The sequence below is a fragment of the Mesoplodon densirostris genome, chromosome 7, assembly GCF_025265405.1.
Source record: "Mesoplodon densirostris isolate mMesDen1 chromosome 7, mMesDen1 primary haplotype, whole genome shotgun sequence".
NCBI classification, from domain to species: domain Eukaryota; kingdom Metazoa; phylum Chordata; class Mammalia; order Artiodactyla; family Ziphiidae; genus Mesoplodon; species Mesoplodon densirostris.
In genome coordinates this window covers 75,303,347-75,521,178 of record NC_082667.1, presented here as the reverse complement: position 1 = coordinate 75,521,178, position 217,832 = coordinate 75,303,347, and the positions used below count along the sequence as shown (strand labels likewise).

The 217,832-nt window shown below is 38.5% G+C and overlaps 2 protein-coding genes and 1 pseudogene across 2 annotated transcripts; 1 reads left to right on the top strand and 2 right to left on the bottom strand.

Annotated features, from left to right (window-relative positions):
* Window positions 1-40,998: 40,998 nt before the first annotated feature.
* On the bottom strand, window positions 40,999-194,121 carry PRMT3 (protein arginine methyltransferase 3). The gene is made up of 16 exons (XM_060105019.1): window positions 193,986-194,121; window positions 193,617-193,755; window positions 191,899-191,981; window positions 190,352-190,401; window positions 189,632-189,734; window positions 181,897-182,056; window positions 180,408-180,552; window positions 175,580-175,645; window positions 165,285-165,406; window positions 131,208-131,307; window positions 105,296-105,374; window positions 94,332-94,519; window positions 92,197-92,283; window positions 62,122-62,172; window positions 61,838-61,925; window positions 40,999-42,856 (listed from the first exon to the last, which is right to left on the bottom strand). The coding sequence occupies exons 1-16, from the start codon at window positions 194,011-194,013 to the stop codon at window positions 42,747-42,749; spliced, it is 1,599 nt and encodes a 532-aa protein (XP_059961002.1). The 5' UTR covers window positions 194,014-194,121; the 3' UTR covers window positions 40,999-42,746.
* On the top strand, window positions 48,951-50,567 carry LOC132493454 (heterogeneous nuclear ribonucleoprotein A1-like; annotated as a pseudogene).
* Window positions 194,122-196,128: 2,007 nt separating the features above from the next.
* HTATIP2 (HIV-1 Tat interactive protein 2) lies at window positions 196,129-214,565 on the bottom strand. The gene is made up of 6 exons (XM_060103954.1): window positions 214,370-214,565; window positions 213,843-214,038; window positions 211,951-212,058; window positions 200,529-200,666; window positions 198,328-198,389; window positions 196,129-197,645 (listed from the first exon to the last, which is right to left on the bottom strand). The coding sequence occupies exons 1-6, from the start codon at window positions 214,480-214,482 to the stop codon at window positions 197,420-197,422; spliced, it is 843 nt and encodes a 280-aa protein (XP_059959937.1). The 5' UTR covers window positions 214,483-214,565; the 3' UTR covers window positions 196,129-197,419.
* Between the last annotated feature and the right edge of the window lie 3,267 nt (window positions 214,566-217,832).

Below are 217,832 nucleotides of genomic sequence, written 5' to 3'. Positions count from 1 at the left end.
TTTTGTTTCGTTGATGTTTGCCTCAAGACATAGACATGGAGCTGTGTATGAAGATGTAACCAAGCTCTGAGTACAGGGTGACAGTGTTCTGTGGTTTATTTCCATTCCTCTTCCCAGTGATACCCAGCAATCTGTGAATACCTCTGGTTATAGAAAAGTCATGGGAACATAAAGCCATAGTATGTTTCTATAAAGACTAAACCAGCTTTCTCTTTAGCATAAAGGAATTTTTAAATGGAAAGAATATTACTTGGCAAACACAAATATTTGTAATTGTCAATATGCACAATATTCAAATTTTATATCTATTAGGACCAAACAAATAAGCCCATCTGTTTATACAGCATTTAACTAAATAGTTGTGAGAAATAATACAAACATAGTTAAAATGTGCAGGATTTGTGAATGCTTCCTCTGCAGTGGAAATGCGTGATTCAGGGCTCTCTCTGGTTTCTGCAGATTACATGGATGATGATATGTTTTTCCAAGTCATTAACTTGGGCACAGCTTTGGGGCCAAATGAGAAGCCACATCCAAATCATTCTAAGAGAAGGGGTGATTGGTAGAACTGACAAAGGAACATTCAGCACCATGGGAGCATTTGGGGAGTGTGATTGCCTGTGGAGACTCATGGTTCAATGAATCCATTGTTTCAGGAAGGCCTGGTTTCACTGATACTAAGAGAGGAAGGTGAACTGTGCACCCACATGTGCTATTTATGTGACAATGTCAAATGACATTTCCAGTGGGTTTTTTTTCCCTTTAGAATGTCATTCTGCCTTTTTTTCCCCCCTGCACCGTACAGTTTGCAGGATCTCAGTTCCCGGACCAGGGATTGAACCCGGGCCACAGCAGTGAAAGAGCGGAATCCTAACCACTGGACCACCAGGGAGCTGCCCTATTCTGCCATATTTTTTTGCATTAAAAAGTTTCTGTATATTACATTAGAGAAAAATATAAGCAAAAAAAGAGAAAATAAACATCATCCTACCAGGATGCAAGGGACAGAAACCCAATTCAAAAGTAGCTGAAGCTCAAGGTAACAAGTAATGGCTATATCAAGGTCAGAGGGGAGCTGACCTCAAGGTGGGCTGGATCCCAGGATGCCCACAGCATGAGGACCCTCTCTCTGAGTCTTGGACTCTGTTGGTCCATCTGTCTCATGTTTTCAGACTCATGTTGTAGAAGTCATGCCACCAGAATTCTGGGTTTAATGCTCATGGATTATCATCCAAGCAGAAAGAGATAGCTACATCTCTACATGAGTTTGGGAAGTTTGGGGAAAGGGCCAGACCCTGAGACAAGGCCTTTGATGCAGGTAGAGTATTTGGGAAAGGGTACTAGGGAAAACAGGTGAGGGGGAAAGGAAAGCTCAACAGATGGGAGAAGAGTCAACATAGTGTTAGTGAGTGAGATACCACTGTGGGCAACTGGAATTCAGGCCTGCTGGGTCCCTCAGAGGCACCACGTGGAACACAAGTCAGAATTCTCCCACCAGGGGACAGGGAAGCCAGGAGATGATTTGTCCACAGACTCCCATCCCTAATTGGCTGAGGATGATCCCTGAGGGTGTTAATCCCCAGCTCTTGTGAGCACTCTGCACTTGGGCTGGGCAAGTTTCTATAGCACTGGGAAAAACTCTCAGATAGAGAAACAGAGAGACATGGATGTCTGAGGTGGGAAGCTGTCAGTACCCCAGAAATTCTCCAGCACTACTGCTGGCAGACTCAGATGGGACAAAGCAGTGTGGATGGGGCATCAAAACGGCACTTTAGTTTGTTCCCCACTGAGACCAATCACACAGGACACTGATTAGTCCAGGCTCGTGTCCATTTCTTAGGCACAGTGGGGCAGCGTGCTGTGAGTGGAAGCTCCATCCAAAGCATGTGGAGGGGGAAGAAATTTCCCAAAGCAAAGGGGGAGGTAGTCAATTACAGATATCAGAATATGTGCAGGAGAGATGATAGACATCATCATCATCATAATTATAAAAGATATTCACTTCCAAACTTTAATTCTGTTATAGGGTTATAACCATTGAATGTTTCGGTAAATATCCTTCCAGATTATAACTATTTTTAAAAATTTATTTTATTTATTTATTTATTTATTTTGGGCTGCATTGGGTCTTCATTGCTGCGCGCAGGCTTTCTCTAGTTGTGGCGAGCGGGGGCTACTCTTTGTTGCGGTGCGCGGGCTTCTCATTGCGGTGGCTTCTCCTGTTGTGGAGCACGGGCTCTAGGTGTGCAGGCTCAGTAGCTGTGGTGCGTGGGCTCAGTAGTTGTGGCGCACCGACTTAGTTGCTCCACAGCATGTGAGATCTTCCCAGACCAGGGCTCGAACCCATGTCTCCTGCATTGGCAGGCGGATTCTTAACCACTGTGCCACCAGGAGAGCCCCAGATTATATCTATTTATACATTTTTCCTTCCAAACTGGAAACATGCCATCGATGTATACTTTCACTTTTTTCTTAATAATATGTAATCACTTCAATATATAGTGAACACTTTATATGAATATATTATAGAAATATATCAAATATATCAGTCAATATATTTAAAATTTTTTGTGCTAAATGATTTGATTAAAAGTGGACTGGGGGGACTTCTCTGGTGGTGCAGTGGTTAAGACGCTGAGCTCCCAATTCAGGGGGCCCAGGTTCAATCCCTAGTTGGGGAACTAGATCTCACATGCATGCCACAACTAAGAGTGCGCATGCCGCAACTAAGGAGACCACCGGCCGCAACTAAGGAGCACATGTGTCCAAACTAAGAAGCTGGTGAGTTGCAACTAAGGAGCCTGCCGGCAGCAACTAAGAAGCACACATGCCACAACTAAGGAGCAGGCGAGCCGCAACTAAGGAGCCCACCTGCCACAACTAAGACCCAACACAACCAAATTAAAAAAAAAAAAGTGGACTGGGAAGATGAATATACAAAATCCCCAGTAGCCTCTCTGCCGAGAGGAAAAAGTGTTAGTGGTAGAATTGCAGGCATCAGAGGAAACAATGTTAAAAAGAGCACCAATTTTGGAGTCATAGGGCTTGGGGTTTGAATTCTAATTCTTATTACTAGGTATTTGACCTTGGTCAATGTATTTAATCTTACAAAACCTCATATCTTAACTTACATGTAGTAAATGCTAAACAAAATAGCAGCTCTTACTCTTATCGTCTGTAAAATAAGGACCATCACACCTTACTGACAGCATTGTTATAAGACTTGAATTAGGTCATGCAGGTAATATGCCCAGGAGAGAGCCAGAGACTTAGTAGGTGCTTAATTAATGATAACGTGTTGCTGTGATCCCTTAACCTTATTTTAAGGCAGACTTTCCTGCCAGGCAAAGATTTGGCGCCTTATGTCAAAAGAACCTCCCAAACTCAACCATCTTTACTTGGCCACCAACCCCCCTGAAATTCCACCAATTCTAAGTCCATTTAGTATCATAACCAAGTTTTTTTTTAAATTTAACATGCTCCTAGAACAACTAATTACACATTTACATGCTGGTGTAAACTTTATTATATGGCTTTCCTCCGTACACCTAGTTGACACATGAAGTATCCTTAAAGGAAAACCCTAGTTAGCAAAGATAGGAGTGGATAGATAGACAGTGTTGTACCATAAGCTATCGTAGTAGAGGCCCCCAACAGTAGACAAATTTATGCTGACAGAAGAGAACATGATGATTCTGGACGGGGGAGCTGTCAGAAGAGAGGTATCAGGAGGTGCAAAGATGCCTGAGAAACGTAAACTTTCTCTCTTGTTTTTCAATCATCATTCCCCTAGAATCACTAATAAGAATGAATGAATTTGCTCCAATTGACTTGAGTTCCAATTTCCCATCTTTTCCCATCTTTTTCCCTGGCTGTAGATGGATATGCTCTAAATTAGGTATCAGATGCCTTGAGTCTAGAACCAGTGAATTGTGCAGCCTTGGATAAATTACTAGCTTCTCTGAGACTTACTTTCTGCAGTTGTAAGGAGATAATCAATCTTGCTGTGCCTAACTCTCAAAGCTGAGGTGAAGATCAAATAAGATAATGGAATGGAGAGAGCTAGGTGGTTGTAAAATACCATGCAGTCATGGGAACTTGAACCTCTATATTCCAATATTCATGGGCCTGATACCCACACATCTGGGCTGAATCATACAGGGGGGTGTGTGTGTGTGTTGCAGGAGAAGGGTGTTTCTTAAAGAGGAGCATAATCAAGGTCACTTACCTAAGGAAAGGACAGTCCCAGAATGAGAAAAAGATGCCATGAGTCAGATAAGGCAATCTGCTAGCTGTAGTCCCCACTCTTAGTTCTCTTCTTTTCCCATAATAATTAAGTTTAGCTGGGCACATGGCAACCCAGTTAACGATGATGCATCCAAGCCTTTCTTACAGCTCGATGAGCCCTTGTCTCTAACTTCTGGCCAAATAGGACATAAGCTAATGATGTGTGACCTCAGGGTCTTCTCTTAAAATCTTGAGCATATGCTCTCCCTCCCTGCTAGTTAAGAGATGAAGAGCCACCACTTTGTACCTACAAGGAAGAGCCACATGTTAAGAATGGCAAGGCAGCCTATCAACCTAGCACCCCTTATCTCTCTGCTATGACATTAAGACAAATAAGTTCTTATCTGGTTTAAGCTGATGACATTTGGGGCTGTTTGTTACAGCAGCTCAGACTTTACCCTAACTAACACACTGGACATTCCATACAACATCAACCTGAGCCTGCCCCAGGTGGGAGCAAGAGTCTTTTGTCAAACTGAGGCAGTGCCCATGCATCCGACTAAAGGATTCCTTGCCTCCTTGACTTACTGGAAGACCAATGAGCCATTTTCTTGAAAGCCATATCTGTCAGCCCAGCCTGCCAAAGTCACGTACATGAGGCAAGCATGGTCTGTCTCAGATTGAAAGCAGAGTGTGAGTCACCACTACTCCTTTCTTCTGTGCTGCTGTTGAGCTAGGCTTCCAGAGGCAGAGCAGCAGATTTGTTCATTAGTTGTACCCCACCCATAATGATAATGGGTCTTTACACGTTTGCTAGGATCCAGACTCTGAGTTTGGTACTTTATATCCACAGCCTTAGGGTACATGGTACTTTTTAGACCAACAAACAGTCTCAGAGAGGTGGAGTGAGTTCCCTGAAGCAACACAGCCTAGGTGATGTCAAGGCAGACTGGACCCATTCTACAGCCTGTGCTTCCTCCACCCCATGCACTGCCTTCAAATAAGCTGCCTACTTCAAAACATGGTTTAATGTTGCTTAGCAAAGCTGGCATCTGCCTACTGAGATGAGAATCCAAGGGCCTGGAAGCCTTTCCCCACCACCATTGACTACCTGCTGCCCACTCTCTGGGCTTTCATCCTTTCAGAGGATTTTAATCTTTGTGAGCATGTGTGCCTGTGCAAGCATGAATGTGTGTACTGGATGCTTTGAGATCTGATGAAAGCTCTGGAAACATCCACATCGTTACGCTCCCCGCCCCACCAAATATGTTGGACTCCTAAGCCTCAGTACCTCAGAATGCGGTCTTACTTGGGGACAGAGTCTTTAACAGAGACAATCAAGTTAAAATGAGGGTGGCCCTAGTCCAATATGACCTGTGTCCTTATAAAAAGGAGAAACTGGAGACTTCCCTGGTGGTCCAGGGGTAAAGAATCCACTTTGCAATGCAGGGGGCACGGGTTCGATCCCTGGTCAGGAAACTAAGATCCCACATGCTATGGGGCAACTAAGCCTGCGCGCCACAACTACTGAGCTCGCGCGCCTCAACTAGAGCCCGTGTGCCTCAAACTACAGAGCCCTTGCGCTCTGGAACCCACATGTCACGACTACAGAGTCCACGTACCCTGGAGCCCGCGTGCCACAACTAGAGAAGAGAAAACTTGCACACTACAACTAGAGAGAAGCCCGCTCACCTCAACGAAAGATCCCGCGCACCGCAACTAAGACCCCACACAGCCAAAAATAAAATAAAATAAATAAATAATAAATGAATCTCTTTTTTTTAAAAAAAAAGGAGAAATTGGACACGTAGACAGACACACATAGAGGGACAATGCTGTGAGAGCTGTAGAGAAGACAGCCATCCACAGGCCAGAGGGAGGCTTAGAACAGATTCTTCCACCCAGCCTGCGATACTGTGTTACTGCTGTCCTGGGAAATGAATAAATAATTAACTAGATGCACATACACACCAAATTTCACACACAAATTCTGGGAATTTATAATTTACCCCAGAACATCCACAGACCCCTACTGAAGGACCCTTGCAAAGTTCTATTTCCTGAAAGCCTTCCAATGCCCATAATAATGATAATACTAACAAAAACAAACAAACAAAAGGCATTTAGGTCCCACCTGGATAATCCAGGATAATCTCACCATCTCAAAATTCCTAATCACATCGGCAAAACTCTCTCTTTCTCTTTCTCTCTCATCATATGATAACATTCATAGGTTACAGGAACTGGGACAGGGATATCTTTTGTAGGGGAGCATTATTCAGCCTACTGTTACCTGTCCTCTGGGCCCCAAAGATTCATTTCTCTCCCACAGGCAAAATACATTCCCCCAAATTTCAACCCATTAAAGCATCAACCTGTCCAAAAATCTCATCTAAATATCATCAGCTCAAAAGTCCCAAATCTCATCACTTAAATCATCTAAATCAAGTAGGGGTGAGACTCTGTAGGATAACATCCTAGGCCAAAATTCCCCTCTACCTCTGAACCTATGAAATTAGAAAACCAGTTATCTGCTTTCAGAATACAATGGTGAGATGGGCAGTTACAGACATTCCCATTCCAAAGGGAGAAAATGTAAAGAAGAAAGAGGTCACCCTTCCAAAATTTCAAAACCCAACAGGCAAATTCCATTAGGTTTCAAGGCTTGTGGATGATTCTGTGGATTGGAGGACTTGAGGCAGATGCTATTATTATATTCACTTTACAGATAAGAAAAAGGAGGTGAAGAACCTGCAGAAGATCATACAGCTAGTGAGAGGCAGATGAGGGTGATGTTCCCGGCAGTCTGACTGCACTGTCTACCTCCACAGAGGTTCTCTGCATTTACAGGGGCTCCTGGAAAAGTATGAGGGATTTGGTTGTTTTTGCAAATTAAAAATACCTGCCTAATTACGTAGTCTTTAAAAATACTTCTGAAGCAAGCAAAGCATATGTGCCAGCTGTACTTTTTACCCCCTGCCTATACTCTTTGGTTATCCTTTTGATCAAAACCAGGCTTCTCAAATCATAAGAACTTGAATGGGAGACCCCTGACAAAATGTAGGTAGTTTTGCGGTGGGTCCAGAACACCTTCCCATACTGGTCATGCATGCTATGTAAATTCCCAGGCTGGTTGAGATTGTAGGCTTTGGAGTCAGACCTAGTTTGAGGTCTTAGCCTCTCCATGTATTAGCTCCACGACCTCAGGTAAGTTATTTTTAACCTCTTAACTTTAGTTTCCTTTTTTGAAAATGAGGTAATAATGGAACCCACCTCTGGGTTTGCTGGGAGTGAATGAAGTATGATATATAAAGTACTTAGCACAATCCTTAATCAAGGTGAGCTGTTGTTAATATTATTATTGTCATTGTTGTTGTTATTTCTCTGTTACGGAGTGATCTCTGGAGCTGACATCCTCCCACAAAGGTAGTTCAAAGTCTCTGATCCAGAGGCTACAAGTATTTTTAAATACATTAAAAAATATATCCCTTGTGTGGCTTCAGCATTGTGTTATCCAAAGTATCAAATTCCTGTGTCCTTTTCCCATTTTTCCTGAAAAATAATATGTGGGAATAGTAAATAAATTCAATTTTCATCCTTTTAGATCTCACTAAAGTGCGTTCTTTTCCCCCTTTCTCTTCTCTTTCCCTTGGTTCTATGTGTGATGAGGAAAAAATCCTTTAGTGAAGAAAAAGCAGATTTGTAAACCAGTTTTCCAATTACTGAGCTGCAAAGAAAGAAGCCATAATGGCTCAAGGTGAATGGAAAAGAAAGAGATAAAGTAAATTATCATGAAGGGCAATAATAGAAGCTTTCTGAAGACCCAGCAAGTATTTTCCCTGTCTTACTTGTCAGCAGACATGAGGGAATAAAACTGCACACTCACCAGAAAATACTTGTATGCAATCATTCTTGTGCTAGGTTTCCCTTCTCTACTTTTACACAAATACACAAACACACTTGCACATGTAGCACGCACACACGCTACAAAAAATAGCTTTGTCATGAGGTTCCAGCCCAAGTGAAGAATAAGCATGAGCCGAAAGTCCAGAGAGTGGAAGTTGCCCTGCTAACAGTGTGAGTGGCAAGAGAAAAAGCATTGTAATTCAAACTGAAACAAGAAAGATACTGGGGAAATGATTATCTGGAATCAGGGTGCTTTGATTCATTGTTATCTCCTACGTTCTACCTTTGATTACAGACTTCATCTTTAGAAGGCCAGATTTGGACAAGGACAAGGCAAAATGCTACAGCCCAACACTGTTGAATATCTCTTGGCTGATCTAGTGATTTTTTTTCTTGATTGAGTGAAGCTGGATAGCCAGGGGATTTATGAGCACATGGGTATCTGTCCTTTGAGCCAACTATGGGAATTTTTCCTGCAGTAGCCTTCTAGAACTCAAGTTGCTGATTTGTAACTCCTTCTCTGGCTTCATGTGAAAAAAGCCATCCCAACTGGGTTAATGTTTGACTTGGTTTACTCTTCATATACTGTTCACATTGCATGACATATGTTTATCTATTCAGTAAATATTTACTGGGCAGTATCTCTAGGCCAGGTATCCCTGGGAATGCAATAAACTTGACAGATGCACCTCTGCATTCATTAACCTTATTCATACAATGAATGAAATTCATTCATTAATCTATCAGGGAACAGGACTATTAGGCTATTGTAACAGAGAATGATGAAGCTTGTATTAATAACAGCAAATATTAATTGAATGATTATCAGGAGCCAGATACAAAGTACATTACATACATTAACTCAATAAACCCTTACAACAATTAGATGAGGTTAATAATAGTCTCACCCCCATTTAACAGATAGGAAACTGAGGCACAGAGAGGGTAAATAACTTAATAAAATAATTTATTTATTTTTGGCTGCGTTGGGTCTTCATTGCTGTGCATGGGCTTTCTCTAGTTGTGGTCAGCAGGTGTACTCTTTGTTGCAGTGCGTTGGCTTCTCATTGCGGTGGCTTAGGCTCTAGGCACTTGGGCTTCAGTAGTTGTGGCACACAGGCTTCAGTAGTTGTGGCTCATGGGCTCTAGAGCACGGGCTCAGTAGTTGTGGTGCATGGGCTTAGTTGCTCCATGGCATGTGGGATCTTCCCAGACCAGGGCTCAAACCCATGTCCCCTGCATTGGCAGGCGGATTCTTAACCACTGTGCCACCAGGGAAGCCTCCCATCCCTGTTCTTTTGTCTCTGTTTTTTCTTTTTTCTTTTGCCCTACCAAGGTACGTGGGTATTTTCTTGCCTTTTGAGAAGTCTGACGTCTTCTGCCCGTGTTCACTGGGTGTTCTGTAGGAGTTGTTCCACATGCAGATGTATTTTTGATGTATTTGTTGGGGGGAAGGTGATCTCCACGGCTTAGTCCTCCACCATCTTGAAGGTCCCCTCTCCACTCATTATTCTGAATGCATTGCTCCATTATCTTCTAGCATCTCCTGTGGCCATTAAGTCTGATGCCATGTGGATTTCTGAACTTTTGTATGTCACCTGCTTTCATTGTTGTTGTTTGTTTGATCTTTTCTCTGTGGACGCCATTAGGATTTTCTCTTTATCCCTGATATCCTGAATTTCACAATGATTTGCCTTAGATGTTTTTTTCTTTTTAAATTCATTCCACAAAGTACTCAGTGGGTCTTTTCCAACTCATTTACTTAAGTTCTGGGAAATTTTATTGAAATGTATTGAAGTCTTTGATAACTTCTTCACTTCTCTTTTTCTGTGTCTTCTTGCTCTTTGGAATTCCTACTAATCAATTGTGGAATTAACTAATTTTCTCATTAATGTTCTTTTACCGTCAATTGGGTAATCTCTCTGTTTTCAATATGGTGTCCCCACCTTTAGCAATGCCTGGTATCCCAAGATAAGAATCGTTCCATTTTTACCTCTCCACAGAATATACCTCAATCCTGGGATATAGAAAGGTATTCACTTGGTTGTGTGGGGCAGGAACAAAGATGCAGAGGGTCAAGATAGTGCCTCTCACACAGACTTTTAGCCTATTCTTCTGTTTTTAGCCCCACCTGTACTCTGAATTTCAGATGTATTGATACTTGGTAGCTTCAATTTCTGAATCTCTAGGGTTCTATAGAATGAACCAGCTTCCTTCAGTTCCCCACTTCAGGCTTTGGTTTCCATTTTCTCTGGTCTGCTAAGTTGGTCTTTCTTATCCACCTGCTTTTTATCTCTTTTGATCTAGCTTTGACTCTGTCAGCACCATCGGATAGCATCTCTATTAATAAGAGGCAGCACAGACATGATCATCTTAATTGGGAAAGATGGTAAACATGCTTCAGAGGTTGCCGTAGACTGTTGCAGGAATGAACTAAGGTATCTGTGACCTTGTGTAGATCTCTCCCACATTGAGTCTGGGCTTGGCCACTGAATCTGTGACTCGCCAATGAGATATTAGCAAATTTGAGGCATGCAGAGGATAGTGCTTTGGGTCTTATCCTCTGGCTGCTGGGAACCCGGAGCCCACCAAGTGGAGAAGCAAAGGCCAGCCTCCTGGATGGTGAGACCACGTGGAGGGAGAAGATAAACCATCCCAGCAGAGCCCAGCCCTAAGTCATACCAGCTCCCAGCTTACTGCAACTGAGTGAGCTAGTTAATTCTAGCAGAAGATCCACCTGTATGAGCCCAGCCCAAATCACTTACTCACAACTGTGAGCAAATAAAATGGTATTTGTTTTAAGACATTAAGTTTTGGGATGGTTTGTTATGCAAGTGATAACTGATACACAGGTGTTACAATTAAGCTTTCTTTTTTTTCCCCTTTGAATTATAGGTCACACAGATGAAAGCTATGCTGTTTTCGTTCTCTGTGACCTTATACGTTTACGCTTGTTTTTAGCCCTGTATTACCATTTTATTGTGGTTTGGGGAAGCAGTAGAATTACACATACGTGTCAGTTCCACCACATTTAACTGGAAGTCTCCATTCACTTCTACTTCATCAGCCTGACCAGTATTTTTTGAGCATCTAGCAGGTATCAGCAGCACTGGGCACTTGTAATGCGACTCTCACTTAATCTTTACAATAATGTTGCATTCAGCATTGGTTTCCTCCTTTAACCGTTGTGCCCAAGACTCAGCAAAGTTAAGTGGCTTCCTGGAGGTCAACAATTGTTAGAATTTGTGCCCTTAGCTGAGTGTCAACAAAGTCCCAATAGTTCCAATATACTCTGTTGAACCAGGAAATACACATTAACAATGCACAAGGTGGGATGGATGGAAGACCCATAACTGAACGGACCTGACTCATAGCTGATTAGACATGAGAGATGAAAGAACAACAATGTCTGGGAATTCCACCTCCTACTGATCTGCCTTTAACCCCCTGAGTGCTATGGAATAGTGCCACCAACAAAAAGGAATAACAGAGGCATGGACATCTTAATTGAGGAAGATGGAAAATTTGTTTCCAAGGTCTCTCTTGGGTCTTTCTCTTTCTTCTCCTTGGCATTTTCAGATCAAGGCTCTGCCGAGCACTGTTGTCAGCATTGCTTGTGGCCTGCTATTATTGGGGGAAGATTTGTTGGTGCTACTTATAGGACATTTTCCCAGGGCAAATGGTAGTTTCTGCTGGTGCTCTTCACTGGTGGGTGGGGAGCTAAGCCCCATGAGGCTCAACATGGCTAACGGCTGTCAAATGGTTAAAACTCCAGGCATTGCTTGGGAAGTATTCCCAGGAGGCCACCAAAATGTCTTTTGCGCTCTGTGTAAGGGAAACTAAGTGCCGAGAAAAGCGTGTTCAATTTAGATCCATCTGGTTTGTGTTGTTTCCCTTCTTTCTCTCCAGGAAAGAGACCTATTCCAAGATACTTGTGATCACTTTAACCTGCTGGGAAGCCACAGTATTGCCAGCCCAGCATGTTGAAGAGCAGAGAGAAAAACTGCTCTAATTCTAATTGGTAGTAATTTAAGCTCAGAGCAGAGCTCATCGTCCAGGGTGCTGGTTACCCCAGACACAGAACTTGGGAGGAAGGAAAGGGTGTCTGGTTTGAGAACATTAGGTCTAGAAGAATGAAGAAGTGACCCCAGCTAGAAAATGGTTTCTTACAGTATCTTCAGGCCAGCACGTGAACCCCTGCAAGCTCTGATGTCACTGGGTTCCAAGTTAGAAAACCAAAACCACACATTCTTGATGTTCCATGTGGCCCCAACTTCTCGGTATTGGATCCTGAGTTTGCAAAAACTAGTTAGTGAATCTATAAACCACATGGGTTATAATAAAAGATATCCACACCACCATAGAACCCTAAGAACTGTTATTTAAAAAGAGGTAGATAATAATTCACTTTGATTAAGCACTTAACCATGTGCCAATCACTATTCTAAGTGCTTTACTGAAATTAAAAAATATTTTCCCCCAGTAACCTCAAAAGCAAGTCCTGTTATTATCCTAGTTTTATAGATAAGTATAGCAAGGCACAGGGAGGTTAGCTGGATTGTTCAACATCTATGGCTAATAAATGATGGAGCTGGGTTTGAATACAGGCAACCTGCTTTTGGAGCCCAGGGACCACCCTGGGTCTGGGCAACACAGCCAACTGGTAGCATGGCTGCCTCTGGGGTGAGGGACTAAGGGCCAGTGGAGGGAAGGCTTTCACTTTCCACTTTACCAAATGCTATACTGTTTGAGTTTTTCCCCTAAGCATGTGCTACTTTTTTGCTTTAAATATATATTGATATCATAAAAGGAAAAGCAGTGCTGGGGAAGATGGGATAGCAATGTAGCATTCCCCCCACCTTTTTACAATGTAACTTTTGAGTTAGGACCAGGCACTAGTTCCTTAGTTAATGGTAGGAATTTATTTAGGCACCAGGCAAGTCAAGGCCAGGAGCCAGGAACTAAAAGTCAGAATTTAGGTACAAAAACATAGGAATTGAGGGGACTTCCCTGGCGGTCCAGTGGTTAAGACTTTGCCTTCCAGTGCAGGGGGTGCGGGTTCGATCCCTGGTCAGAGAGCTAAGATCCCACATGCCTCCCCACCAAGAAACCAAAACATAAAACAGAAGCAATATTATAACAAATTCAATAAAGACTTTAAAAAAATGGTCCAGGGGCTTCCCTGGTGGCGCAGTGGTTAAGAATCCGCCTGCCAATGCAGGGGACACGGGTTTGAGCCCTGGCCCGGGAAGATCCCACATGCTGCAGAGCAGCTAAGCCTGTGTGCCACAACTACAGAGCCCACATGCCACAACTACTGAGCCCGCATGCCACAACTACTGAAGACTGTGCGCCTAGAGCCCGTGATCTGCAATAAGAGAAGCCACCGCAATGAGAAGCCTGCACACTGCAATGAAGAGTAGCCCCCACTTGTTGTAACTAGAGAAAGCCCACGCACAGCAACAAAGACCCAACGCAGCCAAAAAAAAAAAGGTCCACATCAAAAAATCTTTAAAAAGAACATAGGAATTGAATTATCTTCAGATAAATCACGTCTAAACCACCTATAAACACCTCTGGGCAAGTGGGACTATCAGCAGGTTTACAGCAGGCCCTTGGGACAGAGCAGTAGGTTGGAAATCATGGTGGTAAATGCAAACTAAGAGTTCAGAGCCTGGAGGGCAAGGCAAGGCGACGATCATCTAGAAGAGTGGGCAGCTGGCAGCTAGGAGACCCAGAGTGACTACAAGAGCAAAGCAGGGTGAGATGTAAAGAAAAACAGATGTGAGGTCCCAGGAGGAGGAAAGCAAGCATCTATATCAGCCAGGAAGCCTCTTATAGAGTTTCTGGTGGGGTTTTGAAGGCAGATGAAGGTGAAAAGCAAGAGGAAGGTGAGGAGGGTGTACCTGGCTGAAGTGGAGTGTGTGAAGGCAGGAAGAGATACAAGTAAATCCTGCCATCTTCACGCAGAGAACCACTTGACTTTGATGTAAAGCTTCTACATGTGTGACCATTTTGCAAGGCTTTCCTTTTAAATATGCACACATTTGTGAACAAGCAGCCTCCCTTCCAGCTCAGCAAGAAGGAGATCTCTCCGAGGGGTGGGGATGGGATCTGAGCATTTGGCAGTACCAAGCCTGTCTTGCTTATCACTCTAACCTCGCACCTAGCACCAGGCGGGACACATAGTAGGAACTCAATCATTATTTGTTGAATTAATTTGTTTGATGAATTTGTGAAATAAATGAATACCACTGGGAAAATTGTACTGTATCTTGTAATGAAAATGTCAAACCCTTTTTGTGGCTTTACTTAGTAATCCTTTTGATCAAAATACTAATAGTATTGACTGCTACCATTTGTTGAGCACTTAAATGTAACAGGAACTCCAACTCAAATTTTGCTTTAAAAGTTCAGGGACAGATCAGACTGGGTCAGGTAAAGTTTTATCAGGGGTCTGGCTTGGTTTCTCTGTGATTTGGCTCTGCCCTATTCCATGAGTTTGCTTTCCTTAGGCTGGATTGAGAAATGACTTGTATGCGAAATGACTTCTGGCAGAAGCTGAGGACACACAATCCCTCACACATATCCAGGAGGAGAAAGAGAGAAAGAGAGAGAAGGAGAGAGACCTCCTCCTACCATCAAACAACACTTCTGGATTTATTCTAATGAACTAAACTGAACTAACCAGGAGAAAACCATATGTTGGTTGGCACAGCCTAGGTAACTCATCCCTGAACCAATCAGTGTAGCAACAGGGCTGGTATTATCCTGAGTGGGTAGGTCAGTGATGGTCTATCCCTGGAACCTAGGATGCAGGCCATCCTAACTAAACTGCATGGCTACTTTTAAATAGTGAGAGAGATGAATGGATATTGAAAAGCCAGATGAATGTCTATTCATTTAACCCTCACAGAACTCTGTGAATTAGATCCCACGGAGAGAAGAGAAAAATGACCTCCAAGAAGTCAAGCAATTTGAGATCCCAAAGCTAGTAATTGGCAACACTGGGATCCAAACCCAGGTCTGTTTGACTCCAAAGCCCATGCACTTGGCTACTAGACTCTACTCTCCAAATTTTAGACATTGCGTGAGTCTCTCTGGTTGCCTTTAAGAGGAACCTGTTCTTGTGATTGCCTCCAGCTGTGCTGGGGAACTCCTTGGGTCCCAGATGAATTACCTCTAATAAGGGGCAAGGACCCTCCAGAGAGTCTAGCCCATGAGATCAGCTTCAGAGGCCTCTGGATTCCAGCCTCACTTTGGGGAGCAGCACACACCTCCTTGGGCTCTGACCAGGAGGTTGCTATGAAGCCAGGGCAGACAGTCCCTGTTCTCTCAGTGGTCATTCGTCAAGCAGTTACTGAGCATCTGTTCTCTCAGGACCCATCTGTCTCAACCAAAGCCTGAAGTGCTGTTTCCAGTGTCCTTGTCTGGTCTTTCAGTTTGGTCTGTTCCTTTGTTTATCACGCCCAGAAGCCTTCTCCTCCTACTCTGCATTGAACTTCTTGGATTAATGGTGGCTCTTTGTTTCAGGTCTGCACCCAGCCTGTTTCCTTTCTTTAGACACAGCACCCCTAGGACAGTAACTTGATTTATCTCTTCCTCAAGTTTCAGGTAATTGACAATGGCTGCCTTGAGAAAGAGGCAGAGTCTGCATTCAATCTTAGAGAGCAAGCACGTCATCATTGATTAGCAATATCTACCATGGGAGGGGATGGGAACAGCAGTCTGTATAGTGGATGTTGGATATTCCTGGGCTCACAAACTCACCGAGGCTTCATGTTCGGGACTCAGAACCAGCTGTCCCCATTGCTTGGATTCCCTGTGGGTGAATTTCATGAGCTAGCATAATAGTGACAAGCTCTGGCCCCCTGTCTGCCTTTTCCATAGCTCTGAATGAGATGAAGCTGTTTACATGTTAGGTACCAGAATGACAGCGAAGTTGGGAGAGAAAGACAAGCAAGAGTGAAAAGGCCTGGTACAGGCCAAAGAGCTCTGAAGTCTGATTTAGGACGTCTGGGTTGACTTCAGCTAAGCACCAGCTCACTCTCTGCCTCCAGGCAAGTCTCTGCCCCTCGCTTGTCCTCAGTTTCTCCATGTGATGCTGGACAACAGCGGGGATTCTCAGTGGGGGTGAAGCCACTTCCTAGGGGGTGATTTGGACTTCTATAGGGGCATTTTTCAGTGTTACAATGATTAGAGGCTGCTTCTGGAATTTAGTGGGCAGGGGACAAGAATGTTAGATATCCTACAGTATCCAGGACAATCCCTCACAGTGAAGAATTATCCCATACCCTACACAACTGTCATGTGTCCTACTGGATACTCATGTAGATGAAGAACTTGTTCATAGTTCTCTGACTCTGGAATCTAGCTCTGCTTTAAATATGAACACAATTTGTTTTTTTCACAACCAGTATACATACACTGAATTTTTAAAAAAGTGAGTTACCATGCAAATCAAGGATAAAGTACATTTTAAAAAAATAGTTGTGATTTCCAAAACTAACACAATATTATAAATCAACTATATTTCAATAAGAAAGAAAAAAAAGTTGTGATTTACATAATGTAAAATTCACTCACTTTAAAAGTGTTCAATTCAGATAAGGTTTTAATCAATTCAGTGATTTGGTAAAATTGACAAGTTGGGTGACCATCACCACAGTGCAGTTTCAGAACATTTCCATCCTCCTTAAATGTTCCCTCGGGTCTGTTTGCAGTCAATTCTCATGCCCACCCCCAGCTCCAGGCAACCACTGATCTGTTTACTGTCTCTGCAGATTTGTCTTTTCTAGAAACTTGACATAAATAGAATCATACAATATATAGCCTTTTGTGTTTCTCTTCTTTCACTTAGCATGTTTCTTGAGGTTCAGCCACATTGTGCCATAGATCATTATTATATAAAATAATAAGGATATAATAATGATTTTTTAAAAATTATGTATACAGGTGGCTTATTTATGAGTTTCACTTCAGGTTAGCAAAGAGGGTATTATAAAATTTTTTTTTTTATAGAAAGGGAGTCTCAGGACCAATTGGGAAGGACTGGTGATTTTTAAGGACCTTGACACCTGGGAGTTTTTAAATCCTGTGCTCAGAGAGGCTTACTTAGAAGGGCAACTGTAATCCAGATTTGAAGCAAACAGCAAATCTAAGCAATTGTCTTGCACCATTTGCTTTGATCATCAAACTGTGGCCTAGATTCAGATTCAGGCCAGAATCAGGGAGACTGAGAGGGATAAACAAACCCAAGGGAACCATCATGAAAATTACAGGAAGAGCTTCAGATTCTATTACTCAACCTGGGTTTCAGAGTGAATCACAGCAAAGACTCAGGCTGACCCCGCAGGCCCGACCCTGAGAGACCCATGTGGTCCAGCCCCACCTTCTCCACATGCAGAAAGGGAGGCCTGGAAAAGGGCTGGGAGCAGGGGGGGAGGGCCAGCCACACGGTCAGACTAGGCCTGGGGGATCCTGGGAGCCTGATAATTAGACAACTCTTCAATCAGACATTCTTTAGTCATTTAGAGAAGAGCCTGAGCTGTGCAGGAAATGGCTGAGATGGAGAGCACGGAGAGCAGGGCTCCATCTCTCTCCTTCCTGACCCAAGCAGCTCTGGCCCAGACTTTTCTTCCCACCGATCCTTCCAGCTCAGAAGGCAGCACTTACCTGTTGTTACTCAGGCAGTGCTTTTGGAAGGTCTCACCACCTGCACCCACTTTAGGTGGTTTATCAGAGTATGCCTGTTACTTTACCTCCATGTTGTCCTGGAAAATAGAATGATCACCATCCCCTTACATTTATAGCTGCTTTCTTGGTCCTCCTTGCAGGGACTGGAGACAGTAGATTTGTCCTTGGATCTGGCTCTGTGTCCAGTCAGGCTCTACTTACTCTTCAGGCTGCCTTGCTAAAGAAGAAAGGAACATACATTGGAGAAGTAACTCTGACCCTGGGAGATCAGGCCATGCAGCAAGGTAGCCCAAGCGTGGCCCTGGGACTCTCTCTCCACTGCCCCTAGATCTGTGGTAGACAGGGAATCCCAGGGTTGGGCTCAGCTCCCCCAGGGGGCCCTCACTGGAAGTGGGTATGTGGAGGGGCATGGATCCAGCACTCCGGGCTGTTTTGATACTCCAGGTGAGGTGATCATACAACTTTGGTTTTCAGGTTTTGGTATTTTTAGAAAACACAGACCTTGGCAATTCGTTCACACAAGGACTAGTTATCTGCAAAGGAAGCATCATTCCGAAGGGGCCTCTGGTGCCCACGGCAGTCCATCAAGCCCCGGCAACCGGCGAGCGCTGCTAGCTCGCAGCTGCGCAGGGATGAGGGCGGGGATCTGGGCAGGATGGTAGCCTCACCTCACCTGTGGGGCTGTCCACATGGTGGAGGCCCAAATGCTTGTATGGAGCCTGGCAGTTCTTTCCGAGACCTGGGCACCAGCCTTCCATATATCCATGGCAAGCTCCAAAGCTGGACTGAGAGGTGTTTCTTTGTTATAAGCAGACATTCAGGTCTTTCTGTGCAGCCTCTGCTGGGTTTGAGCTTTGGCCTGGGCCCTGCTTGATAGCAGCATAAGAGCTGGGCCACCTGTGTGAGCAGGGAGAGTCGGGCTAGAGGCAAGCGCCCTGCAGCCCAGGCTCTGATGTCAGGATAGCTGGGGCAAAGGCTGGCAGCACAACTCACGTCTCCTACTGCTCTCCTCATTCCCACTCATTTTCTTGTTTGTGATGGAGGAATCGCTGGCTGTGGTACAATCACTAGGTTGCAAATAAAGCATTATGGCTGGAGGTGAGAGGTAAAACAAATAGCAGGCGCTTCGAAATCTGGCTCCTTTAAGGCTTCCGTAGCAAACTTCCCAGGTGTAGAGCAATCCGGAGCTCCTGGAGACCGCCAGGAAGCTGCTGGATTACAGACATTTGCAAAGGAAAAAGAAGAGAGAACAGTCAGCCTGGTTTAGATAAGCAGTGCACATCTAGCCTTGGGAAGCCAGGAGTGTGTGTCTTGCAAGCAAACAGCAGTACCTGCCAGAGCAGCGAGAAAGCTGAATTCAGGGCTTTTAAAACATGAAATGATCATAACCCCTGCTTTTAAGAACTATAGCAAGAAATGATAAGGTTATTTTTAACTCAGTCATTTGCTCACTGCTGATGAAGCACATGTTTCCCTTACACCCAGGTGGATGTAGAGAGAAAGCTGGGCAGGAGGGAGAGAGGTTAGGACCACAGGCCTTGGGCCACTGGTCAAACTGTATTTGCTTCTGATCCCTTAACTTCCTATGTTTGTAACCCTCCGATCCTCAGCTTCTCATCTGAAGCTTAATAGGGCTGTTGTGAGGATTAAATGAGATCCATGGAAAGTGCTTAGGACCAGGCATATGGCAAGTATCCTATCAAGCATTAGTGGTTATTAAGCATGTGACCACCAATTTGCATATGCAGCAGATAACTTGTGAATTAGCTAATGTTTATGGTCCAGGGATGGGATCCTGTCACTGTGCACAGGCAATGTTATCCACCTCTTCTCCCTTCTTGGTGCACTTACACGGGCAGGGTCATTCTTTTCCAGTAGGGCCTGGCTCCATTCCAAGATGTGCTTCTCATCCAGAAAATGTTAAATTGGGCAAGATCCAAACAAACCATCTTGTCCAGACCATTTAGTTTTTTAAGTGTATAATTCAACGGTTTTTAGTATATTTTCAGAGTTGACCAACCATCAACATAATCTAATTTTGAATCATTTTCATCACCCTACCCCACAAAAATGGTACCCAGGATCAGTCATTTCCCACTTCCTCCCTGCCCACCCCCCCAGCCCCCCAGCCTTAGGCAACTACTAATCTACTTCTATTTAGATTTGCCTAAACATTTGATAAAAATAGAATCATATAATATGTAGTCTTTTATGACTGACTTTCACTTAGCCTAATGTTTTCAAGATTCATCATCAGTCAATGGGCATTTGGTTGTTTCCACTCTTTGGCTATTATGAATATTGCTGCTGTGAATATCCATGTACAAGTTTTTGTGTGGACATACTTTTTCATTTCTCTTAGGTACCAGGATTAGAACTGCTGGGTCTTAGGGTAACTCTATGTTTATCCTTTGAGGAACTGCCAGACTTTTCCAAAAGTGGCTGCACCATTTTACATTAACATTAGCAATGTACGAAGGTTCCAATTTCTCCACATCTTCACCAACACTTGTTATTGTCTTTTTTATTATAGTCATTCTGATGAGTATAAGGTGCTGTCTCATTATGGTTTCCATTTGTATTTCCCTGATGGCTAATGATGTTGAGCATCTTTTCATGTGCTTTTGTATTGGCCACCTGTATACTTCTTTGGAGAAATGTCGTTGGGCTGCACTCCACAGGCCTGCAAGCCTTAGTTGTTGCCGAGCCTTGAGACCAAATAAAGAGCCTGGAGACAGCAACAGAAACATCAGTGGTTCATGGGACAGGGGATCTTACACAAATGGTCCTGGAGGGACACCCCATTGTGTATGGCAGACCATGGGCAGGAATGGCAGCAGTCTTTGATACTGGGGGAGAAGAAGGCTACCATTTACAGGGGGAATTGACATCAGGTGGGCTCATCATTAGTTACCAGGGACTAATTAAGCTCTATAATTAAGAGAATTGGATAGTCATGTGAGTGAAGCGGGACTGGTCAAGCATGGGACGTACAGAGAGCAAGACAACAGCCATCTTGAATGGCCTGACCATACAAATGTCTTCTGCCCATTTTTAAATTGGGTTGTTCATCTTTTTGTTGTTGAATTGTAAGTGTTCTTTATATATTCTGGATTCACACCTCTTATCTGATACATATAATTTGAAAATATTTTCTACCATTCTGTGTGTTGTCCTTTCACTTTCTTGATGGTGTCCTTTGAAGCACAAAAGTTTTCAATTCAGATATAGTCCAACTTGTCAACTTTCTCCTTTATTGCTTGTACACTTTTGGTCATATCTAAGAAATCACTGCCTAATCCTAGGTCATGAAAATTCACTCCTTTGTTTTCTTCTAAGAGTTTTATAGTTTTAGCTTCAATTATTTCATTTAAACCAACAAGGAAACTAAGACCCAGTGAAGGTAGGATTTGCTCCAAGTTACATTGCTAATAAGTGTCAGATAAGTAATTTTTTAAAAAACAGTTTAATTTTGTACAACCTGAAATCCATCTAACTTTAAGACCAAAGAGGGTCTCAAGTCATGTTAAAAAATCAGAGTCTAAAACCCAATTTATATTCATACTGAAATGGAATCAACCTTTCATTTGAGGCGAATAATGATAGGAACAGATCCCATTTCTTGAGCAATCAGTCTGGGTCAGGCACTGTGCAACATGCATTCTCTTTCTAATTCTCAAAGCCACATCATAAATAGGTGCTATTATTATCCTTACCTTAAAGATGAAGAAATGGATGCTCAGAAAGATTTTTGCGTTAACATGTCCCAAATCCCACAGTTAATAAGAGGCTGAGCTGGGTTTTAAACCCAGGGCTCTTACTCTTCTTGTAGGTTGTCCTATTAGAAAAACTAACAATTATGGCTAAAACCCTAAAAAGGGGCCTCTAACAAGATAGGAATCTGCTGATGATTTGAACTGGACCCCAGCTGTCATGCCCATTCCTTGTCACACCTGTTGGTAATTTCTCTTGGTGGGTGGGTGGCGAGAACCCAGACACCACAAGCATCTGAGTTGTCATGAAGTCCTGATTCTTCTTCTTTAAATCCAGTGTTCCACTTGGTTTGGCTAGGGCAGGAAGATGTCACATTCCATGGCAGAGGTCAGTCCTATAAGGTGTTTGTCTCTATTTACATAATTCATTAGAACAGTTCACGAGGGGAAAATCCATCTTCACTGACATTAGCCTTGGGATGGAGAGAAGCAATCCCAAGCTTCCAGTTCAGTGTTAGCCACGCACAGAGGTCTGGGTTTGCAGTTTCAATCAGGCATATTTATTTACATGTGGAAATTCCCGGTGGGAAGCTGAAGAACACAGCTTAGGAAATTTTCCAAGTGGGAAATTGACAGTACACTGAGCTCCTTTTATTTCCATTTAATTTACCATCGGTACGATTACCATTATTTTGTTAATCATTTCACTAGCAATGATGTAACTTGGGACTGAGGTAATTGTAGCCAAATGAGGAAGATGCTCATCTGCAGTATTTAGTTAGCAAAGGCTTTCATTCACCTTTTTGGGGATGGGTAGTAGTTCTTTCCTTTATTCCTGGAGCAGAGAGCTGCCTTGAAATATCTGAAGATAGTAAGAGCTCCCTGCATCTTATTGAACTCTACACTTGGTTGAAGAGAGGTTTCTGTAATTTTCAGCTCACTGCTGCCTGAAAATGTATCACACTGCATAGGGAAGTGGCTTCCTGAGACTCTAAGAAGCTGGTGTGAAACAGGCCATGCCTGCCCCATGGTCACAGCAACATAGAGTCAATAATCATGACTTTGCCTTCAGAAACCTGACTCTACTGTTTGATAGCTGTGTGACTTTGGACAAGTTACTTACGCTGAATCTCTGTTTTCGTGGTAATACTACTTATCTCGCAGATTGTTGGGCAGTAAATGAGGTAAGATGGGTAAAAGGCTCAGGGCATTCCTTGGCCCATAATAGGTATTCATTAAATGCTCTTTTTTTTTTTCCTGAAAAAGTGCTGGTGTGGAGAACTTTTCTGCTGAGTCTCAGGATTCTTTGGGAGCCAAGGGCAAGAAAAGTTTTGAGGAACTACTGGACAGGAGGTACCTTTTGGCTGGCAGGAACTAAGACCTTGGAGGGGCTACAGACTTGTTCATGAGGGGACTCCGTCTCCATACTCACCGTTAGAGTCCAGGGATTGCCTCTGTCTGAGAGCTGGAGACCCCATGTGACCCAGTCCTGCTTACTTCTGCACTTCACCCTTGAACTCTCCCCCCACTCGCTCCGCCCATTACCCTCACTCCCTCCACCCCACCCTCCCCTATAAATAATTATAATAAATAAGTATTTATTATAAATAAATTATTATTTATAATTATTATAAATTATTATTTATAATTTTAATAATAAAAAATTACTTATTTCCTCTGATGTGCCAGACATCCCTCCTCAAGGTCTTTCCATAAGCTCTCCCTCTGCCTGGTCTATTCTCTCCCCTCACCCCCTCCACTTGGCTGAAGCCTCCCCAACCCCCTGGTCTTGGTTTCTTTGTCATTTTGTCATGTCCTCACTGTCCTGCCTCTGACAGGCTCTTACAGATCACCCCGTGCTTCTCGAAACAGCACAGACTGCTTTGTAGCTAATTGGGCTTCCGTTTGTGTGGGATTTTTCATTTAAAATATCTTCACCACCAAACAGTTTGTTCCCTGAAGCATGGGTCTGGGAGTATTTTGCTTACACCATCTCCCTTAGAAGTGTTCAGTGATATTTGTTGAATGGATGAGTTCAACATTGGGGAAAATGAAGAGGGGGCTTTGGTGCTGACTGTTGGAACTCTCACAGTCTTGGGTTAAGACTTTTAAGCAAAGGCAGGATGAAAGTATTAATAATAACAGACACAGTGTGCTTTCTATCAGCCAGGAGCTCTTCTAAGTACTTCTGTGCATTACTTATTCAATCTTCATAACCACCCTACTATTACTATCATCCCTATTGTAAAGATGAGTAAACTGAGGTGTAGAGGTCTTTCTCAGGTAATATGTGGCTGAGCCATGACTTGGACCTAGACACTCTGGCTGTAGAATGCATGCTTTTCACCTCTACATTATACTGTTCAACACACATTCCTTCTCCACTAAAACATACTCCTTCTCCAATTCTCCCCTTCCCACCACACCCACACATGTTTTGGGCCTCAGGTTCAAGGTGAAATAGCACTTCCTTAGGGAGACCTTCTCAAGCCCTGCGTCACCAGCACTCGTAGCATCCTGAATTTCCTATCTACAAATCCTGATTGGTTACTTCCTTGCCGATGGCAGGGCATGCTTTATTTATCTCTGGGCTCTCTGTAGCAACTAGCACAAGGCTCAGCATGTAGTAGGTGCTCAAAAACTTGTGGTCAAAATGGAATACTCCAGTGTCCTCAGAAATCAGCTGTTAATAATACCCACATTTGGCAATATGTCAATACATTTAAAATATGCGTTAAGTTTGACCCATCTATCCCACATCTAGGAATTTACTTTAAGGAGATATTCATACAAGTGCAAAATGATGTGGATGCAAGAATTGTTGATAAAGGCAAAAAATTAAGAACCTAAGATGGTGATCAATGAGGGACTAGTTAAATAAATTATGTTCTCGCCACATAATGAAATCCTGTGCAGCTACTGAAAAGGATAATATAAGGAGATTTACAGGTGATGACACAGAACCTTATCCATATTATATTGGTGAGTGTTAAAAAGAAAAAGCAGGAGATTAATTAATAACTCATGCTGAGAGCTTCCTGTCAGGTACCATGTTAAGCCCTTTTACATACATTAGCTCATTCAGTCCTCACATTGGTCCTATGAAATAGGTTTATTCTGTTATGATCCCTAATTTATAAACAAATAAACTGAAAAGTAAGTGGTGAAGCCAGATTTCAGCCCACAGTCATCTTCAGAGCCTGTAATCTATATCATATCGTCTCTGTGATCCTGTTATGTTTCATAAACATTATGGCAGAGACTGCCAGATACCCCTGGATATCCATTTCTCCATTCTTTCATGGTAATAGGATTTCTAGTTGGGCACATGGCTGCTATAACAAGGACTACATTTCCCAAAGTCCCCTGCAGCTGGGTATGGCCATGTACCTTAGTTCCAGCCAATGGGATATAAGCAGAAATATTGTGTATTCCTTTGACATTTCTCTCTCTCTCTCTCTCAACCTCTCTCTCTCTCTCTCTCTCTCTCTCTCTTGTTCCTTCCTCCTTCTGCTTTCTAGAATGCAGATGCTGTCCTTTGGACCATGAGGTGGAGGCCATATACAATATAATGACAAGATAGCACAAGCCTGGATGACTGACACCAGGGAGAACCTTGCCAGTCCTGAACCACCCACCCAGACTTGCAAGTGAGAGAGAAATGAGCTGCTATCACGTTTCCATCATCGTTATTTTGGTTGCCTGTCATTTGTAGCTAAACATAACCTAATACACGCACACACATGGGCGTGCATGTGCACAGACACATTCCTGCAAGGATGTTCATCATCATGTTAACAGTGGCTGCCTTAGGAGTGCAGGATCTGTAGTGATTTTTACATTATCTTCATCATTCTCTGGGTACATGGGCCACTTCTTACAAAAGCACTACATCAAAAAAAAAATATATATATATATAGCATAATACCTTCTACCTTCTGCCCTACAGTTTCAGTTCAGTGACCAAATTCTCACCTGCCCTCAGCCCATCTGTAGCAGTGTGACTCTGGGTGACGGCTCACTGTGACTCTGGGTGACAGCTATCCGGGGTGTACTTCTGGTTCACCTACATTGAGGTTCAAGCTTACATCTGCAAAAATGCATCTGCAATACACCATCATGTTAGGAGGGGGGAAGAAATATTAGCTCCATGCCTTCCTCCCCACGAGGGGAAGAAAACCAGAAAATCAAACTATTTAGTGTCTCTAAGGAGAAGACAGATAGAAATATACCTGGAGTTCGTTCATTTGTTCAATAAATTAGGATGGAGGGCCTATCTGTCCCAAGCTCTGTTCTAGGTATGGGGATACAGCAGTAAGCAGGAAGGAGTCTTTGTTGTCAGGAGCACACAGCCTAGAGAAAGGGACAAACATCACCCAGAGCGCGTTGAGAGGCCTCCGTGTTACCTGCCTTGGCAAGCCGGTTTGTGCTTGAACCCATCTGCTAGTGATAGTTCCGCTTTCCAGAAGATCTCAATGTCTCATTGCCTCATTCAATCACTGGACAAACATTTTCTGTGTGCCTAAAAGTGCCAGGCAGTAAACTGGGAATTTAAAGGCAGGCAGGATCATCTGTTCTCAAGATTCAGCCAATCTGATGGGCGTGGCAGCACTATAAATGGCCGCAACAGAATTAGACAGAAGTCAGATCCCCTGCAGGCCTCTGAAGATCAAAAAGAGCTCTCGACTTGCTGGAGGAGGGATGCCAGGAAGTCTTTGGGGCCACAAGGGCTAAGTCCTGAGAATGAATGAAAACCACCGGGCTATCTCTCAGGCCCAGTGAAAATGATTCTTTCTGAAGTGCAGGCATCAGCAATAGTAAAATTCCTGTGGGCCCTTTATCTGTCAAGTACACCAGAGGTCTCAGCTGAAGTCTAAAAATGGGATTCAGCTATCCATGTGATGAATGGATGAGTTGGGTTTCCTAATCCTGAAATGTGGCTGGAGTTGAAGGGGAAAAACGGGGTTGGGGAGGTGAGGGGGTGTGTGTCTGCTCAGCTCTGGATCCTACGCCTGGTCCCATAGACTCGTGTCTGAGCCCTACAGGACAGGCAGAAGCCAGAGGAGCTGCTTTCATGGGTCTCACTGTGTGAGACCTGGTGACATGAGCAGCCTGCTGAAGGGAAAAGCAGTGACCCTGTTAGTGGGAGGGGGAGGCAGTTTGGCAATATCTATTAAAAGGTTAAAAAAACCCTTCAAATACTGGGACTCTGGTTCTCTTTCCCAATCTGTACCTTAGAGGAACACCCACACCTGCCTGCAGGGAGGCACATAAAGAATGGTGACTCGGGCACTGTTTGTCATCATTGAAAAACAAGACAAAACAACAACAAAAAATGGAAGGAGAGGAAGCCACTTCAATGCTGGTCTATAAATAAACCTCATTTGTTCTGTTATGCAGTAATATGCAAAAATTAAGAAGAGTCTGGTAGAGATATGTACTGACATGGGAAAATCCATAGCACATTCCCATGGGTGAAAAAAGGGTAAGTTGTGGAACAAGAGAGTACGATACTATCACAGGAAACAGTAATCAATTGTTCCCATAGAAACTGTATAGAAGAGAGCCTGGCAACATAAATGCCAAATTGACAATATAAATTAGTTCTGGGGAAAGGGAGAGAAGAATCAAGTGTTGGAGAGGCCTTATCTTTACTGCTTTGATTTCTTTAGAAAGGTGACATAGTTGTGCATGACTTGTGTAATCTTTAAGACTGGTTTTTTTTGTTAAGTATTAAAATATATTAGTAGCTGGTGGCTGGCAGGCTCCCCTTTTCCCGACCTCCAAGGAACACAATTCCTATGCCGTCAATTACAGGATCATCCCAAACCAGCCCACTCCCCCCAGCATGTGCCTTGTCTGGCTCTGCACTCAAACAGCCCTTTGCCTCTCAGGATGGTCTCAGAGGCCAGGCACTCACCTTCTCCCTTCAAAGATTCCATTAGCTGGGCCCGTGAGCCATGGCCGCTGAGCCGGCGCGTCCGGAGCCTGTGCTCCGCAACGGGAGAGGCCACAACAGTGAGAGGCCCGCGTACCGTAAAAAAAAAAAAAAAAAAAGATTCCATTAGAGTTGTTTGCAGGGCTTTGACATTTGTTCACCCAGAGCTAACTGCAGGGTGATTTTACGATTATAACTGTGTTTTTTTTTTTTTTTTTTTTCAGTAAAGAGAAAGGTTGAACATGTAATGTTAACGCTCAACCTGGTATAAAAACATTTCAACCCAAAGACTTTGGAAATTGATTTTTGTGGTGAGCAACCTGGGAAACATTTGTTAGAAGCTGCTCATGTTTTGAACTATGATTGGCAAGAGGTGGTATGGCTGTTCATTTAGAGCCGCGGTTCTCAAAGGGTGGCCCCCAGATCACCTGGGAATTTGTTAGATATGCACACGTGTTCAGGCCCCACCAGACCCATGCAATCAGAAACTTTGAGGGGAAGGCACAGACACTGGTGTATTAAGAAGCCCTCAGCATGATTCAAGTGCACACTCAAGTTTGAGAACCTCTGATTTACATGGCAAGATATAAATGGCCTCTGGGACAGCTGATCTGCACATCTACAAAGTTAACAGCCTGAGCTAAACTCTGTTCACGTTTTTACTCTCCTTCAGATCTCAGCTGAATCATCACTTTCTCAGGAAACATTTTCCAGCTCTGTGCTTCCATCACCCCCTGTATCAGAGGCATATTTTACATTGATTTGTGTGCTTGTTTGATTAATATTTGTCCCCCGCCGCCCTTACCACACACCATAATCTGCTTGAGTAGACTACAGTGCCGGGCATGTGGCAACTGCTCCATACGTATTTGTGAATGAATGAATGAATGAACAAATCCTTCACAAAGAGTTTTTCCCTGACTTTTCAAACATTTCCCACAAACTGAGAATGACGCTTTCTTCATCAAGATCATCACTATTTTTCCAGGTTTGAAACCTTGGTAGCCTTTTAAACTTGTCACATTCATGCATCTTCAGTTACCGGCCAGTTGCCAATTCTTGTGGATTCTTCCACTGGAATGTCTCCCCTGCCTGACAGGCATCCCCACTGCCAGCCCATCGCTGAGCTCATCAGGACACTCACAGGTCAGGCGAGCCGTCTCTCAGGCGACTCCAGTCTCACCTCAGCCGACTTAATCAATTTCCTTTAACTATTGTGATCATTCAAATTACAGATAGCAACTATCAGTATCTGACTGGCATTTTACAGTTTCCAAAGTGCCTTTACTTATGTTAAAATATTAGCAATCACTTATTGGTGTCTTCTATGCCAGGCACTGAAGTAATTCCTGTGAGCAGGAAGAAGGCATTTATTATTTATTCTATGTTTTCATGGAAGGATAGAGCCAGAGCTGGAGGGGCCTAAGTAACTTGTGCACAATTACTAAGCTCCTAACTGCAAGGGTAGGATCTGACCTCTCATTCTGGCTGATTCTGTGACCTATCCTCTAACACTCTCTACTTATCCTTTACTCACAGTCCCTCAGGTATTTGGATTCCATACCTGGTGCTTCCTGGTCACTCCTCCATGTCCTCCTTCCGCTCAAAGCCATGCACTGAGAATAAGCGTGTATACTGGAGAGAAGATGAGCTCTGGACACAGACTTGGGTTCAGATCCAAGCTGTGTGAGCCACAGCAAAGTAGTTACCCTCTCTGAACCTCAGTTTCTTTTTCTGTAAAGTAAGGAAAGTTAAAACTCTAACCTCATAAGATTGCTATGAGGACCAAATGAGACAGTACACTTACCAGCATATGTAGCATAAGCAATAATCAATGCTAACTATTATTACGTCTACTTCTAATTCTTTATACATCAAGTCTGAACTCTAGCCACCTTTCAAGGCTGCATGTAATCTGGGCTCCTCTTTTCCTCTCTAACTGCATTTCTCTTTATTCTACAAAGGCTCATCTGTTTGTTCTCTCAGTACATATGATAATCATTGCCATTACCCTATTTCCGATTACAAAACAGGTGGATGCTCTTTGAAAAATAAAATCAAACAATAAACAAAACTATAGAGAAAAGAAAAAAAAATTTTTCCCTTTTTCCTGACTGCCCTCCCGAGAAATCAGCACTGCAAAACATCCTTTCTTACATCTATGTGTGTATGTTTGTGCGTGTAATTGTGCCTAGATAGTGTCCTGAAATCTTATTTCTTTCACTTAACGATATTGAATAGACATCTTTTCATGTCAGTAAATATAGATCATATCACCATTTATAACAGTTTTGTAGTATGGTTTACCATATAATAACATATTACAGTCTATTGATGGACTGTATTGGTTAACTACTGCTACATAACAAATCATCCCCAAACTCAGTGGCTTAAAACAATTTTAAGCAACATACACATTCTATATAAATTATACATATTCTATATAAATTCCATACATATATCACATGTCTGCAGGTTGGTTGGAGTTTGGCTGAGCTAACCTGGCCTCAGCTGGGCTGTTCTGCTTCAGTCTATTGTTGCTCTATCTATAGGCTGGCAAAGATGGCTCTTCTCCATGTGTCTCTCGTCCTCTTTCTGGGGCCAAAGAGCCAACTGAGGCATGCTAGGGAGAATATAAAAACACAGGAGGGAAAGCAGAAATACTTGAGGTCTCTTAAGTTTAGGCTTAATGTCACTTCTGCCCACATACCATTGACCAAACCTCACCATATGGCCAAGTCTAAACTTTGCTTACAATGAAGACATGTACAGATTGGGGTGAAGAAGACCAACCATTCAATCTATTACATAGATAATTAGTATGGTTTCCAGTTTTTTATTATTATGAGCCATTTTGAACCTCTTTGAACATACACTTTTGTTTACATGTCCAATTCCTTCTTGTGATAAATTTCTAAAGTCAAATTGCTATGGCAAAGTGCATATGCATTTCGAATCTTGAGGCATGTTATCTAATATTATTCCAAAAAGATTGTATACTCCAAATAACAGTGCAATCAAGTGCTTATTTCCTCACATTTGCCACTACTAGGTTTTAACAATTAAAAAAAAATCTTTGCTCTGATAGAAGAAATATGACATCTTAATTTTATTACATTTCTCTGATTACTAGTGAGGTTAGAAATATTTTTGTTTGTTGGTCTTTTAGATATATATTTTTTGAATGACTTCTTCATGCTCTTTACCTCAACACACTCTTTTTCAAATAAAATCGGATTTTCACAAAACTAGCATGAAGTCACTGCTAGCTTCTCTTAAGCCAACTCTTATGGAATTCTGTATGCTGTTACCTCACCACCATCCCCTTTACTGAGCAGAATACAATCAGCTAAGTTGGCAAGAAGGCAAAAAAATGGAAGGGTTCATGCCCTTCACCTGACTGGGAAAAAGCTACGGATGTGAGATAGCTACGGAAGGTCGGAACCTGGAACCAGTCTTCTGTGAAGGGTGAAAATTCCTGCTCCTGATGATGCTGACTCAGAAGGAAGAGGCCCAGGACAAACTCACTATTATTCTTTTTAATGCAAGGGAAAATTTCTCTGTAACCAATGTCATGTGATATCTAAATGGTTTCTAGTTAAGGGCATTTTTATTTAAATACATGTACATCTAAAATCACCGTCCCAGTTGGCAGGTTCTGGGAAGAAAATGGCAAATCCTATATCCCTCTAGTGTGGCTAGAGATGCTTTGATGTCAGAAAAGAATGTCAAGAGACCCTTCCTTCCTTCCCATCCCTTTGCCTTCTTCCAGATTGCTTGACAGGAAACCTGAGAGTTGGGGAGACTGGAATGATTGGGCTGGAAGCCTAGTGGTATGAGAATAACACGACACTAAAAGCTTTTATTTACATAGCGCTTTTTAGATGCCTGGCATTGCCCTAAGCACTTTACATGTGCGTTCACTCACTTACTCTTTGCAACGATCACATGAAGTAGGTATTACAGGTAGACCTTATGTTACTGCACTTCACTTTAGTGCACTTCAAAGAGATTGCATTTTTTTTTACAAATTGAAGGTTCGGGGTAACCTGTGTTGAGGAAGTCTATCGGCACCATTTTACCAACAGCATTTGTTTCCTTTGTGTCTCTGTGTCACATTTTGGTAATTCTCACAACATTTCAAGCTTTTTCATTATTATTATATTTGTTATAGTGATCTGTGAGCACTGATTTTTTTTTCGGTACGCGGGCCTCTCACTGTTGTGGCCTCTCCCGTTGCGGAGCACAGGCTCCAGATGCACAGGCTCAGCGGCCATGGCTCACGGGCCCAGCTGCTCTGCGGCATGTGGGATCTTCCCAGACCAGGGCACGAACCCGTGTCCCCTGCATCGGCAGGCGGACTCTCAACCACTGCGCCACCAGGGAAGCCCTGTGAGCACTGATTTTTGATATTACCCCTACAACTTGCTGAAGGCTCAGAGAATGGTTAGCATTTTTTAGCAATAAATTATTTTTAAATCAAGGTATATACATTTTTAAGACGATACTATTGCACACTTAATAGACTACAGTATGGTGTAAACCTAACTTTTTTATGCACTAGGAAACCAAAATATTCATGACTTACTTTATTGCGGTGGTATGGAACCAAGCCCACAATATCTCCAAGGTGTGCTTGTATTATTATACCTATTTTATGGCTGAGGAAGCTGAGACAAGAAGGTTATATTTGCCCAAGGACCCACAACTAGTTAATGGTGGAATCAGGATTCAAACTCAACTGGTCTGTCTCCAGAGTCTGTGCTTTAATCAATTTGCTAGAATTTCCCCAAATGCACAGCTTGTCCCCAAGTGGATTCTAAGGAACACTGATTCTGCAGGATGCTGAATGCTGTTAAACAAAAAAGGAAACTTTGGGTCAGCGTTATCAGGTCTCTTTCCCTCAGCACTTTTTAGGACCTACACTATACCCATCTCAACAGTAGGGAGGGATAGATTGGGAGTTTGGGATTACCATGTACATACTGCTATATTTAAAATAGATAAATATATTTTTTATAGTAGGTCCTTGATGTTAAGGTTATTTGTCTATATGTCTATTTATGTTGTTGTGTCTACATGGTGAAAATATCTAGGATCTCTTAAGCATCTCTTCCCACCTCCAAGTTCAGTGACGTCATGTTGGTAGCTTGAAGTCAGCCATGGGAAGAGTATTTACACCACCAAAATTGGCAAGGGCTCCAAATCGGAGCTCTTTTGAAGGGGAGGAGGTCTGTTTTTGTAGAACTGGATGTTAAACATTTACCAGCACACCACAGCAGACACATATGCTTAAAATACTAACTTCACTGTAAGTGTAATTTTGAGAAAATGACTCAATGTCTTTGAACTTTGATCTTCTATTTCTTCAGATGGTTTGTGAGGGTTACATAATTAGACTGGATTAAAGCAGTTGTTCTCACACCTGGCTGCACATCAGAATCACTATAGATTCCCAAGTGCTCCTCAAGACCTACAGCATGAGAATCCCCAGGATGATGTCCAGGGATCTGCATTTTAAATAAAGCTCCCAGGACACGTGGACCTGCACTTGGGAACAAGTGGTTAAAACCACCAGCAGGAAAAAATAAGGAAATTTCTGGACTCACGAGCTCTGAAGAGTTATGTTTCTCTTCCACCTCCAGCATAAGCAGCAAGCATAAAATCAAGATTTCTCTTTCCCAAGTGGGACTTGATACAGAGCTGAGGCAGAGAAAGGGTCTCCCTGTTCCCCAGAGCTACTTTGTGTCCATAATTCTCTGTAGGTAACCAAACTAGGATAGGACCATTTCTCTAGGCCATCCGAAGGATGTGCAAATAACTCAGTTTTTTGAAATTGCACTTAGTAATGCTCTTTACTATCATGAGCCTTTTTTACTTGTCTTTCATCCAAATCTCAACATCAAGGCTGAGACACCAGGATAAGTGCAGGCTGTTCTAAGCCTCTGTGCATTATTCACATCTGAACAAGGCTAACAGCCGAAGCTGATGTACTGAATCAGACCCGAGCCGGACATCCCAGACACTGCTCCACCTCTCCATCGACTATCAGAGAGGTCACTAGTTTTGGCTCAATTTCAAATGTTTTACCTTTATTACCTAGCAGATATGTATGTATTTACACATACACACTTGGTTATAAAATCAAAGACTGTAAGAGATCATAATAATAAAACAAGATTCCCTTTTCCCAGTATTCTTCAACCCCACTCCTCCTCCCCAGAACCAACCTCTTTTAATTTGTTAAACAATTTGTTTTAAATTTTTCTTGCTGTCACCTTTAAATCCTTAAATAATGTATATAAAACTCTTTTTTGATACATCCACTTTAGGCAGTATCTGTTATTACCTTTCTCTACAGCAGAAGAGGGTTTTACTTATTTATACTACCCGAACCTTCCCAGCATCTATTACCCTTCTGATTTTCATAATTGGTTACTTCAGACATCTTACACATAGATTTTATTGCTTATCCCATCGACACTAGATTGTATTTCAAGTTCTTACTTCATCAGAAAAATTTTAGTGTTCCTACTTTCTCCTCTGCTTTTCTGCACCCACCCCTTTCCACTCCCAGGTAGTGTCTTCCGTCTTTCCACATTATGAAGGCTAGATGGAGCCTCTTCTGCGAGATGCAACCTGCCCAGCCATGGCTGAGATCTGAGATTAAGTGACTACTGTCATCTCCTGGTTCAGCATACTCAGGCCTGTCATCAAATGTTGGGTCACATATTATGGTAAGAAACACAGAACATAATTTTGAATTCCCTCAGCTATCCTTGTATCTATTTAAGGAAAATGGCTCCCCACCCCGCCCCCCTAATCACAGGAGTTGCCTCATTAAACCAAACACCATAGAATAGTGTGAGAAGCCAGGGCAGACAAAGGTGTAAGGGGAAGAAATCCTATTAGGGTTCCCAGCAGGAGGGTCATTGGAGACACACACACACACACACGCACGCACGCACGCACGCACGCACACACACACGCACACACACACACACACACACACGAAATGACCTGGGGCTACATTCACGTTCATGTGGTCTCTGCTCCAGTCACCGAAGGGGAAAAATGTGCTCTTTGCTTTCAGAAAACATTCCAAAGGCACTGCTTAAACCACACAAGACGTTTTGTTCTTTCAACATCCTTTAGGATAGAGATGGAGACAAAAACATGACTTAAAAAAATCCTTGCTGTCACTATTGTTATAAAACTCTGTAAGATTTTGAAAATTTATGGTCAAGGTTTCTCATTAGCTAAAATATTCCTATTATGAACGTTATTAGTTTATGTAGCCGTGCATTGAAGAGATTTTGAGTCACTCATAATTTTGTCCTTGTTTCCGTATCTACTAATTCATAAATGAGGAAAACAGCAGTTTTAGAAACAATTTGATCTTTTAAAAGAAGTTCAAACTATATCTCTGCACACTGTTTCCACACACTTACCAAACAGCAGAATTAGTCTTTGACAATTCTGAAATATACAAAATTATGTACTTTTTGCAAAGGATGAACATGCAATTAAAAACTATGTAAATGTGTAAATGTCAACTAAATGACTCATCCCTATGCAAACCCAGGGTTCTTCTGTGGGCTCAAAACCATATGATAGTCTTAGGCTCTGAAATTTTAAAACATCAGGGTGGGTGAAAAATCAGAAACATTTAAATATGTACAACTGATATGCAAGAAGTTTCCTAACTCAGAAAGGCAAAAATAATTCATAGATAATAATTAATTAGGATAAACCAGCACTGTATCATTGGTTAATTGTAGCAAACCACCAGTCTAGACGACTGGCCAGTAAATGCTGCATTCTTCTTTTTTTCTTGGCCGTGTGGCTCACGGGATCTTTGTTCCCTGACCAGGAATTGAACCTGGGCCTCAGCAGTGAAAGCACCAAGTCTTAACCATTGGACCACCAGGGAATTCCCTGCATTCATTTTTTAATCCAACAGATAATTATTGAGGTCCTACTCTGTGCCAGGGCACAATACAGCAGTTAATAAAATGGACAAAAATCCCTGTCCTCCTGGAGCTTACATTCTAGTGGAGGGAGAAAGAAAATAAAAAAGATAAATTGGTAAAATAGTATATTCGATGGCAATAAGAGCTATGAGAAAAATAAAAGAAGGGGAGGGGATTGGGAGCGTGAGTGTGGGTTGTACAACTTTAAACTGGCTGGCCAGAGAAGTCTCGTTGAGAAACTGACTTTTGAGGCCAGACCTGAAGGAGACAAGGGAATAAGTCAGGGGACCAACTGGGGAGAAGAGATTTTTAGGCAGAAGGAAGAGCCTCAGCCAGAAGTGTGCCTTCCAGCATGAGGAACGAGGGTGAGGAAGGAGGGCAAGGCCAAGGTGGCTGGAGGTGGGTCCATGGGGGAGCAGTAGGGAATGCTTCAGAGAAGTAAGTGACGTGATGTGAGGCTGTGTAGGGCTTTGCAGGTGAATGTAAGGACTTATGCTTTTATTCTGAGGGAGATGAGAAGCTTCTTGGGAGTGCTTCGAGTAAAGGAATAACAACCTGATTTACGTCTTGAGAGAATTACTTCAGCTGATGTATTGAGAACAGATAGGGGCAGGGTGCAGTGGGTCAAAATCAGAAAAAATCAGGAGGGTCTTACATTCTTAAAAATTATTAAGGACCCCAGAGAGCTTTTGTTTATGTGGATTACATCTACTGCTAGTTGTTATATTAGAAATTAAAACTGAGAAACATTTATAGTCCTGGATTAATTCACTGAATAATAAACCCACACAGAGAAATAACATTTTTTAATGAAAATAACTGTATTTTTCAAAACAATATTTAGTGACAAGAGTGGTGTTGTTTAGCATGTTTACAAATCTCTATTATCTGGTTTAGAATAACATAGCTGGATTATCATAGTGGCTTCTGCATTCAGCCTGCTATGAAATGTTGTTTTGATTGAGGTATATGAAGAAAATATGGCCTCACATAGATAATCTTCAATACTAAACCCAAACATGACAAGTAGTTTATCTTGCCCCTTGAATGGATATTATTAGCATTATGCAATTTGGTGAGTGGGGAATATTAGTTCACTGAATTATGCAGATCTTCCAAATGTTGACACATTTCATTACACAGTGTCAAAAATCAGTTATTATACCACTGTCCAGGTTCAGAACATGCTACCTCCAGATATGGCACCTTGGCATAGTGAATATTTCAGGCTGAAGAAATCGGAGAAATGGCAGGTGAAGGAAGATTCTTTCTTTCTTTTCTTTTCTATTTTGTTAGTCTGCTTATGACCTGTTGCTTCTCAGCAAACAGGTGAACCCACAGTGCTCAACAGGGGCTATGAGAATAAACATTGATTTGTTCTTATTTCTTCCACCTTCAGGAAGGACCTCCTGACCTTCCCCTGAAGCAGGTCATAAAACCATCATGTGAGAGGTGCCCTCCCTGTACCCAGAGGAAAGGCACATCCTTGTCTCCAAAGATACAGGGCTGCCTGGAAGAATCCAACAATCGGGCCTTGCTGTTTCCCGGTTTACTAAATTCAGCTCACCTTTGTCCTACTACATCTTCCCAAGGCTTCCCACTCTTCATCAAACCTAACATAAAAACACTCAGGTTTAACTGTTTCTTAAGGTGTTCATTTACTTCCTTATGAAGGCTTGTGTGTCTCATAAAAACTTGTATTAAATACATTCGTATGCTTTCCTCTTGTTAATCTGTCTTTTGTTACAGAAGTCTCAGTCGAGAACTAGAGGAAAAAAGAGGTTTTCCTCCCTATACCATTTATCTCAGTCTGGAAGAACTGGGAAGCCTTCAAGCTCATGGCCGTAGATACATGTTTTCCAAAATTCCAATTTTAGCTTAAAAACTTGAAACTAGCAACAAATTCTATCAGTTGTCTTTTTTGAAGTGGTAAGTTCACTTTTTTCTTTTGCAGGACAATGTCTGTCATAGTTTGTTAGTCATTCTTTCAAGTAAAAATGATGTTCTATGAAAAAGGTGACTGGTTCAGCTCACAACTCAATCACACAACTGCTTTTCCTGCAGACAAATATTGTTACTGTAGTATGCAATAAAACTGCTTTATTAGTATCATATAGAATTTAAAAAGACATGTACTCAAGGGTCAAGATTTAATGAAATTAATATTTTTTACAGCTTCATGAGGACATTGTAGTGAAGAATACAGTGACTACTAGTGTAGTTTGGTACTTTGACTTGTGCTAGGGGCCCAGCAGTTTTAACAATTGCTTTCGCACCATTAGTGTAAATATTAATACAGTGAAAAAGGCAAACACTGTCTTAGTACTATTGCAAAAAACAGTTCTCATCTCCTGGACTTCCTGTAAGAGGTTTTTTTGGAGTCACTAGGGGTGTGTTGACCACATTTTGAGAACCAGTGATCGAGATGAAAGATGATGGTAGTTTGGACCAGCATGGCAGGAGTGGAAGTAGTGAGATCTATTTTGGTTCTGGATGTATTTTGAAAGAAGATTCTATAAGATTTGCTGCCCAGCTTGGATGCTGAGTCAAAGAAAGGGGTCAAGTTTTCTGGCCTGAGCTACTGCTGAAAGATGAAGTTCCATTACTGAGATGGAGGAAGACAGCAGGGTTTGGGGAAGATCAGAAATTCAGTTTTGAATGTTAACTTTGAGATGCCCATGAGACACCTAGAGACGTCATCTGAGCAGCTGGATACAGACTGCAGTGGAAGAAAGATGGCTGTAGATACACATTTAGGTATTGGTATTTAAAACCATAAGACTTGATGAAATCACCAAGGGAGGGAAGATGGACAGAAAAGAGATCCCAGGACCAAGGTGCCAACATGTCAAAGGTGAAGAGAAAGCCAACAAAAGAAACTGAAGAGTGGCCAAGGAGGAAAGAGGGAAAGCCAAGCCCAGTGTTTCCAGGAGAGGGATCATCAGCATTGAGTACTGCTAGTAAGGCAAGTAAAATGAGGGCTGAGAACTGGTCACTGGAATCAGCAACATGTAGTTCACTGGTGACCTTGGAGTAATTTCAATGGAGTTGTGGAGGCAGAAGTTCTGGTGAGAGTGGGCTCAAGAAAGATTTTTATACAAATGTTCACAGCAGCTTTATTCGTAACAGCTTCAACCTGGAAACAGTCTAAGTGTTCGACAACAGGTGAAAGGATAAACAAATGAGCAGAATCCCATTTATAAAGTGGAATAGTATCCAGTAATAAAAAAAACAGACTACTGACACATATCAACATGGATGAATCTCAAAAAACACTGTGCTGAAAGAAGCTGGAAATGAAAGAGTACATACTACATGATTCCATTTATATGAAGTTCTAAACCAGGCAAAACAAATTTATATCGATAGAAATCAGATTAATGTTTGCCCAGGGAGGGGAGTAGGGCTAAGTGTTGACTGCAAAGTGGCACAAGAAAACTTTCTGCTGTGAAGGAAACATTCTAAATATTAATAGAATGCTGATTATATGCATATATTTGTCAAAACTCATTATACTGTACACTTAAAAATAATGGGAAGAGACAAAACAGTGACAAAACAGTGAACATCAACAAGTCTTTCTGAGTGGTCACAATGTAAAGGGGAAGCTAGAATAGTGACACAACAGCAGGAGGGAGAAGTGGAGTTGAAATTTTTTTTAACGTAGGGTAAATAATAGCCTATTTGTATGCTGATCACAGAGCAGTAAAGGGAAAACCTGAGGACACAGGGGAGACATGCAGAAACAGTGCTTATAATGATGGATTATGGATTTTAAGGTGGGCAAAGTGGGAAATGTACACATGAAGAGGTGAGGGACAGTGAAAATGTGATCTGTATCAGTGGATTTTGGTCTTGGTGCCGTTGCAGGGTTACTGGAATTAGGATACTAAAGAGAGTGAGCTTAAAACATAGGTAGTGAGAATGATACTTAATATTGAGATTGAAGCTGTAGTTTACCGACCCTGAGGTAGACAGTGCTTGACTTCAGCTATATTACTTACCCTGCCTTTCATAACAGATTGAAACTCTATGACAGTACTGCATACTTGATATATATTTTTGAGATATTCCACTACACAGGAAAATCTGAATACCTGGACATTTTGGGTATGTTATGGCCTAGAAGCTTACCAAATGGCCAGTGGAAGCCAAGTGGCGCCTCATCCTGTTTTAATTTTTCCTGTTGAATGCTCTTAGCTGTACTGTTACCCTGCTTCCTCCACTTGATAGCCTGATTGGTGAGATTAGTCTAGACTGATCTCAAATCAGCAATGTCACACAATACATTCTAAATATTCCTTTTTAAGGAGTGATAGAGGTAGGGACTTCCTTGGTGGTCCAGTGGTAAAGAATCAGCCTTACAGTGCAGGGGAGGCAGGTTCCATCCCTGGTCAGAGAACTAAGATCCCACATGCTGCAGGGCAACTAAGCCTGCACACCACAACTACCGAGCTTGCGCGCCTCAACTAGACAGCCTGTGTGCTGCAAACTACAGAGCCCATGCACTCTGGACCCCGCGCACCACAACTACAGAGCTCACACACCCTGGAGCCTGTGTGCCACAACTAGAGAAGAGAAAACCCGCTTGTCACAACTACAGAGAAGCCCGCACACTGCAACAAAGAGCCCACGTGCCGCAACGAAAGATCCGGCACGCCTCAACTAAGATCCCGCGTGCCACAACTAAGACCCGATGCAGCCAAAAATAAGTAAAATAAATAAATAATAAACAAATCTTTAAAAAAAAAAGAAAAGAAGTAACAGATAGAATGCTGAGAGACACAGGTGAACCAGACTGTTAATCTAGACTAAGTGATAAGAAAGCAAATAACTCTGTGGAGCCTTACCCTCCTCCCCCAAACAGAAATTATTTCAAAGTTATCTGACAGCTCTCTGATTCATTCTAAAGTGTGTTCCTAGCAGTTGAGGCTACGTATTAACCACCTTCACTGTGCAACCACTGTACATTCTCAGTTGTTTTCTTGGAACATTCCTTTCAAAATGCTCTTTTTAGAAAACACTGCTCTACTAAACAGACATGACTAATCGTCTTTGGATGAACCCCACACATCACAAAATTATGTTAGTTTTCACAAAGGAAAATAGGAGAAAAATGTATTTTCTTAATGGGAATAAGATCCTTGGGACAGAGCAAACTGCTAACCATAAATGCCCATCTGCCACAGCATGAAAGAAAACTGCATTTATCACTGTAAAGGGCTATAAAGTATTTACTTTCCACAACAGTTTAATGGCTGAAATTCTAATCAAAGAGTTAATATTCAGCCTCTCACATCTCATAAGATGTTTAGTTACACAAATTAGAATGTTCCAGCCTGGAAAGGCTAACTGAAAAGGACAGAGATCCACTAACTACGGTTGGACTACTCATAACCAACAGAAGAAAATCAGAAGAGCCACTGGGTGAAAATCCCCTGATAATCAAACAAGAGTTTTAGTAAGAAATCATTTTTGAGAAGTACTCTTTTAAATAGTAGCAAGTATCTGTTATGCACTTATAAAAAAGAAAAACAAAAGAAAAAAGCAAATTTTGGTTACTTTAAAAATTTAATGGTAAATCTTACAGGCTTATTTTTGTTTTATCATCCCACCCTACTCAAATTTGTACATGAAGCCATTCCAGACAAAAATTTAAAGTACTTTGTGCTATATTATCAGCACTACACATTTCCAGTAATGGTCTGAATTCAAATCATGGTGAAAACAAGCCGACTAGTTTGGCCCAGTGACAAGAGAAATCATGCTTATGAAGGAAGACTTAGACTAAGATCTGAAATATCATCATTTGAAGGGGTTATTCTTCCCATTGCTGGAAGTCCAGTTTTCTAATAAAGACCAAAAGACAATTTCTTTTTGATACAGTTTTTGCTACATTAAATATTAATTTCTGTTGTAATCTTCCCACACACATACTAGTATAGTATTTGATGAGGTTGACAATTCACAAACTGATCTAATGTCGATGCCATATATTCTTTGGAAGGGGTCCCTGTCTGTATGATGATGATAATTAATATCACGTAGCATGTACTGACTGTTTTCTATGTGCCAGGCACTGATCTAAGTATCAACAGTTGAAATGTATCAGTTTATGAATTGGCAACATACATGGAGGGGGAGAGAGGTTAAGGAACCTAAGATTACACAGGAAGTAAGAGCTGCAGCCAAGGCCTGAACTGGCTCCAGAGCTCATGCTTCTCAACACTAAACTATGCTGCCTTGTGTGTGTCTTGTTTTGAAAAAAAGAAGCAGCTGGTGAGCTGAAAAGAAGCATGTGACCCACTTCTCCTTAAAATTTCTGTTATCTTAAAAATGATTCCTTTGTTAAGACTTGTTTTAAATGCTTCTGATTTTATAAAAGGCTTTAATATATTGAAATGTCACTTTATAATGCTAATAGTTGCTGTATACATTTAATTGAATGTTTTCTGTTCTGCGTTTCAAACTGAGTCAATAATTGTAAATGACACAATTGTATAGAGTGATATAAGTATATTAACAGTTACATGTTTAACTTTGCACATAAATCTAGTTTGAAAAAAGTATTAGTAAATAAGTACATATTTATCCCAATCTTTAAAAACTTTTATGAAACCTAGGATAAATGTATTGAAACTAGATTTCCTGGGCAATACTAGAAAACTATATGACTCAAGAATATTTGCAAAGAGAGAAGAAGCTAAAAAATGAGAACAGAATTATGTGGCAATCAACTAAGCTGTCTTCAAATACAATTTGTGTGGTCTCGTTTCCGTATTTTAGTCCCTTATGCTTGCTCTTTTAATGTATTATATCCTGATATTCTAGCAAATACAATTAAAACTACTCCTCAGAAAGGAAATCTGCAATAAAATATGTAATACCTTGTATACAGTTACTAGTTTAATACAACAACATCCAAATAACTAATCAATTACCAGTATTTAAAATTTATAGTAAGAAACTTATTAAAAACAACAAAAGACTATCTCTGTTCCAAATTTAGGCCAATTTAAATGACTTTCAATACAGGTAAACTCAATGTAGGCGTTACATTTGGTTAAATCTCACTGACCAGACTTCCAAGAATGTGATTATGGCGGTGGATCACCAGGATCAGGCAGTGCCCTCCTTAGCTGCATCCTCAGATTCCTGCCATGCTTCTCTCCTACTGAGGAGGCTCAGGAAAGGACCCATCATCCATGTGCTCACATAAAACCCTCCCTCCCCTCCCTACCCACCCCTCTCCTACAACAAAAACTGCAAAGTAGTTGTGCTTTTGTGGCCTTTTCACTGGAGATTATAAGTTTGAGTTGAATTATCCAATGTGAGGGTCACAATGAGAGACCGTGGATCTTTCTTATTCTTGTGCACTGTGATCTTTCCTTTCAAGGCTTCACCTATAGAAGAAAGGCAAAAAGTATGTTTCAGAATTCAAGGAATACAGTGTAGCAGAAAAGTAAGAGTAGACCTAGTATTGCTCTTTTTTTGTTGTGAAATGTTTCACTAATTTTTTTTTAACTTAAAATTTTTTAGGGCAATTTTACATTTAATTTTTGAACAAAACAGATCTAACTTACCCAGCACAAGTGTCAAATGCTTGTGGAAGAGTAAGCAAAACTACAGTGGTCACTGCAGGGTTGGGGGCTGTGTTATTGGACTCCTCAATATGAGCCCTTATGGTGCGTCCTGGGCATAAGAAAACAATAAAACATGGCCCCTTCCCTCAAAGAGTTCATGGTCAGGGGCGAAGAGAAATAGCTACATTAACAATTATACAACAGGTATATGTCTAAAGTGTGCTGGAGGTGAGGATTGGGGATGGTCAGAAGGCAGTAAAAGGCAAAGTTTCACAAGAATTAATGTATGAATTATCTGAGGACTAAAGTCAAGGTTACCTTAACGAGTGTACATGGAGCAGCTTTTAAGTTAGAGAAACCACGTATAGAGAGCCCTTGGTGAATGGCATTTTGGGGAAATGAAAATTACAGCTGTGAAAATTTAAATGTGTATTTTATAGAGGCACATGACAAGGCTGTTGGCCTTTAAGGTACTCACACCGTAAATATAAAACAGAGCTTACACAGGTAAAAGAGTGAACACAAAAAATACAAGGCAAAGAATGATTCCCTAAAAACTTATCCTGTATGCTCCAAATTTTGTTTTACTCCAAAACGGAATTATATCTATGTGCTTTTCTGATTATAGATACGTCTCATTTTAAGTTTTTTCATTTATTTACCAACAGCCATTGAAAAATAAAAATGAGATTGTTAAGTTGTAACTAATCACCATTCCTTGATTTAATAAGAGTAAAATCACAGCAAATACTATCAGGTATAGCTTTGAAAATCTGGATGGGTACAGTGAGGCTCCATATAAAATGATTGTGGAATCTATATAAAACTATCAAAACACTGAATCAATATCTTATGTTAAAAAACCCTGCAAATCAAATCCCCCACATTAAGGGCTAAAGAATCTGAATGCTTTTCAATATGGTAGTGAAATAACACAGTAAAACACAGCAGAACCACCTCATAGTTATACTTCAGAGAATAAAGATTCCATTACTGATACATTCTACACAGCCTGTAAAAAAGGCAAGGCTTATATAGTTTAATACAAAATTATGGAATTAGAGTAATGGAAAAAATAATGTGGCCCAAGATGCAGTCTATGTAACCTAAATTTTATGTGTAGGTGTTATGTTAATATGTACATCTGGCTTTCTTTGGCTTCTGTATCTGACCTATTCCTCTATATTACTAAGAAAATGAAAAAAAAACTACATCACACACCAAGCTCATCAACAGCCTGACAAAGATTACCCGTGAGGTAGTTCTACAAACTCTGTAGAAAGTTCAGGTTAATTATTAGACAATAATAATTGCTAATTATTTATTTAACACTTATTTTGTGCTAGCCCTATTCTAAAGCCTTTATGTGATTTATCTCACTTAATGATTACAAAATATCTCTGTGAGGTTAAGTACGTTTCCCTCACTTTACAGATGAGAAACAAGGTTCAGGAAGGCTAAGCAATTTGCCCAAGGTCATACCGCCAGTTAGGGAAGAACCAGGATGTTAAGCAGGGCAGTTTTGATTCCAGAGCCCATGTTTGTCAACTACAGTCTAGTATTTCCCTATCTCTACCTGAAAATTGATTATTATACTTTTAATACACTTTAATGGACATGAGGCAGTCAAAATTTTACTACTCTATGACATTATTTGTAAAAACATTTAGCCACTTTATAAAAATTTTACTAATATTAAATTTTATATAATAATTTTTATTCTATAACTTTAATAAGCTATAATACATGTTTTCTTGACCATTAAGACATTAACCTAGGGAAGAAGTCGTAAGTATCTTCAACAAATCTAAGAGATTTTCCATTTTCGAATATGTAGGCAATATTTTCTTGTTTCTATTTTTTACCAACATTTAAAAATTGTTATTTTATACCAACAGTCATATCCTGAACTTATCATTTACTGATACTAAAATTGGAAATGAGTAGCTGCTCTACGATAAACTGCTATTGGTTTTATAAGTATATGACAGAAAAGAGTAATTACCAACTTGGTTATTAGGTTTAAATTACTGTTACTGAATTATCAACACAAGTTAACAAGTGTTGAATTTTACACATTAGTGGCTTGTTAATTCCTTCCTATTTATAAGCAATGTGTCTTAGTGTAAATTACTTAATTTAGTTGCTTCTTTACAGTAGTTCCTATGTATGAAAAGACAGATAATGTATACTTGAGATATAAAAATAATGACATGATCTCCACAGACCCAACATCAGGCTGGAATCTTACACAAACCACTGAAACCCCGTATTATGTCCCTCCAATCATATCTCTTCTCCAACCTCCAGTGGTAACCATGATTCTAATTTCTTGTTACCATTACCTATTTAAAATAGTTCCACTTCACAGAGGTGTATCCTGTATTAATAGACTGCTATTTATTTGTTATTCCATTAAATTATTTCCAGTTTTTTTATTACAAATAATGTTGCTATGATTACTGTTATATATGTCTGTTGTGTCCATAGACAAGAGTTTCTTTAGGATGGAAACTGCAGGATTTTAGGACATACACATGCTCAAATTACCATATAATGATAAATGGGCCTTTACTAATAAACTTCATCTAGTCATAGAAAAAGTCTCTTAACTACATAAGAAGAGTAACTTTCTTTATTGAGAGAATCTTTATCAAAATCTGAAAGCAAATATGATAAAAAGCAAACACAGCAGCATTTAAAGTGAGAACACAGCAAAAATACCACTATCACTACATTATTTAACATTATTCTTGAATGTTCTACACAATGCAATATGACATAAAACAGAAATTAAGAATACAGATGTACTACTATTACGGGGGAAAAAAGAGATACAATTAATTTCAAATGTTATTTTCAGGGAAAAAGTTCCATAAATCTTCACTGAGTTCTCTTGAGACTTTAACTAAATACTGATCTCTGTATGTGTATGGTAAAATTTCATGATTTTGAGCAAAAGAACAACTCCTAGGGAGCAATTAGCTGAACAATTCCCAGAGCTCACACAGGCTGCGAGGTCTGAGTTCCAAGCAGCCGGAATAGAAGGAACCTGTTGAACACTTCTGATGATTCACTAGAGACACCAGATTATGCTTTAGCATTACACCACCCAAAGAGTAAAGGTCACACCACTGCTCTCTAACAAAGCTTTAAAACATTTTTTGTAAAGATCAAGGTAATCTTTAAATAACTTAATTGCCTGCCAAAGCAAACTTCACATACTTTTTAAAAGATAGTAACCAAAATCCAAACATTCAGCAAAATAATGCTTCCAGTGTGTGACATCCATTTAAAAATGTCTAGATTTTTAAAGAGCTGCAAATTGAGGCCTATAAGCAGAAAAAAAAAAGTTACAACAATAACAAAAACACATCAAGGCACATCTTAACTTCCTGAAAACCAGTGATAAAAAGAATAATCTGTAAAATATTCAGAGAAAAAAACACATATTACATATAAGGGAAGATAGAAAAGAGTGATCTCAAAATTTTCATCAGCTTGGGCTTCCCTGGTGGCGCAGTGGTTGAGAGTCTGCCTGCCGATGCAGGGGATACGGGTTCGTGCCCCGGTCCGGGAGGATCCCACATGCCACAGAGTGGCTGGGCCCATGAGCCACGGCCGCTGAGCCTGCACGTCCGGAGCCTGTGCTCCGCAACGGGAGAGGCCACAACAGTGAGAGGCCCGCGTACCACAAAAAAAAGAAAAAAAAATTTTTCATCAGCCGGACACATCTTTGAAGTGATGAAAGAAGACCTGTTAAAAATTCGATATCCAGCAAAAATCCTTAATAAATGAAAAATAAGAAAAAAATTTTTTTTCAAAGAAACAAAAGCAAGAAATTCTTTTCCAGGAGGCCTGCACTACAAGAAATGTTAAAGGAAGTTCTTCAGACAGCAGGAAAATGACAACAAAAAGAAACCTGGATCTATACAAAGGAATAAACAGTGCTAGAAAATAGTAAGTACATGGTAAATATAAGATGTTTTTTCCTTTTAAAATTTATTTAATAGATAATTGACTGTTTAAAGCAAAAATAGTAACACTGTATTGTGGGGTTTAAAACATTTGGGGAAGTGAAATGTTTTTATAAAAATAGCACAAAGGATCAGAGGGGGTAAACAGAAGATTACTGTTTTAAGAGTCAAAACTACAAATGTAGTGGTATGACATCATTTGATGTTAGTCTGTGATAAGCTACAGGTGCATGTTTGAAACTCTAGAGCAACCAGTATAGAAACAAACCCAAGAGTATAGCTAATTAGTCAAGGGAGGAGATAAAATGAAATAATAAAATATAAAGTCACAGGTTAAAAGTAATAGGAAGGAGAGGGATAGTCTACATAAACATTAAATCAAAAAGAGGCTGGAATGGCTATATTACTTTCACACAAAGTTGACTAAAGGAAAAAAAATAACTAGAGATAAACAAAGACATTTCGAATTTATAAGTTGTTCAATTCATAAATGAGACATCATAAACTTTTGTGTGCATATAATTACACAGCTTCAAAATGCATGACGCAAACCTGACAGAACCATAAGAAGAAACAGACATATCTACAATCATCACTGCAAAGTTTGCCTCTCCTTTGTTGATAATAATAACAACTAGACAGAAAATCAGAAAGAATATGGAAGACTTGAACATTATTAACCAACCTGACCTGGCTGACATCTATAGAACCAAGATGGATCATATACTGGTTCATAAAACAAATCTTAATACATTTAAACATACAGACATCATACAGAATATGTTCTCTGACGAAAACTGAATGAAATTAAAAATCAGTAACAGAAAGATACTTGAAAAATCCCAAAATATTTAGAATTTAAACAGACTTCTAAATATTCCATAAATCAAAATAAAAATCTAAAAGAAAATTAAACAGCATTTCGATTTGAATGATTATAAAACACACGTAAAAACAGGTGGCCGACAGCTAAAACAGTGCCTAGAGGAAAAACTGATAACTTGAAATGCTTATATTAGAAAACAAAGAAGACAGATCCAAAGGTCTTCGTTGGGGAATTCTATCAAATATTTAAGGAAAAGTAATACCAAATGTACAAAAAATAGAGGAGGGAATACTCCATAACTCATCTTTTGAGGGCAGCATTATCCTGATACTAAAATAACTTTTTTTGTTTTGAATTTTAGAATTTTATTTATTTTTTTATACAGCAGGTTCTTATTAGTTATCCATTTTATACATATTAGTGTAAAAGAAGATAAATTTATTAGAAGAAAAGTACAGGTAAATATCACTTATGAAAAAAGATTCAAAAATCCTTTGAACATACACTAATATGTATAAAATAGATAACTAATAAGAACCTGCTGCATAAGAAATAAAAAAACATCCTTTGAACAAAAGAGAAAAATCATGATTGTCTCACGCAAATGTAGAAAAAGCATCTGACAAAATTTCTTTTTTTTTATTGGAGTAAAATTGTGACAAAATTAATTTCTAACAACTTTCAGCAAGCTAGGAATAGAAGGAATCTTCTTCAACCCGATAAAGAAAATCTATGAGAAACTATAGGTAACATCATTATTAATGGTGGAAAACTGAATGCTTTCTTCCTAAGACTGGGACTGAGGTAAGGACACTCATTCTGACCACCTCTAATTAGTATTCCGTTGGATGTCCTAGTCACAGCATTAAGATGTGGGGGAAGAAAAAAATATATAGACTGGGGGAAAAAAAGTAAAACAGTCTTTATTTGCAGACCATATATGGTGTTAATAGAAAATCCTTAAGCAATATTAAAAAAAAAAGCTACTAGAACTGAAAGGATTAGCAATCTCAGGATATAAGATCAATAAAAAAATTAATTGCACTTTCTGCTCATGGATGCCGCCGAGTAAGCATCGTTAACGTCTCCCTCGCCCCCCTCCACTGCCGTCATGTCTAAGTCAGAGTCACCCAAAGAGCCCGAACAGCTGCAGAAGCTCTTCATTGGAGGTTTGAGCTTTGAAACAACCGATGAGAGTCTGAGGAGCCATTTTGAGCAGTGCGGAACGCTCACAGATTGTGTGGTAATGAGGGATCCAAACACCAAACGCTCCAGAGGCTTTGGGTTTGTCACATATGCCACTGTGGAGGAGGTGGATGTGGCCATGAATGCAAGGCCACACAAGGTGGATGGAAGAGTGGTGGAACCAAAGAGGGCGGTCTCAAGAGAAGATTCTCAAAGACCTGGTGCCCACTTAACTGTGAAAAAGATTTTTGTTGGTGGCATTAAAGAAGACACTGAAGAACATCATCTAAGAGATTATTTTGAACAGTATGGGAAAATTGAAGTGACTGAAATCATGACTCATCGAGGCAGTGGCAAAAAGAGAGGCTTTGCTTTCGTAACCTTTGATGACCGTGACTCTGTAGACAAGACTGTCATTCAGAAATACCACACTGTGAATGGCCACAACTGTGAAGTAAGGAAAGCCCTATCTAAGCAAGAGATGGCTGGTGCCTCATCCAGCCAAAGAGGCCGAAGTGGTTCTGGAAATTTTGGTGGTGGTCGTGGAGGGGGTTTTGGTGGGAATGGCAACTTTGGTCGTGGAGGAAACTTCAGTGGTCGAGGTGGCTTTGGTGGCAGCCGTGGTGGGGGGGGATATGGTGGCAGTGGGGAGGGCTCTAATGGATTTGGTAATGACGGAAGCAGTTTTGGAGGTGGTGGAAGCTACAATGATTCTGGCAGTTGCAACAATCAATCTTCCAATTTTGGACCCATGAAAGGAGGAAACTTTGGAGGTAGTAGTTCTGGCCCCTATGGTGGTGGAGGCCAATACTTTGCCAAACCCCAAAACCAAGGTGGCTATGGTGGTTCCAGCAGCAGCAGTAGCCATGGCAGTGGCAGAAGGTTTTGATGACTGCCAGGAAACAAAGCTTAGCAGGAGAGGAGAGCCAGAGAAGTGACAGGGAAGCTACAGGTTACAACAGATTTGTGAACTCAGCCAAGCACAGTGGTGGCAGGGCCTAGCTGCTACAAAGAAGACATGTTTTAGACAGTACTCATGTGTACGGGCAAAACTCGAGGACTGTATTTGTGACTAATTGTATAACAGGTTATTTTAGTTTCTGTTCTGTGGAAAGTGTAAAGCATTCCAACAAAGGGTTTTAATGTAGATTTTTTTTTTTTGCACCCATGCTGTTGATTGCTAAATGTAATAGTCTGATCATGACGCTGAATAAATGTGTCTTTTTTTTAAATGTGCTGTGTAAAGTTAGTCTACTCTGAAGCCATTTTGGTAAACTACCCCAACAGTGTGAAGTTAGAGTTCCTTCAGGGTGATGACAGGTTCCATTCAAAATTTATTTACAACCTGCTTTGGTGGAGAAGCTACTGTCTTCCGAAACCTTGCTGTAGTTGAACTGACAGTTACTGCGTTGTGACCTGGAGTTCACCGTGAAAAGGGTCACCCAAGCCAAGTCATGGAGTTTTTTGATTATTAATATATGATTGTTGGCATATCCTATGCAATATATCTAAATTGGATTATGGTACCAGATATAGATGGGAATAAAGCTTGTGTATCATCCATTATCATGTGTAATAAACAATTTAATACCCTCTTGAAAAAAAAATTAATTGCATTTTTACATGTGAGCAATGAAGAATTAGAAATTGTAATAAAAAACCACAATAGCATTGAAAAAGCATGCAATACTTGAGATAAATATAACAACATATATGTAACATTTAGTTACATCAAACTATGAAACACTGCTAAAGATGATCTAAGTAAATGGGGAGATACATTTTGCTTGTGGATGATACTCAGTACTGTTAAGATGTCAGTTCTCCCCAGAGCAATCTATGGATTCAACACAATCCCTATCAAAATCCTAGTAGGATTTTTTTTTTGCCAGAAATTAATAAGTTGATTTTAAAATTTATATGGAATTTAAGGGATCTAGAATAGTGAAAACAATTTTGAAAAAGAATAAAGTAGGACTTATATCATCTTACAAAGAAGGTGTCTTACTGGCATAAGAAAAGACACAGATTAATGGAACAAATAAAGCTCAGAAATAGACTTATGCAAATATGGTCAATTAATTTTTGACAAAAGAGCCAGGATAATTAAATGAGAAAAGCATAGTATTTTCAAGAAATGATGATGAGACAACCTAATACAAATTTGGGAAAAGATGAACTATTATTCTTAAAATCAACGTGAAATAGATTATAGGCCTAGATGTACTGACAAAATTATAAAAATTTTAGAGGAACCATATAGGAAAAACTTTGATGTTAAGATAGCAAAGATTTCTTAATTAGGACACAAAAGCACAGACTTCAAAAGACCTTAAGAAAATGAAAAGACAAACTAGGAATTGGAATAAAAATATTAGCACCACATACATCTGACAAAGAACTTGTATGCATATATATAAAGATCCTTCCAACTCAATAAGATGACAACCCAATCAAAAATTGAGCAAAATATTTTAAAAGAAACCTCATCAAAAAAGATGTACAAATGACCAATAAACATATGAGAAGATGCTCAACATCATTAGTCATGAGGCAAATGAAAATGAAAAACACAGCTGTCACTACATATACATGTAACAGAATGACTTAAAGTGACTGCCCTTTTATATAAGTGTTGACAAAGATGTGGAGCAAATGAACCATCAACAGTGGTAGGAATGTTGAATAAGCACAGTCACTGTGAAAAAGTATGCCAGTTTCTTATAAAGTTAAATATATATTTACCATAAGACCCAATAATCCCACTCCTAGGTATCTGCCCAGGAGAAATGAAAACATATGCCCACACAAAAACTTTTACATGAATGTCCATAGCCATTTTATCCACAATGGCGCTTAACTGAAAACAATCCAAAAGTCTAGCAGCAAGTGGATGCATATGTAAATTACAGTACGTCCATACAAAGGAATACTACTTGGCAATAAAAAGGAACAAACTACTGATATACAGATGAATTTTTAAAATATGCTAAAAGCAAAGAAACTGGAGTATATTCTGTATAGTAACTTTGACATAAAATTCTAAAAGAATACTAACGCCTTAACTATTAGTAATACTGATACACAGTGATAGAGAGCAGATCAGTGGTTTTCCTGGTCTGGAAATTGAAGCTGGGGATGACCAACTCTAGTGGGGATGACTACCTGCAGAGGGGATCAACAAGGAAACTTTTTAGAGTGATATAAATATTCTATGTCTTAACTAGGGTGGGGTATACATTTGTCAAAATTCATTAAACTGTACAATTAAAATGTGCGAATTTTTTTTTCTAAGAGATTGTAAGTTCTAGAAGGAGGACTTTTTTGGGGGGGGGCTGCATTGGGTCTTCTTTGCCACGTGGGCTTTCTTTAGTTGCGGTGAGAGGGGGCTAACTCTTCGTTGCGGTGCATGGGCTTCTCATTGCGGTGGCTTCTCTTGGTGCAGAGTACGGGCTCTACGCATGCGGGCTTCAGTAGCTGTGGCTCATAGGCTCTAGAGCGAAGGCTCAGTAGTTGTGGTGCACGGGCTTAGTTGCTCCGCGGCACATGGGATCTTCCTGGACCAGGGCTCGAATCCGTGTCCCCTGCATTGGCAGGAGGATTCTTAATCACTGCACCACCAGGGAAGCCCTAAAATGTGTGCATTTCTACTGCATGTGGATATAAAATGAAGCTGTTTTTAAAATGTGGTGGCTCAGGAAAAAATTCATAGATAAATAGAATATAGTAGAGAAACCAAAAGATCCATTAAGGAGATTCAGTACATGGTAGGTGGGGCATTTTAACTCACTGAGGAAAGGAGTCAAGAGAAATGTGTAAATATAGTAATACAAAATTTTTTAGTATGGAACCAAAGTCAGAAACCAAAAGGAAAAGGTTGAAGATTTATTTATACAAAAATGAAAAAATTCTATAAAGATACTTTAAAGAAAAGCAAATTACAACGTTACTTTCACTTCTTAGAATAGCAAAGATTTTTTAAAAAAGTAAATTTTCACTCAATTCCTTAGGATGGATTATGAGAAGCGGAATACTTTTTTTAAAAAAGGCATAACATGTGTTCCAGTTTTACATTCCTGCCATCTTCATCAATATTGGGCGTTATTAGAAACCAAGCAACAACAGAAAAAGAATGAAAGAAAATGATAAAAACACCTTTGTTATTTAGATAAACAACAACCAGAATCTGCTTTGATTTGCAATTCAGTGATTATCAGTAGTGATGGGTATTAATATTTCAAATGTTTAACCACCATCTAAAAAGAAATCCTCTGAGCATTTACCTTTAGTGATCTTCTTGTTGATGTATATGAGGTTTTGTTGCAAATATTTCTTTTTAGTGCATGTGCCCTAATGGTTGCTGCTCTTTAAGTTGCTTTAGACATGTTAAAAAAAATGTTAAGTTGGCTAGTTTGTAACTGTCCTATTCAATCCTTAGTGTAGGGTCAAAATGGAAATGTTCCCTGGTGCCTATAAAGCAGGTTATCTAATTCTGCATTTCAAGTTTAAAGAATATATTTAAGTGGTCTATGTACCCCTTAATTTAAAATATAGCCCAACTCAAGATGAACTGGCAGTGGATAATTTTGTTAAATTTTCACAAAAGAAAAAATTTTAAGCACCAATATTAAATTAAAATATCTGAATAATTAAAAAGTTATAACATTAAGGGACTTCCCTGGTGGCGCAGTGGTTGGGAATCCGCCTGCCAATGCAGGGGACACAGGTTCGATCCCTGGTCCAGGAAGATCCCACATGCCGCGGAGCAACTAAGCCCGTGTGCCACAACTACTGAGCCTGCGCTCTAGAGCCCGCGAGCCACAACTACTGAAGCCCACGTGCCTAGAGTCCGTGCTTCGCAACAAGTCACCATAATGAGAAGCCCGTGCACCCCAACAAAGAGTAGCCCCTGCTCGCTGTGACTAGAGAAAGCCCGCACACAGCAACGAAGATCCAATGCAGCCAAAAATAAATAAATAAATTTATTTTTTTTAAAGTTATAACATTAATTGTCTTATAAGCTGATGCTATAATTTTCATGTCTTAAAATGAAATACCAGTAAAATAACTATTTCTGTAATAACCTTTATTTCAAAATGGGGGTGCAAACAGCACTCATTTAAGTTAATTAAATAGCACGAAGGGTCACAGTAATAAATACATAGTTCACACTGCTGCACTCACTTCAATTGTTCAAGCCTGACTAAAGTGCCAAGGCAGTGGCTATAATACCAGAATAGATCAGAGTAATTAATCAGTGTCAAATAGATATAAAATGACTGATGCTGTTAAGTGTGTATATTGTGGTGAGAGCTGAAAAGGACACTCTCTATGGAACTGCGCTATATCACTTTGTTTTTATCATCGGCAGACAGCTATTAGTAAACCACAAAGCAGCAGTGCAGTTCAATCAAGAACAAAACTGATTTCATTTCAATTCTGTCCTAGTCATTTTTTAAAATTAAGTTTCTTCCAGAGCAATAAAATTTCATTTCCCCACAAGGGGGATAAATAAAAAATCATTATTATCACTATTAAAGCTTAGAGTTAAAAAAGTGAAAGAAAGAAAAAAAGAAATGGATTCTCTATCACATAAGACCTTACTAATAATAGAGAAAGAGAACTAAACAGCCTGATTTTAATAATATTTTTCAAAGCCAAATCACAAGAAAAAGATCTGAATTTTTAAAATAAATACTGCCACATAAGTTTTTACAATAAAATTGTATGTTATTTTTAAAGGAAAACAAACAAAAAACCCCTGAATTTAAAGTAAGTGTTCTTTAAATCCTTTAAAAGTATTCATCCTGGAAGTCTTGTCTCTTAACTCCCACAACGCAGGAAGTTCTCAAATGTTGTAGAGTACTTCTTTTGGAACTATTGTTAGAACTAGGCTGTGAAAACAGCAACAACAATAACAACAAAAACCCAAAACGAAGCAAAAACGAACTAGGCTCATCATTTTATAGTTCCCTTGTGCTTTTGGCCAAATGTAAAATTCTTAGACGTCTGAGAAATTCCCTATTCACACTGTCTTTTCTTGCTTTCCAAAAATCCAGTCTACCCCCAATGGTAGATTTACCATTCCCCAAAAAAGATTTATCATTACTGAAGATATTAACACACACACACACACACGGCAGAATAACTGTACAGCTATGTATACAATATTTTGTTAAAAAAATTTGTTAAAAAAATCTTGTCATATTACTTTCTGGATAGTAAAATAAGCGGTACATACACAGCAAATTGTCCTGATTAGACTTCTGGCTTTATTTAATTTTATCTAAAAATTTTACATGCCATACAGAGTCAAAAACTACTTTTTAACTCAACAACAGAGAACTCTCTTCAGCCATGCCGAAACTTCTGAGAACATCAGAGCTGACAAAATGGGGCAACCAAATACAGGAGCTAGATAAATGCCCTTGGCATGTGTCACCCACAGTGATGAGAGGAAATTAATTTCAGTGACAACACGTATTACTGTACTTATTCATTCGTTCAGCAGGATATTTCTAATATGCCAAATACTACACCAGATAAAAAAGAAGTGAGAGAGGCAAACAACTCATCTTCTATTAGAACCCTTTACCACAGCACACTGGTATGTTCTAACACAGATGTATGCATGAATTGATCTGGAAGAACAAAGAACAGAGCAGTTAACCTTCTAAGGACAATGAGGAAAGATTTACAGAAATAAGCTGGGTCATAAAGGGAAAAGTGGAATTCATCAAGTGAAAGAGGTAAAAACAGTTTCCTAGGTAGAAGAATATCTTTGATAAAAGCAAGGAAGAAAAGACAGGAAAGTTAGCTAAAAAATGAGCAGTAGAGCTGGAGCATATGATGGGCTTATGTGGGGTTGTGGCAGGGTGGGGTTGGAAATGATGAAAAATGGTCAGACTGTAGGGCTTCCCTGGTGGCGCAGTGGTTGAGAGTCCGCCTGCCGATGCAGGGGACGTGGGTTCGTGCCCCGGTCTGGGAGGATCCCACATGCCGCGGAGCGGCTGGGTCCGTGCGCCATGGCCGCTGAGCCTGCGCATCGGGAGCCTGTGCTCCGCAACGGGAGAGGCCACAGCAGTGAGAAGCCCGTGTACCGCAAAAAATAAAAAATAAAATAAAATAAAAATGGTCAGACTGTATAGGGCCAAGGTAAGGAATATGGATTTTATCCTGGATATCCTGACAGTCCAGTGTGGGTTTTTAAAAAACTAACTTTGTTAAGGTGTAATTTATATACAATAAAACTGTAACATGTGCAGTTCAATGAGTCTTAGTTATATCTCACTCTCATAAACTTTTGCCTACCTAAGTCTCAAGATTCTTTCTTATGTTATCGTCTAGAAATTTTACAGTTTCAAGCTTTTATGTTTAGGTCTATCATCCATTTAAAGTTGGTTTTTATATATTTGGTGTCAGATAAGAACTGAGATTCACTATTTTCCTTTATGAATATTCAGTCATTCTAACACCATTTTTTGAAAAGACTATCCTTTTCCCATTGAATTTACATTGGCCCTTTGGAAAAATTTGAGTATACAAAACTGAGACTCTGGATTTCCTATTGTTATATTAATCTATATATCTACTTTTTATATGCCAAGATTATACTGCCTGGGTTAATGTAATTTTTAAGTAAGTTTAGAATTCACATAGTATAAGAATTCCAATATGGTTCTTAAAATTGTTTGGCTACTCTAGGTCTTTTGCATTTGGTATAAATTTTAGAATCAGCCTGTCAATTTCAACCTTGCTAAATTCACTTACTAGTTCTGTAGGTTTTTTTTGGTAGATTTCTTAGAATTTTCTATGTACACATTATCTATAAATAACAACAGCTTTATTTCTTCCTTTCCAATGGCTTTTAATTCTTTTTCATTTGTTATTGCACTGGCTAAGACTTCCAATATAAGAGTGTAGGAGTGGTGAGACTGGACATCCTTGCCTTATTTCACACTTAGGGAGAAAGCATTTAGTCCTTCTCTATTCAGTATGATGCTAGCTACAGACTGTATGGATGCCTTTTGTCAGGTTGAGGAAGTTCTCTTTTATTTCTAGTTTGCTGTACTTGTCATGAATGAATATTGAATTTTGTCAAATGTTTTTTCTGCATCCACTGATATGATCATGTGGTTTTTCTTCTTTAGACTGTTAGCATGGTGGACTGCATTACAAGATTTTAAATATTGAATTAGCCTTGCATTCCTGGAATAAAACGCACTTGGTCATGGTGTGTTTTCTTCTTATACATGTATGCTGGATTCAATTTGCTACTATTTTGTTGAGGATTTCTACATCTATATTCATGAGGGACACTGGTCTGCAGTTTAATTTTCTTGTACTACCTTTGTCTAATTTTTGGTATCAAGATAATACTGCCCTCATAAAATTAGCTCTCTTCTATTTTCTGGAAGAGACTATGTAGAACTGGTGTTATTTCTCCCTTTAAGTCGTTGGGAGAATTTGCAGTGAAGTAATCTGTGCCTGGAGAGTTGTTTTATGGAAGGCTTTTGAGCCTGGCTGCTGATTTTGCAAATAAACTTTAATTGGACCACAACCACACCCACTCATTTACCTATGGGTCTGCAGGTCCCCACTGCTGCCACTGTTACTGCTGCCACCACTGCAGGATCACTTGGGGGCTGCGGTATGGGAGAACAGAGAAGAAACATAGAAAAGAAAAATGGGGATTTCCCCCCACTCTCTCTAACCATTAGGAGACCCCTTCCCCACTCCTCAAGCTAGAATCAGAGGGCTCCTTTGGCAGCTCTTCCTGTCTGTGCTGAGGCCCTCTTCTGAGTTTCAGGCTGTCTGGAGTCCAGGCTAGGGGATACTGAAGGAAAACTAATCACAAATTTACCACCAGTTCAGTGGTGCTTCGAATTCTGGTCATCTTCTCCAATTTATCTGCTATTATGTACTTTTCAGAGATTTCAAAGAGCTGTTCCATGCATTCTGGTTTTAAAGCTGTGTTCAGTGAGACAGATGGGATGAATGCACTTATGTCACTGGGAACCAGAATTACTGTCTTTATATTTCCCGTAAACAGCATTTAGTTAGTTCTTGCTTTTATTCTGTTTATTTCTGCCTTTTAATTGGCATGTTTAGACTATTAACATTTTTAAAAAGACCTAACTTTTTAAAGCAGGTTTATGTTTACAACAAAACTGAGAGGAAGGTACAGAGACTTCCCATATCCCCCGGCCCCCACACATGCACGGCCTCCCCCACTATCAACATCACTCATTGGAATGGTACTTTTTTTTTTTTTTTTAACCAAGGATGCACCCACACTGATGATACATCATAATCACCAAAATTCTGTAGTTTACCTTAGGGTTCACTCTTGGTGTTACATATTCTACGAGTTTGGACACATGTAAATGACATATATCCATATTATAGTATCATAAAGAATATCTTCACTGCCCTAAAACCCTCTGTGTTCTGGTTATTTGTATCCCCTGCCCCTAGCAACCACTGATCTTTTTATTATCGCCATAGTTTTGCTTTTTCTAGAATGTCATTATCACACATCACATAGTGTACTGTATAGCCTTTTCAGATTGGCTTCTTTCACTTAGTAATATGTGTTTAAGATGCCTCCATGTCTTTTCACGGGCTCATAACTCATTTCTTTTTAGCACTGAATGAAATTCCATCATCTGGATGTATAGACCATTCATATTTAATATAATTATCAATACGTTTGAATTTAAGTCTACCACCATACCTTTTGTTTTCTATTTGTCCATTTGTTTATGTTCCTATCTTCTCTTGAATTGAATAGTCTTTTCAGGATTCTATTTTATCTCCACTACTAGCTTATTCTTTGTACTCACACATTTACCATTTCTGGCATTTTCCACTCCTTTGTTTAGAGTGGAATTTTCTAAATATTGAAAATTTTGGTGATATTTTCTTTCCACTTGAAGAGCTTACTTTAATATATTTTGTATTGTTGGTCTGCTCCTCTCTCTATGTTTTCTTTTTCTCTGGTTAAAGTTTTTTTTTTTTTTTTTAAATTATCACTGCATATCAGCAATTTGTTTATGATGTGTCTTGGGGTTGTTTTCTTTGTGTTGATCCTTCTTGGAGCTCACTCAATTTCTTGGAGTTCACTCAATTTCTTCAATCTATGAGTTATAGTTTTTATCAAATATAAGAAAATTTTATCCATTATGTTTTCTGCCCCTGTTTCTTCCATGGACTTCTACTATTATATTTAAGATTGAACGCTGCATATTTTCCCACAGGTTACTGTGGATACATTAATTTTTTTAAAAAAATCTTTTTCCCCCTCTCTGTGCTTCTTTTTGGATACATTTTATTGCTGTATTTTTACGTTCTCTGATCTTTCCTGCCGTTAACTCCATCAAATGACATTTTCACTTCAGATGTTGTAATTTCCATCTCTAGAAGTCCTATTTGGATTGTAAATATCTTCTCATATTTTCCTATGTTCATATAAAAGTAGTTATAATATATTTCAACATGCTTGTGTGCTAATTCTATCATTTCTGGGTTTGTTTCTACTGACTGGTATTTTCCTGCATTCAATGTTTGATTGAATGCTGGCCATGTTGAATTTTATGTCATTGAACATTTGATATTATTGTTCTCCTTTGTTGCTATTAAGGTTACATGCAGTTCAGTTTTTCCTCTTAAGACTTGTTTTTAAGCTTTGTTAAGGAGCATCCAGAGTTGCCTTTACTCAAGGGATAGTTTATTCCCACTACTATGGTCTTTCTGAAATCTCCACTGAATAGAGTCCAGAAAGACGCTCCACTCTAGCTTGTTGAAATTTGAATACCCCACAGCCCTGTGTAAATGCTGGGAAATATCTGGTTCACAACTACTCCAACTGCTTTGCCTGACCTCAGGCATTTCATCCCACATGCATACATCTTAGCACTCATCTAAAACTCAAGGGCGTATCTTATGGAGATCTCCAGAGCTCTTTTTCTGACTAGTGTGTACCCCAATACTCTGCCCCAGAACTTCTGGCTTCTATTCATCAGTACTACCACCAAAGGCTTACTATAGCAGGGTTAAAAAAAAAATTCTTGTAACTGAGAATGACCATTTTCCTTACTCTGAAATTTCCCTTTCAAACTCTCCGCAGGTTGCGCTATTTTAGGGGAGCCTATTGGCCTTACCATTTAAATGGTACACACAATGGCAATGAAAGAAATAGAGAATGTAGATGGTGCCAGAGGGCAGCATTAGAATCATATACCTTCTTCACAGTATTCTGAAAAAGCTGAATCAATTACTCTAAGGATTACTGGGTAAGGAATATTTAGGATTTCAAAACTTCACTAGGCATCAAATAATACTTTGTTGTAATTAGGTAGGAGAAAATTCAAATGCTATCTTAAATCCCCCTCAAGATTAAAACATGAAAGAATTAGTATTGCCCTTAGAATTTTAGCATTAAGACAACAAAATGGTTACAGTGAGGAAAAAAAGCAGTATTTTCAATTTTCCCAAAATCAATCCAAATACCAGAGCTAAACAAAAAACAAAACAAAGAAACAGAAATGAGGATGTGTTGGCTTCATTTCAGTTTTGCTGTGCTCAAGCTTTCTAGAGAAAGAGAAAATGACGCCATCAAGGTTTTATTTCCATAGCACTGCAACCTCAAAGTGAAAAAAATGACAAGGTGCTGCTTTACTCTAACAGTGTTTATTTACATCTGCTAAATTCCTTTATGCCTCAACAGTGAAATCAAAACCACATTAGAATTTTATGAAATATTTTAAACACAAAGAGAATGATTTAATGACCTCTACTCAGCTTTGTCAAATCTTAACATTCTGCCACAGTTCCTTCAGTTTTTAAAAGAAATAGTTCAGATACATGGCACTAAACCCCCTTTGTAGCCTTCCCTGATCCTACTTCCATCCTTCCCTAAAGGGAACCACTACCATGAATTCAGTAGTTACCATTCTTAAGTGTTGCTTCTTACTTTTACTATGTGTGTGTGTACGTACAGCTGTTTTACATGTTTTTAAGCTTCATATAAATCGTATATTGTAGGAATCATTCTGCAAATTTTTGCTCAGTGTTGCTTTTGAGAGACACACAAATAATTTGATGTTGAATATCTTTACAATGAAGTCTGTTGTACATTCAGTTTTCCTACAGTCAGAAGGCTTTCAGTGAAGATGGGACAAGAAGACTTATATGTAATAAGCAGTTAAAAAAAATTCCATAATCAAATTCTAACTTTTGGAGTTAAATGTGTAGGTATGTAAGAACTATAGGTGCTCCTGTAAGTGAACAATCAATGAGATGAATGTAGAATTGGATCAGTCTTCAAACACTATGTAAGATTTGAGGAGGTGGACACAGTGGAGAGCATTGTAGACAAATAAAAATGTATTTTGAATATAATAACTACTGAATGACATTCTCTTTAATTTACACTTTACTTCTACTGGTGATATTTCTCTTTAGTCACTTGGAAATGAGAACATTTTCTTTTATTTATATTTGCTACTTAACACATATTAGCTATTACTTAAAGAAAAATTTTCTGATTTTGTGGTACTCAAAATAAGAGCTACATAATGTCACATATATTTTAACTGGCAGAAATTAAATTTAAATAAAAGTTTTCTTTAACTTACTTCTTTAATAAAACGATATGCCACCTAAAATTTATGTACATGGTAAACTCTAAGAACTTATCTTAGTATGTCATATTGCTTCAAATACAGTGGGCAAAGAAAAAGTGGTTGTAGAATAAATGAATATTGTTTACTTCAGGATGGATAAGACATTTTCCCCCTTTTTCTTTCTTACCTGATTTAACTGAAAATGGCTTTTCCAATAGGAATACTGTTTGTTTCCAGTGTGTTTGGGTACTCTGGGGGCCCGTAGAGAACACGACCTGCATTGGTGGAGTTCAAAAGCACCCAATGAAGTACAAGATTTTTAATATCATGGTACATTAATCTACTACATCTAATACAAGCTCCAACTGCTTACAACAGCAAAATGCTTATGATCAAACACCTTGGGGCACAAAAATAAAATACAATGTATTTCACATAATTGATTCTTATGAGACAACTCGTGATACTTACCTTGTTGTGGCAATTCTTCTCAAAATATATATCGAAGTAGCCAGCAAATGCCTGTTTAAAAACAAAGGAATATAAATAATTATTGAACTAATTACATAACAACTGATTATACAGTCTTAAGCCATGGCAAATAAGAAACCATTTCCAATATCAGACACTCTTAAACTTATGGCAGGTCACTATTTTTCCTGGAAAACATGATATTAATAAAAATAAAGTAATATAATTTGGCTTTTCCCTACAGAAACAACATAATAATAAGGGCAACAAGGCTAATCAAATACTCAGTATGTGTTAAATTAGAGAAATGACTGTGGTGGACCACTGAAAGGTGAGAATCTATGTGGAGAAAGGCTCATGCGGCCCCTCGCCCATCCAGACTCTTCCACTGAGATGCTGCCATGTAAGTCAAGCCTCCACACAACTGCAGCAGCATGAAAAACCCTAGGAGCAGAACTAGTATGTAAGTCCAGTCCAGACTGCAGAAACACAGACAAGTAAACCTACATGATTTTTGACTTCAAGGCGCTAAGTTTTGGAGTGGTTTGCTAACACAGCAATAAATAACTAAAACATACTCTTTTATATGAAGCCAGCTCATTTAATTTCTTCTGATCTTGTTCATCCAATTTTAAAGCAAAGTACTATGATTATTTTTGTGATGAGATAAATGAAATTTTAAAATATTATGTATTTTTTTCCTGAAAATAAAAACAAGACTATTCAAATTAAACGTACATGTAGGCAAATACCCAAAGAAGAAACTCCAACATAACTCTTAGGTTTACTGTAACAGTTTACAAAAAGGCCTCTAGAAGAAATTAACCTGTTCAAACAAATAAATAATTTTCACTTATTTTTGTTTAAAATTTAAATGATACCATTCCTTTTTCTTTCACTAGGGGGACAGGCCTGACTTAATCTATTTTAAAACTGGCATTAAATAAAGCTTATAAAGTCTTAAAAACTGGAAACTGATTACTGAAAAATCACTATAAAGCTAATTACTGTACTTTCCTGTTTTTGTTAAGAATGTGGAGTTTTATTGATCTGTAGGGTTAATGTGGATTGGGCCCAAACCAAATTCAATATTCCATTTATTGTGTTGTTCATCGTTGCTTGTTTCCTCTTTAGTTCTTCTAGGTCCTTGTTAAATGTTTCTTGCATTTTGTCTATTCTATTTCCAAGATTTTGGATCATCTTTACTATCATTATTCTGAATTCTTTTTCAGGTAGACTGCCTATTTCCTCATCATTTGTTAGGTCTGGTGGGTTTTTATCTTGCTCCTTCATCTGCTGTGTGTTTTTCTGTCTTCTCATTTTGCTTATCTTACTGTGTTTGGGGTCTCCTTTTTTGCAGGCTACAGGTTCGTAGTTCCCGTTGTTTTTGGTGTCTGCCCCCAGTGGCTAAGGTTGGTTCAGTGGGTTGTGTAGGCTTCCTGGTGGAGGGGACTAGTGCCTGTGTTCTGGTGGATGAGGCTGGATCTTGTCTTTCTGGTGGGCAGGTCCACGTCTGGTGGTGTGTTTTGGGGTGTCTGTGGCCTTATTATGATTTTAGGCAGCCTCTCTGCTAATGGATGGGGCTGTGTTCCTGTCTTGCTAGTTGTTTGGCATAGGGTGTCCAGCACTGTAGCCTGCTGGTCGTTGAGTGAAGCTGGGTCTTGGCATTGAGATGGAGATCTCTGGGAGATTTTCGCCATTTGATATTATGTGGAGCTGGGAGGTCTCTTGTGGACCAGTGTCCTGAACTTGGCTCTCCCACCTCAGTGGCAAAGCCCTGATGCCTGGCTGGAGCACCAAGAGCCTTTCATCCACACGGCTCAGAATAAAAGGGAGAAAAAGTAAGAAAGAAAGGAAAGAAAGGAAAGAAAAAGAAAGAAAGAAAGAAAGAAAGAAAGAAAAAGAAAGGAAGGAAGGAAGGAAGAAAGGAAGGAGAGAGAGAGAAAGAAAGAGAGAGACAGAAAGAAAGAAAGGATAAAATAAAAGATAAAATAAAGTTATTAAAATAAAAAATAATTATTAAGAAAAAAAATTTTTAAGTAAAAAAAAAAAAAAAAAACAAAAAACGGACGGACAGAACCCTAGGACAAATGGTGAAAGCTAAGCTATACAGACAAAATCTCACACAGAAGTATACACATACACACTCACAAAAAGAGAAAAAGGGAAAAATATATATATATATATATATATCGTTGCTCCCGAAGTCCACCTCCTCAATTTGGGATGATTCATTGTCTATTCAGGTATTCCAGAGATGCAGGGTACATCAAGTTGATTGTGGAGATTTAATCCGCTGCTCCCGAGGCTGCTGGGAGAGATTTCCCTTTCTCTTCTTTGTTCGCACAGCTCCTGGGGCTCAGCTTTGGATTTGGCCCCGCCTCTGCATGTAGGTCGCCTGAGGGCGTCTGTTCTTCGCTCAGACAGGACGGGGGGAGGGAGGGATTCGGAGTGCGGGATGAGCCTGCTGCGGCAGGGGCCGGCGTTGCACCAGCCTGAGGCGCACCGTGCGTTCTCCTGGGGAAGTTGTCCCTCCATCACGGGACCCTGGCTGTGGAGGGCTGCACAGGCTCCCGGGAGGGGAGGTGGGGATAGTGACCTGTGCTCACACACAGGCTTCTTGGTGGTGGCAGCAGCAGCCTTAGCGTCTCATGCCAGTCTCTGGGGTCCGCGCTGATAGCTGCGGCTCGCGCCAGTCTCTGGAGCTCCTTTAAGCAGCGCTCTTAATCCCCTCTCCTCGCGCACCAGGAAACAAAGAGGGAAGAAAAAGTCTCCTGCCTCTTCGCAGGTCCAGACTTTTTCCCGGACTCCCTCCCGGCCAGCGTGGTGCACTAACCCCTTCAGGCTGTGTTCACACAGCCAACCCCAGTCCACTTCCTGGGATCCGACCAAAGCCCGAGCCTCAGTTCCCAGCCCCCGCCCGCCCCGGCGAGTGAGCAGACAAGCCTCTCGGGCTGGTGAGTGCAGGTCGGCACCGATCCTCTGTGCGGGAAGCTCTCCGCTTTGCCCTCCGCACCCTTGTTGTGCGCTCTCATCCGTGGCTCCGAAGCTTCCCCCCGCCGGCGTCCTGTCTCCGACAGTGAAGGGGCTTCTAGTATGTGGAAACCTTTCCTCCTTCACAGCTCCCTCCCACTGGTGCAGGTCCCTTCCCTATTCTTTGTCTCTGTTTTTTCTTTTTTCTTTTGCCCTACCCAGGTACGAGGGGAGTTTCTTGACTTTTGGGAGGTCTGAGGTCTTCTGCCAGCGTTGTGGGTGTTCTATAGGAGCAGTTCCACGTGTAGATGTATTTCTGATGTATCTGTGGGGAGGAACGTCATCTCCGCGTCTTACTCTTCCGTCATCTTCCTCAACTCCTCTCCAAATTCAATATTTAATCTTGAGGTTCATTATACTTTAGATACCGAGAGAATCAAAATACTATATAATTCTGTCAAACTGAAAAACCTGTATAAGTCTCAGACCAATCCCTAAACTGTGTATGTGCAAGAGAGACCCAAAACAGTATAGCAAACTCTTAGAGAATGGAAATGAGATTTGAACCATTGTCTGCCAAGACACTGCTGACAGAACTTATATTCTGACTTTGGATGGACTGCCTGTTAACAACGAACATCAACACTGTCCAGATGATTATAACCCAACTAAGAGTCCACAATATCCAGGATACAATCCAATATTACTCAACATACAAAGTCCAGGAAAATGTAACCAACTCTCAAAAGAAAAGACAATCAACAGATGCCAATGCTGAGATGACCCAGATGCTGGTACTATCAGACAAAGACTTAAAGCAAATAACTATGCTGGTATAAGTTAATAGCAATGATGTAAAATAAACACACTGAAATGAATCAAAAGATAGGAATTCTCAGTAGAGAAATAGAAACTATGAAAAGAGAACCAAATGGAAATTTCAGAACTGAAAAACACATAACTGAAACAAAAAACTTCCTGGGCTGAACTGCTGAATTGCAGAATGGAGATGATAGAGGGGGACAAGGTCAGTGAATCTGAAGTTAGATCAACAGAAATTATCTAATTTTAAAAAACAAGGGGAAAAGACTGAAATAAAATGCCCAGAGCCTCAGGGACCTGTGGAACTAACATACATGTAATAGGAGGTCCAGATGGAAAAGAAAAAGATATTGGAACAAAACAAACAAAAAAACCCCCAAAACAAAATCCTTTCAAAATTCGATATCCAGGAAAAACATCCTTTAGGAATGAAGATAAAATAAATGAATTTTCAAGTGAAGGAATATTAAAAGAATCCATTGCTAACAGGCTTTTTAGAAGACATTTTAAAGGAAGTTCTTCAGGCTGATGGGCAATAATACTGGAAGGAAACCCGAAACATCAAAAATGAGAGAAGAACGATAAACAGTTGGGTAAATATAAAATACTATGTTTCCCCTCTGAATTCCTTTAAGATACTTAAGATTTTTTAATGCAAAAATTATAACATCATCTGGTGGGGTTTTCAATGTATGCACACGTACGCACAAAGATCGGTGTAAGGGGGCTTCCCTGGTGCCACAGTGGTTGAGGGTCCGCCTGCCAATGCAGGGGACACGGGTTCGTGCCCCGGTCCGGGAAGATCCCACATGCCGTGGAGTGGCTGGGCCCGTGAGCCATGGCCGCTGGGCCTGCGCATCCAGAGCCTGTGCTCCGCAACGGGAGAGGCCACAACAGTGAGAGGCCCGTGTATCGCAAAAAAAAAAAAAAAAAAAAAAGATCAGTGTAGGGGGTGGAGGGGTAGGAGGGAGGAAGAATGAAATCCCACCAGTATATACAAGTGTTTATAAAATCTGGAAATAAAGAAGGCTTATTTTTAAGTATCATAAGCAAGGCAGAAACTTAATAAAGAAAATTTTAAATTGTAGTATGAAAATTAAAAGATGAGTAACAGATCTGAGAGTATTTACAATATAGGTAACAAAGGCTCACTGTCCTTTGTACATTAAGCTACTACAAATTTAAAAGAAAGCAATACATCAAAAGAAACTAACAAAAGAAAAGCAGGAAATTTACAAAAGAAAAATCAAATGATTAATAAACATGTTAAAGGGCTTCCCTGGTGGCGCAGTGGTTGAGAGTCCGCCTGCCGATGCAGGGGACACGGGTTCGTGCCCCGATCCCGGGGGATCCCGCATGCCGCGGAGCGGCTGGGCCCGCGAGCCATGGCCGCGGAGCCTGTGTGTCCGGAGCCTGTGCTCCGCAACGGGAGAGGCCACAGCAGTGAGAGGCCCGCGTACAGCAAAAAAAAAAAAAAAAAAAACAAAAACATATTAAAGAAACTGTTTCACCTACTTAGAAAAAAATAAGTAAATTAAGACAACATGATACAATTTTCCTTGATCATGTTGAGGAAAGGATTTTTTAAATGATAATATCTACAATTAGTGGGGAAAGGAACATTCATGCTGGGAAAGTAAACTGAAATAACCTTTCTAGGGGAATTAAGTAATACATATTAAAAGATAAAACATTTGTATTAAAAAGAAGTCAGACACAAAATAGTACACACAATATGATTCAATTTATATACAGGAAATTCAAAGACAGCAAAACTAATTTAGTGTTACAAGTCAGAACAGTATTATCCTTGCAATACAGGTAGAAACTGGAAGGGGTTATGTGATAGGCTCCTGGGTTGCTGGTAATACTCTTGTTTCTTAAGGTGAATGCTGGGTATATGGCGGGGTAATCACTTTGTGCAATTTTACCAAACTATACTTATGATTTGTGCACTTTTCTGTTTTCATGCACACAACTAAGACTTCATACAATGTACATACTCATTGATCCAGTAATTAAAAACTTCCAAAAATTAAGTATGCTTGCAAAGATTTAAACATGTCAATTTTAGCCCACATTTTCAACAACAGGTGATCAGTTAATAAAGCATAAAATCTACAAATAATAGAATACCATTTGGCCATCAAAAGTAATCCTGTAGACAAATATTTACTGATTTGGAAAAATAGTTGTGATATACTATTAGGTGAAAAGAATAATATTTATTTATTATGGGCACTTATTCTGTGTTACACAAATGTGAATATATACATCTATATGGAAAGATTTCACCAAGCTATTGGAAGTGGATGATAGATTTGGAATATTCATATTCTTTATGCTTATATATAATTTACATTTCCCATAAATATGAACAACTTCTGTGATAATAAGTTATTTTTAATACTACTTGAGTTAAATAATCTGTAATATTGCATAGAGAGGCACTCAACTATTACCTTTGTACATTTCCCTTAATGACTCTCAAAAATCACTCATCTCTGCACCCCAAGGGTTAGGGCAGTGTCTAATATATAGTAAGAACTAAATGAATTTGAAGAAAAAGAATGACAAGTTTTCCCCAACTAGTAATTCTACAAAAAGAACATTTTAAATAACTATTTTTCTTCTCAAAGAAGAGATTAGCAAAAGCAAATTAAGGGAAAGTAGCAGGTAAAGGAGAAAAGGTGTAAACAGAATAGTAATAGTAATAAAAACTATTGAAACGATATAAAAACATTAAGAAGATTTTTAAAGATTTTAGTAAGTGGGTTTCATGGGGAGAGAGTTACCTTATAACTATTCTTTAAGTTATACATAAGTTTTTATGTATTCCTTATACTCTATGTTACCAAAAAAGAAGGCGGAGGGGGAAAAAAAACCCTAGTTAGCTAATAAAACCTTTTGTGAAAACAACAAATTCAGGTTTAAAAAAAGCTCTTACAACATTATCAGAAAATGTGACCTGAGTCTGAAATACATATAAAATACACTAAGTGATATGTCATATATTTAACTCTGATAAAAATCAGACTGGTAATGTTAATATAGTAGAACACTGCAGAATTATAATTATAGAATATGGGTCTTAACAAAGAGGAGAAGCTGATACACAAGTTTACAACAAAATTTAAAAATAAAGATAAAAAGATTTGAGAATACAAAGATATTTTAGAACTGTCTTCCAATCCCCAAATCCAACTATCTATGAAATTTAGTTAAAAATCAAAAAAGAAATTAATGCTTGCCCAGATACCCAAAACTACAGTGAAATATTGAGTAGTTTGGGGATAAGCAAAAAACAGTTTATAAGTCTGAAGACAAATAAATAAAATAAGAAAGAAAAATAAAAATGAAAGACAGCTATTTTATAGTTCCCTCTGAAGTGCGTTACAGTATATCCAACTCCTCATGCAGATTTACCCTCCTAATGATGTTTGGTTGCGGGTAGTATTAAAATCAGTTCCATAGCAAACATTAATCAGAAGCATGAGGAGAAGTCAGAAAGAAATTCACCTGGGATTTAAAATTACATGCAGATAATGTACTCATCAGAGAACTAGCATTCACTTAACTGAGAAAGTGGAAGATGCTTGCTCTGAAAAACCAAAGGGATTTTCTGGGTTTAAAATGGTATTTACTCTCAAATACAAGCAAGGCCTAAAATGCCACGTTAGGGAAAGGGCTTCCTTTTTTTTCTCCCCCCTGTATAAATGATCCTTGATAATTAAAATAGATTATTAGAAAAAAAGAGGAAAAAACCTTAAACTTGAAACATAGTCATATAAACTAGTGGAACTATGATCAGTGTTTTTATTTCTGCAAGGCCATTATAAACAATCAAATATGTCAGCTGATTTGGGGACAAAACTATTCATTTTGCTGCAGAATATAAACATACAACTATTTTTCAATTATAGTTTCACCTCCTTGTTACCATCACTTTGACAGGCTATCTCTAGGTGTTTTAAATGTTAATTTCAATGAACTTACACTCTGTCTGTGGAAGTCATTCAAATACAAGAATAAACCACCACCACAGGAAATTGAAAATGATGACTAACAGGCAATGGTAATAAATAACTGTAGCACAACTTGACATGTGCTTGAAAAAGATCAGATAGGTTTGAAGGCCTGACCACAGAAAAAATGTCCCTTTTGTTCCATACATATCTGTAGTCAGGGGCAAAGGGAATGCTAAGGAGAAAAATAAGCATTGAAATCAATTATCTATAGGAGCTGGGTTAATCTGCAAAGGCAAGGTCACAATGAAATAAATAAAATTTCACTGACTTACACCACACACCACAGTCAGAAAAATTTTAGTTATAAAAGTCACTTAGACTGAGAGAAAGAATGAGTGGTAATTACGAACAACAGTGATGATGACAGAAGGAAACAGAATGAAAGAAAAATATACAGTAAATTTCTGGGATAGTTTGATCACGCTTGTAATTTGGTGAGAATCTTCCATAATTACTTTGAAGTAGACAGGAAAATAATACAGACATGTAGCTTTACTGTGCATCTTAAATATTCCTAAGTATTAGAACAGAGTTTCACAATGAGCTGTTTTGTTTCTGCTTTGTGGATTTCACAAAAAGGAAAAACATAACACAGCATTTGTAAATTGAATCATTTGAAAATCTGTTTTAAGCCACGTTTTGCTTTTTCATCCCATACATACAAAGGTAGATGCAGTTCGTTTTATACATGCTCATTTGAAGAACAATGACATGGAATAAAAATGAATTACTTTCTCATGTATTTTGGTGTGATGAGTACTTCTTTAAAGCGGACATATCATGTGTCTATGTAACAGGATGGCAGCCAATGAAATAAGATCAGACTACACCTTATGATGAAAAAGGAAATTAAAAATTATCATTATCACTATCACCTGCAGGGAGTAATTTATCATTTCTGTTCTTCATTGGTATCATGTTCCAACAGCGTGTGGTTACAGCAGATACAATTAGGCAGCTGGCCACAGAAGTAGGAGGATAATGTGTTTTTGATGGAGTTTATCCAAGCATGGAGATAGAGTGCTTGTAATCCATGCAGCAGAATCACTATAACAAAAATACAATTCATTTTTTGTTGGAGTATTTCCTTCAAAATCTTAGTATGGAATTCAAAAGCTAACTGACGATGAGTCTGAAGGAAGTAAAGAAAGAGTAAGAAGATACTGCATAAAAAAGATTATACGTTTTAAGCTTACATCATTGTCTATAAACCAACCAGATGAAGATACAAATACAGGCCATACAAAGCTGCTGCATAAAGAGCATGAACTCTGATGGTGATAACTGGTATTTAAACTAAGAAGACATAATCAACAAAAATGAAAATTACATATTATGATATTCTCCCAATGTTAACAATAGCTTAAATTATAGACTCTTTCCTCTTCAAATAATTTTCTATTTTATCCCAAGAGGAAATTTGCATCTTTGCTTTCTTTCCTGATTCCTCTAGGGAACAATACACGTTAAGTACCATATACTTCTCAAGGGATATTGCCAAACTGAGTAGTGTTTAGAAATAGATCAAGCAATATGGAAAGCATCAAAACAGACCACAGGTCTCAGAATATTTTTAAAAGGTACTTTTACTGAAAAACTCAACATAACTAATTTTTGATCTACTTAAAATATTCCCAAATTATAACTGAAATTCCTTTAAAATTTACTTAGATTTCTCCCTTGTAATTTCAAAATTGCTTATGAAAGTGGTTTTACGGAGCAGAAGAAATCACCTCTTCAGAACCTAAAACGTAAATTCTCTAATTCTGACGTTCTGTAGATTGACACCTTACATGGCCTAACTCCTTTACATTTCTTCCTAGCTACATACACAAGATATTATTTTATACATTCAATATTCACTGAGATTTACCAATATTTTCACTTAAAAAAACCTTTTAAAGTATAATGGACATGCAGAAAAGTACACAAAAGTGCACACCGTGGTGAATTTTCAAACAGAATACACCTATGATACCCACACTCAGATCAAGAACCAAAACACCCCAGCACCCAGTAGTCCCCCTAGGCACCTAGCCGACCCTAGGCACCCCCACAAGGTAACTACTACCCTGATTTTTTTCCCCAGCTTTATTGAGATATAATTGACATATAACAATGTGTAACGTAAGGTATGCCATATGTTGATTTAATGCACTTACACATTGCAAAACGATTACCACCATAGTATTAGCTAAACCCCCATCATATCACATGATTATCATTTCTTTTTTTGTGATGAGAACATTTAAAATCTATTCTCTTGGCAACCTTCAAGTATATATTATTAACTATAATCACCATGATGTACATTGGATCTCCAGAACTTATTCAACTTATAACTAGAAGTTTGTACCCTTGACCAACATTTCCCCATTTCTCCCATCCCACACTCCCTTGTAACTACCATTCTGATCTCTGTTTCTGAGTCTGGCTTTTTTATTTAGGTTCTATGTACAAGTGATATCAAACAATATTTGTTTTCTTCTGACATTTCACTTAGCATAATACACTCAAGGTCCATCCATGTTGTGGTAAATGGCAAGATTTCCTTCTTTTACAGCGGAATAATATTCCATATATGTGTGCATGTGCGTGTGTATATATATATATATATATATATATATATGTATATGGCATATCTTCTTTATCTATTCCACTGATGGACACTTAGGTTATTTCCATATCTTGACTATCATAAATAATGCTGCAATGACCGTGGGAGTGCAGATACCTCTTCAAGATCCTGTTTTCATTTCCTTTGGATATATACCCAGAAGTGGGATTGCTGGATCATATGGTAGTTCTATTTTTAATTTTTTCAGGAACTTCCATACTGTTTTCTATAGTAGCTGCACCAATTTACATTCCTACCCGAAGTGCACAAGGCTTCCCTTTTCTCCACATCCTGGCCAATACTTACCTCACTAACTACCCTGATTTCTAAAACAGATTCATTTTCCCTATTACATACTTCAAAGTGTAGTCTTTTGTGCCTGGCTAATTTTATTTATTATTGTTTTTGAGATTCACTTATACTATTGCATATTACCTATGCCGTTATATGGCTCTAAGACATATGTGACTATACAATTTATTTATCCAATCTACTGTTGACAGGTATTGAGTAGTTTTTTTTGTTTTGTTTTGATTACATGAATGAATCAACAGTTTGAATTTTATTTATGTATTTATTTATTTTTGGCTGTGTTGGGTCTTCGTTTCTGTGCGAGGGCTTTCTCTAGTTCCGGCGAGCAGGGACCACTCTTCATCACGGTGCGCGGGCCTCTATCGCAGCCTCTCTTGTTGCGGAGCACGGGTTCCAGATGCGCAGGCTCAGTAGTTGTGGTTCACGGGCCCAGTTGCTCCGCGGCATGCGGGATCCTCCCAGACCAGGGCTCAAACCCATGTCCCCTGCATTGGCAGGCAGATTCTCGACCACTGCGCCACCAGGGAAGCCCCTTGAGTAGTTTTAAGTTGGCACTTTTATGAACTTTTTTTATAATGTTTTTTGGTGAACATAAGTACTCAATGCTATTGGGTATATACCTAGGAGTGAAACTATTGCTATGTGCATATATATGTGCATATATAACTTTTGTTAATCTTTATTGCTTCCTTTATCTCTAGCCTTCCATCAGGGATTGTTTTTGTTTGCCTATATAGCCTTCAGAAATCAGTTTCCTGGGGCAAATTCTTTCTCTTTTTTTTTTTTTGCCTGCGCCACGTGGGATCTTAGTTCCTCGACCAGGGATCTAACCCATGCCCCCTGCAGTGGAAGCGTGGAGTCTTAACCACTGGACCGCCAGGGAAGTCCTTCTTTCTCTTTTTATTTGTTCATCTGAAATATCTATTTCAGCTTCATTCTTAAAAGTTATTTTAGTTGGGTAAAATTCAGAGTTGGCAGTTATTTTCTTTCAGCATAGTGAGGATATCATTTTTTAAAAAATATTTACTTGGTTGCACTGGGTGTTAGTTGCAGCAGGCGGGCTTCTTAGTTGCGGCATGCATGTGGGATCCAGTTCCCTGACCAGGGATCGAACCTGGGCCCCCTGCACTGGGAGTGTGGAGTCTTATTCACTGTGCCACCAGGGAAGTCCCCGTGAGGATGTCATCATTGAATTATCTTCTGTCTTTCCAAGTCTACTGTTCCTGCTGAGAAATCATCCTTTGAAGGTAATTCCAATGCTCTACTTACAGCCCCACTGAGGCTTTTAAAATGTTCTCTTTGGTTTCTGTAGTCTTAGTAGGATGTATCTAGGTGTGGATTTATTCCCCTCTTTTCAACTGAAATATAATTCACATACCATAAAAATTTCCCCAGTTAAATAAACTGTATAATTCTATCTATCTATCTATGTATTATATATGGCTGCATTGGGTCTACATTGCTGCGCATGGGCTCTCTCTAGTTGCGGCGAGCGGGGGGTTACTCTTCGTTGCAGTGCATGGGCTTCTCGTTGCAGTGGCTTCTCACTGCAGAGCACGGGCTCTAGGTGCGCGGGTTTCAGTAGTTGTGGCACATGGGCTCAGTAGCTGTGGATTGAGGGCTCTAGAGCGCAGGCTCAGTAGTTGTGGCACATGGGCTTAGTTGCTCCACGGCATGTGGGATCTTCCCAGAGCAGGGCTTAAACCCGTGTCCCCTGCATTGGCAGGCGGATTCCTAACCACTGTGCCATCAGGGAAGTCCCTCAATTTTTAAAAAAGTATATTTGGAGTTGTGCAACCATCACCATAATCTAATTTTAGAACATTTTTTATCACCCCCAAAAGAAACCCTATATCCATACTCGTCTTATCCCCTGTCTACAGAGTTGCCTATTCTGAACATTTCATATAAATGGAATCACAGAAATGCAATATCATATAAATGGAATTCTTTTGTAGTTGGCCTCTTTTGCTTGTATAATGTTTTCAAGACATCATTTCAGGGTTCATACATTCTGTAGCAGGTATCAGTATTTCACTCTGTTTTATAACCATATAATATTTCATTGTGTGGCTATACCACATTTTGTTTATTCATTCTTCAGGTGATTGACATCTGGATTGCTTTCAGTTTTTAGCTTTTATAAATAATGCTGCTAGGAACATTCATGAACAAGCGTTTGTGTGGATATGTTTTAATTTCTCCAGGTTATATACCTAGAAATGTAAAATATCTATCTATTCCTATCCAAGTTATGTTGTACTTCTTAAATTGTAGCTGCCTTTCGCCTGTTTTGGGAAATTCTCAGCCATTAGCTCTTCAAATAGTTTGAAATATTCTCATCTCCTTTCCCCTTTGGGACTCCCATTTAAACACATATTAGACCATTTCTTGTATCTTCTGTATCTCCTGCCCTTCGCAATGCTGCATTGTGGCATTCCTCTGTGCTTCCTTCTGGATATTTCCTCTGACATAAAATCCAGTTCAATAATCCTCTCTACACTAGTGATTTAATATTTACCGCTAAACTCATCTTTAATTCAGTTTTAGAATATCTGTTCGGCTCTTTTTCAAATCTGTTATATTATTATTTCTTAAATATTTCCAACTATTTGACATCTGCAATTTCTTCTGTCCTTGAACTTAGTAAGCATAGGTATTTTAAAGCCCATATCTATACATCTAACACCTGTAACACCTGGCACTATATTTTTATTTCCTGTTTTAGCTGGTTCTTGATTGATGTTGTTTTGTGTCCTTGTGTGACTAATTACCTTTGATTATGTTCTGAACATTATATATGAAAAACTGCAGAAATAATTTCAGACCTATAAAAATACTCTTCTAGAATCTTTTTTTCTGCCAGGAACCTGGGGGTGCTGGCAAAAGCCAAGCTATCTTAATCTAAAAATGGGGTCTGGGGCTTCCCCGGTGGCACAGTGATTAAGAATCTGCCTGCCAATGCAGGGGACATGTGTTTGAGCCCTGGTCTGGGAAGATCCCACATGCTGCAGAGCAGCTAAGCCCGTGCACCACAACTACTGAGCCTGCGCTCTAGAGCCCATGAGCCACAACTACTGAAGCCCGCGCACCTAGAGCTCATGCTCCACAACAAGAGAAGCCACCGCAATGAGAAGCCCGTGCACCACAACGAGGAGTAGTCCCTGCTCACTGCAACTAAAGAAAGCCCACGTGCAGGAACAAAGACCCAACACAGCCAAAAATAAAAATAAATTTATTTAAAAAAATAAAAAAAATAAAAAAATAAAAACGGGGTCTGAGAATTTCCTGGGCCACCCAGATGATTTGAAGCAGGGCTGCAGTCCCTGCAAGGGCTCATTTACCTCTGTTTTACCTTACCCTTGGGTACAGTCTTTCTGGGTCCCAATGCAACGCACTGGGGAATTTTTAAAGAACTCCGTTTTTGTATTCCTAACCATGTGAGGCTATCAAAAGGGCTACAAAGTCCTTTAGCTGCTTCCTCTGAACTGGTAAACGCCTACAGGGCAAAAGCAGTCCTAAATGCCAGTCTCATTTATTTGGATTTCCTTCTTTTCTGAGTCTTGGCTTGGTAATGCTTTACTAATTTATCTCTCTGGTACTTTCAAACAGATAATATTTAGTAGTTTTTTCAGCTTTTGTAGCTGGTCTCAGTAAAAGGGTAACTCCTTTTACACAGTCCACTGTTACAGAAGGCAGATTCATCACTGCACTTTTTTTTTTTTTTCCTATCTAAGGTACCCCCTGTAACACTCTCCCCCATTCTCTAAACTAGCTCCTTCTTACTTGTTATGTCTGTTTAAATGTTACTTTCCCTGGGCAGCCTTCCCTAATCCCACAGAGTAGATTATAATACATCCATTAAATGTCCCTGCATTCCCTGCAATAACATTCACCATATTCATAATGTTTTTTGTTGGATGTCTTTTGTTCAACTGTAAACCCCAATAGGCCCTTTAGGGCAATCTCCCTGCAACTGTGTTCACCTCCCTCTCCTCAATGCCTAAGCACAATGACTGGGCATTCAATCTAAACATTTAGTGAAAATAGCCGTGCAGTTACAAAGGCATGAAATAGCCTGGGATGTTCAGGGACTAAAGGAAATTAATAAAGATTTGTTAATTGACTGAACAAATAAAAGAAATGAAGTGATATATTATGCCCAACTCCTACTGACCTTTGGGAAAAGAAAACCATGCGGCTTTACTTCTCTTATTATTTCCTACTTTTTATTCAAAACTCATATTTGATGTCAACTACTCTAGAATATTCCTTGATGTCGGTATCATCAATTAATCACTCCCCACTGATTTACTGCATACAGTATGAGGAAGGCTTTCTGGAAGAAAGCCATGCCTAGTAAGGTAAAACCTTAAATATAAGCAAGATTTTCAAGGAAAGTGAGTAAATAAGAGTGTGCCAGGTCAAGGCTATCTTTTATATATGCCTGTAGTATTTAAATTCTATTATAGAACACCATAGTATAATTATCTATTTATATGCTGGCCTCTCCTACTAAATGAAGGTCTTTGGGGTCAGAGACTACATTCTTTGTTGTATTCACAGTGCCTAACATAGTATCCAAAACATGCTGCTTGAATGAAAAGTCATCTTGAAAAGTTGTGTGTGTGTGTGTGTGTGTGTGTCTGTGCTTGCCACTTAAAAACTCTTACAGCCCACTGCTTCTCTAGTTTTCTATCTCCTGCTTCCTCACATGTCATCAGTTTCTCACAGCTCAATGTCAATGGTTACTGTTTCCTTATATTCCATTTTTCATGCTGATTTCCAATGTTCCTTAAAAACTATAAGGCCTCTATGGCCCACTCCTCATTCCTCAAATGCCAGAAAATACTATCAATGATAAGTAAACATTATATTTTTAATTTTAAGGACAAAATAGTAGATATATTGAATTAAAAAATGAATGCAGAACAAAAAAGAAAATAGTTTTGTGACTGCTGCAGAGGTTTAAAACTGAAAACTATTAAAACTATTTTTGTGACTAGGAGATCCATCTCTACCAGACGCTTCTTATCTTTATGGAACTTCAGAAGTATAAACTAGGAGATGGAATACTGAAAGAAATCTTGACAGACAGGAAAATAGGGGGCAAGCAGAAGATGTGATACACTTTACCTTCCAGGAATGAACAGGATTTTTTTCTGTTTTGAAAAGTGAAGTAAAAAAGATGGCTACCACCTCCCCGCCTGAGCCCTTCTAAAAACTATCCAACATCTGGGGTGAGAATGAAAAATCTGGTAACATTACTTGTTTTTTTTTGTCATTTAGGGCTGCAATTTTTCAAAGGTAATTATACTAGTTAGTAGAAGTTAGGTGTTTTTTTGATTGTGATCTCTGAATACTGAGTGAGACAATGACTTACATCTTTCGGGGCCCCCATTCATGGGATTGGATGCTGAATAAAAGGATGACGAGGAAAAGAGAAAAAAGAAATCAGATTGAATGCTATGGTACAGACTTTAGAGACAGCCAGGACATATCACTTGTTAAAAGAATGGGCATGCTGTAGTAGCTATGTCACTGTCTTAGTGATCTAAGAAGTAAAAAATGTGACTCTGCAAAACTGTAAGAAGAAAGGAGTGATTTTGCTTTGAGAAGCACCTGATTTGCATAAATGTGGCATTTTGAAAGAAGGTCTCATTTCTTTAATCCATTAGATATTCAGGGATACGAACAGGTCAAAGAGTTCATTGCATATCTTTGCCTGGTCAAAGAAACTGGTCATTAAGATAGTACTGAGAGCCAAATCAGTGATTCTTGTTCAATTCTGATGGAGCAAGTAAATCCAATCTATGAAATCACACCATCCTAAATCCCCATAAGGAAATTAATGTTAAAAATAAAACTAAATAAACAATCCTTTCTTTAAAAAATGCAGCAAGATAGGAAAGTGAATGGAAATATTAATCAGATCATTTTATGAGCATTTTCTATGTGAGAGGCATAGTGGTAAATGCTTTTATGCACTATCTCATTTAGCACTCAAAATAATACCCAGCAATTATTGGTGTTATTTGTGTTATTATCTCCACTTTTCAGATAAAAATTTGAAGTTCAGAGAAGTTAAATATCTTTTCTAAAGTCATACTGGTAAACTTGGCCCGCTGGCTTTAGAGCTTGAAATTTTTTGTTCGTTTGTTTTTAATAAATTTATTTATGTATTTTTGGCTGTGTTGGGTCTTTGTTGCTGTGTGCGGGCTTTCTCTAGTTGTGGTGAGCGGGAGCCACTCTTCGTTGCAGTGCGCGGGCCTCCCACTGTCATGGCTTCTCTTGTTGCGGAGCACAGGCTCTAGGCGTGAGGGCTTCAGTAGCTGTGGCACGTGGGCTCAGCAGTTGTGGCTTGTGGGCTCAAGAGTGCAGGCTCAGTAGTTGTGGAGCACAAGCCCAGCCGCTCTGCGGCATGTGGATCCTCCCCGGCCAGGGCTCGAACCCGTGTCCCTTGCATTGGCAGGCAGATGCTTAACCACTGCACCACCAGGGAAGCCCAAAGCTTGAAGTTTTTAACCACAGTGCTAGATTACCACTGTTTAAACTTTCCTCTTTGATTTAAATTATTTTTAGAAAACTCCCTTCTATTTCAAGATTGGTCCTTTTCTCATCTAGTCTTCTAAAAAAGAAAAAGATAGACTGATTTAGGTAAACAGGTATATACAATAAAAATTTATTTTTTCAATTCTTGACTCATCTTTGCATGTGGACTGATCTCTCCTGTGAATACATCCATATACCTCAGATGTATGGAAATACTAACTGCTTTAGGATTTTTAGAAGATCTGAATGCTAATATTTACGATGGTTTCTGCCAGAGCATGAGTCAAAGGGAATGTGAACTGAGAAAATTACTTCCTTATAGGTCATTATTCCAGAGATAACTGCCTGAATCAGAGAGGAAAATACCTGGTCAAACTCATTTACTATCACAACCTAATAATGCTAATTGGCAGCCTCTGAGATAAGGCTGGGGAGAACGTCCCTGACATCTCTCATCAAGAGTCCACTATTATTGATTATTTGATTTTTATGCTTATTGCTGTGTTTAAGATAAATATTTTAGTTGGGCTTGAGTATGATTATTTCTCTCATAAATTGATTCTGACCCTGGGCATTGCTGACTTTAAGCATGACCCTATACCTATCTAAAATTAAATTATGGTCGTAATGTAGCTTAAGAATTTCAACATTCAGGGCCTCCCTGGTGGCACAAGTGGTTGAGAGTCCGCCTGCCGATGCAGGGGATACAGGTTCGTGCCCCGGTCTGGGAGGATCCCATATGCCGCGGAGCGGCTGGGCCCGTGAGCCATGGCCGCTGAGCCTGCGCGTCCGGAGCCTGCGCGTCCGGAGCCTGTGCTCCGCAACGGGGGAGGCCACAACAGTGAGAGGCCCGCATACCGCAAAAAAAAAAAAAAAAAAAAAAAGAATTTCAACATTCCACTCAACTTGTATTTCAGAACAATTGATGTTCAAATCCTTTTATAACATAACTCAATAGGAGGCTTCAGAATCAATTTTAATGAATTTTTTAAAAATGCAGATTCAGAAGTGTCATTTACAGCATGGCTTTCAAAAGAGGATAAAGCATAGGAATCTCTGTTGACTCCAAGGACAAGATGTCTTACTCAACTTCAGCGTTCCTCATTTTGTGGACTTCTGCATTCTCTCTGCGTAGGTTAAGTAATAGTTAAATACTGCAGGTGATTTTTCCCACTATTCTACTCAATAAACATATACCTCAAAGTTAATATGAAATGGGAAAGATATCTTTTTAAAAATTAAGTTTTTCTTAGTGGTATGTTTCCAAGGAGAGAGAACAAAAGTAGGTAAGAGGGCAACTAAACATGGAGAATGGGTTGAAGAAATCCAGATTTTAAAAGGTTAAAATCCTTAGGGGTCCAATTTAGAAGGATGGACCCTCTGTGGCTGGGAAAAATGAAAAATAAGACAGGATTAAGTGGAAGTGTCCAAAATTTTGTAGGTAATGCATAGGGTACACCTGGACTTTAACCAAATCTCAAAAATATCAGAACTAGCTAGAATCCCTTTAAGTATGAGACAAAGCATTCTTTTACAGCAGTCATGTATTATATAGAGGATAAGTCACACATGGAAAAATCTCAGATAATCAAAATCACTCAGGAAAACCCCTTAAGGTTTTGCGTTGGAGACTGAAATATAAACCATCCCTCAATATGTTCAATACAACCAGTTCTTCTGGCAATGGCACAAATCACCATTTCTTTGGTTGGGCTCTAGATAAAGCAGATGGCTTGCAGAGTGCCATGTTGTATTAAAAATACACTAGTCCCCACTTATCTGCAGTTTTCTGTTCTTCGGTATCAGTTACCCGTGAAAATATTAAATGGAAATTTCCAGAAATAAGCAATAAATTTTAAATTCCATGACCTTCTGAGTAGTGTGACAAAACCTCACACCCTCCTGCTCCATCCTGCTCAGGTTGAGAATCACCCCTTTGTCCACAGTATCCTTGCTGTTTATCCTACCTACCTGTTACTCACTTAAGTAGCCAACTCGGTTATCTGATCAATTGTTGAGTAAACCTTATTGTACTTAGAAATGGCCCTGATCTCCAAGAGTAGTGATGCTGGCAATTTGAACATTCTCTTATTGTGTCTAATTATAAATTAAACTTTATCACAGGTATGTATATATAGGAAAAATCACAGTGTATATATAGAGTATGGTACTATCCTTGATTTCAGGCATGTACTGAGGGTCTTGGAATGTGTATAAGGGTGACTACTGTATATACCTTTAGAGGCAAGAATCACATGCAGTCCAGCAAGATGCTCATACTACAGAAATACTTGGAAGCAGAAGATAACTAAAGAAACAGCAGATGTGTTTCCCACCTCAGGCTCATTTTGGGGCACATATTCATTAAGTAAAATGGAGGGTAGTATCATCTACACTAATTAGACCATTAATTCTCTCATGGACTCTTTTTCTTCTACCTGAATAGTTAATTTGGATCAAGTTCTACTTGCACATGATGCTACTCCCTTGGATTTGCCTACCAAAAAAAAAAAAAAAAGGAAGAGAGAGAAAAGAAAACTTTTAGAGCCTATTAACCTCAAGAAGTAGCACAAGTTAGAAGATACATCCTAGTTCAAGAGTGATTTTATGATCATCTATACTTCTTTGATTCTACTGTCATGTATCATATGTGGACAGAATATGTCACAAGTCTGACTTGACAAGACAGACCACAGAAGAGTATTCTAATTTCCACTGGACATCACTACTTGCATATCTCAAAGGCATTTCAAATTCAACATACTAATAAACGAGCTTCTTATCCTCACCTCTAAACCTGTTCTTCCAGGTTTCTGTGTCTTACAAAATAGTACCATCATTCTTCAAACTGTAAAAGCAAGAAACCTTGCAGACACCACTGTGACCTCTTTCCTTCATCTCTCATTATCTAATCCATGCTCAAGTCCTGGCAATTCTACCTTCTAGATAGCTCTCAAATACATCCACTTTTCTCCATCTCCACTAAAACTACCTTTGTGCAAGTCACTGTCATTTCTTGCCTGAGGTACTGTAATAGCTGACCCATAGGCCTCTCATATCCACTCTGGTCTCCCTAATAGTTCTCCACATTCCAACCATGATCCTTCTCAAGTGCCCTTCAGGTCATATCACTCTCTTTAAAAACTTCAATTATTTCCCACTGGTCTAAGGAAAAAAACAAATAGCACAGGTGCTAAATGATCTGGACAGCTTGCCACCCTCCTTCAGCACTGGTCTACATGCGCCAGCCATGCTGGGCTTCTTTCAGTTCCTTTTACTCACCAAGCTTCTGACCACTGGATGTCCTTTTTTGGTTTGTTCTTTAAGAACTTTTAAACTGAAGTATTATGTACATGCAAAAAATAGAGATTTTTTTTTTTTAGCCAATGTGAGAATCATTTATTTAAAAAATGTTTTATTGAAGAATACAAGTATAAAATAAATAACATACACATAAAAGTGAGAAAATCACTGACTGGGCACAGTGAACTTTTACAAAGTGAACATACTCAACCACTACCTAGATCAAGATACAGACCACTCTCAAGACCCCAGAGCTTCTATTATTCCCCTTCCAATCCAATGATAAATCCTCCCACAAAATGTAACCACTATTCTGATGTTTATCACCATTATACTAGTTTAGCTTGTTATGGAAATTTAAAGACAGAAACGTTTCTGTATTTGGCTTTTTTCCCTTTTTTCATGAATGTTGTATTCATGAAATTCATCCATGTCATAGTGTATAGTCAGGATCACCTTTTTTTCCCACTGATGTATATTATTCCATAAGTATACTGCATGTATTTATCCATTCTACTATTGATGAATGTTTGGCTTACTTCTACTTTAGGGATCTAATGAGCAATGCTGCAATGGACATTCTTGTACATGTCTTTTTGGTGAACATATGAAGGTATTTCTAAGAGTGAAAAGGTTAAGCCATAGTGTAAGCATGTGCTCAGCCTTGGTAGCTACAGAAGATAGCTGAGTTTTATAGAAGCAACTTAGCACAGTACATTTGCCTCATCACTCTTAGGCATTCCTTAGAATATTGTCATTAGTATGATCCTTTAAAAAGATCCGACTATGAAAAACTTCAAACATATACACAATTATAGAACCTCTGAGTACCTATCACTTATATTTAACAGTGACCAGTATTTGGCACATTTGCTTCATCTATTCTCCCTCTGCCCAGAGCCCCTCTTCTTGCTGAACTGTCTTGAAATGAATGCCTGACATCATGTCACTTCTCCCCTACCTACTTGTTTACGACTCTAAAAAATATGAACATTTCCTTACATAACTACAATGCCTTTATCACATATAACCAAATTCTCATTAATTCTTTGGTATTATCTAATAGCCACAAAGTGAACTTTAATATCTGTCTCCCCCATTAATGCCTCATGAATAGAGGCATTAATGGCTTATTACTATATTCCCTTGCAGCTATATTACTATAATGCCTTATATATTGCCTAATGCCTATTATATTACTATAATGCCTTGCAGCTCTTAACACATAATACTATTCAATAACCAGTTCCTGGAAATAAAGAGATTTAAGTATTCTCAACACCATCTAAGCCTAACTCCAAAGGTTCAGGTTTCAGAAGACAGCAGAAAGTTCAGGACCAGGCTCTAGACTGTATGGTTATTCATTTAAGTAGAAACCTAAAACTGACTGTAGAGGTGGAGTCTCACAATTAGAAATGCTCTCCCTCCGAGACATAAAATTTACTTAATGAAGCCTGTTAAAATATATACCAGATGTCCCACTAAAATCTATGATGCAAGTTCAAGACAAATCTTACTATTTCTAAGCAGCACAGATGTGTTTTAATAGTTTCTTTAGTTGATTAGCTTCGCAAGGTCAAAATTACGTCAATTTACACCCAAAAGTACTAAGAACTGATTTAATACCAAGGAATGAGTTTAAAATTAGTAGACTTTGACTGTCAGAGATTTTTCAAAAAGCTTTAAAAGGAAAGCTAAAGAACACAACTGCAGGGGCTTCCCTGGTGGCGCAGTGGTTGAGAATCTGCCTGATAATGCAGGGGACACGGGTTCGAGCCCTGGTCTGGGAAGATCCCACATGCCACGGAGCAACTAGACCCGTGAGCCACAACTACTGAGCCTGCGCGTCTGGAGCCTGTGCTCCGCAACAAGAGAGGCCGCGATAGTGAGAGGCCTGCACACCGCGATGAAGAGTGGCCCCCACTTGCCACAACTAGAGAAAGTCCTCGCACAGAAACAAAGACCCAACACAGCAAAAATAAATAAATTAATTAATAAACTCCTACCCCCAATGTCTAAAGTAAATAAATAAATAAATAAAAATTTAAAAATAAAAAATTATTTAAAAAAAAGAACACAACTGCAAAGAAATGGGCTCATTTTGATGTTTCTTCTTAAGCCATCAGAAAAATTTAAAGCTTAATTAAAGCGTAAAATGAAAACAAGGAGTACTATGAGTACTCCTTGAGAATCAGGAAAGTCTGAATGGTAAACACTTTAAAGTTTCTTTTAATAACATTTGCATTAGCCTTAAAAACTGTAACTCAAGACTTGTTCTGATTCCATCCAAAGCAAAATATCAGTGTCTCTTAAATATACGTTTCTACCATTTATCAAGTATATCATTTTTTTAAAAAAAAGAAGAAAAAACAAAATGAGAATTGAGAGGTAACATATAATTTATTTTCAACTCACTTACTAACTTTTGTTTATTTTCATTTTTCCTAACTTAAAAATAATCCTAAATGTGTAGACCCAGATTTATTTTCTAGATTGGGCTTTTAAAATAATACATTCAGGGACTTCTGTTTCTAGTAGGGTATGTTTGCAAAAGACCCTCTCTTTACTCTGATGCAACAACAACAACAAAAAACTGGGTAAACTAAACAATTATATTTTTCACTAAAACCATCAAAGAGCCTTGGATGCAAATAAGTCTAAATAAATTATTTCCAGAGAGGAATGAGCCCTTCCCAACTGAGCAGACAGAAACAGTTGCTGTCACCTGAGAGCGTCTATCCAATGCTGGGGCAATGGGTGGGCAAAGCAGTAAAAATGCCACAGGCACAGGAACCTTGCTGGGATAAGGAAAACCCAACCAATTTTTGACGGCCAGGTCTGGGCTAGTATGGTGCACTGGAATTTGGAGAATCCTGAAAGGGATGGCTAGTCATCTCTGCAAACTAAAAAGGTAGATGAAGCTGGTGCTTGTACAACAAAACAGGAAGAGAGAGGTTTTCTTGCAGTGTTTAGATCTCAAAGCCAAAAGCAGGGCCTCCCTGGTGGCGCAAGTGGTTGAGAGTCCGCCTGCCGATGCAGGGGATACGGGTTCGTGCCCCGGTCTGGGAGGATCCCATATGCCGCGGAGCGGCTGGGCCCGTGAGCCATGGCCGCTGAGCCTGCGCGTCCGGAGCCTGTGCTCCGCAACGGGGGAGGCCACAACAGTGAGAGGCCCGCATACCGCAAAAAAAAAAAAAAAAAAAGCCAAAAGCACCTGCAACCACATAGTTCACTGTCACCATTAGCATGGTATTACTATTCAGCTCTCTGCTAGTCCACAAACTCTTGCCCAGAAAGATGAGGTGGTTTGTTTCAGGCACCTCAAGAAAACTCATTTATATGAACAATAAACTTTTCAGCTAATCCTGAGAGTAAATACGCACCACCCTCTTCTCAAAAGCAGATGGCTCAACTACACTGTTTACTCTTCCAAACTCACTCTGAAACCCACCCCTCACTGTCTATGGTCAACTGAAAAAAAAAAATGCTCAAAGTGAGAGCTGTGAATTGTTTTATTTGGGGCAAAATGAGGACTTCTAGCCCAGGACACAGCGTCTCAGATAGCACTGAGGAACTGCTCCGAAGAGGGAGCAACTAATCTCTCACGAAGATTAGTGACCTAATCCTTGTAAAGGCAGACAGCAAGTGACAATTTTTAGTTGGCACTACCAATACTCAACTAGATCATGAACTATGCCAAACCCAGATCAGGACCTTTCCTCTCCCCTCTAATCCCTTGCTCTGCATTGACAGACCCTCTGAAAATCAGATCTCTCAAACCTCATAAATATCCTAACTCTGTTTTCCTCCCTAAACTCAGCTTTATTTTGATGGTCTTTCCAAGAAGTTGGCAAGAGGGAGAGGCCTAATCTTATGCTCAAGTCACAGTAAATTAACTGCAGTGGTACCCAGCCCTGATCAAGCTCAACTCCAGATTAGATAAAAGGGATCAGGCCATCATCCTAGCTACCAGACAGAGGTAAGTGGAGGCCTGTCTATGAGAAAGTATTACTTACATAATACTGTACTATCTTTTTTTTTTTTTTTTTTGTGGTACGCGGGCCTCCCACTGTTGTGGCCCTCCCGTTGCGGAGCACAGGCTCCAGACGTGCAGGCTCAGCGGCCATGGCTCACGGGCCTAGCTGCTCCGTGGCATGTGGGATCTTCCCGGACCGGGGCACGAACCTGTGTCCCCTGCATTGGCAGGCGGACTCTCAACCACTGCGCCACCAGGGAAGCCCTGTACTATCTTTTATACAATGTCTAGCATAAAATATAGTTATGAAATGAGAAGAAATAGGAAAATGTGACCACAGTCAAAAGAAAAAAGCAACAGAAGTAGAATCGCAGGTGGCTCATAGAATTAGCAAACAGATCTTAAAAGAATTATTATAAATATGTTAAGGAATTTAGGTAAAAAGATTGACCAAAGTGGTTAAAAAGATGAAAAATAATAACTCAATCAAAATATTAATTCTACAACTAAAAAACATGATATTTAAAATGAAAATATTTATTGGCGACCTTAACAACAGAAAGAATACAAATGAAGCAAAGACCAGTGAATTAAAAAATAAGTGAATAGAAATTACCCCAAAATGAACTTCCTACATGGCTACCATACTTTAGCTTTTCTGTCAGTCTTTTCATCCTTCGAAACAGAATAGGCTTCCTTGTTTAAAACACAAATCTTTTTTTTTTTTTTGAGAGAGGTAAAGTTTATTTTCTTTGTCATGAAATCTTGGCTGTAAAATCTGATTACCAACTATAATTTTTCCACCAGAAAAATATCTCACTTCTGTGCTCCCAATCCCAGACTACCCTCTTAATATCTCTATATTCCTATCTTTATTATTCATACTAAAATGTTGTCAGTACCTGTCTTCTCTCACTTAAGTGCCTTTTCAGGACAGAGTATAGTTTTATTTGTTTTGTTTTGTGCCCACAGATTTCGGACGAGTATCTGGCACATAGTCAGCATTTAATATTTGTTTAACAAACTGAAATGTCTGTTAATATAAAATTTTACATTATTATAAAGATTTTTAAAGTTATGATAAAAATTAAATAGCTCTCAAATGTCACTGAACTCATATTTATGCACTTGTATAAAATCCAAAATATAAGAGGTTTTTAAATACAAGTATTGAAAAAGTCTGATATTTTTTATTTAATCCGCTGGTTCATCTTTAACAACTGCAGTAAAAGAAAAATGGCTAGAAAAAATAATATTCTTTGTTAAATGAGGCTTAAAATCATATTAAGGAAAGTTTATACAAACTGAACACTGCTGTACAGTCATTATTCCAGTGCACACTAATAGAGAGGTAGAATAAAAGACAGAAAATATAATGTTGAAATTAAGATAGAAAAATGATTGCTTTAAGAGATGATGTATCAAATAAAAAAACATCTTTACATGTCAAAGACATTACGTATGTGAGCATGTAATCTGATAAAACCCTCTTAAATATTTTCATTCTTAAGGTAAACAACTCATTTATATAAAAGGAAGTATGAGAAGTCATTTAATGTATACCTAGGATTATGAAAAGGATGCTTATCTATATCTTTAAGGAGCTTATACAGACAGATGCCAATATAAATGCTGCTGGAACACAGAGTAAGAGAACATTAAACAATTACATAAATGACATTAAAAAATAAGCCATAATTCACAAGATAAAATACAATGGTTCTAAATTGTATAGCCTTAAATCATTTGCTTTTGAACACCTATAAACTTTCCATAAAAATAATGGACTTTATTCTTCATTTACTGCAAGGTTAGGACAGGCTGATATGATAGATAGGAAGCCAGTTGCTAACTAAAGCTTCGTACCTCATCATAAAAGCAAAGGTGATTTGACCTTAACTGTCAATAATATCAACTGATACAGTAAAAAATGGTCAGAAAATTGCTATGTATGTGTCACTAGCATCCACTGGAAAATTATCCTTCAACCATTATAGACAACCAAGACTCAAACATTTACATGTAAGTATCATATCATGTTAAATTCCCCAAAACATAAAGTTTGCTAATGCAATACATTAAATTAGAAATGCTATCAAATTTCTTCTGGGCTGTATGTGTGTGTCTGTCTGTGTGTATGTTGGTGGGGGAGACTGCAAAGAAAAGATATTTTTCCATTAAAGGCTCCAACACACTTGAGAAAGCCATCTAAAAGCACTATCAGTCTACAGCACACATGCGATTGAAATTAAATTCAAAGAGGGTGTTCTAAGCATCTTGTTAGTTTGAAAAATCCAGTTTCCTCCAATATTTTAATTAGGCCACAAATTTAGAATCTCATTAAGAAATAAATGGTTATGTATAAATTTCAAATGGGCTTAACTATTCAGAGAAATCGTCCATCTTACTTTTTAGCTATTCATTCAAGTTTCCAGCACAAGAAAGAAAGCATTTAATGTATTTGAAGGTTTGTACTTAGCAGTACAAAACTGCATATCTTTTTCTTCACTCTAAGAAAGCCACACCTCTTCCTCCCCAAAATAACTTTCTCCATCACTTTACCATGCATTGTTTTCTATTTCCCATATTTCCATTAATTCTGATTATGTAATGGAGAAACAAAGTTCCAATTAGGCACTCATCCTCTTAATACCTTTGCTAATGGATTATTCCCAAGTAACCAGGCAAAAATTCTAAAAAGTAGCCACAGAGACTAGGCTTGCATAATAGCTCCAGACGGCTGGCAGGGGAGAGTGTAAGGAGCTGGCACAATGTCAAAGAGCAAAAGACAGCTGGAGCAGGTACAGGTGGGTGGTTGGAATTCACAGACAATGAAAATGTAATAAACGCGTTAGGCCACAAATCTTACTCATGTCAGGCTCATGTTAGAGGACACATACTGGGAAGGAAAGGAAGGTTTTAAGAAATATAGATGATTAATCAAACAACTATAAGCTTACTCTGAAAGGGTGAAGAAATAAAAATAAAAGCAAAAATAAACAAATGGGATCTAATCAAACTTATAAGCTTTTGTACAGCAAAGGAAACCATAAACAAAACACAGAATCGGAGAAAACATTTGCAAATGATGCGACTGACAAGGGATTAATTCCCAAAATATACAAAGAGCTCATACAACTCAACAACAAACAACCCAATCAAAAAATGGGCAGAGGGCCTCAACAGACATTTCTCCAAAGAAGACATACAGATGGCCAACAGGCACATGAAAAGATGTTCAACATCACTAATTATTAGAGAAATGCAAATCAAAACTACAGTGAGGTACCACTTCACACCAGTCAGAATGGTCATCATTTTAAAAATCTACAAAATACAAATGCTGGAGAGGGTGTGGAGAAAAGGAAACCCTCCTACACTGTTGATGGTAATGTAAACTGGAGCAGTCACTATGGAAAACAGTATGGAGGTTCCTCAAAAAACTAAAAATAGGGTTGCCACATGATCCAGCAATCCCACTCCTGAGCATATTTCTGGACAAAACTATAATTCAAAAAGAAACATGCACCCCAATGTTCATAGCAGCATTATTCATAATAGCCAAGACGTGGAAGCAACTTAAATGTCCACTGACAGATGAATGGATAAAGATGATATGGTGCATGTATACAATGGAATACTACTCAGCCATAAAAAAGAATGAGATAATGTCATTTGTAGCAACATGGATGGATCTAGAGATTATCATACTAAGTGAAGTAAGTCAGACAGAGAAAGACAAATACCATATGACATCACTTATGTGTGGAATCTAAACTATGACACAGATGAACTTATCTACGAAACAGACCCAAAGACATAGAGAACAGACTTGTGGTTGCAGGGAGGTTGGGGTAGAGAGGGATGGAGTGGGAGGTTGGGCTTAGCAGATGTAAACTATTATATATGGAATGGATTAAACAAACAGGTCCTACTGTATAGCACGGGGAACTATATTCAATATCCTGTGATAAACCATAATGGAAAAGAATATGAAAAAGAATGTATGTACGTATAACATATATATACATATATATATGTTATAGATACATACATTCTTTGCTGTACAGCAAAAATTAACACAACATTGTAAATCAACTACACTTCAATAAATTTTTTTAAAAAGAGGTCTTTTTTAATTCTCAAGGATTACTAATATCAAAACACAGAGTAAGTTTAGGAGTTTAAGACTTTAGCCTGTAATTTCAATTGACCAAATCATTTCAGTTATTAAAAAGCAGAATTAGAAAATCTGGGATAAACGAATGGGAAGAATGAGATTTTGCTTTTCACCAATTAAATGAATATAATGGGTGCTTAACGGTCATAAATCTGGGATTTAGATACTTAACTTTTCAAAATTGTAAAACCAATTTCAATGAAAAAAAGAATTCCTCAAAACATCAAAGAACACAGTTAAACTCATTTGGATATAAAATAATTATTGGCTCAAAATGAACTGAAAAAATTTTAAAGAAATCATATAATCTTTTGTATGTCAATCTGAGCAAAGTATTGAAAAGAATCAGGTTGAAGAGTCAAAGTTAACATGACTATAATCTGTTTCACACAGTTTCTGACAATACAGTTTTCAATACAAATTTTAATTCTGAAGTTATAATTAGTATTTTAAAAACAATATAATTAAATTTTAAAATAATATAAATATTTATATCATAACACCTATGTAAATTCATACCTTCTTAAGTAAAGGCCTACATTTTATTAACATTCTGAGTCTCCCGGTAAAGGCATATATTGTTACCTTAGTATGAATATACATTTAGAAATTATTTAAGAAAAAAATGACTATATTTTAATAACATTTCTGGCTACACTGTAGGTGTTTTCACATATTATCTCACTAATCAATGTAACTAGTCTTCTAGACAGAAAGGATTATTAACATTTTTCTTAAAGCAGTTGATTAGTCTGAGGTACAGATTACCTCAGGTAACTTGAACAAAGTAACAAACTAGTGAGTGGCAGAACCAAATGTGAAACCAGATTTGTCTAACTCTTCTAAAGTGCATACTTTTTCTATTACACCAGGTTGATTCTTTAAGGAAAGGTAAACAATCAGTTTCTTCATTATTTTTCTCACAAGAATATAAAATATTACACCAAATAAACATCTTATTTCCATATAAATTGAGTGTTTAGAGTTATTGGGAGGAGCAGGACATTAATTTCTGTCTATGAAGATAAAGTTGAGTGCTCTCAGTTAATTATATGATAGGTAATAATGAAGAATCTATAAAGAAAAATCATTCTGTAAACATGGTTCCCTAATACTTTCTCTTCTGAACTAAACTAACTTTTTTGAAGTCTACTGACCTATTAAAACAGATCTATTCGATAGTCTAACAAAGGCAAAGATAGACTGTCAAAGGCAATAGTCTTTTTCATTTATCACAAGCCTGGTAATTCATTAGCCTGTCAATCAACTGCACTACTAGAGAGATTTGTGAAAGTAGAATGAAATAGCTTACCGTGCACAACGATGTCTTTGTGATTTTTAGGGTAAAATCTGAAGAAAACTCCAAATCTGAGACACATGTTGTATGGCAATCTATATGCTACCCGTTAAAAAAGAGTGGAGGGAAGAACTTAGTAAAAATAGTAAAAACAAAACCAGAAACAAACAGATAAGTATTCCTTCTTTTTTTTACGCAAAAAGCACTACTGTAAACCAATGCTTTGCCAACTTTAATCATTCACACCCCACTTTTGGGATTATTTCTAAATTTAAGGGCTACTAGCACTATTATTCAGTTAATTTTTCTTTAAATCAAATTAGTATTTTTTACTTAGACTTCTTATAAGAATAATATATATCAAATCATGGCTCTGTTGTACTAAAGTTTTTTCTAAGACACATTAAAATACTCTCAAATAAAAAATGTTTTCCTGTGTTCCAACTAAAATCATTCTGTATACCACCGGTGGTATACATTTACAATAAATTATGTGTGATAACAGTTCATATTTTTGTAGGAAAAGCCAACTTGAAAACATATGCTATTTAAAAGGACAAGGTGTTTTAGAATTCACTCTTGTAAGTGCATCTGAAGTTTCTTACATACTAGGAAAAACCACAACAATTCCAACCAACAAGCAAAACCAACTATGAAGATTCACTTCAGGAAAAAAAATTGTCAAATATCCTTATTTTCTTATTCTGCCCTACCTAGTTCAAATCCTTCTCCATTTCACTATGGAGAGTAGATGGACTCAGCTACAGCAGTGTGACCAAATGATGCTGTAAAGGCTGTCAACATTTGACTTACCATGAGTAGGTATACAGTGAATACAATTCATATGACTACCTGAGACATTACTCTATTTTAAATAGTTTGAGAAAAATTTTAAAACGTTACAGCATGGTTGCCATTTATTTATAGGAGGATTGCAGAACACAGAACATACTATATTTACCTAAACAAAGAAAATAACAGAAAGGGTGTATGTGTGTGTGTGTGTGTGTGGGTGTGGGTGTATATATATATATATATATATATATACATATACTTTTTAAGCACCTTTGTTTATCAGTCCTAAATTTTCTATTTCAACTATTTTATTTATTCACAGAATTTTTGGCATTAAGCAAAGAGATAACTAGAAAGAGAAATTAGCACACCCACATGACCCTCCTCTTTCTGCTCAGTCTTAATGCTGAGTTGGCTTACACCCCTACCCTGAGTCAAAGAATCCAAATAAATCGCTTACACTCAGTATACCAGGGCAGTGAACAGTCCTACAGTCATTAACCAGGCTGTATTTTTTTTTCTTAAAAGCTGAATGCAATTTTAATCAGCTTGTTGTTGTTGAAAAACTTTATGTGATAACTTAAAATAGTTTATCAATTTAAGAAAATTAATGAACACTAACTGAATATCTACTTTGTGCAGAGAACAACTATTGATACTATGAAAGTAACAGTGGACTAAAAAAGAAGAGACAATGTTCTGAACTTAACACTGAACAGGCTATATTTATTTGATGATACAATTGAAACAGATGAATTAAGAAGTCTTTTTAAAAAGCAATAGGATTTTCACTCACTGCAAAGTTATTATTCCACCCATGTAAATTCGACATAGCAAAACTGACAATAAAACTAGAGATTAACATGGTGAAGAGTAAGATTAAAACACAAAAGGAATTAACTAAGCAATGTGAACATAGTAGGGTTTTAGTTTCATGGGCACAGTCACTATAATTACTTAATCTGAAAGGGCTGGAAGAAATCTGAATGAGAGAAGTTGTGTGAAACATATATGAATGAATAATCTGGCTGCTAGGATAAGGCCAGAATGTGCTGGTGAAGCAGAAATGACAATACAGCAGGACTTTTTGCCTTCACTAAGCCAAAAAAAGATTCAACCCTTCAGTATAAGGAACTTCAATATATAAAGAGAAGTGATTCCAAAGGGATGACACAGTGAACTGGCAAATATTATGACATCAAGCTGCTTTAGATTAATTAAAATAGAAAGAATAATTACTGTTTTGAAGATACATATATAAAATCAATATATTAATTTGAAATACTAAACTCATAAATGAAAACTAAGAAAAATAGCCATACTGTTAAAGAAAATAAAATTAGTAAAATACCTACCTTAATACTACAGGGGTCTGAAATAAGAGTCTCTGGATCTAAAACTTCCACCACAGCTTCTGGAATAACTGCTTTCTTCATGCAGGACATGTCGAAGCCATAGACATCATCCCAAAAAGTAATTCTATCAGCATGTTTATTCATATCACTTACTGCCACAAGGCTGATAGTGCAAATATCAGGGTAGACTGTAACAAATAAAACATCCAACAATCTAGCATTAACTCTCTATAACAAAATATAATTTTTAAAGTCTAAATATAAATATCAAATCCAACAGTACAGATTGCTAGCAAATGATTACTAGCAGCGGGGGATTAACAAAGGTGGAGATCAGAGAAAATAACCAAGTTCCATGTTGTAGCCTCTTTAAAAAAATAATAAATAAAAGATTTCTATTACTGTGATGGTAAGATTAAAACAAAGATTTCAATGATGGGTTCCCACTCAAATTATTTTAAAAGGATGGACACAATCCTGAAATAAACATATTTATTAACATTAAACATGCTGACTGTAAAAGAGGTACTAGATGGTACTAGATGAAACTCCTCTGAAACGTGAAGAGGCAAATCCTTTAAAAAGGTGTGTTGTGTGATAGAATTTTACAGTTGTGTAGAAGACCAGTTCATATTACCCTCTCTTATTCATTATGAAAGGTAAACATTTATGAGCACCAAATGTGTGCTGATAAGTTATTCTAATTTACAGACTGTGGATACATGTCCCTACTCAAACTTACATTTACACAATTCTGACAAATATATTAGCAATTATTAGTGATGTAATAAATACTAAGAAAGGGGAAGCACAAGTTACTAAGGGACCTATAGAAAAAAAGAGCTAACTCAGATTTGGCTGTAGCAGGGGAACAAGGATATTGTTTAAGGCAAAAACTGAAGACCAACTAAGTTACCAGTGGGAGGGGAAGAGTGTTCTAGGCAGAGGGGGCAGTGGGCATGTAGGGGCACAGTACACTCCAATTTGAGAGGAACAGTGAAACAGAAGGCGACAAAGGAGGGACCAAAGAAAACAGTGCTGAGTAAACCACATTGATAAATTAGACTTTATTCTAAGAATAATGATAAGCCAGCGAAAAATTTTACATAGGGTAGCAACTTGATCAGATTTTGGTCTTAGAAAAGCCACCTTGAGTGCAATGTGGAGAATAAAGGTAGGGAGCAAGACTAAGAGACAAACTAAGAGATAAATGTAATAATACAGGTGATCTGAAATAGAGTGACGGTTGTGGGAATGGAAAAGAGGAGATACAGTCAAGGTGTGTTTCGGAGGTAGAACTCATAGGGCTGTAAGACCGCCTGGCTGTGAAGGTGAGAAAGAGCAAAGAGTCAAGGATGACACGGTTTTAGACTTAGCAACTGGGTAAACTGTGGTACTAACCATTGTAATAGGAAATAAAAAAGGGCAGATTCAAGAGGAATATGAGAGTTTAATGCTTATGAGACAAACAGGTAAAAATATCCAACAAACAGCTGACTATACAGGTCTGAAATTCAAAAGCAGTGATCTGGGTTCAATATATAAATTTGGAACCATGGGCACATAAATTCAAGTATAAGTTATGGGAGCTTATGAGGTCACCTAGGGATACATAATGAGTAGCAGAATTTAAGGGATGAGTAGAAGAAAAGGAGGCTGAAAAGAAATGGCTGAGAAGCTAGACCACAGAAGTAAGAAGAAAACCAAGAGAGTAAGTGTTAAGAGAGGTAAGGGAAGAGAGTGTTCAGGGAGAAACTCTCTTCTCATAACTAGTAAAAGTCTTTATAACACAAAATTTAAAAAATAATATTGAGGTTCTCTTTTTTGGACTAATAAATAGCAAAATTAACTTTTTCCTTCAAATGTCAACATTTAGGGGATTCGTGAATTAAAATATAAGTTACATACCCCTGTATCAACAAACTGAAAGCAAGTACCTATGTGCCAAAGAAATGCACAAAGGAAATAATTTTACTATTATTAACTAGTCTTCAGACTTAAACAGCAGAGAAATAACCCTCTCCTTCCCCCAAACTCTGTTTCTCTCCACAGCTGTAGGAATTTTATTATTCAATGACAGCAGCACTAAATTATCTTCTAAATAAAGCCCACGATAAGATCTGCTGGCATCAGAGCAACTGCTTCTTCCAAACCTGACATGTGAGATACCCAGAAAAAATAACTGGTGCTATGTCACTGATAAGAAGTTTCTCAAATCTTCTCTAAGGGGGCATGTAAGGCAGATATGATAGCTGCATTGGGCTGGAGTCGACTGCTGTGTAAACTGAGTTACTTCTACCCTCCTCTTCCTCCACGGACGTGTTAAACCTCTTGACTGTGTTTAAATTTCTGATCAATACAAATTCTTCAAAGTAAATGATGTGCTACTGTAAATGCTGACCCAGCAAGAGTATCTGCTACAGGAAAGGTATGTATTTTTAGTTTCCTGAACCAGGTTCTTACTATGAGAAGCACTGAAGAAGAAACAGAATTCTGAAGCAATGTTAGATAGTTGGCGACTTCTTTTTGTATACTTTGTCAGACTTAATATGACCATCATGTAAGCTTTCCAACATTATATCCTGTTAATTTCACCCTTAAAGAGGAACATAGTAAGGGTAGAGATCAGGGGTCAGCAAACATTTTATGTAAAGTGACTGCTTTAGGTTTTGTGTATGGTCTTTATTGAAACTACTCATCTCTGCTGCTATGATGTGAAAGCCCCAAAGACAATATATAAATACACGAGCATGGCTATTTTCCAATAAAACTTTCTCTACAAAAACAGGCAGCACACCAGATATAGATATCCCTGATATAGATGAGGGAAAAACGGATGAGGGAGGTCATTATCAGGTCCATTATACTGCGCTACTTCTGGAAGCACCACTGTGTCCAAATATCCCCTGGAGTTGTGCAGTGTACATTCAAGCTACTTAACATGGTTCACAGAGTTCTTCTATTTTAGAATATTATTAAAAATCTTAGTGAACTTAAAATACTTACTATCTAGCCCTTTGTAGAAAAAGTTTGCAGAACTCCAGCTCTGTATCAAGCAATATGATGTACTAGTCAGTAATATTACTAAGAAATAAGGACAGCTTTTTCATTCATAAGGAAAAACTATAAGTTACTAAAACTAATCAAAAAGTTTTGAAACTATGTTGGTAATAAGAGAAACAGACTAAAGAGGAATATGATTTAACTTTTCCAAGGTTTACTTATTTATTATTAACTTATTAATTAATTAATTTGGCCGCTCCAGGTCTTAGTTGTGGCACGTGGGATCTTCATTGCGGCATGCGGGATCTTTTAGTTGAGGCAGGCATGTGGGATCTAGTTCCCCAACCAGGGATCGAACCCAGGTCCCCTGCATTGGGAGCGCTGAGTCTTAACCACTGGACCACCAGGGAGGTCCCTCAAGGTTTATTTTTCAAGCTAATTATATTTCACAAAAATACAGAAAATCAAAAGAATAAAATAAAGTACAGAAAATCATGGTTCCTGTATTTGTTAGAATTTAGAAATGAAATTAGTTTTTATCTTTCAGTTAATAAGATCTATGAATATTTATGAAAGACTTGTTATCAATGCTATAGGTCAATTTGATTCTTTATCCACCTCCTCATAGCTGGCTAAAATTTTGGGCCACTTGTCAGAATCCTGACTAACCCTTTACCTTCATATTCTGACACATTTGTCACCTGATTTTTGTCAGAAAGAAGCATAATTGGATAATTATTCCTTCTTGTAGGTGAAATTAATGAAGTGTTGATTGGACAAAAGCACCCTCTTAACAGACCATTTATAAATTCATGGCTTTGACATCTGTGTCCTTCTCGATTCACTGCCCAGAATTCATCTGTCACTAGAACAGCTCACATGGTGAACAGATAAAGATGGGAAATCCTTTATCCCTTAGAAATGCCTCACAAACTTTTGGACACTAAAGGATAAGACTGAGATGCATAAAGAAACAATTCCTAGTAAACACTAGCATCACTGCTTGTATATAAATAACCAGAGAGGTAAAAGGTTTAGAATGAAAGGAGATAATAAATAAATCAAAACAGACTGTCCTTTTCACAATATATGTGAACCACATGGAGATAGACTTCAGTGAAATAATAGTCAACAATACAATGACATGCATAAATAATTTGGGAGTTGAATAAGCTTAAAAAATTAATTATATAATAAGGTTATCTTAAAAATTAACTAATATTTATTTGGAAATTGGAACATTTTCTCATTGTTAACTTATAATAAACGTATAAATAGTGATTAGGACCACATTCTAAAGCTTAACTAGGCTAAAATGTTGCTGCAATATGCATTGAAAAATTATAACATGAAAAAAGAGTAGAAAATGACACTACTGCAATATCACTGAACAAAACAAAAATAATAAACATGGGAAAAATAGATTTGACGATGAGGAAGTACACAGTAAATTATGGAAATACTAAAGAAACCTCTAAGCACTATGAGACAGTGTTAGTGGCTGATTACACTGAGATATGTACTATACAAACAGCAGGCGATAACACCATGATGCCTAAATTCATTTCAAAACTTTTATAAGGTATATAACCTTAACACTAATCTCATGTTTACCAGCTATAACTCAGGAGGGGAATTAACATTTATTGAGCAACTATTTTACGTCAAGCATCTCATTCAGACTTTTGACTGATTCTATAAAGCTGGATTATAATCCTCATTTTTCAGATAAGGAAACTGAAATTCAGAAAAATTAAGTAACCTGCCCAAATTACTGGTCTTCATCAGCTAACTAGGTAACTAATCATCTGATAAAGCAGGGATTTAACTCAAAGTCTGACTGCAAAATCTTTATGCTTTCCATTTATTCATGATGCCACATTTTATGCTTTTCAAATGGAAAAAAAGGAAAGAGGAACTCGACTATCCCACAGTAAATGGGTACCTGTTGGAGAAGAAAGAGGAAGGAAAAAAGGGTTGAGAAAGTTTAGAGATTAATAAAATTTCAGGGCAAAGTGAGGAAAATGGAAACATTCAGCCTTACCCATTCCATCTGAGTAAAGGAATGAAGTGATAAGGTAAAAGAGATCCTAAAAAGGAGAGCAACCAAGCAGAAATGGGGGAGGAGTCAGTAAACTCTACAGCTCAGCTTTCTACAGAGAGGGAAATAGTAAGAAAAGTATATTTGTAAACATGGACTTTATAACAGAGGCAATTTCTTATTAGCATAGATCAGGTTTCCCATGCAAATTCTAATGCAAAACCTGAGAGAGACAGATCTGTCAGTGTATATAGTACATATCTGCCACTCTATTTTGCTGCCCCCCTCTGAACTGTTTGAGAGATTTCCTATGTTGAAGCAGGGCCTACTTCCCTCTATAAAAGCTGAAAATGACAAAAACTTGCTTTCCCTCCCTCCCTCCCTCGCAAGTTAGGCATGAGCACATGACTTAGGCTCTACTAATGATATACACCTAAACCTGTGTCTACTTTTCAGAGGCAGCAATACCTACTGCTGGGTACATCTTAAATACATTCTTACGACAGGACTCTTCCCCTAGATTTTGGTTCAAAAGGATCTGACGTGGAGTCTGAAGATCCATATTTTTAACAAAAGGTCCCAGTGACTGGGATGGTCTGCCAAGATTAGGAAACAATGACTTAGGAAACGGCTGTCTTAGTAACTTGCTTTGTACTGAACATAGTGCTCAACTTTATAATCCTGACAACTATAAATCAGAGAAGATGTACACTGTGAAGGACCTCATAAGAAAGTTGAGTTTTGTTCTGACCATATGAGGGGGGAAGAAACCTTTCATTTTCCTTGCAATGAAAGGCAATGAAAACAACATTCTTTTCCAGTACCATGGAAGATGTCTCCTTTTATGGGCACCTACATTTCTATGCAACAATTATGACTTTACAAAACTGTTATCAGTTCTGAGGAAGTTTCAAAGCAACGAATTATTTCTTTGTGCTCCTACAATTTCAGTTGGTCCAATTCCGGAGGATGTCAACCCTGATTACTTGACTAAAGTGGAGTCTGCTAGGCTTCTACATGGAAATTTACTCTTTTCTCTTTTGTAATTAGTAGATATTTTGTGCAGAGATTCTTGGAAACTAGGTAAATATTCCATTCTTAAACTTTCAGATTATTCATTTTATATAAAAAAACCTTTTCAGTAGCTATGAAGATGGGCATGATTTTGCTCCTTAATGCTAAGCCCTATTCATATAATTATATAATATTTTGCCCAAATTCCCTTTTGTTTGGTATCAGTATCATGACTTTTTTTCTATTTGCCTGAGTATCTTTTTTTTTTTTTGCGGTACGCGGGCCTCTCACTGTTTTGGCCTCTCCTGTTGCGGAGCACAGGCTCCAGACGCGCAGGCTCAGTGGCCATGGCTCACGGGCCTAGCTGCTCCACGGCATGTGGGATCTTCCCACACCGGGGCACAAACCCGTGTCCCCTGCATCGGCAGGCGGACTCTCAACCACTGCGCCACCAGGGAAGCCCCTGAGTATCTTTTTTAACCCAAGTTTAACTTTTCTATATAATTTTGTTTTAGGTGTGTCACTATATAGCACACAGAATTGGGTTTTCTCTTGTGATCCAATCTGAAATTCTTTTTCACTTAATAAATGAATTTAGTCCATTTACATTATTGATATGAGAACTTTTTCTTGTTCACAACTCTACCATTTTATATTATTCTGTATCTGTAGTTTTTGTTTTATTTTGTTTTTTAAGTAGTTCAACTACATGGTCTTTTTGCTTTTTTCCTAAGTATTAATTCTTTTATTTACAAAGTTTGCCTTTTTGTTCTAGTAGCTAACTTTATAATTACAACTTTATAGAATATCTTTAGTTGTCTATTTTTAACAGTATTTACTAATCTCCTATTGCGAGTAATGATAAAGTTAGTATATTTCCTTGTTCTTCCCTTTCCTTTCCTCTTCTTAATCACCCAATTATTTTTTTAATTACAAAAAGAGACGTATTGATAATACTAACAACAATTACAGAAGTAAGTAGAGAGTTAGTACAGAGTTTTAATATATTTTTCAAAATAGCTAGAAATCAAATTATGTCATAATTTATTTGACCTGAAGGAGGTGGAAGATGCTGCTTCATTCATTCATTCATTCATTCATTTATGGCTGTGTTGGGTCTTCGTTGCTGTGGGTGGGCTTTCTCTAGTTGTGGCGAGAGGGGGCTACTCTTTGTTGCAGTGCATGGGCTTCTCATTGCGGTGGCCTCTCCTGTTGTGGAGCACGGGCTCCAGGTGCGCGGGCTTCAGCAGTTGTGGCACATGAGCTCAGAAGTTGTGGCTCGTGGGCTCAATAGTTGTGGCTCATGGGCTCTAGAGCTCAGGCTCAGTAGTTGTGGTGCACAGACTCAGGTGCTCCGCAGCATGTGGGATCTTCCCAGAGCAGGGCTTGAACCCGCGTCCCCTGCGTTGGCAGGCGGATTCTTAACCACTGCGCCACCAGGGGAGCCCTCATATATATATTTTTAAGTCATCTCTATTGAGGTAAAATTTACATGCAGTAAAACTCACTCTCTGTCCTTTTTGATGTATAATTCTATGTGATTTGATAAATACAAAGAGTTACACAATCACCACTACAATCATGATACAGACAGGATCAATGACCACAAGCCTCACCATTCAATTTTAATCAACAGTATCATTTTAATATTACCTCTGTAGTGCTAAACGTGCTCTAATGCTATTACTTGAGTTGTCAGCTTTAAATGATATCCCATAAATTCCTATTAAAGATAAATCTGGGCTTCCCTGGTGGCGCAGTGGTTGAGAGTCCGCCTGCCGATGCAGGGGACGCGGGTTCGTGCCCCAGTCCGGGAAGATCCCACATGCCGCGGAGCGGCTAGGCCCATGAACCATGGCCACTGAGTCTGCGCATCCGGAGCCTGTGCTCCGCAACGGGAGAGGCCACAACAGTGAGAGGCCCAAGTACCAGAAAAAGAAAAAAAGATAAATCCATTTAAGTATACACACTTTCCCACCTACCTCCTGCATTCCCTTCACAATCTTTGTGAGATGTGGTATTTGACACTTTTAGGGTATAAAGCATTTACATTCTATGCTGTCATCCTAAAATATACATTGGTTTTCATCTTAACTCCTTGTAAAAATATGCATTGATCTCAACCTAACATTTTCTTGGTTTTGCTCCTGATCTCTTGGTTGGCTGAATGTAAAACACAACAATTTCTGATATACAATTAGTAAGTCTTAGCTAATAATAAAAGAAAATAGTAAATCCACTTTCACTAACTTTACAAAACTTAAAAAAAATTTTTTTATTTGGCCACACCACATGGTTTGTGGGATCTTAGTTCCCTGACTAGGGATCAAACCTGGGCTCACAGCAGTGAAAGCGCAGAGTCCTAACCACTGGACTGCCAGGGAATCCCCACAGAGCTTTAACAGTAGTAAATGAGTACCTCTAAAGTACTGTGGAATTGCTTGGTGATAAGGAGCATGAATACTCAAGTTATTGGCTGACTGTCTTTTATAAAGGCTTTACTCCATGCCATTAAATATGAAGTGAGACATAAACTGAACCTGGATTCATGTAAAAATAAACTGTGGTCCCTTCATGCTTATATGGTCTCCAAGAGTCTCCCTCTCTCATAATTCAATCATTCTTTCTAAAATCTTGACACTGCTAATTGCTTAATAAATCTTTCCTTCAGAAAAACATGAAAGAAAACTTTGTTTACAATAAAAGAATGAGTATCTAGATGATATTTATTCACCAAGGCATACTTAAATACACAAAATAGGCTAAACCACTTCATGTTACTCATTTCTGACTTTTCCTACTTTTCTTGATTCTTTTAACAAGTAACATTCAACAGCACTGCTTATGAAGTTAAATGCTGACCTCTCTTCAATATACCTCCAGATTATCTTAGTGCTAACAGCAGTTATATAAAAATATGGAAAGAGCTAGAATAAAGCCTCCACTTTATCCCTTTGATGATGGGAAATAGCTCTGCCACTGTTTCAGCTATAACCTCATTATTCACATGGCAGTAAGTTCTTAATGAATTTCATCAAGAATTCAATTTAAATGTATTAAGTTGCTGTCAGTCCTTCAGTAAGATCAATGAACACCACTCAGGGAGGTATAGAAACAGTTTTCTGAATCTTCCCTAGAACAACTTCAAGGCAAGAATTAGATTCAATAAAATGCACCTTAGTAAAGAAACAACAAGGGATACTGAAAAGAACAAGAATACTGGAGTCTGGCAGATCTGAGTTTAGAAAAGAAAAAAAATTTCAAGGCTTGGACACTTAATATGTACCATCCAGGACACCTATGTTTCTAAAATCATAAAGGGCTGTTGTGAGGATTACAACATGTGAGGATTACATGTAGTAAGATAAACAAAGGTACAGTATATTATTTGGCAACTACTGGACAATCAACAAATGGTAGATAATATTAGTTTTTAGTCATTAAGTGTAGCTGTCTTTAAAAGACAATCACTGCAATTATTGACAGATACAGCCAATTGTTGCAGGGTAAAATATATCTAAAAATTCTAGCCACGTTCACGTCAGATATCAGAAGCATATCTTGAATTGGTTGCAGGAAATTCAGTGATAAAATGAGAGCATTTTGAAAAACAAAGGCAATCTATTTAAATGCTATTATAAAAAGAACTCAACTGTACTGGAGAATTTTCTCTGTGCTTTATGTTTTGGCCTTACTGATTTTTACTGCCAAAGTAATTTCATAGAACATGGATGGGCAGGAGGCATAAGTATGGTCAAGTGCTTTATGTCACCAGTTCAAAATGTATCCTCCTTTTCACCCACTTTTTTTTTTTTTTTTTTTTTTGCCATAAGCGGGCCTCTCACTGTCGTGGCCTCTCCCGTTGCGGAGCACAGGCTCCGGATGCGCAGGCCCAGCGGCCATGGCTCACGGGCCCAGCCGCTCCGCGGCATATGGGATCCTCCCAGACCGGGGCACGAACCCGTATCCCCTGCATCGGCAGGCGGACTCTCAACCACTGCGCCACCAGGGAGGCCCTCACCCACTTTTAATAAAACAGTTTTATCAACTGTACTCTGACCATGAAAATGATTTACTGGTTCTGAAGCTTTGAGAAAGCGAAGGTACAGGGAAAGGTGAATGAAGGGAGACATGCTATTCAATTCAGTTTTAATGATTCAATGCAAAAAAACATGTATGATGTTCTATCTATGTTCCAGGAGCTGTGGAGCTCAGTGAAGAGCCAAAGATGAGCAAAACATAATCCCTGAGAACATTTATTTGTATACAACTGTTCATAGCAGAAAGCCTGTAAAAACACAATCTCACTTTGAGTACGCAGAGCTAATATGATTAAAAGTTCACCATGGCCATGAAAAGGAAGCCTTCCAAATTTATTGGGATCTATTTAAAAATACGATTGGGTATACTGTGGTTTAAAAACTTAGTAGAAACCACTCACTACTTAAATGCTCTTGTTAAATTACAAAGAAGCCAGGTTTATAAATTCAGTGAAGTCATGGAATATTTGCTACCAAAGTGAATGATCTCCAACCTAGTATGAAACATTCTTTTGGGAAAAAACAAAAACAAACAAACAAAAAAACCCTAAATGTCACAAAGATTAAAAATCAAAGAGTCTCTGTTAGATTTTTACTTGAATATCAAAAAGCTTCCAAATCTAGTCCTTAGTATTTTTATTAAAAGTGTTCATAAGAATACCATTAACTTAAGAGTCCTGCATATCTTATTAATGTTCTACTATCAACGGTACACTAAACAAATGTCTTAAATCTTCCTCTGATGGAAATGTCTTTCATCTCTATTGGGAACTTTCTCAGTCATGCATAGTTTATTTGAAATCCAAAGGTTCATTTGGTTCTGCCAGACTAAAATTAGATGACTAAAACTAGAATTTTATACTCACCCGATCCTCCTTTTGCCAAGTATTTGTTCTTTGCATAAAGGACAGAATCTAACATGGACTCAAAAAGAAGAAAATAGCCCTGTATAAAAAAAGAAAAAATGGATTTTAGAAAAGTGCAGTATCATCATATGCAGTTCAATTTAAATATCTGGCTAGTGTTTTAATGGAAAATACACTTTTTGTCTCTACCATATAATATTCTGCAAAGTTTGAAATTATTTTTTGCAGTAAATTCTCCACATAATAATTATTAGAAAATCAGGCCAGGGAATGGACTTGAGGACATGGGGAGGGGGAAGGGGAAGCCGGGACAAAGTGAGAGAGTGGCATGGACATATATACACTACCAAATGTCAAACAGATAGCTAGTGGGAAGCAGCCACATAGCACAGGGAAATCAGCTCGGTGCTTTGTGACCACCTAGAGGAGTGGGATAGGGAGGGTGGGAGAGAGGGAGATGCAAGAGAGAGGGGATATGGGTATATATGTATATGTATAGCTGATTCACTTTGTGATACAGCAGAAACTAACACACCATTGTAAAGCAATTATACTCCAATAAAGAGGTTATAAAAAAAAAAGAGAAAAGAAAATCAGGCCAGGGTACAAAGTGGATCCAGAATGTTTATTACAGCAGAATATACTGAACCTTCTCTACCTGTGCTTCCACTTTCTAGACTATTATTTCTTCCGCATTAAAAGGAAACTTTCAGATAGAAATTGCTAATGTACCCTATAATTTCCTGGAATACTGCAATATTAATCTAGAGCAATAGTTCTTAACTAGATTTTGCCCTTGGGGGACAGTTTTGATTGTCACAACTGGGTGGGGGGCAATGCTGATAAACGTCCTTCACTGACACAGGACGGCCCCCAAACAAAGAAATGTCTGATCCCAAGTGTCTATAGAGCTAAGGCTGAGAAACTCTGGTCTGGAACACCTTTTCCCAAAATGTTTCCTGCCCAAAAACATTCTCTTTGAAGAGTTTTTTTTCTTTAAAAAAAAAAAAAAAAAAAAGGAGGGGAGAGGTGAGAAAGACCAGATGCTATATCATCCTCATATAGAGATTCATAATGCACATCAGCACATTAACAGTTCTGAGATGTGTTATGGTAAAGAGGATGGTTGAACAAATTCTAAACAAGTATTACCCACTTTTTAACTAGAAACCTCTTTTTTTCTATTTAACATGTATCAACACCTTGCACAACTATGTTGTTTGAAATACATTTAATGAAACTCAGCCCCAGTGTGCTCCAGACTCTGGAGAACACTTGACTCCTCCACCAAGAAAGGCTAATCACAGCACAAATGAAAAGATAATCTGCCACTACCGGTGCACAAGCACAGTACATTCTAATAGTATGCTATACACTTTATTATAGAAATGATAAAGTAACCATGAGTGAGAGATCAATGCCAGTTTCTGTCAGTCTTCTTCTGGGGCCCATCCTCTAATAGCCCTGAGCAGCAGGGAAAGTCAAGTGTTCAGCACAGTGCTTAGCACATAATACACCCTATTATGGCTAAGGGTTAACCAATATGAATGTCACTCTCATGTCAGCATTCTAAATCAAAACTGTTCTCACTCATTTGTTCTGTGCACAAATAACTAAGAGGATCAATACACAACACAATGAACAAAAATGTTTTAAATGTTTCTCTAGCACAGGAAAAACCTGCAAACCCAGAATGGATAATCTTCCCAAGAGATTAACAGCAAATTTAAATTTACAGATAATACAGCTCTAGTGCTTGAATCACTTATAAAGGAACCTAATTAAATTGCTGCTAGCAACTCTACATTGGGATTTACCTTCTCCCCACAACACACTAATCCACGGATAAGAAAATAATTGCCTACAAAAGACAGACTTAGCAACAAAACTCTTTTATTACTGTGTTTACATTAGGATAATTAAGGATTTGGTGGAAACTGCTTTCCTTGATAAAGCTCTTCAGTAAAACGTCTCTTATAAGTTAGTTCCTCATTAATATCATCTGTGTATTCAAAGCACAAGAGCCTTCTGGAATTCAACGAAGAAATCTTTATCAATCTGACATAATTCATGCAGATCTATGCACACAAATGCTTATAAATAAGCATTCATCAGTTGATTAAAGTGAATTATAATTTTTGCCAAAAAAATTATTTAAAGAGGATGCATCTATTTACCTAAGAGGAAAAGATCAGTTGGTAAAACATGTTAATAGGTTGGGGAAAAAACGGTCCTTATTTGCAAGATTGTTGCATGTTAAAACATTAAAATAAAATAAAATCACATTTTCATACAAATTGAGTACTCATTATAGTCCAATCTTTTTTGGAAGGGGGCAAAAAGTATAGTGTGTTACTGATCTGGCACCATGTCAAACTGTTTCTAGTATTATTCTTTCAAAGTAGCTAGTTAAATCTAAGTATTTTCCCTCTGTAAGTTCAAACTCCATCTTACTTCCACATACTACAATCAAACCAAAAAAGTTTTTTCAATCCGTAACTGAAAGCAGCTCCTTCTAGCAACATGCTCGTTTATTGCATTTAAGATAGTTATAATTAGCCATTCATCTAAGATTAAATAACCGTATTTTAAATCGGTACTATGGTCAATACCAATAGAACCAATTTAGAGGGTGGACTCTTGGATTTAAATCCTAGAGGAGCTTCTTTCTCTATGTGACGTTGGGCAAGTTTACAAATGAAGAAATGGAGACTCAGTGACATTAAGTGACAATAACAATGGTATTCTACACCATAGAGCTGTTATGAGAACTAAATATGTTAATACATGTAAAAAGGTTTGGAACAGTAAATGTAATTAGTTTAACTAAAAAAAATTAACAGCTACTTAAAAAAATATATTTGTAAAGGCTAGTGAGAATTTTTAAATTACATTTAATACAATAGAGAAGGAAGGCTTACCAGATTGTCCAGAATTATATAATATTTAGTGAATGGTCCTATATTAAAATCCACGAGTCAGAACTAAAATTATTCCCCCCAAGGAGTCACTTTTTTTTTTTCAGACCAGCCAAGACTATACGCATTGTGTGCATACAAATAAAAAAAAGATAAAAATAAGAAACCTTTCTTTAAAATGCTTGAAATTTCTTTAAAATTAAGAAACAGGACTTCCCTGGTGGCACAGTGGTTGGGAGTCCGCCTGCCGATGCAGGGGACACAGGTTCGTGCCCCAGTCTGGGAAGATCCCACATGCCGCGGAGCGGCTGGGCCTGTGAGCCATGGCCGCTGAGCCTGCGCGTTCAGAGCCTGTGCTCCGCAACAGGAGAAGCCACAACAGTGAGAGGCCCTCATACCGCAAAATAAATAAATAAGTAAATAATAAGTAAATATATAAAGACAAACAAATATAAATAAATAAATACAAATAAATAAATAAATAAATAAATAAAATTAAGAAACAAAATTTTAAACCCAATTGAAATAATTTGATCAGGTTGGCCAAATTAGTGCCAATTCCAACTTTAAGATTCTTCTTGCAAAGATAGAGAGATTTGTTTCGCTGGGCTAAAAAAGCTAATTTTACTTAATCTTCCGAACTTTAGTATTTATACTTAAGACTTTCCTATATGTCTGCTTCCATTTAAAATAATAAACACCAATAAGCACTCTTCCACATACCCCATAATGATCACCTTAGCTAAGATGAGAATCCTGATCAAACAATATTAGAGAGTTTCTAAGGTTCTAACTATTTAAACAATGTAATTTTCACATTAGAGAAATCAGTACTAGCAAGGTTAAGTGAGGTATTTTAGGTCACGTAGCTGGAAAATAATACTGAACAATTCTCAGATCCCCTCATAAACACTGGCCTTAAGATTCAATTCCCAATGCTGCTAACTAAACTCAACAAGAGATAAGAGTGCAAACAAACAAAACAAAGATAATCATCCCGGCAGCAAAAACATCCTTTCATAAATGCCATGTCTTTACTTCCCATTTTTTAGAGTCAGCCAACATTATGAGGTCAGAGAGTTTCTGAAAGCAAATAATCAAATGTTTTTGTTGATACATGTAAAGGATTTAGCAGAGTGCCTGGCACAGAGTTAACACATAAAACCTATAAAGGGCCATTTTTTATAACTCTAATTTGGCAGAAGTCATCATATGGGGTCAGCTACTATGGGGTAGAATTGGGCTAAAATGGATTGAAGCAGAAGGCTAAAGCACATCTTTCTTTTTTTGTCTTTTCCCATTCCATTTTTTTCTCCTTTTTCTCTCTTCACTGCTGTATAATTAAAAACAATACTTTATTTCTGATAATACCTTTTTTATTTCTGTAGCAAGATATTTTTTGTATATGACAAGGCTTCTACTCTGTCAAAGCAGTTTCTAAACTTTATGTTAAAGAATAAACTAGCAAATCAGTAGAAAACCATTCCTTCAAAACAAGAATAGATTATACATATTCATATTTAGTCTATCTACTAAATATGCCACATTATGACTATGATTATGATTTTGGCCATGTCGCGGGGCTTGTGGGATCTTAGTTCCCCTACCAGGGATCGAACCTGGGCCCTGGCAGTGAAAGTGCCTAGTCCTAACCACTGGACCCAGGGAATTCCCAAGCCACATTATTTAATACTCAACGAAGACTGACAATTTTACTGGTCATTTATTCCACTTAGTATCCAGATATCTGCTCAACTATTACCTGCTCAAAAGGGATTTTCCTAATGTCTCCACATAAAATATCTTCTTTTTCCCCCACCAAACTCTATCTCTTTACCCTGCTTTGTACTCTATCATAGCAGTTAAAATTGGTTATTTTAAAATGCTGTTTTGCTTTCTAAAATTAAAATTCTCAAATAATAATAGTGGTGAAAACTGTCCAAGTTCATAGTATTAAGTGTTCTTTTATGGAATATCTTATTTAATTCTTCCCTAAAGCACATGTTATTGTTATTTCCATTTAACTAATGAGGAAATTAAGGCTTAGAAATGTTAAATAACCTAAAATCCTAAGACTTAAAAAAAACAGCTCACAGTCACAGAAACAGTTGAACAAGTCAGAATTTGGAACCTTGGTCTATCTGACTACAGAGGTCAAGTTCTGAATAACTATTCTATGTTGCTTCTTAAATTGATTTACCTGATTGAAAATAAGACTTGGTATTTGTATTATATTATACTACATTTGTAACTAAGGACTCAAGTGTTCTGAAATAAGAAAATTCCCATAGAGCATATTAAACAGATTAGAATTTACAATAGGTATCTGATTAATAATATTTCAGAGTGAACGCTTATTTGGCAAGTGGCTGTTAGCCACCATTCACTGTGGAAAATATTACTTTAGAAAATCAATGAATATACTAGACTATATGTAGAAACAAAACTTAACACTTGTGAGATAAATGAAAATGTCTAGTTAAAAACATTAGCAGATGAAAAGTTTCATATATGGATGGCTTGCAGTTATTGTCCTTTCTCTCAACTTTCCACTTTGCTAAACTTCATTTTACTATAGGCTCCCTACGTGACAGAATAGGCTTTAATTTCCTGGGAATTGTCCTTGGTTCTGAACCAAGTCATTTATTACTGATATCAGAAGGCTTTGCTCCAAATGCCCTGCTCACCTGCAGTGTAATTCAGACTGTAATTTCACAGGCTGCTGCCTCACCTGTAGGGGTGCCATCTGGAAGAGAATTATACCCAATACTTCTCCCATGATGCTCATGGGGCACTTTTCTTCCCAAACTGACATTCACTTTTTAAAATTAAAATTTGCATTTACACTTCAAAAATTAATAACTACAAAAGGAACACACTGGATCAAATCTGGAACTAGAAGAACCATTAACATTATTCACTGAAATAGGAAGCTTATTTTAAAATGCCTGCTCATGGTATCTTCTTGGAATAGATAAATTAATGATAAAAGAAACTTGTGATACCTTCAGAATAAGGTGCTTCTCTTGACTTATTTTTTTTCAGTTCAAATAACTGAATTACTGACACATGCTTAGGTAGAATTAACTATTTTAAAAAGTGAGGCAAGGGGAAGGCAACAATAAAATGACAAGTTTATGTGTCGCAAGTCTAGTGACAAACAGTCAATAATCTGGATTTATTTAAAGATAAAAAATAAAGATTTATTTTAAAATATTTAAAGATTACTTCCAACAAATAAATAAACCTATGAAATCTAATCTCAAATTATTAAGTACATTTCTGAAGCATAATAAATATTGGATGACTTCTTTTTCAATACTCCTCTCAATTCTATCAGATTTACTATAGATAGAATTTTATCCAATGTGACTGGGACTAGTAGTCAGTTAACTGAAAACACCATGTTTTAAGTAAAAACATACAAATGTAAATTTGTTTACCAATATTACCAATATCCACTTGCCAAGTGGAGAATCCTTCAATCCTATAATTCCCACCCTCACTCCTAAGTCCTTCACAATTGTTTTAGTGCTTTATTTTACAACCATTTTTTCTTACAATATTGTTCAATAGTTTATGTTACTATTAACTGATTTTTCGTAAATAAGTAGGCAAACAAATACAGTAAAGCTCTTGGTAAACAATACAATCCAACTGGTAGGAGAAGAGGAGCAGCACACTGAAGGTACCTCATTAGCCTAAGTGTTCAGGTAGCCACAGGAATCTAGCAGGTGTTATACAAAAAGAATGCAAACCATCATTAATGTGGTGAATTAAACACAGGTTGGTTAGGAAGCTTCAATTGTACATGCATGTGACAGTATACTGTCATAATGTCACCTTTTAAGGAAAAACTTCCTTGATGCCTCAGACTAGGCATCAAGTGGCCTGTATAATATCATCTAAATTGAGGTATGAGTTATTATCAATGCATAGAAATGAGAACTCTAAAACAGGGTTTCTTATCCTTGGCACTACCAACATTTGGGGCCAGATAATACTTCCTTGTAGGGGCTGTTCTGTCCCACTGTAGGGTATTTAGGCAGCACTCTCCTCCAGTCCCCATCTCTCCTGAACTGCTGTAACCTAAAATGTTTCCAAGACATTTCCCATTACCCCTATATCCCAGAGGGGCAAAATCAGACATGCTCCCTCCACTTCTGAGAATCACTGCTCTAGATATGTAACAAAAATAATTAGATAAGCATTTTCTCCTCATCTACAGTGCTCTCTGCTAGAAATGTACCAAACTTAAGATTTTACAGGATGTGCCCGATCTTGTCTGATCTTAGAAGATTTAAAGGATGTAAAAGAACCTCTATTTACTTCACTGTTATATTTATAATAGCCTTAGACATTGAACATCTAAACTGCAAAGTTTTTTCAGTGATTCCCACGCCTGGGATTTGACTCTTTCACCTTAAAATGTGCTAATACTAACCATTTTATTTATCACAAATATGATAAGGAAGTTACATGAGAATTTCAAAGTACTTATGTAAAATACTTTTGGGTAAGATACTTTCCTTACTGGTAACTCTACGGTAACCGAGACAGATTATATTACACTCTCACACACCTGGAAAAATGCAAGGGGGCCGATGATATCAAGCAACAAGAATATCGGTATCCTTTGCACTCATCTGCCATAAAATGGGTAAAAAAATAATGCTTTGGGGCCTCCCTGGTGGCGCAAGTGGTTGAGAGTCCGCCTGCCGATGCAGGGGATACGGGTTCGTGCCCCGGTCTGGGAGGATCCCATATGCCGTGGAGCGGCTGGGCCCGTGAGCCACGGCCGCTGAGCCTGCGCGTCCGGAGCCTGCGCGTCCAGAGCCTGTGCTCCGCAGCGGGGGAGGCCACAACAGTGAGAGGCCCGCATACCGCAAAAAAAAAAAAAAAAAAAAAAAAATAATGCTTTGAACATGAACACACAGACATCTTTGTTCAATGTTTTATGTATTTGGTTAAGATAAATTTCTTAAAGCAGAATTTCTGGATTAGAGGATATGCACATTTAAAATTTTGACCTGTGTCATAAAACTGCCCCATAGAAAGACTATGACAATTTTTACTACCAGAACTACATGAGTGTACTAAAAACTTAAATGTAAATGGGGAAGGTATGAAGTTTTATACACACACACACACACACACACACACACATCTCCATGTTCTGGGTGGGGGGAAGTACTAACCATTAAGAAAAAGACTAATTAAATTTGACTACATTAAAATTTAGAACCTCTGTTCATCAAAAGACATCAGAAGAATAAAAAATAAGTCATAGAGTTTGGAAAGATAACACACGCATTTCCATCTCCAACAAGGAACAGTAATCAACAAGAAAAACGCGGGCAACCCAAAAGAAAAATGGGTTAAAAATATTACATACAGTTACGAGCCAGGAAATCACCAATAACCATATGCAGAGATGCTGAACTTCATTTAGTAATTCAAACACAATGAGACTACCAAATGACTACCAGACTGGCAATAATTAAGTACCAGACTGGCAATAATTAAGAAGTTATGCAGGGCTTCCCTGGTGGCGCAGTGGTTGAGAATCTGCCTGCTAATGCAGGGGACACAGGTTCGAGCCCTGTTCTGGGAGTGATCCCACATGCCGCGGAGCAGCTGGGCCCGTGAGCCACAGCTACTGAGCCTGCGCGTCTGGAGCCTGTGCTCTGCAACAAGAGAAGCCGCAATAGTGAGAGGCCCGCGCACCACGATGAAGAGTGGCCCCCGCTTGCCACAACTAGAGAAAGCCCTTGCACAGAAACGAAGACCCAACACAGCAAAAATAAATAAATTAATTAATAAACTCCTACGCCCAACATCTAAAAAACACAATAAATAAATAAGCTGAATGTTTAAGGCAATACTTGAACTTAGCTCTTAAAAAAAAAAAAAAAAAGTTATACAATATCCAGTGTGGCAAATCTATGGTGCAATGAGGTAAAAATACTTTGATCCATCCCTTCTTCCCTTCCTATTCTTTTTACTTTATTTTTGAAGTATAGTTGATTTATACAAAGTGGTGTTAGTTTCAGGTGCACAGCAAAGTGATTCAGTTATATATACATACATGTATATTTTTTTCAGATTCTTTTCCATTATAGGTTATTAGAAGATATTGAATACAGTTTCCTGTGTAAACAGTAGGTCCCTGTTATATATATATTTATATTATATATAGTAGTGTGTACATGTTAATCCCAAACTCTCAATTTATCACCCCTCCTTCCCCTTTGGTAACCATAAATTTGTTTTCTATGTCTGTGAGTCTGTTTCAATTTTGTAAATAAGTTCATTTGTATCTTTTTTTTTTAGATTCCACATATAAGTGATATCATGATATCTGTCTTTCTCTTACCTGAGTTAATATAATCTCTAGGTCCATCTATGTTGCTGCAAATGGCATTATTTCATTCTTTTGTATGACTAATATTCCATTGTATATATATGCTACATCTTCTTTATCCATTCATCTTTCGATGGACTTTTAGGTTGTTTCCATGTCTTGGCTATTATAAATAGTGATGCTATGAACACTTCGGTACATGTTATCTTTTTGAATTAATTTTCTCCAGATATACACCCAGGAGTGGAATTGCTAGACCATATGGCAACTCTATTTTTAGTTTTCTAAGGAACCTTCATTCTGTTCTCCACAGTGGCTGCACCAATTTACATCCTCACCAACAGTGCAGAAGGATTCCTTTTTCTCCACACCCTCTCTAGCATTAATTATTTGTAGACTTTTTGATGATGGCCATTCTAATCGGTGTGAGGTGATACCTCATTGTAGTTTTGATTTGCATTTCTCAAATAATTAGCACTATTGAGTACTTTTTCATGTGCCTGTTGGCCATCTGAATGTCTTCTTTGGAGAAAGATACATCTGTATTTCTAAAACAATATTCCAATCCTGCACGGTGATTGAAAAAAATCATTAATTATAACTGGAAATTCTACTCTTAATACAACTAAATTACTTGCTAACACTTTTATTGATGAGAATTAAGTTATAGTTATATGTAACATGGTGGTCCTACAAAACTCGTAAATTATAGATGTTTGAGACTACAGGAAAGATGAACTCTATTAACAGTATGATTCAGGGCTTAAAGAACAAGATCCCATTCTGTTTCCTGCACCAATGCATTTTAGGAGCTCCTGATCCTCTAAGTACAACATATACGCCAGAAGAAAAAAAAGAATATCTAGTTAGATGCATCAGTAAGCTGGCTTTCACCTTGAGAGCCATTTGCTAAAGCTAGTAAATAAACATGGAAAAACGGGAGATAAAACCCATGGTCCAGCCAAAGTGAGGAATATAAGACCCAAATAACAAAACAGAGACAACCAAATATATCTATAGAGTAAATGTAAATTTAAAATCTCACCTGCTGCCACCCTGCTCCCTCCCCAACAATCCAGTTTAGAACCTTGGTGCTGGGTGGTCAAACACATACTCCCCTCCACCCCACCCCCGCCTCCAATAATTCTTAACATAAGCCAGTCCTCATGCAAATATACAACCCTAATTTACAATGTCTAGGTGGCAGGAAAAACCTCAGCAATTTAAAAGTGATTCTGCAACATACTCTGCTGTCAAGACCGTGAAAAAACAGGTATTCTCATATTACTGTTGGTAAGAAAGCAGAATGGTAAGGTAAGTGCTAAGGAGAATTTGGCAAAAACTGTTAAGATTGCATATGCATATGCATTAACCCTTTGACTCATCAATCCCACTTCCAGGAAAATGAAATGAAATATGTGCAAGGATGTTCAACACAGTATTAGTTGTAACAGCAAAAGAATGACAGAAATTTAAATGAGTGTTAGTTATATACATTATATTTATCTGTACAATGGAGTATTATACAGCCATAGAAAGGAATGAGGTGTATCTCTCTATAATGATACAGAGTGATGGCCAAGATATAATTTTAAATTTAAAAAAGCAAAGCATAGAACAATGCATAGAGTATGTTAACTCTGCGTAACACAGAGTGAAAATATAAATATATACATATCTAATATCTTTTTAATAAACCAAAAGCTAAAAAAAAATTTTTTTAAGTTATCTATTCATTAAGGGACAAAAGGAATGGAACCACATAAATGTTTTTGTAATTAAAACAAAATTAAACTAAAAAAGGAAAAAGAAGCAATTCCCCCAAATTGAAGAAAAAGTAAACAAATAAATCTGATTGTATGTCAAGTTGGTTACATAACCAGAGGAAAATAATTAATTCAAGTAACATTGAAACATAGTATTTAGACTATGTATTTCCATGAGATATACTCTAGGACAAAAGAAAATATAGAGGGATCATAAACTGCATTAGAAATCTTATTGTTAGTAGTAAAATTGATATAAAAAGTTTAAAACTATTATAGGTAAACTATTATATGATAAAGTAAATAAACAATTATTATTTTAAGAATCAATATTTTCTGCATAGAAGAAAAAGATACAGTACAAAATTAAAGACTCTAAGTAAAAATTCCATAACCTTAAATTGGAAATATCAGTGTAAACTCATGGTTTTTTTAATACTAAAAAAAATAGCTATACTTGTCCACTAAGAACAACATACAACCAATGGCAGTACAGCAGCAATGAGCACTCCTAGAACCCAGACTGTGATCTCTATATATACTGTTTTCCAATGAAAGAACCAGGATTCTTTGATTCCATGTTTAGGCAGTATAAAATGACTGTAAAATATCTTACAGTACCAGAAAGTATAATCTGAAACATAAACATACTTAAATTTTCTGTTTTTCATTATTATATTGAAGACAACTAGGAATTGTTGAAGGGATATAAGAGGCAAGTTCAAATGTCTGTCATTAGCTAAAAATAGGCCAATTCGAACACCAAAAATAGTAATTACAATGGTTCAAAACACATCAAATATGTTAAAAATCCACGAGTTCATAATGACGCTAAAAACAAACCAAAAAAATCCCTTTAGAAAATATTAGAGAAACAGTTCATTATTCTGAAAATGGTAAGTAGAAAATATCCGGCATTTATCCCCTTTTTCCTATATAAACTATAGTTTATAACCAAATGTTTGATGAGAGAGTACTTACAGAATAACTTCACCTAACAAAGAAAGAATAAATGATATAATTAGAATATCACAATTTTATAACTTCTAATGAAATAATGAATCTAAGAAATCATTTGCAATGAATTCTAAAATCTTTAAGTAAAAGGCTGATAGGGAACTTCATAATAAGTAGATTAGACTGACAACTCCAAAAGCAATTATCAATCTCAATGTAACATAGACAGCCAAACAAAAAGAGTCCCCTGACTCAATACAATAGAAACCAATCACCACCATCACACATGAAGTGTTCTGGGCAGGAAAACCCCTTGAATTTGTTAATCCTCTATTTCTTGACCTTGTATTTCAAGTTTACAAGAAATACAAGGGATAGAAAAACATATTAAATGACACCATGAGGTGTCAAAATCATCAAAATCCAGACTGTGGAAAATTCTACAGGACAAATGGCCCAGTTTCTTCAAAGAATTGCATGATAAAAAAAAAAAAAAGAGGAAGGTGAACCTATAGATTAAGAGATTTTAGATACCAAGATTTTGATACCAAGAGCATGATGCATAAAAATAAAAACATAATTTGTACTTCAATATTAAAAACTTGCTCTGCAAAAGGTGCTGTTAAGAGGACTAGTTACAAAGTGGGAGAAAATATTTGCAAACTACATATCCGATAAAGAACTAGTAAAAAGAACTATCAAACTCAACACTGAAAAAATGTCCAATTAGAAAATGAACAAAAGACAGAAACACACAATTCACTGAAGAGGAGATACAGACAGCAAATAAATATATGAATAGATGTTTCACATCATAAGCCATTAGAGAAATGCAAATTAAAAGCACAATGAGATATACCTACACATCAGAGTGGCTTAAATTAAAAAAAATAGTGACAGTAGGAAATGTTGGCAAGGATGTGGCAAAACTGGATCACTCATATGTTGCTAGTAGGAATATAAAATAGTAGAGCCCCTCTGGAAAATAAGTTGACAGTTTCTTATAGAACTAAACATACAATTACTACATGATTAGCAACTATACTCTTGGGCACCTCTCTAAAAGAAATGAAAACTTATGTTCACACAAAAATCTATACACAAATGTTCATAAAGCTTTATTTGTAACAGCCCCAAACTACTGGATGTCTTTCAAAAGACGAATGGTTAAACCAACTGTGGTACATCCACACCATAGAATACTCAGAAATAAGGAACAGACTATTGACACAAGTCATAATTTGGATGAATTTTCAGTGAATTATGCTAAGTGAAAAAAGCCAGTCCCAAAAGGTCAGATACTGTATGATTCCATTTACACAGCATTCTTTTTTTTTTTTTTTTTAACGTGGACCATTTTTAAAGTCTTTATTGAATTTGTTACAATATTGCTTCTGTTTTATGTTTTGGTGTTCTGGCTGCCCAAGGCATAGGGGATCTTAGCTGCCGACCAGGGATCCAACCCCCACCCCCTGCACTGGAAGGTGAAGGCTTAACCCCTGAAACGCCAGGGAAGTCTCCTACACAGCATTCTTGAAAAGACAAAATGAAAGAAATTGAGAAAAGATTAGTGTTTACCACAGGTCAAGGCTGGGATTGGACAAGGACAATAGGAGGGCTCCTTGTAGTGATGGAACTGTTCTGTATCTCAATGATATCAATATCAGTATCCTGGTTGTGCCATTGCATGATAGTTTTTCAAGATGTTATTGACAGAAACTGGGTAAAAAGTACAGGAAATCTTTGTGTAATTATTATTATTATTATTTCTTTTGCGGTACGCAGGCCTCTCACTGTTGTGGCCTCTCCCATTGCGGAGCACAGGCTCCGGACGCACAGGCTCAGCGGCCATGGCTCACGGGCCCAGCCGCTCCACGGCATGTGGGATCTTCCCAGAGAGGGGCACGAACCCACGTCCCTTGCATTGGTAGGCGGACTCTCAACCACTGCGCCACCAGGGAAGCCCTGTGTAATTTTTTATAATTGTATGTGATAATCTACAATTATCTCAAACCAAAAGCTTAAAGATTTATGAAACAAATTAATCAAATGCAGTACGTGGACATAACGCAGACCCTGATTCAAATCAAATGTAAATAAAATAAAATTCATGAAACAATTAGGGAAATGTGAACATAGACTAGATAGTAAGGAATTTTTAAATATAATACAGAATTGTGACTACATCAATAATTTTGTTTGGCTTAACAATGGTATAATGAATGTACATTTTTTAAAGTCCTTATCAGTAAGAGAGAGCAAAAAAATAGTGTGGAGACAGATAAAACAAAAATGGCAAAGTGGTGATAACTATTAAGTTGGGTGATGGGTTCATGAGGCTCAATGAAACATTCATTCTATATTTTTTACATTGAAAAATTTCCCTACTAAATTGTTTACCCAGGCATCCTTCAAAGGATTTCCCACAGATAAAGTTCCTTGGAAAATACACAGCACAACATCAAATAGTACTGAACACTCAAATAAATAAGAACCAAACACCATGAGTGAGGGCCAACAGAAACAAAAGTTGCAAAGCAGATCTGCAAAAATGACAGATATTGTAATTAAAAAAAAAACATAAACTAAGAATGTTCATGATTCATGAGATTAAAAGAGGGTTTAAGATAATAATAACAAGCAAAGTTTTAGAAGAACCAAAGAATATTTTAAAAAATAAAATAAAACCCAAACAATCCAATTAAAAAATGGGCAGAAGACTTGAAGAGACATTTTTCCAAAGAAGACCTACAGATGACTAACAGGCACATGAAAAGATGTTCCATATCACTAATATTGAGAAATGCGAATTACCACAATGAGAACCACTGACACCTGTCAGCGTGGCAATCATTAAAAAGTCTACAAATAACAAATGTTGGAGAGGATGCAGAGAAAAGCAAACCCTCATACACTGTTGGCAGGAATGTAAACTGATGCAGCCACTATGGAAAGCAGTAAGGAGGTTCCTTAAAAAACTAAAAATAGAACTACCATATGATCCAGCAATTCCATTCCTGGGTATATATCCAGAAAAAACAAAAACACTAACTCAAAAAGATACATGCACCCCAATGTTCACAGCAGCACTATTTACAATAGTCAAGACATGGAAACAACTCAAGTTCCCACCACCAGATGACTAGCTTAAGAAGATGTGATACACACACACACACACACACACACACAGGAATATTACTCAGCCATGAAAAGTAATGAAATACTGCCATTTACAGCAATGTGGATGGACCTAGAGAATTTTATGCTTAGTGAAATAACTCAGACAGAGAAAGACATGTGGAATCTAAAAAATAACACAAATGAATGTATATGCAAAACAGTAACAGACTCACAGATATATGAAACATTACCAAAGGGGAGAGGTAAAGGGGAAGGGACAAATTAGGGGTATGGGATTAACAGATACAAACTACCATGTATAAAATAGATAAGCAACAAGGATATGCTACACAGCACATGAATTACACCCATTATCCTGTAATAACCTATAACGGAATATAATCTGCAAAAATCCTGAATCACTACGCTGTACACCTGAAACTAACACAATATTGTAAGTCAACTATACTTCAATTGGAAAAAAAAACCTAGAAGTAAAAAAAAAAAGGAAAATAAAAAACAATGGATATGTTTAACAGATTAAAAGTAACTTCAGAAAGAATTGGTGGACTGAACTGAAAAAATTATCCAGAATACAGTCCAGAAAGCCAAAACATTAGAAAATATGAAAAGGTGAGGAGGCATGGAAGATGGAGAAGTCTAATAAATATACAATGGTAAGTCTAGAAAGATTTATTAAACAAGATACGAAAAACTCAAACCATAAAGAAGTTTGATAAATTTGATACACAAAAATTAAGATTGTCTATTCATCAAATCATATCAAAAAAATAGTGAACTGACAAGCCACACACTGCCAACAAACATAATTGATAGAGAATAATGTATCTGTCAAGACAAGCTGGGTTACCCTGCATTAACAAACAACATCCAAATAATCACCTAAAACAAAAAAAGGTTTATTTCTGGTATTACAGGTTGACAAGAAGCATTGCTTATTATAAGCACTCAGGGAGTCAGGCAAGTCATAGGGCCACATCTAACTTCAAAGGAGACAGAAAGATAAATTCTCCTATGTGCCCAGAAACAAGCAGAAGCAAAAGATATGAGAATAGCCCCAGTAACAGATTGGTAACTAGAATAAATAAGAAACTCTTTCAGAAAAATAATAAAAAGACAAAAATCCCAAATACAATGATAAGCAAAATAAATGAACAGAAATTTCATAAAAGACAATGCCAAAATGAGCTATAAGCTCATTTAAAACTGCTAGTTCTTACACATTTATATAACTGCACTCTAGAATTTCCCTCCCAAATTACATAAAGAAATGAGCAAAAATTAGCAATTAAAACCAGTCAATAATACTGTTTATCTTGAGAACATGTATGCAATGGGTTGTATGTGCTTGGTTATATAAAAGGGTGAGATTTCTATTTGTCTTTGTAATCTCTTAGTGGATTGCCAGTGATGCAAATCATATTCTAGTTTAATGTTTATTTAATAAAATAATATTTATTTAAAATTGTGGTCCTTCTCTCTTTTTTTTATGGATCATAACATCACAATTTTATTTATACAAAGCGAATGAATTTAAGCAATATGGTTCTAGACCTGGACTCAAATTTAGGTTCACTAAATCCTCAACTAGTTCTTTTTTTTTTTTTTTTTTTTAGTTTCTGCTTTATAACAAAGTGAATCAGTCATACATATACATCTGTTCCCACATCCCTTCCCTCATGCATCTCCCTCCCTCCCACCATCCCCATCCCACCCCTCCAGGTGGTCACAAAGCAACGAGCTGATCTCCCTGTGCTCTGCGGCTGCTTCCCACTAGCTATTTATTTTACGTTTGGTAGTGTATATATGTCCATGAGACTCTCTCACTTTTTCACAGCTTACCCTTCCCCCTACCCATATCCTCAAGTCCATTCTCTACTAGGTCTGTGTCTTTATTCCGGTCTTGCACCTAGGTTCTTCATGACATTCTTTTTTCTTATATTCCATATATAAGTGTTAGCATACAGTATTTGTCTTTCTCTTTCTGATTTATTTCACTCTGTATGACAGACTCTAGGTCCATCCACCTCACTACAAATAACTCAATTTCATTTCTTTTTATGGCTGAGTAATATTCCATTGTATATATGTGCCACATCTTCTTTATCCATTCATCCGATGATGGACACTTAGGTTGTTTCCATCTCCGGGCTATTGTGAATAGAGCTGCAATGAACATTTTGGTACATGACTCTTTTTGAATTATGGTTTTCTCAAGGAATATGCCCAGTAGTGGGATTGCTGGGTCATATGGTAGTTCTATTTGTAGTTTTTTTTTTTTTTTTTTTTTTCTGGGGTATGCGGGCCTCTCACTGTTGTGGCCTCCCCCGTTGCGGAGCACAGGCTCCGGATGCGCAGGCTCCGGACGCGCAGGCTCAGCGGCCATGGCTCACGGGCCCAGCCGCTCCTCGGCATATGGGATCCTCCCAGACCGGGGCACGAACCCGTATCCCCTGCATCGGCAGGCGGACTCTCAACCACTTGCGCCACCAGGGAGGCCCCTATTTTTAGTTTTTTAAGGAACCTCCATACTGTTCTCCATAGTGGCTGTACCAATTCACATTCCCACCAGCAGTGCAAGAGTGTTCCCTTTTCTCCACACCCTCTCCAGCATTTATTATTTCTAGATTTTTTGATGATGGCTATTCTGACTGGTGTGAGATGATACCTCATTGTAGTTTTGATTTGCATTTCTCTAATGATTAATGATGTTGAGCATCCTTTCATGTGTTTGTTGGCAATATCTATATCTTCTTTGGAGAAATGTCTATTTAGGTCTTCTGCCCATTTTTGCATTGGGTTGTTTGTTTTTTTGTTATTGAGCTGCATGAGCTGCTTATAAATTTTGGAGATTAATCCTTTGTCAGTTGCTTCATTTGCAAATATTTTCTCCCATTCTGAGGGTTGTCTTTTGGTCTTGTTTATGGTTTCCTTTGCTGTGCAAAAGCTTTGAAGTTTCACTAGGTCCCATTTGTTTATTTTTGTCTTTATTTCCATTTCTCTAGGAGGTGGGTCCAAAAGGATCTTGCTGTGATTTATGTCATAGAGTGTTCTGCCTATGTTTTCCTATAAGAGTTTAATAGTTTCTGGCCTTACATTTAGGTCTTTAATCCATTTTGAGTTTATTTTTGTGCATGGTGTTAGGGAGTGTTCTAATCTCATACTTTTACATGTACCTGTCCAGTTTTCCCAGCACCACTTATTGAAGAGGCTGTCCTTTCTCCACTGTACATTCCTGCCGCCTTTATCAAAGATAAAGGTGACCATATGTGTGTGGGTTTATTTCTGGGCTTTCTATCCTGTTCCATTGATCTATATTTCTGTTTTTGTGCCCGTACCATACTGTCTTGATTACTGTAGCTTCGTAGTATAGTCTGAAGTCAGGGAGCCTGATTCCTCCAGCTCTGTTTTTTGTTCTCAAGATTGCTTTGGCTATTCGGGGTCTTTTGTGTTTCCATACAAATTGTGAAATTTTTTGTTCTAGTTCTGTGAAAAATGCCAGTGATAGTTTGATAGGGATTGTATTGAATCTGTAGATTGCTTTGGGTAGTAGAGTCATTTTCACAATATTGATTCTTCCAATTCAAGAACATGGTATATCTCTCCATCTATTTATATCACCTTTAATTTCTTTCATCAGTGTCTTATAATTTTCTGCATACAGGTCTTTTGTCTCTAGGTTTATTCCTAGATATTTTATTCTTTTTGTTGCAATGGTAAATGGGAGTGTTTTCTTTATTTCACTTTCACATTTTTCATCATTAGTGTATAGGAATGCCAGACATTTCTGTGCATTAATTCTGTATCCTGCTACTTTACCAAATTCATTGATTAGCTCTAGTAGTTTTCTGGTAGCATCTTCAGGATTCTCTACGTATAGTATCATGTCATCTGCAAACAGTGACAGCTTTACTTCTTCTTTTCCGATTTGGATTCCTTTTATTTCCTTTTCTTCTCTGATTACTGTGGCTAAAACTTCCAAAACGATGTTGAATAAGAGTGGTGAGAGTGGGCAACCTTGTCTTGTTCCTGATCTTAGTGGAAATGGTTTCAGTTTTTCACCATTGAGGACGATGCTGGCTGTGGGTTTGTCATATATGGCCTTTATTATGTTGAGGAAAGGTCCCTCTATGCCTACTTTCTGCAGGGTTTTTATCATAAATGGGTGTTGAATTTTGTCAAAAGCTTTCTCTGCATCTATTGAGATGATCATATGGTTTTTCTCCTTCAATTTGTTAATATGGTGTATCATCTATTGAGATGATCATATGGTTTTTCTCCTTCAATTTGTTAATATGGTGTATCACGTTGATTGATTTGCGTATATTCCAGAATCCTTGCATTGCTGGAATAAACCCCACTTGATCATGGTGTAAGATCCTTTTAATGTGCTGTTGGATTCTGTTTGCTAGTATTTTGTTGAGGATTTTTGCATCTATGTTCATCAGTGATATTGGCCTGTAGTTTTCTTTCTTTGTGACATCCTTGTCTGGTTTTGGTATCAAGGTGATGGTGTCCTCGTAGAATGAGTTTGGGAGTGTTCCTCCTTCTGCTATATTTTGGAAGAGTTTGAGAAGGATAAGTGTTAGCTCTTCTCTAAATGCTTGATAGAATTCACCTGTGAATCCATCTGGTCCTGGGCTTTTGTTTGTTGGAAGATTTTTAATCACATTTTCAATTTCAATGCTTGTGATTGGTCTGTTCATATACTCTATTTCTTCCTGATTCAGTCTTGGCAGGTTGTGCATTTCTAAGAATTTGTCCATTTCTTCCAAGTTGTCCATTTTATCGGCATAGAGTTGCTTGTAGTAATCTCTCATGATCTTTTGTATTTCTGCAGTGTCAGTTGTTACTTCTCCTTTTTCATTTCTAATTCTATTGATTTGAGTCTTCTCCCTTTTTTTCTTGATGAGTCTGGCTAATGGTTTATCAATTTTGTTTATCTTCTCAAAGAACCAGCTTTTACTTTTATTGATCTTTGCTATCGTTTCCTTCATTTCTTTTTCATTTATTTCTGATCTGATCTTTATGATTTCTTTCCTTCTGCTAACTTTGGGGGTTTTTTGTTCTTCTTTCTCTAATTGCTTTAGGTGCAAGGTTAGGTTGTTTATTCGAGATGTTTCCTGTTTCTTAAGGTAGGATTGTATTGCTATAAACTTCCCTCTTAGAACTGCTTTTGCTGCATCCCATAGGTTTTGGGTCATCATGTCTCCATTGTCATTTGTTTCTAAGTATTTTTTGATTTCCTCTTTGATTTCTTCAGTGATCACTTCATTATTAAGTAGTGTATTGTTTAGCCTCCATGTGTTTGTGTTTTTTACAGATCTTTTCCTGTAATTGATATCTAGTCTCATAGCATTGTCGTCAGAAAAGATACTTGATGCAATTTCAATTTTCCTAAATTTACCAAGGATATATTTGTGACCCAATATATGATCTATCCTGGAGAATGTTCCATGAGCACTTGAGAAAAATGTGTATTCTGTTGTTTTTGGATGGAATGTCCTATAAATATCAATTAAGTCCATCTTGTTTAATGTATCATTTAAAGCTTGTGTTTCCTTATTTATTTTCATTTTGGATGATCTGTCCATTGGTGACAGTGGGGTGTTAAAGTCCCCTACTATGAATGTGTTACTGTAGATTTCCCGTTTTATGGCTGTTAGTATTTGCCTTATGTATTGAGGTTCTCTTACATTGGGTGCATAAATATTTACAATTGTTATATCTTCTTCTTGGATCAATCCCTTAATCATTATGTAGTGTCCTTTGCCTCTTCTAATAGTCTTTATTTTAAAGTCTATTTTGTCTGATATAAGAATTGCTACTCCAGCTGTCTTTTGGAAACCATTTTTTACAGTTAATTTTATGTAATACTGTATTTTTGATTTTTAACCTTTGTTATTTTTCACTATTATTTTTTTAAGGATTTATTATTTTTTTATTTTATTTTATTTTTGGCTGTGCTGGGTCTTAGTTGCAGCACGTGGGATCTTTTGTTGCGGTGTGCGGGCTTCTCTCTAGTTGTGGCATGCGGGTTTTCTCTTCTCTAGTTGTCGTGCGCAAGGTCCAGGGCACATGGGCTCTGTAGTTGTGGCACGCGGGCTCCAGGGCACGTGGGCTCTGTAGTTTGAGGCACGCAGACTCTGTAGTTGAGGCACATGAGCTCAGTAGTTGTGGCACGTGGGCTTAGTTGCCCCGCGGCATGTGGGATCTCAGTTCCCTGACCAGGATTCGAACCCGTGTCCCCGGCATTGAAAGGTGGACTCTTTACCACTGGACCGCCAGGGAAGTCCCTGTTATTATTATTTATTGATTTTAAAAAATATACCAAAAATCTGGCAGTAAAAAGATGTCTTTTACTCTGATGGACCAACAGAAAAATAAGAAAAGAAAAAAAATGGCAAGAGTTGAGGGAAAGTTATATCTTACATTTCCTTATCTTGAATCACTGGACTTATGAGATTATGTCTACTTTTAAGTAGACAAAACAATACATACTAGACATGTACAGTTTTATTTCGCTTAAAAACTTCAGAGTAATAAATATAAAAGAGGAAAAATAGAAGAGTTTTAAAAAACCCTTAAATTCAGGTCATAAGAATATTTCTTGCTATGGACAGGAAAGGGAAAAACACACCTGTACAACTGAAAATTTGTGTTGTTAATTAATCTCCTATACTTTCCCTAACTCTAAGATTAATTCAACTTATCTAATTTACTGAACTACTTACATAATTATTATTATATCATTTAAGGCAAGAAAGATCGGGAAAGGCCACCTAATCCTCGTGGCAGTTGTCTGAAATGGCATGGTTTCACTGCCAGACCAAACTAAAACCAACAAAGACAATTCAACACGCACCAGTTGAAAATGTGACCTATGACAGGCTTCATGGCCCAGTTTCTGGACTGTTGATAAACCAAATCACAAGTAATGTTTCTAAGTGATAAAAGCTATAAAATCCTGAAAAGCTATTTACAAACAATAAAGAATATTAAATATGAACAAAGAATACCCCATCATTGTGAGTGTGGGCCTGTGCATGCATGTACTATACAGACACACTTGTGATGGTGAAAACGGGATGGGAAAGGTGACAAAATTTTAGGTCACTTCTGTGAAGAGCAAGCCTAGACAGAAAAATTACAAGGGACTTTAGACAACCTGAATGTATATTATAAGTGATCATGACAATGTAAATTCACCTAATGTATAATTTTCCTGATGGTCCTGATGACAGAAAATAACATGTCCAAACAAGAATCACCTCTGGCAGTTGTATCATGCAATGCCAGGATCTTATCTATTTGTAAGGAGGTCATGCTGAAAACTTAGATGGAAAACAGCAACATCAAATGAGTCAATCTGGCTTTACTGGCTCACAGGACAAGAATTAGGGATGCTTACTTTGAACAGTTTTATTAGGTGATCAGAAATGGGAAGTCATAAAGAATGGCTCTGTTGGTACAGTAAAATGTAAAAAATGAGAACAGATACTCATAGGCATTAAAATTAACATCCTATAGAAGTTAAACTCTTTTTATTAAATTATAACAATTTTATCAAATAGAAATTTCATTCAGTAAAAATGAAAATGTAAAATTAAATGCAAATCTAAATGCAGAAATGCATAAATCTAAGAGACAAGTGATAGTTTATTAAATTGACATGCTAACAGCAATGATTAGGCTTTTAAAATTACATTCTTATCTAAGAACATCTTCCAAAATAAAAGCAAAGTTCATGAACAGCTGTAGACAAAAAACATATCTAGATTAAGCCATGGATCAGTTAGTGGACCATAGTAGAAGAAAACAGATGTATGTCTCTGCAATATATGATGCCTACATTGCTATACTGGATTACATGTCCATTAAACATCTGTGTTCAATACTGTAGGGTATTTTCTTTTTGGGGCCCTTCCTTGTTGAAAATACTTTTAAAAAGAGAAAAAAGTCTATGCTATAGCTTAAACTTGGATTATTCTAGATTTTTACATCCTGACTGATGTAAAAAAAAAAATCAAAGACAGAGGATTCTCTGCAAGGTATTTTTTTTCTTTTTTTTTTTGCGGTATGCGGGCCTCTCACTGTTGTGGCCTCCCCCGTTGCGGAGCACAGGCTCCGGACGCGCAGGCTCAGCGGCCATGGCTCACGGGCCCAGCCGCTCCGCGGCATATGGGATCCTCCCAGACCAGGGCACAAACCCGTATCCCCTGCATCGGCAGGCGGACTCTCAACCACTTGCGCCACCAGGGAGGCCCTCTGCAAGGTATTTTAATTTTAAATGCTGCTTCATGAAAATGTTGCTTTAAAATAAATTTACAATAGTCAGTTATTTGCCACTTGCCCATTGTTTAAGCCAAAGTAGGAATATCTGAAAAAATCTTGAATATATTTTAGGAAGCACACCTTCTCCTTGTTTAATTATGTAATTAGAATTTTCCAGCTTCTCAGCTCAGAAATCTGAGTAGAAGTACCAAAGTTAGGAGGGGACTTACTTATAGAAGATACTATGAATGATACTGCCAAGCCACAAAGATGACTCGGTAACTGCCATAAACTGCAGTGTCTAATGCTCCACCAAACACGTTTAACACAATCTGCTAGACTCCAACCTCACTGATGCTTACAAGGAAAGGCAGATAGTAAGATAATGCAAACTCTTAAGTTATACCTTTGTGAAGAGGAAGAAAGAAAGTTCTTAGTTACCACTTCCTGGACACACATATTTGTTTCCCTTACTGAAGGGTTTCTGAAAGCACCTTGGTTCCAAACAACTGACCCCTTTCATCTCAGGTTCCAGTAACTCAGTATTGTTTCTGTGACACTGCCTTCCCGATAAAGGCAGAGATCATGCCTGATTAATCCTCCAAAATGAAAGGTGTCCTTTACATCAATTAGAGTCTAACTACAAGAGTTAGAGAAACAAAATGAAAAAGCACTGCTACAAGAGCCCAGGGCTAGCGTCGCACAGTGGATGCTGGAATTATGACTAGTGGGAATTGGAGCCACAAAAGAAACAGCTTCTGTCAGCAACACCACTAGAGACAAAAGAGAAGTAGAGAAATGCCCTGTTTTCTCCCTTCCATATATCTCCCATTAGTGTTTCCCATTAGATTCCCCAAACCCAATAGCAGTCGGCTGCCACAGGAGCCTAGGAAAAGCCACTTGCAGTGGTAGCCCTTCTCCATCAGACAAAAGAAAGAAGAAGGATGTCAGATGGATCTGAGGGCAAATTAAGCCCAAGACCAGGCATACCTTCCAGTAAAGTTCACATCATAATTCTAACAATCTCATGAATTCACTCAACCTAGCTAAGTTACCATTTATTGTTATACCAACTGGCTCTAAGATTTCAATTGCATATTAATATTTCTAGACCACATTTCAAGTTCTGAAATGAAAATTCCTAGAACATCACTACCCAGAAGGATAATTCTGCTAGGCAGGGCAAGAACAACCCAGCTAGTTAACTGACATGACAGGAAGTTTAGTGAAGTCTATCTTTTAGTTTGCTTCTAGTGTAATTTGGGGTAATTTTAAAGATGCATTTTCCAAGAAAAATAAAATGGCCCCTAGAGAAATGAGGATTATGTCAGCCAACATTTAGTATAAACTACTTAAAGTTGTTGCCAAGCAGATGCCTCAAATGTACTTTCTCCAAAACACCTTTTTGTAGTCTTTAAAAAGATGCTGAATTTTTAATTATACTAACTAAATTCATTCCTTCTCACTCAATTCATAAGGGAAATCAGGGTGCTGATACAAATTATTTGGCATAAGAATAATAATGATATTGTGATCAAAAATTGTTAAAAGCCAAGCCTAGCATGAAAAAATCAACACACTGTTTCACACGCAAAAGAGTAACTGCCAACAACAGTGACTGTCACTGGCTCTAAATTAAAACCACTACATTAAAACTGAACATTTCAAAGGCTCCCTGAAATCAGTGCAACTTTGCTAGAATTATTATTTTCTGTGTTTATTCAAAATTTATAGAAAATTGTAAAGCAAAACTCATTCTTTTCAAGAAGTTTTGATAAATTCATTTAATGAAAATACATGTTATCAAATACTTTTTTAAAAAAAGCTTAACAACTTTCAAATGGTTAAAAAAAATCTTCGTGTATCTGGAAATAATATATACTTGTCTTAATTGAAGTGGCATATCAGTGAGTTAAATCAGTTGACAATACCATTAATTTTACTTTACAGACTCTTTACTCTTTAAAATAAATACTCTAGTCTTGATTTGTGGTTTCAAAAGCAAATTATAAAGTTATATATTGTACCTTAATTTTATTATCTTAATAATGCCAATAAATTCTATTTTATGTGATAAAGGACACTGATTACATGACCTAACAGATCAGAAAGATAGGATGTTAAGTATGACAACAACAGTGGCAACATCACATTATTCTGACATAAACAGTCTTAGGAAATCCTTAACTAGTCCTTGTAGGCTTTTAGGAAAACATATTTAGGTCTCTACAAATCTCGGAAGTAGAAAAATAATAATTCTTTATTATGACTTTGAAAGCAAAAAGGCTAATTTACTCTTTTTTAAAAAATTATAAATGGCCAGTAAATAAGTGCCATTTCAGAATGAACTACCATAAAAAGACTGTAGCTGTTTTTAAAATAATGCTACCATTCTGCCACTTATCAAATATAATTAAATGCAGAAAACCTGCTACTTTATTCATTGCCTTTTTTAAAAATTAATAAAAGTAGTTTTCTCTGCAAACACTTACCATCCACTCGGATATAATAATATCCACTTTTTCTACAGGAAGACGAACTTCTTCGATTTTTCCTTTAATTAGCATAACGGTATCTTCAAGTTTATTTAGTCTGAAAATTGTCATAATGAATTAAATTAGTATGTTAAACAGATTCTGAAATCTAGTCAAATTACATAATTTCTTGGTAACCGTTCATTTTAGTTTATGGAACCCAAAGGTATGTTTTTTCAAAGTTTATTTATTCTCTGGGCACTGTAATTGCTTTTTGGTCGCATCATGAACCCCCCAGGATGTTTCTGATTAATACAATAGTACAACTAAACCACCATTTAAAACTACAGCATGAAAAGAAACCCGAATTCTATTCAAAATACATGTCAATAAAGTTAATGGGTCTTTTTTTTTTTTTTGAAGAGAGAGGTGGAGACAGACAGACCAGACAACAAAAGTATATTTTAAAGGGAAGTAGTGTGTCACAGTGGAGAGACAGTTAGGGCCAGAAGCTCTTACACTGATTTCCAGGTCCTCTAGCACTTGTCAGCTAAGTGATCTTCACCAAATTATGTAACAATCTCACTGAGCCCGTGTGTTCATGTGTAAAACAGAAAGATGATACCTTCCCTAACTACTTCACAGTCTATTATGAGGATGAAACATCTGTGAAAGCTACGTACACATCCTCAAGCCCTATATAATGGTAACGTATTATCATGAATAACAAAATACTATATGCTGCGTAAAACTTGAAATTCTCCTCCCATCATAAATAATTTAACCTTGTCTAATACCATTCATTAGATATTTTTACATGCTTGATCACAAGATTAGCACATATTTTTCACCCCCTCCTTTTGCAATTTCAAATAAACAACAGAGTTAAAGAGATAATTCCAAAAAGCTAAAAGCAAGCTACTAAGCTTGTATCTAATTAAATAAATTCACAACCTTCAAAGGATGTACATCTGAATTATAAAGGATTTCTTCTGCTAACAAAGGAGGGATTTTCCCCCCAAATTTCATTGAGGTATTATATACATAAGATTAAATGCATTTTAAGGGTAAATTTTGTTGAATTTTAAAAAAACAGATATACTTGGGTGACCACCACCATCACTATCAATATATAGACATTTCTATTTTCTTACGAAGATTCATTAGTGCTCTTTCCAGAAAATCCTCCCATCCACAGGCAAGCACTGACTTCTTTCTTTTACTACATATTAAAATTTGTATTTTGGGGACTTCCCTGGTGGCGCAGTGGTTAAGAATCTGCCTGCCAATGCAGGGGACATGGGTTTGAGCCCCGGTCTGGGAAGATCCCACATGCTGCGGAGCAACTAAGCCTGTGTACCACGACTACTGAGACTGAGCTCTAGAGCCCGCAAGCCACAACTACTGAAGCCCGCGTGCCTAGAGCCCGTGCTCCACAACAAGAGAAGCCACCTCAGTGAGAAGCCCATGCACTGCAACGAAGAGTAGCCCCCGCTCGCCGCAACTAGAGAAAGTCCGCGCGCTGCAACGAAGACCCAACGCAGCCATAAATAAATAAATTTATTATTTTTTTTTAAGTTTGTATTTTGTAGAGTTTTACATAAATGGAATCATACTGAGTGTACCTCTTTGTGTCTGGTTTCTTTCAAAAAGCATACTTTTTAGATTCATGCATATGTTTCTGTATATCAGTAGTTCCATTCCTAGGTATTGTTGAGTAGTATCCCACTGTATGAATAAAACACTTTTGTTCACCCACACACCTGGGGATGGAATTCTGGATTATTCCAGCTTGGTACTATAATGAATAAAGCTGCTATTAACATTTATGTACAAGAATTGCTCTGTTAAATGGAAGTGATAGAACTTTTTAGGAAACTGCGATTTTGTTTTACAAAGTTCATATACAATTTTACATTCCCACAAGCAATATATGAGCATTCCTTTTTTTAAATTTAATTTTATTTATTTTTTTATACAGCAGGTTCTTATTAGTCATCAATTTTATACACATCAGTGTGTACATGTCAATCTCAATTGCCCAATTCAGCACCCCCCCGCCGCCCCACTGCTTCCCCCCCTTGGTGTCCATACGTTTGTTCTCTACATCTGTGTCTCAATTTCTGCCCTGCAAACAGGTTCATCTGTACCATTTTTCTAGGTTCCACATATATGCGTTAATATACGATATCTGTTTTTCTCTTTCTGACTTACTTCACTCTGTATGACAGTCTCTAGATCCATCCACATCTCTACAAATGACCCAATTTCGTTCCTTTTTATGGCTGAGTAATATTCCACTGTATATATGTACCACATCTTCTTTATCCATTTGTCTGTCGATGGGCATTTAGGTTGCTTCCATGACCTGGCTATTGTAAATACTGCTGCAATGAACACTGGGGTGTATGTGTCTTTTTGAATTATGGTTTTCTCTATAGCTTCACAACCTAGTCATCTTAGGATTGCTGATCTTTTAAATTTTAACTGTGTGTTAAGATCTCATCATGGTTAAAAGTTGCATTTTCCTAATGACCAAGTATTTTTTCCATATGCTTACTGGCCATATTCCCCTATCATCTTTTGTTCAAATTTTTTGCCCATTTAAAAAACTGGCTCAGTTGTATTCTTCAATTTGCTTTTTTTTTTTTTTTTGCGGTACGCAGGCCTCTCACTGTTGTGGCCTCTCCCATTGAGGAGCACAGGCTCCAGACGTGCAGGCTCAGCGGCCTATGGCTCACGGGCCCAGCCGCTCCATGGCATGTGGGATCTTCCCAGACCGGGGCACAAACCTGTGTCCCCTGCATTGGCAGGCGGACTCTCAACCACTGTACCACCAGGGAAGCCCCCTCAGTTGTATTCCTATTATTGAATTTTAAGAGTTCTTTACATCTTCTGGATAAAAACCCTGATGGATTTAAGTATAGTGAATATTTTCTTCCATCCTGTGGCTTTTTCATTTTTTTAATGATATGTTTGAAGAGCTAAAGTTTTTAATTTTGATAAAAACCAATTTATCATATTTTTCTTTTGTGGTTCATGATTTTGGTGACATACCTAAGAAATCTTTGCCTACATCAAATATTTTCACCTATGTTTTCATCTAAATTTTTTTCAGTTTCCGTTTTAAGTTATTTTTTCCAATATAGCATCATGATCATTTTTTTCATATATAATGAAAAAACTTTGCTGGAAAAACTACCACAAGTGATAGTTTCAACTTTGTTGAAGAAAAAGTATTACCAACCCATGGAATTACTTCAGAATCTTTGTCAAAAATCAATTAAACATAATGTGTAAACTTATTTCTGAACTTCCAATTCTGCCCCAAGATTTAGATGTACATCCTTATGCTAATACAACAGTTTCTTGATTTTTATAGCTTTACATCAAGTCATGAAATCTGACAGTGTATGTCCTTTAACTTTATTCTTCTTTTAAAATTCTTTTGGATATTCTAGGTCATTTGTGTTTTCCATACAAATTTTAGGATCAGCTCTCAGACAATACGTAAACAAAACAGCATTTCTATGTCCCAATAGGAAGTAATGAGAAAAGAGAATGGACATATCTCGGTGAGTGAATACAAAGGATCAGACTGTCAAATCTGACTCACATAAGCCAGAGATTTTACCCAGTGTCAGGCTTCGCAAATAATTTCAAAAATACGGGCAATTAAGAGGTCCAGACTAATCAGAAAGAAGTCTGGGACATGAAAAGCAACTTCTTTATTCTTCCCTTCCCTGTATTAGACATGCACACTCTGGCCTAGAGTAGACAGGCCTCTTAAGTAAGGTGCATAGGTTATTAACTTCCACAGGAAGGAGTCCTGCTCTATGTACCAGATTGCTCCCTGCTTTTTCTGAGTCTCTTGATTGCCTGTATTATTGAAATTATTAATAAAGCTTAATACTGGATAATCTCCCTGGGTAATCCTGGGTAATCAGGTTTCTGTGTGTCTGATTTGAAAATATTTTATCTCAGAGTAGTGCTGTGAGGAGGACTCTCATACAGATCCATGAATCAAAAAGGCTGAGGCACTTTTTAGCCAGAAAAAGGAGGAGACTGAAAAATAAGAGGAGGATCTAATCCTGGGATAGTTGCCTACTCATCCTTGGTATGAAGTGGCAAAACTGAGATTCAGAGAAAGTAGCTACTGGCCTGATAGGCAGCAGCAGGCAGAGAGGAAGATAGTAAAAAAAAATTACACTATCTGGCTGTTACTAGCATTTCTGAAAAAATGCCAGTCTTTTTAGAGAAGAGATGATGGCAAGAGAAAGGACCAGAAGAACAGTTTGTCCTCTCACTGGAAGGCCTTCTTATGCTTATATGGCTGCCTGGGAAGATGAAGTATCCACTAAGAAAGTAATGAACTTAAAGCTTGGGGTTACCCCAAAGACCATACAAATGGAGGAGGACACGGTCAGAGGACTCCTGAGTGCTGAGAATATTTTGTGAAAGAGATAAGACATTTTTGAGAGACATCCCAGAAAAAGCTGGTGAAATCATTACTGGCATGGATAAACAATCAGGAGGATACTATCACTTATTTTACATACAACTGAGTAGAAAGGATTACTTGGGTCGATGATAGATCCCTAAGAGGCTGTGAACAGATGCTTCCAGGTGATACAACAACTAAACTACTACAGTGAGTAAGACCAGGGCTGCAGTTTATCTATCCCAGGAGAGGTAATCCCCTGTCGTCACCCCAACCCTCAAGTAGAACAGTTCTCTAAAACAGTAGGCATGTTATGCATGCAAGTCAACTTAGACTGGCTTTATGATAACAATATAACTTAATGCTATTGGCAAAGATAAGAACAGATGTGGAAATCAGCAACTCCTCCTTCTTGAGCACTTTATGTAATCTTGTTATTGGGAAGCCAAGAGAATATTCAGGAGGCAGTATCTGATTACTTTGTTCAGTTACCAAGAATAGGACTGCATGATGTTTCTGACATACAAAAGAATGGGGGCATCAACAGGGGAAAAGACAGAGGGAGGAAACAAAAACCAGCTCACTGAGAAGGGAGTATAGATAGCTTCCGAAATATGATGTGAAAAAGAGAAATTAGATAACATTTCTACTGAGTTATTAATAAGCTTTGTAGAGAATGGTTCAAATTCTGGTAGTCATTAGGGTCTTCACAGGTTTTTTCTTTGAAGAAATCATCGTAGAAAATGTCCAATCCAAAAACGGGTAGAAGACTTAAATAGGCATTTCTCCAAAGAAGATATACAGACTGCCAACAAACACATGAAAGAATGCTCAACATCATTAATCATTAGAGAAATGCAAATCAAAACTACAATGAGATATCATCTCACACCAGTCAGAATGGCCATCATCAAGAAATCTAGGGCTTCCCTGGTGGTGCAGTAGTTGAGAGTCCGCCTGCCGATGCAGGGGAGACAGGTTCGTGCCCCGGTCCGGGAAGATCCCACATGCCGCGGAGCGGCTAGGCCCGTGAGCCATGGCTGCTGAGCCTGCGTGTCCGGAGCCTGTGCTCCACAACGGGAGAGGCCACAACAGTGAGAGGCCCACATAACGCAAAAAAAAACAAAACAAAAAACAACAAAAAAAAAGAAATCTAGAAACAATAAATGCTGGAGAGGGTGTGGAGAAAAGGGAACACTCTTGCACTGCTGGTGGGAATGTGAATTGGTACAGCCACTATGGAGAACAGTATGGAGGTTCCTTAAAAAACTAAAAATAGAACTACCATATGACCCAGCAATCCCACTACTGGGCATATACCCTGAGAAAACCATAATTCAAAAAGAGACATGTACCAAAATGTTCATTGCAGCTCTATTCACAATAGCCCGGAGATGGAAACAACCTAAGTGTCCATCATCGGATGAATGGATAAAGAAGATGTGGCACATATATACAATGGAATATTACTCAGCCATAAAAAGAAATGAAACTGAGCTATTTGTAATGAGGTGGATAGACCTAGAGTCTGTCATACAGAGTGAAGTAAGTCAGAAAGAGAAAGACAAATACCGTATGCTAACACATATATATGGAATTTAAGAAAAAAATGTCATGAAGAACCTAGGGGTAAAATGGGAATAAAGACACAGACCTATTGAGAATGGACCTGAGGATATGGGGAGGGGGAAGTGTAAGCTGTGACAAAGCGAAAGAGAGGCATGGACATATATACACTACCAAATGTAAGGTAGATAGATAGTGGGAAGCAGCCGCAGAGCACAGGGAGATCAGCTCGGTGCTTTGTGACCGCCTGGAGGGGTGGGATGGGGAGGGTGGGAGGGAGGGAGATGCATGAGGGAAGGGATGTGGGAACAGATGTATATGTATGACTGATTCACTGTTATAAAGCAGAAACTAATAAAATAAAATAAAATAAAATAAAAAGAAAATGTTGTAAGATTAAAGATACCAGAGAAATACATGGCAAGGAAATACTGACCAATGTCAGAGGGTAAAATGGGGAAGAAGCTGTTAAAACAGCTGACTGGTAGTTCATGCACAGCATCTATTGGGGAATTCATTCCTTGGATGAATTTTCCATTAAAAGTGACTTAACGTCCTTGCATTTTCTGGAAGGAGGTTAGAAATATCAACAATACACTTTGATATACTTTAATTTTCAGTGTCTGTTTCATGTTCTTTACAGAAATACAATTGATTTTTATATATTAATTACATATTCAGTACTATGAACAATTATATGCCAATAAATTGGACAACTTAGAAGAAATGGACAAGTTTCTAGAAACATACAGCCCACCAAAACTGAATCAAGAAGAAACAGATAATTTGAACATAACAATCACTATAAGTGAAATAGAATCTGTAATAAAAAAACTCCCTGCAAAGTCCAGGACCACATGGCTTCACTGAGGAAGTTTACCGAACATACAAAGAAGAACTTATACCGATCCTTCTCAAACTATTCCAAAAGACTGAAGAGGAGGGAACACTTCCAAAGTCATTCTATGAAGCCATCATCATCACACTGATACCAAAACCAGACAAAGACACTACAAAAAACAAAAGAAAATACACACACACACACATATATAATAGAGGCCAATATCTTTGATGAATATACATGCAAAAATTTTCAACAAACCAAATGGTGAAAAGCTGAAAGCCTTCCCACTAAATTCAGGAAGAAGACAAGAATGACCACTCTCACCGCTTCTATTCAACATAGTATTGGAAGTCCTAGCCACAGCAATCAGACAAGAAAAAGAAATAAAAGGTATCCAAATTGGAAGGGAAGAGATAAAGCTGTCATTACACGCAGGAGACGCAAGAGGGAAGGGATATGGGAACAGATGTATATGTATAACTGATTCACTTTGTTATAAAGCAGAAACTAACACACCATTGTGAAGCAATTATACTCCAATAAAGTTGTAAAAGAAAAAAAAGATAATGTGATACTTTATATAGAAAAACCTAAAGCCTCCACACAAAAACTACTAGAACTGATAAACAAATTCAGCAAGGTAGCAGGATACAAGATTAACATACAGAAATCTGTTGCATTTCTTTTGTTGTTGTTGTTGTTGTTGTTGTTGTTGTTGTTGTTGTTGCATTTCTTTACATTAAAAATGAAATATCAAAAAGGAAAGTAAAAAAAATCCCTTTTAAAATTGCATTAAAAAAAAATACTTAGGAATAAACCTGACCGAGGAGGTGAAAGACTTATACACTGAGAACAATAAAACACTGGTAAAGGAAACTGAAGATGATTTAAAGAAACGGATAGATATCCCATGTTCTTGGACTGGAAGAATTAATATTGTTAAAATGGCCATACTGGGCCTCCCTGGTGGCGCAGTGGTTAAGAGTCCGCCTGCCGATGCAGGGGATACGGGTTCGTGCCCCGGTCTGGGAGGATCCCATATGCCGCGGAGCGGCTGGGCCCATGAGCCATGGCTGCTGGGCCTGCGCATCCGGAGCCTGTGCTCCGCAACGGGAAAGGCCACAACAGTGAGAGGCCCACATACCGCAAAAAGAAAAAAAAAAAAAAAAAAAAATGGCCATACTACCCAAAGCAAGCTACAGATTGAATATGATCCCTATCAAATTAGCTATGACATTTTTCACAGAACTAGAACAAATAATCCTAATTTATATGGAAGCACAAAAGACCCAGAATTGCCAAAGCAATCCTGAGGAAAAAGAACAAAGCTGAAAGCATAACCCTCCCAAAGTTCAGACAATACTATAAAGCTACAGTAATCAAAAGAGCATGGTATGGGGCTTCCCTGGTGGCACAGTGGTTGAGGGTCCACCTGCCGATGCAGGGAACACGGGTTCGTGCTGCAGTCCAGGAAGATCCTACATGCCGTGGAGTGGCTGGGCCCATGAGCCACAGCCGCTGAGCCTGCATGTCCGGAGCCTGTGCTCCACAACAGGAGAGGCCACAACAGTGAGAGGCCTGTGTACCGCAAAAAAAAAAAAAAAAGAGCATGGTATTGGCACAAAAACAGACATATGGATCAATGGAACAGAAAAGAGAGCCCGAAAATAAACCCACCACCTACAGTCAATTAATCTTAGACCTAGGAGGCAAGAATATACAGTAGAGAAAAGACAGTCTCTTCTGCAAGTGGTGTTGGGAAAGCGGGACAGCCGCATGTAAACCCCTCACACCGTACACAAAAATAAACTCAAAATGGCTTAAAGACTCAAATATAAGACATGACAGTGTAAAACTCCTAGAAGAGAACATAGGCAAAACAGTCTCTGACATAAATTGTAACAATATTTTCTTAGGTCAGTCTCCCAGGGCAATAAAAATTAAAGCAAAAATAAACAAATGGGACCTAATCAAACTTTGTACAGCAAAGGAAACCATAAACAGAACAAAACAAAAAGACAACCTACAGACTGGGAGAAAATATTTGCAAATGATGCAACTGACAAGGGCTTAATTTCCAAAATATACAAACAGCTCATAATACTCAATAACAAAAATACAAACATCTCAATGAAACAATGGGCAGAAGACCTAAGTATACATTTCTCCAAAGAAGACATACAGATGGTCAATAGGCACATGAAAAGATGCTCAACATCACTAGTTATTAGAGAAATGCAAATCAAAACTACAATGAGGTACCACCTTACACCAGTCAGAATGGCCATCATTAAAAAGTCTATAAATAATAAATGCTGCAGAGGATGTGGAGAAAAGGGAACTCTCCTACACTGCTAGTGGGAATGTAAATTGGTGCAGGTACTATGGAAAACAGTATGGAGGTTCCTTAAAAAACTAAAAACAGAAATACCACATGATTCAGCAATTCAATTCCTGGGTATATATCCAGAAAAAACAGAAACACTAATTCAAAAAGATACATTCACCACAATGCTCATAGCAGCACCATATACAATAGCTAAGAAATGGAAGCAACCCAAGTGCTCAGCAACAGATGACTGGATTAAGAAGATATGATACACAGACACACACACACACACATACACACACACGTGCACACAGTGGAATACTACTCAGCCATTAAAAAGAATGAAATATTGCCACCTGCAGCAACATGGATGGACCTAGAGAATATTATGCTTAGTGAAATAAGTCAGACAGAGAAAGATAAATACTGTATGATATCATTCATATGTGGAATCTAAAAAGTAATAAAAACGAACGTATATACAAAACAGAAACAGAGGCACAGAAATAGAGAACAAACTTATGGTTACCAAAGGGGAAAGGCAGAGAGGGACAGAGGACAGGGATCAATTAGGAGTTTGGGATTAGCAGATACAAACTGCTATATATTAAGACAGATAAACAACAAGGTCCTATTGTATAGCACATGGAACTATATTCAGTATCTTTTAATAAATGATAATAGAGAAGAAGATGAAAAAGTACATATGTATAACTTAATCACTTTGCTGTACACCAGAAACTAACACAACATTGTAAATCAACTATATGTCAAATAAAAAAATTAAAGTATTCAGCACCTTGATACTTTATTCTTGTCATAACTTATTTATAACTTATTTCTGATACCAATATTCACAAACATATTACTAGGGAACAAGAACAGTCTTGTTCCTTCATTTCCAATTCTTATACCCTTCTTTTTATTGCCTTGCTCCACTGTCTAGGATCTCCTTTACAGTGTTGAATAGAAAAGGTGATGGCAAGTATCCCTGTCCTGTTCCTGAACTTAAAGTGAATGCTTTCAAAGCTTCATCAAGTTCTAGGCTGTAATTTTGGTTTTTGTAGATACACTGTACCATGTTACAATATAACATTCTAGTTCTAGTTTGCTAAGAGTTCTAATATATAGATACGTTGAAGGATGGAATTTTATCAAACTTTTTTTCCTGAGGTATCTCAAAAGATTTTTCTGGTTGATTTTCTCAAATTTAACCAAACTTGTACTCCTGGGATAAACTTGTATTACATTCCAATATATTGCTCAATTAATTTTCTAATATTTTGAACAGGATGTCTGCACATATGTTCACAAATGAGTGACCTGTAATTTTCTGCTCTACTGCCTTAGGAGAGTTTTGGTATAAAGGTTATACTGGCCTCATATATGGATGCTTGATTCCCAACAAATATGACAGTGCAAAGTAGAGAGGAAAGAATGGTCTCTGCACTAAGTGAGACTGGGACAACTAGGTCATTTAAACAGATTACAAATAATAATAATAATAATAATAGTAATAATAAAAAGCTGGATCATGACCTCATACCATATACAAAAAACAATGCCTGGTAGATTACAAACCTAAATGTAAAAAACACAACTATAAAATGTATAAGAGAATATAGGAAAACACCTCCATAAGACTTCTTACCCAACTTACATATAGTGGCAACCATAAACATGAATCATGCTCATGAAAATTGAGAATTTCAGTACATCAAAGACACTATGAAGAGAGTGAAATAGCAAGCAAGAATGAGAACTTTTTCATTACATAAAACCTATAAACAACTCAAATAAAAAAAAATTTAAAGATTGCCTACAAATAATAAAAAGGCCAAACTCAATGGAAACCTGAACAAAAGACATAAACAGATATTTCACAGAAAAGGAAATCCAAATGTCCAATAATCACATGAAAAGATGCTCAGCCTCACTGACAATCACAGAAATGCAAATTTAAATTGCAATGAGATACTGCTATACAACCAACTGGAAAAAATTCTTAAAGGTTGGCAATACCAACCAGAACTGTTATATACTATTGGTAGAAGTATAAATTGGTATAACCACTCTGGAAAATGGCCTGGCAATACTGAGAAAATCTGAAGATATGTATACCCTAAAGCCTACAATTTTATATGTAAATATATACCCCACAGATGTGTGTACCAGGCACATGTACAAAAAGTTCATAACAAAATCCTTCTTAACAGACCTAAACTGGAACACAAAAATTCCCATCAAGAACAGAACAGATAAATTGGGATATATTAATCAATGGCATTCTATATAACAATAAACATGAATGAACACTAAAAATAACGTTGAGCAAAACAAGCTAGACAAAAAGATGCATAATATATGATTTCATTTATCTAAAGGTCAAAATTGAGTAAACTAAACTATGTCCATTTAAGTGGTTAAAATATAAAGCAATATAAAGGAAGTGATTACCACCAAAGTCAGTATGGTACTTACCTCAATCAAGCAGGGAGAGAATCTGACTGAAAAAGGGCAAAAGGAGGTGGGAGGAATTCTAAAGTGCTGGAAATGTTCTCTTTCCTATTATTTATCTATACATATGCATATTAGAACATATAATTTATGTGTTATGCACTTTTTAATATGTATATCTCACACAAAGGTAAAAAAGAAAGGATGTTTATATCCCATCTGAGTTTTTTCAAAGAGGTACTTAATAAAATTCTCTATGAAAAAATTGCTGCAGTTGCTTACTATTTACTGAAATATTTAATTGGGCTTTCACAATTACAAACACTTCAAAGGGAACAGAAAGCAATCTTCTAAAAAGAGCAAAATGTTCCCACTGCCGTAGAAATATCTTCAGAATGCTCATGTGAAACAAGGTGTATCCTGTAAAAGGCCATCTGCTCAGGCTGTTTATTGTCTGCTACAAGTCATAATCCTATTTGCCTCAGTAATTACTTGTTCAAATATAAATATAACTGGAAAGATTAAGATTTCAGGGAATACAGAAAAAAAGACAAAGGCCATAATACCCAGTAATTCTGTATTAAAACATCACAACACAGATATCATTCATGTAGATAACCCCTTTTATGAGACTGCTCATCTTAATCACCACCTGATTTACCACTCATGAAAGAAACTATAGATTTTACTTATTTTTCATTTCTCAAGTGTCCAATCACTAAACCTTACGTTAGCATAAAAGCATTCGAAATGAATTCTATCTCTGGAAACATCTGCTCAAAAACTAGCATATATTTAATCTACAGAAATACAACACCATAATAAAAAGAGTATGCTAAGTAAGTCTCTTAACTAATCCAATAAACACAAATTATTTTTCTAAGTGAACATTTTGTTAGAACAACAATCACTATCCTATATTATTTTCTATCTTAAAAGTAGCAATTTAAGTTTTATCTCATGATACAGGGATATCATCATGATTAATTATCCGATACTGGGCATACAGAGATAAAAGACATGGCCTGTGCACTTAAGAACATGGTCTAAGGGATTCAGAGCAGTAAAGAACACAGGGTCCATAGGAGCTAATATAATAAGCCCTTAACTAAGTGAGTGACATTTGAGCTTAGTCAGGAAAAAACAGAGCATCCACAAAGATGTATGCAAGCATGGGGGTAAAGAAGGGTGCCTCATCTCTGTGTGCACAAACTGCCTGTGGTTATGTGTGTGTGTGCATGTGTGTATGGAAGAGAAATTTCAAGTTTGAAGAGCTATAAATAGTTTAGTATGATTAGAGCAACAAGAGGTAGTATGTAGTGACAAAGTTGGGAAGTAGTTACAGGGAATGCAAAGGAGTCTAGATTTTATTTAGACATAATGAGGAGCCATTTCAGGATTTTTAGAATGAGAAATATAGGATCAAATTTGTAATGTACCTCTGCCCAACGTGATTTTGATAAAAGACATAGTCTAGGTTCTAAGAAAGAACATGGTCTAGCAGGGAGATAGACGTGCAAACAGCATAAAGCACCACAGGGGTTCATACAATGAACACCTTATCAACTAAATGGCATTTAAAGCTGGTGACAAAATTATTATAAAGTTTACTTAGAAGAATACATGGGTGATAACAACTATTTTTTCAAAATGCATATGGGGCAGGGGGACAGGGAGGGAATACCCTGATATAAAAATATACAAGGTATAATATTACTTTGCTTTCAGTTAGCTATGGCACCCAAGCATACATATTTCTCTCTTGTTCCCCAAGCATGCTGAAATGACAATAAAGTAATACAAAATGTAATAAATTTATAAACTCATGGAGATTTTAGAAGGTGATATCAAACAACCAGAGATTCTGATAAATTCAGTGGGGAAAAAAAGGAGACTCAAATCATTTTGGTAAACCTGTGAAGAAGGATCCAGTGCTCAGTGCACACATCAGAGAAGACTTTAGTGGAGGTGGGAGCCATTTTTCACAACACAAATCCCTGATGTCAAGAGGTATACAAAGTGGAAGTGACAAAGGAACTGAAAAATCATAGGAAAAGTGGTGCCCAGAACAGATCTCCCTCCCTTCTTCTCAGGGAGATGAGAGAAAACCCATACCAATTACCTTTATGAAATAATCTAGTCCTCCATTCATAAATGTAAAAAAAAAAAAAGGAATCCTTAACTATTTGAGATAGGGGAAAGATGTAAGGACATCTCATAAACAACAAGTACTACCAGGCAGATAATTTCAATGCAGGGGCCAGACCTGCAATCAGAACAAAGCTATTCCATGAGCTGCCTCACTCCCAAATGTACCATTTGTGTTTACAGGAGTGTAGCTGTGGAATTATTAACACTGAGGACATTTATTATTTAAAATTAGCAATAGCTTAGCTTCTAACACAATGAAAAAAAACGAAGAAAGAATAACCTGGATTCAAGCAGAGACAATAGGTTTTCAGTCTTTTGTGTTGACGATTTATCTGGCTTTGAATGTTTGATATCCTGGGTCTTGAAAATACATTCATTCATTCATTCACTGAGTAAGTATGTACACTGAATACCTACCTGTGTGCCTGGTACCCTCCCAGGTGGTTGGGGCACATCCATGAATGAAATGGAGAAAAATCCCTGTCTAACCTTAGGGAGCTGATATTTTTAGTAAAGCTTACATTTCCATGTATTTCATCTCCTGTAACCTAAGTCTTTAAAAAGCCTTACCAAAATATTGATAGTGAGATCTCATACCAGGATCAGAGGTAATTTTTAGTTTCTCCTTTATTCTCTCATGTCTTCCCAACACAAAAGCAACTTTTTATCCCTTTCTTCCTTTATTTATTTAAAGGGGAAGAGAATTGGTAGGAAAGTCAATCTGGCTGCACTAAGAGAGTACATGACAGAAAATCAAATAACTGAATACAAATAACTGAGCTACTTATGCAGATGTGTTAATTCATGTGAGTATATACGCAATACAAGAATGTGAGTTAAGGCACGTATTTAAGAAACATCAACGAGGGACTTCGCTGGTGGCTCAGTGGTTAATAATCCGCCTGCCAATGCAGGGGACACGGGTTCGAACCCTGGTCCGGGAAGATCCCACATGCCACAGAGCAACTAAGCCCGTGTGCCAAAACTACTGAGCCTGTGCTCTAGAGCCTGTGAGCCACAACTACCAAGCCCTCGTGCCACAACTACTGAAGCCTGTGTGCCTAGAGCCCGTGCTCCAAAACAAGAGAAGCCACCGCAATGAGAAGCACGCCCACCACAACAAAGAGTAGCTCCCGCTCGCTGCAACTAGAGAAAGCCCGAGTGCAGCAACAAAGGCCCAACGCAGCCAAAAATAAATAAAAATAAATAAATAAATATAAAAGAAACATCAACTGTAGACAAGGGATAGATTTGAGAAACAGTAAGGCTTTTCAAGAGGACTCTATCTCCAGCAAGTTTGCTGATGAAGGAAATGTCAAGTTTGAGTCCCAGGTTTCCATTTTGACCTGTGAGAAGAGTTAATGCAGGTCTGTTCTCTCAGTTCTTACTTATCTCTGTAACCATGGCAATAATTCTTCATCAAACCCTAAGAACAAAACTCCTCAACATTCATGTAGTTTCTGGTTAATAATGCTATTCTATACACGTGAAGCTGTGGACCAAGACAAATCAGGAGGACAGCGTGTTTCAAGTAAACATGAAGATTACTGATATGTACCTGGTATCTGACATGGGTTTGTACAATGGCTGGTCACACAACAGGTATGTGCCTACATGACCAGTTCTCTTTGAGAACTATAGACTCTAAGACTCAAGCAAACTTCCTTGGGTAGAGACATCTCATAAGAGTCTCTGAGGTTCACAGCTAGAAGGAAAAGTACATCTTGTGTGACTCTTGCAGAGAAGAAAGGATTTTGTGGAAGCCTGTACATGACCTCCTTACCTATGGATATCTGTTTCTTGCTGTCCCTGGACTATATCCTTTGCTGTAATAAATTTTAGCTGTGAACATAACTTTATATTGAGTCATGTGAGTTCTTCCAGTGAACCACTGAACTAGTGGGTAGTCATGGGACCCCCAAGACAGGACCACTGAGTTGACACAAAATTAAGGGGATGGTGGGACACAAGAAAAACTGAATTTAGTTTCCATGTAAGGCGTCTTGATCACCTTCATTACCTTCATTAGAAGACTCCTGAGCAGCAAATTTTTTTTTTTTTACCATTTTAGCTTCATCAGTGGTTCAAAGTTCCCTTCAACTTTAACTTGCTCTTCTATGATTTCTATTATATTTATAAACAAATATGAAGAAACATCCTTTACTTCAAGGATTTATCCTGGTGTATTTTGTGATCTTGTTCCAAATATTATATATACCACCACTATCTTTAAATTCATTAAGTTACTTTATTCTTCTCAAAAACCTTTCACTAAGTATCTACCAGGTATAAGACACTTTGCCAGGTGTTATAGGGATAAAAATATTAAGAAGATAAAGCTCCTATCCTAGAATTCAGAGAAGGACATTTACATAAATATGACAACAGATCTAGGCTTTTTAATGTTTCATTTTTAACAGTATTCTAGACACAGGCAACATAAAAGACTGCATCTTTAATGTCATACTGAGATTGAAAGCACTGCATTGTAGCCATATGACAGATCAATCTTCTCATTAAAACTCCTCTGCAGTAACATCCAAAAGTCTGAATAACGAGCTATTCCACAGCGGAGTCAATGAGAAACCAAAGGCAGTCAGAGTAATGGTAAAAATATTGCCAGAAGCTACCTCTGCTTCCTGAGGGTGAACACTGGATACAACTGTCTGGCAACTGAATAGCTTTGCTGTCCTTAGGTAAGTTTATGTTTCTGGAATGATCATTCACTGGAATGTGACAGCTAGAAAGAGAAACAACTTCTCATTCTTTCCATATATCACTTTGAGTTCTATTTGCCCCTGTTAATATAACATCTTTAAAAATCCATATTCTACTTTATTCATGCTACAACCTCAGAACTGCAAGCTTGCCTTTCTTATTAAGTCCCAATTTATATACAAATAATTTATATATGTATATAAGCCCTAATATATATATATCAGTTTACATTAAAGCCAAAACTTACTCCATTCTACACTCATTTCTTTAGAAATGTTAGATCTCTTTTTTAAACAAAGAAAAGAAATAAAAATTATTTTATCATTATTTTGAACACAATTCAAGGATTGTAAGTCGAATATATCTAAAAGAATAATGAAACATGTATTTTAAAAGTATCCATCTTTTAGAATTTAAGTACTTTTTTCAGATGTAAGCTTATGGAGTTTTAGAGAAATCCTGCTGTGCATAGATTCCTGACAGAGAAAGAAGCCTCAGAATTGCTAAAGACAATCACAGCCTGCTAATCAGAAGAGTTGCTTTCACTGACTTATGATAGTTCTAGAAAACTCCAGTGCAATAACAGACAAGTGTAAGAGAAGCTTAGAGTAGATTTCAAGGGAGGAGAGTGAATACGGAATACAGCTGGCTAATGCTTGAAGCTTTATGGTGTAAGAGAATAGACTGTGAAACAGAAAGAATACAAAAAAGAGAGTCATCATATGTTGCTGGGATAGCTGCAAGAAATGATCATTTTAGAAACATAACCAACCAAATGTAAAGTATTATTGGAGGCACTGGTGCCAAGGCAAACATACCACTACAATTATCACCTAATATTATTGTAACTACTAACATTTAGTAAGCAGTTACATGTCAGCCACTTTGTAAAGCACCATAAATGGATTCAATCCTTATAATAATCTTGTGAGATAGGTACTACCATCAACCCCATCTTATAAATGAAGAGACCAGGGTTAAAGAAGTTAAGCAATTCGCCCATTTTCATAAAGCTAAATAGTCAAAAAGCCAAAATTAGAAATCAAGTCATATGGTTCCAGATGCTGAGAGAAGTATGCTATTCTGCCTCCTCAACTGGTAGAATAATGGGCCAGTAAATGCTGGGGATATTAACATAAACTGTTTCCTGAATATTCTTCTACAGGGACATTCACAAACAGAAGAACAGAGGTTATATCACCCCACAGTATAACTTTCAAATATTTGAATGGAAAACAAACGAGAGATGCTGAGAACATTATGGAAATAACTATCTTTTCACAATATAAAAAAGGCAGGGGGTTGAGTCAAGATGGCGTACTAGGAGGACATGGAATTCACGTCTCTGGACAACCAGGGCACCTACCAGGCACCAGTGGGGCCCCATGGACACCTAAGGGGATGGAAAGAACCCCCAGCGACTGGGTAGGACAGGAGCTATGGGGGGGAGTGAAGGGGGAGGAGAAGTGGAGGCAGGACGGGACTGGTAGCGAGAGGGGTGGCTGGGGGAGGGGAAGGGATCCCACGCCCGAAGGGGGAAATTGGGGACCACTGGGAGGGCAGATGATCAAAAGGAACTGTGGCCAGCTTTCCCCTGCCCACTTGGGCCCCCTGGAGCCTGCTGAGATCCCAGGCCTGATCTTCTGCCCACCTAGGGCCCCTCCAGCCACGAGGGTCCTGAGGGAGTGGGAGAGAGGGAAGGGGGAGCAAGAGTAAAGGCCGGACCTCCCGGACCGGCATCCCTGAGGGGTGGCTGGGGGAGGAGAGGAATTCCTACACCCAGTGGGACACACACACAGTCAGGGGTCCAGCGGGGACCAGGGAAACCCTGGGGGAGACAGTGGGAGTGGGGAGGCATGAAAGAGAACACAGCCAGCGCTCTTCCAGTCCACTTAGGCACCAGGGAGCCTACTGGGCTCCCAGGCCTAATCCTCTGCCCTTGGAGCCTCCCTCCTGCCAGGCAGAGCCCAAGCCCCACCCCTACACCCCCACCCAGGGCCCTAACCCTCTACACTCGGAGACCCCCTCTGTGAACCCCTCCAACCGTGCTGGGCCTAAACCCCATCCACACACCCTCACCCAGGGCCCTACCTCCAAACTCTGGAACCCCACACTTTCCACCTGCTGCCTCTCCCCTTGACGCAGGTCCTAAGCAGAGGCCCCGCCCCAAGCATGAACGCCACCTGCCTAGGCCCTGCTCCCTAAGCCTTTTCTGGTTGCGGGATCCTAAGCCTAGGCCCTGCCCCATGCTGAAACGTAACCCCCCACCCACCTAGGTACTGCCCCAACCTAAAACTGCCCCTGCCAAAATTCCTCCCTGCCTAAACTCCGCCCCCAGAGCCAAGGCTTTTTTTTTTTCTTTTTTCCTCTTTTAGACTGGGGTTCTGTTTTACCTTGTTAGTTCGTTTATATTTTTATTTTTTCTAATCAATCTTTTATTTTTCTAATTTTCTTTTATTCTTTTTTTTTTTTTTTTTTTTTGTGGTACGCAGGCCTCTCACTGCTGGGGCCTCTCCCGTTACGGAGCATAGTCTCCGGACGCACAGGCTCAGTGGCCATGGATCATGGGCCTAGCCGCTCCGCAGCATGTGGGATCTTCCCGGACCGGGGCACGAACCTGTGTCCCCTGCATCAGCAGGCGGACTCTCAACCACTGTGCCACCAGGGAAGTCCTCTTTTATTCTTTATACTTTGTTATTGTTCTGCCACTTTTGGCTTGTTCCGCCCCCCCTTTTTTTTCTTTTTTCTGTTGTGGTTTTATTTTACCTTGTTGAAGTTGTTTCAATTGTATTTTTATTTTTCCTAATATATTTTTTATCTTTGTAATTTTATTCTGTTTTTTATTCTTTGTTATTGTATTGCTCCTTTTTTTTTTTTTTTTTTTGCCATGCCACACAGCTTGCAGGATCTTGGTTCCCAGGCCAGAGATCGGGCCCAAGCTCCTGTGGTGGGAGGGCTGAGTCCAAACTGCTGGACTAACAGAGAACCTCAGACCCCAGGGAATATTAATCGGAGTGAGACCTCCCGGAGGTCCTCATCTCAGCACCAAGACCCAGCTCTATCCAACTGCCTGCAAACTCCACTGCTTGATGCCTCAAGCCAAACAACCAGCAACCCAGGAATACAGCCCCACCCATCAAGAAAAAAAAAGCAACAACAAAAAAATATGTTACAGATGAAGGAGCAAGGTAAAAACCTACAAGACCAAATAAATGAAGAAAAAATGGGCAAACTACCTGAAAAAAATTCAGAGTAATGATAGTAAAGATGATCCAAGACTTCCGGGTAAGATGGCGGAAGAGTAAGACGCGGAGATCACCGTCCTCCCCACGGATACACCAGAAATACAGCTACACGTGGAACAACTCCTACAGAACACCTACTGAACGCTGGCAGAAGACCCCAGACCTCCCAAAAGGCAAGAAACTCCCCACATACCTGGGTAGGGCAAAGCGGAGAGATTCCCGCACAGAGCATCGGTGCCGAGCGGCACTCACCAGCCCGAGAGGCTTGTCTGCTCGCCCCGGCGGCGCTGGAAGCTGAGGCTCGGGCTTCAGTCAGAGCGCAGGGAGAGGACTGGGGCTGGCAGCGAGAACTCAGCCGGAAGGGGGCTAATGAGCCACAGCTAGCCAGCAGGGAGTCCGGGAAAACTCTGGAGCTGCCGAAGAGGCAAGAGACTTTTTCTTCCCTCTTGGTTTCCTGGTGCGCGAGGAGAGGGGATTAAGAGCGCTGCTTAAAGGGGCTCCACAGACGGGCGCGAGTCACGACTGAAAGCGCGGAGCCCAGTGACGGGCGTGGGACGCTGGGGCTGCTGCTGCCGCCGCCAAGAAGCCTGTGTGCGAGCGCAGGTCACTGTCCACACCGCCCTACCGGGAGCCTGTGCAGCCCGCCACTGCCGGGGTCCCGGGATCCAGGGGCGGCTCCCTTGGGAGAACGCACGGCGCGCCTCGGGCTGGTGCAGCGTCACGCCGACCTCTGCCGCTGCAGGCTCGCCCCGCACTCCGTGCCCCTCCCTCCCGCCCGGCCTGGGTGAGCCGGAGTCCCCGAAGAGGCTGCTCCTTTAACCCTGTCCTGTCTGAGCGAAGAACAGACGCCCTCCGGCGACCTACACGCAGAGGCGGGGCCAAATCCAAAGCTGAGACCCAGGAGCTGTGAGAACAAAGAAGAGAAAGGGAAACCTCTCCCAGCAGCCTCAGAAGCAGCAGATTAAAGCTCCACAATCAACTTGATGTACCCTGCATCTGTGGAATACATGAATGGACAACAAATCATCCCAAATTGAGGAGCCAGGAGTCAGTGCTGTGCCTCTGAGGTGGGAGAGCCAACTTCAGGACACTGGTCCACAAGAGACCTCCCAGCTCCACATAATATCAAACGGCGAAAATCTTCCAGAGATCTCCTTCTCAACACCAGCACCCAGCTTCACTCAACGACCAGCAAGCTACAGTGCTGGACACCCTATGCCAAACAACTAGCAAGACAGGAACACAACGCCACCCATTAGCAGAGAGGTGGCCTAAAATCATAAAAAGTCCGCAGACACCCCAAAACACACCACCAGACGTGGACCTGCCCACCAGAAAGACAAGATCCAGCCTCACCCACCAGAACACAGGCACTAGTCCCCTCCACCAGGAAGCCTACACAACCCACTAAACCAACCTTAGCCACTGGGGACAGACACCAAAAACAACGGGAACTACGAACCTGCAGCCTGCAAAAAGAAGACCCCAAACACAGTAACATAAGCAAAATGAGAAGACAGAAAAACACACAGCAGGAGAAGGAGCAAGATAAAAACCCACCAGACCTAACAAATGAAGAGGTAATAGGCAGTCTACCTGAAAAAGAATTCAGAATAATGATGGTAAAGATGATCCAAGATTCTATTTCCCAGATCCAAAATCTTGGAAATAGAATAGACAAAATGCAAGAAACAGTTAACAAGGACCTAGAAGAACTAAAGATGAATCAAGCATCGATTAAAAACACAATAAATGAAATAAAAAATACTCTAGATGGGATCAATAGCAGAATAACTGAGGCAGAAGAACGAATAAGTGAGGTGGAAGATAAAATAGTGAAAATAACTGCTGCAGAGCAAAATAAAGAAAAAAGAATGAAAAGAACAGAGGACAGTCTCAGAGACCTCTGGGACAACATTAAACGCACCAACATTCGAATTATAGGGGTTCCAGAAGAAGAAGAGAAAAAGAAAGGGACTGAGAAAATATTTGAAGAGATTATAGTTGAAAACTTCCCTAATATGGGAAAGGAAATAGTTAATCAAGTCCAGGAGGCACAGAGAGTCCCATACAGAATAAATCCAAGGAGAAATACACCAAGACACATATTAATCAAACTGTCAAAAATTAAACACAAAGAAATCATATTAAAAGCAGCAAGGCAAAAACAACAAATAACACACAAGGGAATCCCCATCAGGATAACAGCTGATCTCTCAGCAGAAACTCTACAAGCCAGAAGGGAGTGGCAGGACATAATTAAAGTGATGAAGGAGAAAAACCTGCAACCAAGATTACTCTACCCAGCAAGGATCTCATTCAGATTTGATGGAGAAATTAAAACCTTTACAGACAAGCAAAAGCTGGGAGAGTTCAGCACCACCAAACCAGCTTTACAACAAATGCTAAAGGAACTTCTCTAGGCAAGAAACACAACAGAAGGAAAAGACCTACAATAACGAACCCAAAACAATTAAGAAAATGGGAATAGGAACATACATATCGATAATTACCTTAAATGTAAATGGACTAAATGCTCCCACCAAAAGACACAGATTGGCTGAATGGATACAAAAACAAGACCCATATATATGCTGTCTACAAGAGACCCACTTCAGACCTAGAGACACATACAGACTGAAAGTAAGGGGATGGAAAAAGATATTCCATGCAAATGGAAACCAAAAGAAAGCTGGAGTAGCAATTCTCATATCAGACAAAATAGACTTTAAAATAAAGACTACTAGAAGAGACAAAGAAGGACACTACATAATGATGAAGGGATCGATCCAAGAAGAAGATATAACAATTGTAAATATTTATGCACCCAACATAGGAGCACCTCAATACATAAGGCAAATACTAACAGCCATAAAAGGAGAAATCGACAGTAACACAATCATAGTAGGGGACTTTAACACCCCACTTTCACCAATGGACAGATCATCCAAAATGAAAATAAATAAGGAAACACAAGCTTTAAATGATACATTAAACAAGATGGACTTAATTGATATTTATAGGACATTCCATCCAAAAACAACAGAATACACATTTTTCTCAAGTGCTCATGGAACATTCTCCAGGATAGATCATATCTTGGGTCACAAATCAAGCCTTGGTAAATTTAAGAAAATTGAAATTGTATCAAGTATCTTTTCCGACCACAATGCTATGAGACTAGATATCAATTACAGGAAAAGAGCTGTAAAAATTGCAAACACATGGAGGCTAAACAATACACTACTTAATAACAAAGTGATCACTAAAGAAATCAAAGGGGAAATTAAAAAATACCTAGAAACAAATGACAATGGAGACACGACGACCCAAAACCTATGGGATGCAGCAAAAGCAGTTCTAAGAGGGAAGTTTATAGCAATACAATCCCACCTTAAGAAACAGGAAACATCTCGAATAAACAACCCAACCTTGCACCTAAAGCAATTAGAGAAAGAAGAACAAAAACATCCCAAAGTTAGCAGAAGGAAAGAAATCATAAAAATCAGATCAGAAATAAATGAAAAAGAAATGAAGGAAACGATAGCAAAGATCAATAAAACTAAAAGCTGGTTCTTTGAGAAGATAAACAAAATTGATAAACCATTAGCCAGACTCATCAAGAAAAAAAGGGAGAAGACTCAAATCAATAGAATTAGAAATGAAAAAGGAGAAGTAACAACTGACACTGCAGAAATACAAGAGATCATGAGAGATTACTACAAGCAACTCTGCCAATAAAATGGACAACCTGGAAGAAATGGACAAATTCTTAGAAAGGCACAACCTGCCAAGACTGAATCAGGAAGAAATAGAAAATATGAACAGACCAATCACAAGCACTGAAATTGAAACTGTGATAAAAAATCTTCCAACAAACAAAAGCCCAGGACCAGATGGCTTCACAGGTGAATTCTATCAAGCATTTAGAGAAGAGCTAACACCTATCCTTCTCAAACTCTTGCAAAATATAGCAGAGGGAGGAACACTCCCAAACTCATTCTACGAGGCCACCATCACCTTGATACCAAAACCAGACAAGGATGTCACAAAGAAAGAAAACTACAGGCCAATATCACTGATGAACATAGATGCAAAAATCCTCAACAAAATACTAGCAAACAGAATCCAACAGCACATTAAAAGGATCTTACACCATAATCAAGTGGGGTTTATTCCAGGAATGCAAGGATTCTTCAATATACGCAAATCAATCAACGTGATACACCATATTAACAAATTGAAGGAGAAAAACCATATGATCATCTCAATAGATGCAGAGAAAGCTTTTGACAAAATTCAACACCCATTTATGATAAAAACCCTGCAGAAAGTAGGCATAGAGGGAACTTTCATCAGCATAATAAAGGCCATATATGACAAACCCACAGCCAGCATCGTCCTCAATGGTGAAAAACTGAAACCATTTCCACTAAGATCAGGAACAAGACAAGGTTGCCCACTCTCACCACTCTTATTCAACATCGTTTTGGAAGTTTTAGCCACAGCAATCAGAGAAGAAAAGGAAATAAAAGGAATCCAAATTGGAAAAGAAGAAGTAAAGCTGTCACTGTTTGCAGATGACATGATACTATACGTAGAGAATCCTAAAGATGCTACCAGAAAATTAATAGAGCTAATCAATGAATTTGGTAAAGTTGCAGGATACAAAATTAATGCACAGAAATCTCTGGCATTCCTATATACTAATGATGAAAAATCTGAAAGTGAAATCAAGAAAACACTCACATTTACCACTGCAACAAAAAGAATAAAATATCTAGGAATAAACCTACCTAAGGAGACAAAAGACCTGTATGCAGAAAATTATAAGACACTGATGAAAGAAATTAAAGATGATACAAATAGACGGAGAGATGTACCATGTTCTTGGATTGGAAGAATCAACATTGTGAAAATGACTCTACTACCCAAAGCAGTCTACAGATTCAATGCAATCCCTATCAAACTACCACTGGCATTTTTCACAGAACTAGAGCAAAAAATTTCACAATTTGTATGGAAACACAAAAGAGCCCGAATAGCCAAAGCAATCTTGAGAACGAAAAATGGAGCTGGAGGAATCAGGCTCCCTGACTTCAGACTATACTACAAAGCTACAGTAATCAAGACAGTATGGTACTGGCACAAAAACAGAAAGATAGATCAATGGAACAGGATAGAAAGCCCAGAGATAAACACATGCACATATGGTCACCTTATCCTTGATAAAGGAGGCAGGAATGTATAGTGGAGAAAGGACAGTCTCTTCAATAAGTGGTGCTGGGAAAACTGGATAGGGACATGTAAAAGTATGAGATTAGATTACTCCCTAACACCATACACAAAAATAAGCTCAAAATGGATTAAAGACCTAAATGTAAGGCCAGACAGTATCAAACTCTTAGAGGAAAAAATAGGCAGAACACTCTATGACATAAATCACAGCAAGATCCTTTTTGACCCACCTCCTAGAGAAATGGAAATAAAGACAAAAATAAACACATGGGACCTAATGAAACTTAAAAGCTTTTGCACAGCAAAGGAAACCATAAACAAGACCAAAAGACAACCCTCAGAATGGGAGAAAATATTTGTAAATGAAGCAACGGACAAAGGATTAATCTCCAAAATTTATAAGCAGCTCATGCAGCTCAATAACAAAAAAAAACAAACAACCCAATCCAAAAATGGGCAGAAGACCTAAATAGACATTTCTCCACAGAAGATATACAGACTGCCAACAAACACATGAAAGGATGCTCAACATCTTTGCTCATTAGAGAAATGCAAATCAAAACTACAATGAGATATCATCTCACAGCAGTCAGAATGGCCATCATCAAAAAATCTAGAAACAATAAATGCTGGAAGTGGTGTGGAAAAAAAGGAACACTCTTGCACTGCTGGTGGGAATGTGAATTGGTACAGCCACTATGGAGAACGGTATGGAGGTTTCTTAAGAAACTACAAATAGAGCTACCATATGACCCAGCAATCCCACTACTGGGCATATACCCTGAGAAAACCATAATTCAAAAAGAGACATGTACCAAAATGTTCATAGCAGCCCTATTTACAATAGCCCGGAGATGGAAACAACCTAAGTGTCCATCATCGGATGAATGGGTAAAGAAGATGTGGCACATATATACAATGGAATATTACTCAGCCATAAAAAGAAACGAAATTGAGCTATTTGTAATGAGGTGGATGGACCTAGAGTCTGTCATACAGAGTGAAGTAAGTCAGAAAGAGAAAGACAAATACTGTATGCTGACACATATATATGGAATTTAAGAAAAAAAATGTCATGAAGAACATAGGGGTAAGACAGGAATAAAGACACAGACCTACTAGAGAATGGACTTGAGGATATGGGGAGGGGAAGGGTAAGCTGTGACAAAGTGAAAGAGCGGCATGGACATAAATACACTACCAAACGTAAGGTAGATAGCTAGTGGGAAGCAGCCGCATAGCACAGGGAGATCAGCTCGGTGCTTTGTGACCGCCTGGAGGGGTGGAATAGGGAGGGTGGGAGGGAGACGCAAAAGGGAGGGGATATGGGAACATATGTATATGTATAACGGATTAAATTTGTTATAAAGCAAAAAATAAAAAAAAAACTATAATAAATGGAAAGATAACTTTTCCCATTTACCTTATACCATTTCTAAAATATGAACAGTTAGATAGATTATAAGAGTAGAAAATAGTAAAAAAAAAAAAAAAAAAAAAGATGATCCAAAATCTCAGAAACAGAATGGAGAAAATACAAGAAACATTCAACAGGATGTAGAAGAATTAAAGAGCAAACAGTGATGAACACAATAACTGAAATAAAAAATACTCTGGCAGAATAACTGAGGCAGAAGAACAGATAAGTAAGCTGGAAGATAAAATGGTGGAAATAACTACCGCAGAGCACAATAAAGAAAAAAGAATGAAAAGAATTGAGGACAGTGTCAGAGACCTCAGGGACAACATTAAATGCACCAACATTCGAATTATAGGGGTCCCAGAAGAAGAAGAGAAAAAGAAAGGGTCTGAGAAAATATTTGAGGAGATTATAGTTGAAAACTTCCCTAACATGGGAAAGGAAATAGTCAATTAAGTCCAGGAAGCACAGAGAGCCCCATACAGGATAAACCCAAAGAGAAACATGCCAAGACACATATTAATCAAACTATCAAAAACTAAATACAAAGAAAAAATATTAAAAGCAACAAGGGAAAAGCAACAAATAACATACAAGGTAATCCCCATAAGGTTACCAGCTGATCTTTCAGCAGAAACTCTGCAAGCCAGAAGGGAGTCGCAGCACATATTTAAAGTGATGAAAGGGAAAAACCTAAAATGAAGATTACTTTACCCAGCAAGGATCTCATTCAGATTTGATGGAGAAATCAAAAGCTTTACAGATAAGCAAAAGCTAAGAGAATTCAGCACCACCAAACCAGCTTTACAACAAGTGCTAAAGGAACTTCTCAAGGCAGGAAACACAAGAGATAAAAAAAGACCCAAAAAAACAAACCTAAATCAATTAAGAAAATGGTAATAGGAACATACATATCGATAAACACCTTGAATGTAAATGGATTAAATGCTCCCACCAAAAGACACAGACTGGCTGAATGGATACAAAAACAAGACCCATCTATATGCTGTCTACAAGAGACCCAGTTCAGACCTAGAGACACATATGACTGAGAGTGAGGGGATGGAAAAAGATATTCCATGCAAATGGAAACCAAAAGAAAGCTGGAGTAGCAATTCTCATATCAGACAAAACAGACTTTAAAATAAAGACTAGGGCTTCCCTGGTGGCGCAGTGGTTGAGTCCGCCTGCCAATGCAGGGGACACGGGTTCGTGCCCCAGTCCAGGAAGATCCCACATGCCGCGGAGCGGCTAGGCCCGTGAGCCATGGCCCCTGAGCCTGCGCGTCCAGAGCCTGTGCTCCGCAATGGGAGAGGCCACAGCAGTGAGAGGCCCGCGTACCGCAAAAAAAATAAAAATAAAAATAAAATAAAGACTATTAGAAGAGACAAAGAAGGACACTACATAATGATAAAGGGATCAATCCAAGAAGAAAACATAACAATTATAAATATTTATGCACCCAACATGGGAGCACCTCAATACATAAAGCAAATGTTAACAGCCGTAAAAGGAGAAATCAACAGAAACACAATCATAGTAGGGGACTTTAACACCCCACTTACACCAACAGACAGATCATCCAGACAGAAAATAAATAAGGAAACACAAGCTTTAAATGACACAACAGACCAGATAGACTTCATTGGTATCTTCAGGACATTCCACCCAAAAGCAGAAGAATAGACTTTCTTCTCAAGGGCACATGGAACGTTCTCCAGAACAGATCACATTTTGGGTCACAAATCAAACTTTGGAAAATTTAACAAAACTGAAATCATATCAAGCATCTTTTCCAACCACAATGTTATGAGATTAGAAATCAATTAAAGGAAATAACAGTAACAAACACAAATACATGGAAGCTAAACAGTGTGCTGCTAAATAACCAAGAGATTACTGAAGAAATCAAAGAGGAAATCAAAAAATACCTAGAAACAAATGACAACGAAAACACCACGATCCAAAACCTATGGGACACAGCAAAAGCAGTTCTAAGAGGGAAGTGCATAGCAATTCAGGCTCACCTCAAGAAACAAGAAAAATCTCAAATAAACAATCTAACCTTATACCTAAAGTAACTAGAAAAAGAAGAACAAGGAAAACTCAAAATTATAGAAGGAAAGAAATCATAAAGATCAGAGCAGAAATAAATGAAATAGAAACAAAGAAAACAATAGCATAGATCAAAAAAACTAAATGCTGCTTCTTTGCGAAGATATACAAAATTGATAAACCTTTAGCCAGACTCAACAAGAAAAAAGGGGAGAGGATGCAAATCAATAAAATTAGAAATGAAGAAGGAGAGATTACAACTGACACCGCAGAAATACAAAAGACCGTTAAGAGACTACTACACGCAACTATATGCCAATAAAATGGACAACCTGAAAGAAATGGACAAATTCCTAGAAAAGTACAACCTTCCAAGACTGAACCAGGAAGAATTAGAAAATATAAAAAGACAAATCACAGGTAATGAAATTGAAACCATAATTAAAAATCTTCCAACAAACAAAAGTCCAGGACCAGATGGCTTCACAGGCAAATTCTATCAAACATTTCGAAAAGAGTTAACACCTATCCTTCTCAAACTCTTCCAAAAAATTGTGGAGGGAGGAACACTCCCAAGCTCGTTCTACGAGGCTACCATTACCCTGATAGCAAAACCAGACAAAGATGTCACACAGAAAAATTATAGGCCAATATTACTGATGAACACAGACACAAATATCCTCAACAAAATACTACCAAACAGAATCCAACAACACATTAAAAGGATCATACACCATGATCAAGTGGGGTTTATCCCAGGGATGCAAGGATTCTTCAATATACACAAAATAGTGTGAACATCATATTAACTAATTAAAGAATAAAAACCATATGATCATCTCAGTAGATGCAGAAAAAGCTTTTGAAAAAATTCAACACCCATTTATGATAAAAGCACTCCAGAAAGTGGGCATAGAAGGAACCTACCTCAACATAATAAAAGCCATATACGACAAACCCACAGCAAACATCATTCTCAATGGTGAAAAACTGAAAGCATTTCCTATAAGATTAGGAACAAGACAAGGATGTCCACTCTCACCACTATTATTCAACATAGTTTTGGAAGTTTTAGCCACAGCAATCAGAGAAGAAAAAGAAACAAAAGGAATACAAATTGGAAAAGAAGTAAAACTGTCACTGTTTGCAGATGACATGATACTATACATAGAAAATCCTAAAGATGCCACTAGAAAACTACTAGAACTAATCAATGAATTTGGTAGGGTTGCAAGATACAAAATTAATGCATAGAAATCTCTTGCATTCCTATACACTAACAAAAGGTCAGAAAGAGAAATTAATGAAACAATCCCATTTACCATCTCAACAAAGAGAATAAAATACCTAGGAATAAACTTACCTAAGTAGGCAGAAGACCTGTACTCAGAAAACTTTAAAACACTGATGAAAGAAATCAAAGATAATATAAACAGATGGAGAGATATACCATGCTCCTGGATTGGAAGAATCAATACTGTGAAAATGACTATACTACCCAAAGCAATCTACAGGTTCAATGCAATCCCTATCAAATTACCAATGGCATTTTTCACAGAACTAGAACAAGAAATTTTACAATCTGTATGGAAACACAAAAGACCCTGAATAGCCAAAGCAATCTTGAGAAAGAAAAACGGAGCTGGAGGAATCAGGCTCCCCGACTTCAGACTATACTACAAAGCTACAGTAATCAAGACAGTATGGTACTGCCACAAAAACAGAAATATAGATCAAAGGAACAGGATAGAAAGCCCAGAGATAAACCCATGCACATATGGTCACCTTACCTTTGATAAAGGAGGTAAGAATATACAATGGAGAAAAAACAGCCTCTTCAATAAATGGTGCTGGGAAAAATAGACAGCTACATGTAAAAGAATGAAATTAGAACACTCCCTAAAAACCATACACAAAAATAAACTCCAAATGGATTAATGACCTAAATGTAGGGACAGACACTATAAAACTCTGAGAGGAAAACATAGGCAGAACACTAGATGACATAAATCACAGCAAGATCCTTTTTGACTCACCTCTTAGAAAAATGGAAATAAAAACAAAAATAAACAAATGGGACCTAATGAAACTTAAAAGCTTTTGCACAGCAAAGGAAACCATAACAAGATGAAAAGACAGAATTTCTATTTCTCAGAATGGAGAGAAAATATCTGCAAATGAAGCAACTGACAAAGGAGTAATCTCCAAAATATACAAGCAGCTCATGAAGCTCAGTATCAAAAAAACAAGCCACCTAATCCAAAAATGGGCAGAAGACCTAAACAGACATTTCTCCAAAGAAGACATACAGATGGCCAACAAATGCATGAAAAGATGTTCAACATCACTAATCATTAGAGAAATGCAAATCAAAACTACAATGAGGTATCACCGCACACTGGTCAGAATGGCCATCATCAAAAAATCTAGAAACAGTAAATGCTGGAGAGGGTGTGGAGAAAAGGGAACCCTCTTGCACTGTTGGTGGGAATGTAAATTGATACAGCCACTATGGAGAACAGTATGGAGGTTCCTTAAAAAACTAAAAATAGAACTACCATATGACCCAGCAATCCCACTACGGGGCATATACCCTGAGAAAACCATAATTCAAGAAGAGTCATGTACCACAATGTTCACTGCAGCACTATTTACAATAGCCAGGACATCGAAGCAACCTAAGTTTCCATCAACAGATTACTGGATAAAGAAGATGTGGCACATATATACAAGGGAATATTACTCATCCATAAAAAGGAACAAAATTGAGTTATTTGTAGTGAGGTGGATGGACCTACAGTCTGTCCTACAGAGTGAAGTAAGTCAGAAAGAGAAAAGTACCATATGCTAACACATATATGTGGAATTTTAAAAAGCAGTACTGATGAATCTAGTGGCAGGGCAGGAATAAAGACGCAGATGCAGAGAACAGACTTGAGGGCATGGGGGGAAGGGGAAGCTGGGATGAAGTGAGAGAGTAGCAGTGACGTGTACACACTACCAATGTAAAATGGATGGCTAGTGGGAAGCTGCTGCATAGCATAGGGAGATCAGCTCGGTGCTTTGTGACCACCTAGAGAGGTGGGACAGGGAGGGTGGGAGGGAGGCTCAAGAGGGAGGGTATGTGGGGATATATGTATACATATAGCTGGTTCATTTTGTATAGCAGAAACTAACACAACATTGTAAAACATTTATACTCCAATAAAGATGTGGAAAAAAAAAAAGGCAAAGGAGAACATCTTTGAAGAAAAGTACAATGTTGGCTCATCCAAAACAAAAAGGTCTGATTTTCAAATTCTATAGGTTCTAAGTAAAGCAAACTACTGAATGCAACCAATACATGCACTGTGAGTAGTGAAATGGAGAGACAGCATAGTAAATTAGCTTTGAGTATGGACCATGGAGTCAGGCTGCCTGGGATCTAATCCTGGCCGCACTACAAATAAGGAGAGTTACGTAGTGTCTGTGTCTCAATTTCCTAATCTCTATAAAAACAAACATATATATATGTACTGTTTTTGTACCTACCTCAAAAGAAATTAAATAGAAAGTACTAAGTTAATGTTAGCAACTTTTATTGTTAAATTTAAGTACCTAGAATTGAATGCTAACTCATTTTCAATAAATGCTCTCATGCAAAATTTCCATACACTCCAGCACTAAATTTCATACACAATGAATTTGATTATAATCATTGTACAAACATATTTCTAAAAAGTCACTAGGAATCAGGGCTTCTGTGAAATAAAAATAAAACAAAACAAAATGAGTGCTATCACTATCTTTTTCTTCTATAAGGGAATTAAAATGAGAGCACATCTAGTCTCACCTTACAGATATCAAAAATGACAAATGAATACATAAATGAACATGGTCTTTCATAAGATGAGAATTTCTAATAGAAATATCTTACTGTAATCTCACTATCACAACAATAAAATTTTGATGATTCATCCAAAACAATCTCTTCTTTGGGACAGTGGTTCTCACATCTGTTTGGATGGTAATGCACAAGCAAGAGAGGGTGCTCTTTACAGAACCCCCAAAATGATGATGTTGTAGTTAATGGCAACATAAATAAAAAAAACTTTACTAGATTATGGATTGCATATGCATATGCAACACAGATGCATATTCTCTAATATGAGAATAATAACCACAAACCTCTATCTATGAAAAAATCTAAGCAAGAGCAATGTCATTTTTTCATTAACATTAATTTGGTACTTGCTAGTAATAACAGTTGCTAACTTCTGCATACCTACTACATGCCAGGGCAGGCAATATGCCAAAGAGACTGAGGTGCATATCTTACTTGTAACTTATTTACCTTACTCATAACCGTATGAGGTAGTCATCATTATTTTCATTTTGACAGTAAAACAAGTGAGGTTTCAAAGAGGTTAGATACAATTTAACTGAAGTTCAAACAACAGGGAAGGGACAGAGCAAGGACTCAAACCCGTCTGACTCAACTTCGCACTCTTAACCCCAACATCAGACTTCAATGCAATCACATCTAAAAATGTAAACATTTTACATAATTAAATTTTATACGAATCAGAAATGATATTAACCAATTTTAAGAACAAAACATAGGTATCAGTGGGAGGACCATTTAAGAATCATTGCCGAGAATCTAACGTAAGCATGGCAAAAGCTGTTAAAAGAATAGACCTTAAATGTTGCCAACACAAAAAAGAAATGGTAATTATTTCATGTGACACAATGGAGGTGTTAGCTAATGCGATGGTGGTAATCATTCTGTAATATATTAATGTATCAAAGCAATACATTTTATACCTTAAACTCACAATACTATGTGTCAATTATATCTCAATAAAGCTGGGGGGAAAAAGAATCACTAAGAAGCCTGCTATTAAAACTCACACAATACTATGTGTCAATTATATCTCAATAAAGCTGGGGGGAAAAAGAATCACTAAGAAGCCTGCTATTAAAATTATTCCGGAAATTATTCCAAAGTTCCAAATGTAACATGCTTTGGTTAAGTACACAGCTAACAAAATCTAGTTCTAAAAGCTGTAGTTCAAATGAAGGTCTTCCTACTAGGATATAAGCCAACTGTAAAATCAATCACGGATCAATTAACCTAACTAACTTAATTCCTCAAAGAGAGGAGATATTTTTAGAGAACATAATTAAGTTTGTAGCCATTCTGGAATTTACTTATTTTAATTTGAGGAGGCACAAGGGCTAGTGTTGTCAAAAAGAAAAAGATAATCCTTAGTCTTTTTAGTTGAACTGCTATTTGCTAAAGGAAATACTACTGATATACTGAGTTTTGTAGCAAGTCTTCTAACACTGCCCTATATGTCCATGATTTCTAATTTCATATTATTGTAATTAGCATATCTATAGCCATAATTGGAAGGACAGAAAACTATATAAAAATAATTCTCATCAATGAGAAGAACAATGAAAAGATTATTCATAGCTCAAACATGTCTAGGTCAATCCAACTTAAAATCTTATTCTGGAATGAATTTTTACTAAAAGACAAGTGTCTTGAGTCTGCATTGGATAGCTATTAAAGACAAGAAAATCAATTGATATTAATCCTTAAATTTAAAAATAATCTTAAATCAAGCCATAAAATGCATCTACCTTATGATATGCATTGCCTGGTAAAGTATTTCAGACTGATCAACTCCAAGAACCTTCTTTGCCCCAGCTTTAGCAGCAAACATAGAGAGAATTCCAGTTCCACAACCAACATCCAAAACTACCTGGTGTAATAAAAAAACAGATGTTATCAAGAAGGTCTAATACTTTAAATCCTATTCATATATGATGTTTCTGGCTAGGAATAGATAACAAAAATTAAAACTTTACTGATCAAATATGGTAATATTTTCTCTTTGGGGAAATTGAAAATATAATTACATTAAGTTGTTTTAAATTCGTAACAGTGTTTTGGCCACAGTCTGCTGCAATCAGATGCAACAATGTAAATTTAAGAAATGTTTTATATGAAATAAGCAATTCCCACAGACTTATTAAGAGGGAATTAGTCTCTTTTTTATTTCCTTATTGTATGTATGCTCTAATTTAGGCTTAGTAATTCTAAATTTTAACAGAAGTAAACTTTCTCAAGTTTGAGTAGCAGGAATTAACTTAAGCAAGATAGCCTGATCCAGGTACAATTTAAAAATGGTTATAAAGGAAACATGAATGGAATATTACTCAGCCATAAAAAGAAACGAAATTGAGTTATTTGTAGTGTGGTGGATGGACCTACAGTCTGTCATAGAGTGAAGTCAGTCAAAAAGAAAAAAACAAATACTATATGCTAACACATATATACAGAATCTAAAAAAAAATTGGTTCTGATGAACCCAAGGGCGGGACAGGAATAAAGACGCAGACGTAGAGAAGGGACTTGAGGACACAGGGCAGGGGGATAGAAGGGGAAGCTGGGACAAAGTGAGAGAGTGGCATGGACATATATACACTACCAAATGTAAAACTGCTAGCTAGTGGGAAGCAGCCACATAGCACAGGGAGATCAGCTCAGTGCTTTGTGACCACCTAGAGGGGTGGGATAGGGAGGGTGGGAGGGAGGCACAAGAGGGAGGGGATATGGGGATATATGTATATGTATAGCTGATTCACTTTGTTATACAGCAGAAACTAACACAACATTGTAAAGCAATTATACTCCAATAAAGATGTAAAAAAAAAATAAAGGAATCATGGATATAGAATATTGCCATAACCCCTCCACTTCCAAAATTAAATGTTCAACTCATTTTAATAATACAGGTACAATAAAAACAAACTGGCTTCTAGAATTCAGTAACTTGAGAGTTTAATTTTTTTAAATGATATTCATTATCACTGGTGAAAGAAATAAGAAGAACCAAATTTAAGATGTTATTGGGGATAGGCAGGGAGCAATTATTTCTAATCAAGAATTTCATACTCTTCTTCCCAGAACAGTATAGTGAAACCTGCTTGGTTCACAGTAAAAAACAAAAACTAATTACCAAGGAAACATTCAGCAAAATACTCAGAGGTACACTGGAAATTACTGAAAACTGTAGTGCCTTAAATCTTTCATTACCAATGACCTGAAACCCTATATACTTGTCTCAAAATACGAAATTATTTCAGTAGTCTTCTACTGTAAGTATTCACTGAGCATTACTAAGTGCAGGCTTTGATCATGGTGATGGGGTACAGCCAACAAACAAGACCAAGTCCCTGTCCTAATAGAGCTTACAATCTTGTGGGGGAAACAATGAACAGACAAAGAATAGAGAATAAAGAAGAGAGAATGTTAACAGAGAATAGTAGTGTTATAAAGAAAACTCAAGCACAGAGTAGAGGTTAGAGCAAGGGGCGGGGGGACACACTCTTTTAGAATTTTAGATAGGTCTGCGAATACTTCTCTGATACATGTGAGCGGAGAAGGAAATGAAGTAAAGGAGTGTGCCAGGCAAAGATCTGGAGGAAGTGCCTTCTAGCCATAGAAGATATTAAATGCAAAGCACAAGATTCCAGGCAAAGCAAGAAGGCCACTGCGGCTGAGCTGGGGGAGAAAGTTTCCCTGGCGGTGAGATCAGGGTTAAGCAGGGGTCAGATCACATAAAGCCCTGGGATTTTATTCTGAGTAATGGGAAGCTACTGTAAGAAAAACAGAACTAGAATTAAGAATCTACTATATTTTTCAACAATTACTTTTTCACTAGGTAAAACATTCATACAGTTTAAACATCAAAAAGTGTATTTCTTATTTATCCTTCAAAAGAATTTTTATGCATATACAATGCTATATATGTATTTCCTTCCCTCCTTTACACAAATGGAAGCATATTATACCCACTGTGCTACACACTGCTTTTTTCCTTAACAATATAATTTAGAGATCTTTCCATATCAGTTTATAGAACTTCTTTCTCTTACATAGCTGTATAGGATTCTGTATCACGGTTGTACCATAATCTACTGATCCAGTTCTGTACTGATGGACATTTACATAGTTCCTGAAATTTTACCATGACAATCAATGCTGTAAATAACATTATACCTAATCCCATTCATACATGAGTAACTCTACAGAAGTACAAAGGAGTAAATCTATTCCTAGAAATAAAAACACTGGGTCAGAGAGAATATACATATCTGTAATTCTGCTAAACATAAATTACCCACCATATGGCAATTCTACTCAAATCAGCAATGTGTAAGGGCCAATTTCCTCACAGGTGACACTAGCCCATATAATCAAACTTTCAGACTTCTGCCAATATGGCAAGTACAAAATAATGATATACTGGTCTAGATTTAACGTGCATTTCCATTATCATGAGGTTTTGCAACATATTTCATATGTTGTAGAGACATCTGTAGTTCTATGTGAACCATCTACTTTATCCTTTCTCCATTTCTCCACCAAGTTGTTAGTCCTTCTCTTACCAAATTTCTCTTATCAAATTTTATCAAATAAGAGTTCTTTTTTTTTTTTTTTTTTGCGGTATGCGGGCCTCTCACTGTTGTGGCCTCCCCCGTTGCGGAGCACAGGCTCCGGACGCGCAGGCTCCGGACGCGCAGGCTCAGCGGCCATGGCTCACAGGCCCAGCCGCTCCGCGGCATATGGGATCCTCCCAGACCGGGGCACGAACCCGTATCCCCTGCATCGGCAGGCGGACTCTCAACCACTTGCGCCACCAGGGAGGCCCAAATAAGAGTTCTTTGTTAGTTAAGATCAGACCTTTGTAATATGACTTGCAATGTTTTCTCTCAGCATATGATTTTTCGCCTTTTGATTCTGCTTAAACTGATCTTTGCTATGTAGAAATTCTTTACTAACAGTCAAACTCATTAATCTTTTCTTTTTTTTTTTTTTTTTTTTCCTTTTTGCGTTATGTGGGCCTCTCACTGTTGTGGCCTCTCCCGTTGCGGAGCACAGGCTCCGGATGCGCAGGCCCAGCGGCCATGGCTCACGGGCCCAGCCGCTCCGCGGCATATGGGATCCTCCCAGACCGGGGCACGAACCCGTATCCCCTGCATCGGCAGGCGGACTCTCAACCACTGCGCCACCAGGGAGGCCCAAATAAGAGTTCTTTGTTAGTTAAGATCAGACCTTTGTAATATGACTTGCAATGTTTTCTCTCAGCATATGATTTTTCGCCTTTTGATTCTGCTTAAACTGATCTTTGCTATGTAGAAATTCTTTACTAACAGTCAAACTCATTAATCTTTTCTTTTAATGGCTTCTGGATTTTGATCATAATTAGACCGACTTAGCCCATATTCTCTCCTATTTCATTCACACTTCCTTCTAGTACATTTATAGTTTCATTACTACAGTTTTGTTTTTTTAATCATAGTATTCACTAAGAGGTATGGTTCCAACTTCTGTTCAGAAAGCTAACCAATTGTCCCAACATGTTATTAAACAGTCTATGTTTGCATCCCCCCGAAATTCACACAATGAAATACTAACCCCCAATGTGATAGTATTAGAAGCTGGGGCGGGAGATGATTATGTCATGGGGACAGACCAAAACACACAGAAATTTTAGTGAATGCTGAAGGTCCCTGTCTCAATTCATTCAGCACGCTATAACAAAAATACCATAAACTGAGTGGTTCGTAAACAACAGAAATTTATTTCTCACAGTTCTGGAGGCTGGAAAGTCTAAGATCAAGGCACAGGTTGACTCTGGTGAGGGCCTGCTTTGTGGTTCACAGACATGACTTCTTGCTGTGTCCTCACATGACAGAGGAGAGGAAGGGATCCCTCTGGAGATCTGTGTATATTTTGGTTTATTTCTAGATTTTTATTCTGCTCCATTAATCTATACAATCACATACCAATAATTATTCTAATTATAGAAGCTTGGCAGAATTTCTATCTAGTAAAGCTGGTCCACCCTCACTGCCAATTGTTTTCACAGTGTTTCTGGACAATTTTATATGTTTACTTTTCCACAAGAACAAGAAAATCAGCTTGTCTATGGTTTCATTGTTTTTTTTAAGTCTTAGCATTTTTATAGGGATTGCACTAAAATATAAATTTATGGAACACAGACCATTTTATTTTGTGTTTTCCATTCAGGAACATGGTATGACTTTCAATTTGTTTAAATCATCTGTTATGTTCTTCAGGAGTTTGGGGTTTTAAAATATCTTTTTCATCTAAGTCCTGCATATTAGTTCTGTTCCAACACATTTTATCTTCTGTATTGTTTACTAGTATAAGTGAAGTCTGTTCCATTACATCTTTTTTTTTTTTTTATTAATTTATTTATTTATTTTTGGCTGCGTTGGGTCTTCATTGCTGCATGTGGGCTTTCTCTAGTTGCGGCGAGCGGGGGCCATTCTTTGTTGTGGTGCGCAGGCTTCTCATTGCGGTGGCTTCTTTTGTTGCAGAGCACAGGCTCTAGGCATGCAGGCTTCAGTAGCTGTGACACGCTGGCTCAGTAGTTGTGGCTTGCGGGCTCTAGAGTGCAGGCTCAGTAATTGTGGCGCATAGGCTTAGTTGCTCCACGGCATGTGGGATCTTCCCGGACCAGGGCTCAAACCCGTGTCCCCTGCACTGGCGAGCAGATTCTTAACCACTGCACCACCAGGGAAGCCCTGTTCCATTATATCTTGAAAATATAATACACCAAAACTGACTCCAGAAGAGACAGAAACTAAACAGTCTAATTTCTATTGAAGAAATAAGGTTGCCAAAAGGCTACTGCTCTAAGAAGGACGAGGCCCAGATGGCTCCACAGGGAGAATGTGACTGTTCCTGCACATGCGGCCTATCTGGGTGAGTCAGCACATTGTAACATAACCACTTCACACACAAGAAAGTTTAAAATTGTAAGATGCAATCTATACAACATCACTGCAAACAAAACTATTTTTTTTAAGTTACAAATAAAATATATTAACCACAACATCAAGAAAATACTACAACACAGAGCATATATATTTATAGTATGGTTATAGCATATCAGTTTGAAATATTATGTGGCATAAAATATAAAAATATATAACACAATAGTAAGTGATAACTTCCCAAGAACTTTCATTGAAGTAAGATATTTGCAAAATTAAAAAATTAAAAATAAAAGATCAGTGTGGAATTTAGAAGTTTGATAGCACAGTGCTTTGGCAATGGTGTTTGGGAATATCAACACCCACACACTGTTTCTGGAAAGACAAGTTGGCAGCACTAAAACCATCCTGGGTAGAACCTTTCTGACCTAGGGTGGCCACTGTTAGGAATTTATCTTATTATTCTACTCTCATAGTCATAAAAAGATTTTTAATAGTTTATATTTTTACATGCAGCATTATTTCTAATATAAATTAAAACAATTTATGGACAATTTTACATTGGGTTTTTGAGCCATTAAAATAATGTTAGTAAGGGATTATCTTAGAGAAATTGCTGAGCTACAAAAGCTAAGTACAGAAGGATATGTATCATTTACTCCAATTAGAGTGTGTGTTCTTTTTTAAGACTATACATACACACACATATATAATTTATATACATATGCATATATATATATAAAATTCTTCTTTAACCTTTTCTGAAGGAAGGAGAGCTTCAGACAAGGAAAGTAACAGATCCAGAATCATAGAGCTGGTAATTTGTAAAGGTAGCACTCAAACATACATAGGTCAATCTGCTTTTAAAAGCCTATATTTAGGGCTTCCCTGGTGGCGCAGTGGTTGAGAGTTCGCCTGCCGATGCAGGGGACATGGGTTCATGCCCCAATCTGGGAAGATCCCACATGCCACAGAGCAGCTGGGCCCGTGAGCCATGGCCGCTGAGCCTGTGCGTTCGGAGCTTGTGCTCCACAACGGGAGAGGCCACAGCAGTGAGAGGCCCGCATACAGCAAAAAAAAAAAAAAAAAAAAAAAAGCCTATATTTAAATTATATTTTTAATTATATACTAATTATTTATTACATCTAGCTCAGATTTAGGTAGTTGGGCAAATAAACTAAAACCTGGTAGAATCAAAGAAAGAGGCAGAAATGAAAACAGAATACACTAACATTATTTTGTAAAATGATGAAGGAATGTGATTCACTGTTTCTAAAAAAAAAAAAAAAAAAGGAAAAAGAGTGAATCAATTTTAACTTAGATAATAATCAAAAGCATAAAAAAGGCACCTAACTGTGAATTTCTTCAATGAACTACAAATAGAAATTAATTATGAGTGAGTGATAACACAATTATGCCACCCAAAGTTAAATTAAATCTGAGAAACCATATGGCCTCCACAGGAGCTTTGTGAATTAAAACAATATTCAGAAAGGAATGAAGGAAAGGAAGTAGGAAGGGAGGGATGGAGGGAGAAAGGAAGGAAGGAAGGAAGACATTTTAAATTATAAGCACCTTTTTGAAAAATAAATCTCTACCATTCACTAAATAATATACAGAAGCTAGTGCTGTGATTGAAATTTGTCTACCTAATGGAGATAAAAGCAAACAAAAACAATGGTAATAAAACTTAAGAAAACATGTTATTTCATACATTTTTTAAAAGAACTATATTTAAATAATTTCATGAACGCGTTCTGTCGTGGCACACAGAACTTATATGACCTATATATGAAAAATAGTGTTAATTAAAATATGACTAATGAATCCCACCCTAATTACTCATTCTATTTTAACATAACAGTGTTCAAAGTGTAGTGGCACAGGGTTAAGGGCACTAGACTAGGACTAAAACCCTCGTTTGTTTGCTTTTTTTTTAGCTGCCTGTTTTAGGGAAAGTCAATTAACCTACTGGTTTCAAATTTCCTCCTGTGAAAAATAGAGATGAATACAAACCTGCTATGAATACACCATATCGGTATATTGTATAGCAACAATAAGACAACATGCTTGAAAGTATTCTATAAATTATCAAGTGCTATTTAAATATGTGTCATATATTTTTTAAATCTGTAGTCATAATATAATATAAAGTATCCCAAATCATTTAAAAATATGAAAGCTCTAGATTATTTAATATTGTTAATTATAGAAAATTATATCCTGAATATACTTCAAAGAGTTAGAAATTGACACACATATATTTTACATCACAGTATACTTTTGAGAAAACATAAATGCCAAGCAAAATTAATTACACATTGATAAATTAAATGAAAGCATCTTAGGCAAAGTACTAAGGAAAAATACTCCCAGTTTATTAGTAAGCCCCTTTCTGACTTGGGCAGATTTAATCTCTTCAGTAAAAGCAGTAAGTGGAACACAAAATAATCAAACATTCTATGTGTTCCATGGTCACGTATTCTGTCCAAAAATGTATAATATAATATATACAATATTTCTATAAGACTGTTACAAATAAAAAATTAAAAGCAGAAAGGGACTGTGTATAGGTCTATGAACCCAGTAAGATGTGCTTCATATACATAGAAATATTCATAATTACTTAGTTTCCCAATGATTAATCTTATAATACTGTGCCTTTTCAGTATTTTCTTATGTAATATAACACAAAAGTCTATTCAGAGCATATTGAAAAAGAAACTTCTAACTACTTCTACTTAACGAATTCTTATGGCATTCATATCAAAAAGTATTTTTAAAAAGACGGCTCAAAGAAAGAAAATGATAGTGCTTTTATAAAAACAAAAATCATAAAATTTTAGAACCAGAAAGGTTTTAAAAGGTTTAAAAAATCATTTTATTTTTATTTAAAATTTTTTTTAATTTTTTTAGCATCTTTATTGGAGTATAATTGCTTTACCATGGTGTGGTAGTTTCTGCTTTATAACAAAGTGAATCAGCTATACATAAAAAGTCATTTTACAAGTGAAGCCTACAGAGATTCACCACTGTCTAAAATTATTATGTAGATGGTTCCTAAGAAGCCAGGCAGGACTAGTGATTCTCAGACTAGAACATGGTTAATTTCTATGCAACATATTAAGGAAAAAATAAAATAAAAATCTAGGCAAAATCAAACTGTAAATATAAGGCAACATTTTTTTTTTTTTTTTTTTTTTTGCGGTATGTGGGCCTCTCACTGTTGTGGCCTCCCCCGTTGCGGAGCACAGGCTCCGGACGCGCAGGCTCCGGACGCGCAGGCTCAGCGGCCATGGCTCACGGGCCCAGCCGCTCCGTGGCATATGGGATCCTCCCAGACCGGGGCACGAACCCATATCCCCTGCATCGGCAGGCGGACTCTCAACCACTTGCGCCACCAGGGAGGCCCCAAGGCAACATTTTTAATAGCAACATATTTGCTTTACTAGAAACAATGTGGTTTTTTAGACAAATATTAAATAAATTGTTCCAGCACTTGGGTGCAAACATAAAAACTATAAAAAAAATTCTCAGTCTCTGCTGCAAAAACATATAAAAAGCATACAAAAAAGCCAAGTATAAAGAACTGATAAAAACTAATACTTTAAAAATAAAATAATCATTTGTCTATAGGGGAATTAGCAAAAACAAAGAAACAGATACCATCATTACCTCATAGGTAATGCTTTGGCCAAAAGATATCAGAGCACCATATAAATTTCACAGGTCCAACTTGTCTAGATCACAAGTGAAACACCGCTCTTAGGAAGCAGGTATGGAAAATGAAAAGCCAATCTACATGATATTCCAAACAACATAAAAATCAGGAAGAGAGCTTTTCAACATATAAAGGTTGTTAATCACTGCTGCAACATCACATAAAGCTCATGAAATAACCTGATAGAAGTATCTTTTAAATGGAGGTGAAACGGAATTATAAAAACCTGATGTTACCAATATACATGTTCTTGAAGTAGAAAGACTGGGGAAAAATTCCCAAGCAAAAGTATGTAAGTGGCAGAGACGATAATATATTTGACTAAATTAGCGGACTAATTTCCAATGAGGAGGAACAAAAACAGAAAACCTGAACTTTTAGATAGCCATGCCAATGTAGATAGGGACGGAAGGAGAAAGTGAAGAAGAAAAATGGAAAAATTCACAAGGGAGGAAAAACAAATGACACATTTTTAACACACCCACCCATATACAAAGTGAAAGATCACCTTTGAAATAACCTGAAGCAGTATTAACACTAACTGTAAAATTTAAAGTAACTCAGGGCTTCCCTGGTGGTGCAGTGGTTAAGAATCCTCCTGCCTATGCAGGGGACACGGGTTTGAGCCCTGGTCCGGGAAGATCATACATGCTGTGGAGCAACTAAGCCCGTGCACCACTACTGAGCCTGTGCTCTAGAGCCTGCAAGCCACAACTACTGAGCCCACGGGCCACAATTACTGTAGCCCACATGCCTAGAGCCTGTGCTCCGCAACAGGAGAAGCCACTGCAATGAGAAGCCCGCACACCGGAACAAAGAGTAGACCCCGCTCACCGCAACTAGAGAGAGCCCACGTGCAGCAACGAAGACCCAACACAGCCAAGAATAAAAAATAAAAAAATTTTAAAAATAAAGTAACTCATAAAGGGGTAAATAAATGAGGTCTTAAAAGAAAGCACATAAAATAAATTCTACCTTACAATATTTGACCCTACCTACCAATAATAACTTCTTAAAATTATTAATTTGTAACTAATTAACACAAACTAAAATAATAATTAACAGTGCTTTGATATAGAGCTTATACATTTGAAATGAATAGGAATCACAGTAAATCAAAAATATGGTTTAAGCAAAATTATCTGGATAAGCAAAGTTTAACTAAGCTATGTCACTGTAATTAATAAATTTCAATTAAAAAAAAAAGAGTATATTGAATGACAGCACCAATCAGCATTTCTGTTATCAGTATACTGCACCACAGAGCAGCATCATAGAAGTCTTCCACGAAATAAAGCCAGTGTATATGAAATCAACTGCTATCACAATGATGACCTAAGACAGGATTTCTGCTGCCCAAGATCCACATGAAATGTACAATTCTGTAGTCTATGCTACTCACCTTATCTTTGAAGATATGTGGATTTTGGTATATAAAATCTCGGTAACTTTCTGTTCGTACTTTGTCCTAGGGTAGAGAGAGGAAGACATTGTGTTTACAGGATAGTCTGAACAAATAAAAATATTTAAGGAAAATATTTGCTAATTTATCACACACTTCTAGTTTCCATAGCTACATTTTGCCTGGAAAACCAAGCCTAATCTTTTTTTCCTAAAAGAAAATAATAAAGAATGGAAATAGTAACAACACACAAAGAAAATGTTTAAGAACAACACTGAAAGTCAAATAAGACCTAAGTTCTTAAAAATGTACATATTCTCATCTTGACATGCATTATAAAACTTCAAGTGATAATTAATGCTAGTAGAAGATGAACATGATGTTTTACTCCTTTAAATAGGGCCTGGAATCTAGAGCCTGATTCCCTGTGGTAGAACTATGTTAAAATATGGGAGGAAAAAACCAAACTAGGTAGATGTAAAAGTTACAGTTACATATGAAAAATGAAGGTCAACTGAGTATAGTTTCCTAAGAAAGTCATTGATCAGCACCTATCTGATTTATAATCCTGTTTTGTTTCTAGAAATGTCTGTAGTAGGAAATGATGCTTAAAAGCCTATAAGCCTAGGGCTTCCCTGGTGGCGCAGCGGTTGAGAGTCCGCCTGCCAATGCAGGGGACACGGGTTCATGCCCCGGTCCGGGAAGATCCCACATGCTGTGGAGCGGCTAGGCCCGTGAGCCATGGCCGCTGAGCCTGCGTATCCAGAGCCTGTGCTCCGCAATGGGAGTGGCCACAACAATGAGAGGCCCGCGTACCGCAAAAAAAAAAAAAAAAAAAAAAAAAGCCTATAAGCCTAAAAGTCAATCGCTTGAGCCCCGCAGACCATATTGCAAGACTTCTCCACTCTGGAGTCTCACATGACCTGTGACCAAGGCAGGCACTGAATGTTAACATTTATGTTGGTGCATGAACAGAGCTGATTCCCTTTTAAATCACCTCAGCTGAGACACACGCTGACAGCAAATTCAGCAGTAAGGGGCTCTGCTGCCAAGTGAGTAAAATGAGTATGATAAAAAATATCTCAGACTGGGAATTCTAGTTTTTGGTTTCACACTAGGTTAAGAAAAAAGAAAAAAAAAGTAGTTACACTAAATACTACAACATAAGACTTTACACAGTCCATACCCTCCAAAAAAAATTTTCATGCCAATACTGGGATCTAAAAAAAACGTACAAAGAAGGGCTTAAATTAAAAGGCAAGCTGTTTTACTTAATTGCTGGATCTAAAAAAGGGAAATTCCATAATTAATTCCATGTTTTCTGATGGAATTATTTCTAATTGCTTTACAAACAAAATTTTAAATCACAGTTTTAAAAATTGAAATCTTTCCCTCAATGTATTTTAAGAATTACTATGGGGTTTCCCTGGTGGCACAGTGGTTAAGAATCTGCCTGCCAATGCAGGGGACACGGGTTCGAGCCCCGGTCTGGGAAGATCCCACATGCCACAGAGCAACTAAGCCCGTGTGCCACAACTACTGAGCCTACGCTCTAGAGTCCAGGAGCCACAACTACTGGAGCCCACGTGCCACAACTACTGAAGCTGCGAGCCTAGAGCCCGTGCTCTGCCAGAAGAGAAGCCACGGCAATGAGAAGCCCATGCACCGCAAGGAAAAGTAACCCCTGCTCGCCGCAACTACAGAAAACTCCTGTGCAGCAACGAAGATCCAACGCAGCCAAAAATAAAAAAAAAATTTTTTAAAGAATTACTATGAGAATTTAATGTTTTAAATGAATTTAAACATAGTATTAATTTTAAAACTGTCTTTTTTAAAAAAAACATACCATTTCATACATTTCTACCATTTTTATACTCTTCTTACACTGTAACCAGTGATTTTTGCTGACACAACAAAACCTACGAAGGGTGAACATCCGTCAAGAAGGCAGTCACTCAGAAAGCTCTCACCAATCACAGTGCCTCGCCGCTGCTCTAACTTAATCACTAGCATCCCAACTCCTGTCCTAAATCCATGCACTGCTGCTCAGATCAACTACAATCCTTCATCCAGTCTCTTCCTACACATCCATCTGCTTTCGCTCATATGCTCACCCTGGTGCCATGAAATTCAAAGTCTACTAAACACAGTGCCGTGGACATAGCAGAGCTTCAATTTAATAAATGAGTTTTTGAGAGGAAAATTCACTAAACATGAAAATCCAAGCAAATCAAAGACTAGCCCTCAAACCATTCCTAAAAATTTATTCTAACAAAAGACTAACTCTTCAGTATAAAATAAGGTAATAAACAGAAATAAAGTTATCTTTTGCACTAACCTAGTAAAACTAAGAAGCACAAAAGAAGAATAAAATTAGAGGTCCAATATTAAGAAGGAAGACAATCTTTTAAGGCTAGTACAGTGTAATGGAATAATTCCTACAAATATTAAAAATATTTAAGTATAAGACTAAAGACAACAGAAAAGTTATGTATTATAAATTTTACCTATATAAGTAACAGTATGTTTTAAAGGTATAGGCTCATGAAGGTGGACAGAATGCAAGAGTCAGCTGCAGATACAATGAGGAAAATGCAGTAACGAAAAATTAATGGTACTATAATCTGTGATAAATGTTCACCAGGATGAACAATGTTTTACTTGGGGGGAAAAAAAAGGAGAGAGAGTGATGCATCTCCGATTTATAACATCAGCAACAATGACTCTTCTTCAGAAAGATAAAGTGGCAAAGGATTTTGAAAGTTTATGTCCACTACTATCCCGTTATCTCTGGAATTCAAAAAAGTTATCTCCACCTTGACTCTGGAAAATAAGATTACAAACTGTCTTTATTTATAATTATAATCACAACATATGCCAAAAAAGTGTCATTAAAATACCTGTGACTAGTAAGTAACAAAAACTCCAAATAATATTCTTATAAAAGCAAGGCCAATTCCAAGCATAAAAATAAGTCCTGTATGCATGGCTTCTCAGTTTTAATTTATTTATAAAGATCAGGTGAGACTCCAGTAGTAGCACAACCTTGAACAACATATGTGTGCGAAGAATTGTTTTGATAAGAAACAGAAGAAATACTGCTTGATATAAGGCACATTTCATATTCATCCACAGTATGTAACTTAACAAAACATAAAATGGACAAATAGCTCTTTTCGAATGAAATATATCCATATTTCCTATGAAGACTTAATCAAGTTATCTCCAAGGAGAAGGTGGTTACATTGTATAACAGCAAAGGGGAATTAAGGCATGGAAAATTATATTAATAAGGAGTCTTAAGTGATTCTCTAAAAGTGAAAACACAGCACCGGAAACTTCCAGCTGGAACTTCTTAAATATATATGTAAATCAAAAGAACTTAAAATATTCCATCAGGTGTAAACATCCTCTAGCTGTTGATACAGAGCTACAAGGGTCCAGGACAGAGATCTGGAATTAAGTCCAAACTGGATTTCCCTGATGACTGTACTGAGAGCACTCAGATGTACTATCTTCTAGGAGTCTCAGTAACCTTATCTGTCTGAAAAACCCAGTACAATTTCCATATCAAAAGCATTAAAGTTTCATGGCATTTAAATTGATGGGGTGATTTAAAACGGCAAACATGGGCTTAGATTAACTCCTTTAAAGGAAATATTCTAGACAAAATAAAATTAATTTGAACAGAGAAAATGGAGTATGTCAATTTCTTTTAAACAAATTCACTCTGGACTTAATTTATTACTTAGCAACAGTTATAAGATAACTGTTATTTGTAATGCTATGCAACTACCCATGTGACAACAAAAAGCACAACCAACTGTGACAAGTCATTAGCAAAGAAATGACATGACATTGCTTTAAAAGACCCCAAGTAATTACAATTACTATTAATCAGCAAACCTGCACTCTGTGATCCTGCAAAACTGACTCAACAAAATATATACATATTAACTACCCCTGGTTATTTTAAATGGGCATGTTTCAAGGAACACAGTCTTGGGGCATCCGTAAAATAAACCAATCTTTTGAGGAAGGATTCAGAAAGGAATTTTTCGTTTGTTGGTTTTTAAGAAAAAAAAAAGTAGTGGCATCTAAAATTCACAGAGATAAACATTAAAGTTTTCAGTAATTTTTACACTCCAACATTTATTTCACTCTAGTTAGATATTTTCAGTTTTACTGAATTAAAAACCATTTTGCTATTTTATAATCTATAATATAATACATGATAAAATGTACATAATATACCAGGTATACCTAGAAATCTACTTATAGTTTATATGGACATTATCATTATAAAAATTAAAACCAACCAAATTCAAGTATCTGATTTAGGAAATTCTTCTATATAGCAATGATTTCAAATGTAAAAAAGTAATGCCATAACAACTGTGAGAATTATTTATAATTAACTTCGTACGAAAGAATTATTATTCACCCAAACTAAAGTCAGTACTGCTAATTAAAACACTAAAATTAATCATTTCCTTCACACATGAAAAGGCAAACGTATTTTTCTTCCTATTTAAAAGTTGCTCTTGAGAAGACTAAAATCGCCAGCAATTTTTCCAATGTTCTATTTCCCAGCAAGAGGTAATCTCATAATAAAGATTAATAATGATCTTAAACAGAATTTACAGTGTCTCTGATGCTTCTATAATCTTTTCAACCCAAGATGAGCTATCAAGCACCAAAAAGATTTAAAAAGCAGTTCTCAAAAAAACCAAAAACCAAAAAAGCAGTTCTCCCATATGTATTAAGAACCTTTTTTACTCTATTTTTCCTTTAGTATGGATTTGGTACATTTGTGCTCTTTTCTAACCTTTAGCATTTCTTCATGTATCCCATAATGCCCGTATGAGCTGAAATAAACACCATCCTCATCCTCCTGGAGGTCTGCAATGGCAGTTGTAGATGACGAGCAGGTTCTGACATCTGCGTTCATCACAAAATCCTGAGCAAATTGTCTGCAATCAATTTGAAATACACCCTTGAGACAAGTTTACTGGACCATGAAAAAAGGAAAGGCTAGAGGCAGAGGAAGGGGGAGTGGGAGGAGGGGAGTGCGGGGTGTGATGAGCCTTCTAAATCACATTCTATCTTAAGCAACGGAAAGCTCCCCCTGCTGGATCTTAAGCAATGGCATATTCAAACCCAGCTGGAAGCATTCCTTCTACAAATCACAAAAGCACTGCCAACTGCAGGCTCTGGCTGTTTTATCTTTCAAGTGAACAAAATAAGCACACTATGACTTTATTCAACTTTATTATTTCTACTGTTCCAAAATCTTACTTTAGCAGCTGAATCAATATAGCATATTCCAATGCTATGAATATTCTTTAAAACCATAGTATCTCATGGAAGGGTTATATAGGCAGAAAGCAGACCCAAATTGGGAATTATTTACACACATCAACACCATCCGCTCAGGCTCTAAAACTCAGTTCCTTCTCTGATCACAACACATCAAGAATATATGAGGTATATATGGGAGAGAAGTGTAAAGAGGCACATAATAGAGTTGTTGGTTACTAGATTACCCAGCATAAAATCTCAGAAAAAGGGAAACTACAATCAGCTATACCATTTTTCCTGCTGGACATTCCGGCAAACCATCAAATGGGTAATCGGGCAATAGCAACCAACTTACAAATCTAATAGGTTAAGCTAGAGGTATATACACTTGGTAGTAATGCAGAATCTCAGACACTACCTATTTCAGGCCTCCTGAATCAGAATCTAGTTTAACGAGATACCCAGGTGATTCGTATGCACATTAAATTCTGACAAGTACAAAGCCAGCAGAATGTTAATTTACTCACTAGAGAAAACCATCCTATGTAGCTGGTTTTCTGATTACATACTTCATCATAATTATATTTTGATTCTTTAAACACAAAAATTTCAACCCTGTATTTTCCCCAAACCTAAAAAATATTAATCCCTACACTTTAAAAAGTCCAGGAGAGGAAAAGTAAAATGGAGAAATCTATTAGAAATAAGGTAATTCAAAGGAAGGCAATATCAAGGAACAAAAAGCACTCAAGAGGAAAACACTCCCCAGAACAATTATCATTAGTACAAAAGTAATTATAAAGAAATATAAGAGGACAGATAAAACTACAGAATTTTATGTTAATCAACTATCTCCACAATGTATAAAAAATACTGCATATCTTTAATATTACTGAAATTAAATATCTACACTATGCTTTCCAGTATATGAAATATTTTACCATATTCTACCTTTTTATGAATTATATTATTTTGGGGATCTAAACAATTAATTTTCTATAAGATTGATAAATTACTTCATTCTTTGCAGATCCTCACGTGCTCCAGCTAATGCAGCTTCAGCAGACAGTGCCCTGGCTTCCATGTGTTTCAATTTTTCAACAACTGATGTATTTTCTCTGAGTCCATTGGGGTATGAGAATGGAACTGACACGGGTTCATAAAGATCTTCTACATCTAAATAAATAAATGGACATTATTATCAGGCCATCTTATAACAATGAAGCACATATAAATGTGTTACGAATAAGTATATACTAAGTGCCTATTATGCGGCCAACTGAGAAAAATTAGTACTTTTAATTAAATAAATATTTAATACCCAAATTATTCCAATTTGAGTTTAAAAAGCATGCTGTTAGTCTAAGCTTTTCACTAGTTGGCTAAACAGAACACATAAATAAGCATTAATTGTACTGAACCAAACCCAGGAAGAAACAAAAAAGCAGAAGGAAAAAACTCGTATTTATTGATCATCAGGTATCTTTCAAGTTCATGCATTACATCTCATTCCATCTTCAAAACAAACCTAAAATATAAACATTTATCCCTATTTTAAGACATGGGAAAAATAAATTTCAGAGAAACTGACTAGCCCAAAGTCATGTAGCTGTTTAATGAAGGAACTACAATTCAAACCCATGCCTGCCTTCCCAGCCCGTGTTCTTGCCACCACACAGGGCCATCTCCAGCCTCTGGGTCTTTATCTGTAGAATAACAGGTATGACATTTAGATATTCCTTAAAGACAGTGTATAGGTAAGGAATTCTGTACATTCAATAACTTTTTCATCGTGGGTAAGGTGGTGTGCAATCTATACAATGTCTTATTGCTGACAGCATTAAATATCCTAATTCCTAATATTATTAAAAATTCTTGATTTAAATTTAATTTCACTATATGTAAATCATTAACTTCTGCTATAGAAGTTAATTTATGTAAATCATTAACTCTGCAAACAGAAGTTAATTTATGGAACTAGTGAGTTTTACAAAATCCCAATGTCCACTGACCGGTCTAATTAACTGTGGAATCAACTTAAAGCAATAAAAACAATGCAGATATTATACTGTCTCCTCAGTACAGCTCTGAGGGAAACACGACTTTTTTTTTCCTATTCAGTTCTTACCTGCAACACTTCTTTAGAGCTGGGACAAAATAACTAAGCTTAACAAATATATGATAATATTACAACTTAGAGACTAGAGCTTAAATTGAACTTGTTATAAAAGCAGTATGGGTGTGCCATGAAACTCTGAACAGTCTAGCAGAATACTGACTTGTTGTTTTAAAAAACTACAGATTCATCCACTATTTAGTTCACCAAAAATTAATGAGAGCAACAAAATATTGCCAAACTATTAACGGATGGTGTACCATATTTTCTACTTGCTACTACAACTCTCATTGTGTACCTTGTCTTTAAAATTCTTCACACTGTCTGCAAACCACCTTGTTAGTTTAAGTTACGGATTAGAACTAAACAAAGAAATTGGTTTCTTTGTTTTGGCTAGTTTCTCTATTTTGCTTTCTGCTGCAAGAAGTGAGTCAGAATAAAAGCTGTTAGCATTAATAACACAGTTGTCCCTTGGTATCTGTGGGGGATTTGTTCCAGGACCCCCCTCCCTCGGATACCAAAACCCGCAGATGCTCAAGGCCTTGGATAAAATGGCATATTTAAATATAACACTTTAAATCATCTCTAGATTCCTTATAATACCTAACACGATGTAAATGCTATACAAATAGTTATAAATACAATGTAAATAGTTGTCACCGGGCAGCAAATTCAAGTTTTACTTTCTGAATTTCTGGAATTTTTTTTTTCCTGATTTTTTTTTTTTTTTGCAGTATGTGGGCCTCACTGTTTTGGCCTCTCCTGCTGCGGAGCACAGGCTCCGGACACTCAGGCTCAGTAGCCATGGCTCACGGGCCCAGCCACTCCACAGCATGTGGGATCTTCCTGGATCGGGGCACAAACCCGTGTCCCCTGCATCAGCAGGTGGACTCTCAACCACTGCGCCACCAGGGAAGCCCTTCCTGAATATTTTTGATCCAAGGTTGGTTGAATCCAAAAATGCAGAACTCCCAGATATGAAGGCCAACTGTACACAGATAATTATATATTAAAGGTTAAGTGTATAGCTTTGAAAAGGAGAAAGGATTCAGTAAACATTAAGATGCATAGCTGTAATATATCAAAACAGTCTAAAGTCCTAAACCATATTCAGGAAGATGAATTTCCACACCTACATTCTGTCTCAGGAGGTTCAAATCACCTGGATACTTCATTTTGGCGCTGAAAACTACCATAAAAATAGTCAATTTATCAGGAAGACATAACGATTATAAATGAGAATAAACCTCACAAAGGAGCTTCAACATACACAAAGCAAAAGCTGATAGAATTAATGGCAAAAAAAGACAATCCTCTAATCACAGAATTTAAATACACCCCTATCAACAACTGACAGAGGTAGATTTTTAAAAATCCAAAAAGACATAAAAGAACTGAACAAAAATATTCAGCACCATGAATTATTTATAGAATACTGCACCCAATAACTGTATCTTGACACTTCTGAAGAACACTGATCAGTAATTTAGCAGACTGTCCCTCAACCTGGGATCACCTGATGATTTGTCATTATTAGAATGAGGTTAAACATTTTTGGCAAGAACAGCAGAGAAATGACGTTGCCTCCTCAGAGCATTACACCAAGGGGTTCATGGCGTCAGTACACTTATTACTGGTGACGTTAACCTTGATCACTTGGTTATGGTAGTGTCTGCTTGGTTTTTCCACTCAAAAGTTTAACAGCTCCTTTGTAGTTAACCAATTTCTTGGGGGACATACTTTGAACTATGCAAATCCTATCTCACCTGCCTAAATTTTCGCCCACTAATCTTAGCATGCATGGGTTGCTCTTTTCTGCAAGTTACTACTGTGGTGTTTGCCTAATGCTGATTTTCTGTTTTCTCTTTTTCCTTTGACATTTATTAATAGGAATTCTACGCTGAAGTGGAGCTACTCCTTCCCATTTATTTAGTTGCTTATTCCTGTCAAGAAGAATTCATGGACATTTATTTTATCCTGTGGGTTAAAACCCAATACTGTCATTTTCTTTATTGATTAAATTCGTCTAGCTTTGGCCATTAGGAGGTCCTTCAGGTTGGTTCCTGTGTTCTTTAGGTTAAGTCCCCTCTTCCCCCACTTTTTCTTTTTTTTTTTTTTTTTTTTTTTTTTTTTTTCTTTTTGCGGTATGTGGGCCTCTCACTGTTGTGGCCTCTCCCGTTGCGGAGCACAGGCTCCGGATGCGCAGGCCCAGCGGCCATGGCTCACGGGCCCAGCCGCTCCGCGGCATATGGGATCCTCCCAGACCGGGGCACGAACCCGTATCCCCTGCATCGGCAGGCGGACTCTTAACCACTGCGCCACCAGGGAGGCCCCCCCACTTTTTCTTAAGTACTTCCTAATTTTCTGGAACAAGATGTCCTAGACTTATCTTGTATTTTCCCTGCCCCACCTGGAAATCAATCACCTCTCCAAGGACCCTTGGTTCCTTTTATTAATAAAGGATTATAAATCAAGATCTGGGCTCTAGGTATGCTCATTGCTACTGGGGTTTTTCTAGGCCCTTTCAGCAGAGCTAGGAAGTATATGTATTATACTAACCCCACCCCCACACACACATCTATATTTCTGTAGCTGTCTGTATAAGAAAAACTATGAATTTACACTGACACTTCTGATTACAATTTGTCAACACAGGACTTATTTCATCCTTCATTTCCTTATCTGAAACCTCATTCTCCAACTGTGAGAAACCTGGCTTTTATCCATAATGTTTTAAAAATAAATTTGTTAATTTCATTTATTTATTTTTGGCTGTGTTGGGTCTTTGTTGCCGCGTGTGGGCTTTTTCTAGTTGTGGTGAGTGGGGGCTGCTCTTCGTTGCGGTGAGCAGGCTTCTCTTGTTGCAGAGCACAGGCTCTAGGCGTGCGGGCTTCAGTAGTTGTGGCTTGCGGGCTCTAGAGCGCAAGCTCAGTAGTTGAGGCGCACGGGCTTAGTTGCTCCACGGCATGTGGGATCTTCCCGGACCAGGGCTCAAACCCGTGTCCCCTACACTGGCGGGCAGATTCTCTTAACCACCGTGCCACCAGGGAAGCCCCATCCATAAATTATTAACTTACTTGTTGCATTGTAGCATACACAAAAATAGTGTCAGAATTGCTAATTCTTACCCTGCAAGAAATGCCTTTTCTTACTGGATTACAACGTTGATGCAGTTCTTTTTATCTGTAGCCTCAGCACAACATCCATTAAAGGTTTCAGTTACTCACCTAGTTCTTTTCCTCCCCACTCCCTGCAGTATGGTTACATTATTCCTTTGTATTATTACAGTTCAGTTCATCTGTTAGCGCCTGCATACCATTTCACACCAGTACCACCCTTGTATGCATACATCCTCGTTGTTTCAACTGTTAATTTTTTTGATTGCATGAAAGCTATAAAAAACATTACTATAGTCCTGAGAGTTGGAGCTATACAAAGAGATATACTCAGCAAAGTATCACTCGATCCTCATCCCCGTTACCTCAATCCCACTGCGCCCTTCCTTCCATCCTCATCCCACAAACCCTGTTCAGTAACAATCTCTTCAGTTTCTAGTTTATCCTTCCTGTATTTCTTTTGCACAAATGAGCAGACACATAAGCATTTTCTTAAATCTCTTTCTTTCTTATGTGAAGAGTATCATAGTAGATATTCTTTTGAGCTTTGCCTTTTGCATTTCACAGTATGTCCTGGATAACAGTCTGTACCAGTTCAGTTCATTCTTTGTAATAGAGGATAGAGGTATATTACTCCATGGTGTGGACGTGCCATAATTTATTCAACTGCTCTCCTCTATATGGGCATTTGTTTTATATGTATTTTCAGAATGTTGGCAGTGTATCTTCAAGACCAATTCTTATGAGTGAAACTGCTCAGTTAAAAATCGCATGTTCAGTTTTTTAGGTATTGCTAAATCTGCATTCTACTAGCAATCTTATGACAGTGCCTGTCTCTCCACAGCTTTGTCAACAGAATGTGTTGTCATATTGTAAAAATTTTTACCAGTCTGAGAGGTGAGAAATGGTATCTTGCTATTGGGCTATTTTCCTACCTTTTTTTGGTAGAATTTTTCCCCATTTTTCTATCAACTGTTTTAATCCTTTGTCCCTTAATTTTCAAGAGTCTTTTATATAAAAAGGATATTAACCCTTTGTGGAATATGTTTCAAATATTATACCATACTTTAAAAAAAATTAACTAAATTCCATTTTATTCACTCAGATTTCATTAGTCTTCCCCTAATGTCCCCTTTCTGTTCCAAGATCCCATCCAGGATACCACATATGTTTATCTGTCATGTCTCCTTGAGCCCCTCTTGGCTACAACAGCTTCTCAGGCTTCCCTTGACATGGACAGTTTTGAGGAGTACTGGTCAGGCAGTCTGTAGAATGTCCCTCACTTTGTGTCTGTCTCACGGTTTTTCATGGTTAGACTGAGATTACTGGCCTGGGAGGAAGACCACTGAGGTAAAGTGCCATTCTCATCACATGATATAAAGGGTCCATACCACTGACATGATTTATCACCAATGATGTTAACCTTCATTACCTGGCTAAGGCAGTGTTTGCCAGGTTTCTCCATCAGTATAGTTACTTCTCCCCACTTACACCGTACTTTCATTGCCTATTTTCTTAGTCATCTCCTTTTTAAATTTAGTCATCTTTATATTCTCAAAGCCTAATACAAAGCAGATGCTCAATAACTATTTACTGAAAGACAGTGCAGGTGAAATGGTCAGTAATCGCGCCAGGAGTCATGAGAATGAAGAACTTTCTCTTCCATCTCTCTACACCAATGGCCAGGAGAACAGATCTTTTGCTTTTTTTTTTTGGCTGTGCCATGAGGCTTGTGGGATCTTAGTTCCCTGACCAGGGTTCGAACCCCTGCCCCCTGCAGTGGAAGCATGGAGTCCTAACCACCGGACCACCAGGGAAGTCCCACAGATCCTTTGAGAGACATGGGCGGTGCACTAACAAGCATGCCCAGTTCAAGTTCCACCTCCTTTACTAGGCCCTTTAACTGTTCCAGATCTCCGTCGTGACTTCTTCATCTAAACTCCTTAGAACTTATTTACTAGTAACAATAAATTCTCCTTCATTAAGCACTTACTCTCTGACAGGCACTGTGCTAATATGCATTATCTTTGTAACAATTTTATAAGGTATGTGTCATTATCACCTTTTTATAAATTAAAATTAAGTCTGAAACAAGTTAAGTTAACATACCTTTGGAGAGTGAAGAGGTCAATACCGATCTGTATCCACAGTGACCAGCAAATAGCACTCGGTATCTGTTGATCTGAGTAATCTCTTCCTCTTCTGAACTGCACTATTTTTCCTACTTCTCATGATACTTACTATATTCCACCTTATCTTATAATACAGGACAGTCATTCAAAAACAAAACACTCCTACTATTAGACTGTGGGCTCCCAATGGGAAGGATTCATTTCTTCATGTTTCTAAAGTATTTAACGTACTACTTTCAACCTGTGAGTGTTCAATTTTGAGTTTAGGGAGTCACGAAGAACACCTAGTGGGCACTTTGTCATGTATCAAAGAGACCACTTTGGTTACTTCGAGGAGAAATAAAATTTAATAGAAGTTGTAAAAGTGGGAAAGAATCAACCTAGGCCTCACCAAATTTTAGAGGTAGCAAGTTGGAAATCTGGCCCTAGTTCTCATTTTATAGATGAAGACCTAAAAAACAGAAAGCTTAAGTGCTTTGTCCAGGGTCACTTAGTTCCTGAATCCTACATTAAGGTTCTTACTACTGCATCACACTGCCACACAACTTCTCTTGATGGTACTTCTCAAGGAAATGAGTGGTTTTCCACAGTTCCCACTTACCAAAGGACTGCTCAAATACACACTGTCAAACTACTGTCTGTGAAGGTATGTGTCTGTTTAGAATGGTCTTGCTGATCTGAAGACAGCAAACCCCTCTATCTCACCTAACTGGCACAAAAAACATGAAAGAAAGCATAAATTAAAAAAATAATAATAAATCATGAACTCCAACAAATTAGACCTATAGAGAGCCAACAGAATTTTCATAAGATTCCTGTTCAGTAAGGAATGAACCAAAGCACAGAGCAAGAAACTAAGAAAGCTACAGTCAAAAGATGAGTGACCCTGCCACAAGGGAGGCTTAAGAGTTAGTGTACATGGGGAATTTTCGTGGAATCTGTCCTGCACCAAAACAAAAGCTCCATAAATTAGATGTCTTAAGAAAAGTCAAGCATCTGATTGGATTATGAGGTAAAAACAGCAACATTATTAAATTTACTTAAATCTATTAAATATTAAATATACTGATTTAAATTTATTTAAATTTAAAATTTCGCCTATTTTAATTACATTAAAAATCAGTCTGACAATTAAAAATTATTCTCTCAAGTCTCCCTATGTTTCAAAACATCTTTTACACAATGTTTAACCCAAGCTCATATTCCTCCCTGGTAACTGTTAGTGTGACTCTCACTTTCTAAGTGACTTAACATTCCTACTGAAACCAACTACCTGACGAGGTCTTTAGAGAATCAAGGGGATGACATATTTTCCTGTAACACCTAACCACTCTTTTGCCATAACAAATGACCCTGCTTTAAAGTAGATATCATATGTTCATCTTACCAAATTGAAGTAAAAGGTCATCTTCTAATACCGGCTTTAAATACTCTTCTTTCTCCCAAGGCACTGGGTTGTATATGGAATTCATATATTCAACTGGAGGATTCTGGAAGTAAAATTAATTGCATATTTTTTCACTGCACATAAACACAAAAACCCCCTACCAAAAAACTGGGAAAATTAAACAAAGGAAATCATGTCTACATCACACAAAATCTCTATTTAAAGAGTCTATGTTCACCTGCTATTTCATTAACTTGACTGGATGATTGCTTAATTGTTTCAATGCACAGTTTTATACTGTTTGGATTTTGAGGAAATGGCAATATAAACAACAACTGACTAGAACAAAGTATTTACAAAAGCAGAACAAAAAGAGCAACCAAAGCACTTAAAAATCGCACTAGAAATTATTTCTGATTTTACAGAAAGACTATCAGTATTCCCCTTTATCTGACAGTGAATTACTTTGCCACATGACATTGATTCATCTCTTACACAAAATTAAAAACCACACTTAAGTATGGTATGTATCCATTTACTTGGTGCTGTATGTTGTGCTAGTTCCTAATGTCCATGATTCCCCCAATATGATGAGTATCAAATTTAAAACAGTTCCTTATATAGCAGTTCCTCATATTCTTTTAAAAATAGGTGCATTGATAATCGCTGTAGTACTTCTTCAGGTTTTAAACAAAACTGTAGATTAAGCTACCACCTTACCTTAAGTCTAATAAAATTTATTAGTTTAATGTATCCATAAAATTCAAGTCCTAAAAGGGAAAAAAAAAATAATTCACCTATTTTAACATAACATGAGTTTTGTTTCATTAACCTGCTTCAAAGATGCTTCTCTGGTTAGACAATAAAACATTTCTGTCCTCTAAACTACTACTTAAAAATTTCAAATTTTTTATTAAGAACTAGAAACAGTAACTCTGACACTTCAGAATATTTTAATTGAGAAACAGAAAGGAGAAATTTTTAAGTGCTTTTCTTGCATTTCTGAAAAATCGGAAATTATTTTAAAAATTCTACTCACTTATCAGAACAATACAAATGAGGAAAATTAGGCCCTTGATTTTACCAAGTATTCGGCAGTTAATACTAGAGTTGATACTAAAGTTTCTAAATCCCCAATTTTTATGGTACCTACCAAACTATAATTTTGCCAGGACACGGAGTATACAAAGTATACTAGCTTTTACATTAAGTTAAATGATGCAAATGAAAAAATAGTGAGGCTTGTTATCTGGTTCTCATCTTTTCAGAAATGAAGCAGCATTTAAAATAAGGGAAAGCAATAGCATATCCAACCAATTATTATTTGTCATGAGAAATACTGTTATGAGAACATACCAGCATATAAAAATGTTTCATATGCGTAATAGCACACAAAAACCCCTATCCGGTATTGAAAAAGATATAAAATTATATAAAGTACGGTTCCAATTCAGTTTTAAAATGCACATTAAAAACATGAAAAAAATGAAACTAAGTCACTTATATCTTACAAAAGTAGTTGCAGTTGAATTTATGATTCATAAACATACTGTATCATATGTTTATCTGAGACCCCAAATCTGCCTAATATTTGGTATTCTTCAGTAATGTCCTTTCTAGTTGTTAGTAAATACAGGGACCAAAAAGCCAATTCTGTATTTAGTTAATATTAGTGGAATACTGTAGCTCTTCTATATTCATTTAAATTAGAAGGCTTTAACTTTAAGTATGTTCAGATGCAAGTTTCAATAGACTCATCAGCTGAATCTCTGGATTACCACTTTAACTTTAGCACTTGCTTTTTCCACACTCTCTTACCAAACTCCTTATAAAACTCAATCTTGTATGCCTTGAAGTCCATGTTATGCTTTGACCTGATAAGTTGTCTTTTTTCATAATGATCCACCTCCTTTTCCAAAGTCCACCTGTATCCTTTGCTCTCCCTAATTCTAATATCCACGCTCCTTGTCTTCCTAATTCTAAAATGATTAAAATGTAATCACATGCCACGGATTTTTTGTTGTTTTTTTTCCCCTTTTTAGTTGTGAAGGCAATTTAGGCTTAAATACAGTGAATCATATCTGGAAGAATGACTTATTTATCAATCTTTCCTCAAAAGCCATTTGTCAAAAACACGCCATTTTCATAAGTTGTTGTCATGTGTTTCACTATATTGGATTTGTATAGGAAAGGAATGGTCTGGAAAAACATAATGTTTGAACTTAAATTTCTCAACTAAAATTTTCTTTATTCTAAAAATTACTCACCATGTTTATGAACCATGTTATCAATATTAAATTGATGCTCAGACTTACAGTGTGAAAATGTTTCTTCAGCAGATGTAAATAACCTGAAAAACCAAGCAATAGCTTCATGAAATAGTCCCCTAAGAAGTCTAAATACTGACTTCATGTTAGATATAAACTTTTCCCCCTCACTCTGCAGGTTTCCAGTTTTACTTCCAATTAATTAAAAAAAAACAAACACACCTGTAGAGAGGAACCCAGCACTCCTAAAGGGAATTAGTACTTCTGAGTCCCATTTTACACCTAAAACAAACTACCCTTTAAAATGTTGAGCTTAATTTGCCAAATAATAGCACTGAATTTATCACAAGGCTTTTAAGAAAGAGAACTCCCTTTGACAGACTGGGTCTCCTAAGACATGAAAAATTCACTGCATAAGATTCTTTACTCCTCTAAGTATCAACTCTGCTTTCAGAGGCTCTGAACTGACACAGCTCAAACTGCTTTTAGAAATAAAGCATAAAATGTAATTTTATAGCTGGTAAATTCCCAAAGTGCCATATTTCAAAAAGTGGTCTTACAGTGCTCCCCAAGGATTTGTATTATAGACACTGTGAGGCCCAAGCTCCTTTATTCTGTGACCTGCAAAACTGAAGGACGTGTAATAAGATAAGAACACGCGGCAGAGAACCTGCATTACCTCTTCTATATGCTTAGCACATATGCAGCAGTTTTCAACAAACGTTTACCTAGAGAGCTTATTTATACAGTATTTACACAGCCTATCACAAAGAAGTACCTCCCTGATGCTCAATAAATATTATTTTTTGACTAGAATATATGCAGACATCCCGTACCTACCCACGAGGCTACACGTGGGAACAATGACGAATCATCAGACGCTAATATACCACCAATCAGCACCATGCTCAGACTCAGGGGATACTGGTAAAATGCTATTAAAGTAACACTGGCCAGTGCCAACCAGGCCTCTTTCATGCCCACTTGCCCAGGACAGCAGCCAAAGTCAAAGATGAAGAGGCCGAATTTTATGTGGAAAAAACATGGATTTGGTTATAAGACAAACCACAGCTTTGTGACTTTGAACAAGTTACTGGTATTGCAGCGTCTTTTTCCCTAAGTGAAAATGGCATCAATTCCTTCCCCTTCAATGGGGGGGGGGGGGGCGGAAGCCCCTAACAAAGGTGATTCTTTAAACGGCTCAAATGGAACTATTACACCTGATAAGCTTTCTGTCAAAGAATTATAGAATGGGAGAGCCTGAACGGTTCTAGAAGGTTGAGGGATTTAATCAAGTTTAGTGACTCCCACACTTGTTACTCTTTAGAATCACTTCAGATAGGATCTTTGTAGAAACAGATTCCTAGATCTTATCCCTGATTTAGAAGGGCTGAGGTGCATAGTTTAGTATCTGTGTATTTTTTTCTTAAGTGTCTCAGGTGACAGAGGTGCACAACCAGATGTGGAAACCACAGATCCGGCCCAGAACCCTTTCATTTTACACAAGGGGAAACTGAGGCCCGTCGAAGTGAAGCAGTGTAACCTGGCTTCCAGTTCATGTCTCCTCCCTGTAAACCACTGTGGGTCTTCCGGCTCAACAAACCCTCGCTCCAGACTTCCAGGGCAGCCACTCGGGCTGGACTCCAGAGGAGCAAACCACACAGACCCACGGGGCCCGGCCACCCTAGGGCTGGCGCCTCGCGCTGAGGTGGACGAACCTGTCACAGAACAGGCAGGGGGTCTGCTGCTTGTCGTGGGGGAGATCGGCATCTTCCTCATCCTCCCAGGCGGCCTCGTCACCGCTGTCTGACAGTCCTGGCAGGTCCTCCTCCTCCTCCTCCACAGCGCCCCGGCCGCCTAGCACACGCAAACGGTCAGCTCTGCCTCGGACCCCAGTGCCAGGCGGGCGGACGAGGGGCAGCAAAGCGAGAACGCTCTGGGCCCGGCGGGCCCTCCCCCGCACCTCCCCCCCCCTCTTTGCAGGGCCCCACCACCCCGGCTCCGCGTCCCAGGCGCAGGGGGAGGGGAGGGGCTTTCACCGGCCCCACGGCGGCGCGGCCTGGGTGCTGAGGGGCCGGGGTACCCACCGTCTGCGCCCGACGCTAACGAACACATGGCGGCGGTGCCGTGAGAGCCCGGCGCGCCTGGGGGCGGGGACCAGCTGGGCAGCGCACGCGCAACCGCCTCCGAGCCCTCCCGGCCCGAGAACCCGGGAACGAGCGTCAGTGTGAGCGCGAGCGCGAGCACGCGGCGGGGCCGAAGCTCCGGGAACCCTGCGGCGCCTGGAAACAGGAGAGCGCGTGCGCCGGCTCGAGAGTGCTTCCGGCCTCGGAGCCGCAGCGTTGTTCACGTGAGCTGGGGTGGGCGGGGCGAGAACCCGGACTCCTCCTCCCGCCGCAGGGTTGAGGCAGCGCGCGCCGAGTAAGCGCTGAAACGTGGGTTGGGCGTTGCAGGCTTGGACCTGGTTTTTGTGTTCTCCTCGGGCTGCGGCAGGCCTTAGCGGGAGGTCCTAAACCGTGGCCCAGAACCCAGAGGTGGAAGTGGTTCTGCAGTCGGCATCGCGCCCCCTGTGCGTTCCTTATTCGGGGGATGAGCGGCTAGTGGAGGGGCGACCTGCTCGCTGCGCCCTCTGGTGACGGAGGAGGTCGAACGCAGGCGAGAGGCTGGTGCTCCACACTGGTTCCGGGGCTCCCTGGTCCCCGTGGGGTGCGGCTGGGGACAGGGAACTGCAGGGGCCAGTGGGTGTACCAGGGGCCACAGAGGGGCCAGAGCCTCGAGGGCTGTTTTAAGGAGTTTAGTCTTTAAAGTGTATGTCCCAAGTTCTAGTGCCAGGTGCTAGCACTGGGCTTGGCACAAGTTTATCCAGTTAAATTGACTACCACGGCCTACCAGGCTCTGCATAATCCGCCTAACATCTCACCTCAACCCTCCACCTTGGGCCCCATCCTCCAGCCTTTTATTTGGTGCTAATCATTTTCCCACCTCAAGGTCTTTGCTAAGAATGTTCTACAAAAGGGTATATACTTTTTGTCTCAGCCAGAAAGTCTTCCCTCAGGCCATCTTTTCTAAAGTAGTTTCCACTGTCATTCCAGCAGCCTCCTGTTAGTTTCTTTCTTATCACCTACCATTTGCTTTTTCCTTTCTTCTTTCCTTCTTTAGTCACAACACTGTTTGAGCATGAAGGTAGGGCCATGTCTCTACCTTCATTTCTCTGGCACATAATATATGGCCTAACTCATAGGTAGGTACTCAATATTAATTTGCTGAATGAAAAAAAAAACTTGCTGAATGAGAACGATGCCTTGTATTATTGCTAAGCTCTTCTGAATGCACTCCTTTCCCTTGACTGTAAACCCCTAGAGGACAGAATCCATCAAATATTCGTTTGGAAGCCCCCTTATATTGCAGGCCACTGCCAGAATATCTGCTGGCTTTGCTGGGTTAGACTTATTATTCACTGATGTAGACCCACTGCCTAGGTGCCCAGTGGCACACAGGAGGCATTTCAATAAGCTGAATGAACTTCAAGGTCATTTGTTGCCTGGACTCATCCAGCTTTTTCCTTCATCCTTCCAACATATTCTCCAGCAAGGCCCATCTTCTCCCCGTCTGCATAACATTTGGAGGGAAACCTGCTAAATCCCATTAACACCCAATCATTCCATGTTAACAGCGAAGTAACACCCAGTCCAGAGGAGTGACTGGGCCAGAATCTTGTTCCTTGAAGTTTATGTGTCTCCACAATGCTGGGCTTAGGAGGGAACAGCTTTTTTCTTTACTCCAAATATAAACACAGACCCTCTCCCATCACCCCACTTCACTACTGAGATCAGAAAAGAATGATGAACAAGACCTGGCAGAAGGTTTGTGGGTAAGGAATTTCAACACAAAGAATAACTTAAAACTGGCCACTGGGTTTAGCTGCTTTTAGAACCCACCAGTCTCAGGATATCCTCATGGAGTCCCCTTAATTCGTGCTTCACTTCTTGGAGCCCATGCTTGTTATCACCTAAACAGGCTCTTCAGAGTCCAGTCCCAAAGGAACCCTACCTGGCAGGAGGAAGATGTTCCTTCCATCTCCTTCCTAAAGCCCACATTCCAAGTCCTCACCCCATCCTAAAATATGCCTCTTTCCTAGATGACTGACATTGGGAATGTCCAATCCCTTCTAAAGAAAGACACACACAAACACACACACACACACACACACACAAACTAAAGGAGTCCACTGAAGCTTGAAATTTATTACTTTGCTTCCGCCAGCACAGAAGTTAAGACAAATTTCACTACTATCCTTTGTTCCATGATGGAAATTGACAGTGTTTTCCTCTTGACTTTGACCCTTCCTTCTGCCTCTTCCTTTTCTTTTCCATAGTTTTTAAACTGAAGCACTTTGAGATATACATTTACTGGCTGTGTGAACATTTTGTAGTTAATCATTAGAGGGATCCTAGACCAAGGAAGAAACCCAAATATTTCTATTTTATTCATCCATGGCATGTACTGATCCAGTAACAATTAACTGGAACTTCCTGGAAATATACAGATACTGGATGCTCTTGCAGAGTAGTTAAAAACAGAAGCTATGGATTCAGGCTCACTTGGGTTAGAATCCTGGCTCTGCCATTTCCTAGCTTCAGGCTTCAGCTTTAAGCCCTTGGGCAAGGCATTTAACCACAGTGAGCCTCGGTTTCCCCACCTAACATAGGGGAATGATAGTACTGCCTGTAAGAATTATAAAGATTGTTTGGAGGGTTAAAGGACAGACATCATGGGTAAAAGCTGGCAATTAGCAAGCACTTGGTATATATCAGCTGCTATTCTATAATCCCATTGGCCAAAATACTGCATATTACCACAGATACTTGGGCATTTTCTAACAATCTAAGGGAACCCAGGACTTGTCCATTTATTTTAATTCTTCTATTTAATTCTCCCATGAATTATATAAGCTCGGTTATATAATAACTTTTATTATATATTCTAAAGAAATAGTAAGGCACAATGTTTACTTACACAATTAACATGCAGTCAGCACTGGGTAACTCAGAGACACAAATGTCAACAATTTTTGTTCAGGACTCATCTGCATGACACATAAAGTTTTCACTGCTGCTGTGACTCTGCAGACAAGCTTTCAAAGCTGGGCTCCCCACCAGTGGCATCAGAACCATAAGAGAAGCTTAAATAAAACAACAGATTTCTGTGCCCATACCCCCAGAATTCTGATTGAGAAAGTTTGAGGTAGGGCCTATGAACCTCTCATTTCTGTGCCGAATACGAGACACTAGACCACCAGGGAGCTGCTGGATCTCTATTTTTGAAAGGCTCCCAGGGTGATTCTACATATGTACAATCAGGCTCTAAAATGCTGATGCAGAGCATGATGATTTTTTGACTGGATCTGGGTAACTGAGAATAGTGAAACCACAGTTAAAGCACATGTTTTTTTTAGACCCTGAAATTACCGATTAGGTGATGGGTGTTGAGTTTGACAATAGAAAGCATTTCTCCAGTGTGGTCACGGCTTGAGAGAGCCATCAACTTTCCCCAGGTTGTGGATGGCCTCGTTATCCAGCAGTTCCTTCTTCTTGTCACTTGGTCTCACTGCGTTGTTCAGCATTGCTCTAACCACAGTCATCACTGGCACAGAGTGACTACTGGCCCAAGATTCTGGTAAGGAGCCAAAGAACTTCCTAATCAACCATTCACCTGGGCGAGATTCTTGCCTCTCACATAATAGAACTCTAAAGAGAAAAAGAAGAGCAGAGGAAGAGATGGTAAATTGCATTCAGACCATACAGGATGTTACGGATTGAATTGTGTCCCCCCAGATTCATGAAGCGCTAATCCCCAGTGGGATCGTATTTGAAGACACACCTCTAGGGAGGTAATTAAGGTTAAATTAGGTCATAAGGATGGGACCCTAATCTGATAGGACTGGTATCCTTACAGAAAAGGAAGAGATATCAGATATTTCTCTCTTTCTCTCCACTCACACAGAAGAAAGACCACAGGAGGACACAGAGAGAAGAAGCAATGAATCAACAAGCCAGAAGAGAGGCCTCACCCAACACTAACCCTGATGGCGCTTTGACCTTGGACTTGTAGCCTCCCATTCTGCAGTGTTAGTGTTATGGCAGCCCAAACACACTAATACAGTGCATAAATGGTTTTATTTGGGCACGAAGAGGATTTTAAAGAAGAAGGCAGCCAAAGCTACCCAGAAAATTTCAGACTATTCTGAACCTGGCACCACCAACTGTCTAGCCTTTCCTTCAAAGCTAAAAGTGGGTTCTTCAGAGAAGCAATCTCCCTCCAGCCAACTTCTTTCATATCTTAGAAATTTGTCAGCCTCTTCAAATGAAAAACCAGCTTCTAGGGAATAACCAACAGTGGTGTACTCGATTAGGCAGTATGAATACTTACCCGGGCCTAAATATGGAGTAACGATCAAATTTTAACTCTTCAACCCTAGCTTCCACTTCTCCCTGTTAACAAAAAAAAAAAAAAAAAAAAAAAAAAAAAACATTTTTAGTATTTAATCAAGACCAACTTGCTGTAGTGCTTAAGAGAGAAAAACAAGAATAACTTGGGGTTTTGAAGACAATCTACTTCTGCAGGTCTCAATACTAGTTAATATCCTCCCCCAGATTTTTAGATTCCAGAGAGTCTGGGAAGTTAAGGAAGAGATCAGTTAATCCTGATATGTAGTAGAGAGTGAAAAAAGATGCACCGAATGGGTAAATGGCTGCATAGTCAGTCCAGCCTGTCATGGGACCTACTGAAACAGATCCAGAGAATGACATGTTAGGAGTTCAGCCATAAAAGAACTGTCCGTCACTCCAGAATCAGTGCTGCAGGCCAGGGGACCTTAACCTTTTTTGGCTTCCAGGTAGTTTCAGGAGGTCAGAAGAACCACAGACTCCCTTGTATTACTCACTTCCTAACAAAACCCACCACATTTCAAGAGACAGAGCATCTAGATGAGGCTTTAAATTAAATTTGTTGAACAATCCATGAATTTTCACGCCAAGCATCTCTATAAACAGAAATGCCAGAGAAGCTCGGCCACAGGGATGTTTAAAAGGCCTATGAACTAAGCAGCCTGCTCGCCGCCTCCTTCTCGGCCTGTTCATACCATTCATTTGGCACTTAACCTACAGCACTGTATAATCTGCAGTAATACATTTTAATCAATATATTTAAAAAATACAATACATTTTAATCAATGTATTAAAAAGTTTTTCAGTGAATGCTTTTTTAATACATTCACAGAAGAGTTGTCCCACCTTCACCACAATCTAAATTTAGAATATTTCATCACCCCAAAAGAAACCCCATACCAATTAGCACTCACTCCCATCCCCTCCCACAAGCCCTAGCCAACCACTAATCTTTCTGTCTCTATAGATATGCCTATCCTGGACATTTCCTATAAATTAAGTCATGTAAGTTGTGGCCCTTTGTAACTGGCCTCTCTCATTCAGCATAATGTTTTCAACGTTCACCCATGCTATAATATGTCATTTCTTTTCATAGTTAAATCAATGTTGTTTTGTAGGTATATGCCACATTTTATTCATCCATGCATCAGCTGATGGATATTTGAGTTGTTTCTACTCTTTGTCTATGATGAATAATGCTTCTATAAACATTCATATGTAAGTTTTTATAAGGGTGCGTTTCTTAGTTGGCTTTTTACAAAGATGTGTTTTGTCTCTATTAGTAACATGTGTACAAGAGTACCAGGCTGAAACTGCTATTCTTAGAAAGGTCTGCTTGCCAGGTTGTCCTTTGGCCTGTGTCTGGGAACTCAGATTTTAGGAGTGTTCCCATCATTAGCTAACTGATAAGGGTACTTTACTATACCTAAACTATTTGTACAAACAATGTGATTTATGCTGAACACTTGCTTTCCTTCTGGAAGTCTGTAATTTTTTTAGGCTGAGGGTGCCTACGTGACTGACCCCCATCAAAACCCTGGACTCCTGCGCTCAGGTGAATTTCTCTGGTAGGCAATACTCATTGCTGGAGAAATGAAACACGTGTAACTCCACTGGCAGAAGACCCTTGGAAGCCTGAACCTAGATTCCTCCAGAGCTCACTCCATGCACTTCTTTTTCCCTGCACTGACTCTGCTTTATATTCTTTCACTGTAATACATCATGGCTGTGAAGATAACTATATGGCAGTCCTGGGAGGCCTTCTAGTGCATTCCCAAACTTGGGGCTGGCTTTGGGGATCCCCCCAAACAAGGAGATTATAATTCCTTGAGGACAAGAACCACACCCAATAATAACATTTAATCTACTCTGGAAAAGTTTAAGTATCACTGCCTCAAAGTCTCTTCTAATGCTAAGATTCTGAGCTGATCTTCAAGACCAGGGCTGCAACATCTCATTTCATGATGACTAGATAATCAACAGAGGGGAAGACATTGGAAATTATCTTTCAAATCACTCCTGTTTACTAAATATATCTGCAAAAAAGCAGTCCCTGTAGTTATAAAAAATGCATAATATAATGCATTTAATGCATTTTGGCATTACTTAGCATTTTATATTATTTAGTATTGCCAATTAGCCAGGGTTCTCCAAAGTATACAAAAGATAGAAACATGCACAAACCTTGACTTGCAGATATAAAAAATTGCTTGACTTATCAGCTCCCTTAGAGGACAGCAAGTTGAAATGTTTGCACCCTCCAGCTTTGGCCAGCTCTGCAGACTTCAGGACGTAATCACGATCAACACGAACAAATCCCTCCTAAGGGTGAAAAGGATGTGAGTTATTTCCAAAAAGCTGTGAGTTCATCTTAAAGATTACTTATCAGCTTGGGTGGCAGGTTAAGAGTCCTTGCAGGGGGGTGGGGGGGTGGACGAGGATGGGGATCCAAATAAAATGCATCCAAAAAAACACGAATGTCAGGCTTAGACCCTGGGAATGGCTCCAATATGATGCTCAGGATAGATGTACCAGCTTTAGTAGCAAGGCCAGACTGCAGAAAAAACAAGGACAATGACGCTGAAACACAGACACCAAGAAAATCTGCAAGGAGCAAAAGGAAAAATAATATCAGGCTGAGAAACCAGGTTTCTTGTTGTTGTTTTTTCAATATTTTATTTATTTATTAACTTGGCTTCACCAGGTCTTTAGTTGTGGCGTGCGGGATCTTCATTGCAGTGTACAGGATCTTTGTTGTGGCATGCAGAATCTTTAGTTGAGGCATGTGGAATCTTTAGTTGTGGCATGCGGGATGTAGTTCCCTGACCAGGGATCAAACCCGGGCCCCCGGCACTGGGAGCACAGAATCTTAACTGCTGGACCACCAGGGAAGTCCCCGAGAAACTGTTTTTAGTCTCACATTTCTTTGTCCTTAATCCTTTACAACCCTACCACCCTCTCTCTGTTTTCTCTATTTTTTTGTGTGTCAACTCTAACATAGCAGGGTCTCACAGGGTGGCTGAGAACACTACTCACGCACTATGAGAACAAAGTCTATCTAATTTCCAATTTTTGTGTATGTTTTACAACATACTTCACACGTTAGTAAGGAGTACATCTGCAATTTTTTTTTACTGACAGATATATAATCAAGAGTGTTTGGAGACCCCTGGTCTAGACTCAGTCCAGTGAGGGTAGCGGTTGGGTCTTTCCTAATTCACATCTCAGCATCAGTACATGCCCAGCACATGGCAGGTGCTCCAAAAATATCTGAATGAATGAATAAAAGTCCAGCGAAAGCAGAGAAAAGGTAAATCCAATTAGGAAAAAAAAAAAAAAAAAAAAAGAACTAAGTGGCAATCAAAGGAAGAGGGGAGAGGATGGTGCAAACAAGAGAATACAGACTGATTTCCAGGGCCTAAGTGAAGGATACCGGCCTGTACCCAGACTAGGGAATTCCATGTAGTAACAGCTTCTTGGGACCACCACAAAGTCTGGCATCCTCAAACTTGGTACAGCTGAAGAGCAGTCTAAAGTCTACTGAAGCTGAACTTCATGGGTACCCACAATTATATAATGAGGTTTCATATAATAAGGATGCCAAATCTGAAGACTGGATTACTACCCCAGTGATTTTCTTTAAATTAAAAATCTGCCCTCTGGTAGTTACTGACCCTAAATGTTGTATTTCGTATGGAGATATGTATCTTTCATAAGATAGATAGAAGGCACCTTAGGAAACATCACGCCTAACCCCCTCACTGTGGAGATGTGGCAACAAGGTCCAGCGATCCAGGAACTACCGGCTAATAAGTGAGGGAGCTGAGAGCAGAGTGCAAATTCCTGACTCTGCACCGTGCTCCCCATTGTACTCATGTTCCTTCTTACCTCACACCATCACCAGCTAATAACAGAACTAATTCATAACTGTGGTAGGCAGAATAATGGCCCCTCAAAGATGTCCATGCCCTAATCCCCATACCTGTGAATGTGTTAGAGGCTACATGGCCAAGGGGAATTAAGGTTGCAGGTGGAATTAAGGCTGCTAATCAGCTGACTTTGAAAAAGGTTATTCTGTAGTATTCAACTGGGCCCAATGTTATCACAAGAGTCCCTACAGTGGAAAAGGGAAGCAGAAAAGGAGGCTGGAGTTAGGCAACGTGAGTAGCACTTGATCCCCCATTGCTGGCCTTAAAGATGGAGGAAGGGACCATGAACCAAGATATGCAGGTGGTCTTTAGAAGCCAGAAAAGGTAAAGAAAATGGATTTTCCCCTAGAGCCTACAGAAGGAAATCAGCCCTGTAAACACCTTGATTTTATCTCAGCAAAGTCCACATCGGACTGCTAACCTATAAAATTGTAAGATGATAAACTTACGTTGTTTTAAGCCACTAAATTTGAGGCAATTTGTTACAGCAGCAATAGGAAACTAATACAGAATTCAATTCTAAAACAAGGGGCCCAAGCAAACTTCTCAAACTTTGTATTGAAGTAGATCATAAAAGAAAAGTAAATATATTCTAAGTATAGAGCTGGCTATAAACTGTTCATAAACTAATAAACATCTTCTGCAACCAGCTCCCAGATCCAGAAATAGAGCACCACCGTTACCCCAAAAGCCTGTCTCGTCCTCTCTTCTTATCACTTACGGAGCATTTTTAACTATGTCCACAACCTGCAGGGCAGTGTTGTTCCTCTTTCTTTTTTTTAGGTAATATAAACTTAACTCTTAGCTGGGAATCATCCCCATCTCCTTCTGTGTTGTAGACTTTGACATTCAATCCTAATAACGGACTCAGCGACCTGTCCTACACACTGATTGAAACTCATGTTGTTGCTTTCTTAAATCAGTGTGCAGCAAACCAGTTTTAATACTCAGCACATCCTGAGAGTGGGCTGTGATTGATCTCCTCAGAGCCATTCTCTGGATTGAGATTTTTACATGTGCTCAAAATGTGCCAAGAAAAACAACCCAAAACGACATCAAAAAATTCTAAAACACTCTATTTCTCTTCCACATCTATTTTCTTCCCCTCACTCCAATTCACCAGAACTCTGATTTTGATAACAGGTTCATTATTCCCAATAAAATTACATCGCTGACTAGTGAAATAAATTCCTTTCTGTTGCTGCTGCTGGTTTAGCACTATTTCTTGGAAGGATTATTAGAGTTGTCTCTGTTAAAATGTTTCTTCTTTCATCAGCGTCTTTAAAAATACGGGAAAGCTTCAGCCAATCACAAGGCTCTAGACCGACGCTGTCCCTCTCACTTAATCCAGGGCCAGTAAAGGGATAATTTGATTAAACTGAGACCCCAATTTATCTGGCTTTAGTTCTGGATCAACCTCTCCTTAATAGAGTCCTGCCGTCTCCAATTGTTTGATGAAAATTAAAGTGACATAAATACCATGGGACTTTTTCAATGTGATTAGTCAGCTAAGGCACATCAATACCACCCCAGCCATCAGCCTCTGGCGTCCCTCCTTTCACCCGCCTGGCGAAGGACTGACAACGGCTCCATGCAGGACGAGCACCCACGCTGCTGCAGAGACCCTCACACTTAGCCCATCATCCCTGCTCAATGGGTCCTGTCGACAAGGTGCCCATACCTTTCTCCACCGCTGTTCTCTGGACAAAGCTCAATACTGTCTTATTAGCAATCAATGGCTGTTAATCCAAAACGATTTCACAAATCCTCTGAGCCCTCAAGCTGATTATAAATACGCATCATTCCAAGCCCACAAACTTTGAATTTCATGTCCCCCACCCTGATGCGTGGCCTTTTAACTGGTGAATGAAACTCAAAAGCAAAGGGGTCAATGGCTTTCAAGGACTCAGAAACCAAACTTAAACGTGGACCCCAGACACTTACTCAGAGATACTGACACACGCTGATTTTCTCTGGAGTGAGGAAGACTCCCTTTATAGATAGAAAGGAGCTATCTTTAAGATCTTATTATTAAACCCTTTCTTGTTCTCTAGCAGCTCAAATAAAAGAATAGAAAAACAAACTAAAACAAGCTACTCCATATCCCAGAAACACAATTTTGAGAAAAACCATATTTAGTTTCCCCAACCATATGGCAGAAAAAAAGACGTCTCTTCTGAGAGCATTAAGTCCATTATGTCTTTGTGTCTTTATGATTCCACAGTTGGTGTGTTTTACTCTAAGACAGGAATCAGAGTCCTTCTAGAAAAAGGAAATGATTAAATAAATTCCCACTATAAATTTCCTTTCCCAGCACCTGCTCAAAAAAATAAACACAATATACTGATATGACACAGCAGAGATGTCTTCATGGGCTCTACAAACATCTAGGGAGACAAATTCTCTAATTATTCTTTATTTTAAGTCTTATGAAAATCCAAAGCTACTAAGTATTCCTTCTAATATTCTTTACCAATGCCTGCAAACTGGGAACACTGTGGCTTAAAAACAACTCATCCTGACAAGGTATTTCAGCACTGACAAGCAAGCAGGCAGGAATGAGTCAAGGTCAAGAAGACCCTTTTCCAAGAAGGGAGGATTTCATTCTGCAAAGGGTCCCACTTGGCCATATTTCTGCTTCAGATTCTTTCTCCTTCACTCCCTTTTCAATTCAACCCTATAAATTAGACTAGAAAACAAAGACACTGACAAACAACAAATGGTATGACCTGAGACCCCATTTATTTGTGTCCTGGAGGGCATGTCTATATTTGATGTACAGAGGGAGAACCAAGATCTTGGTTAGAGAAAGAGCTCTGGATAGAAAAATAAAATCTTATAGATAGAGGATTCCTGAGTCAATCTCTATGTTATCACACATTTTTTTCCGTTTGGGGCATTCCTTTCTTTGTGTTTTGAAAGTCAGAGAGTTCTGCAGGCCAAAGGGGCTTCAGTGGTCACCACCCTCTCAGTACAGACAAGGAGACAGGGGCCCACAGGAGCTAACCAGCATACCCAAGGTCCCACACCCATTTGTTACCCAAACAGAGGCTATGATCTGAGTCTCATAAAACATCTGAGACCTCATCACTTCACAAGTCCCCTCGTAGACATCAAATAAAATAGTATAGGTGACAACAGGGGTTGGCAAACTTTCCCTATAAAGGGTGAGATAGTAAATATTTTCCAATTTGCAGGCCTCTATTGCAATTACACAGCTCTGCCATCATGGTGCAAATGTAGCCACTAATAATATATAAAGTAATGGGAATGTTCCAATAAAACTTTATTTATGGATTCTGAAATGTGAATTTCTTATATTCTCATGTGCCATGACACATTACTCCTCTTTGAAAATTTTTAACCATTTAGAAATATAAAAACATTCTTATTACCACTGATGAAATAGATGCAAAATCCTCAACAAAATACTAGCCAACAGAATCCAACAACACATTGAAAGGATCATACACCATGATCAAGTGGGATTTACCCCAGAGATGCAAGAATTCTACAATATATGCAAATCAATCAGTGTAATACACCATATTAACAAACTGAAGAATAAAAACCATATGATCATCTCAATAGATGCAAAAAAAAGCTTCTGACAAAATTCAACACCCATTTATGATAAAAACTCTCCAGAAAGTGGGCATAGAGGGAACCTACCTCAACATAATAAAAGCCATATACGACAAATCCACAGCAAACATCATTCTCAATGGTGAAAAACTGAAAGCATTTCCTCTAAAATCAGGAACAAGATAAGGATGTCCACTCTCACCACTATTATTCAACATAGTTTTGGAAGTCCTAGCCACAGCAATCAGAGAAGAAAAAGAAATAAAAGGAATACAAACTGGAAAAGAAGAAGTAAAACTGTCACTGTTTGCAGATGACATGATATATACATAGAGAATCCTAAAGATGCCACCAGAAAACTACTAGAGCTAATCAATGAATTTGGTAGAGTAGCAGGATACAAAATTAATGCACAGAAATCTCTTGCATTCCTATACACTAACAACGAAAGATCAGAAAGAGAAATTAAGGAAACAATCCCGTTAACCATTGCAACAAAAAGAATAAAATACCTAGGAAAAAACCTACCTAAGGAGGTAAAAGACCTGTATACAAAAAACTATAAGACACTGATGAAAGAAATCAAAGATGACACAAACAGATGGAGAAATATACCATGTTCTTGGATTGGAAGAATCAATACTGTGAAAATGACTATACTACCCAAAGCAATCGACAGATTCAATGCAATCCCCATCAAATTACCAGTGGCATTTTTTACAGAACTAGAACAAAAAATCTTAAAATTTGTATGGAGACATAAAAGACCCTGAATAGCCAAAGCAGTCTTGAGAAAGAAAAACGGAGCTGTAGGAATCAGACTCCCTGACTTCAGACTATACTACAAAGCTACAGTAATCAAGAGAGTGTGGTACTGGCACAAAAACAGAAATATGGATCAATGGAACAGGATAGAAAGCCCAGAGATAAACCCATGCACCAATGGTCAACTAATCTATGACAAAGGAGGTAAGGATATACAATGGAGAAAAGACAGTCTCTTCAATAAGTTGCGCTGGGAAAACTGGACAGCTACATGTAAAAGAATGAAATTAGAACACTCCCTAACACCATACACAAAAATAAACTCAAAATGGATTAGAGACCTAAATGTAAGACTGGACACTATAAAACTCTTAGAGAAAAACATAGGAAGAACACTCTTTGACATAAATCACAGCAAGATCTTTTTTGATTCACCTCCTAGAGTAATGGAAATAAAAACAAAAATAAACAAATGGGACCTAATGAAACTTAAAAGATTTTGCACAGCAAAGGAAACTACAAACAAGATGAAAAGACAACCCTCAGAATGGGAGAAAATATTTGCAAACGAATCAACGGACAAAGGATTAATCTCCAAAATATATAAACAGCTCATGCAGCTCAATATCAAAAAAACAAACCCAATCAAAAAATGGGCAGAAGAGCTAAATAGACATTTCTCCAAAGAAGACATACAGATGGCCAAGAAGCACATGAAAAGCTGCTCAACATCACTAATTATTAGAGAAATGCAAATCAAAACTACAATGAGGTATCACCTCACACCAGTTAGAATGGGCATCATCAGAAAATCTACAAACAACAAATGCTGGAGAGGGTGTGGAGAAAAGGGAACCCTCTTGCGCTGTTGGTGGGAATGTAAATTGATACAGCCACTATGGAGAACAGTGTGGAGGTTCCTTAAAAAACTGAAAATAGAACTCCCATATGACCTAGCAATCCCACTACTGGGCATATACCCAGAGAAAACCATAATTCAAAAAGAGTCATGTACCAGAATGTTCACTGCAGCTCTATTTACAATACCCAGGACATGGAAGCAACCTAAGTTTCCATCAACAGATGAATGGATAAAGAAGATGTGGCACATACATACAATGGAATATTACTCAGCCATAAAAAGAAACGAAATTGAGTTATTTGTAGTGAGGTGGATGGACCTAAAGTCTGTCCTACAGAGTGAAGTCAGAAAGAGAAAAACAAATACTGTATGCTAACACATATATATGGAACCTTTAAATAAATAAATAAATAAATAAGTTCTGAAGAACCTAGGGGCAGGACAGGAATAAAGACACAGACGTAGGGAATGGACTTGAGGACACAGGGAGGGGGAAGGGTAAGCTGGGACGAAGTGAGAGAGTGGCATGGACATATATACACTACGAAACGTAAAACAGATAGCTAGTGGAAGCAGCCACATAGCACAGGGAGATCAGCTCAGTGCTTTGCGACCACCTAGAGGGGTGGGATAGGGAGGGTGGGAGGGAGGAGATATGGGGATATATGTATATGTATAGCTGATTCACTTTGTTATAAAGCAGAAACTAACACACCATTGTAGAGCAATTATATTCCAATAAAGATGTTAAAAATAAAAACTTTAAAGTGGGGAAAAAAAAAAAAACACATGCACTCCAATGTTCACTGCAGTAATATTTACAATAGCCAGGACATGGAAGCAACCTAAGTGCCCACTGACAGACGAATGGATAAAGAAGATGTGGTACATAAATACAATGGAATATTACTCAGCCATAAAAAGGAAAGAAATTGGGTTATTTGTAGAGACATGGATGGATCTAGAGATTCTCATACAGAGTGAAGTAAGTCAGAAAGAGAAAAACAAATATTGTATATTAACGCATATATGTGGAACCTAGAAAAATGGTACAGATGAACCTTTTTTCAGGGCAGAAATAGAGACACAGATGTAGAGAACAAACATATGGACACCAAGGGGGGAAAGTGTGGGGGGGGGTGGGGGGATGGATTGGGAAATTGGGATTGATATATATACATTAATATGTCTAAAATAGATAACTAATAAGAACCTGCTATATAAAAAAATAAATAAAATAAAATTCAAAAGAAAAAGAACTTTAAAAATAATAATAATAATTAATTAAAATACAAAAACATTCTTAGCTCAAGGGCTGTTCAAAAACAGGCAGGCTATATTTGGCCCACAGTCTGTAGTTTACAAGCCCCTGGATTAGAAGAGTGTATCATTAGAATCAGAGGCCATGAGACTTTAATGATGTCTAATAAGTGTGACAGTGGCTGCATTCATCACATTAATGGCATCGTCCATTCAACAGACTGCAAGAGCCTGGACTTCTGGAGCCTGTGCCTACCAGGTGAGGAGACAAATGAAAAGGTGAAACTAAATCACACCCTCTCAAACTCACTAACCAAATCCTCTTAACAAGGGGAAAGCACCATTCTCTGGCCCCTGTGAGGTTTTGCTCTTCACTTATGGCCAATGTAGATCTGGTTTTCAAAAGGTATTTCAACCTTCACTAGCACATAAGTTACTTACCAAAGCAAGGTGAAGGCTATCTGGGACAACAGTACCTGGAAACCCAGCAGGTGAAGAGGACTAATACTGTCTAATACATCCAGAAAGCAGGTCCGACAAGAAGAAAAGGTTGGCTGCATCAGAATCCCCCAGGAAGCATGTTAAAAATAGGCTTCCAACTTTAGAGATTCTGATCCAGTAGATCTGGATTAGGGCCAAGTCACAAAGTCACTGCGTTCACTAGACAACTATGGCTTGTGAATGTGAAAAGAAAGAAGATTAGCATCTAACCAGCTACTGCTAAAGAAAATGGTTTTCCAAACAGCTGAAGAAAGCTAACACACCTATCCCTAGCACCAGTGTCAAAAGAAATCTGGGTAGACTGAATTTTATGGGTTGCAATGTTACCCCCTCAAAATTCCTGTGTTGAAGTCCTAACCTCCAGTACCTCAGAATGTGACCTTATTTGCAGACGTAATTAGTTAAGATGAGGTCATTCCAAGTAGGGTGGTTCTTAATCCAGTTTGACTAGTGTTGTTATAATAAGGAGAAATTTGGACATAGCCAGAGGCACATAGGAAAAACACCATGTGAAGAGACACAGGGAGAAGGCAGCCATCTACAAGTCAAGGAGAGAAGCCTGGAAAAGATCCTTCCCTCTCAGCCCTCAGAAAGAACCAATGCTGACAACACCTCCACCTCAGACTTCTAGCCTTGGGAACTGTGAGACAGAAAATGTCTGTTGTTTAAGCCACCTTGATTATGCTTTTTTGTTATAACATCCATCCCCAGCAAACTAAACTGAAGGTCATAGGGAAATAAGCGGGCTACTCACAGGATTTCAACACTGAGACAGAAACCCTGAATTTCTTGAAGTTGCTAAAGTAAAATGTGGGCTGCTCCAGTTACAAAACAGCTACAGAATGACACTAGGCTTGCCACCAGCTTGGCAATACCCATCTGACGCTCTCTTTTTTTTTTACAGAGAACGCTGCTGACCAGAATACCAGGTGGAGTGAGCTTGGAAATCTACACACCCTCCCCCCCACCCCACAAACAACTATTATTACCTAGCCACTTGTGAGCTGTCACCTCTTTTAAACTGCCTGAAGTTATCACAGCCTCCAAACTTCATACTGCATCCAATCTAAATTACCTTCAAATTAAAAAAAAAAAAAAAAAAAAAAAAAGACTTTCTGGAGGAAATGTCAGCTTATTTTCTGTCACTATCCTCTTAAACCATTTAAGCCCTAACTTATTTCTGAGATTATACTTGGTTTACCAGTCTTTTCTCTTGCTTACTTGTTAATTACTTTTTATCTTTCCAAACTGATTTTGGAGAACAAAAGGTATTTAGTTGGGGGGTGGAGAACCAACTCCATTTAAAAAAATATTCTGGATAGGGAAGACATCCAACTCCTCTGATTAAAATTTCATTACGTGATTTGGATGCAACAAAGCAATTTAGAATTTCCCCTGGAGCGCCCTATAATGAGATTTGCCTTATGTCATGAAAATCAACTGCTCTATGCCTAATGCAGTCGTGTTTTTAGTTTGCTGAGTCACCACCAAAGTCAGGTTAGCACTTGAGACATCGTAACCTACAGTGTACTAGAACAAAAGTTTTTCAGTGCTGTCAGAGGGCACATGCCTTGTGACTATCCCTGGGACAGAAAAGACTGCAGGAGCTGATCAGCAGGAAAATGACCCTTCCTAGGAGAGATAATGTGCCAATTCCCGGGAGAGTCAACTTCTCGATAATCCACACTTCCCAGCACAGAGCTCAAAACTCAGATGTGTTCCCAAGGGCGCATGGTAGAAATACAGAAGATTTCGAAATTTGTCCCTACTGAAAGCATAAATAGAATTATTCTTTGGATCACCAGAAAGCCCAGAGAAATACATCTGAGCCTAACTCCTTGGTTGGTACAAACCAATAGTTCTGTGCTCTCCAAATGATTCTGATGCATGGGCCTGTTTATAAACCTATGGTAAGCCCCCATAGCAGCATCATGGTCCTGCATGTTTAATGGACATGTTTAACTCCAGCAAGTAAATTTTGTCAAAGGGATAAACTATAGTCAAGATATAAATTAAATAAGATGCACGTATTAACACTTGCCCAGGATCTACATAGTAAGCTCTGATTTCTAACTATGTAGTAAAATTTGACTTCTAGACAGAGGCCGAAGCAATTTAGAACATCATTAAAAAAAGAATAAAATGCGTGTTAGGACAGTTCTGCGTCAGTTAAGGCTGAATCACCATTGGGGTTGAATCATCGCTGGAGGCTGAGTCATCATCACCAGAGGCTAGCTGAATCATGCCTCTGTTCTGATGTTCTAGCCCAGAAGTTTAAAGCTTGGCATGAAAACAGGTTGAAGCAAATCACTCAAGTGAGAGAGAATGCTTTAAGTTTAAGACATTTATAAAGAAACCAAAAAAACTTACTGCTAAGAGCATGAGCCAGTTACTTTTACTCAGACATAATGGTTTGCGTAAGTCAGGGCAAGTAGTGACCACGATATCTGCAAAAGGTAAGACCATGTAAATATTTATGACATCTCCAGCATACAGGCCTGAACTCAAGGATTATGCTGAAGGAAAGATGAACTTATAAGTACTATTCAAAGTATAGCAAAGGCTAGGGCAGTATATGGAATCTTAAATGATAAGAGCTAATTTACACTTAAGCACAGCAAATATAAAGCAAAAGATGGAGCAAAAATGGAATCTTTGACATTACTGACCAGAGAAAAGGGAAAAGGGTAGATTCCTTCCTTACCACCCCAGCTTTCTTTCTGGTGGTACCCAGGCAACAGAATCCAACATCATGACCTTGAAAGGCAGAAGCGTAGTCATCCAATTTCTCAAAGTCCACTACTTCTTGATTCTAGACAACAAAGACATAGCTGTATATTACTCAATGTTATTAAAACAAAACAAAAGAAAAAAACAGACAAAAATACCCCCTCTAGATTTAAAGAATAAATGACAGGACATTACTAAAGAGTCCACCCACTTAACATCAAATTTTGCAAGCTCATTTTCTCCCACCAAAAAGCAATAAATCTGAATTCAAAAATCAACAATGTACTTACACATCCACAGTACACACAATTGGACTAGGTGTGATCTAGAGCTCTAAAGTCAGGTTCAGTTATACTTTTCTCTCTGGAAAAATAAAAGACCTGTCTGTATACTACCAGGAGAAATACCAATGAGGTATATGTTGGCGAAGCAAATGGTGTTTGGAGTCTCAAAACCTAGGTTTGAGTCTTGGGTCTGCTACTTACTAGGCATGTTAATAATTTTGGCCAAGTTACTTATATGTCCCAGTTTCTTCAGCAGTAAAATGTGAACGATAATCTTTCCCTCGGTCTACACCATGACCCACCTGCATTAGAATCAGTCAGCAGGTGCTTGACAAAAAGGCATATTCCTAGGTCTCACACCAATACTCCTGAATCAGAAACTGCACTTTTAATAAGCACCCTCGGTAATTCTCATGCCCATGGAAATTTAAGAACCTCCATCTAACCTCTTAAGTTTGTTGTGAAGCTTAAAAAAGAAAAGTTTGGGAAGTTCCCATCATTCAGGACTTTAAATAAAATGTTGCTTTCCCTACTATTGACTCTTTCAAAAGCATTTTCCTGGCACCATACACAATGTTGAAGAAAAGTATGTTTACAAAAAGTGCCTGACCAAAAGAGGCGCCACCAAAACTCAACTGTCAAAGCACAGAACGCGATTTCAGTTTCTAATGACCACAGGTGTCTGACACACCCCCACGAAGCCAGACGATGAAGATCACATATTACCTGCCTAAGTCTGAACAAAGATGTCCATTTTAACAGAAAAGTCCTGAGGGACCAAAGACATATGCAAAGTGACCTGATCATGGACCTGCAGGAGTCATGAACATGTATTTGTGAGACTGTTTGTTATTTGGAATGTTCTACCTGTGGGTCCAGGTTTGGGGGGGGTGGGGTCTCAGAATTACACTATAGTTTAATTTATTGCAGTTCACAAATAACTCCATTTACAATGGGAAAGGAATCTCCACCAAGCTCAGGTTTCAAATATTTAGGGGTTAACATCAGACTGAAGTCTGGTCTATCAGTGGGTTAACCACGAAAAGTGTAAGTGACAGGAAAGGGACTATTCCACTTACAGACACAAGCCTGCAGCCCTGAGAAGTCAGGCAGGGCAAATTCTTGTAGGTGAATAACCCCACCTCTCAGTGCCATAGACCTTTCCCCCTCTACAAAGCAATTTCTGATTCGCTAACTTTAGTGTGTAGTGGACAGGTAGACAAAACAAGCAATGGGGTTGAGAAAATTACCCAAGGTCACAGGGCTTTTTTTTCTAGAAGCCAGCTTAAAGGACCCTGGAAGCATGGCTCTTCTCTGTCTCCCTAGACCCCCTTACACTTAGGCCCCATTTTATGGGGACAAAGCCTGAGAAAAGGGCTTTGTCCAAGGCCTGGCAGTGAGGGGGAGGCCCACCTGGACCTACAATCCAGCTTCCAGTAAGGCCTCTCACAGACCAATCGTGGTCACGCTCTGAACACCTCCTGCCGCCATTGCAGGGCAATGTTCAGCCTTGCAGCATAAAATATGCTCACTCTGAAGAACCACTGCGGGTACATTTTTGAGTCCCAGCTCAAATACCCACCACGTTTTTATAAGCTTCCTCGTCGAAGGTGAGCTTCCTCCGGCCAATCAGCGTGACTTTGGAAAACAGGCCCTGCTCCAGGATTTCTTTCAAGAGCACTCTGCCGGTTTCCCCGCTGGCACCCAAAATAAAGACGGATTTATTCTGCATCCTGAAGTCTTCCCGAAGCCTCGGTAGCGCTTCTGTCTCGGCCATGCTACAGAAATAATATTAACAGGTGCTGGTCTCGGGATATTTAAAGGGACAGCCGTGCTTACCCTGGGAACAAAGGTTATTTGTTCTGGAGGAAGATACGGTTATTCTCTGCAGTCTGGGCGCGGGGGAAAGTGCAGAGTCACCCTCAGGGCGGGGCGCCGTATTGGTTCCCCGCTTCTGAGCCAAACCCACACCTTGCAAGGGGCTGGAACAAGGAATGCGCCCGGGTACCAGGAGGCCTCGTTCCCCCACTGTGCCCCCGACTCCGGCCCCTCCTGCCTCCGCCCGCAGGGGCGCGGAGCCCAGCTTGGTCCCTCACGCGGAGGGTTTACCTGGAGCCGGCCCCCGGCCCCGCGTCCTCAGGCTGCAGCAGGAGCAGCGCGAGCACCAGCGCCGCCGCCGCCGCCGCCGCCGCCGCCGCGCTCAGGGCTCCGGGCCGGGACATCCGGCCATCCCTCACGCCAGGCGCTTTCCTCCCCTCGCCCGACTCTGCGGGGCCCTCCCCGGTCCGCGCCTACCCGACTTCGTCTTCCGGGTGACTTTGCTCTATCGCTGCTCACCCCGCCCACAGGGGCGGGATGTGGAGGGGTGGCCCGCGCGTGGACCAGAGAGTGCCTGGGCGCCGGCGAGGGGGCCCCAGAGCACGTGCGCAGCACTAGGCTAGGTAGGAAGCTCGGAGACCACTTCCTAAATATCGGGAATCTCCGGAACCTTCTCCCCGGCGTTCTTCCTCACCACCTGGGCTGAGCTCGCCCTCATCCAAGGCCTCAGCCAATAGACTTGATCTTCGTTGATCCCTTTCTAAAACCTGTAATGTCAACTGTGTGTTGGACATCTTCATCTTGAATTCACCACATCAAAACGTAACCCTTCCCTTCTAACCACCCCAAACAGCAATAAAACCAGTCTACTCCTTGCCTCTCTTCAGTGTCACTGTCCCTATTCGTCTGCACAATCTTCATTCACCCCTTCCCTCTCAAGTCAGAAATTCGGACTGTCACCTTTGATTCCTTTCTCCGCCTTACCACGTTCTAGATTAATCACCAAGGCCTACTATCTTCTCTGCCTTTCAAATATTCTCTCATGTAATTCAAGTTCTCTCTGTATCTCACCAGTATAACTGGTTTCCCCGCTCATGTTCTAGATGGTTGAGCCAGGGCGACCTTCCACACCTGACCTCCTGTTCACGCTCCAGAGCCAAGATCCGTGGTTTAGAACACAACTATCTACACTGGGCCTATCCTGGATCCTGAAAGTCCTGGACACGAGTTAGGATCACACACCAGAATCTGAACAACACAGATAGTGTTGTGGACATTGGTCATTTTTGGCTGCCCAGCATTCAAACATATCTTATTATACGGAATTCCAAAATAAGTGGGAGACAGGGCCCTACCTGCCACTCTAGAAGCCAAGTGAAATATGTTCCCCCTCCCAACTCCTAGAAGATTATTATATGTAGGTGAGATCTAGACTCAGCCAATCAGACACTCTCATCCAGGTTTTTTTTTTACTTTGGGGGGAGTAATAAAAAGATGCAGTGGAAAACTGAGATAGAGTTTGGTTGGGTGGAGCAAAGGATAATGGCATCGTGGGATCTGCCAGTGATCTGATTGTCTGATTGTTTCTGTTTTGCTTCCTTTAATTCCTGCCTGTTTTCAAAGCCTGTTTGTTATACTTCCTGTTATTCCTGCAATAATTTCATTTTCTGCTTAAGCTACTTTCTGTTGCTTGCAGTCAAAAACCTTGACTGATACAGAGCAGAGTGGTTTGTTCCACATTGGCCTGCCACAGTGCCTGAACTCTTCCCTTTGAGCTCCTAACGATTTTCTACTAAAATGCAGCTGAAAATCTTGTCATCTAACACTGTCTCAAGAATTCATTCATCAAATCTGTTGCACTTATTTTCTTTTTTAAAAAATTGTAGCATAATTAATATACAATAAAATGCACAGGGGCTTCCCTGGTGGCGCAGTTGTTGAGAGTCCACCTGCCGATGCAGGGGACACAGGTTCGTGCCCCGGTCCGGGAAGATCCCACATGCCGCGGAGCGGCTGGGCCCGTGAGCCATGGCCGCTGAGCCTGCACATCCGGAGCCTGTGCTCCACAACGGGAGAGGCCACAACAGTGAGAGGCCCGCGTACCTCAAAAAAAAAAAAAAAAAAATGCATGAATGCAAAAGGTTCAGTTCCATGATTTTAAACAATTGTGCATACACCTAGGTAATCACCACCTAAAACAAGATACAGAACATTTCTTTCACCCCAGAAAGTGCCTTCAATCCCTCCACGTCCCAGAGGCAACCACCTTCTGATCTATCAATACAGATTAGTTTTGCCTGTTATAGAACTTCACTAAATAGAATCATACAGCATGTACTCTTTTGTGTCTCCAGTTTTTTTTGCTCAAAATAATGTTTTTAAGATTCACCTCTATTGTTTATAGGGCTGTGTTATGACCTTCATGGGTCCTAGGGACTTCATGGGCCCCTTCCTTCATAAAAAATAAAATTTTAAATGTATCTCTTATAACTGTGTTACTATAATGACAAATATATCCGTCTTATGTAATAAAATATTTTCTTCAACCTAAAAGTTCATTTTTTCCTTCTGATTTTAAAAGAAATTAAAACATTTTCGTGGGCCTGGGCTCTGTGCCTACTATGCTGAATGGGTAAGTGAACCCTGGTTGATGTATAAGCAGTTTGTTCATTTTTATTGCTGAGCAGCAGTCCAGTGTATGACTATCCCAATACATCTTTAATCATTCTCATATGGATGGATATTTAGTCTGTTTCTTGTTTTTTGTTCCTATGACTAAGGCTCCCATGAACATTCTTGTACCAGTGGACATATGTTTTCATTACTCTTAGGTTAATACCTAGGAGAGGAATGACCAAAGAGTTCACTAAGGTGGGTGCACTATTTTATTCTCCAACCCACTTGGTATCAATCAATGGTGAAAATCAATCTTGGTAATTTTAGTCATTCCAGTGGATGGTAAGTGGTCAAATGGCTCATCTGTCTGTTAGCAACAGAGTCCTGAGTTTTATCAGACCACATGGCTGACTATTTAGATTCTATATTTCCCAGCATCACTTGCAAGCTGATGTGACCATGTGACGATGTTTTAGCCAATGAGCTGCAAGCAGAGCTAATATGTGCATATTTGAATGACATTTTAAAAAGAAAGCTACCTGCTTTCCCTTCCCTTTCCCTTTCCTCCTTTCCTTAGGCCAGGATGTGAATGTGGTACAAGTGAGCCAGCTCTGACCATGTGGAGAAAGATACCCTAGAGGATGTCAGAGTAAGAAGCTGGAACCCGAGTCTCTGGATGACTTCATAGAACAGAGCTGCCTACCTACCCTGGACTGTCCGCCCACCTATGGGCTGTGGGAGAGAAGTCAACTTCTGTCGTGTTGGAGCCACTATATAATTGTGTCACAGCAGCTTAGCCAGCATTTTGCCTAATATAAGATGCTTTTAGTCAATCTTGTCAATGGATATTTACCGATTCTCTAATGTGAGCTAAATACTGTGGTAAGCACTATAGATTTTTCCAGGATGAATCAGATACCAGATAAACGTACTCTCACCTGAGACGGCAAGTTATGAATACTTGGGGAGCTAAATAAAAGTACAAGTTAACATTATCCAACATCTCCCAAACTTTCATAGGGTAACACATGTTAAATGCCAAATGAGTGGACAGACAAGGGATGGAAACTCAGAAAAAGATAAGCCTGTGGCTTTTCTTCTCTGACAGTTGGCTAGGATCAAGTCCCTGAGATAATGT

Excerpts from the sequence above, each read along its gene's own strand:
- PRMT3 (XM_060105019.1), bottom strand. The coding sequence starts at position 194,013 with ATGTGTTCGTTAGCGTCGGGCGCAGACG. Across the intron at positions 175,646-180,407 it reads TACATGAAGAAATGCTAAAG|GACAAAGTACGAACAGAAAG; the intron begins GTTAGAAAAGAG and ends TCTCTACCCTAG. Across the intron at positions 165,407-175,579 it reads CACATATCTTCAAAGATAAG|GTAGTTTTGGATGTTGGTTG; the intron begins GTGAGTAGCATA and ends TTATTACACCAG.
- HTATIP2 (XM_060103954.1), bottom strand. The coding sequence starts at position 214,482 with ATGTCCCGGCCCGGAGCCCTGAGCGCGGCGGCGGCGGCGGCGGCGGCG. Across the intron at positions 198,390-200,528 it reads TTTTATATCTGCAAGTCAAG|GGAGAAGTGGAAGCTAGGGT; the intron begins GTTTGTGCATGT and ends TTTTGTTAACAG. Across the intron at positions 197,646-198,327 it reads TACTCCATATTTAGGCCCGG|AGTTCTATTATGTGAGAGGC; the intron begins GTAAGTATTCAT and ends TTTTCTCTTTAG.